General features: G+C 47.3%; 27 protein-coding genes, 5 long non-coding RNA genes and 2 pseudogenes across 56 annotated transcripts; 8 read left to right on the forward strand and 26 right to left on the reverse strand.

Moving 5' to 3' along the window:
- Positions 1-886: 886 nt before the first annotated feature.
- Positions 887-14,993, reverse strand: LOC120690390 (protein ALTERED SEED GERMINATION 2). 2 transcript variants are annotated; one of them, XM_039973031.1, is made up of 20 exons: positions 14,776-14,993; positions 13,580-13,648; positions 13,332-13,409; positions 12,603-12,737; positions 12,406-12,513; positions 11,947-12,075; positions 11,335-11,450; positions 11,120-11,237; positions 10,607-10,709; positions 10,146-10,282; positions 9,898-10,068; positions 9,710-9,820; positions 9,186-9,297; positions 8,489-8,814; positions 8,304-8,394; positions 2,261-2,356; positions 2,119-2,189; positions 1,717-1,829; positions 1,301-1,395; positions 887-1,194 (listed from the first exon to the last, which is right to left on the reverse strand). In XM_039973031.1, the coding sequence occupies exons 1-19, from the start codon at positions 14,860-14,862 to the stop codon at positions 1,326-1,328; spliced, it is 2,241 nt and encodes a 746-aa protein (XP_039828965.1). In that variant the 5' UTR covers positions 14,863-14,993; the 3' UTR covers positions 887-1,194; positions 1,301-1,325. The 2 variants fall into 2 exon arrangements, with proteins under 2 accessions (XP_039828965.1, XP_039828964.1); XM_039973030.1 differs by having other exon boundaries at positions 10,607-10,712; positions 14,776-14,992.
- A 1,910-nt stretch (positions 14,994-16,903) lies between these two features.
- LOC120690391 lies at positions 16,904-18,919 on the forward strand. Its single transcript, XM_039973032.1, has 2 exons — positions 16,904-17,138; positions 17,849-18,919. Exons 1-2 carry the CDS (start codon positions 17,004-17,006, stop codon positions 18,650-18,652), a joined length of 939 nt encoding a protein of 312 aa, XP_039828966.1. The 5' UTR covers positions 16,904-17,003; the 3' UTR covers positions 18,653-18,919.
- A 3,771-nt stretch (positions 18,920-22,690) lies between these two features.
- Positions 22,691-30,607, reverse strand: LOC120690389 (dentin sialophosphoprotein). 3 transcript variants are annotated; one of them, XM_039973026.1, is made up of 13 exons: positions 30,197-30,607; positions 28,686-28,912; positions 28,464-28,537; positions 28,147-28,203; positions 27,719-28,056; positions 27,235-27,303; positions 27,051-27,139; positions 24,745-26,886; positions 24,064-24,141; positions 23,838-23,949; positions 23,524-23,574; positions 23,355-23,425; positions 22,691-23,260 (listed from the first exon to the last, which is right to left on the reverse strand). In XM_039973026.1, the coding sequence occupies exons 1-12, from the start codon at positions 30,527-30,529 to the stop codon at positions 23,375-23,377; spliced, it is 3,621 nt and encodes a 1,206-aa protein (XP_039828960.1). In that variant the 5' UTR covers positions 30,530-30,607; the 3' UTR covers positions 22,691-23,260; positions 23,355-23,374. The 3 variants fall into 3 exon arrangements, with proteins under 3 accessions (XP_039828960.1, XP_039828962.1, XP_039828961.1); XM_039973027.1 differs by having other exon boundaries at positions 22,737-23,260; positions 24,745-26,883; positions 30,197-30,606; XM_039973028.1 differs by lacking the exon at positions 30,197-30,607 and having other exon boundaries at positions 28,775-28,912.
- Positions 30,608-34,255: 3,648 nt separating this feature from the next.
- On the reverse strand, positions 34,256-37,850 carry LOC120688048 (protein EMBRYO DEFECTIVE 514-like). Its single transcript, XM_039970177.1, has 2 exons — positions 37,391-37,850; positions 34,256-34,766 (listed from the first exon to the last, which is right to left on the reverse strand). The coding sequence occupies exons 1-2, from the start codon at positions 37,727-37,729 to the stop codon at positions 34,443-34,445; spliced, it is 663 nt and encodes a 220-aa protein (XP_039826111.1). The 5' UTR covers positions 37,730-37,850; the 3' UTR covers positions 34,256-34,442.
- Positions 37,851-38,024: 174 nt separating this feature from the next.
- Positions 38,025-40,963, forward strand: LOC120688049 (protein CutA 1, chloroplastic-like). The gene is made up of 6 exons (XM_039970178.1): positions 38,025-38,270; positions 38,633-38,724; positions 38,971-39,033; positions 40,253-40,284; positions 40,382-40,476; positions 40,587-40,963. The coding sequence occupies exons 1-6, from the start codon at positions 38,059-38,061 to the stop codon at positions 40,669-40,671; spliced, it is 579 nt and encodes a 192-aa protein (XP_039826112.1). The 5' UTR covers positions 38,025-38,058; the 3' UTR covers positions 40,672-40,963.
- A 426-nt stretch (positions 40,964-41,389) lies between these two features.
- On the reverse strand, positions 41,390-43,020 carry LOC120688047 (aspartyl protease 25-like). Its single transcript, XM_039970176.1, has one exon. It carries the CDS (start codon positions 42,962-42,964, stop codon positions 41,669-41,671), a length of 1,296 nt encoding a protein of 431 aa, XP_039826110.1. The 5' UTR covers positions 42,965-43,020; the 3' UTR covers positions 41,390-41,668.
- An 8,413-nt stretch (positions 43,021-51,433) lies between these two features.
- LOC120692256 lies at positions 51,434-56,117 on the reverse strand (annotated as a pseudogene).
- A 1,300-nt stretch (positions 56,118-57,417) lies between these two features.
- LOC120690951 lies at positions 57,418-58,144 on the reverse strand. Of its 2 annotated transcripts, none has more exons than XR_005682053.1 (2): positions 57,923-58,144; positions 57,418-57,782 (listed from the first exon to the last, which is right to left on the reverse strand). It is a non-coding gene; the product is annotated as an uncharacterized LOC120690951 (long non-coding RNA). The 2 variants fall into 2 exon arrangements; XR_005682054.1 differs by having other exon boundaries at positions 57,887-58,144.
- Positions 58,145-59,172: 1,028 nt separating this feature from the next.
- Positions 59,173-66,369, forward strand: LOC120690950 (MADS-box transcription factor 47-like). Of its 4 annotated transcripts, none has more exons than XM_039973884.1 (9): positions 59,173-59,428; positions 59,572-59,795; positions 64,740-64,821; positions 64,965-65,026; positions 65,181-65,280; positions 65,366-65,407; positions 65,643-65,684; positions 65,778-65,938; positions 66,069-66,369. In XM_039973884.1, the coding sequence occupies exons 2-9, from the start codon at positions 59,608-59,610 to the stop codon at positions 66,091-66,093; spliced, it is 702 nt and encodes a 233-aa protein (XP_039829818.1). In that variant the 5' UTR covers positions 59,173-59,428; positions 59,572-59,607; the 3' UTR covers positions 66,094-66,369. The 4 variants fall into 4 exon arrangements, with proteins under 4 accessions (XP_039829818.1, XP_039829817.1, XP_039829820.1 ...); XM_039973886.1 differs by having other exon boundaries at positions 59,174-59,428; positions 65,784-65,938; XM_039973885.1 differs by having other exon boundaries at positions 59,198-59,479.
- Positions 66,370-67,152: 783 nt separating this feature from the next.
- On the reverse strand, positions 67,153-72,239 carry LOC120690949 (transmembrane protein 131 homolog). Its single transcript, XM_039973882.1, has 4 exons — positions 72,006-72,239; positions 69,967-71,695; positions 68,159-69,270; positions 67,153-68,068 (listed from the first exon to the last, which is right to left on the reverse strand). The coding sequence occupies exons 1-4, from the start codon at positions 72,107-72,109 to the stop codon at positions 67,177-67,179; spliced, it is 3,837 nt and encodes a 1,278-aa protein (XP_039829816.1). The 5' UTR covers positions 72,110-72,239; the 3' UTR covers positions 67,153-67,176.
- Positions 72,240-80,697: 8,458 nt separating this feature from the next.
- LOC120691032 (uroporphyrinogen-III synthase, chloroplastic-like) lies at positions 80,698-85,331 on the reverse strand. The gene is made up of 10 exons (XM_039973985.1): positions 85,087-85,331; positions 84,093-84,180; positions 83,802-83,868; positions 83,185-83,303; positions 82,972-83,067; positions 82,644-82,699; positions 82,019-82,104; positions 81,402-81,536; positions 81,206-81,257; positions 80,698-81,115 (listed from the first exon to the last, which is right to left on the reverse strand). Exons 1-10 carry the CDS (start codon positions 85,267-85,269, stop codon positions 81,092-81,094), a joined length of 906 nt encoding a protein of 301 aa, XP_039829919.1. The 5' UTR covers positions 85,270-85,331; the 3' UTR covers positions 80,698-81,091.
- A 632-nt stretch (positions 85,332-85,963) lies between these two features.
- LOC120689369 (tyrosine decarboxylase-like) lies at positions 85,964-100,366 on the reverse strand. The gene is made up of 3 exons (XM_039971657.1): positions 99,982-100,366; positions 89,637-90,574; positions 85,964-86,563 (listed from the first exon to the last, which is right to left on the reverse strand). The coding sequence occupies exons 1-3, from the start codon at positions 100,364-100,366 to the stop codon at positions 85,964-85,966; spliced, it is 1,923 nt and encodes a 640-aa protein (XP_039827591.1).
- Positions 100,367-109,644: 9,278 nt separating this feature from the next.
- LOC120692410 (uncharacterized protein At5g64816) lies at positions 109,645-110,612 on the reverse strand. Its single transcript, XM_039975688.1, has 2 exons — positions 110,464-110,612; positions 109,645-110,357 (listed from the first exon to the last, which is right to left on the reverse strand). Exon 2 carries the CDS (start codon positions 110,326-110,328, stop codon positions 109,951-109,953), a length of 378 nt encoding a protein of 125 aa, XP_039831622.1. The 5' UTR covers positions 110,329-110,357; positions 110,464-110,612; the 3' UTR covers positions 109,645-109,950.
- Positions 110,613-110,807: 195 nt separating this feature from the next.
- On the reverse strand, positions 110,808-117,593 carry LOC120691873. Its single transcript, XM_039975074.1, has 10 exons — positions 116,670-117,593; positions 114,822-115,976; positions 113,136-114,260; positions 112,918-112,959; positions 112,499-112,575; positions 112,262-112,346; positions 112,112-112,195; positions 111,919-112,020; positions 111,736-111,834; positions 110,808-111,263 (listed from the first exon to the last, which is right to left on the reverse strand). Exons 1-10 carry the CDS (start codon positions 117,336-117,338, stop codon positions 111,138-111,140), a joined length of 3,564 nt encoding a protein of 1,187 aa, XP_039831008.1. The 5' UTR covers positions 117,339-117,593; the 3' UTR covers positions 110,808-111,137.
- Positions 117,594-118,975: 1,382 nt separating this feature from the next.
- Positions 118,976-121,395, forward strand: LOC120691874 (pentatricopeptide repeat-containing protein DOT4, chloroplastic-like). Of its 2 annotated transcripts, XR_005682395.1 has the most exons (3): positions 118,976-120,494; positions 120,650-120,743; positions 120,916-121,395. XR_005682395.1 is itself a non-coding variant. In XM_039975075.1 (2 exons), the coding sequence occupies exon 1, from the start codon at positions 119,018-119,020 to the stop codon at positions 120,488-120,490; it is 1,473 nt and encodes a 490-aa protein (XP_039831009.1). In that variant the 5' UTR covers positions 118,976-119,017; the 3' UTR covers positions 120,491-120,494; positions 120,650-121,395. The 2 variants fall into 2 exon arrangements, 1 of the variants encoding a protein (XP_039831009.1); XM_039975075.1 differs by having other exon boundaries at positions 120,650-121,395.
- Positions 121,396-121,571: 176 nt separating this feature from the next.
- Positions 121,572-124,139, forward strand: LOC120691875 (origin of replication complex subunit 2). Its single transcript, XM_039975076.1, has 6 exons — positions 121,572-121,854; positions 121,959-122,065; positions 122,165-122,297; positions 122,945-123,239; positions 123,322-123,549; positions 123,628-124,139. Exons 1-6 carry the CDS (start codon positions 121,675-121,677, stop codon positions 123,822-123,824), a joined length of 1,140 nt encoding a protein of 379 aa, XP_039831010.1. The 5' UTR covers positions 121,572-121,674; the 3' UTR covers positions 123,825-124,139.
- A 1,009-nt stretch (positions 124,140-125,148) lies between these two features.
- Positions 125,149-127,468, reverse strand: LOC120691876 (putative dihydroflavonol 4-reductase). The gene is made up of 5 exons (XM_039975077.1): positions 126,931-127,468; positions 126,329-126,457; positions 126,042-126,206; positions 125,591-125,896; positions 125,149-125,487 (listed from the first exon to the last, which is right to left on the reverse strand). Exons 1-5 carry the CDS (start codon positions 127,186-127,188, stop codon positions 125,350-125,352), a joined length of 996 nt encoding a protein of 331 aa, XP_039831011.1. The 5' UTR covers positions 127,189-127,468; the 3' UTR covers positions 125,149-125,349.
- A 1,264-nt stretch (positions 127,469-128,732) lies between these two features.
- LOC120690899 (putative dihydroflavonol 4-reductase) lies at positions 128,733-132,137 on the reverse strand. 2 transcript variants are annotated; one of them, XM_039973786.1, is made up of 5 exons: positions 131,699-132,136; positions 130,625-130,753; positions 129,660-129,824; positions 129,247-129,552; positions 128,733-129,157 (listed from the first exon to the last, which is right to left on the reverse strand). In XM_039973786.1, exons 1-5 carry the CDS (start codon positions 131,954-131,956, stop codon positions 129,017-129,019), a joined length of 999 nt encoding a protein of 332 aa, XP_039829720.1. In that variant the 5' UTR covers positions 131,957-132,136; the 3' UTR covers positions 128,733-129,016. The 2 variants fall into 2 exon arrangements, with proteins under 2 accessions (XP_039829720.1, XP_039829721.1); XM_039973787.1 differs by lacking the exon at positions 129,660-129,824 and having other exon boundaries at positions 131,699-132,137.
- Positions 132,138-133,260: 1,123 nt separating this feature from the next.
- On the reverse strand, positions 133,261-140,469 carry LOC120689370 (WAS/WASL-interacting protein family member 3-like). The gene is made up of 3 exons (XM_039971658.1): positions 140,077-140,469; positions 135,395-135,513; positions 133,261-133,900 (listed from the first exon to the last, which is right to left on the reverse strand). Exons 1-3 carry the CDS (start codon positions 140,467-140,469, stop codon positions 133,261-133,263), a joined length of 1,152 nt encoding a protein of 383 aa, XP_039827592.1.
- A 287-nt stretch (positions 140,470-140,756) lies between these two features.
- LOC120689371 (uncharacterized protein y4nL-like) lies at positions 140,757-141,114 on the reverse strand. Its single transcript, XM_039971659.1, has one exon. The coding sequence runs from the start codon at positions 141,024-141,026 to the stop codon at positions 140,757-140,759; it is 270 nt and encodes an 89-aa protein (XP_039827593.1). The 5' UTR covers positions 141,027-141,114.
- Positions 141,115-142,452: 1,338 nt separating this feature from the next.
- On the forward strand, positions 142,453-144,420 carry LOC120690898 (B3 domain-containing protein Os03g0184500-like). Of its 2 annotated transcripts, none has more exons than XM_039973784.1 (6): positions 142,453-142,716; positions 142,805-142,906; positions 143,415-143,446; positions 143,544-143,718; positions 143,807-144,013; positions 144,120-144,420. In XM_039973784.1, the coding sequence occupies exons 1-6, from the start codon at positions 142,570-142,572 to the stop codon at positions 144,168-144,170; spliced, it is 714 nt and encodes a 237-aa protein (XP_039829718.1). In that variant the 5' UTR covers positions 142,453-142,569; the 3' UTR covers positions 144,171-144,420. The 2 variants fall into 2 exon arrangements, with proteins under 2 accessions (XP_039829718.1, XP_039829719.1); XM_039973785.1 differs by having other exon boundaries at positions 142,458-142,716; positions 142,811-142,906.
- On the reverse strand, positions 144,421-147,462 carry LOC120690897 (putative leucine-rich repeat receptor-like serine/threonine-protein kinase At2g04300). The gene is made up of 9 exons (XM_039973783.1): positions 147,112-147,462; positions 146,448-146,988; positions 145,894-146,357; positions 145,644-145,779; positions 145,326-145,397; positions 145,160-145,228; positions 145,007-145,078; positions 144,852-144,923; positions 144,421-144,766 (listed from the first exon to the last, which is right to left on the reverse strand). The coding sequence occupies exons 1-9, from the start codon at positions 147,218-147,220 to the stop codon at positions 144,742-144,744; spliced, it is 1,560 nt and encodes a 519-aa protein (XP_039829717.1). The 5' UTR covers positions 147,221-147,462; the 3' UTR covers positions 144,421-144,741.
- A 98-nt stretch (positions 147,463-147,560) lies between these two features.
- Positions 147,561-151,679, reverse strand: LOC120690896 (UDP-glucuronate:xylan alpha-glucuronosyltransferase 2-like). 4 transcript variants are annotated; one of them, XM_039973780.1, is made up of 3 exons: positions 151,329-151,679; positions 150,535-151,147; positions 147,561-148,750 (listed from the first exon to the last, which is right to left on the reverse strand). In XM_039973780.1, the coding sequence occupies exons 1-3, from the start codon at positions 151,548-151,550 to the stop codon at positions 147,780-147,782; spliced, it is 1,806 nt and encodes a 601-aa protein (XP_039829714.1). In that variant the 5' UTR covers positions 151,551-151,679; the 3' UTR covers positions 147,561-147,779. The 4 variants fall into 4 exon arrangements, with proteins under 4 accessions (XP_039829714.1, XP_039829713.1, XP_039829716.1 ...); XM_039973779.1 differs by having other exon boundaries at positions 147,561-148,753; XM_039973782.1 differs by having other exon boundaries at positions 147,561-148,753; positions 151,307-151,659.
- A 6,107-nt stretch (positions 151,680-157,786) lies between these two features.
- Positions 157,787-173,525, reverse strand: LOC120691311 (probable carbohydrate esterase At4g34215). Of its 2 annotated transcripts, none has more exons than XM_039974352.1 (3): positions 172,968-173,525; positions 166,351-166,572; positions 157,787-158,248 (listed from the first exon to the last, which is right to left on the reverse strand). In XM_039974352.1, the coding sequence occupies exons 1-2, from the start codon at positions 173,490-173,492 to the stop codon at positions 166,366-166,368; spliced, it is 732 nt and encodes a 243-aa protein (XP_039830286.1). In that variant the 5' UTR covers positions 173,493-173,525; the 3' UTR covers positions 157,787-158,248; positions 166,351-166,365. The 2 variants fall into 2 exon arrangements, with proteins under 2 accessions (XP_039830286.1, XP_039830287.1); XM_039974353.1 differs by lacking the exon at positions 157,787-158,248 and adding an exon at positions 166,142-166,195 and having other exon boundaries at positions 166,352-166,572.
- LOC120691312 lies at positions 166,711-171,362 on the reverse strand. Its single transcript, XM_039974355.1, has 2 exons — positions 170,887-171,362; positions 166,711-167,006 (listed from the first exon to the last, which is right to left on the reverse strand). Exons 1-2 carry the CDS (start codon positions 171,224-171,226, stop codon positions 166,954-166,956), a joined length of 393 nt encoding a protein of 130 aa, XP_039830289.1. The 5' UTR covers positions 171,227-171,362; the 3' UTR covers positions 166,711-166,953.
- A 5,564-nt stretch (positions 173,526-179,089) lies between the features above and the next one.
- Positions 179,090-186,923, reverse strand: LOC120691678 (protein WEAK CHLOROPLAST MOVEMENT UNDER BLUE LIGHT 1-like). Of its 3 annotated transcripts, none has more exons than XR_005682351.1 (4): positions 183,573-186,923; positions 183,342-183,472; positions 181,256-182,326; positions 179,090-181,156 (listed from the first exon to the last, which is right to left on the reverse strand). XR_005682351.1 is itself a non-coding variant. In XM_039974827.1 (4 exons), the coding sequence occupies exons 3-4, from the start codon at positions 181,877-181,879 to the stop codon at positions 179,339-179,341; spliced, it is 2,442 nt and encodes an 813-aa protein (XP_039830761.1). In that variant the 5' UTR covers positions 181,880-182,326; positions 183,342-183,472; positions 183,573-184,699; the 3' UTR covers positions 179,090-179,338. The 3 variants fall into 3 exon arrangements, 2 of the variants coding, with proteins under 2 accessions (XP_039830761.1, XP_039830760.1); XM_039974827.1 differs by having other exon boundaries at positions 183,573-184,699; XM_039974826.1 differs by having other exon boundaries at positions 179,090-181,159; positions 183,573-183,861.
- Positions 186,924-188,009: 1,086 nt separating this feature from the next.
- Positions 188,010-190,481, forward strand: LOC120690650. Its single transcript, XR_005681853.1, has 6 exons — positions 188,010-188,420; positions 188,517-188,547; positions 189,348-189,422; positions 189,526-189,609; positions 190,149-190,250; positions 190,344-190,481. It is a non-coding gene; the product is annotated as an uncharacterized LOC120690650 (long non-coding RNA).
- A 1,895-nt stretch (positions 190,482-192,376) lies between these two features.
- Positions 192,377-195,114, reverse strand: LOC120690649 (annotated as a pseudogene).
- Positions 195,115-195,907: 793 nt separating this feature from the next.
- LOC120689688 (15-cis-phytoene desaturase, chloroplastic/chromoplastic) lies at positions 195,908-201,754 on the reverse strand. The gene is made up of 15 exons (XM_039972056.1): positions 201,516-201,754; positions 200,682-200,924; positions 200,480-200,612; positions 200,283-200,371; positions 200,118-200,175; positions 199,464-199,619; positions 199,119-199,267; positions 198,561-198,680; positions 197,912-198,125; positions 197,738-197,840; positions 197,561-197,608; positions 197,351-197,396; positions 196,837-197,024; positions 196,558-196,720; positions 195,908-196,437 (listed from the first exon to the last, which is right to left on the reverse strand). The coding sequence occupies exons 2-15, from the start codon at positions 200,859-200,861 to the stop codon at positions 196,369-196,371; spliced, it is 1,716 nt and encodes a 571-aa protein (XP_039827990.1). The 5' UTR covers positions 200,862-200,924; positions 201,516-201,754; the 3' UTR covers positions 195,908-196,368.
- A 35,581-nt stretch (positions 201,755-237,335) lies between these two features.
- Positions 237,336-239,226, reverse strand: LOC120688486. 5 transcript variants are annotated; one of them, XR_005681117.1, is made up of 4 exons: positions 239,005-239,226; positions 238,203-238,898; positions 237,709-238,121; positions 237,336-237,601 (listed from the first exon to the last, which is right to left on the reverse strand). It is a non-coding gene; the product is annotated as an uncharacterized LOC120688486 (long non-coding RNA). The 5 variants fall into 5 exon arrangements; XR_005681116.1 differs by having other exon boundaries at positions 237,709-238,132; XR_005681118.1 differs by having other exon boundaries at positions 237,709-237,789; positions 237,943-238,898.
- A 2,849-nt stretch (positions 239,227-242,075) lies between these two features.
- LOC120688485 (protein STRUBBELIG-RECEPTOR FAMILY 6-like) lies at positions 242,076-247,790 on the reverse strand. 5 transcript variants are annotated; one of them, XM_039970827.1, is made up of 17 exons: positions 247,399-247,790; positions 246,170-246,302; positions 246,016-246,087; positions 245,859-245,933; positions 245,711-245,782; positions 245,550-245,621; positions 245,352-245,423; positions 245,202-245,267; positions 245,048-245,113; positions 244,690-244,973; positions 244,332-244,618; positions 243,638-243,909; positions 243,160-243,295; positions 242,765-242,895; positions 242,593-242,671; positions 242,483-242,514; positions 242,250-242,391 (listed from the first exon to the last, which is right to left on the reverse strand). In XM_039970827.1, coding segments are annotated over exons 1-17 (1,989 nt in total). In that variant the 5' UTR covers positions 247,538-247,790; the 3' UTR covers positions 242,250-242,390. The 5 variants fall into 5 exon arrangements, with proteins under 5 accessions (XP_039826757.1, XP_039826756.1, XP_039826759.1 ...); XM_039970823.1 differs by lacking the exon at positions 242,483-242,514 and having other exon boundaries at positions 242,076-242,387; positions 242,515-242,671; positions 243,160-243,256; XM_039970822.1 differs by lacking the exon at positions 242,483-242,514 and having other exon boundaries at positions 242,076-242,387; positions 242,515-242,671.
- A 1,993-nt stretch (positions 247,791-249,783) lies between these two features.
- On the reverse strand, positions 249,784-253,368 carry LOC120693438. The gene is made up of 3 exons (XR_005682987.1): positions 253,107-253,368; positions 252,118-252,195; positions 249,784-250,052 (listed from the first exon to the last, which is right to left on the reverse strand). It is a non-coding gene; the product is annotated as an uncharacterized LOC120693438 (long non-coding RNA).
- A 1,895-nt stretch (positions 253,369-255,263) lies between these two features.
- On the reverse strand, positions 255,264-256,749 carry LOC120693360. Its single transcript, XR_005682978.1, has 3 exons — positions 256,460-256,749; positions 256,267-256,331; positions 255,264-255,734 (listed from the first exon to the last, which is right to left on the reverse strand). It is a non-coding gene; the product is annotated as an uncharacterized LOC120693360 (long non-coding RNA).
- A 6,240-nt stretch (positions 256,750-262,989) lies between these two features.
- Positions 262,990-265,522, forward strand: LOC120691939 (G-type lectin S-receptor-like serine/threonine-protein kinase At2g19130). The gene has a single exon (XM_039975141.1). The coding sequence runs from the start codon at positions 262,997-262,999 to the stop codon at positions 265,415-265,417; it is 2,421 nt and encodes an 806-aa protein (XP_039831075.1). The 5' UTR covers positions 262,990-262,996; the 3' UTR covers positions 265,418-265,522.
- The last annotated feature ends 10,509 nt before the right edge of the window (positions 265,523-276,031 follow it).

A 276,031-nucleotide genomic window follows, 5' to 3' on the forward strand; every position in this document is an offset into this window, starting at 1 on the left:
CATTCTTCAACTCCTTTTATATGATGAGTCGATGAAACCTATGGTTGCAGGCTTGCAGTTGCAGCAGCAAGTGTGCAAGTGGAGAGGCACAAGTTGAAGAGAGTTTTGTCTTGTTCCAGGGAAACCGGCGTGGGGTCTAATCCGCCGGCTGGCCTCGCCGCGCCGACATGCCAGGCGGACGGTTGAGGGTGGTAGTGGGCAACTGGCCGGCGGGCATTCGGCCGGCTGCATGCTTATCGCCCACGTATTGCTCGAGCCTTCCGGATAGGACCAGCAAGCAAGCAGCACATGGTTCCGCCCCCTAGCCAGTAGTGGTATACAGCAAGCAGCCTCCAGAAAGTGGGGCTGCGAACGCTCAGCTCAGGTTGAAAGGACGCTACGTTGCTACCTCTTCTTCTGTTTTGGTTCTGCTCTTGGAAAGGATCAAATGAAGCGCAAAAGAGAAGCGAGAGAGGGAACAATCACCTGCGTTCCTGTGGGCTGTGGCTCACGTTAGCTTTTGCTGCGTCATGCGACACCCCATGACATGACTTGACTCCACTTCCAGACTCTTCACGGCTGGAGCACTTCATTCCGTACAAGAATGTGCTTCATCGCTTACATAATCAACGACCTGTCTTGTGTTGAAGGCCGCTTCCTACAGCAAGTCCCGTAATGCTTGATACTATCATAAGACCAATGACCGATCTAACTTAAGAAAATTCGACCACCCAATTCTAAAGACTTTTAGGCATCACACATTCACGCAATCAGCAAAAGGGAAAGCTACAGCACTATATAACAACATTACAGCTTCGACACACCCAGCGACTCTCGAGGGAACGAAACATATTCCCATCGGCCATCGTCAACCAGAGAATAAAATCACCTACAAGAATACTACAACTATGCACACGCAGATCAATGATTTTCACTTATTGCACAACTTCATATATCTACAATCTGTACAAGGGGATGAATCCACCACATCCATTACATGTATGAATCATTATACCCTCCCAAACCACAACATAATAGCATTATTTATTGACATCAAGTAATAAATCCCGAACTGGCAACACCTGCTTATCTTACCAGGTGCCACTAGCATTATCTCTACACTATGATCGCAACAAAGGCCTTGCGATTCCGTTCATGTCGAAACATGGCTGCTTGTAGCTTGGATGTAACCATTTTCCCAACTGTTCAAATTTTCTGGAAAGATGGAAGAAAAGTTCTAAATTGAATTAAGCACATAGTGTTTGATTTCATTAGTGCTAATTCCATGGGTTGTAAGAAAGCCTTAAGAGAACAGCAGTACCTCAGCAACTCTAGCAAATAGTAAATCAACTCTGGACACACTGCAATTCTTCGGCAATATCATGCATCCGAAATCGTTCCAAAAATTCGAAAGGCCTGGATATAGAAATTCCACATCAAAACTAAACAATAACATTGTGATGATTTGTTGTCATTACATTAGATGCAAGTCATGGCAGGGTAAATAACATCAAGCAGGGATGGAGTTCATTTATACTTAGCTATTCTCCTAAAATCAAATGCTCATTGGAATAAAATGTATTTGGTAATGTACTATGAAAATAGCAATTTTAAAGATAATCCAAGCACTTTATGAAAAGAGCAGAGCTGCTTAAAATATTACTTATATGGTAGTCTAATTAAAATTAGCATATCATGCTAAGATGTCAAGTTCTTAATAGGGCTTGGTTGTCTTACACCAAAATTCGACGGTTCTGACATAACTTCTGCTGATTATTCTCTATGGCACTCAATACATCAAGTTCTGGTCCAGCAACCAAAGATGTAGCACTTGCATCAGGTGTCCATAGCTAATAAAGAAACAAAGGAAAGAGTGAGTCAAATATTCAAGTACTACCACTAGCATATATTAGGCAACTTTAGAGAATCATAATATATCACTGAACAACGACATGATTCACAACCTTCCACTCATTGTAAGGCTGACATGCAGGGCTAGGATCCTCATGTCAGTGATACAATTGTATATATGTACATATATGAACATAGAAGTCATCTAGCGGCATATGACAGAAAGCCTTACATATATATTAGGACAAGTACAGATTATACCAATTGCAGTAAGTACAGATTATATACCTTTATTGTATTATCGATTCCACTTGTTGCAACAGCGCAATCAAAGGGATGAGACTGTATGCAGTTCACGACTAAGGAAAATACAACACGCATCAGACCAGTGCTAAGGAGATAAAAGCAAAGGAAATTGAAATATAATTACCAGCACTATCCCCTGTAAGCATTTTAATAAGCCTTCCTGTTCTCTTCTCCCATATGAACCATCTACCATCATCACTTCCACTGGCAATAAACTCCCCTGTTGTAAGAGGAAGGACCGAATGCATGAGCTCATATTATCATGTAAACTGTCAACTGTGCATCCAATTTAGATTTTTTTTTTCCATGTGAGGTTCTGGACATTTCAAGTGGGGAAGAACACAGCATGAGAAATTATTTTTATTGATCCGAGCTATGTTCTGTTTCATGATGTTGGATTATATTGAGCCCATGTATATAGGCTCATCTAGAGGCCCATGTATAGGAACTATATATCCCACCCTTCTAGGGTTTGGAGGAATACAAGCCACTATTCTCTCCTATCCTCTCCTTTACATGGTATCAGGCTAGGTTGAGCGGTGCTCCCGGCGGCGCACCTCTCCTGCGCATGGCCGGCCGCCCGCCCTCCTCTACTTCCCCTCAGGCGCCGCCGCCTCCTCTCCCTGGCAGGCGCGCCACCGCCGCCGCCGCCCCTTCCCTCCTCCTCCACCACCCACCCTCCTCTGCTTCCCCTCAGGCGCCGCCTCCTCCTCTCCCTGGCAGGCGCGCCACCGCCCCTTCCCTCCTCCTCCACCACCTTCCCTCCCCTCTGCAGAGCGCACAACCGCGTCCGCTTCTTCCCAGATCCCCTGCGCCCGCCGCTTCAGCCTCACCTCGGGCGCCGGGAGAAGTCGTGGCGCCGGTACAGGGACTTCCGCCGCTTCAGCCTCAGGACCCCTGGGCGCCGCGCCGGTCCCCAAGCCCCCAGGATCTGGGCCGCCCTACCCCTGCTCTGCTCGCGCCTCCTTCCCTCCCCTCCTCTGCTCCGGCCGCTGCCGAGCTCCCCTGGGCCGCCGCCGCCCCTCCCATGGCCGGCCAGGGCCCACAGACGCCTTCCTCCACCAACCCCCTACCTGCCTGTGTTACTGCTGCTGCCAGCCCGGCCGCCGGAGCCACCGCCGGGGCTGCTGCCGCTGCTGCGGCTGCCACCAGCACCGCCGCAGCTGGCCCGCGACCCCCTACCGCCGCCGCTTTGGTCGCCGCCGCGCAGGCCGCTGTGGATCCCGCGGCCACCCTCACCGCCACTGCTGCAGGGCCGCTGGGCGCGCCACGGACACCCTACGCCGCCACGCGGGCTGCTGCTCCGGTGCTGCAGGCGCCCCAGGGCACCGCTGCCGCCGCCCCCTGCTCATGGCGCGGTGCGACCGTGGCTCCTGGACGTCGCCAACGCCGCCCCTGCTCTCGGTCCGGCGCGACCGTGGCCCCAGGGCGCCGCCGCCGCGCCCGCGTCCTCCTGCAGCAGCGCGCCCGCGGTGTCCGCTGCGGCCTGGCGTGCCTTGCGATGTGAGCGCGACGCGCTTGCTGCCATCGAGCAGACCGCTGCGCACGCCGCGCAGGCCGCCGTCGCACCCGCCACGCTCGTCGCGCGGGTGCACGCCGCGCAGGACGCGCGGGCCGCCGCCTCCCTCGCCGCCGCGCGAGGCGTCGCGCCCGCCGCGCACGATGCGTTGGCCGCGCGGGCTGCCGCCTCCCTTGCTGCCGCGCAGGTCGTTGCGCCCGCCGCGCACGCCGCGCAGGCCGTCGCGCACAGGGACCCCACGCAGGCTGCTGCCTCCCTCGCCGCTGCGCCGGCCGTCGCGCCCGTCGCGCACGCCGCGCAGGGGGTGGGCCCTCGTCCTCAGCCCCAGCCGGCGGCCATGCTCGCCGCTGCTGCCCCTCTGTTTGCGCCGTTCTGGCTACCGCCCGCTCCACCCAGCCAGCAGCCGACCTGGCCTGGGGCGCCGTCCTTGAGCGCCACGGGGCGGACGCCGCCGGTCAGCACCGAGTGGATCGCCGACTCGGGTGCCTCCTTTCACACCACCCCACATGTCGGTATCCTCTCTTCTGTCCGACTCCCACACCCCTCTTGTCCTTCTTCCATCATGGTTGGTGACGGGTCTTGCCTTCCTGTCACTGCCGTGGGTTCTGCTCCTGGCTCCTTTCATCTTCCCAATGTCCTCGTTGCTCCTCAAATGGTTCATAACCTTCTTTCCATTCGTCAGTTTACAGCTGACAATTCTTGTTCCATCGAGTTTGATTCTTCGGGCCTCACCGTAAAGGATTCGGCCTCCCGGCGTCCACTACTCCGGTGTGACAGCACGGGGCCCCTTTACACCCTTCGCCTTCCTTCTTCCGCTGCACCACTCTCGTCGTCTTCTTCGCCCTGGCCGTCTTGGTCTGCCGCTTTTGCCGCGACGCCGTCTTCCACCACTTGGCACCGTCGTCTTGGTCACCCTGGCCGCGACGTTCTGGCTCAGCTCGGTCGTAGTACCGATCTTCCTGGTACTAGGGCTCCTGCTCAGCCCCTCTGCCATGCGTGCCAGCTCGGTCGTCATGTTCGGCTCACTTTTTCTTCTTCTTCTTCGCATGCGACGCGTGCATTCGATCTTGTTCACTGTGACCTGTGGACCTCTCCTGTACTTAGCCTTTCTGGTTATAAGTACTATCTGGTGGTGGTCGATGACTTCTCGCACTACTCTTGGACGTTTCCTTTGCGCGCCAAGTCTGAGACCTTCCCCACCCTCCACTTCTTTGCCTGGGTGTCCACTCAGTTCGGCCTCACTGTTAAGGCCGTCCAGTGTGACAACGGGCGGGAGTTTGACAACTCCACCTCCCGTTCCTTCTTCCTGTCTCGGGGTGTTCAGCTGCGTATGTCTTGTCCGTATACCTCTCCTCAAAACGGCAAGGCTGAGCGGATGATTCGCACGACGAACGACGTCGTGCGCACCCTTCTGATCCAGGCTTCCCTGCCCCCGCGCTTCTGGGCTGAGAGCCTCCACACCGCCACCTACCTGCTCAACCGCCTTCTGTCCACTGCTTCTCCTGCTCCCACTCCACACCACGCTCTCTTCGGTACCCCTCCTCGCTACGACCACATTCGGGTCTTCGGGTGTGCGTGTTACCCTAACACCTCCGCCACAGCTCCTCACAAGCTGGCGCCCCGCTCGACTCGTGTGTTCCTCGGTTACTCCCCTGACCACAAGGGGTACCGATGCTTTGACCTCACCACTCGCCGCGTCCTGATCTCCCGACACGTCGTCTTCGACGAGTCGGATTTCCCCTACTCCACCTCCTCTATATCTTCTCCTGACCCCGAGCTGGAGTCTCTGTTTCCGACTGACCCGGTGGTTCAGCCACCGTTACCTGTCTGTCCTTTTCCTGCAGGTTTTCCCGGCACGCCGGCACCGTTTCCGGTGATCCCTGTTGCGCCGAGCGCAGCCCCGGTGCCCACGGTCGCGCCACGTGCGGTCCCCAGACCTCTGGTCGTGCCGCGCGCAGACCCGGTGTCACCCGCTGCGCCACGCACGGCCCTGGTGCCTTCCCCTGCACCTGCGCGGTACGCTCAGCCGGTGCAGGTGTACCGGCGCCGCTCGGCGCCGAACCCAACACCGCAGCGGTACGCTGAGCCGGTGCAGGTGTACCGGCGTCGCTCGGCGTCGACACCGGCGCCGCCTCCTACTCCAGAGGCTCCTGCGACGCCGACACCGGAGCCATCGCCGCCGCCGCCACCTCCGGCTCCCTCTCGAGCCGAGCCAGAGGTGTACCACCCGCCGGTCATACATCGGGATCCTCGGCATATCCATCCCATGGTGACTCGGCGGATGGCGTCCCAGGCCGCGACTCTCTCCGCCACCGAGGGAGAGCCGAGGGTCTCTCTGGTACCCTCCTCTGTCCGCGACGCCTTGGCGGATCCTCACTGGCGTCGCGCGATGGAAGAGGAGTACGCTGCTCTTCTTGCCAACCAGACGTGGGACCTCGTGCCGCGTCCGTCTGATTGCAATGTGGTGACTGGCAAGTGGATCTGGACGCACAAGCGTCGGGCTGACGGCACACTGGAGCGCTACAAGGCTCGCTGGGTTCTCCGGGGGTTCAATCAGCGACCTGGTGTGGACTATGATGAGACCTTCAGCCCGGTCGTGAAGCCCGCTACGGTGCGCACGGTCCTCTCGCTTGCGCTCTCGCGCACTTGGCCTGTGCACCAGCTGGACGTGAAGAATGCGTTTCTTCACGGCACCTTGTCAGAGACTGTCTACTGCTCTCAGCCAGCAGGATTTGTGGACTCGAGTCGTCCGGATATGGTCTGCCGGCTCAACAAGTCTCTCTATGGTCTGAAGCAGGCTCCTCGGGCTTGGTACTGTCGGTTCGCCACGTTCCTGCTGACACTGGGATTCACCGAGGCCAAGTCTGACACGTCTCTCTTCATCTACCGCCGTGGGGATGAGACGGCATATCTGCTGCTATATGTCGATGACATTGTGCTCACAGCTTCCAGTCCGCAGTTGCTTCAGAGTGTCATCTCCTCTCTGCAGCAGGAGTTCGCTATGAAGGATCTCGGTCAGCTCCACCACTTCTTGGGCGTCACTGTTGAGCCTCGCCCGTCTGGTCTTCTCCTTCACCAGCGGCAGTACGCCCTCGATATTCTGGAGCGGGCTGGGATGACTGATTGCAAGCCCTGCTCCACTCCAGTCGACACTCAGGCGAAGTTGTCTGCTGCTCTGGGTGATCCGGTGGCTGATCCTACTGCCTACCGGAGTTTGGCCGGCGCTTTGCAGTACCTCACCTTCACCAGGCCGGACATCACCTACGCTGTTCAGCAGGTCTGTCTCCATATGCATGATCACCGGGAGTCACACCTTGCTGCGCTGAAGTGTCTCCTCCGGTACGTCCGTGGTACTGTGGACCTCGGCCTGGTACTTCACCGCTCGTCCTCTGCTGAGCTAGTGGTCTACACCGACGCTGACTGGGCTGGCTGCCCGGACACTCGTCGCTCCACCTCCGGCTACGCCGTCTTCCTGGGCGGCAACCTGGTCTCCTGGTCGTCCAAGCGGCAGCCGGTTGTCTCCCGCTCCAGTGCCGAGGCGGAGTACCGGGCTGTCGCCAACGGCGTGGCGGAGGCGTCCTGGCTACGACAGCTCTTGGCGGAGCTTCACAGCCCGCTCGCCAAGAGCACGCTCGTCTACTGCGACAACGTCAGCGCTGTGTACCTCTCCACCAACCCCGTCCAGCATCAGCGGACGAAGCACGTGGAGATCGACCTACACTTCGTGCGCGACAGAGTCGCCATCGGCGATGTTCGGGTACTCCATGTCCCAACTACCTCCCAGTTTGCTGACATCTTCACCAAGGGGCTGCCCTCGTCGACCTTCTCGGAGTTTCGATCCAGCCTCAACGTAGCCGGTGGCTAGTTGTGGCTGCGGGGGGTACTCTCTTCTTGTCCAGTCTTGAACACCGCTGCGTCGGTAGTTCAGACTGCGGGGGTGTTAGCTTTCTTGTTGTCCAGTCTTGAACACCGCTGCGCCGGTAGTTCAGACTGCGGGGGGGTGTTGGAGTATATTGAGCCCATGTATAGAGGCCCATCTATAGGCCCATGTATAGGAACTATATATCCCACCCTTCTAGGGTTTGGAGGAATACAAGCCACTATTCTCTCCTATCCTCTCCTTTACACATGAATCTAAGAAGATTCGAGTCAAAGCAAGCTGCTAGGTATAAGTGAATTTAGTGAGTCTAAACTCTAAACTCCAGGCTTCCATAACTTTCAAAACAAAAAAAAACTCGACCGGAGCGGGTATCCCCCCCCCCCCCCCCCCCGTTTTTCAGGCCGAGGAAACCCCGAGAACCCTACCTTCTCTGGCCAGCGAGGGGGATTTTTTTTTAACCTCAGCCTGAAATTCACTCCCATCGGGAGTTGAACCCAGGACATGAGTGCTACCGGAGCCATCTAACCAAGTCAGCCAGAGGCCCTTTCGCATGTTACTTCAAAAACACTATGTTTACTACAGGCTATACAGCACAGCACAGATCTGTGTCCTACGACGAAAGTTTAACATGTTTCTGTTCTTATAAAATCTGCAAATGAAAAAACAAGTGTGTTGATGGAGCTGGTAATTTACGAATGGACTTTAACATGCATTCCCTAAAGCAGAAGTGCAGAACTAAAACAAAAATGCATGATGGACTAGCCCAACCTTGCTCGCCAAGAAAGCTAGCTTGTTTTATATCTGTCCCCACATTGCAGTGCGCAACATATCTTTGTTTCATATCAATGGCAACATCCGACTGCATCACATGATTTCAAAAATTGTGTCAGAATCCATGAGTGAATAGTACAAAAGGTATGACATAAAAAGACAAGAATGCAGGAAAGAAATACCTGGAAAGAAGAATCACCCTTGTGAGTGGACTCAGTCGATCCATTTTCACCAGCGTGTTCATTGGTTTGATCCTCACTTTGATGAAATCTGAAACTTAAACTACCTCGAAAGACACCTTGATCATTTTCTCGACTTTCATCACCAGATACTGATGTCTCATAGTCTAATTCCATTTCATCATCGTGGTCTGAATCTTCTCGTCCCTCCTGTGATGATGAACCACTAACATCGGATCTAGAAAATATATCCCTCAATGAGCGTAATTTCCTATGTGTATCAGCTTTAGCATTCCCATTCTGATCTGTTCCGTTCTTCTCAAGTTCAGCTGCTTGAACAAAAGAAATATATCACAATATAGAAGAGCAATATCTTAGAAAATATTATTCCTCGAATTCAACGCCCAGCTTGAAAGCAGCATAACAGACTGAGACACAAAAAGGCTATGAGCATGATATGCTCACAAAAATAAAGTTATGGGTCATCTGATTGATATCATATAGTCATGGCAGCAGCCAACAAAAGTAGAAGATTAATAAGAGCTAAAAGTAAGAGGTGACAGTCCAGTACATGGGAGGAAATAACATCTTGATCGTTTAACATGCAAACAAGTTAACACATAACCATAAATAATCAGTCCATATGCTAGAGTTAGGTGAAAAAAATAGTAGTTCACGATGTTGTCATGAATATACTCACCTGAAGCAACCCGCTGCTTTATATCATCCACCTGCTTCTTCAATTCAGAATGTGACGGAAGAAGTCTATTTACTGCTTCTGCATACTCAAAGGCCTCCCTCAGTCTTCCTAACTACACAAGGCATGACATGAATATTTAATTGATGGAAGCTAACAATCTGATTCAGGACTTTTATTTAAAGGATAACTGATTTTATTAGCAAGTGCATAAGTAAACAAAGCAGACGATGTGATTAAACTAGGACCGATCAGCTTATTGGAATCACCTAAGCCTTCATGTATTATAGATTGCTTATGGTCATAAAATTTATCTAGGAAAACAATAGGAAAATATTCAGTTAAAAAAGAACAGGGAAACAGAAATTGTTCTGATTTCTTGAAACCTTCAATTTTGGATGAAATTAATATTTTCCACAGGAACAAACTTGAGAAGGGTTGGTTGATTATTTTCGTACAAATATGTAGCTACCAAACTATTTCACAGTATAGACACACATTGCTCAGACTGATTCACAGATGCTTACCTGTAATAGTGCCTCTGACATATATAAGTGTGCTTGATAGGATGCGCGATCAATATTCCGCGCTCTGTTGCAATCCCGAATTGCCATGTAAACATCATTTTTCCACTTCCTCTGTAGATCAAAATTTTATGATCCCTATATGTATTGTGCAACAGAAGTTTCACAGGTGATCAATAGAGCAGACAAACCTTTAGGTACAATCCTGCTCGAGTACACAAGCAATCATGCCTCATGCTGTCATCAATATCAGGTCCCACTGATTCAAGTACTTCACTGCATGCGTCAATCCCATGCATTAAGTTCTTTCCAAGCTCCAAAGATCTTGTCGCAACTTGCATAAATTTCCTGCACATATCTACCTGAAACGGGGGCCATGAAAGGCGGAGGGGTTCAATATGTGTAGGGGGGAGAGGGAGGGAGGGAGGGAGATTCTCACCCTCAATTTTCTGAAATTTGTGTTCATTGAAATCTTCCTTTGTTTTGCATGTTCTTTTGCTGGTACTTTGTGAAAAGGGGGTACAAATAGTTGCTCTTGCACATAATCAGCTGTGTATCTCACTGAACACGTACTATCTGAACTGAACAAAATTTGATCAATACAATATTTAAGATCTGTCATCATATATCAACAGTAGCAGGTAAAGCATATAAAATATGTGAGAAAGAGAAGCTGGCTGGGAAAAAGGGGACCATATTAAGTCTCTTATTAGTGTGTGTCGGTGTGAGTTGGACTGTTGGTGTGTGTGTTTGTTGTAATCTTCCTTTTGGGAAGAGTTTTTGTTTGGACTGAGGCTTTATACTTTACTCATTTCTATAAATAATACAAAAGATATGCAGCTCTGCAACGCATTAGGGAAAAAAGACAAAGAAGGTGCACAGTGAGCAAAGTGAACGTACCTGGGTCAACATCAAACAGATAAACATGTTCACCACTGTAACTTAAAAGCACCTCCTTCCCACTTGGGCTGAATGCAACATGTGTAAGGTGCAAATATGCTTTCTTCTGATTGCAAAACAAGCACAAAGTCAACAGAAGGAACACTACTGTTGTTCAAGGCATAACAACAATGTGAAAGTCAAGTGCACATTCTCGCTCATATGCGCTTATCTGGGACAGTTAAACCTCATCCACAGCTTATGAGAAAAAGGACTACCAACAAACAACAGATAATAATGCTAAGAACTAGTGACACTGATGTGACGGGTGCCCCCTGGTTACAGAGAGGTAATCAGGAAAAAAATGCTGTATTTTACCATTTTTACTGCCTCAAGAATTGTTTTTTAGGATACATATAGCATTTACAACTTTTGACGCCCTTTGTCTTCATACAAGCTAGTTATGTTGCCATCCCATTACCATACAAAATTGAAACAGCACAGCATAACCACCAAAATTAAGAGTGAACTCACATTGTCAGCAAGATGCAATGGGCAGAACATTTTAATGCATGGTGGTGGCTCCCTTTTGGTTTGACATGAACTCAATGGCGGTAGCATTCTCCTATCGTACAGCCTGGCAAATGCATCGCTGCATGAACAACATGTAACAGAGTTGTGTTAGTCAGGTAAAAGAACAGACAAGGCTTGTTATGTACTGTCTATGGATGACGAGAAGTAAAGGTTACCTCCCACCAATAACAATTTCATGGGGACGAACAGAGCTAATATCACAAGACTTCAGTGACAATGGATGTTTGGGCAGATCAGCTAAAGACTTCTTTGCTCCACAACGTAGATCAAGCTGACATAAATGCGTCGTTCAGAAAATAATATGAGAACCAAGGCCAAAACTAGATCAGCTCTATTGTTAGTAAGCATTTATCTTAAAGCAGCAATTATGCTAGAATTGGATCATACCACATGACTTATTCCATTTATACTCTATGGGATCTTACGGAGCCAGAAGTTAATCGTACTCTGGCAACTTTACGTAAGGCAGAGTTGGGTTTTTTGGGGTTGATAGTGGAAAAGTCGACAGATAAGTCATCCTTACTGTCCCTCTACAGAACCATACATGAATTTCAAATTGAACCAGAAAGGCAAAAATTGGACTCCCATTTTTAGAGGTCTCTAAAGATCATAAAACCAGGGGGGAAATTATTGATAAATATTGAATAACATGATACACTGGACAAACAGAACGGAATATGATGTTCCATCTGAAGAATTCAATCAAACAACCACAACTGGAACAAGGAAAGTAGGAAACCAATGGAAAAGAAGTATGAATTGCTCACAAGCACATTGCGGCAAGCCTGATTAGCAGATCCTGCACGAGGGCAGGAACTACACTCCCGAAAATCATGCTGTCTCAGAGTACCATCCTCACTTGCGCTCCACACTACATTTGGATTGCCAATTTCAACCTACATTTGGCAAACAAATAAAAGTATTAATGACTGAACAAGCAGAGGCTAACGAAAGCAAAGAATGTAAGTCCATAGATGAGCAGAACACATCTCAAATGACAGGACATAACATACACGGATACACCACATCAATGTCTAGATATACAGTATGGATAACACATCTAAGTGGTACAAGACTCAGTTACATGATGTCAGCTGCTCTCCTAATAAAGAATAAAAAGTTTTTCAAATTTTCAATTTGCTCAGATCCATGCATGAATGCATAAACTTCCCCCATGATCTAGAATTCCAAATTACAAATAATGGTCCATCTGTATGATAACTTACAGCTAATTTCTTGACCCTTCTTGAATGACACTGGTAAACTGCTGTTGGTTCCAAAGAAATTTCTCTAGGCCTTCTGCCACTTAAACGAGACATATTGAAAACACGAACCTGGAAAAGAATCAGTAACTCTTCTGAAGGAAGACCCAACATAACAGGAATAAGAAACAATTTTTAGAAAAGGAAAACGAAAGGTGTACCTCTGCATCTCCTGCTCCAGAGACTACTACTTCATCACATGTTTCTGGGACAAATTTTGTGCAAAAGATATTTGCAGAATGTCCGGTGTCAATGTCATGCAACAGCTCCCGATTATTGTAACTCCAGATGTTAATCTGCAGAACCAATAATCACACAATACTGAAATCAATGTTCGGATCCTTCACAACATAAAACATTGAACCAAGTCACACAGGAAACATTTGAGGACTAGGTGCGTCATGTCACTGCTGGAGCACTGTAGCATTTGCAAGAAGATGGGTTTCATTTGCTTGTATCATACAATTTTCTCCTCTATTACTTAGGCGGCAGCTTAAAATTCAGACATGCAAATAGAAAGTTCTTATGTTTGTAAAGACGCACTCTATAGTGCTTTTCAATAAAAGGGATCCACGAAATAATTAACAATGGTGGTTCAATACTTCTGTAAAGAGGTACCAACAATTGTATAACAACAAAGATTAACAATGCACTACCATATTTCTAAACACAAAAGGATCTACTAGATATTTTCCATTTAAACATATGGCTTAGTTGTCCTGCAAGAAAAAAAATATAGACAAAAAAAATGAAACACGCTCATATCTCTCAAAAGCATTTATAAGGCACTACAGTTTTGATAAAGAAGTGAGAGTCCAACTAGCTCAATAGAATAAGAAAAGATCTAAAATTACTGGTGTTAGCTAACCAACGTAAGTTGAGAAACTTACTCTAGTATCATCTGATCCTGATATGAGAAGCGAACCATTCGAATTCCATGCAATAGCATTCACACAACCTATGTGACCCTGTTGAATAACACAGGAAAAGGCGCACATTACAAAAATCAAGCAAAAGACACGAAGCTTCAGCTTTTACGGTTTTACCTCAACAGCACATAGAAATTTTTAACATGCCAGGATGGGATTCATATATATTAATTCGCATGCTGAGATGGTCGAAACAGTTACTCAAGTACCTCCATCTCCTTTTCCAAAGCAAGCTTTTGCACTAGAGAAGAATGAAATTGTGCTCTTTTCCTAATGTCCTGCACAAGCGAAGGCATTAGTTGTATTTGCATTATACTTTATAAACCATAGTAGAGAACTGTACAATTACAGAATGCAAGGCCGAAGAAGAACAGTACTACAAATGGTAGAATTATGTGTCTCTGTAATTCAAGATATAATATTCAACCAAGCAATGCTGCTTAGCTGCATTGTACGCGATCGAAGTTAAAAAAAAATGCCCCTTTGTCATGCATGCTTCAGTTGCAGAAGCTGCTGGAACAGACCCCTTTGCCCAAGATACAAAATAAAGGAGAATTGGCTAGTTAGGGTAATTGCTTAGGCAAACTTGTGCTCTTTTTCCTTCCCTTGAAGTTCTATATTTTTTAATGCCCTCTTTCTAACATGGACATCAATTTTCAGATGGTGGATCGGTTTCGCCATATGTCAGTTGCCTTTTTTTTCATTCCTAGATACAGTTTACTGCTGAAATACTGAATCCACAGTTGATCCATCCAAAGGCACCATATATATTGTAAGTTGTGAGGAAAAGAGCTATTCTGAAGGCATACCACAAAAGCTGACAAGAACAGTCAAAGTTTAGCTTCTAAGAAAGGACCAGTATGCACACATTGCTCGCAGCATGCACAGTTGTTCGAAATAAAGATCCCCCACCCCCAAGTAAGCCATCAGATATGTTCTACTATATAAAAAGGGTTGCATCATCATTGTCTAAAGATCTCGCTGGATTAATGTTCTACAGACAAATTTACGTTCAGAAAAAAAAGAGAGCACGCATCCTGCAGTCATTTTGATATTGCCACATTTCAGAAGTAATTCCGGTCAGCTAAGGCATATAACAAAGAAAGCAATTATTATAATCCCAACTACTGGCGTCAGGCTCCGTCATCCGAAGCACTCGAACAGCAACTAGTTTCCCCACTCCCATAAACCCTAGTAAGTTCCAAAGTAGTCAGAACGACCGATCGAGAAATGCAACCCGAGGTGCCACTAGCTCATCCAAAACCGCCTCGCCAACCACTCCTGTCCCAGTGACTCACCGACACCAACCCCGACGAATCAGGCAATTCTCCCCCAAATCAGAGCAGAAATGACGCCTAAAGCGGCAGGAGAAAACTCAGGGCTTGGCTGCTCCGAGGGGCCTTACGCGGGAGCCGTGGAGGCTGCGGGCGTCGAGGAGATCGGTGACGCTGCCGTCCGAGAAGGGCCACCGAAGCTTCTCCGCCTCGTCCATCTCCGGCTAACCCTCGCCGCCTCTCCCTCTCCCGCTACGCCAGCCGCCAGCTTCCGCGCGATCGCTGCGGTCGGGGTTGGGGATGCTTCTGGAAACTCGGTGGTGCCCTTCGGGGCTCGGTGGTCGGGTCGGATCGGATGGAGTGTGTGCCGTCGCCATGGTTTACCAAACCGTCGGTAACCGGCCAAACCGGTCCGGACCGGTACCGGTTTGGTTCGGTTTGAAATCGGCCAAATTTTAAAATTTGAATTTGAATTAATAAAAATGAAAAATTCTTAAAAAATTCCTAAAAATATTTCAAGGTACGACGAATCTAATGGTGTAAAATTTTCCCAAATATTTGATCATTTAGTATGGTTTGCGGAATTTAGAAGTTAAATCAAAAAAGAAAAAGAAAAAAAACGACGGCCCATTAAGGCCCATCGCGCGGCACAGCGTATTTAACCTATCCCCAACCATCCCGCAGCCTCACCAGCCCCTCGTCCGCTCCTCTCGCCCCCTAGGAACCCCTGTCCGCCGCCCGCACCCGCCGTCCGCCGCCCTGACCCGGACATCCGGCTGCTGAGAGCGGCTAACCGGCCCCACACCGGTAAGCCGGGCCGCCACGAGATCTACCGGTTAGCCGCCCTTGGAGGCCGGTTTACCGGCCCGGCTAGGCGGTAAACCGCCACTAGCGGCGGTAAGCCGCCGGCAGGTGAGGTTTTTTTCCCTAGATGATTTTAGATGATTTTTTTTAGGATTTAGGTGTATGACTTAGGTATATTTAGAATGTAGGTAAGATTTAGGATTTAGGATGTTTTAGGATTTAGAATGTTTTAGGATTTAGGTGTATTTAGATGATTTTTGACACTATGACTTAGGAGTTAGAATATTAGATGATATATTTTTGTTGTCCATGTATGCAGATAGACAATGGCAAGCAGAGATGTTGTATGGGAACACGGGGAAAATCTTTATCCCGGATGGCGATGCAACTATTGTCGTACGCAGAAAGGAGGAGGTGGTGCGACTAGATTGAAACAACATTTGGCTGGGCGCGGGGCGGAGGTGGTCCATTGCAGAAATGTGCCACCTGATGTGCGGGACTTCTTTCAGCGTGAGTTGGATAGGGCAAAGAAGGCAACTGCTGACCGGGCTCGAGAGAGGTTGAGACGGGAGAAGGCTGCAGCGGAGGGAAACTATCCCGGTGATGAAGAAGATGAGGAAGCTCAGGTGCAGCGTGCCATGGATCTATCAAGAGCGGAAGCAGAGTTCCGACGGGGGGTGGAACAGAGAGGAGGTGAATATGAGCGTGGAGGAGGTAGTGGTTCGACGAGAGGGAATGTTATGCAGAGGATGTTTCGAAGGTCCACTTCGCAGAGGGAAAGTCCTGTGGTGGAGGACTATAACTTGGCAGCTGGTGGGAGAAGAGGAATGATGCAACCAAGGATTGATACAGGCTCCTGGACGCAGAAGGGTAAGAACGCAAAGGAAGCTATTGGTAAAGCTTGGTCAAAGTTTTTCCATATTGCAGGAGTTCCTGGAAGACAGGCTGACAGTCCATACTTTATCAGTGCGGTCAGGGAGACACAAAAAGTGGGGTAAGTTTTCTTTCATTGCAATGATACCTATGAGCGTACATCCTTGTATCTCATGATTTTCATATGGTTTGCAGGTGAAGGTATCGCATCACCCACTGGACGGGATATTGATGGCAAGTACCTTGATCAGAACGAGCAAGACTTGAAGACGAGGTACGTAAAGTTTCAGAAAGACTGGCCCTTATTTGGCGTCACGTTGATGTGTGATTCATGGACTGGTCCGACGAGGATGAGTGTCATCAACTTTTTGATATATTGCAATGGGGTCATGTGGTTCCATAAGTCTATTGATGCGACCGGAAGAACTCAAGATGCTGCATATTTGTTCAAGGTAGTCCCTAAACATGTTTCATTCGCATGGTGTATGTTTTGACATGTTACTAAACAATCTGTCTTCCATTGCAGGAGATTCAAAAGGTGGTGGAAGAGATTGGACCGGAGAATGTCGTGCACGTAGTCACCGACAACGGCTCGAATTATAAAAAAGCATGCAACGAACTACTAAGTGACGTGTATGACCACATAGTTTGGACACCGTGTCTAGCACACACCGTCAATTTGATGTTGAAGGATATAGCTCGAAGGCCTGAACATGGTGTTATCATCAAGCAGTGCAAGCGAATTTCAAATTGGTTACACAATCATGGTCAGTTGAATACAATGATGAGGAACGCAATCGGTGGTGAGTTGGTCAAGTGGAATGCCACTCGATTTGGAACCAACTACATGTTCCTAGAGAGCATCTATCGGAAACGTGATCGTTTCATGCAGTGGATGGCATCTACTGAGTTCCAACACAGCAAATGGGCGAATACCGAAGATGGTAGATTTACTCATGCAAGTTTTTCAAGTATGGAGTGGTGGGATGCATTGAAATATATCATCGACACGGTTCAACCAATATACAAGTTCCTTCGATTCGCTGATCAGGACAAGAAGCCGAACATGTGCGAAGTCGTGATGGCCTACCAGACTATGAAACAGGAGCTGAAGTCTTTCTTTGGAACAAATGTTTCCACACTGAAAGAGTATGTTGAGGTGGTGGACGAGAGGTTGCGTGATGTGTTCATAGGCACGTATGTGGGTCCAGGTAAGCACACATCAGTCGTCTATTTTTAAACTCTATTGAAATAATGCTTATTTGAAGTGATTTATATTTTGCAGCTGCTGTCCTAAATCCGAGGTATGCATATACGATGGATCCAACTCAACAAATGTTTCGTGGACTTAAGGATACATTTCAGCGCATGACGGATCTCCAGAGCGCCGTCCAGGCATTGCAGGAGTTTGACGTGTTTCGGCAGAAAATTGGCGAGTATAGCAGTGATATGGCAATGCGGATGGCGATGGACACAAAGACATCCCCATGTAAGAGTTATTCCGTATGAAATTGTTATTTTCTCTATTCGAAAATATTGCTTACATACTCGGTTGCACATGCAGCGTCCTGGTGGATGATGTTCGGATCAAGTACTCCAAAACTGCAGTACCTTGCCATGAGGCTTGTTTCACAATGTTGTTCGTCCAGTGGATGCGAGCGGAACTGGAGTACTTTTGCCTTGCTGCATACAAAGGTTCGCAATCGGTTGTCGCACAAGAAACTTAATAAGCTTGTTTATGTCAACTACAATCTTCGTCTCCGACTCGAGGAGGTCTCCGGGCCACTGATGCGTGAAGAAGGTGATTTCATTGACCAGCTAGCCCATCTTTCTTTCTATGATGAGAAAAATCCGGTGCGGGAATGGATGGAATATGGTAGATCTAACCGGGCTCCAGTTCTGGACGAGGATGATGATGACGGCGACATCCCTCTCCCGTCCCATATTGTCAGAGATCAAATAAACGAGTCAGATCTACGTGAGGCTACGGGGAATGATTACATCAGCGATTGGGCACGTACAAATATATGTGACACTCACCTAGAGAAGAGAAAGTTGCAGAAAGGACCTAAGAAGGGTGACCCGAAGCGTCGAAAAGGCAAAGGAACAGCAAAACCAGTGAGCAGCGACACCGAGACTGATGATGGCAAAGGTGAGCGTAGTCCTCCATATCAGGAGTCCGAGGATAGCAGCTCGGCCGATGATGGTGATGATGGTGACGGTGCTGGGCCTGATGCTGGTGGTGGTGGTAGTGGTGCTGATGCTGCTGCTGGTGGTAGTGGTCGTGCTCGTAGTGTTCGTTTCACAGGTATACATTGCACATACAAATAGACACATATTTTTGACTATTGACTACTAATTATGAAATATGGTTGATTGCAGGGGAGACTCAGTTCACACATGCTACTCAGGACACCGACCATGGAGCACCGCAATCGCAGAGGAGAACAGGTGGACCAACGGACTATGATAGTCCACAGCACTCTTCTTCCTCCTACAGCGATTCGAGGCACTCTTTTCACTATCCCATTCCTGACATCAGCATGCAGCCACCGACGAGATGGGTGTACGAATGGGAAGACCCCCATTTTTACACTATGTTAGCTCAGGAATGGCAGACAACATCGGCGTGGACGGGCCAAACTTGGCAACACTACAAGGCTGAGCTGCTTAGAGTGCGAGGTATCGCTTTGATGTCCAACGCCGAATACCAAACCGCGTCCCAAATGGGGGTCTTCCCATTTCTACGTTGAACTTTCGTTTCATGTGTCTAGGTGTATGACTCTGTATTTGTATGCACGCTTATTACTATTGTATTTGTATGTATGATTATAACTTGTTGCTTTGGTATGGTCATTTACATTAAAATGTGCATAGCTCATGCCGAAATTTTCTTTTATTTTACACCGGGATCTATTTTTGAAGCGGCGGAAAACGAACCGGTATACCGGTCCAACCGGCCGGTATACCGGTATAACCGACCGGTTTACCGGTTCGGGCTGCCCCTCCCACATCACCGGTATACCGGTCAAACCGGCCGGTAAACCGGACCGTCCGGCCGGTATACCGGTCCGTACCGTTTGAACGCCGAGATTTGAATTCAAACAAATTCAAACTTCCTTTTGTCCGGTTCCGACCGGTATCCGGCCTAACCGGACCGGTAAACCGGTACCGGAGCCCGGCGGTTAGGCCGGTCCGGTCGGGAATGGAAACCCTGGCCGTGGCCCGTGGGCGTGGGGCCGGTCTCTCTGGTTTCCAGAGAGGCCGCCCCCGGGTCGGTGGCTCGGAGTGGGGCCAGACGGTCAGGGACGTGTGGATCCACGGCTGAACGAGGCGTGGACTGTCAGGTGGAACCTACGAGGCTACGACGGCAGCTCCCGCTTTTCACTTTTTCTTTTTCTGCCGTTCGGATGATGACCAGGGGCTGGGCTGAGAAGGGTCACTGTGCGAGATTGGAGTCGTTCGCGCTAGGATTTTAGCGTGCTAATGAATAGTAACATTTTAACCGTTAATTATGGTGTCAAATAAAAACAGTTTACAAAACCAACTCTAGAACCCCGCGCTAGTGACCTTAAAGAATCTAATAAAGTTTTTGACCGCGCGATTAGAGAATAGTTACTGTAGCATCAATGTAGTCAATCATCAATTAATTACCGTCATTAGATTCGTCGCGAAAAATTACACACATCCCTAAAAAAGTTTTACAAATAGATTTCATTTAGTACTTTATGCATGTAAAAAAAATTTTTTAGAAAACGTGTGCGCTATTTTTGTGGAATGCCAAAGACCCGGTTAAGGTGAACACGTCACGAGCTGTAATTTCCAGCACTCGCAGGACGGGCCCTGAGTTTTTTTTTGTTCAAGGGTGAAAAAAGGCATGCCCAACATGTTTTGACTCGCAAAAAAAATTCTGAAAGTCAAAACAAGTTTTTCAAAAAACATATTTTGACTTTCAGAATTTTTTTTGCAAACTTTCAGAAATTTCAATTTCAGCAAACTGTTCCGAGTTTCTTTTTATTTTCCAGAGGAACGGCATCGTTTCGCTTTCAACCAGCAGCCCGTATCCCGTATCTTCACTTCACGCCAGAGAGTTTCAATGAGATCATGGTGAGCCAGAAAATTACATCTGGAATCACCTCTTAACTAGACTTTCTTTGAGGCCACAGAAATGCCAATTCTCGGTGAAAAGGCCATGATCATGTTACTTCGAGACGTAGCGACATCTTGATCCGACAAGAAAACAACTGATGAAGTAAACGAAAGGCTTGCCGAGTCTACACGAAAAGCTTGAAGAGGAGACTGGGACCCCCCGTGTCGTCCTCAGGGGCGACTCGGGCGGGTCGCACCCCAGACCGCCGCCGCCCCCCTCCCAGCCTCCCCTGCCCCGCTGCCGGAGCAGCCGCCGGAAGTCAGCGCGGCTGCTAGGAAGGCGGCGGCGGGCCCTTCTCCTGTTTCAACGCCGCAGTCTCCGTTCTCCACGTCGCCTAGGCCGCCGACCCTCCACTTCGCCGGCGCTGCGCCACCGCGGCCATGGCCCTTTGGAGCTCCTCGCGCGGCTGCTCGGCACCTGCGGCATCGCCCCACCCCCTCCTGCAAGCAGCTCAGCTCGGCATACAGGGGCGTCGCCCCCCAGATCTGGGTGGGTTTCGCCGGGTCCTGTGGTCTTCGCCCTCCACACCGCCGTGCCATGTGGTCGTCGCCCAACAGCAGTCCTCGCGCTACTGCTTGGACGGCTGCCTGGCAGTGGCGGCGAAAGGGTCCCTCCTTCCTCCTCCCGCAGATCTAGGCGGAGGCTTCCCTCCTCGTCGTCGTGGTTGCCGCCCACTGCCCCCCACCCCCCACTCTCTGCAGCTCGCGGTTCCAGACAGTGGCGGAGCCAGGGGTGCAGGGGGTGCTCAAGTCCCCCTACCACCTTGGCTTCCATGGAAGCCCCCCTACAAATTTTGTGGAGGAAGAAGAAGGAAGGAGAAAATTTTGAGGAGGAAGAAGAAGGAATGAGAGGAGGGAGGAGGAAGAAGAAAAGGAGAGCCCCCTGACTCTGGATCCTGGCTCCGCCGCTGGTTCCAGATTGGGGGTGCGGGGATCTGGTGCTGCGGGGGCACCTTCGTCGGGGTCCCCTTCTCGGTGCCACTGGGTGCTGCCGGTGAACAGTGGTGGCCTTCGGTGAGCCTTGCTGCCGTCTCGTCGTCTTCTGACTGCAGTCTACAGGTGATGGCCGTGCAGCTTGGGGTTACAAGGGAGCTCAAGGTGAAAACCGTGCCCGACATGCTGTCGGTGCTCTCGATGGCGGCGTCCGAGGACGTCGCTCACCTCCTTGGAGGCGTCGACTTGCTCTTGAAGGTGACCCCAAGCTAATCCGGCGCTGATTCTGGTGCAAGGCTGATTCATAGTGTGGTCTTCCATTGTGGGTCGCGCGGGTGTACTCCATTTGGCGCCTCTGCTCCGTCGGCGCGCTCCTTGCAAGTGGTGACATCAATTTTTTTTGCCGGCTGTTTCCACTTTTCACCGTCCCCCTACAAGGTTTCCTCCCCTTGCACGGCGTTGGACGGTGGTACGTGGGAGGCCGGATGTGCTTTTAAAGGTGGCTCCGATTGCATCGAAGAGGAGATCGTTGTTTCTGGTGAGCCTTGGTTTGCGCCCCTCCCGCCGCCTTTAGTCCCCACTTCGATGGCCTGACCCTTGAGGGTGACAACGAAGCGGCGTAGCTACGAGGGGTGGTGTGGAGGTGCAATGACTGCGGTGTCTCCGGCGAGTAGGTTGTTCGGTGGTGGCTCCCATCGTCGATCGGTAGCCGTCTTACTGCTGGTGGGCTACTGAGTGTCTCTTTGCCCTGTTGTTTTCATGATCCTTGGTTGCGTCGCCTCACCAAATGCCGGGTTGCGAGACCATGATCCCCTCTCTTGGATCTCCTCGTTTTCCCCTCTACGGCCCTCCCCCTTTGAGGATTCCTCCCCTTAAATGGCGTTGGAGGCTCGTCGACTGGATCCTGGATATGCTCCATAGGTGGTGTAATCACGATCATCGTCTGTCGGTCTCGACTCTGAGCTTTACGGTCTCTTGTGGAATGGAGATAGATTGGGTATAGATGTGCGGATGTGGTTTTGTTCACTAGTAAGTGGCTTGCCTATGTATTGGATGGACAATTGTTAGCTTTGTACCTCTCTCTTCTGTATTATCTTTTCCTCCTTTTTCCCATCCTCTTCTTCTCATATTGTACAACCCTTGGTATGCCGGGGTGTACTTGTATTGGCGGCGCTTCGCCTCTTCTTCGATTAATATAGTAGGTGGGACCCCCCCCCCCCCGAAATTATTCGAAAAAAAGGACTGGGAAACGGCTAACAATAGGAGACGCACATTTGGGAAAATGAATTGCATCCACACGGAAATTGAAGAGTAAACATTTGTGCTAACAACATGTTCCCATATTTTTTCTTTCCCTCCTTCAAAACTTCTCTATTGGGTCTACACATATGTACAGAGTTAGTGATTGACTTCAGTTTGACATGGATCACAAAAATAAAAAAACAATGTACAACGCCAGGGGTAAAAAAATTTTAAAAAAAAACATCTACAAAGAGAACCGCCCAGTCACATTGCCAAACTAGCTGCAAAACTGATGTTGTAATGCCACCTCGGACATTAAATCTCCATTCCATAAGTTATCGGATCATTGGCTCGGGGGGCTCACATCATGTGGAGGTGCCCATCAGTGATCATTGGTCTTCGAGCTGCCTTGGCCTCCACTTCCGCCGTGATTACTGTGGAACTCAGCATGGTCATCCCGAGAATCACGAATTCACTGAGGTTCTGTCACAGGTAAGTGCATTTGGTGTATGTCCAAGCCAAGCTAGATTCTACAAAGGCAAGCCCAATGTCAGTGTCCCGACATTTTCAGACTTCACAATGAGGGACAGCCTCTGTAAAGCGGTTCCAAACACCCTGCATGGTTACCACAAACAATTATTCAGTTAACCGTCAGTTAAACATTGTCTGCAGTGCTTCAGGTAAATAATCAAGTAGGACAAAAACTCACATGTTTTGAGTGCAGAGCAGTTACTCATTTGAATAGGCCTCTGTAAAGTCTCTAATTCTTTGCTTTATAGTCTTAAAGGAAATAACCAAAATATCAGAATGAAGATAATAACTAGAATGGTACGAAAATTGCTTCAGTTCAATAGTAAACTACACATGATATCACATACCTGCAGCTCCTCATGAAGCAGTACGAAGACCTTCTTCATCAATTTATGCCTCTGCAGATCATGTTCCCAAAAAGGTTCAGGGAGAGCTTCAATTATTAGCAAGAGTCAAATCAAATAGCTAAGTTCTTTAATAGTATCCTTTCATAACTCAATGTCATATGAGCAGAGCTATTTGTTTGATAAGGATACTGGTAGTGATTTTAATTTTTTACGTCAGAAAAATAGAAACAAGGAATATTTTGTCCCCTTTCCGGCTATGAAAAAACTAAAGGCAGTCATGTTAAAGCATATGGAAGATCAGGCAGAAAACATACTGCTCCTGATTCACGGTACATGTCTCTGAGTCTTTCTACAATATTATAATATTGTTCCTTGTCTCTTTCTTTAGCAACATTGAGATCCTCTTGAACCTTTAAGAATTCAGACCTGTATTTTATAACAAATATAAGAAAAAGGAAAAACACCAGTTCCAGGAGATTATTAAGTTACGGACTATTAATAGAAGAAAAATGACGTGCAAAAGAAATAGAAAACACATACTTAGTTTTCTCAATCTGACTGTTCAAGTATGAATAAGCCTCATACTTCTCATTGTACTCCTGCACATAATCTTTGTATCTGGAAAAGAATATAACCAGTTGGTTCTATGCATCAACAACAAAATACACTTAAAATTCGAAACAGATCGACACTTTGCATTTCAATTTCAATCAAATTTACAGACCCCTTAATGAAATGTGAGAATGGTCATACGATCCGTAATGTTTCAGATAACACAGACAAACAGAAGTCCAAAAGAGCCAGTAGAAAAATCGTCAAGCATTGGTCACCAGCCAACGTGTAAAAGTTCCAACAGTTTTAAGAGGACGGAGAGAGTCTCAGGCATTAAAAGATTTATAGAATTTTAGACAAGTCCACTGAATTGCTCTATTAAACAGGGACCTGCTTGCTAAAATGGCTGGTCCAGGCCATATGATTCAATCATTCTCAGATTTTTAGCAGTAGAAATCTCTAGAAGCTAAACTAGACTGTGAGGGAATCTAGAAGAAAACAGAAAGCACATTCCAGTCTAGTACTTTATACAACAACTAAGTAGCTGAAAGATCACTAGGACAGAGGAGTCAGGTACAGCTTAGTGATAAAAGCAGGGGGATGTGAAAATGCACAAAACAAAATATGTCAAGACATAAAACTGACTGCATGGAGGATATTGGAACTTACTGTGAGAAATCTTTTATTGGAGCCTTCAGTTCTGGCTCATCTTTATCATACTTGGAGAAAAATAAGTTGTCATCATCTGAAGAACTGTCTATCTTCCTACCTGTCTCAGTCTCAATCAAAGAGTTGTTCCTACTTCTTTCCTCATTATCTGATGGGGAAATTGATTTCTGTGTCTGAGGCACTATGGCATTATTAATACCATTCTGTGGAATACCATTCTGTGGAAGCCGTGAGGTTGTTTTCTTCTTCATTTCTGGGTACTCTAGCGTTCCACCTTGTGCCATCCTTGACTCCTTTTTGCTAGTTTTTTCACCTGACCTATATGATATGTTCTCAGAATCTGAATGATCAGTCCTTGGAAAATGCTGATTCTCAGGAACATACCCTCTTTGCAGAGGCCTATTATCATCAAAATCATATCCTGCTGCCTTCCTGGGAAAGGCTTCCTGGTTTATATGACCTCCAGTACCATATTCTTGAGGTGATGGTTTCCCCTTATCATGAAACCCGGTTATATGAGCCTTCCTGTTATTCATACTGGAGTAGGAGTTATTTATGTCAGTTAATTTACCATCAAGTGACTTGGAAGAACTATTTCTCTCAAATTGCTTCCTTGTCCTCCCATTGTCATTTTCCAAAGAAGACTCGCGAAGTTCACCCAATTCGAGATCTGAAAGCTCTCTCTGGAGCTTTTTCTTACCATTAGGTGACCTCTCAAAATTATCTCTTTGCGAAGTTGATAGCTCACCATTACTTTCATTGGGTTCAGGAAAAGTAGTGATCTCATCAGGCCCAACATTTCCACTGGAAGTATTGGTTAAATTCATGGAATTTATATTAACATTAGCATCCTTTGAACGCTTGAGCATTTTATCATCAATAAGAGAATCCCCATGTCTACTCCTTTTTCTTGTTGAAGAATCATCCAAGCCATCAAAATTGGCATGTTGGCCTTCACCATGTGTCCCAAAGTCAACATCGGTACCATGCCATGGTTTCTGCATCTTATCTGCTTTTTTCTTCAGACTTGATTTCTCAATATTTTCTTTTGGTCTCTCAGAGTGCATTGCTGGGATAGGTACATTTGGGCTCTGATCTATCTTTTGTATGTTTCCAGAAGCCAAAGGTCTTCCTTTCATGGCAGGACTGCTATCTCGTGAAGCAATGCGCCTAACACTCCCTGTCTCCTTGTTCAACCTATCATTCGTATGCTTTTCAGGCAGTAAGTTTTTTTTGTGCTCTGAGAAAGAAGCTGTAATGCCTGGAGATGCTGCGTCAACCTTGACCTTTTTGCCACTTTGAAGCTCTATTGTGGAGTTCTCATTACCGGAAGACCTTCTCAATTTGGGTTTGGCACTTTTGTCCCCAATACTCATCGGGGTCTGGTTTGATCCGTCCTTTGATGTTGATTTTCTCCTGTTAGGATGCTGCTTTGTGAATTGACCAGCTTCTTCATTGGGTATCTCACTAGTTGTTTGCAAGGAGTCATCAAAAAGGTCTTCTTGATAAGACATTTCATTATACTTTCTATCAACTCGGCTAGGTTCCATTCTGTTGCTTGGCATGTTCTTGCTCCCTGGAATTTCAGACGGCTTCTTCAGGTTGCTTGCAGCCAAGCCATCAGATTCAGCACCATCATTATTAGAATTAAAATTGTTCAAATCAATATGCGGTGATGTAGTCGTATAATCCATATTTGTTCCAATGTCGATCTGTTCATCATCGACATCAAGTCTTGTCAAATCTCTTGGCGATGATGACAAATTAAGATCATCGGCAACTTTTGTTTGTGCTGTATTTGCTTTGTCGTCATCACTTGTAATATCCACAAATGCATCAGAGCCTTCCTTGCTGCTCGATGAATCATCACTATCACTGTCGCTGCTGCTCCCGCTGCCACTTTCTGCAGCACTTCTGCTTTGGCTCCCACTATCACTTCCACTGTCACTGCTGTCACTGTCACTATCGCTATCGCTTGCACTCTCACTAGAAGTTCCTGCCTTATCTTCACTGCCATTATTGACCTTTCCATCTCCTGCAGTAGCAACTGGGGAGCCCACAACATCAATACTCTCAAATATATCAGGATCGTCAATCTTTAAGCTTGGAGGAAATTCATCAACATTCTCATTGATGGATCTGCTATACACAGCAATAGATTTCCGTTAAGGTGTTGTGGTAGAATTCCTGGCATCTAGATAAATCGTACAAAGCTTTTGGAAGCAACATGACAAAACCATTTCTGCAAGATAAAAAGAAAAGGAAAAAAGACAAGGTATTTGATCGTATTATGAGAAAGGCTGTACCTTCCCTCTTCAGATGCATGCCTTCTAGAGTTTTCTACCTCCAACCCTGGTTTTAGCACATACCTCGCAGGTGCTTGGTAATTAGCAATCTGAAAGAATAATCAAAATTTTAAGTGAGTTCACTCCTTGTGTCCTACATTTCCTATTTGGGGAAAGAGGTGACAAATAGTGTTTGGTTACTCACATTCTTGATGATGCTCTCTATTTTCTTCGATGCGTTAGGAAATACATCTGCAACAGCTTTCTCCAAAGCCTGCAAATGTTCCATAACATGTGTGAAGAACATCAGATGATTATTCGTGGAGTATCAAGTGAATTATGCAATCAGATAAATTAGGAGGAAAGAAGGTGTATATGACGACAAATGAAAGCATGTGTAGTGTAATCTGCCCAAAAAAAAGCATGTGTAGTGTAATACCAAACCAATAATAACATTACTGTAAATTATGTTCAAAAGGTGAAAGTAGTAATAGAACAAGTTTGAGCTGCAATGTTGCTTGATGAAAGTACCAAGATACAAATAGGTCAAGTCCGTCAACCTTCTTTATCATACTGCAAACTGTTTGAATTATTTACAAATAAAAACAGGAAATTTCAGGGTTATATTTCCATTTGCACATGGAGATTGATTAATATCATGTGACCTCATGGATGGAGAGAGGGAGTACCTTTAGGCTCATTCCTTTTGGATTTTCTGAGAGTACAGATATCAAGAGGCTCCGAACTTCATTTGTATTGTCATCAACACTTGCAGAATGAGCACTTGCTCGGCGATTAATTCCTTTAGACATCTTACTTGGTGTTGCTTTCTCAGTTTTATTGTTCTCTTTATTCAAATCAAAAGGTGTTACAACTTCATTATTTGCATCTGATCCAATAGGAAATGAAGGAATACTCGCTCCAGGTTGTTCAGGAGAAGGTGCAGGAGAAGTTGAGAAATTTCCTTTGGGAATATTGTTAGATAACTTCACTTTGGAAACTGATTTGGTCGGGGCGATAACAGCAGCTGGAGCAGGCAATGAACAATATAGAGAGTTAATTACAACAAAACAGAAAAACAGTAATGCAGAATAATATGATCTAACATGATCCGAACCTTTATTCTTTTTAAAAAATTCATTCTTCTGCTTCCAGTGCATCCTCCGCATACTACCTGGAAGAGAAAACAGCACTAAATAGTAAACAGCCTCTAACAAACATAAGCCAATTCAGGACCAATATTTGCTATTGCACATAGGAAATCAGATCCCATTTACTATCTAATACGAGGAAATTAAACATAAATTGAATTTGCTTAGAATAATCACACAACAATGCATATTTCTACTATGAATTAATGAAAGCTAAATCAAGGTACAGATAATAAACTAATAATGTAATGCTAAAAAAGAAAACATAAATCAAAGTACACACCTTCTACAGCTGCAGCAGCCATTGACTTGGCCTGACTCTTGACAGATGGATTAGCTGGGTCCAGCACGATTGATCTATAGCCAGAAATATTACAAGGATACATAAGCAAAATTGAAGAAAACTACAATACCATAAAACAGAAATCTTAAGAAAATCTACATATCAGGATTATCATAAATCAATAGAGACCAAGAGGGCTATGAATGGGGAAAGCAGACAAACTTTCGAGATTTCGAGAGACGTTCAGCCTCCTCAGAGCGCATTTTCACAAGGTTCTTTGCTGACTCATCCAAAATGCGTTGCACATTCACCTTGCGCCAAGCAGAGCCACACTCTAGAAGCAACCCATTTCCATCCTCTCCACTCTGGCGTTCCTCATAAATATCACACAATTCGCCACGTTCAGATGCCCATGTGAATTTGAATTCTTTACCATTAACATCTATTACCTGGCGCAGGAAAAGATATTTGAGTAGTCGCACGAAACAACTAAATGTACAGAATCAACTAAACATACAAGAGTAATTGACATGTTGAACAAATTTCTCTTGGCAAGTTGGCATAGCAATCTAAGCTAGACCTAGTACAACAATCGATGCTGGACCACTATCAACCTGAATTTCTTCAAAGCATCCTTCACCAAAGGGAATCAGCCAGTTCCCACCAGTCTCCAAAATTTTCGTGTGGACTGGAAGTGCAATACGGAATGAATAGGCATTTTTCTGTTGTTTCAACAGTACTGGCATACTTGGTGGTACTTCCATACATAAAAGAGAGAAACACTTCATAAGACACAGAAAAGAAAATTAAAAAAATATTATTTTGGTTTTTGAAAGCCATGAGGTGTTCGGATGTAGCAAGCCTTATAATTTTTTTGAAAATCATGGTATTACTAAAATTGTAGTCTTGTTGGAGTTTTAGGAACTCTACTCTAGACTTCAAAAATACTTTGCATCCAAACAGGGCCATAACAGATTAAAATCCGAAGTCATTGAAAGGGAACAATCCAGAATCACATACTAACATTAGTATTAAGTTTAGCAAAAAAAATAACCAAACCATGGACAAATGAACACCAAATGTAAAGTGATTTCAACCGATACAAATCAAATTGCATGAAATGACAAAAAGAATCATCAAACAAGCAATGTGCTTGTTCAGGCAGCCTAAAGTAAATCAGAATAGCTAGGAGTCCGAGGCCATAGTGCATGGAAAAAATTCTAGGTTCATGGGAAAGATTACTAAGCTTGTTCCCAAGCAAACAAAAAAAAACGTCAATGAGAAGTATGAATATTGTGCCCCAACAGATCAAAATAAATGCAAATCAATCAATCAGATCTTTGAGAGCAGAAGACACAGCAACGATATGTAAGCATGATTTGCAAAAAATTCTAAAGTGAAAGGAGCAAACAAGCAATGCAAGCTCACTGTCCTATATGAACCAAAGTAAGCCAAAGACTGTCGCACCATATGAAAAGAAAATCGTTAATCTTAAAGATATACTTAAGAAAACATCATGCCCTAAAAATTCAAACTATATTTTTGAGTACCATGTAATAAATTTGGTTAGTATGAAAGAATTACAGAACAAACTAAATCAAACCCAGTACAAGCACTGCTCAATGGAAAACGTAATTACGATATACTGTAAGTGGAAAGTCTATCCAAATTTGTTAGGTTAAAATCTGAAGGGACTCCTGGAAACGAGAACTAAACGACAAGATGGTGCTCACGTTCTCCGACGAGTTGTACATGTTAGGGTTGAACTTGATGCGGGCGCCGCCACCAGCCTCCTCCGCCCGCCGGATCTCGTCGATGAGGTCGGGGGTAAGCCGTATTATAGCAGAGAAGGCGGGCGGCCCGTTGGACTCCAGGCGGAACCCCTCGTCACGCCCCGCGGGCTGCGCGGCGGCAGCGGAGGCGGCGGCGGCGCGACCGCGGGGAGGAGCACCCATCCCGCTGATGGAGGAGGTGCCGCCCCGGCCGCGGCCGTGGGGGGCCGGCGGGCGCTTTGACGCGCCGCCACCGCCGCCGCGCCCACCGCCACGGCCGCCGAGCTTGTACATGGCCCGCGGCCCGCGGCGGCGCCGGCGGGAGAGCTGGTCGTATCGGGGCTCGCTGGTGGAGAGTTGCGAAGACGCCGAAGGAGAGGGCGCAGAAATCGTATGAAATTTCTCCTTTTTTCTTTTTTTTTAATTTAAGGGTTTTCCTTCTGTATTTTCGCCGAGCCAGCAGCCGGCTAAATTATTATCCTTGCTCTACTCGATTTATCTGATTCAGAGCAGATACTTGTAGCAAATACGCCAGTGAAGTTTGCAGTTAAGTTAGTCCACACGGATGAAAACATACAAATTAAAAATCTGGTAATAACGCTCCGCTGCAATTGTGTCAAATAGGTAATACTTCATGTGAAAAAGGGGAAGTGTACATACACATACACAACTGATCACATTATCTTTGTTCTAAATGCATGTAGTTGCTTTAATCAAGTTTAATCCATCTACCACAGTCACTAGTGAACATATGATGATTTCTAGAACAAATTAATTAATTCAAAATTTCATCCAACTGATTAGTTTATACTAAACACCATACATCAAAAGAAATAGTGAAAACACAAAGAAAGGGTTATGAATTCGCGTCAAATGCGTCTAAGAAATTTGGTGGAAACCTTTTCTTTCCTTCTCCTTTCCCTCACCCATTTGAGAATTCTTTAAAAGCACAAAACACACCTCGTGTATGCTACGCGTTTAGAAAAACAATCTGTTATCATGGAATCGTATTGCACCACAAGGATTGGTATATATTAACTTGTTGTATTGATAGATGATATATACACGTTTATTTGTTCCGTATTTAAAAAAATAAACTATAGCCATGTGCAGTTTACCGACTGACCTGATCGTAGCTAGTGGATGGCCCGCTGCGTTTGGTTATCAGGTCATCGTCAAATTAGCGAACTCTTGAGTGAACTCAAATAAACAAATACAACGTGGACTATAATTAGAAGGCAGATGTGTTTATGATTATCCACAATTCCCGCGGATCATGTGCTTCTTAACCCGCGCGAGTTAACAGGGCACATCATCAGACACCCGTCAACGATGCGACCGGTGAAAACCATTTGCACATGCAGTATTTTGTGTGTTCTACGTAATCTGCTAGGGGGTGAAACCACGGTGATTTAGTATTTGTTGTAATTGAAAGCCGAGTATACTACCGTCTTGTCACGAGAGAGAGAGAGAGAGAGAGAGAGAGAGAGAGAGAGAGAGAGAGACGTATGTACGGGACGGCCGGACGGGCGGACAAACCAAGCAGGGACAAGCAGTCGCGTACGGTGGCCTCGACGGGGAAAAGACCACAGAGTCCCAACGGACCGGCGCCCGCACCACCGTCGCGTTGCGGCCTTGAGCCAACCCGCACAAACAATCGCCGGGTCCCAGCTGCGGCGCTGGCATATCCTCTGCGTCGCTCGGATCGGGTCCATCGCATTTGCATTGCAGCCGTGCTGTATCGATCGATCGATCGATCCCCTTCCAAAAAAGCGGGACGGGTCCGCAACCTGCCAACCGGCGACCAGCAGCTGGTGGAGTCACGAAACGGTGAAAGGGGCCCGATCGCGGCTGGTGTGCTAGTGCACGTTTCGATGATGTCAAGCAGGTCCAGTTAATCTTTATCTTCACAGTAATGGATTACCGGTCTAAGGAGATGTGTTATGTTATCTTATTAATTACCGGTCCAATCGCGGGATAAAACATAAAAGGCTAGCTACCACTTGGTAGAAGCTGACGAGCGGCAGCGCAAGTGCCCGGTAGCGTAAACCGGATGACGGAAGCATCTTGTGCCTTTTCCCCTCCCCTTTCCGGAGAAGAAGGTGGCCTTTGGGACTTGGGTTCCAGTACCGATGCCCACCCAGAAGACCGCCCCATGCTCGAATCGTCACCGTAAAGACCATCAGCAGACAGATCCGGACGGAGTGTTCCAGTGCTTCGGCCACGCTGGAGCAGCTCAGCAGCCGCCGTTGGTTCCCGGCCGGCCCCGGTCAGGTCAAAATCATGCGTACCAGCAGCCTACCAGGAATGCGTTCTTGTGCTGGCCGTACGGTGTCGTGCCGAATCGTGTGACTCTGTCAACTACAGTAGCAAGTCCTCCGAGCAACCAACGTGTTCCAGCCTGTTGTCATGGCCTCCTCAAGGCGCGATAAGGGCCTGTTTAGTTAAAAAAAATTTCCTACGGTACCCATCACATCGAATCGTTGAATACATGCATGAAATATTAAATACAATTTAAAAAAATAATTAATTCTGTAGTTCACATGTAAATGATGAGACGGATCTTTTAAACCTAATTAGTTTATTATTAGACATTAATTGCCAAATAACAACAAAAATGCTACAGTAGCCAAATCCAAAAAAAATCGCGAACTAAACACAACCTAAGACCCGTTTAGTTCCCAAAAAAATTCTACAATACCCATCACATCGAATCTATGGACACATACATGAAACATTAAATGCAGTTGGAAAAAAATTAATTACACATTTTCACTGTAAATGACGAGACAAATCTTTTAAGCCTAATTAATCCATGATTGGACATTAATTGCCAAATAACAACGAAAATACTATAGTACCAAAATCCAAAAAATTTCGCAAACTAAACACATGTTCTTGTCGAGCTATTCTGCTGCATTTAAGGTTTTATCGAAACGCAAGCCTGCGGGGCAATCACGCACTGCAAACCCACCCGGTTGTCTTAGCATGTGTTTGGTTTGGGGATGGGTTGGGTCCGACCCATCTAGTGTTTGGTTGAGAGGGTTGGGTCCGACCCAATTTTTTGTTTGGTTAGAGGGTTGCAAAGGAATAGGTTGTGGTTTATTTTGACACCGTTAAAACAGTCATCTATGGGCCCCCTTGTCATCCCCTCTATTTTTTCTTTCTCTTCCATCCTTTTCTTCCTCGTCGAGCTCGATGCTCGGCCCCGCCGGACCGGCGCCGGCCTCCTCCGCCCGCCCACGCCCACGCCGGCTCCCTCCGCCCGCTCCGCCACCGCCATCGCGCCGGCGCTGGCCTCGTCCGCCCGCCCTGCACCGCCGGCGGCCTCCTCCGCCCACCAGTACTGCACCCGCCCCGCCCCGCGCCGCTCGCCGCAGCCTTCACTGGCGCCGCCCACTCCCTCTCGCCCGCCATGGCCTCCTAGATCGACCTCGCCCGCCATGGCCGCCCAGCTCGAGCTCGCCCACCATGGCCGCCCAGATCGAGGTCGGCCCCCATGGCTCCCCCCAGGTCGAGGTCAGCCCCCATGGCCATGGCACCTCCTCCTCCTTGCCCACGGGCGCGCCGCACAGCCCCACCCGCCCCTACACCGCCGAGCTCCTCCGCCCGCCCGCCCCCGCGCCGACGAGCTCGGTAGCGCCGGTGCTCCGCCCGCCCCCGCCCCCGCGAGCTCGGCCTCGCGGCCGTCGCCCACGCCCCCGCGAACGGAGCCGAGACGGCGTCGAAGTGGGTTGGAGTGGTCCGCTCGATTTGAGCGGACCACTCCGACCCGCATCTGAGGGGAATATACCCCTTCGGGTTCAACCCAACCCATATCAAACCTCCAACCAAACACGGGTTCAACTGGGTTGGACCCGTCCCAACCCACCCCGACCCAGCAACCAAACACACCCTTAGCTCTCAGCACCAGCACCAGCACCGGTCTACTGAGGCACCATGCAGGGTGGGTGCAGATGCGGACGAGGTGCAGCAACCGCGTCGCAAACCAATACAACCGGAACGGGAGGGACGGCACGGTGTAGGAATAGCGTGGCGCAAGCATTCGACATTGATCACCTCCCAGTTTCAAGGTTCAGAAAGTGGGCATCATCAGTTTTCAGGACAGGGGCAAAGAAGCCCACACAAATAAAACAACATAAATGCCCTTCGTTTTCACGACCGCCCAAGCACTAACCGGGAGAAAATTGCAAGGCTCGTAAGCTACCTAGCCGCCTCTCCTACCACGGCCGCGCCCACCACGCCAGCCACCTCGGCCCCCTCCTCCACGGCCCCCACCGCCACCCTTGTGGTGGCCGCCGGACTTCTTGCCGTTACCAATCTTCATGTCCTCAGGGAGAGGCAGGATGTTGTCGACGCACTTGCGGAAGCTGAAGTCGTCGGCTGATCCGTCAACCCTGCGAACAAAGAAGCAGCGGCTTTGCCACACTGGGTGGTTGCGGATCTCAAATGCTTCGATTCCGGCCCCAATCTTCTTAGCAGGCTCAGCATGGCCTTTCTTCAGCAAGTCCTCCAGCACCATTTGTTCATACTACAAAAATTGAGATGCAAATTAGAAATCCATGTGTTGAAGAGAAGATGTTCATGATGGGAATGATTATGGAGGTTAACTAGCAGACTTTCAAGATCAATAGAACTACCTTTGTGGCGCACAAGGTCTAGTAATCTAGTGGCCATTATGTACACAGTAATCATTTTCAAATGCCCAACAGCCAACTAACATATGTTTCCATAAATCCATCATCCAACTTCTTCTGTACTATTAGTATTAGGTTCGAGAAAACTTAATTGCAGTTGTATTGAAGTGTTTGACCTAAATCAATGCCTATTATTATGAGAAATTTTGCATCAAGTATCCACGTTGCGCAATCAAGCATCTTTGGCACAACCACATAAGTCATCCTTATCATTTTTCAGTGCAACCAGACCACAATTTTATCATTTTCCCTTTAAGCTCCACATACACAAAAACAAGAGCAGATTATAACCTCATAAATCCTAAATGTGGTAAATGAGGCAAAAAAAAGGCACAACCCAAACACAAGTTAGAAAAATATAGATAAACGAATACGATAAAAAAACTGTTTGAAAACAAAATTTCACCAATACCATATCGGAAGGGTAAGGTTTTTATCTAATTTTTTCCAGTTTCCATTTATGATATATATGGTCCAAAGTATCCCAATGTTGTAAGGTCGTCAACTGAAGATGTAATCAAGGTTAGTATTGCTTCACAAAAACTTGAAGGAATAAGAAAACGACCATGCTAGGACAGTGATTTCTAACTTTTGTGAATAGCTAAAAGCTAACAGGAGCAATGTCCTCTTACTCAAAACACCAGAAAAGCACTTGGAACTCTAGAACAAAACTGAAAGACCATGAGCAGGCTTAGGGGTGGGCATTCGGGTTACCAGAAAAATTCGGGTCGGGTATTTCGGGTTTTTTGAAATTCGGGTTTTCAGAAATGTTACCCGAAATTTGCTCTAAAAAATCAATACCCGACATTTCGAGTACCCGAAAGTTCGGGTTCGGGTTTACCCGAAATACCCGATAAAAAACCAGCAAGGAAATTCCGAGAAGATAAATTAGGGAAGAACATCAAAGTAAACCCAATAGCTTCTCTAAAATTCTATTGCCTGCTCCTAGCTTTGCATCCACATCAAGATTGCCTGCTAGCTGGAGCAGAAAAGAAAGAAGCAAATGAAAGGAAAAAAAGAAAGAAATAACAGATCCATTGAATCCTCCATCAGGTCCCAGCATCGTCGATTCCCTCAAGAGTCCCTCGAGAGGACCTAGCATCAAGCATCAACCAACAAGTACACTTTTACCAGTACCACATGCAGAACATCACCATGGGTCCATGGCCGCCTGGACACCAAGCAATCAATGGAGTCCTCCACGAGGCAACTTGCAGACAAAGGTTGAATTGAAGCGACAGGACCTCCAAGATGGCGCTCTTTACCACTTGCACGCCGCCGGTCCCTCGATGCCACCGCGCGCCGCCAGTCGTCGTCGCGCTGGCCGCTGGCTGCAAGTGCTAGATCTGAAGAAGGGATAAGGGGCTCGACGGCGTGGGGGACTGAGGGCTAGGGTGGTTTGGGGTAATGGGATGCTGCAAGTGCAATGTAAAGAGGCCTTGGTGGGCTGCGGCGCTGCGCGGTGGGCTTCAAAGACATGGCGCTGCGCGGTGGGCTGCAAAGACTTGGGTTGGGTCTGCCTGGATGTTCGGGCTTTTTTTAGGAATTCGGGTACCGGGGTTCTAAACCCAAACTACCCATAATAACTTCGGGTACCGTGACTTGCTACCCGAACTAGTTTTCGGGTTTTCCGGGTTCGTGTTTTTCAGGTTCGGGTTCGGGTTCGGGCTCGGGTTTTTCAAGTTCGGATTTCGGGTAATATGCCCATCCCTAAGCAGGCTGAACAAATTAAAGAACATATGAGGCCTAATTTCTCAAAGTTGCCTGTGACCGATAGTGATGTTAAACACCAATGGATTACATAAACTGTATAAAAGGAAAATCTAATGCGCCTCTAAAAGCATTGCAAACACAACAAGTTAATCAAACATAACAGGGATACTTATGCAACCCCAACAGATCAAGCCAACGAAGCTAACTTGATCAAAGCAAGCAATGCTAACAGACCACACTAGTCACATGATACCCAAGACAAAGCTAAGAAAACATCAACAATGCTTAATCAAAGCAAGCAAAAGTGTTAAACAAGTTCCCTAGTGATAATAGAACTACGGAAGAGCAAACTGAATCAAAGCATGCATAATAATATGCTAAAAGTTAAGATCTTTTTTAGCTCGTGCCCGCAGGCTGCAGCTTTGATGGATCAAATTAGAGGAGATGGAAGTGGCACGACACAATAGAAGGCCCACCTTAGAACCCTGTACTACAAGCTATGTAATTGCAAAAATCGCAGCCTTAAAAATAGATTTATCATGCCGAATAATTTCCATAACAGGAGTAAATGCACTCCCCGAACTCAATGAAGCTTATGGAATTTACCTACTGCCCCCTTTTCACTACTTCAGCGAGGCTAACAATTCATCAGGCGAAACTAGACAATAAATTAAGGCTAGCAACGTACAGGAACCGTCTTCAGCGCAACCAGATCACCAAGAGGCTATGAGAGAGAATTAATCACCTTATTGAAGTCAAGCTGCGGCGCCCACGAGTGGAGCAGGGTGAAGAAGTAGTCGAACATCTCGACAGCCGAGGCGAACTCTTTCGGCCCCAGCTTCACGGGCTTGCCCTCCGCCTCCTCTCCCTCCTTTTCATCCTTCGTCTCCACCTCCTTCTCCTCCTTGGCATCCCCCTCCACCTTAGGCTTCTTAGCCGCCGCCTCTTCCTCCTCCGCCGCCTCGCCGCCCTCAGCGGCGGGATCACCCTCTTCCTCCCGCTCCCTCTTCTGACCAGCGGCTGCGGGCGCCTCGGTTTCCATCGCTGCAGCGGCTGCGGGCGCCTCCACCTCTGGTTCAGCCATATCTGAGACGCGTGGAAGGCAGAAGTGGAGCTCGGAGTGTCGGCGCCGGCGGCAGAGGCTGCTCTGGGTTCGTGTAGGGTTTGGGGCTTCCGTTCCGTCCGAGAGGAGAGAGAGGGAGGGGTTAAGAAGACCCCTTACGGCATTCGGGGCCGAACGTAATGAGAAAGGCTTGCTGCAAGCCCAAGAGTGGCCCACTAGAGCCCACACAGCCCAAGAATGGCCCACTAGAGCCCACACAGCCCACTAGAGGAATTGGGTTCGTGACTTCGCGAGCCACCGAGGCTTTCCGACGGCGTCGCGTACATAAACGGCCGTCGAAGCTGCCGGAGATGCCACTCCCCGCGCCGTTCCGGGTTTTCTCCCCACCCTCCGCCACCGCCTCAGCCGGTCCCGCCGGAGCGCAGCGCGCGCTGATCTACGGTCGCCGCGCGCCCCTCGCGGGAGCGCTCCTGTTCCTCAGCATCGGCGCTGTCAGCGCCGCCGTCGCCTGCAGGACGGGGTGCTCCTTGTTCCACTCCCACCGCCGCCTCCCCTTCCTCGGGTAACTTCCCCCTCCCTCCTACGAGAGCACGTTTGGCTGATGCGAGGAAGGTACTCGCATTACCATGGGTTTGCGAATTTTGTGCTGCCGCGGTTTAGTGGATTACTACTCATTAGTGTGCAGTTAGTTAGTTTGAGAATCGCAAGCTTGTAGCGGTAACTAGGTCGCGGTTCATGAGAATTTGTAAGATCTTATGGAGTGGAATTATGCCATGGTGTAGCTTGTGAGAAGTGGTTGTTCATGACGAGTTAAGCAGGCGAACATTGGAGGATACAAATCTTGGCTCTTGTGTCTGTCATTGTATCTCCATAATCATATTGTGATACCAAGATTAAGAAACTCAGTTATGTAAAACTTTTCAGGGCAAGAGGTCTCAGCTCTGCTCGAATGGAGTTTGCTTCCACCACCGTGCCTTCCATTGTTGTATATGTTACGGTTCCAAATAGAGAAGCAGGTAGCTGGCTTAAATTTTTCTGAGCTATTGATGCTTTCTTTTCCACTTTAAGTGCTTTCTAATCAATTCATGCCATTCTCTCCATTGAAAAAGGGTCAGATTAGTATGTTTCAGGTTGTAAACATCTCATCTTTGTTTGCTTTATCAGTTTTTCCTTTTAAAATTTTATCCTTCTGTTGTTATCATTGTCGTGCATTTTTTTGTGTAATCGTCTCGGTCTTAAAGAACTGTCTTACGTCTCTGCAGGCAAGAAGCTGTCACAGAGCATCATCAGCGAGAAGCTTGCTGCTTGTGTCAATATAGTACCTGGTTTGAATTTGATTTTCTTCTCGCTTATACTTTTTTCTATGTTTGACATTATGAACACAGCGCACATGAAAATGTGATTGCTCATTTTGAATTATTTATTCTTCCTAAAATGGAAGATTTTACTCTATGCAATTAATATTAACATCACTTGGAAGGTGTACTAGTGCTATAGTTCACGAGGGACAAGGAGGGCCCTGGCTCTTGGTCTTCTCTCTTCTGGAAGATTTTACTCTATGCAAATAAGATTTTACTCCATATTTAAATTATTTATTACATCACTTGGAAGGTGTACTAGTGCTATAGTTCACGAGGGGCAAGGAGAGCCCTGGCTCTTGGCCTCCTGGCCCTTAAGGTTTTCCCACAAAATATTAATTTTCACTGCTCAATGTTAAACAGTAAATATTCCCACTTCTCAAAATGGTTGATAGGTTTATCTGTTAAGTTGTGCCATGTGAAGTTGGGCACTTGGGCTACTTCTGTAAATGAGATTAGCTTCAAAACACAGCATAGCCTGTAAGGCTGTAAGAACTAAGTGTTTCGGAGCTTACTGAATTGGACACCTGTGATAAATATTATTTTGCACATAGCTTCAGGCAACCTTGGCAGCCATAAACTAAAATGACAGAGTCTGTAATTTCGGAGAAAAAAATATCACAAGGCCTCTTGTGTGATGACCAGGGGTTAACCTGCCCACCAGGGACGATTGAGGGATGAGGTCGTTGCCTCGCCTCCTCTCAGCTTAGCAGAAGATAGATAGGAGCAATAGATTGATATATTGCTTGATGTTCTAATTACAGACTTTATATTTATAGGCTGATGGCTTTTCCCCCACATTCAAGATCGACCAATCTGCAACTATCTGATTATTTTAACGAACCAAAAATCTTAACTTATTGCCTTACTCCTGCTAATCTCTAACTGAATTCACAAGCCTAACAACCCAACGTATCTAATCAACCACTTTGGCGTCATCAACCTGAACTGGCTCCGGCCTCCGTGCTCTTCTTCTTGCATCACACGCATTGTTGTCCCCACATAACATCTTGCCCATAAATAAGAAGGATCAGTAGAATTGCATATAATATTTTCCTTGCTGTTCATCTTTGAGCACTCAGTATGAGTACCTTACTGTGTTCTTATGCTAGTTTTTGGAATAGAAAGTCCTCTTATTTGTCTTTTCAAGTGATGAAAAATACTGAAGTCATCCTTATCCTCTCAGGCATTGAGTCTGTTTACTGGTGGGAGGGAAAGGTATGGTGCTAATAATTGCAACCAGAAACTTCTAAGTTTACACTTGAAAATCTCTCCTTGCTTTTCGAACTAAGTCTGATTGTCTGTCCTCTTTCAGGTGCAATCAGATGCTGAAGAATTGCTCATCATAAAGACGAGGGAATCACTTCTAGATGCCTTGACTGAGCACGTCAAAGCCAACCATGAATATGAGTAAGATCCATGCGGTTTACTGCTTTTGTGCTATTTGATCCTAGTACATATAGTTGAGTGAAGTTTAGTATGCAACACTGCTCCTGTTTAATAGTTCCTCGCACATGCAGTGTTCCTGAAGTTATTTCTCTGCCCATAACCGGCGGTAACAGCAAGTACCTGGAATGGATCAAGAACAGCACCCGGGAAAACTGATCTGTTTTGCAGCTGTGAGTGTGTAATGCAGATCAAAACGCCCAAGAATATGAAGTGATGGCCCAGGTCTTCCAGTGGCTTGCACGAGGGTGTTTCTTCCGTCGACCCTGTTTATCTCAGTTACATTATTGTACCACATTAATACTTACCATCTTCTCTGTGCCAAATGATCTGGTCTGGTGTCTTGTGTGGGTACTGGGTACGCAAATGCATGTATTGCTCTGTTTACAGATTGACGCGTGCAAATCAAACCAAATGATATTTAAGCATGTGTATTGTTGCTCTTGATCTATCTTTGGACCGATGTTTCTGCTGATGTGTGCCTAGACCTCCCGTTACGGCTAATACGGAACTACCGGCAGTAGAATGTACTGCAAAAAGCCACCACAACGCAAACTGGGTACCCTTGGAGTTGGAGGGACTGCGCTGCTCTCAGGCCTCAGGGCACAGTTTCAGAGCTTAACGGCCAGGCCAGCCTCCTCCTGCAACTGCTCGTCAGGATGGGAGCATACTGGGGGCGACGGCAGTGAGCCCGTGACGAGGCCCCTGCCGCGCCGCGCCGCCGGTGTTCGACCGGTTTTTCACTCATTCCGCGTGAAAATCACACGGAATGCACGCCAACCGGCGACGGCGAGCCAGGTATTGAGATGAACAACCAACTAGAAGAAGACACTGCACGCGGCCTGGACAGGAATGATACACTCCAGATACGGTCAAGTGACAGCTTGTGAATCGCCATCCTCTTGTGTTGCGTAGAATGAGTGCGTAGAATGTCGTTTTCTGTTCTCTTGCAACAGCTACATCCATACAAAAAACAAAAACAACCAAAACAATAAAAAACGACAGCGATACACACTCTGGCATGGCAGATTCTTACGTTGGTCTTTCTAGCTACCCGTGACGAACCAATTCTTCTTCGTGTCACGTCACGTCCCTTATTGCACACACACAACACTGGAACTGGAAACATGCACGGCTACGGGCGGCGGATTGGGGCTCAGTTGCAGGGCTCCCTGGCGAAGCCGACGCGCGAGCCGGCGACGTCGACGACGACCCGGACGTTCTGCTGCTGCAGATTGGCCACCACGTTGACGACGGAGTTGACGTTCTGCGGCGCCTCGGCCATGGCCAGGCACGCCAGCGGCGTCGCGCTGCTGTGGATCAGCGTGTTCTCCATCGGCAGCGTCAGGTCCACGCCGCCGTCCATGTGCAGGGTCACGGCCGGCGCGCCGCCCGCCGCCACCTCGTCCGTGTTGAAGCACGTGTCGAACGCGCCCAGCGACGTGTACCCGCTCGGCGCGCCCACCTGCCGCCGGAACTCCTCCCGCAGCGCCGCGTACACGGGCGCCGTCCACCGCGTGATCACCGTGCCGGAGTCGATCACCGTGCCGGCGCCGGTGTTGGCGTCGAACGCGAACGCCCCCGCGGGTACCTTCACCCACGTCCGCCCCACGCTGAGCCCCGTCACGTTCACGTAGTAGAGCGACGGCCGGTGCGGGTTGCTCAGCAGCGGCGTGTACCGGACGTTCCTGGGCTGGCCGGCGGCGCCCAGCCGGAGCGAGCCGGAGAAGTAGTACGACTTGTAGCTCGGGAGGCAGTAGGAGAAGACGCCGTTGTACCTGCTCCCGGTCTGGGACAGCAGGGACATGGGGCCACGGCCGAGGCCGAGGAGCCCCTGCTTCGGCAGGTTCGTGGTCGGCCCGGTCACCGCGCCCACGCACCCGAAGGCGAAGTTGGCGATGGCGTCCTTGCCCAGCCGCAGCGTGTCGCTGCCCAGCGACGCCTGGAAGGAGGCGTCGGCGAACGGCTTGGAGAAGGCGCACGCGGGCAGCGCCAAGCTGGCGGCCTGGTTCGCCGGGCACGGCTGGCCCTGGAAGAGGGGGCACCAGTCGGAGGTGCACGGGAGCGCCGCGTACGAGGAAGAGCTGGCCGGGATGAAGCGGCTGCCCGCGGGGCACGTGTCGCATGGGGCGCAGTGCGCCCAGGTGGCGTCGGCGCTGGTGTCGAGCGCGAGGAGGGTCTGCTGCACCGGGGTGCCGAGCCCGGCTCGGACGACGTACGAGGGCGGGGCCTGGCCGGAGGCGACGGGCGCGGAGGTGACGCCGGGCGAGGCGGCGGCCTTGGAGGAGAGGAAGAGGAGGCGCGCGTCGTCGGCGCGCGCGAGCGCGATGATGGACTCGAGCGGGGACGGGGACGGCGGGTGCACGTTGTGGTACACGGAGAGGTCGGCGGCCGAGGCCGCAGTAGCGGCGAGGACGAGGACGAGGACGAGGAGGATGGTGGTGGCCGCCATGGCGACTGGCGAGCAAGCAGCTATAGCGGGGGAGTGGCAGTGTCTATGAATGAACGAGTGAGGAGTGTGCGGGGGTGGGTTTATATAGGGGCTCTTGGTGCGCGTTGCTGTGGTTATTGAGAAGGTTTAGCCAAGATCTTGCTTGCTTTATTAGCTCTTTTTTATTTAATTATAGAACATCTGGGAATCATTTTTTTTTCACTTTTATCACGCGTACTTTCTTTGGATTTTTTTCGTTCTGAATGTTCTGCGGAAATAGAGACTTTGCACGACGAAGCTTTCTGACCATACGCACTGTTTTTTTTCTTTTGGTGAATACAAATGGACATGTCAATCACAAAAGGGCACACGGGCGACCTGAAGTGGATCCCAAAGCTAGGCGCCTAGGCCAGCTGAGAGCTGTCCGGCCGTCGTCGTACCTCATGTAAATTCTTGTCTACTGCGGCCTTATTTAGATGCATTCAAAATTTCAAAATTTTAAAAAATTCTTCGTCACATCGAATTTTTAAACGTATGCATGAAATATTAAATATAGCTAAACAAAATAGCTAATTACACAGTTTGACTATAATTTGCGAGACAAATCGTTTGAGCCTAGTTAACTGTGCCGGGATAATAATTATCAGATATAAACAAAAGTACTACAGTATTTTACACCTAAAATTTTTTGCATCTAAACACGGCCTGCATATACAGCCGCCGTAACCTGAAAACAGCCTGACGGCCGTGACGAGAGAGACAGCTTCTTCACGGGTCGACAAGGACAAGCGTCATGACTTGTCGACTCTCGTCTCGTGCAGGTGCAGGTGCAGCCACCAGTACTCCATGTCCACCACAAACAAGCTCCTACATGAACTCTGACTCTCAGTTACGCTTACGAGCCTGCCTGGCTGCAGAGACGTTAGCGCAGCATTGTTTGCAGTTGCAGAGACGTTAACTGAAGAACTGGTGAGGTTAACTGACGACCACGTAGGCACGTACGTATAGCCAGGTGTAGCCTTATCCGTCGCACACATTCAATTCGCTGGCCCTGGCCGGATCGAACTGCTGGTATACGTCGGTTATGCACTGTTAGCGGATCGGCAGCACAGAATAGAGATTGGGGAAAAGGCTAGCAATCGAGAGTAGATGTTGGGGGAAGAACAGAGGGCAAGTTGGAATTGAGTTCGAGTTGTTCTTGTACAATAAGTTGATACCATTCTTTCATAGCACTCCCCTATTTATATTACATGGCAGAAGCCAGGCAGAAGCCGGAGAAGCGTCTGCAAACGCTTGAACCCATTCAGGCCCAGTGACCCTTCCACTAGGCTTCCTGGCACGCGCACCGCGCCTAGGCCCAGCCATAGAAGCCGGCCCATCAGTAGTACTGACATTCTCCCCCCTTGCGACGCCACTTGACCCCAAGCTGGCGCATGAGGGAACTGCTGCTTGAGTGCTTCCAAATCCTCCCAAGTAGATAGAGCTTCTGGCAACAATGACCATTTCACCAAAACTTGAGAAACGGAGCGTAGACCTTTCTGAAGAAGACGGCGCTGCAGCACTCCGCTCCGGAATACTCCATTGGATGTTATCATCCGGCAAGGAAGGAGACGCTGAATGACCCGACCCGACGACCATCTTCAGTTGAGACACATGAAAAATGGGATGCACGGACGAAGATTCTGGTAGCTGCAACTTGTAAGCCACTGACCCAACGCGAGCTAGTACCCGGAATGGCCCAAAGAACTTGAAAGCCAACTTGTTGCAAGAACGAGCAGCGATAGATGACTGAACATACGGCTGAAGCTTGAGGAAAACCATATCACCAACCTGAAACTGTCGTTCAGAACGCTTCATATCAGCCTGCTTCTTCATCCTTTGCTTTGAACGCAACAAATGTTGCTTAACCAGCGCATTCATCAATTGGCGTTCATGAAGCCAATCAGATAAACCAGGAACTTCCACATTGTCCACGGATAGCCCAAAATGATGGGGGTTTTGCCCATACAACACTTCAAATGGAGATCGCCCAAGAGCTGAATGATCGCTAGTATTATACTAGTATTCGGCCATAGCTAGCCACTTACTCCACTTGCTTGGACAAGAGTGTACAAAACATCATAAGGTCTCGTGACACTGATTCACATGTTCCGTATGCCCGTCAGACTGGGGATGATATGCAAAACTGTGACGTAACTGCACATCAGCCAAGCGAAATAGCTCTCTCCAAAGCTTGCTAGTGAATACCTTGTCACGATCAGAAACGATAGCAATTGGAAGACCATGCAACTTGTACACATCATTCAAGAATTTCTGAGCCACCGTAGCAGCAGTGAAAGGGTGCTTAAGTCCCAGAAAATGAGCATATTTGGAAAAGAGATCCACTATCACCAAGATGCAATTGAATCCACTAGACAGAGGGAGAGCTTCAATAAAATCCATAGAAATCACCTGCCAAGAAGTTGTAGGAACGGGTAGAGGTTGTAAAAGGCCAGGCAACTTGGCTCGATCTGGTTTAGATTGCTGGCAAATCAAACATTGTGTGACATAAGCATGCACTGCATTTTTCATCCCAGCCCAAGCAAACAGCTGCTTGATTCTGTTGTAAGTAACTGGCACTCTTGAGTGCCCACCAACTGCACTATCATGTAGAGCAGCAATAATTTTCTTTTGCAATGCAGAATGGTGGCCAATCCAGATCCTATTCTTATACCGCAGTAACCCAGATTACCAAGTAAAGTGAGGAACGACATCAAAATTAACAGCTAACTTGGCTATAATCGACTGAGCATGGCTATCGCCTTCATAAGAAGCAGCTACTTCATCCAACCATAATGGAGAACAGACAGATAAAGCAGCACATGAAGAAGAATGGGCTGGCTTTCTAGAAAGAGCATCAGTGGCTCTGTTCTCTACACCTTGCTTATAAATGATTTTGTATTGGAGTCCCAACAACTTAGTGAAGACTTTCTTCTGCCAGTGAATGTGCAACCTCTGGTCAAACAACTGAGACAAGCTTCTATGATCTGTATAAATATGGAATTATGCATGCTGAAGATCAAATCTCCATTGGTCAACTGCCAACAAAATTGCCAAATATTTCTTCTCATATGTGGAGAGACCCTGGGACTTGGGCCCTAAAACTTTGCTGAGAAAGGCCAAGGGATGACCACCTTGCATCAAAACTGCTCCCACACCAGTACCACTTGCATCAGTCTTGACACAGAAGGGTTTGTTAAAATCTGGCATAGACAAAACTGGAGCAGAACACAAGGCAGATTTCAGGGTCTGAAAAGCTGTGTCATGATGCTGAGACCAAATGAACAAGGTATCTTTCTTGAGCAATTCAGTCAACGGCTTACTTATCACACCAAAATGCTTCACAAACTTTCTATAGTAGCCAGCAAGACCCAAAAAAAACTTTGTAACTGTTTAACATCAACAGGAGTAGGCCAATTGACAATGGCCTCAATCTTAGCAGGATCTGTAGCCACCTTTGCTTCACTAATGACATGGCCCAAGTATGAAATCTTCCTCTGAGCAAAGACACATTTAGAGAGTTTCACTTTCCAGTTATCCCTGACCAGCAGTTCCAAGACCAGCTTCACATGTGTCAAATGCTCTTCATAAGTCCTACTATAAATGAGAATGTCATCAAAGAATACCAAGACACACTTTCTGAGTAGGGGATGCAAGGTGGTATTCATGGCTTTCTGGAATGTTGCAGGAGCTCCAGAAAGACCAAAGGCCATAACCCTGAATTCATAATGTCCAGAATGTGTTTGGAAGGCAGTTTTAAACTCATCTCCTGGTTTCAGTTTAACCTGATGGTATCCAACAGTTAAATCCAAACAGGTAAACCAACTGGCATGAGCTAACTCATCCAAAAACTCATTTATAATTGGAACAAGGTATTTACTCTTCATAGTAATGGCATTGAGATACCTGAAATCAACACAGAATCTCCAAGTATGATCCTTCTTCTTAACCAACAAAACAGATGAGGAGAATGGGCTAACACTGTGCTGAATAATTCCAGATTTTAACATTTCAGTGACTTGCTTCTCTATCTCATCCTTGATTGCAGGTGGGTATCTATAGGGCCTCACATTGACAGGAGTAGCACCAGGGATAAGGGGAATAACATGATCACAAAATATGGGAGGAGGCATACCAGAGGGAGGCTGAAACACTTCAGAAAACTGTTCCAATAACAGTTGCATTTCAGGAGGAACATCCAACTGAACAGCTTTACCATCAACCACCAACACAGCAGTGACTTCAATAATTGATCCCTCAGGTACAGCAGGACCAACACCCTGAAGCAAGGCATGAGAACCATGATATGGAAGCACCGGCCACTTGTTTTTCCAATCAACTTTCATAGGGCTGAAGGCTTCAAGCCAATCCATGCCTACAATCATGTCATAATGTTGGAGATGCAGCACCTTAACATCTGAGGTAAATGTGCACCCTTGAGTTTCCCACTGCAACCCAACACACTGAGAGGAACACTGAAGGACCCCTCCATCAGCTACCTTGACAGTAACTGGAGCAGATAAAGAAGAAACCCCTTGCAATTTGGCAGCCAGATTAGAACTGATGAAAGAACAAGAGCTGCCAGAATCAACCAGAATAAGAACCTCTTTGTGCCGAATAGTACCCATAAATTGTATAGTTCTGGTAGAATTAATGCCTTGTACAGCAGCAGCAGATATAGCCAACAACTGATCAACAGAATTTGATGTATCAGAGGATTGGTCCCCTTCATCTGGAGTCAACTGGCATAACTCCCAAAGTTCCTGCAGAGCGTGTAATTGAACTTGCTCGGCACAACGGTGGCCTTTGTTCCAACGTTCAGCACACTTGTCACACAACCCACGTGCACGTCTGTAGGCACGTAAGGCAGACATCTTCTCATCAAACGGCCGCTGCCGATTGTGGTCAGACTCCCGGCGTTCAAAAGGAGCTGCAGAAGGTCCCCCTTTATCAATACGAGGGGGAACATGCAAGGGGAACGGCCCTTTCGTGGCCATCTTCGGAAAAGCAAATGAATCTGGTCGCCGAAACTCCTTTTTCCTCGAGGTATCCGCAACCTCCTCCTGCAATTGGGCAAGAACACAAGCAGTATCCAAATCCGGAGGTCGTTGCAAAATAACAGAAGCGCGAATATCTTCTCGCAACCCATCAACAAAACGCAGGGTAAAGTAGAGTGGATTGTGTGCCGACTCATAAGCAGAGAGCTGATCAACTAAGGCAGTGAACCTAGTGATGTAATCAGACACACTATCTAACTGCTATATGAAACAACTGACAAATCAGCGATTCATGTTCATCCCGACCAAAACGATCTAAGATCATAGAACAGAATTCAGACCAAGGTAAATGCTTAACATGCTTCTCTACTGACTGCAACCAACGCCCAGCATCTTTGATAAAATGCATGGAAGAAAACTTGATCCAAACAGATGGATCCAAGTTATACAACTCAAAGTAATCCTCACAGCGACTGATCCATAACTTCGGATTGTCGCCATCAAACTCAGGAAAAGCAACCTTAGGCACACAACCACTAGATCTAACCCCGCGAGACTCAAATTCACGATGCGCAACATCAGAAACACGCTCCAGAGGCGGCGGCAAGGAACTAGATCGCTGGAACTTGGGATCGTTGGAAGGGGCCATACCCGTGACTGGGAGATGAGTGTGGGTGTACACCGACCCAAACACAGTCTCCCGGTGAGTCGAATCATGGCGGTGCCCACTGGGGCCGTCGACCGGTTTACCGGCAGGTGGAGAGGCTGCGGCCGACACAGGCTTGGGCAAGATACCCGAAGCCGCTGGGTTAGGCATGTCGAGGACGACACGATTCACGGTCTTGCGGAGGGCGCCAACCTCAATACGGAGATCCTCCATGGATGAATCGATCTTGGGCTTCCAATCGTCGAGCAACTGTGCTGCCTTCTCGAGGGACTGAAACTGATCCCCCAAGGTCTTCTCGACGTCGCTGATGCGTTGCGTCAGCGAGGACTTCAGATCGCCCACGGAACTGGTGATCAACTTCAACTCATTGATAATCTGCTTGAGTTGTGGATCCATCGCGCCGAGCCGCTTGCGGAATCTTGTGAAGTGCTCGTGATCAATCTGATGCGGATCCAGGACTTAGTCTCTGATACCAATATGTTAGCGGATCGGTAGCACAGAATAGAGATTGGGGAAAAGGCTAGCAATCGAGAGTGGATGTTGGGGGAAGAATAGAGGGCAGGTTGGAATTGAGTTCGAGTTGTTCTTGTACAATAAGTTGATATCCCTCTCTCATAGCACTCCCCTATTTATATTACACGGCAGAAGCCAGAGAAGCGTCTGCAAACGCTTGAACCCATTCAGGCCTAGTGACCCTTCCACTAGGCTTCCTGGCACGCGCACCGCGCCTAGACCCAGCCATAGAAGCCGGCCCATCATCAGTAGTACTGACATGCACGCGGGCAAGCACGGCACATGTGATCGATCCGATCGAGGACCACGGGCACACGATCGAGTCGACCCATCGCCGTGTTCGTTGCTGGCGTCTGCAGTCTGCACAATGCTACAGGAGGTAGGTTACAAAGATGATGCATGATTAGCAGCAGCATCGTATGTGCAGACGCAGAGATGGAGCGGATCTCGGCTTCAACTCGCCACCTTAGCTAGAGGCGTTTGCGCCTAGTATTTTACCAATTACAGGCCGAATCTGAACCCAAATCCATACACCACATGCAGCGAGCGAGAGCTAGTTGGATCCAAATGAGATTGGAGAGAAGTGAACTCTCGCATCCGCTTGGCTGCTGGGAGCCTGGGACGGATCGGATAGATGAAGCAGTGGCTGGGAGCCCCCCACCCCACCCCCCTGTCTGCCTCTGCCCCGTGTTCGATGACGTCGCGCCCTGATCCCCGCGGCCACCGAGCTCCCTGCACCCTGCCTGCATGCGCGAACACTGCAAGGTGCTGCTACTTTTTGTTAGGGTTGTTATTGGCTTTCACTTCATGCGCGGCATCTCCAGTCCAGCTCCATCGGCGCGCACGATACGCCATCTCATCGTACTCCTAGATAATTTTTTTTCGGGAAGATAACAGTTCGTCTCTCTGGATGCGTATATATATAACCCCAACGCCCGAATTCGTCTGAGCATCCATGAACACGGCGACAGTCAACGACACACTACGCCAGAAAATGCGCTCAAGAGTCAAGAATCCATCATCGTCTGTCCACGGCAAGAGCATTGCTCCATGGCTACGGACAAAACATACCGCATGTATGGAGGAGTAGAGTAGCGGGTAAGCTCTTACAACTACATCCCAGCAGAAGCGAACGAGCTCATGAGCGACCCCCGGCGAGTGCGAGTGTCGGCCGGAGCATGGCGACAAGAGAAGCTATAGCCCTCCCCTGTCCTCTTCTCCTACGCCCAACCAAACCAAACCAAGCAAATCACCCCAGATTACCGAGGCCAGCTAACATTAACAACAATGCTTTCAGTGGCCTTCCTGACGAATACGATTCCTCCGCGGAATTCTCTGCACGCCCCCAAACGCTCCCTACGCCTGCATCCAAAGGGCGCCAGGTCACGGGTCTCCGGATCCGCAGCGATGCCGCCAACCTCCTGTCAGTCAGTCACCCTGGCCCCTGCTGGTGCTGGATTATTGGATCCTTGCAGCCGCAGCTCGCAGCTGATAATCACGCGGCTTTGGGGTTCTGCGCGCGTCTAGGCAGCGGCGGAGCGGAGCTCGACCGGATCCGCACGATCTGATCCCACCAAAAGCGCCGCGCGAATCGACAACAACTCTGCAGAGAGCAGAGAGCTCGTGGCGCGTGAGATTGTTCAGCTGCCGAGCGGCGGAAGGACGGGGTGCAGGGTGCTCCGAACGAATTGTGCTGAATGGAAGAGCTCCAAAAAAAAAACCAAGGGGCCGGCCAGTCAGGCAATCTGGCACATCCGGGGCGGGAATCTTCTCGGGTGCTGGAGTATGTTGCCATGGCTCCTCCTCTCGCAGACTCGCCGGCCGCAGCACGAAATCATTCCAAAACGGGATCGGCAATCGAGAACCAGATCAGCCGTCAGCGGGAGCGTGTTCGTGCTCTCTACGAGTTGGTGCTTTCATCCTTGACGTCTTGTGCGTGCGCATAGGTCAAATGCGCGTGTAAATAACCCTGAAAAATCAAAATGGAACAGGCCACATCTCTGCAACTCGATTTTTTTTTAAAAAAATCCAGTAGGATCGGAACTACATTAGATTTGATCCCCTTTGTCGTGTGTACGAAACCGAATTGCTGAACAAGAAGCTTTTTGCGAGCAGCGAGAAGGGAATTACTCAAGTTCTTGCTAGAAGCGTATAGCGAGCAGCAAGGGAATGCCCCATTGAACAGGGCGTGTTTTAATAACGTATCCATAGACTTCTGTCAAACAACAGGCTGACATGTACCCACCAAGCATCAACCATGAGAATTGAGAAAGCTTCATAAAAGTGGTTTAGGCAACGGGTTTGATCACCGCATGTCAATCTGACTTGGTCAACCGGCAGGACAGTGTATAGCTAAAATCTCTCGAACAACGATTCCAAAAAAAAAAATCATTTCAAACAACATAACTATACATGCAATCTCCGTCTGATGTTTGGTCAAGCCCTGCAATAAGCTGCACATAAAGAACAGGGCCAACCAGGGTGTAGAACAAGAATGAGCGAGCAAGTATACAACAAAGTTGCCACCGATCGTCTCTCCAACACGACATCAGCGAAGTGATGTCTGACCGGCGAGATGGAGCAAGGCCTGCTTGTGATACGCAGTGCGGAGCTTCTTGTACTTTTGCACAAACGTAGGCAGGTCGATGTCCTTCTCCAGGAACTTCTGGTGCAGCTCCTCAGACTCTTCGTCCTGCTTTGCCATTTATGCTGAGGAAACAAAATTGATGAGTTCCAACATTTCACAAAATTCAAATACGTGTAATTAAACTTTCTTTTTTCTTTTCAACTGATATTGCCGCATATCAACTGGGTGGCCACAGTGCCCTTCAAGTTGACCACATCAACAAAAATTGAAAAAGTTCAGAAGATTCTAGCATGATCATGTTGCACATGTTCAAAAATGTGCGCGAGCAGTGTGAGTGTGACACATAGTGAACAATGTCTCCCGCTATAAACCAGAAAATAACCATAGTCTGATACTCAAATACAAACATGTAAATGATAAGAAGAAAGGAATTGAAGATGCTATCGTTCAGAGTACTTACATTGGAGCTTGTCGAGCAGTGCAGCAGGGGAATAGGACCTCATAATATCATCCTTTTGCCTCTCCAAATCAGTCAATCTGTCTTGGGCAGCAGCTAGTTCTGTGGTTTTTATTATTGTGCACTGTACAAATTATAAATGTAAATGAAATGTCAGCAAATAAATGAAGAAAGCTTCACAGCAACAGTTTTGCAAGGCTGTTGTATTGTGTTTTTTTAATAATGAATAAAATGACTATAGGGTTTGCTATCTTTCTTCATGTGATGTAGGTGACAAGCTGCACCTGATTCCTAAGCTCCAAAATCCGCTGCTCCTTTTCTAAATTCTCCCCTGTAGTTTACAATACCAAAGAGAGTAAGAATAAGTTACATATATCTTACTTGAAGTTCAGTAGATCAACCAGTACTTTTGAAACGGCAAAATAGGCGTCTTAGTCCCTCAACTTTGCTCTGAGGGTCTTCACTAATGTGAAAAGTCATTTTTATAACTCAAAAAAAAAGAAAAGTCATTTTTACCATTGGCTCATTCTTCTCATACTCAATTTCCATTACTGTATTGCTATAATTAACCAATGATACGCCATAATAGGTCCGCTGGTGTTTCTCCTCGCTTGTTGTGTCTCGTATTTATTAAAGTTCCCTTTCATATTTAATTTAATCTAGATCATATAAGAACATCATGCACATGTTGATCAACTTTCGGCAGCACTGCTCGACATGCAAACTGTGGAGGAGAGGAAATAGCCAAGGGTAAAGAGGACATTTTGTGTTAGTCTCATGGTATCATGGAGCATCACATTAATATAGGGATGAATTTGACCTAAAAATAAAAGTTGAGGGACTAAATTAGTCTTTTTAAAAGTTGAGGATGAACTTGACCCTTGGAGTGAAGTTGAAGGACTAAAACGCCTATTTTGCCTTTTGAAACACCATTATTTCATTGAAAACAACTGAAACACAATTATTTAAAGAAAGAGAATTTATGACTCACTTGCAAGTTGCAATGTCTCCTTTCTAAGCTCATCACATACCTGAACATTAAAAGGGAACATCAAGTCAGCAAACCCTGAAAGGAATTTCCTATGTGGGTACACCAGAGATCAGCGGTTGAGATAAAACAAACTGAAACAGATAAACAGCAGTCAAACATCACAATCCAAATACTTGCAGAACAATCACCACACATGGATGAGGGCAGAGGAAGCATGAAAGTGGTGTTAGAACTCAGCTCGTATGAGCATCTACAATATGTAAGCTTTCAACCATTCTGTACGCCAGTGTAGCATAGACTGCAAAGAAGAAATAATGAACATAAAAAAAGAGTAGTGTGAACAGTTTGCAACTCTAACATCATGACTAATCAGGAAAGTTTCAAAGGATTTTCCATAGGCAGTGTAGCATGGATAGCCAATACAAACGAGAAGACACTCTTATGAACTCCAATAATAATTGGAACCACTGAATGAGCACCAAAAATGTTGGTTATACTGCAGAAAGGATATCAGCAGCCTCAAGTCAGTATCACAAATATAATAAAGTGGTACATGCAACAGAGCTTACATTGTTCTGGGTTTTTACTTATCAAGTGAATTAAAGAATGCATTATATGCCTCTTTGTCTTTCAATAGCCTCTGTAACTCCTCAATACTGCAAAGAAAGGTTTGATGAAAAAGATATGAGAAGGTTGTCGACTCCAGTCAAATTATGCATCATCAGGAAAAAAATGAATATCATGCAAATAGACAAGTTGTCAATATATGCAATTCAGAAATGGAATTGCAGCAAAACAAATCAGCCATGCATAAACATTCCTTCCAAAATTATACAGCAGTTATCGACTGGTTCTCGTACACCAAGCATCATGTTTTAGAGAAGCAGCTTGTCTCTACTTTTGCCTCTAGAATCACCCTACAAGCTGCCTGGCTCTGGATATTCAAGCTTGACTTAACATAAACAACACATTCACAGATTATCCTTTTTTCAGTCTTGCATGGGTCCATCCAAATATGCGATGCAGATCTGTGATGTAACGGTGTATGCTGAAGGACTATACCTTATTGCAACGTTAAGTTATCGATATTAGAGCGGATATATGGCATGGATCTGGACACAGTTTTCCGAATCTCCTAGTTGGGGATAACCCTTAAAGCATGAAAGTTATAGTTAAGGGTAACAAAGTATTTTGATTGCAATCCGTAACAGATACAAGATAGGAGCCAATCTTTTCTACAAGAAATCTAAAATTAAATCATGAAAGAAAATCAGGCGCTGAGCTAACCTCTTATCCTTCAAACGAGCAATTACCCCTGCAGCTTCAGCAGGAGATGGTTGCCCACGGGATGAAGACTGAAGATGATCTGAATCTCTTTGATGTGGACTAGCACTAGAAGAGGTAGGCGTGGATGGGCGTGAAGATGAGCCTACCACCGAGGGTGGGTACCAAGACTGCGTAGAGATGTCCTGGATATTTGGATCTGTTTGCTGTTGCTGAGAGCTGCAATAAGTACATTGAGAAGAGCCAAAGGCAGTAAGCAAGGGTAGAAAAAATTTTTCAGAACTGCTTACGACATATAATTTCGTATATGCTATCTTGAATAATTCAGTAGATGCATCCACAGGAAATGAAACAGATATTCGATCAAATTCTCTTTGGCCAACAAATGAAATTCTAGGTGCCGTGGTTCATGGGTGCAGCTAGACAAATTATTGTGATCAGACAACTTATTTTTGACTTAATAGGTTCTGAAGTAAACAGTTAATCAAATGTATACAGGAAAATGTAAAACCTAGCTTTTAGACAGATAAATAAAAAGCTGAGGCTCAGAAAACATAAATAGTAACACCACCATTAATAGGTTCAATTTCAATGAGACCAACGTACCCGAAGGGTGGAAATCTCCAGCTCATTGTATAGAGCAATCTGCATGAATAGATACAAGGTTAAGGATGCCAACTGATAAGCTGATAACTGATGTAATCTGAAATTATTGTGACGATAAACGTGAATGTTTAGATATTTTTTTGATGCAAATAGCATAAATGTGGCATCAAGTGCTTGTGGTATAACACTAGTCAATTGCATCGTAAAAGATGATTAAATATCTACCACACTGAATTTTGTCCATCGTCAGAAATGGCATGCTCACTAGCAGATACAGACATCTATTCCACAGGCCGTGACTTCTACCATGAAATTGACTAGATGTGCTATACTAGACCGGTGAATCCATCATTGCAGATGCCATTCGTGGCAGTGGTAACTTGCTACGATCACAGGGTTAATACGGGCCAGTAACCATCCATATAGCAGGCAAAATTCGTCAGTGGGAGAGTAAAGCGTGCATGATTCTGAGTGCAATTCTAGTAGGGGCGGGAGCAGACATAACTAAAAGGCATTCAGCTGAACTTTTCCCCGTTGGTAAAATAAACTGCATCCGCGCCTAATCGAGTGGTGGATGGGTCATGGGTGGATCGGATTCCTATGGGAGGGCGGAGCATGCGAACCCTCAACTCCTAGAAAACATGGGAAGGATCGCCTACCCAAATCAATCCACGTCCGGATGGATCTCCTGTCCAGTGCACTGGACCGAGGGAGAAGGGTGGCGGCAGTCGGCAGAGGAGCGGCGAGGGATCCGGCAGAGGGAGGGAGGTCAGGCACCCCGCGTTGGGATTCTAGTTTAAAAGAAGGCTCGGTTGATGCGCGCGCCGGCGCCGACGCGTGCCAAACACGGAACGAGAACTCGAGGAGAGGAGGGGGAGGGTGGGTTGATTACCTCGCCGCAGCGCGCGAGAAATCAGAGGAGCATTTGCATCGCTCCCGCGGGGTTGCTTCCGTGCTCCGCGACGGAGGATGTGCAGACCAGGCGGCGGCAGAAGAGTCGAAGCGACGCGGTTTGAGCCGCCTGTTGTGCAGGAAAAAAAAAACCACGCTTGTTTGGGCCGCACGCGTAGCCGGCAGAGGGTGTTATTGGGCCGCACGCGTAGCCGGAAGGCGCGCGCGTTAGATATTACTAGACCAGCATGAATACCGTGAGCCTATCTATTTATCCATCTGTCGGTGGAATTGTATTTGAGAAATTTAGAATAGGCAGGTAAATAGTTAAAAAAAGAGTAGACAGGTAAATACCTCTTTTGGAGTCAAGTTATTTGTTTGAGTCTCAAAATTTATATTTCTCTCGTGATGTGTGTACTGAAATTCAAGCAAGAGTGAACTGGATATATAGAAGAGTCAGGTGGTTATCAGATAATAGATCTTAATTGTTTATATAGCCCAAAGATTTTTTATTTATATTGCTGCAATGCATTTATATTTTACAATAACTTTGTCGTTCTTCTACCTGACATCATGTGTTTCATGATAATTATATGAAAACTTATATGATTTAGTAGCACAATATAGTTATGCAACTCCGATGTTCGAAGTTCAAAGGACAATGATGAAGTAGTAGTAAATTTATATTACCTATTGATAAAAGGTATATCCATGGTTGTTTGTTCTGTAGATATGACTTTTGTTAACTAATATTTTGTATTATTACTGTGTGTGCATTCAATATACAGAATGGAAACAATGGAATTGTGAAAATTTCCTTTGCTGACCTACTTCAAAGATCCTTGATTTGAAATGGATTGGGGCATGTGTGATTTCTATAAGAGGGACGGAAAACAGAAATATGCTAATAGTTCTACAATAAGTTATTATAATAAAATGCATCTAAGAAGTCCTTTTTCTTGTGGGAAATATACTATTTGAGCAAAAACTTTTAGCAATAGCAACCTATGCTTTGAACTTCCATTAAAACTAATACCTGTAAATAACTATAAAGTCCAAAGAAAGCACCAGTATTTCTTAACAGAGTGTAGCGATATGTCAAGATGGTTGCACTATTTTATTTCTTTTACTAATTTTGTAGATCCCCCAAACAATATGTATTGGGGTTTGCTCACAGAGAAAGGTAATGGACTGGTATCCACCAGCAATAAAAAAATCATAGTTTTTAATCAAACTGAAAACTTCCAATTCGATGCGAATTTGGATACCCTGGACATTGTTGTTTATTCTGAATTTTGTAAAGGTAAAAATTGTCTTTGTCTTTAACTTTTTTGTTTGTACAATAAACCATGTAACAAAATGGATTTAACAGTTTATGTCAGTTCAATGTTTCCTCAAATATATTTTTCTTTGAGAACCAACAACTAAACAAAGGCCAGTGCTAGATCAGATATCACAGGATTGAATGTACAAAACATAAGGACCTCAGGACATCATTCGATGATAGTCTCGGTCATGATTCTATAAAGTTGATAATATAGTTATAGAAGTACAATTTTTATCCAAGGTAACGAGCCCTTGATCAAACCCAGCAGATCATCTCTGAATATTTATTTGTCAAGCTTGAATATTCATCCTTGACAAAAGCATGCCACAACTCACAAGTGAATACAGATAGCACTCTGCTGGTGCTCTATGCACAATATCTTGTCAATACGGGGTGTGCATTTCATCGAACATGTTGGTGGCACAACAAGTTCAGAAGCGTGGCGTCTTTGGCGGGGAGGGCTAACGGAAGAACAAGATCCTGCAATAACAAGGTCACATGATTTGCAAACGAGCGAATCATAGTGGAAAAATGGAAGGATATAGCACAAAATCGAAAGGAAACAATAGATCTGGGGTGAGAACTTTAGGGAAACTAACTAAAAAGAGTAGAAGACAGACCAATCATAGGAAATCGGAGGAGGGGGAATTGGAAATGTAGGGTGTGCGACAGAGAGAGGGAGAACAACATCTAGCTGTGAGATAAGTAAGAAACAACTCGTTTATGAAGGAGAGAGGAGATTCAAGACAGGGGAACTCCTGGTAATTGGGGAGGGCCGTGGGAATGGGTATGAAAAAAGAGAAGTGCAAAAATTGGGCAAACGGATGGGGATGGAATGGAAACGGTACATTAGGAATGAAGGTATGGAGGCGATGTTGACCAGCGCGAAGATTAAAGCTTCGATGGGCGGCCACGATAAGGCAGGCGGCCGGTTGTGGCGCTGCTTTTTCGCACGCATGAATGTTCAAATTGAATTGGCGCTACCGAGACGACGGGAATCTCACCGAGATTTATCTCCTACTTCTAGCTAGCAGTAGCAGGCCACACCAAATTCAAACAAAATCCGGCCGGCACTCTTCCGCTGTGTTTGGTTAGTTTTCGCGATATTTTTTTCGAAGGAATCTTGTATGCATGGTTTATTAAATGAAGTTTATTTGTAAAATTTTTTCACAGATAGATGCAAATTTGCGAGATGAATCTAATGATACTAATTAATCCATTAGTCCATGATTAGATACATAAATACTACAGTACTATGCTCTAATCATTCTCTAATCATACGGTCAAATATCTTAATTGCTACAATACTATAGTTACGAAGGTGATTTTATAATTAGACTTCATATAATATCTCTAACTAGTGGTAAAAAATGCAAGAAGTTTCACCAAAATTTTTGCACCCGAAACTAAACACGGCATTCCTTTCTTGTGTCTTGAGAAGAGCCAAACAAACACAGGAGCGCCCTAGGGCCGGGCTAGCCTTGGTGGCGAAAGCCAACTAGCCAAGCCAAGTGGCCAGTGGGCGATGCCGGCCGCACATGGCGCCACCCCTTTGCCCACGGGTCCCTCGGCGACGCCCTTCTTCCTCCTGCAGTCCCGAGAAAAACACCCCAAAACAGTATCGTCGGAGGAGCGTTAAAAAAGGATGGCGTGCCGAGCCGAGCCGAAGAGAGCCAGAGGCCAGAGGCCACAGGCGAGGCGACGACGTACAGTGGCAGTAGCGGCACAGTGGGACCGGATACGGTGACCTTTCAGACCAGCCGTGTTGGGCTTGGGCGAGCTGACGCGCGGACCAATGGCGCGGAGGGTAGGGAGGGGTCGCCCCTGACCACCTCGTGGCAGACACCTGGCTCCATCGGCCATAAAAAGCTAGTACTGCTCCTTCGTACGGAGCTGCAGTGGCGCTGGTTGGCTACTGCTGCTGCTAGCAAGGGTGCTAGGCTAGCGCTCCTGCTCCGCTGCTCGGCTGCTGCTGCGCCAACTCGGCCGTCCTCATCCGCCTCCGCCCTCCCTCCTCGTCTCCTCCTCTCTTTCTCTCGCCGCCATTGGTTGGTTTGCGCAAAGGGAAGATACTCCTACCAGCTTCGGCTGCTTTCCCCGACGACGCGCGCCGCAGATCTACACCTGTAAGCGATTGCTTCGGCCGTGGGCTTTCCCGGCCAGCAGCTAGGGTTCTCGTGAGCAGCAGCTGCTTGGCCGTCTTTCCTATTCTTTACTAGCTCGGTCAAATTAAACATGTGTGCCCGGTGGTGGTTGGTTATTGCCGCAGCGGCGCCGGGCGCCGGCGGAGCTGGCAGGGACGACGATGGCGGGGAAGAGGGAGCGGATAGCGATACGGAGGATCGACAACCTGGCGGCGAGGCAGGTGACCTTCTCCAAGCGCCGCCGGGGGCTGTTTAAGAAGGCCGAGGAGCTCTCCATCCTCTGCGACGCCGAGGTCGGACTCGTCGTCTTCTCCGCCACCGGCAAGCTCTTCCACTTCGCCAGCTCCAGGTAACCGTCGTCCACCTATGTACAGAGACACCTTCCGCCGCCCCGGCCGCGCCCGCTCGAACTGTTCTTCTTCTTGTCTGATTTTCCAGCTAGCTAGTCTAGGGCTTATATTGATTGAGCTGCATCTTGGTACTGATCGAATGCCCTAATTTCCCCCTTTCTTCTTCTTCTCTAATTTGGCCCCTTAATAATTAATTAATCGATTAGCAACCTGATTTTCCTAGTATTTCTTGAGAGGGATTCTTGTCTTCCCACTGGGATCTCCTTTTCTGGGACCAAGCTTGTGTATGGGATACTTATCGTTTATTATATGGATTCGATATTTGATGATCGGTTTTTGAATGTATAATTACTACCGGGAGTTCTTATATCTTCTGATGCATCCTGATAGTAAGAATAATACCTTACTATTGTTTAAGCTTTGCACGATTCTTCGTTCCATGTTTTTTCTAGATCAAAGGAAGAAGTTCTTGCTTGTTCGAGACTTCAAGCTAAGTTACTTTTCCCCATTGTCAACAGCGACTTTGATTGTTGCATTGGTTTCTTGATCGAGTAGCTAAGTTTTGGGATGTCCTTTTCCCTCCTTGAATTGCAGAGATTTTCATATGCTTACTTGGAGGCCCTCGTTTAATTTGTTTCAGCTGTAAAATCTTTTTCTTGCAAAAAGAAAAAAAACATTTTTCATTGGTACACCAGTACTCCACTATCTTGTTAGTTGCTGCCCAACAAATCCAGATTCTCTTGATGCTCGCTCTGTTCAGCTAGTTTGCCAGCAGTGCTTTTCTCTCATACCAAATCAGTATTAGCCACTAGCCAGCTGCCACAGCCAGCCGAACAAAGCAAATAAGTATTGTGTTTTTTTTGTCTATATACACAATGATAATGATATATCAGTAATCTGCCTCATAAAAATAGTAGTAGATTTATGTTGGCCGGTTACTGGTTTTCATCATATCTGATTCATTACCTAGATTTTTTTTTCTTTACGAAATACAGTGCACGCACGCACAATCACCCATTTACCGCATTATGTATCTCACGGCAAAGTATAGCCACACCCATACTGATATTCTCTTTATATTGACCACTTCAATAATGATTTTTCTCCACCGATGTTCTTTGATTAAAAGTTGAAATATGTGGAAGATACTAGACAGATGGAGGGTTTTCTTTAATTTTGGCAGTGTGACCAGTAAAAACAGATTCGTTTTGAGAAAAAGTACATCTCGCGTTTTGAGAAAAAGTACATCTCGCAGGTCTTCGTTCTGATCTGCATCTAAATCTTTTCTCCACCTTTTGTGCAAGTTGTACTTCGATTTCCAAGTTTCCTCTATTGTTTGTTCTAGCACACGTCATCTATTTTGATTTTACCGGCTTGTGTGGGTCCCAATTAACTCGGAGATTATTCTACGTAGAAAATGCTTTCTAACTAGTGATCAGCGCAAGTTCCACATGTATTCCACGGGCTTACCAGGAAATGCGTTGGAATGTTCATGTAAGCTTCCATTACTGAGATAATTTCCAACCATTAAAAAGAAAAATAAAACTGATGATACCTCATTTTCTCCTTGCTTGTCGATGTAATAAGCTTGCAAGGGACTCCCTCTGCCCTTAAAAGAACTATGCATACAGCCCGCGCATTTGCGCGGCTAGTATTGAAAATTCAAAAATTTACATGTCGTTGTATCCTTACTTAAGGATTATACTATTTTTTACCATACATCACCCTGTTCATTATCGTAAATTATGCCTTATTGTTGGTTAAAACAATTCTAATATGATCTACCTATAATAACAATTTGATTTATTGAGCTTTAATAATATTATGCATATAATTATTCTTATTTTCGTTTTATTTTGATTGATTCTTGTTAGCTTTGGTTTTTAATAATAGTATATGTTTGTAACTGATATATAGCTAAATGATATTTATATTTAAATTTTATAATGACATTGGTGGGTGATTTTTAATTAGGCACAGGGGTATTTTAGTCTAATTTTTATCATAATGGTAGTGGTGGGTAATTTTATTTTCCTATTTTCTCCGATTAACGTGGGAATTTTTAGGCTTGAGAGCGAATGTGGAGGCTCCGTTTGTTGGCCAAATAATAAGATAATAGATGCAACTTTTGCTTCTTGTATTAAATTTGACTAAATTTATATAAAAAGTTACTAGCATTTATATCTTCAAATAGATTCAGTATGAAAGTATATTACATGATTATCTAATTATGCTTATTTTGTAACATAAATGTTAATACTATTTTATGTAAATTTAGTCAAACTTAAAATTATTTGATTTATTGGGAAGCTATAGTTGCCTTCATGCAGAGGAAGTACACCATTGCCTTCAAATTTCCAAGGTTAAAATTTTCATATTCTCCACTAGTTAAAAAGGGGAAAATTACTAGTACATCCGTTTTTTTTTGTCCAGAGAAATATGCATGCACAATTAATTTGGTCCAGTCTTTTCATGTCACACAGTGATTATTTTTTATCACTGGCACTACTACACTTCTCCATGTCGAAGTCGTAGTGCTTGACATGATTCATCAAGATGGCTAGGATAAAAAGATCGTCCTACCCCCATCGGGAGGAATTTGTGCATCATATTTCGTTCCATATTTTTGCTCGAACAGTGGGTGTAAAATTAATTAGGGCGGTCTGGGACATATTTTTGCTCGAAAAGTGAGCGTAAAATTTGGGCGGTATGGCGTGAAGATCCAACGAAAACAATTAACTTATTTTTTCGTAACAGGGATTTCAACTTTAGGTATAAAACTCTGTTGCTTACAACAACTGTAGCAGGTTTACATGGGCGTCTCCTACCAAAATAAAGACATACTATAGCATTGACCTTAGAATTCAGAAACATAAAATTTGTTAATGAAAAGTTTGGGACTATAGCACATTTCGTTGTTATTTGGCAATTCAAAGGGAATGAAGCTAAAGATAACACTGCTAGAAAACTTCACATTAGTATTGGGCAAGAACCCCCGGTTAGTACCGGTCTCCCACCCGGTACCGGCCCGTCGGTACTAAAAGCGTCAGTATTTAATACCGGTCGGAGCGACCGGTACTAAATGAAATGTTTAGTACCGATCAGTAACACCGACCGGTACTAAATTACTGGTCACGTCACATGTAGATTTTTCTTTCCCCTTTTTTTTCTCACTTTCTTTTCCTTTTCTTTTCTTCCACACAGCACCGGCCACCACTCCATTCGCACTCACATGAATCACAAGAATCACAAAAATTCCACAATCACATAAACTAGTTACAGATTTCTCATGAATTAGTTACGAATTTTACAGAAATATTGAACCACAATCACAGATTATACATGAATATGTCAAGAGTTTCACAACAATCAAAAGAATTCTGAATCATGAAAATCACATGGAGCTCCCTCCCTGCGCACTCTTGCAGACCGGTGGCCTCAACGCCCCCCGCGGCCCGGCGGCGGCCGAGGACGGCTTCCGCACCCCCGCGCGCCGGCGGCCGCCGGGGAAGGCACCCTCGCGCCGCCCCCTGCTCCATGGTGGCCAGGGAAGGCCCCCGCTCGTCGGTGGCCCCGCTCTCGTGGTGGCTAGCGGTCTCCGCGCCACCCGCGCGCCGGCGGTGCCGCGCCCTTGCTGGCCGGCGGCGACCGGAAAGGCCCCCGTGCGCCGACGGCCCGCTCCCTTGCGGCCGGCGCCCTCTGCGCCGGCGACAGGGAAGGCCTCCTCGCCGCCGCGACCTTGCATGCCGGCGGCCGCCGGGGAAGGCCTCCCCGCCGCAGCGACCTGGCGCCACCGCCTCGCGCGTCCCGCCGTCGCCATGGCCTGGTCGCGCCGCAGTGGCCTGGCCGCTCGAGCTGAGAGAGGAGACAAGGGAGATGGAAAGAGAGAAGAGATAAGGGAAAAGGGAGAAGGGAAAGAATGAATAGATAAAGAGCCGCTGCTGGCCACTCGCCCCGCAGATTTTTTTTGCGTGCTCGCGTTAGTACCGGGTGGAGGCTCCACCCGGTATTAACAGAATACTTTTTGTACCGGGTGTAGACTCTACCCGGTACTAAATATTTTAGGTGTCATTTAATACCGGTTGGAGCCACAAGTCGGTATTAAATGGTCGCTGCCTGTTGCGTTGCTTGTGTCGGTGGAGCTTTTTAGTGCCGGCTCGGGGTTCTAGCCGGTACTAACCGGCTCCTAGGGCGCACTGTGCATCCCGCCCGGTACTAAATTGATCCATTAGTACCGGACCTAAGTGCGACCGGTACTAACGTGTAGGGATGAATGAGCCGTTTTTCTGGTAGTGTAATATTCCTCATTTAAGAAATTCTCAATCTTATGAAGTATATTTCTCAGCTTGGACTATGGATCATGTGTTGTTTGGTGTACGTCTGAAATTTGTCTGTGACGTTAGCACGGGCACCTTACTAGTTAGGCTTAAAAGATTAATTTCGTATGAAACATTTAAATGGTTTAATTAGTTATTTTTTTCAACTGCATTTAATGTTTCATGTATGTGTCCGAAGATTCAATGTGATGGGTACTATAGGAAATCTTTTGGGAACTAAACAAGGCTGAACATGTCTAGCTTCTGACCCTTGCAGTTGCATAAAAATTAAGCTGGTACTTAATTTTTTTTTTCAATTTTTGACATTATTATAAACCCGATTTGGCACGTCATGAGGCCTCTTGTTGTCCTGTAAGTTGGACGAAGTAGTAGGTCTGAGCCAAGTCGTCCCGGATATCCATGCATGAAATATCGATCGATGGTGACACAACAATACGATGCCCCTTGCCTCCTAGCAAGTATTTGGATCTTTCCCAAAAGCATAATTTTACTTTTTATTATACGTTTTCAAAAGCAATAAGTATATATGGTTACTGAGAGAAAGTACTTTGGTATGAGCATGCTGAGTAGTCTAATCTGCTGTTGTTCTGCCCCACTTTTCTGAAGCATGAATCGGATCATCGATCGGTATGACTCCCATTCCAAGACGCTGCAGAAGTCAGAAGCACCGTCTCAGCTACAGTCACATGTGAGCTAAACTAAATTCATGATGTAGTTGCCACCCGTGTTTAATTTGCTCCAATAAATCACAAGACAGACGCAGTGGCTGCCATTTTGGTACTAACAGCTTCAGGTTTATTTAATTTAATTTGTTGCATGTATGTTCATTAGGTGGATGACAGCACTTGTGCAAGGCTAAGGGAGGAGCTCGCCGAAGCAAGCCTTAAGCTCAGGTGAACATGTAGCCTACTATAGAATCCTCAAACAGCTGCTAGCTAGTCTTAGTTTTTGGGACAAACCCTGCTAGAAAGTAGTATTACTAGCTAGTATATATGTTATTGCTAAATTAGGGTCATGAACTGGCTGGCCGTTAATTTTCTACTACAGGCAGATGAGAGGAGAAGAGCTCCAGAGGCTGAGCGTCCAACAGCTGCAGGAGTTAGAGAAGACCCTCGAATCCGGCCTCGGCTCTGTACTCAAAACCAAGGTATCTGATGATACACGTGGCAGCATCAGATTGTACAGTAATGGAAACTGTAACCTTTTAATTTCTTCCCTGTCAAAAATTGTAGAGCCAAAAAATCCTCGACGAGATCAACGGTCTGGAAAGAAAGGCAAGCTTAACTCTCTTGTCAAACAGTTTGAGTTAATTTTTATTTCCAAAATAAGATGCTTCAGTTGCCTCGGACCTAGGCTAGCTAGTCTGCAGCTTAATGAACTTTATGCCAAACTTCAGAGCAACATTAACATGCTACTAAAAGATGCAGCTGAAATATTTTACATCATATTCAGTCAGATATATAATTCTGTTTCCAGCCTTCTGACAGCTTCACTTGTGTTGTTAAACAGAGAATGCAACTGATCGAGGAGAATTCAAGGCTAAAGGAGCAAGTAAATTCCTATCCTCCTGCGCATGAGGTTTCCATTCCGCTCTGCATCTTTTTCCAGGGACACCTCCGTTTAATAAGCCGTGGTGATCTGAAGCTGCAGGTTACCCGGATGGCAAGGATGGAGATGCAGCTCGGTGCCGATTCAGAAGTTGTGTACGAGGAAGGACAGTCATCTGAATCCGTGACCAACGCGTCATATCCGCGCCCGCCGGCTGACACCGACGATGGTGGCTCCGATACATCGCTGAGGCTCGGGTGAGTTCAGAGTTCTTGCCCGGCAGAAGACACGTCTGATAGCTTGTTCATCTTAAAGCCAACGCACATCTGAAATTATATAAGAAAAGGAAGCTAATAGCCATAACCATATGAATCTTGCACACTGCAGGTTACCACTGTTCAGCTCGAAGTGATGGAAACCGAATTGTCCTGGAGCAGAGTGACGCCGATTACCTGCCCTCCCCATTGTGAGTCCGGGAGCAGAATTCCTGGATTGAGAAGGGGCCAACGCACCGCTTCAAAATAAGAGGCATTAGTGCTGGATGATGTGTGTATTCTGAAAATGACTTGCTTTTGTTATACGGCATGTTAGCTGCAACTCATGCTCTGTTCTCCGTTTTGAGTACTCAGAATTCCCTACACTTCATGTTACCTGCAATCTCTGCTTTTGCTGATCATTCTTTGCAGAATTTGGAGCTCCACTCCTCTCATCTGCCATAGACTCCTTGAGGAAGAGGATCTGGATCGTTCTTTGCAGGATTTTCGATGCGAATGTAACAAACAAAGCCAGTGGAATTTGCAGTTAAAAGGACCATATGTTAGTTAGCGAAAGCTGCAAATATATTAACTGGAGGGTGCAACTCTTAGCATCTGCAAATGGAACTTTGTGCCTAATCTTCACGTGTTACATAAGAGCGCATATTTTGGCGTTAACGAATAAGACATCCACTAACATGCATCAAGCACCTTCCCTGCTTTATACAGGAAACACACTTCCCCTCATGCCTGCAGATGATAGTGAGGTGAGAGTTGGGACATGACACTTTAGAATCTTTAGCTGGGGCTTGGGGGGAGGCTAATCATGTGGCGTATCAGCGATAAAAAGGCCAGGACAAGCTGCTAATCATGTGGCGTTATGGGCGATGTGAAGGCCAGGACAAAGCTTGTTCGTAGCAACGGGATCAATTCTGTTTCTGTGAGTCGCATTCGCCTTGAGCAAATAAATGCAGGCACATCTTGGTTTCTCTAGCAGATCAATCAGATCTTTGCTGTTCTGTTTGAAGGCGTAAAAATACACGGTTATAAGTTGTCAGTGGTGAAGAGAAACGTCAGTTTTAATCTGCTTCGCTTTCTCTAGCTTTCTAAGTATGTTCTAGTATATATATGCTATCACAACTGCCAACAGAAACGCGTGATTAGTAGAAACGGAGAGCGCAGGTACGCAAGCAAGACGCAACGACAAACCCGGCTCAAATTATTTCAACCTTTTTTTATGCTCATTTTATTGCATAACCAGTTCCTACATCAGATGGCGGCGCTCCGCGGCCGCGAGACACGGGTGGTGCAGATGATGGCTTCATCATGAGGGTTTGGGGCTCTCTAGCGAACAGGCTATATGAGGCCCCTTCAGAAGCAACAGGCATCTTGCATGGCGCGCCATTCCTTGCTATCCCCAACAGGTTTGCAGGGAAATGGTCTCCCCATATGTCGTATGTGAAGTCTTTCTTTAGCCCGGCACCCTCGCCTCTCTTCACAGCCTTGTCTTTCACCAGATTGGAGCCAGGAGCACGAGCATGCAGCGCAATCGGGGAAGAAATGGCCAACATTGGCGAGCGCCATGCGGTGGTGATCAGTCCAGGAGCTGAAGATGATGTGGTTCCAGGTGAGGCTGAACGCGAGCAAGGCTGGTCCTTAGCGACTTGCGACCAAGTTTTCTTCTCACGGTTAGCGCCAGCTGATGATGTGGTTGCTTCAACATCGAATCCAGTCTCAAGTTTTTTGTCATGCTTTAGCTCTGATGGTGCCCCAGAAAAAGACCAACCTTGTTTTGGGGTTGAACCTTGTGACAATGGTGAAGATGGTGTTGAGTTCCCACTATGGCTGCTAGAAACCTCAAACTTTCCTGACAGTCCTGCACCACCAACTTTCCGCTTCCTACGTTTCCCTTTGTCTCGAGCAATCCTGATAGTGAGATTTTCACTAGTTTGTGGAGCTGCTCCTGAGACTTTACCTTCCACTGGATTAGTTGGGGACACAGATACAGTCGAAGTTGTATGCAGTTGTTCATCAGAATTGTTCTTGTCATCTGTGCTCTTGGAGTTATCAACAACACTGGCAGGGTATTTCTCAGCAAGAGCTTCTTCAGTTCTTTTGTGTTCCTTTATGGCCCTGTGCACAAGCCACAAATGATCAAACTTAAGTCAATGTAAAATTAAATGGACTTGCAAAAAGGAGTGGCGCGCTGATCAAAAAACTTACCTGGACTTTTTGCTGCTTTGGTGAAGGAAAGATGGCTTAAGAGTCTTGCTAATGGTACTTTTCCTGTTCTCCTCAAAAATGGTACTTTTCCTGTCATCAATTTTGATGTAATGATCTTGAGAGCTCACTGTCAAAGTATGTGGGGCATATCGGATAAAGACCAGAACAAGCAGTGTTAAAGCTCCAAAGGAGAGTACCAACAGCTTACAATGAGCAGATCTGAGATAAGACTTTCTGCATTGGTTAAGCATGCAGACTGGTATATTTGCAGTCATAGGGATTGGAAAGATGCCAGTTGTCATGACCAACTCGAGATCTCTCTGAACCATAGCTGAAGAGAAGTCAGCCTGAAAAGAAATGAACATTCTTATTGATTCACTTGGAGCTACGCTAAATCCCTTGCAGTTGTCCACAGTAAAACCATCCACACCACAATCAGCTCCTGAAATTTTAACCTTTGTTATTTCAAGAGGAAGGTCACCGCTGTTTTTAACATGTATCTCCTTGGTTAACTGTTGACTGCACAAAGAGCTCAGGACCTCTTGTTTGATCATTGTTGATTTATTCTGAACATTGGAGCCAAGGTTAAACTCCAGCTTCCAAGCAGGTTTGGATTTCTCTAAAAGGACAATAGATTGTCGTCCGCCATGTGCCCGGAGAGGCAACATCTCCACTCCTGACAGGTTGTTTCTGATCAAAACCATGCTTGACCACATGCAGCGATTCGAGGGACGGAAGACAATAGGACCAAGCAAAGCAGTCTCTGAAGGACAAAGATGGGCCTCAGTGATTGCTGCATCACTTAACGAGAAACCAAATCTAGTCTCAGTTGAGTTAATCTCTGGAGATTTGCTTGAGAATGTGAGCTCAGATACATCAGTTACAGTTTTGCAATGGTCTATGATTTCCTCAGAGTTCACTACCAGCTGCATGGCTGCACACTCCAGGCTTGGGTTATGGACTTTTATCCATTTCGAAGACTGTGAACCAATTTGCACAACGGGAAACATCATTTCATGATCCATTAAAACAGAAATCCCATCACTTGTTCCATGAGATCTCCATTGTCCAAGTATTGTATCATCAGCTTTGATTGCTCTCATGAGCATTGGCTGCAGATCATTTTATAAAATTATATCAGCAGATTTACAAGAAAAAGGATATAGATGCACAGATGGATAACCCTCTTGAAATAACAAATAACAAATCAACAGCTGTCGGTACTTAAGCACAAGAATAAAACATGTGGACGATTGGAAATAAAATTTAAATTCGATGAGCAATCAACAACTAGAACAGCACTTGAGTTACCAAGGTACTTTGCTACTATACAGCTATAGGCATCAATCTCAAGATCAGATTAACCTATTACAAGTAGCACCATAATAAAGGATTAAGCATTACTAATAAACGTTTTTTTCTCTGTAACATCAAGCTGTTCATTTAAAATAACTGATCAACAGTTAAGGATCAGGTCTAAGCATCCAACATATTCTCTTCAATGAAAAAAAAAATCAAGCTCCAGATGAGGAAACCTAGCATACCAAATACTAGCCAATTAAGCATAGACTTCACACCATGCAACAAGATGAAGACACCACAGGGACATGGAAGCTACATAAGAGATGAATTGTTTGGGATTTACATGAATGAGGAGAGAACAATACAGTGGGGTAGGAAAAATTATCAAACAGCATAAGGTAGTGTTCATACTAGGCCATATTTCAAATAAAACTCCTAGTGAGAATGTAGCACTTCAATTGAAGCAATGAGGGTCTATTTGTTGTTGAAGAAAACGCGAGGAATACCTTCACATTATGCAAGTCTTCTGTTTGCAGCATGGTACCTAGAATTCTCGTCCTTGCATTAGCAGAGATATCTTCCTCGTATAATGGTCTGGTAAACGGTCTGTCGGATTCAGTAGCAATAGCAGTACTTGTATAGGAAAGAGATGCACGCACTAAATCTTTGCATGGTATTATGATTGAACTACCAAGGGTACTGTTTGTTTCTACCACTATATTGCAGCTGTAGAATGAAATGTCCTCTGGAAATGAAGAAGTGTATCTTAGTAAAGCTATATCTGTTACAGTATCAGGGAAGAGTATCAATCCGTTCAGGTACTTAACCTGAAAGAGCATTGGGCCATTTCTGTCATCCTCAGTAATACCTACAATCCTCAGTAACTTTGGTGCATCATTCCGTAAAGAAAGTGAAAATACGGACCCACTTTCATCACAAGTCGATATATGCTCAAATGTGACAGCAATTAAGCCACTGGAATCATAGTAGGTTCGCGTATGCACCTCTACCTCAATAGGTGTCACAAAAGTATGCATTGTACCAGGAGTGCAATTGCTCATTTTCAAGCAGATAGCACCAAACACCTTGCCTTCAGAAAGAGCTTGCAGTTTTAACTCTATAACATTGTTCCTCTTTGAAGGAAGCACCTCCCATTGCTCACTAGGCCTAATGTAGATCAATGGCCATCCAGACTCATCACTGCTTGCTGCATACCAGTTGCTACTTGAAGATAGCTCCAGTGCTCCATCAAACAGGCCTAGCTGGCAAACAAGGTGAGAAGAATACCTTGTGCTCTCCAATGAAGACATCCAGACAACCACTTCCTCAACATAGAGAGTATCATCATAAGGGTTGTATATGGACAAGTTCCTCTCTAGCTGTCCACCTATTACAACATCTATCCCTGTCAATGGCAGTATCTGATAGGGAGAACTGACAGCCATGCCCTTTGCATGTATAATAAATCCACCAAAATTTGTCTGCAGAACCAAATGTGATGAGGATGAGCCCAACAACTTTGGCAAGAAAATGAAGGTGAGTGTCGCATTATCCCCAGGCTGCAGCTCCAGATCCTCAAAACCATACACATAGAATTGGGGGTCGGTGCTAAATGGCTCATACAGACGCAGGGTACTGTCGTTGTTCAAATTCACCACGGTCAAGGTGGCCATGGAGGCGGCATACAAGTCTCTCCTGCCCCAATCCAGCACCGGCGGGTTAATCGCCACATTCATCGATAAGGAACTGTGAAGGCCACTCGGGTCGACATCTGCGGCCGTGCCATCCAACTCCATCGGCACCCCGGCTGATGCCCGCATCCAATTGTCAGGCACAAGCGGCGCCTGGCACGACGCTGCATTGCGCCTCACACCAGCATCCCCGTCTCGCCCCAATCCATTGCGCACCCGGGTGAGCGTCGTGTCAACAGAAGAGCAAGTCACCACGCCTCCGCCGCCGGACATCGGGAAGCCCAGTGGCAGCGGCGACGGTCCCCACTCCCTTGACACCTCCAAATCCGGCGCCTTGATGCTATCCTCGCTTGCAAGCAGCCTATGAGCCACCGAGGACGAGAAGCAGAAGGCGCTTTGGTCTGCACAGGCATCCCGGAAGCCGAGACAGCGACCGTCGCCGTCAGCCCCGTCACTCTCCTCGGCGCAATCCTCCGCCGCCGCAGCCGACACGGAGAAAGCAAGGAGCACCAAGGTCAAGCAGCGTAGCGCAAGCAACGAACCCCTGCAAGAAACCCGACACGCCGCAAAAAGAATCAACACAGCGCCGCAGTTGATCGCCGAATAGGGAAAGTGGCAGCAAACGGCAGTACATCGCCGGATAAAACCTCAGGAGGGGAAGACACACAAGAAAACAGTGAAAAAGACTCATGCTTTTGAGCCGGTTCAAGCACGGATCAAGCTTGAACTACTGAACACAAGAGAGAGAAAAATCCAGAGAGGAGAGGGGGGAAAAGCAGAGCAGTTCGTTCGCTTCAAGACTTCTAGAAACTGGCAAAGAGGAGGAGAAGGGGAGTTGGAGGAGAGGAACTTACCCGACAAAGGAGGAGCAGGAAGGCGCCGCTGGCGAAGAGCGGTGGCGGCGGCCGCTCATGGCGAAGGAGGCATGCGGCGGCCGAGACTTCACTGTGGTGACCATGGGAATCCACGGAGAAAAATGGAAAAGAAAGAAAAAATATACTCCTAGAAAAGGGAGAGGAGGGGAGGGACAGAGGCAGGCAGCGGGGAATGAAAAAGGAGGAAGGCGAAAAGAAAAGAAGGAAAACAAATGAGTTGGGTGTTGGTTGGTTTTTGGTGCCCAAAGGAAAATCAGCAACTTTACAGCTTGAATTGACCATTTTACCCCTGGGCAGCTAACCGAGTAGTACGTTGTTTTGTGAAGTGAAAATTTTGTCCACATTTCCATGTACCTTTCAGCACGTCCCGAGCAAGCGCACCTGGTAGAAAGGTTATCCTTCTCACTTCTCCGTTTTGCCGTTTACCGTTTACTGTCAGATGGTGCGGAAAAACGAACTTGACGTAAATTCTTTCGAGGAACTTCGTGTTTGGGTGGACTTTTGTAATGGCTCCAGCCCCAGCTCCTGCAGGAGCCTTGCAAAAATATTTATATAAGAATTTATTTTTAGTGAAAAATAGAGGAGCCGGAGTTGTTTTGGAGAAGATACAATACAATTTGAGACTCCTCCAAAATAGACCTAATCACGGGCCACCCGATCCGACAAACCCAATCCAACCCGCTCGAAAAAACCCAACCCAACTCGATCCGACTAGGTGACAGACTGACAGGTCGGGTACGGGCCGAAATATTTGATCCGAGACTCAAAAAAAATCTAATCCAACCTAAAAATTACACACAAAATTATGGTCCAATCCGAATCCGATGCGACCCGATCATGTCATGGCTAGGCATGGGCCAACATTTTTTGACCCGAAATCCGAAGTGACCCGATCCGACAGATGATCAGGTCTACTCTAAAATAGTTCTGGTTCTAGCTCCTAATTTGAAGCCCCTCGTGAGGAACACGCCTAGCATATGATAGACTTACCAATAATACGTAAATCCTTGGGCAGGATTCTTCGTTTTCCTCGAACACCGCACATTAGCACAAGTACATCAAATGTAAAATGTTGGTAAGTTGCGCCCAAATGTATTATCCACAAAAGTGCCTGTATAGCCTTTTGTTCCAAACACGATACTAGCTACTAGTAATTCTTTTGAAAAAACGTCGCGCCAATCCCTAAGAAAAATGTACTGTAACGCGCACGGCACACATATAGGCATATAGCACGCTTCCTTCCTCGCGCGCAGCGTCTGGCTTCTCTTCATCCCACGGTGCCACCTCTCGAGCATAAACGGAGCGCAGAAACGAAGCAGAGACACGGCTCGGGATTGGCACACCGAGCAAGGAGCAAGAGTCTGCGCGACGAGTCCATGCCATTGCCCATTGCCAATGTCATCTGACTGACTCGTGTCTCCACCCTCAGGTCAGGTCAGGTAGATAGCGGCCGGCTATTCGCTGCCACGCCCCAGGCAGGCCAGGCTATTCGCTCGTCGTGGCCACGAGACCGAACCGGCAAACGATGGGAGGAGAGAAGATAAGCTCACAGGCCAGGCCAGCCAGCAACTCCGACCCCTTTCCGGCGGACTCGACGGGTGACCAAGAAGCTCCAGGCGTCGAGATCACGCGCGTGTTCAGCCCCTCACAGTGAGCCGCGCCTGGCTGCCTGGCTTATCCGCAGGCAGGTAAGGTTCACCGCTCACGGTCACGGCCTGCCCGGAGTTTTTTTGCTGTTGTTGCCTTGCGGCCGGCTACAACGCAGGGGGGATCCGGAGAGGGTCCCGGGCTCCCGGCCGGGGCGGCGCACCATGACGTGACGTGAACTCGTACGTGGCGCCGCCGCCGCCGTCCCCTGCCCGGCGGCTGCACGTCGCCGATCGATTGGACGACCTGTTTTTATATGTGCGTGGTACGAGTGGCCCGGGGGCAAAATCGCGCAGGCGCAGCACAATCCCCAGCCAGCCTGCTGCTCTCGTGGCTGCAGGGATGCTTTTGGAAATTCGTCTCTTCTTTGTTTATTCTGCGCTCATCAGAGCACGGCATTCTTTGTTCTCTTGTTTTCGGAGAATGATAGGAGTAGGGACAACCGGTAGCATGGAGAGACCGCGAGTTTTTTTTTTTTTTTTTGGCAGAGGAGAGACCGCGAGTTGGGAGGAACGTGTTGTGAGGGGCGCGGTGCGGCGCTTGTGAAAGTAGACACGCGATGAATTTGGACGTGGAACCGGAAGTTTTGGGCACGCAAAAAATGCATGGCTGACCCGCCCGGCAACCAGCTAGGACTCTGGCCGGCTCACGACCAGCAAGCAATGAAGAATTTCAACTCTAAAGACGATTGACCGCGCTTGTTGATTGTGATCCCGACACCTGAAAACGACTGACCGCATGTATTCGTTTGTGTTCTACGCACCCTTGTTGTTCGGTGCACTTCACGGCCACAAATCAAGTGCTGTTTTTCGTTTTTTTTTGGAAATTAGTTTGTCTCCTTATTAATGGCTGGTCATAGTATAGAATGTGGTCTAGCTAGCTCGTTCTATATTTGTTCTTGTTCCATAGGGGAATAATTTCCCTCTCTTTTGGAAATTGATCTATATATAGGTCAACCGATTATGAGGGCAAAACCTTGATATATACCTCTTAATTAATTTTCTTCTCTCCACACATAGATTATTACAATTTATCCGAGATTTTTGTAGATCGAGTAGTGCCGTGCTCTATCCCCCCTCCATATGTGGCTGTGTGCGGTTGCAGAGGCCGGAGACATATCCATTTTCTAAAAAAATGGGGGTTTTCCAGTTTTCTCAAGTATTAAAAAAACAGAGCCAAGGGTATAATGGTCAATTCCTCTTTAGAAAATCATAATAGACACACACACACACACTTCCTCTAAATAGCACATAATTTGATTAAATAATTTACAACTAGAAACTGAACTTGAAACCGAAATGTTCTCCCACTTTTGACCCGCGTATTTAGCGTCCGTTTTGGCTCAACGCCCCGCTTTGATGCAACAAAAAAATGATGTTGACCATGGGTTTGTAGCAGCATGGTTTGAACCAATACCAAGATTTGGTGCAACCTAGCCCCATGCTACTATTGTGGGTGTTTTTCTCACCAGTTCTCAAAAGTAAAAACTAAATGGTAAAAATGTACTCCCTCCATCCAAGTATGATAGATATATTTCCAAACTTCAAATGTTCAAAAATAATAGCTATATTTGCTATTGGCATGGGTTGTGGCAATAAATAGCACTAGAAACGAGGAGTTCCTAATTAAAACATTGGAGGACCAACAAAAAATTTATGTTGCATTTATGAGATTGATAAACACACTTGGTGCCCTTGGTCATTGTGGCATATGGAAATATATCTATCATACTTGGATGGAGGGAGTAGTTTGTAATCAACTCACCCCGCGCTCTCTACAGGGCACAGGCACAATAGTTGATATGGTCCCCACAATGTACAGTGATTATACGATTTTTTTAGAAGATATTAGGTGGACGTCCAATACACTCAATCAATTGTCCAGATCATATGATGATTATTCATCATCTTTTCCCTGCATCTATTTTGAATCAAACGTTCAATATTCTTTCTCTAAAATAACACCTAATTTGATTAGAAAAAACTTGCTATTAGAAATTGAAGATGCTGTCTCGCTTTTGACCCAAGTATTCTAGGTCCGTTTTGGATGGACGCCCTGCTTTGATGTAACAAGAAACCGAAGTTGACCATAATTTGTAGCCATGGTTTCAGCAAAAGCCAAATTTTGGTGAGTCTAGCCCCACATGGAGGTAAAAAGGAATTCTAAATATCTGAAGAGCCCGTAATTAACTTAACATGGCTCACTCTGGCATGATCTAGTTGAAGCCCCAATTCACTCTTTTTTCCCCAAGGATGCATTAATCCTTTCTAGAAGTTAGTGAGGTGAAGATCCAACCGTTAATTATGCCCAAATCTTACGGTCGCAAAAAACTTATGCCCAAATCTTCACACATCCTAATTTTCTTCTCCATGCATATATTACAATTCAGCTTTAGTTTAATTATAAAGTAAGTTTAATTATAACCGCTCTTAGTCTATAGTGACACCTAAGTTTAATTAGAAAAAAATTACTGCATACTAGAAACTGAAGATGCTTTTCTGCTTTTGATCCGAGTATTCAAGTCCGTTTTGGACCGCCGCATGGATAAACCGATGATGTAGCCACTAGCCATGGTTTGGATTGAAGCCCAATATTTAACTCGTCTAGCACTATAGGCTGCAATTTCAAACGCTTTTCACGTAAACTCTCAGGAATTTGAACGCTTTTGACGTAAACATTAACCATTTGTTGGTCAGGTGAAAACCCAAGAATCCCATATTGTTTAAGAGCTGCTCGTGTACAAGGCACTTTTTGTCAAACCTCCTTTCCCCCCTCGTGGGACCACCACACTTTTTTCGTTAGGAGCTCATTGATCCCCCAAGAAGAAAAATAAAAAGGAGAATTGTACGACGTGGCACAGCTGCCTAGTCGTGGTTGGGGTGCAACGTGGGGTGTGTTTAGTTCCCACAAAATTTTCAAACTTTCCAAACTTTCCATCACATCCCCTATCATATCGAAACATTAAATATAGCAAATGACACATGCTTGGAGTACTAAATGTAGTTAAATAAAAAAACTAATTGCATAGTTTTGATGTACGTTGCGAGACGAATCTTTTTGAGCCTAGTTAGGTCATGGTAGGATAATATTTACCACAAACAAACGAAAAGTGCTACAGTGTGCTACAGTGACTGATGTAACTTTTTATCCCACATTTTCCTCTCATCTAAACACAGCCGTGCTCGCCACTAATGTCAGCTTGCTTCCTGACAGGGCTTCCTAAGCATTAGCTGAACTGGGTTTTGTTAGACTAACCCCACTTGTAAAATAAAGCTAAGGTTCCTAAAACTGGCCATTGGTTGGACGAACCATTTGCGTCCGGCATGCCTTCTTTGTTAATCTCTCACGTCAGCTTCCTAGTGAAGCCTGGGTCCAATTTGACAAAAGATGTCTGGACCATCCATACATCTTGCGGGGCCAGTATTGCACTCGAGGATTTTTCCATCTTTGCAACAAAAAAATCTACGCACGTGATCCAACCACGCTACGTCATCATGCTTATATGTTACTCCATCTGTTTCAAATTGTAAGTTATTTCAACTTTTCTTGGAGAATCAACTATTTTTATGTTTGATCAAAATTATAGAAAAGATTACAAAGATTTATAGCACCAAATAGACATACTATGTAAGTAAATGAAAGATCTGATGTACTTATTTGATATCATAAATATTAGTATTTTATTGTACAAAATTTGATCAAATTTAAAAACGATGATGCTACTTGGACGAAGGTATTTATCAAAAAAGTTTGAATGAGTTATCTTAAAGTAAATTCCAGAGGCAACAAAGTAACTAAAACTCAAATGAAAAAAAAAGTAGCACGGCCATCGCTCATGATTAGCATCGGATGATGCGAAATGGAGTCCCAATCTCCATAATTTGCATGATGCTGCCTCGAGTCCCTAAGCCGCAGCCCGCAGTCGTGGCGATTCATTCATGCGCCTAAACGTTAAACATGAAAAAGTATCTGGAGTTTTTAAAAAAATTATCAGAGTTAAAAATAGTCAGAAAGCAACTGCACTTGCTGCAAGTTCGTAGCGGCGGCTCACACTCCCCTCACCCGAGAGGTCCGGAGGCCCGGCCACCCTCGGCTCACCGGTCGACACGCGTCCACCTAACGGTAGACCTAACGGAAGGAATCTGCCCGTGGCGGCGCTGTCACCGTCCGCGCGGATTCCGCACCGGGTGCCGAGCTTACCCGCCGCCGTGGCACCCAAGCGGTGACTCTTACGGTGGGTCCCCGCAGGTGTGGGTAGCAGATTCCGGTGAGCGTAGCGCGCGGGGCGATGCGCGCCGTGGGTCCCGGATGGGAGGGCCCGCGGAATCCGACGGTGGGCCGCACGGTTCGTGTCCTGTGGTGGTGCCGTGTCGCTTTGGGTTTGGTTTGGAGGGACTAGCCTGGTGTAAACGAGGGCTCGGTGATGGGGTCTAATCACCAATTTGCCATTGGTCTCAGGCAACGGAAAACTCAGAGCAGAACTGCCGTCTTCAGAGATTCAGACAGAGTGCTGCACGCAGATGCTCGTGCGAGCAGCGAATTGCATCAAACTTCACCTTCCAGATGTGTCAAGGTACTTGCGACAATAATGAAGCCTGAAAAGGAAGGTCGAGCGAGCTGCATCGAGCTTTAGCTTTCAGATTAGTCTTGGAGGCATTTGCTGCTGTCATCACTGAAAGAAGCAGGCAGGGCTGAAATGTTCTTCGTCGAGCGACCTTTTTGACTACTGATGAGTACTGAGAGGCGTTATCAGCCACCAACCGTTGACCATATGGGCACAGGGCACCACTGCTCCGAGCGAGCTCACATCTGCATTTACGTACACGCGGCCGTGCTTATCACCGATCAACAGGAGACAGCTACTTGCTGCCAGATGCCAATTGGGAGGCTTTGCCCTATTTTACGCAATCCCAGTGACCAGAACAGCCAAATGCTCAGGATTGGTTACTAATAAATCATACGATTGTTAGAGTGTTACCACTAGTAGTTAATGTATTTTGCACCAGCAGAGTAGTGTGCATAATTGTGAAGCTCAGTACACGCCCGTACGCATACGTTGTCTCTTGCACGAGAATGTAGCGATGGGATGAAGCCGGCAACACGCATGGCATCCCAAAGCCAAATCAGGGTGGCCTTTCCTTCTCTGGATTTTGGCATCTTGTAGCCACCAGTATCTTTCATGCTTGCGTGTGTGGGTGTGTCCCTGTACCTTGGTGGTCCTCTCTCTGTTGATGGGTAGGAGTAGCTAGATTTCATATTCCAGCCGCTCGAACAAACGACGAATGCTAGAGTTTGTGTGGACGTGCAAGTGCACCGGCTGACGGCTCAGAGAGAGAGAGAGAGAGAGAGAGAGAGAGAGAGAGAGAGAGAGAGAGAGAGAGAGAGAGAGAGAGAGAGATGATTGATTACAGATAGCTAGCTCCTGTAGCTCTAACAAAGCGATGCAGTTCATTCGGAGCTAACGAATGAGGTAGCCTTGGCATCTTCCTACCTTAGGCCAGTACTACTGCGCAATGCTGGATCAGGCGATGGATCAGCAGTCCATTTCCAGCATCTCGCCAGTCGCCACGGTACCTGTACTGGAATTCGAATAATGAATAATCCCCACCATTTTCTCACCGAGCTCCAATTATTCCATCGATGCCTTTCGCCAACAACTCACTCTGAGCTCCAGTACTAGCTTGGGTTGTTTCCACCAATCCTCCTTGTTGCCAACTGCCCAACTGCCAGCAGCAAAACCGGCCCGCAGGTAGGGGTCCTCGGGGAAGAAAGATATCTTCCGGTTACGCCAAGGAACAGCAGCCAGCCAGGCAGAGAAGCCTCAGTTCCAACAGGCGCCAGGTAGAAGCTGCCAGGCTCCACCATACGTGAAGCACGAAGTGATCAGGCCAGCAGGCCAGAGAATCTAATATCGTCGCTCTTCTCGAGCCTGACTAGCTAGTAGTACTCCTAAAACGCTATTAAAATATAAATGCAGTGATTTGCATTGGTCAGGCTTGCTAATCTACTCCTAGTAGTATTACTCTTGCTTGCTTCTTAATTAAGTACTACTAGTAGTAGCTCTACTATATTCGCCAGTTTAACAACTCCAACTCTTGTCCACAGTCCACACCTTTACGTACGCCAACAAGTTGCCAAGCAAAGCCACTTTAGCTAGCCTTCGTCCTTTTCGCGAGGTAAAAAGTGAGCCGCAATGGAATAATCCGGCCATCGCCGAAAGGACGGCGGCAAAATTCGCCATAGATTTCGAGACGCATATTCGCAAACTTGCAGGTTTTCTTTCGGTTTTTTTTTTCTAAATTGTTTCTGGGAGAGCGGGGCGCTCTCGGCTCGGTGTCGGCCGCTCGCTAGGCTACCTTGTTGGCGTCGGCGATGGCGACACTCCCGGCGCCGCCCGTGCAGTGCCACATCATGTAACGTCGTCCGATCGCCGGCGGCGAAGCGCTCGCTGGGTCCGAGTCGCCGTCGTCAAGACTCAAGAGGCAGCTTTTGACCAGCCGTGATTTTAGTTAAGTTAATTAGCCAATTGGAGGGGGGCAGGTTTACTTGGACCTGCAGCCTGACAGAAACTTTGATGACGATCGGTTTCGTTGTTGGACTCGGAAATTTCTGCCACCAATGACAATGAGGCCGCTAACTAACCAGCTGCAGTGGAAAATAAATGTACAGTAGACTTTGCAGTAACTCGTGACGCTGACGCCATCCGTTTGTGCCGGATCTACAAAGGGTAAAATGAAAAAAAAAACATGTAGCGTGAGATAGGTAGTTAAGTATCGCTATGCTTAGCGCGGGGAGGTGTCGCTAACGTGCGGGCTAGCAATTTCATAATACAGGGTTTTCTTGCAGGCTATGATTGGCGTCCTCGTGTAAAATTCAAAGGCGAGAGGGAATCTTGGGGTGAGGTCGCCGGGCGGAGATTCCGTAGCCTCGCGGTATCCAGAATCTCCTATCATTGCTCCAACCCACAAGTACAACGGAGCTGCACTTAGCGTGACGACAAGATGCAATTTGCCAAACAAAGACGGCACTGCTAACCTCCTCAAACCTCAATGAAAAGGACTGATGCAATTACAAATTTACAAAATGTCAATATGGTGTAAACAAGTGCTCCTCAGTCCTCGCTACTCAGGAAAAAGAAATTGCAAGTACAGAAATGGGCCTTTCGGCCCGGGAAACAAGCTACTGGGCTAGTACAAGAAAGCCAATGCATCATCGAGCGAGCTGAGCCAAGTTGAGGCCCATTCGGCCCAGGAAATCTGCACCACACCGGTCCACAGCACTTGTCACGCGACCGCGACGATGCACAGGACACGCTGATAAAACAACACCAGGCGTGATTTAAGGTCAAAGAAGCAAAGAATTTCTGAGTCTGCAGCCGGCCACCGACGTCAACAAGCTGCGTCATCCGGCACAAGGGGCTACCCGTGTTCAACATTTGGGCCCTAAAGCAGAAACAGGTAAGGCTATGACGGAAGAAACCAAGGAAAGTCAGGATACAGGTGTTGAATTGAACGCAAGGATTAGAGAAGAACCTCTTTTAATTGCCTGTGGACTCTGAGCGCCTCAAGAACGCTTTCAACCCACCTGTCAAGTCATACGTATGGACTAAGCAGTAATCAAGGGCTGCACCATGTATGATGACAACACCAGTTCCCAATGTTCAACATCCCTGACATGTACGTGGTAATTGGATAATGTTACTCAAAGGCCAACATGATGTGTGCATACCCTTCAAGTCCAGGGGTTGTTGGATAATATATGCTCTTCAGACCCAATTTCTTTGCTGCAGAGCCAGTGGTCTCACCGATGCAAGCGATGTAGTTATTCCAACAATCGACTTTTGAAACCAGCTTTAACCAAGCTCTGCATCGCAATGATAACAAAAACAAGAAGACTGAATAATTGAACGACACATAACAACAAACTGTAATAAAATGGAATTAATATAGAGAGACTGACGATTCAAGGAAAGTCAATCCAGGCAAATATCATATTTCAACTTTCTACTTTATGTATATTGGCTAATTAGCATGGCATCCTTTTATAAGGGTTAAACTGAGCTTCCCCAAAGTACTTGATGTTTAAATGTTAGTATCTCATGATCAATTCAACAACTCTGTTCTCAAGGCGGTAAGGCGGACGCCTAGCAAGGTGGGGCGGCTGGACGCCTAGGCGAGCAAGGCGGGCGCCTAGGCGAGCAAGGCGCAAATCGGTGGACGGCGCATGGACGCCTAGGCGTCGCCTAGGCGACGCCTTGAGAACAGAGTTCAACAACAGCTTTACTTTGAACAATTCACAAAAATGGTTTGTGATAAAGATTATCCAAATGTGCTAGTTATAGTTACTTCAGTGCAGAAGGAGAAGCTACTGCAACAACAGGAGCTGAAATAGCAAGCTTCAAAGTTAGTGGTTCGATATCTTCAACAGGTACCTGCATGCATACACAACACCTTCATAATATTAACAGAGATCCAAAATCCAATCACAAGAACTGTTAAAAAGTGATATAAAAGTGATGCTAATTATGTTCTGGTTCTTACAGTGCAAGTCTCTACTCTGGTGATGCAAGCGACAGTACAAAAGTAAATAACACTATCGAGTAAAGAAAGCTAAACATGCATATATCAGGTCTGGAGTCCATGGGATTAAGCATATGCAGAGTGAACAGTTGAGCAAGAGTAGCATTGAGTTCAACAGCTAACTAAAATTTTAACCTACAAGAAATAAATAGACAATCAACAATAGTTCAGCTTACATTGTTGTAAATGTTCAGCTTAAGCACAAATGAAGTTGATATGGCAAATTCTCAACAGCAACAAAAAAGTTTCATGCTAAAAACAGGTACCACAAACCACAAGAATAAGCTCTCAACAAGATGCAGAAAGACTTGTCTGTGCATGTGGTGAGACACGAGGTGAATGTTAGAAAGGTAAATGAAAAAAGTTCATCCCACACAAGTGAAAAAATTACGGTTGTATATGTATTCAGTCTTGTCACATGAAATCCTCGATCTGATAGCCCCTCTTCTGCATTACAAAAAAAAAACACGTAAATGCAGATAATGTATACAGTTCCTGAATAAAAAAATAAATGGTTAAATCAAGTCCATAGATCACATACGCCCAGTTAAGAGCTCATAACCATAAAGTTCAACTAGAGAACAGAAAATTGACTGGATCAAAATCAATATGCAACATCATGAAGAAACCGACACAGTAAATGTGAGAAACATGTGGCCTTAGTGAAAGCAGAAGAAAATAGCAAGAAGATTCTAATTGTAAACAGAAAACTGACTCACGAATTTCACGACTAGCCTTTGCAGATGCAGGATACAACACTTTACATGTGCTCTCACTGACCCTGGGTAGCTCTGAGGCTAAGACTTTACCCATAGCTGATGAACAAGGAAAATTCATTAAAGCTAATAACTAATTCAGGATGAACAAAAGAGCATTAGTCTTAGAAAATATACAAGTAGAAAGGATATCATAGAAACAACAAGATAAGATACCTTTCGAAGGTGAAAATGCAACCTCAAGGGATTGATCATCAGACTGTGATACTTCATCAAAAACCCTTGCAGTTCCTGCTCCAACAACCGCTACTCGCACCTTAGGACTTCCAGCAGCCCTGGAATTGAATTATTGTGTAGCTTGCGTAAAAAATGATAGCCTTCGATTATGTTTGATCTGGGGACGCAACAATTATTTGAAATTAAGTAATTAAGTCTTTAGAACTATAGAGAACAGATATACGATGTACTCCCTTTGTCCCTTATTATTTGTCGTTTGGGTGTGCGTGCCACAAGTTTGACTCGATTTGTAGAAAATATGTGCAACATTTGTATCTCCAAATAAATTTATTAAAAAACTAGATTAAAAGATCTATCTAATGGTATTAATTATGTATCATAAATATTAATAATTTTTTATATAAAATTAATCAAAAACATTTCTCGGGAAGCGAGAACGAAAGTTATTTAGGGACGGAGGGAGTAGTCTGTTAGCCAATGAAATATTGACACAATATTTGTAATGACAAGTTACAAGGAATGAAGCATAAATTGAGGCATAACTACTACTTATACAGCAACATTGAGCACATTACTTCAATATGTTTGAAGCTTACTTCCATCCGCGAAGGAACACTGCAGCTGCCTCAGGAGAGGTTATAGCAATCCAGTCAAACTTGTCATCTGTAAACACAGAATACCGTAGAGACTAAACCATAACTTCCCAAATACAGTCTTTTAGAGCTAGTATTAAGAAGAGAATATCATAATATGAACTACTATAATATCTGAGGCTAAGAGGAAATAATGAATATGTTAAGTGCTGTGTTTCCAAAGAGTGAAACTCTGAAAATGAAATTGAGCAAGTGGATAGTGTACGCAGTGACAAAACAAAGACTAACACTTACTACTTAAGACTTCTGGAAGCCTATCTGTATCAGGGCCATCAACATGCTTAATAAGAGGAAGTTCCAGAGACTGTATATTGTGTTTTTCCTACAGAACCCAATAAGAAAATTGATGTAAATGCTAGGCAGCGATCAGCAGAATAACTAAGATTTATTTCTGAACATACGGAGATCAGCAGTAATTTAGAAGATATCAAACTTCTGTACTACGATTTTACATGGTTATCCCACAAGCTGACTTCGGAAAACTAAGTAGATTCATGATTCAAATCACTTTGAGAAATTTTCAGCAAACTCCCATGTATATTCTCTTCATTAAGGGCCATGGTTCAAGTCTCTGAAGAATTTTATTCTATTTTATTTTGCCCTGGCATCTTTGAAAGTTTGTGGGCGCCAAAAGGTTGAACTATGGCTGGTAAGCATCATAATTGGTGATTTTGCCAACTTCCCTATGGTAGCTTCATACCATTTGAAACCAAATTGATCAAAATTGACAATGCAGTATTGACACCAGGTTCCATATTAAAGAATTGAAGATCCAAGGACTAACATGGAAGACACTTTCTAAAAAGAGTCAAGGACTAGCTAGATGGAGCCGTAAAATTTGAAATCACAGAGAAGTGGAAATGCCCACTGAATCTGAACTCGTAATTGCAGTTTCAGAAGAATGGAGAAGTAGCCAGGTCCATTAGCATTCAACATACTACTGTGCAAATTTGGCCTTGAGGTCCTCCATATCACGCCCCAGGTTAACTCTCCCGTGAAGGAAATCAGTAGGACTCCCAAAACTAGAACAAAAGGCCGCATGCCTATCATGACTAGAAAGGTAATTAATCTGCAATACTTCAATTTTCCGTAGCCAGTCATATGTATGTAGTCCACCGCCTAAAGTCACAGCAAGGACAGCACAGCATCAACATCCAAGATGTTCATTGTCTAACCACTGATTTCAACACTAAAGCACAACGGGAGAAGTACCCACTAGGGGACTCACCAGCGCGGCGATGAGCTTGGCGTTCTTTCCCCGCTCGCGTGTCACCACGACGTCTGGCGGGGGCGAGGAGCGCTCCAGGAATCTCTCGGTGGCGCCAGTCCGGAGCCTTCCTGCGGATCGGGTTTGGAAGGTTCCAGAAGGCGGGGAAGGGAAGGGGAACGCCAGCGAAGAAGAGAAGGCCATGGCCTGGCCGCCAGGAGCTTGTGGCCCTGTGGGCTGTGGGTGGCGATGGCGACTGGCGAGGGAAATGGATTGGAGGGAGAGGAAGACGCTCTGGAAATGGGCCCCACGCCATTCCCCCACACCTGGGCCTGCGGTTCTGCGGCCACAGCCCGCTTCACTCGGTGTTGGGCGGGTTGTTTGGGCTGAATATGGTGGTTGTCTATTTGTGGGCCGTGAAACGTGTGCTTCTCTTCTTTTATTTTTCTTTGAGAAACACACTCAGGTTTGCTCAATTCTGATAAAAAAAAGGTTTGCTCCTCAATTAACGTAGCGAAATATGGCAGTTAGTTTTTCTATTCAGAGTGTGTTTAGTTGGTGAAAAAGTTTGGGTTTTGGTACTGTAGCACATTTCGTTGTTACTTGACAAATAATATCTAATTATGGACTAATTAGGCTTAAAAGATTCAGCTCATGCTAATCAGTTAGACTGTGTAATTAATTATTTTTTTCAACTGCATTTAATATTTCATGCATGTGTCCGAAGATTCGATGTGACGGATACTGTACAAAATTTTTTGGGAACTAAACAGGGCCTCAAACCTTAATAATCCTCATTACCATAGATTTTATGACACTGGACGTCAACGAAAAGAAGAGGAGATGACCATGGTCGCTTGCACCAAACGCGTAATCAATCGTGCACAGCCAGTCCAAGCTAGGTTATTGTGCACGTGTTTTCCATTTTACGGAGGGAAGCAGCTCGATCCTGCACGACGTTCCACGCCTCGTTGACGTGCCGCTCCTCCGTCAGCGTGCTCCCGACGGCGCACCTGAGCATGTAGATGCCACCCACCATGGCGGAGCTCATGTACGGCCCGGAGCCGGCCGCGTTCACCTCCTCGAGGAGCCTCCGGTTGTGCTCGTTGTCCGCCGCCTTCTCGCCGCCCAGCTTCTCCTCCTCCGGCAACCGGAGCCGGAAGCACACCAGCGCGAACCGCCTCGTCGCCGTCACCTCGAACCGCGCGTCGGCCTCCACCATGCTCTCGAACGACGCGGCCATGCGCACGTGGGCGCGGACGTGGCCGCGCAGGCCCTCGACGCCGTAGCAGCGGAGCACGAGCCACATCTTGAGCGCGCGGAACCGCCGCGTCAGCGTGACGGAGCAGTCCTTGTAGTCCACGACGTCGTCGTGCCCCTCCGCCGCCGCGCCGCCCCTGAGGATGTACTCCTGCTCCGTGCCGAGCGCCGCCACCAGCAGCGACGGCGTTCTCACCCACAGCGCGCAGCAGTCGGTGTTGGCGAGGAGCCGCCGTGGCTGCCATGACGACCTCCTTCTTTGGCTTGCGGCAATTACGGGCGAAATGTCCACGGACACCGCAATTGAAGCACTTGCCGATGCCTGACTTCGCCTTGCGCCGCGCACTCCACTCCTCCGTGAGCAGGAGCCGCCCGCCGTCGACTTGGCTGCCTGACGAGCCTTGTCCGCCGGAGAGCTGAGCGCGCGGCTCGTCAAACACCTTGAGCCGCCCAAGCGCCTCCTCGAACGGCATGACCACGACATCGCAGAACTGCTCGATGCCCGCGACCGCCGGATATAGCCGGTGGGGCACCGAGTCGAGCAACTTCTTGACCATGCCCGCATCGTCCAGCGTGGACCCGAGGCTAGCGAACCGCGCGGCCATGGCGCTGATCTTCCCCGCGAACTCATCCAACGCATCGCCGTCCGCCATGATCAGGGAGTCGAACTCCCCCTTGAGCGTGGCAAGGCGCGCCGTCCGCACGCGATCCGTGTTGGGATTAGTCCCACACTGATTGTGGGGGGCAGGGGAGTTGAACCAACATAAAAGTGGGGGAGAGTCTCTCACCTCTTGGGCTAGTTTTGGGGTGTAGCAGGACTTCCTCCGGGTGTGCGCCCGGTTGGGCCAACTCTCCTGGTTTTGGGCCGACAATTAGTATCAGAGCTGGGTCCGCAATCTCCTGTGCCCGTGCACACTTGGGTGGTGTAGGCCCGAAGCCCAGTGGACCCGTGGGTGTGAGGCCCGTGTGTGCTCGTGTGTCGAGCCGGTCAGTGGTGGACCGCGGGTGTGAGGCTCATATGTGCTCGTGTGTGGAGTCGGTCACTGGTGGACTGTGGTGTGGGCCTGGTCAGTGCTAAGGGACACAATGTGTGACGGGGGAGATTGTTGGGATTAGTCCCACATTGATTGTGGGGGGAGAGTTGAACCAACATAAAAGTGGGGGGGAGTCTCTCACCTCTTGGGCTAGCTTTTGGGGTGCAAAAGGACTTCCTTCAGGGTGTGCGCCCGGTTGAGCCAACTCTCCTGGTTTTGGGCTGACAATTGGCATCAGAGCCGGCGAGGTCCAGGCACCATGTCGATGCCACCGGAGCGCTCGTTGTCGCCGCTCCGTCGTCACGGTCGCTCTCCGCCGCAGAGGGTGCGGACCCGTGACGTCGTGTTAGAGCGCATCGTGGAGCGGGTCGCGATGTCGAGCTCCGTCAGCTATCCGGTGTTGGCGCCGTCGAGCTATACTGCATGGGCGATCAAGGTGGAGGCGATCCTTGATGCGCATGGGCTCTGGGAGGCGGTGGCACCGGCGGACGGCGAGGAGGTGGACGTGCGCAAGAACAAGGCGGCACGGGCCCATTTCCTCCAAGCTCTGCCAGAGAATATTTTGATGCGAGTGTCGACCAAGCCGACGGCGAGAGAAGTGTGGGAGGCGCTCAAGATGCGGTTCGTCGGTGCGGATCGCGGATGGCGCGCCTTGCCATGCTCAAGGGGGAGTTCGACTCCCTGATCATGGCGGACGGCGATGCGTTGGACGAGTTCGCGGGGAAGATCAGCGCCATGGCCGCGCGGTTCGCCAGCCTCGGGTCCACGCTGGACGATGCGGGCATGGTCAAGAAGTTGCTCGACTCGGTGCCCAACCGGCTATACCCGGCGGTCGCGGGCATCGAGCAGTTTTGCGATGTCGCGGTCATGCCGTTCGAGGAGGCACTTGGGCGACTCAAGGCGTTGGACGAGCGGTCAAGGCGGCGCGCTCAGCTCTCCGGCGGACAAAGCTCGTCAGGCGGCCAAGTCGACGGCGAGCGGCTCCTGCTCACGGAGGAGGAGTGGAGTGCACGACGCAAGGCGATGTCGGGCATCGACAAGTGCTTCAATTGTGGTGTCCGTGGGCATTTCGCCCGTGATTGCCGCAAGCCAAAGAAGGAGGTCGTCATGGAGGCCACGGCGGAGGTCGACGACGAGCCGGCATTGCTCTGAAGATCCGGCGTTGGCGGCGCTGGGTTTAGGGGGAGATTGTTAGGAATAAACCCAGCACACGTGTGTGTGTGGCTGGGATGTGTGTGTGTGCGTGACGCGCGTGTGTGCGGGCGTCGTGTGTAGTGTGCGTGGCGCAGTGCGTGTGTGCACGCGGGGCGCCAAGCACGGCTACGTGTGCGTGCACGCGGTCGTTGCGGTGTGTGGATCGCGATCGTATGTGTGCGATCGTGATCGTGGAGTCGCGTTTAGGGGGAGCTCGTCCGGGCGAGCAGGACAGAGGTCGTTGAGTCTGTTATAGTCTCCGCCTCGACCGGAGGATCTCCAGTCCACGTCGCGTGCGTGCGAGCGCGTCCATGGCGTCGTGTGCGGAGCGAGTGGGTCGATCGGCGTAGGAAGTGCAGCGCGTGTGTAGTGGGCGCGTCCGCCAGGCTATAAAGCCTCCATGTAACCCCCTGTGATGCCAGCGAGTTGAATTGGAGAGCGGCGTCCGGCGCCGTGCGTTAGAGCGCAAACTCGTCCCGCGGTACTGTTCATCTTCCCCAACTCGCCAGCCCAAATTCGCGTAGTGTGGTGACCAATTCATGAGGCTAGTGAGTAGGTGAGCTAGAGGGAGACGAAGTGCGTAGGCTGCGCATCAAGTTCCTGGCCGGGGATCGCCGGAGGTGTGAGTTCACCGTCGACCCCCCCCCCCGGCGGAGCTCTGTTCGCCGTTCGCGGTGGCGATCGGGGAGTTCTAACAATTGGTATCAGAACTGGGTCCGCAATCTCCTGTGCCTGTGCACACTTGGGTGGTGTAGGCCCGAAGCCCAGTGAACCGTGGGTGTGAAGCCTGTGTGTGCTCGTGTGTCAAGCCGGTCAGTGGTGGACCGCGGGTGTGAGGCTCATATGTGCTCGTGTGTGGAGCCGGTCACTGGTGGATTGTGCTGTGGGCCCGGTCAGTGCTAAGGGACACCAATGTGTGACGGGGGAGATTGTTGGGATTAGTCCCACATTGACTGTGGGAGAGAGTTGAACCAACATAAAAGTGGAGGGAGTCTCTCAATCTTGGGCTAGCTTTTGGGGTGCAGAAGGACTTCCTTCAGGGTGTGCGCCCGGTTGGGCCAACTCTCCCAGTTTTGGGCTGACAAGGAGCCACTTATGGACGTTCATGCTGAACGAGTCCACGGTCTTGGCGCCGTCGATCAGGTGCCGGAACTCCGGGCAGACGAGTGCCGATCCGGCGTAGACCACGTCCATGTGGACCCAGGCGCCGTGCGCCGCCGTGACGGCGCGGAGCTCGCCAACGGGGTCCACGGCGGTGGTCTGGGTGGTCCCCACCGTCGCGTAGAGGAAGAGCGGGACCAGCCCGGCGTCCACGTCGGCTTGCATGGTGGCACGCAGCGCGGCTGGCGAGAGCGCAAACATGTCGTGGCGGAGCGTCGCGACCTCACGGTAGTTGTCGCGGTGGATGCCGGCGATGTGCGCGGCCTTGCGGAAGGCGAAGTGGGTCTGATCGGAGCAGTAGACGACGGGGTCGCCGATCCTCCTGCTGCCAATGGCGGCGAGCTTGGAGTCCCGCGTAGTGACGAGGGTGCAGAGGATGACCTCACATGTGGTGCCGAGAAGCGTGCCTCTACCGCCGCCGCAGAACATGAGGGTCTCGGGCAAGTGGAGCGCCTTGGCGAGCCAGTTGACGACGACCTTCTCAAGCTCCGTGACAGCTGGCGTGGCAGCCCACGTGAAGGGGACGACGTTGATGCCGGCCGTGAGGGCCTCGCCGAGGGCAGCGACGGTGCTGCTGGACACCGGGAAGTGCACCAGGTGGCGAGGGCTCTGCCAGTGCGTGAGGCCGGGCAGGATGAGGTCGCGGACGTCCCGCAGCGCCGCGCCGAACGCGTCAGAATCCGGCTGCGCCGGCGCGTCCGCGGGGAGCTGGCGGCGCAGGAAGCCGGGGTGGACACTGGTGGGGTGCACGGGGTAGTCGCCCATGCGGGCATAGTAGTCGGCGATGAAGTCGATGAACTGGTGGCCCTGCCGCCGGAACTCGTCAGGGTGTTGACGCAGAATTGGCCAACACATAAGTGCTAGAACACACAGGATCGCAACGATCGCAACCGGACGAAGCTCGCCGGCGACCAGTCAGACCGGTCGCGCCAACCGGTCAGACTGGTTGGGCACAGAAAGCTTCGCGAAGACCTAGAACCCCAAGCTCGGGAGGGACCCTGTCAAAGCTCGAAGATCTAGGGTTATCTTGAGGTCGGAAGGCCATCCAAGACACCCTTGAACGCCGTAGAAACGAGCAAAGAACAGCACGAGATTGGAAAAGTTAGGGTTTGGAGAAAAATAGGAAAATTGTAAATTGATTGATTCGATTGGGTAGAAGGACCTCAATCGACCGTGACCTTTATATTTATTGGCCGGGGAAGACGTACCCTTCCAAATTGAGTTACAAATGGATTCCATAATACAAACTCTAACTCTACTCGGACTGCACAGGTCCTGACCGGTCTGACCGGTCGGCCCAACCGCTCAGACCGGTTGGCCTCGGTGTTGCCAATTTTAGCCTCCAATATATGCCCCCCTGCCTTTTTGGTGAGCTTTGCAAGCCAAAAAGCAAGTACCAGAAACTAGCCTATTTACATGAATTTGAATAGAAAGTACAAGGCTAAAAATAATGCTAAGGGCGATATTCTATACCGGCCGTCTTCCTCTTCAAGCGTCTTGCCACACGCTGGGGTAGTATTTCTTCAAGTACCTTCCATTAAGAGCCCTTGGAAGACGCTCTTCTTGCATCTTCTCCACCATATAAGAATTCCCGAAGATAACCTTGATGATCTTGTACGGTCCTTCCCAACTTAGCGACCACTTGCCGAACTTATTACTCTTTGTCCCAAGAGGCAATATTGTCTTCCAAACCAGCTCACCAACCTGAAAAGATTTTGCTTTTACCTTCTTGTTGTAAGTTCTAGCCACCCGAAGCTTGTCCTTCTCAATCTCTTTCAAAGCTTGCATCCGCTTGTCACTTACTTAATCAATATTGTCCATCATCAAGTCATAGTAATCAATAGCAGAAAGGTCATTTTGTTTAGCCAATCTATAAGCATCCAGATTCACCTCAATGGGGGCAAAACGGCCTCTTGACCATAAACAAGCTCAAAAGGAGTAACTTTAGTAGCACCATGTCTAGATATACGATGAGCCCACAATGCTTCAGATAATACCTCATGCCACCTCCTGGGATTTTTTTCTATCTTCTTCTTGATGAGCTTTATCAAGATCTTATTACTAGACTCGGCCTGACCATTGGCCTGAGTATAGTATAGAGATGAATTGAGTATCTTAATCTTGTAAGATTCGGCAAAATCACGTAGCTCTTTTGATATAAAAGATGAATCTTGATCCGTCGTCAAAGTTTGGGGAATAAGGAATCTATGAATAATATGCTCTGTAATAAACTCAATTACCTCTCGGTGTGTCATATTCTTCAAAGGAACCGATTCGGTCCACTTAGTAAAGTAAACCGTAGCAACCAACACGAAGCGATTTCCTTTTGAAGAAAGGGGATTAATCTGACCAATGAAATCCAATCCCCAACCTCTGAACGGCCATGGCTTGATAATAGGATGCAATAACGCAGCATATACTAACTGAACATGAAGCATCCCCTCATAAGAGGTGACTCAAATGTGATATAAATATCAGTCCCAGGAGGCTGATAACACATTTATTACATCAGATGGTATATCACTGGAGAACTCTACACGGTAATGGGCAATGAAGCGCCACTATCGCGAGGATAATAACTAAAAACCAAACAAGAACGTTAACTACGAAGAGGTCATCAGAGTCTTGCGTCATACGGAGCTTCTGCGGGTGACCCTATCCACAGGCAAGGTTGGGTGCAGAACGGAACCCCTACTCAACGTCCTCGGAAATAAAGTTTGGGTCTTCCTCTGTAAAAATTAAGCAAGGGTGAGTACAAACGTACTCAGCAAGTCCAACCGCACCCACGGAGAGGATACAAACAGAATACATGCACAAGATAAATCAAGGATAAGGATAGGGTTTAATTTGCGGAAAGTAAATTTTCATGCATGGGTTTATTTCGAAATAGAGTTTTTCTTAAAATAATTCTTTTATAGCTGGTGGGGTTGATCCACACAGGATCTAAGATTTTAAAAGTTGCTACCGGACTCCTCATCTGTCGTAGCACACAGCACAGCTACCGGACACTTTTCCCAAAATAACTCACGCCAACCCAACCATTCCTAGAAGAAGTACTAGTTGTGTGACTAAACCGTAACTCGCCCAGTACCGTGGGCACGGCTATTCGAATAGGTTTTAACTCTATAGAGGTATGCAACTTTACCCACAAGCGGGGTACCACAGCACGATCACCTTAGTGTCGGTGCAGATCCCAACAAAGCCATTACCCACCTTTGCTAGACCTGACTAGCCAACACGGGATCCACCAAGGGGTCACTGACCTTTCACCGAGGTTTAGCCGGGGCATAAGTCGCCACGATCTTATCCCTTCTCCTTGATCACCCGTTGCTCTCAGCTCTCCTGATGGCTATCAGACTAACTAGTGGGGTTTATGCTAAGCCATTGCCACACATAATGGTCGAGTGGTTTGCACGATAGTTGAGTTAGGCAAGATGACACATCAACTTGATCCTTAATGGTGACAAGACGGATATGTCCCAACCTTATTCAATCACACAGGTACGAGCACACATTTTGGCAATTCACACAGAAATGCCATCCATCTCATCGGAACACATCTTTCATTTATTTTCCAACAAATCCACCTTTTCCCTTCCCACACACTCACACATTTTTCTTTATAAATAATCATATTTGATGTGTCGTAGAACGAGTATAAGGTCCTAAGCAATTCTAGCGGTGATTAACATCCACATAGAACAAATTGTATGTAGACATCAATCTAGGTGGACAAGGAATGGTGATAACAAGTCAAGGGGTGGCTATCCAACCATGTTTCAGCAGTAAAAGCATATGCAATTTTGTAAAACAGGCCAATAGGTTGTGTTTATTGTTGACGGTGCTTAAGTGCCATTTTCACCCGTCAACTATACTCAATAATAAAGGAAAACTGCATGCCTTACTCCCATATTTGTATCACTAACCTTGCTCCACAGTTGTTTTCGAGTTTTGTACATTTCAGATGAGCAGGAGCGGAATAAGACAAAAACACGCAGCAGACGCTTTACAACTACGCAGAATATCATGTCCGGCGTCACCCACTTACAAGGAGGGCCCATCTAGCAGAGCAAACAGGCACGCCACGCATAATGCATACAAGGAAAGATACCAGGGCCCACATGTCAGCCTACCAGAGAAGGATAAGGACGAGAGGCGGCCAGGTGGGGCCGGCCGACCCCCTGGGTCGGCCGAACCTGGCCGGCCTCCCGTCCAGGTGCATTTCGAGGAGGAGTCGGCCCCAAGTCTCCTGATTACCTTCCAGGTGTGCATTTGGCGGGAACCGACCTCCACTAGTATAAATAGGGCCCCCTCTCACCCCTCACACACACGAACACACTTCATTCCATTCTCTCCAAGTAGGCTCTCCTCTCTCTTGCTCTCTTAGCTAGGTAGTGGAGCTAGGCTAGTTCTTCTTTAGCGAGCAAGTCATCCTCGGAGTCGTTGAGCAATCCTCGGCTCCCGGTATGGCTTTGTATCTGACTAGTTAGACTTCTATTCATAATATAGAGTTTTGCCATTGTTGCTTTACTATCTTGATAGTGTATCAATCCATGCTTAGATCGTTCATAAGTTATGCTACGGTCTTGGTTAGGCCAGATGATCCGGGTACGGATAGAGGTTCGTTGTGCTTTCGGGCTTGCTCTAGTGTTTTACTCGTCCATCCGAAGGGTGGGAGACCTGGGCACTAGAGTAGTGACTTCATGCATGAGCGTGGTGCTCGGGTATGCGGGATCCTTCGGATATGACCATGCTCCACGGTGTGACTGGGGTAGACGGCAGGTGGTGACAGCCCTGTCCGTCCAGCGTAACAGCAGTGTTGCATTTAGCGTACTCCCCGACGTTCGGGTTCGGTGTAGGAGTTCATGCAAAGTGGTAACGGGACTGGATGTACTCCGGTACGGGACCTTCTCCCCGCTATCCCATTTTTCTGGCACTTGCAGTTCTAACCATGATCGAACATGACCCCAGCTTTGGATAGAAGCACTAGGACACCTAACCTAGCCTAAGCTCCAGCTGACTTGAAGTAGGATAGAGTAGTCCTTTGTTTTATAGTTTCTCTCCTTTATTTCTTCCTCTTGGAGTGTGGATGTGTGCTGTGTCGCATTACCCTTGCTTATTCTTTATCTGTACTTACCCCTGTTAGAGTATTGCCTATTGCTTGAGGCACAATATCATGGTTAATGTTGAGTACAATACCTTTGTCGCTGCCGTCCTTTGGGACACAAATAAATGACGATACCCTTACTCTCCGGGTGAAATGCTACAACGGTATATCCGTGCACTTGCGGATCCATCTGTAATCGTATTGATTATACCACGAGAGTGGCACCCCTTGGGTGCAATTGCTAGAATGAGTTCGGCACCCTCATTTCTAGTGATTGCACTAAGGACTGCCAACAGACATTTCTGGCACTATTACTATGGATTAACCATTCCTAGTGATTGCGCTAAGAAATGTCAACATTTATAAAACTGGGACAAAATATGCATCAAAGGATGAGATTGAACTTGATGTTCGCAAAGCCTTCCGGGAAGTCTTGATCGAGGTACTGTCCTTCAGGTTCGAGGTCGTGGTACTGGTCCTCGCACTCTTGCTCGCAGTACTGCTCGTCGACGGGTTCTTCCTCGTTCACACCGTGATCTACGGCGCACACAAACAAACACACAATAAAGAAAAAGAAATAAAAGTTTTTCCATTGTGCTCGAAACAGGAAAAGTTAAGATATGGATGTGGGAAGAATATTTTCGGAAGATTTTCTAATGGCACGGTCGAAATTATGTTAGAAATGGCATGGTAAAGTTTCGGAGAAATCGGAGGATTTTTGGCGCATGAAATGATAAGTTAAAGGTAAGTTTAGGGGCTAATCTGGGGTCCAGGGGCCTATTTGTAAATACTTTTGGAAAAAAGGATTTGATTAGAATTTTGTAAAAGGTTTGGGCTACTCTGGAAATTAGGCAGGGACCTACTCATAAATATTTTATATAGTGGAGGTGCTTATTCATTAAAAGAAATAAGAGAGGGGCTTCTTTGTAATTATTTTTGGGATGGCAAGGGCTTGATTGGAATTTTAAAAAATATTCGGGCTACTCTAAAAATGGGTAGGGGTTTATTTAGAATTAATTCTATGTGGGGGAGGGTTTATTTGCGAAAAGGAAAAATAGGAAGGGCTACTTTAGAAGAGAACTAGAGAGAGGGGGATGATTCTTTAAGGAATACAAAAAAGGGAAGGGGGTATTGTGAAAAACTGCCCTTCTTCTTCATCCTCCCTCCCGTGAAACAGAGGAGGGGAGGGGGCGATGGCCGGCGGCCCTGGGCCACGGCGGCGCCCGGGAGGAAGGGGAAAAGGGAGAGGGGGCCGTGGTGGATCGATTCCCCTCCTTAATTTGGGCGGTGGCGGCCTGTGGAGGCAGCGCCACGGCGCCAGGCGGAGGTGGCCGGCAGCGGCTCTGGTGGCGGCGTTGCGAGGCGAGGGAGGGGGCTAGCGGCGGCAGACGAGCTTGAGGAGGTGGAAGGGGTCCTACCCTTGCCCTCACCTCAGGCGGAGGGGCAGCGAGGAGGTCTGGCCACGAGGGCCGGCGGTGGCAGGCAGGGGCGGGCGTGGAGGCGGCGTTGCCGGGCTGGGGCGGAGCTACGGCGGCGGCGGTGGTGGTCGTGGGGGCGGGAGCTCGGTGGAGCGCCTATTAATAGGCCGGCGAGGCGAGGGAGAAGGGCGCGCGCGGTGGCCGGCCGGACGACGGGATCGGCGGCCATTAATGCTGTGGGGGCGGCTTCGGTGTCGTGGAGCGGCGCACTGGCGCTCGGAGGCGACGACGAGAGGATAGGTGGGCCGAGGGGCGGCGCAAGTGGCAGGGGGCGGCGGCCAATGGCGGGGCGGGGGCGCCGTGCGGGGCTGGCTGCTCGGTGTCGCCGAGCTCTGCTCGTGCCATGGTGAGCGCGAGCGACGAGGCGGCAAGGGGGTACGGTGGCACAGGCGATGGACGGCGAGCAGGGCAGCACAAGTGGGAGGGCTGGAGATGGCCGGCTGGTGGGGCTCGGCGCTGCCGAGCTCTGCTCGGTGTGCAGCGCGTGCGCGGCAGGGAGAGAAGAAGGAAGAAGGAGAAGGGAGGGAAAGGAAAAAAGAAAAGGGAGAAGAAAGAGAAAGAAAGAGAGAAAGAAAAAGAGAGAGAAAGAGAGAAGCGCGTCGGTGAGATTCGCGACGGCGACCGCGGGGTCGGTCGAGCACGCGCGGCGGTTGGGCGGTACGCAGTGCGACACGCGGAACGAGGAAATGGGGCGGCGATTGATTTCGGTGTCGGACGGCGAAAACGTCAGGAAGGTTTTAGAGGAATTGGGATCTCGGACAGAAGAAGAATTTGAAATGATTCGAGCTCAGCGACGAAAAGATATTGAAAAAATATTTTTTGCGAGTAATTTATTTGTGTGAATTTTCGGGATGTTATAGAACATTACCAAATCACTGACATTCCTCACACCCTTTATAATATCTGAAACAATCCGCCATCATAGTTGGCCAATAGAAACCGGCTCTCCTAAGTAACCACTTCATTTTAGGAGCTGATTGATGTGTATCATAGATGCCTTCATGAACCTCCCCTATTGCAACACGGGCCTGATCAGAATCTAAGCACTTGAGAAGAACATCTTTGGCGGTCCGACGATAAAGCTCATCGTCGATCAAGATGTATTTAAATGCCAGACGCCGAATATTCCTCTCCGTACCATGATGATAAAGCTCATCGTCGATCAATATGTCACAATAGGCACCCTCCAATCAGCAACCTTGGCCTTTTCTTTAGAATTGGAAGTGGCGGCCAACTTGCTGTTTTAAGTAGTCTGACCAGTCAGACCGGTCTCAAGACCGGTCAGACCAGTCGAAGCGGCCGGTCTGACCGGTTCGTCCAGAACCAGTAACTCGGCTGTTGCTCGCATCGGCTTTCTCATGTCGAAATATTTCTTAGTAACATTGTAGCCATATGCTTGCTGAGCCAGAGCATTCGCCTTCTGATTACTATCTCTTGGAATATGTCGGATTACAAATTCATCAAAGCAAGAGATAATATCAAGGCATCTATCAAGATATGCATTTAAAGAACCATTGTAATATTGGCATACTTTGGATACTTGCGGCACCACTAGAAGCGAATCACCATAAACTTCCACATGTTTAACGCCCATTGATTCCAAGAATTCCAAGCCAAATAGAAGTGCTTCATACTCAACTTGGTTATTCGTGCGCTCTTCTTCCAATCGATTTGAGAACTCAAAAATAATACCCTTCGGAGAAATTAGAACGGCACCAATCCCTTGTCCATCATCACAAGCCGATCCATCAAAAAACAACTTCCATGGTGTGCAAGTAATATAACCGATTTTCAAATCATGCTCATCATTAATCTGATGTTCAACAATGAAATCCGCTACAATTTGGCCTTTAATAGCTCTCAAAGACTCATAGGCCAAATCATATTCAATAAGCGCATAAGCCCACTTTCCTATTCTACCACTCAAAATCAGCTTTTGTAGCATATGCTTAATAATATCGGCTTGACAAGTAACTATGCAAGTACTTGATAAAAGATAATATCTCAACTTGGTACAAGTATAATATAATGATAAGCACAATTTCTCAATAAACGTATATCTTGTTTCTGCATCAATAAGTCGTCGGCCAACATACGTGATAACATACTCATTTCCTTTGATTTCTTGAGTCAAAACAACACCAATTACTTTGTCTTCCGCAGCCACATAAAGCCTGAAAGGGATACCTCTCTTGGGTGCCTTGAGAACCGGTGGTGAAGACAAATACTTCTTGATCTTCTCAAAAGCCTCTTGCTGTTTTGCCCCCAAGTAAATTCAGCCTCGTCCTTCAACCGAAGATAGGAGTAAAAGCATCTATCTTTCCGGAAAAATTAGATATAAACCTTCTCAAATAATTCACCTTGCCCAGAAACTTTTGCAAGTCTTTCTTGCAAGCAGGAGCCTCTACCTTTTCCGTGGCTTCAATTCTTTTTGGATCAATCTCTGTGCCATTCTCATGAATAATGAAGCCCAAGAACTTTCCAGCCGATGCACCAAAAGCACATTTGAGCGGATTCATCTTCAATCCATACTGACGCATTCTCTCAAGAGCAAGCCTCAAATCAGCCAAATGATGACTCAAGCCGGCCGATTTGATCACAATATCATCAATATAAACTTCCAATATAATACCAATCAAGTCATGGAAGATTAAATTTATAGCTCTTTGATAAATAGCACCAGCATTCTTTAATCCAAAAGTCATAACAATCCACTCAAATAAACCAACAAAACCAAGGCATCTAAAGGCTGTTTTAGACGTATCTTCTTCGGCTATGAATATTTAATTATAACCCGCATTACCATCAAGAAAACTGATAACATGATGTCCAGAAGCTTCATTGATCAACATATCGGCTATAGGCATAGGATATTCATCTTTAAGAGTAGCTTTATTAAGATCTCTAAAATCAACGCAAACTCTAATTTTGCCTGAATTTTTCTTCTCAACGGGCACAATATTAGAGATCCACTCCACATAACGACAAGACCGAATAAATCCAGCATCTAATAAACGATTAAGTTCTTCTTTTATTCGGTCATACATAACAAGATTAAAATGCCTAGAAGGTTGCTTATAAGGTCTAAAACCGGCCTTAATCGGTAGCCGATGCTCAACCAAACCACAACTCAAACCAGGCATCTCAGAGTATTCCCATGCAAAACAATCGACATATTTTTTTTAATAACTTTATTAAATCAGCTTTACAATCATCCGATAAGTTTGCATTTACAAAAGTCGGCCTAGGAATAGAACCATCTCCAATATCAACCTTTTCTAAAGGATCAGTCGACGTAAAACCCTGGCCTAACTTATCTAAGTCGCCCTGGTCTTCAATAGCCTCGCACATATCGTTCGCCTTGTCCCGATAGTGCTCGATGCGCTGCTGCATCATAAAACTAAGTGTAGCCGATTCTCCATCGGCTTTAGGACTGCAGAGATGAACCCCTCCTTTGTGCAATTGATCAAGTCATAATCGGTCAAGTCTAGACTCGATAAACACTTGATGTTATCATGTGCACCAACGAACTCGGAATCGGCGGTACCAATGAAGGAAGAGGCATCACCATGCACAACCTCAACTTCATCGCTGATCCACTGAATAAGAAACTGGTGCAAGGAAGATGGTACACATTGATTGGCATGAATCCAATCGCGTCCAAGTATGAGGTTGAAGTTACCTTGCACATTGGAGACGAAGAACGCCGTAGCAACCGTCTTGCTCCCAACGGTCAACTCCATCGAAGCAACCCCCTTGGCACCAATGGGATCACCTCTTCCAACGCCGCGGACCGTCATGTTCATCTTGATGAGTTCTTCGTCCGTCCCGCCGAGCTTCTTGTAGAGTGAATAGGGCATCAAGTTGACAATTGCCCCACTATCCACAAGCATACAAGAAACTGGCTTCCCGTTGATGTGCCCCCTCACGTAGAGAGCCTTCAAGTGGTTATCCGAATCTTTGGGCTTTTGAAATATAGTTTCACGGGATCCAAAATCCAAATGTGTTGTCTCCTCCTCCGGAATCGCCCAATAATCATCAGAAAAGTGCACAACATTGATCTCCATGTTTGTGCGTTCCGGAGAAGCCTCGTAATCCACCAACTCCTCGTCCTCTGCTGCTGGAGAAGCTGGTGGAACCTCTGATGCGCCAGTAGCCGAAGCGGAGACAACCTCTTTGGCCTTCTGCTCAGGCTCAGGGTCGATCGGTCTGACCGGTTGCTCTGAGCGGTCAGACCGGTCTGGGACACCGGTCTGACCGGTCGGCTGGAGCGGTCGGACAGGTCCTGTGGGCTGATCAACTGTCTTGACTCGCCATATCTTGCCTTGAGGGAACCCTGGTCTGCACTCATCAAATATTTCATTCCTCAACTTCTTCGCCTCCTTCTCCTTCTGTTCTTGGTGGCGAAGACACTGCAACCTCCTCTTCTGAGTGTGAGTCAACCCCAGTGGGCACCATCTAGGCTGGAAGTACTTCTCCTTGTCTTGGTCCTTGAGGTTGCTGCTGCTGGCCTCATGATCATTGGCCAACACAAGCTTCTGAGAAACATTGACCGGTTTCTCAACGATCACCGGTCTCTCTTGTGCATTTTGAGCTTTTCCTTTCCCGTCTTCAACTTGCACAACCTTAGCAGCTGGAGCTTTCTCAGAATCAACTTCCATTGACACTGGTTCATCCTTCTTCTCTTTGACACGATATTCTTGGCGCACTAGACGAACTTGGGCCGGCCTCTGCTGAGACCGGTCTGACCGATCAGGGTAGACCAGTCTGACCAGTCCGGGGGTCTGCCCCTGACCAGATTGGTGCTGACCCAATCGGTCGTGAACCGACAGCCTCAACCTATCAAATACAGGTCCTCTGGAGCTTCCCTCCCCCTGGAAGTGTGGTGGATATGGCATCGGATAGCATTGCATCCAAAATCCCCCATTCTCCCACGCGGGAAACTGAGAATCCGACGCCGGTGGAGCCCATGGCATCGTAGCGTACATCGGCTGCATCTGTTGAGGAGGGAACAATGTAACCACATCTCCCCTGCGCTTGCTTGACTCTCCCCTAGGAGATGAAGGTGCGCCTTGACGCGGAGGTGACCTCAGTCTCATTTTTATGGGCCGATCGTTTCGAGCGGCCTTTGAGTACTTGTTCAACAGTTGGCCAAAGGTAGACTTCTGATTTGCAATCTTGCCCTGCACCTTTGGTTGGTTTGTCTTCCATGTACCCACTTCCGGACGCTTCGGCTTGAATGTCCGGGGCTGACCACCAGGGCGGTCTGACTGGCCGTCAGGATCTGTCTGACTAGTCGGAGAAACCGGTCTGACCGGTCTCAGCTGAGCAGCAGACCGGTCGCCTGAAGGAGAACCCTCTTGCCCCCGAGCGTGTGAGGTTTGAGTATGATCCTCGGATTCTTCTTTCCATCAGGAGTCTTCTCTTGAATCACCTCCCTGGCTAGAATCTTGTTATCAACAGTCAACGGTCTGTCATCACCAATGATCACGTTCTTGCCTTTTGCTCCTTCGTCTTGATCCGGCCGAATCAGCACCTTTGCATTACTGAGATCAATGGTATGCACTGAGAACGGAGTTTTGTCTATCTTCATCTCCAGAAAGGTCAATCATCCTTCATTTATGGCCGATTGTACCTGTCGATGAAACACATTACAATCATTAGTTGCATGAGATGAAGAATTATGAAATTTACAATAAGCGCGCCGCTTTAGCTCCTCAAGCGGCAGTATAACATGAGTATCCAAGTCGTAATAACTCATCGAAAATGCGATCACACTTGGACACATCGAAAGTAAACTTCATCTCTTCTTGTCGATTCTTTTGAGTCGGCTTAAGAGATGTACAAGTAGATGGTTTGGCCGAGGCGGGCCAAACAAACTCAGCAGCGTATACCTCTTTATCCTCATCGTCCGATGAATCGGAATCATATTCAACAATATGAGTGTTTGAACGATGGGACTTGTAGGTATCCTTTTCTTTCTTAAATTTGGTCTCTTGATTCAAAGCTTTAGCTTGAAGCTGATTAATAGAATAAAAACTCGAACCATCAAGATTCTCTCTATAATTAGAATATAAACCCGCAAGAGCCAAATCAACCAAATCCTTTTCGAAAAGTGACAAATTAAAGCATCGGTCCTTGTTGACACCGTTTTTTGACACGTGTCAAGGAAGGTGATTTTTGTGAAGAGAAGGTGGCCGATTTGGAAGAAACCAAAAGATGCACAGTGTTGGAATCGGCCGATGGAGTCCGTCCGATGGACCAGAGGACTATGCCATGAAGATGCTGATTTGTCCGTTCTGTTGTTCGGCCGATGGATAGTTGCCGATGAAGTCAAGGAAGGAGGAGAGGATCCGGACTCTACGAGAATCTTGATGATTCGGTTGTAACATTTAAAGTAGTTTATTTTTTAAAATTCTTTTCTTTTTAGTCAAGTAATGTTTGCCGTGATCGGCTAGGACTTGATAGTCCTAGGCTATATATATCAGTTGTAAGGGACCGGAAAAACTTGATACACATCCAATACAACAAACTTTACAATTCCTTTGCACTTTTTCAGCGACTTTGCCTTTTCTTTTTTTTCCGACGAGTTCTTTCAAGTTGATCAAGGACGCCTCATATTCGAGCGACTTGATTTGCTGGTGAGTTTTCGTTTTACCGAGTATATTTGAACTTTAGCTACCTGGCGCATCCCTGTGGCTTCGTTCAAATATATTCAAAAGTTATCGAGTTTATCTAGGCTTTGACTTCCGGGCGCATCGCTATCGTCTCGTCTAGATTTATTCACCAATTATCGATATCGACTAGATTTGTAGGTTTTTCTATGCTTTTTGGCCATTATCACATATAAAAATATACTAGATCGGCTTTAGGTTTTGGAGTAATACTTTTGTTATCTCAAGAGCCGGTTTAGATCTGTTTTTAGTTTCACATCATCTGAGTTACACATTCATAACTTAGATCTTGTCATACATACACGATCGGCTGTTCAAAGTTGATTTTATCGTTTAGTGTATCGGCTGATCCTGCCGATACGCTCGTTTACTACGCGCTTGCATTTAATATCTTTTTGTCGTCTATAGTATCGGCAAAGCTTGCCGATACGCCCATCTAAGAGATATTCGGAATCCCAGCCGATACGCTCTCGAATCTGACTTTGTTTTCTCCCTTGTCAATTTCAAGTCAAATTGACTGGCACGCTTCGTTGACTTTCTGTGACTCGGCGAACACTTGCCCTCGGATTCCAGTGTGTTGATTTTTGCGTCAACAGTTCTTAATATCTTTAAATTTCTTAAAGTACTCTTGGATAGACTCATCTCTACCCTGTCTAACCGATGTCAAATCTGTCAACTTAGTTTCGTTATCCCCATTATAAAAGTGATTATGAAACTTTTGCTCTAATTTATCCCAAGAACGAATCGAGTTAGGAGTTAGCGAAGAAAACCAAGAATCTGTCAACTTAGTTTCGTTATCCCCATTATAAAAGTGATTATGAAACTTTTGCTCTAATTTATCCCAAGAACGAATCGAGTTAGGAGTTAGCGAAGAAAACCAAGAAAAAGCCGTTCCAGTCAAAGATAAAGAAAATATGCGAACGCACAAAGACTTGCTAGAACCGACTTCTCCAAGTTGAGCAATATATTGGCTAGTGTGCTCCCAAGTGGATCGGTTATCATTACCGCTAAACTTGACAAAATTGGGAACACGCCAACCAGCGGGGTAAGGAATCAAATCAAAAGCATCAACATACGGTCTACGATATAGCCGACTCCTACCCGCAACAAAGCCCAGTTTTTCCTTAAACATATCGGCCAGATCCTTTTTCATCCTAGCAAGATCGGCCTCATAGTTACCCATGGACGTTTGGCCGAAACGATGTGTCGCAGGATCAGTAGTGGACATCGTTTGTGCGGCATACTGTAGATTGGCCCTAAGCCAATCATCCCAAACATCCTTGGGCAACGGTGGAGGGAAAGGTGGTTCACCGTATGACTTCGTCGTATACGGCGGCACAAAATTTGCCAATTCTCACTCCAGGCTATAATCAGCCGAAGCGGGAGGAGGCAAGACCTGTGGCTGTGGCGCAGAACCGAGCACCATGGCACCGGTCTGACCAGTCTGATTGACCGGTCTGACCTATCCGCCCGCCGGGGCACCGGTCTGACCGGTCGGTGCGACCGATCTGACCGATTCGGTCTTGGACGGCCGAACTGTGCCCGGCGGGGGTGTCTGTCCTGCGAAGTAATTCGTCGGCATACCATAATGATAATCTGATGGTGCAGCCGAAAGACTAGGGTTAGGGGAAAAAGTGGAATAATCATTGACAGTTTTCTTCCCCTTGTTTTGCATAGTCAAGTCGATAAGCATGTCTTGTGTAAACTTTTGTGATTGCTCGAATCGACTCAAAAAGGCATCGGCAAACTGCTTGATAGAATCGAAGGTAAAACTTATCTCGCTTGGAGTGGAAGCAGATGAAGCAGTAGCTGTAGCCATAGTAGATGGGTTCGGTGGTGGCGGTGCGAATGTGGGCATGTGGAATTCCTCCTTCTTGAACACACCTTGCCGAGTCTTCCCGAAGCATGCAAGCAATCTATTCTTGGCGTCCTCCTGTTTCTTCTGGAACGCAGCCTCGAATTGTTTGCGCGTCTCCTCAGGTATGTCTTCATACTGGATGTCGATGGGAGCCGCATCTACCTTGGAGTCGACCTTATCACCGGCCATTGCGCCCGATGAACTCAGATCTGTCCCCAGCGGAGTCGCCAAAAAGTATGTTGACGCAGAATTGGCCAACACACAAGCGCTAGAATGCGCAGGATCGCAACGATCGCAACCGGACGAAGCTCGCCGGCGACCGGTCAGACCGGTCGCGCCAACCGATCAGACCGGTTGGGCGCAGAAAGCTTCACGAAGACCTAGAACCTCAAGCTCGGGAGGGACCCCGTCGGAGCTCGAAGATCTAGGGTTGTCTTGAGGTCGGCAGGCCACCCAAGACGCCCTTGAACGCCGTAAAGATGAGCAAAGAACAGCACGAGATTGGAAAAGCTAGGGTTTGGAGAAAAATAGGAAAATTGTAAATTGATTGATTCGATTGGGTAGAAGGAATTCAATCGGTCGTGACCTTTATATTTATAGGCCGGGGAAGACATACCCCTTCCAAATTGAGTTACAAACAGATTTTATAATACAAACCCTAACTCTATTCGGACTGCGCAGGCCCGGACCGGTCTGACCGGTCGGCCTCGGTGTTGCCAATTTTGTCCTCCAACACAGGGTCGAGGAACCTGGCGTTGCTCTGTGGCTGCGCGGTTCCCGTTTCCACAGGGAGGACAACGCCGCCGTTCTGTGCGGCGCCAGCGCCGCCATTGTTTCTTTTCTTGATGAAAGCTAGCGCCATTGTTGACGTAGTTGTGGCCAGTAAGTAAAGCATCTATTGCTATATAGGGGGCTCGGGGCGTGGTAAGCTTGCAGCAAGAAGTACTGAATTGAATTGAAGTTCCCCGGCTAGATGGAGCTCGACCAGCGGCGGATCTTAAGGGGGGCTCCAGCCCCCCCAAGAGGGGTTAACTACACTCAAATTACTGTAGCAAGATCTCCAAATCATCATTAAATCTTTACACAAATCAACATTTCTATTGTTTCAGCCCCCCTTCTCTCCAATCCTGCATCCGCCACTGAGCTCGACGACGCATCAAAGGCGTCGTCCCATCATCTTTCTTTCCGCATTGCATGCACAGAGTTACAAAGTCGATCACCCCGCGGTCAGGGTAGGCGGTTCCGGCGTTTCACTGTGGTGGTAGCTGATTTTACGTGGCAAGAACAAGAACACCGTCCGTGTTAACCTCAAATTCACGGCGCAGATAGGCTAGGTAGCTGATCGATCGATCTCCATGACTCCATGTCGCATGCACTTTCATTGGAAAACCTGAACGCGGCGGGCTGCGTCCCTGGGTTCAATTCCTAGCTGCTACGTTCTTCCTCGTTCTGAAATGTAAATTAGTTTGGGAGTATTTTACTGTGTCTAGATTCATAGAATGTTCAATGAATCTAGACATACAGTTTGTCTAGATTCAGGAAATGTTCAATGAATTTGATAAAATGCCAGAATAACTTACATTTCAGAACAGAGGAAGTACGGCTCTAGGAATTAATCACAAGAGACGGTTCAACCATAGTCTCTGATGTTTGAAATATACGTATGGCTGCAGCATGCATGTGTCTGTCTTGTATTCCCAACCAACCACGTTATTGACTTTGTATGATCTTTAATTTCGAGTGTTGAGCTAGGCGGTTTTATTTGCCATCTGATCGAGGACCGACCAGCGTCAGTCATAAATAATAGCGGACACTTGAACAGTTGAACTTTTGCGACCTGAGGTACTCCATTCGTCCCTAATTATCTATCATTTTGGTTTCCCGATAAACAACTTTGAATAAATTAATATCAATATTTATCGTACATAATTGATATCATTAGGAAGATCTTTGAATCTAATTTTTTAACAAATTTGCTTAGATATATAAATATTACACGTATTTTTTACAAATTGAATCAAATTTGTGGCACGCACACCAACAATGACGGTCACTTTGGCCAATCTTAATGATGGTGTCATGAGAGTATCATGAGCATTAAATATGCTGACTTGACAGAAAAGAAAAAAGAAAAATGTCATCGAATATGAGAGAAGTGTCATCACCATTACACTCTCCCGGCTCGGTTACCTAGTTCACAGTCTTGGTAACTGTGCGATAACACTCCCCACTAAGCCTGGTCAGACCCAGGGCAGGTTAGGTGCAGAAGGATGAATAAAATATAGGATAGTTGATATAGAGGATGAGATATAAAGGATGATGGGTACGGAGAAATAGAAATAGAGAAAAGAATATAAATTATTAGAATAAAATAATTTTTTAGTGTATGGATTTAGAGTACCGGATACCCCGCGCCTTCTTCACCACGTGGGCGAGCACGGTGCGCGCGGGCAAGCACTTCAGCTTGCGATTGCGATTCAGAAAATTTCAGCGAAATTTTTGTACACAAAATGTTGTACTTTTTTCACTTCGTAAACAATTGATTTTATTTTCAAAATAAGCCCAAGAACACTAAATGACAGTATGACACTGACTGGATGAAGTAGGCAGAAAAGGGATATTTAGCTGGGCCGATTCTGTGACGCAAATGGGAGTTTTTTTATTTTTTATTTTTTATTATTTTGATTTTTCAAAAATATATACCGCAAAAAAATTACAGATCTGGCCTTCTATCGTCTGAACTGGCGGTAAGGGCATACCGCCGGATGAACCGGCGATATCTTAATCGCCGGTTCATCCGGTAGATTTTTTTTGACTTGGGTAGCTCATTTTCAAAAAATCATAACTAATTTATATGAACTCGTATGGAGATAAACTTTATATGAAAATTGTAGATATCGATGAGATCTACAACTTTGTAGTTCAAACTTTTTTCATTTGGATCCATCTTGGTGCTCAAATAATCGACACAAATTTCAGATCTAAAATTTAAATTTTAGTCTGAACACTAGACAACACAACTTCAAAAAATCATAATTAATTTATATGAACTCGTATTGAGATAAATTTTGTATAGAAATTATAGAACTCAACAAGATCTACAACTTTGTAGTTCAAAATTATTTTATTTGAAGCCATCTTGGTGTTCAAATAATTGTCACAAACTTCAGATCCAAAATTAAATTTTAGATCTGGAGCATTTATCGATTATTTGAGCACCAAGATGGCTCAAAATGAAAAAAGTTTGAACTACAAAGTTGTAGATCTCGTCGAGATCTACAATTTTCACATAAAGTTTATCTCCATCCAAATTCATATAAATTAGTTATGATTTTTTGAAAGTGAGATGCTCAGGTCAAAAAAAATTCCGCCGGATGAACCGGCGATAACATTGCTACAGTACCCCATACAGCCGCTTTATGCTCTTACCGCCAGTTGAACTGGCGACAGGAGGCCAGATCTGCAATATTTTTTTGCGGTATATATTTTTGAAAAATCAAAAAATAAATAATATAAAAATAAAAAACTCCGCAAATGGGCTGAATAGAGCGCAAGAAAGAAAAGACAAGCAACATTCGGTCCACTAGGGGCCGCTGCTTTTGGAAATGAAGAACAGACCAAGCATCCGTCGACATACGATCTTCACGGGAATACAAGGACAGGAGCGGTCGAGGTTGACATGCCAAAAGAAGACACTGGAGGAGGGGGCCCCAATTTTATTTTCAGGCAATCCTACTTCTCTTATCCAAATATATGATGAGCAGGGATTGAGGTCACGAATGATGCCTGTTTGTTATGTGTGTGAACATTCCGAAGGAGTGCCTTCCCTTTAGGAGCTCTCCTGTGTTAGCAGCATTCGTTACTCAACTAAAACTGGACCAGTAACACCAGTGATGTTCTTGCTTAAACAGTGAAGGGTAAATGGCACTCGAAAATAAAAAAATAGTGAAGGGTAAACAGCAGTCGCAAACAAAAAAAAAAGGAAATGTGAAGTGTAAAAACATGTCAGTGTGCACCATGCAAAACGAACCCCCCTAGCAAGTAGCAGAACTCAAAAACTAATTAATCAAACACATCAATTCTAAGAACGAAGACATGCGGAAGTCAACATTGCATTTCGTGCAACCAGCCGCTTCGATTATATGATACATCAAAAGTCATGATCTGTTATCAACCAATCATCAATACCATCAGCGATGGAGAAATGTGGTACAGAAACCCAATGCACCAACGCTGTCATTTGGATGCCCAAAAAAAAAGATATGTAATGCACTAACTATGAACGTCATATCAGAAAGCACATCTGGTAACCAGGCGAACCCCTAAAAAACTCTTGGCAAGAAGACTCTGCATACAACATACATATACATCTCTCTTATTCTGTAACCCCTCCATGAGAACCTATTGTCGTTCTGCACACTGTATTAAAATTTTATTCTGTAACCCCTTACATGAGAACATATAGTCAATATGCACGCTCCATTTTCAGTACCAAATATATGAACTTCACTATAGATTATGTTATTGTTTCGGTCTTTGACTAGCATGGATTGTATTTTATCTTCTTCACACATTCTTGGATGTTTGCACTTTGCAATAGAAAGTATAAACTATACAAGGGACTAATCTCTCGCAATGCTCACAAATTTTAACTCAATGAAACCTTAGAAAAAACACCTCTAAGATTTAATATACGAAGCTCACAAGTATTTCAGAGTTGTCAGCTTAAACTGTGAAAGTCCAACATCCAAGCCACCACCCTAAGTATTCTACTGGAATGAGATTGAAATAAAAAACTTCATGGAAACACATATGGAGCTCAACATTTCATCCTAGAAGCCAGACAGGTTCCATTATGCGTCAACAATCAGGATATGGCACCTAACAATCACAATCAGTACAGAGAAACATTTTCTAAAGAGGAAATGCGCAAGAGAAAATGGAATGGACGACATAACAAACAGAACCAGCCACATTCACTCATTCCGATTCGTTGAGATATAGAAATGATAATTATCAATGTCTGAACTCTGAAGTTCCTCAACCATGATATGGATAGAAGCAGGGTAGAGCCTGACGGGTGGTAACTAAGGAGAGCAGAACAATTGCATGATTGCCACTACATGACGGTCGAGGAGAGCTTGAGGCACTCGCTCTGGCACCTCTTGAGGCAGACATCGTTCCAGTTGGGCACCTGGTGCTGGTTGACGCAGACGGTGCGCGCGCAGGCGTCGGCGCAGGCGTCGAGCTCGGAGACGCCGCAGACGGTGACGCAGGTCTCCGGGATGGGGTCCTTGGAGAAGGCCCCCACCTTCTTGAGCATCCGCTTGGAGGTGCAGACGCGCTCGCAGACGAAGACCTCGTCAGAGCTCTTCTCGCGGCCGCGCGCCGCCTTGAGGCGCTGCTCCTCGTCGCGGCGGCGCTTGATGCGGATGAATTGGCCCGCCACCAGCGCCGGGACCGCCGCGCCCAGCAGGGGCCACCACGCGTCCACCATCGCCGCGCGAGCCTCCGCGGAAATCGGGGCTGCACGGATCAGATTTGGCCGAATCCCCCACAATCCTCAGAGATGTATGAGGAAATCGTGAGGCGAGAAGGGGGGAGGAAGAAGTGGAGAATTGGGGAGTGAAACCTTGGGTGGAACCGATTGCTCGGCGAGACGTCGTCGCGTGAAGGAGAGAAGGGGAACCGGGTGGAGGGAGGCGAGGGTTTTAGGCGAGGACGACGAGGTGGCGACGCACCCTTTCTCCAACTCCCATCTGTTGTGCGGAAGCGAACTGCGGGGTGGCCGGGTGGGAGATGATGGCTGGGGGAGTCGGTGTCGGGCTTGAAATGGGCCGAGAAGCCCAATTTGAAATCTAGAACTGCGAAACACCTCCTCCCCCTATTCGGATTAATAACGTAAATTCGAAAAATAGTCGTCTTTCGGCCATGAAGATGACGTTTGGTAACTTGAAACGTGCACGTAAAGCAGCATTTGGTAACTGGGAACGTGTATGTATCTTTGTATTTTGATGAAGGGAGGGACAACAAACTGTTATAACATAATACAGGTATCGGAGCACTATGACTTATCTTACATGTGGGGCAACTATATCAAAGGTAAAGACAGCTATTTACAGTCTATCCACTATGTGCAAGTAATACTGCACAGTTGGGTGCGAGCTTCATAAAACACAGCACGCCCAATATGCTTCGTCAGATCAACCACCATTCGCAGTTAGAAAAGCGTCTCCTAGTAAAAGGGAAAATGAAGCCTCTGCGGGTGCCCAAAAATTCCACAACACGCTTCCTGGGAAACGAAACCTAGGATTCTGCTCCTTTGAGACGCAATTTGAAGTTCTTCTCCAGAAATGCCAAGGTTTCTGCATAAGAAGGATCGTTCTTGTTCACTGGCTTGCATGAATTTATATGATCAGTGGACGGTAGAACCTGCAAAAAAAAAAGTAAATATATATTAGTAATAAGCCCTTTAAATTTGCAAAAGTTGGAACTACCATGGAACTAGGAATTTGTGGAGGCTTACAAGGGGGCAGAATGGTGGGGAAAATGTAGAACAATTCACATGGCTCAGTAAACAAGTAAGTTTAATAGCTGCTTGTGTAATCCAAAAAATTATCAATAACGCCCTGGCTATTTCAGTGCTATTTAGAAACTAGATATGCTTATCAACATAAGTTTATAATTGTGACATAACCAGGAATTATTTTGGACTGCACCACATGTGAACGAATGATATATTAAGCCCTCGTGATACTTCCTCTGTTTTCAAATATATGATGTTTAGGCCAAGCTAATTAGTTCACCAGTTTGTCCTAGATGGCACAAATTTAAAATGAAGAGTACAAGAAAATAATTTACTATATGATACTCTAAATAATGCAATGAACTGAGAAATACTTACAACGAGTTCCCCAAAACCAGGGTATGCGGACTCAATTGGCACTATCTCCATCCGAAGTGCCCAACCACCATAGCCTTCAACAATCGGTGTGACCTGGGTCTGTCATGGAATCAATTAGCAATATAACTTAGCACTGAGGTAGTGGAAACTTTGCAGTATGAGTAAATGAGTGCTTTCCTTTACCTCACTAAAGCTAAGAACATCGAGAAGTCCTTTGTTATGGCGCTGCCGCACAAAATCGTTTAATTCAACTAGTCTTGGAGATCCACTTCTTAATTCCCCGATCTATAAAAAAATTAGTGTCAGAACATATAGAGAAGACAAAAGAAAATCAGTTTGTAAACCAGCTTGTCATATGAAGAATTGAAGACCATACCGAAGGAGCTGGACGAAACACCAACCCCATACGCCATGGCATATCTGCAAGTTTACTGCCAAAATGCGGACAGCTATAGAAAACCTGTGATGGAGACATAGTTAGATCACTCATACGGATGATCACAAAATTCAACACACAAATACATACTAGCCCGACAGTATTATTGAGGAAATTGTCATAGTTATTCAGCTTTGCTTGATATAACAGCTGCTTAACGACCAGTCCTCCCATACTGCAAGTATGAAAATGGGGGAGAAAACAAGTTATCAGTTATTTCGTAACCAACAATTACAAAGTGGGAGAAGTTAACACAAACAAATTTAGGACCACGCCCACTGCAATTGCATGGGCGAGTAGCCTCAGAGGCTAAACAACCATCCTTACCTATGCGTCACAAAAATAACAGGCCGATTACCAATCCCAGCAGCCACCATTTTCCTCAGCAGCATAGAGCTTACCTCCTATAAAACAGATATGGGATCTTGAGTAAGAGAACAGCAAATAATCAAGTAATAGTATGAACATTGATACCAACATATACTACATCAGAAAAAATCTTGAACCATGGGGGGAAATCACTGCAGTAGCACAACACAAAAACTGCAGCAATAATGGGTATGCTGCTATAAAGTTCAAGAGCTTGGATTGTAACTTGTAATGCTGACAAGCTGGGTCCCGGACCATAAATAAGGGGTATATAAAACAAAAACTTAAGATTTTTTACTTGGCACCAGAGAGAATTTGGAGAGAGATGGGGCCATGCACAGAAGACGAAAAACTAAAGAATTCGCAGAAATTGTAACCTGAAGGGGCAAGCTGGCTCCAGTCCACTGGGTCAAATTTGTCTGCATAAATTATTTGAAACAGATAAGGACACTGAAGAATTTGAAAGCAATGATGGTATCAGCAGAAAAACTCAAATATAACAGAACAACTAAATATTAGAAGGGGACCGATACAGGTCTGTCAAAGTGAGAAGAACAGCAGGGCAAGGGGAACTGATGCGCATCAGAGAACAAACCTTGTATTTGACTGTAAAAAAACGTGCTTGAGGAAAATCTGCTGCGAGCCATTCTCTTGGCCAACATGTACCCTCTTTCCCAGCATCCTCGTCAATACTTTCTACCAAACCAGCTTTGGTAGTTGATGATTTGTCATCGGCTATTCGCCATGAATTGAATGGGCCACCACGCAGGCCATGGACAAACACAACATCCATCAAAGGGGCCTCTTTGGATGAAGCCTCCGTACCATCTACAGAGCTCCCAGTTTCACTAGCGTCTTCAATACCTTCATCATCCTTACAACTATCTCTTGGAACTGTTGAAATCCTAAAACCACTATTGTCCAAATGAACCTCAAGAGGTAACTCTGGATTTAGTAAGAATAGTGCATCTCCAAACTGAGGACAGTTTCTTTTATACTCGCTTTCTGAATCAGGATATTCATCCAAGCCTCTTCTAGTATTTGGACTCTCAGAGCAGAGTATATTCAATAATGTTAACCTGCAATAACTTTTTAACTTTATATCATTGCAGGGAATTCGCCCACTAGCACAATCCTCGAGCCACTTGCACCATACATCATCTGAAATTATTTCCTTCTTTGAATTGGGTAGAAGAGATAGAATGGTCAGCAGCCGTCCAGCATGCCTTCGGATATGAGCGGCAGGAGCAACCCGTACACTTGAGGGATCAGTGGTAGCATCAGTAGAGGAAACATTGGATGCAGAAACATTCTTGTCCTGCACTTCTCGAATACGCGATGCATCATATGCTTCAATTGCAGCAAGTTTCTCATAATCATCAGCCAGGAGGATATGCCTCAACAAGGAAAGAGTTCCTAAACCAGCTATTCTCTTTTGGCATGCACCATCCTCAGAACAAAGCTCAGCTAGAGCTTTTATTCCCTTGAGTGTAGCTGATGCTGAGTCAGCAGCATCAAATTTGGGCGGATTCTTTTTGTTCATATTCTTTAGAGCTGTAGCAAATGGTTCAAGAGATAGAAAATCGGCAAGTGGTACTTTGTCTTTGTCATCAGACCCAGGTTCATAGCCAGATTGAGCACTTGCTAATTTAACAACAGCGCTACCTAATTGATTCAGGACCTGAGTTGCAGTGGAAGCATTATGGTAATCAACCGGATTCTGTCAATAACAGTAGTTGTATTAGGATGGTAGGATGAAGAACAAGAGTGTGGATGATAAAGACCAGTACAAAGTCATTAGGCATATCAGGTAACAAGCTAAATTCCAAAATGCAAATCAAGGCTATATTTAAATTGTAACATGAAAATGTTATATCAACAGAACAAGACAGCTGCTACATGTCTGGATAATAAATGATGATACAATCAACCTTTTAACTTTGTTACAAAATGGAAAAATCAACTATTTAATCAAAGGAAATACTGATTAAGCATGAATGTTTTATGGAACTTGCCTATGAACAGAACAAACAGTCCATTCTAAATAGCTACACTGTCATGATGTATCCACTACTTACATTTTTTATAATGTATATTACCAAGCTAAGATAGAAAAAAAGCATCATCAAAGATCTTGCAAGTTGTAATAACGTTTAAAACAACATCAACATTGAGACTCCATTTTGGTGTGCTTGTGTGTATACATGCATAAGATCTTTACATTGGGCAAAACACTCATCCAAAATAAGTTTTGGATTTGAAAAAGAAATGAAATGAGTACCTGCACCCTCTCTGGTTCAGGCTGTGCGGTTCCTTTTGAATTTTGGGCCTTGTTGTCTCCAAGAATCTCAGAAAGGACAAGAGCTAACCATCCCTGAGAAATTGGCACAGAAGCTGGACCATAGTCTTCAAGTATGCATGAAAGGATTTTTACAGCTGTAAGTTGCGTTTTATCTGATACAGATTTATCAAAAATCCACCTAAGAAGAATGCCAGACCATCTTTGAGATTCCTCAAGTGATAAAGGAACTTCACCAGCATAAAGCAAACTCAGTGCGCTTGCTATTGATTCTTTCATACTGCTCTGGCCATTATGATTTTCTATCTTTTTTGCAATACTACGAAGTGGATGAAGGCCCCTCTGCCTTATCACAAATTTTGAGTCATTACACCGTGTCATGGACAGTAGGAAAGTTGATAATGACAGTTGACCCAATGGTATGTCATTGTTCTCAGTAGCCTGAGAAGCTGTAGAAAGAAGACTAGAGCACCAATCAGGAACTGATGGAGCCAAGGCCAAATTCTGGTCTTCTAAAAGAGCTCGAGCCACAAGAGCTCCATGCCACTTGACAGTTCTTTCAGATGCTTTCAGCGCTGTTGCAACTGCATGCCCGTCACTATCAAGATCTTGAATACGAGTGCGATTCAGATCTGATGCTATAGCCCAGTTTGCAAGAGCCCACGTAGCAAAAGGTACAGCTACATGCTCCCTCTGCAAGTCATCCCAGAGGCCTGGGACAGCAGACGGACTTAATTTCTCAACTAGTGGAGACTCAATAGAAGTCTGTTGCACGACTAATCTTCTACTGTTACATGAGACTTCCAGCATATCAACACCTGAGTTGTCCAACTCCAAGGAATTATTTCCTCTAGAGAATCCCAATATAGTTGTTCCACCAAGCACTTTAATCCCTATCCCTTTTAATCCTCTATCGCCATCATTGCTGTTGTCATCCTCGTGGTCATCAAAATGCATCCCTCCTTGCTCAATGACTTCAATTACTGCTGCAATATCTCTTGTATCAGCATCTGCAGGCAGCAAAGGCTGAAACGACAAGTAGTCTGCATTATCGCAGTTCGAAGTGATGATATCCATAAGTGCAGCTACAAGCATGCTCCTCCCTTTAGAATGATCTGAACCATCGAATGAAGATTTCTGTCCAAAAAATAGAAAATACATTAGGTACACCAAACTAATAAACTAGAGTATGCCTGCAAAATAACAAACATATAAAAAACTTTAGAAAATGCAGCGGTTAGCAACAAAAAAGTTATACTACACATAATCTAATCCTGGGCTTTACAGAGCGATTTTTTTTTTTGGCAAGCTTACATAGATAATTTGCAGGTTCAGAAGTTGTACCACATTCAGTTACGTTGTATAGAAGATTTATGCTCAAGCAACCTAATGCGTAAGAGCGCAGAGATTTAATAGTTAATACACATTATGACACGACATCGACATCCTAATATTGCAAAACATGAATATGATCTTATTTCCGTTATAAGCTAGGCCGCTAGCTATATTCACACAAAATCTCAAGATCTGAATAGCACAAAATGGTAAATGAATACCCTAATTCCATGCTACAAGCTAGGAAACACCAAATCAATATGCCTAGCTAGGAAACTTAACTCAAATATCAGTTGTTGCTGATGGTATATAAGAAACATTGCACCTTAATAAATTAATTCCATGGAATGGTTACAGCGACAGCGGTCAGCGACAAATTAGAGCCAGCTCACACAATCAGCAATTCCATGGAATTAAACTATCGCAAGCTTCTACCAAACCACATTATGGAAATCAGAAAAAGCCCCCCAAAAAAGGTTAAAGACCTGGAATCACCTTCTTGCCGCGCGTGGGCTGATAAGAGAAGATGAACTGGAGGAGGTAGGGCACGGCGTGCGGGCGCCCGAGAACGGCAGGAGCGACCCAGGGGTCAGCCACCAGGTGCGCGAGCGCCCTGGCAGCCTCGGCCTGCGTGGCCCCTCGCACAACGCTGTCGAGCAGCCAGTCGACGACGGCGCCGCCCCCCGCGGAGACAATGGCGGCGCGCCGGGCGGCGCTGGCGGCGGCGATGTCGGCGAGCAGCGCGGCCACCCGCAGCTCGAACCCGGACCGCACCTCCTGGTTGGCCGACGAGAGCACGGACAGGAGCGACTTCCAGAGCACTCCCGCGGCCGTCAACGTGTGCTGCATCCGCTCCAGGACGCGGCCCGCCGAATCCCTGGACCTGTGCAGCGTCTCCTCGAGGTTGTCAGCGGTGAGGTAGACCGTGCCCGCGGCGGCGAGTGAGAGCGCGGAGAAGGCGAGGAGCGGCGCCAGTCGGCGCCCGGCCCCTCGGTGGGGCGCGAGGTGGTGGGGATCGGGCGGCGTGGCGGCGATCGGGAGGGGGGAAGAGGTGGAGGGGGTGGAGGGTGCGGGGGAGGCCGGCGGAGTCGGGGTGGTGGAGAGCGGGCGGAGTCGGTGGCGGTGGTGGTGGAAACGGCGGAGGAGGAGGACGCGTCGCAGCATCGCCGGCACGGGGAAGCGCGGCGGGTGGCTTCTCCTCTTCGGGAGGACGGGATTGGGTTAATTGAGCGATGTGTTCGACGGGCGCGGCGGTTGCCGTAGGTAGGAAGGCGAGCGAGGGCACGCGGCGCGGGGAATATTCGCCGGAGAAGAGGGGGAGATAGGGGAGGCCGGTGGCGCGGCAAGGGAGGCGAGCGGAGCCGGCACGGGACGGGATGGAACGGGTGAGGGACGTTTTCCTTGTTCCTCTGGCAACACTACGACTCCTCACTATTCGCAATTGGACATTTGGACTCTTGCGATGGTGAGTGTGGCCTAGTTTGGTTACTCTCTAAAAAGTTTCTAAAACGGACTTTGACGGTGTCAAACAAAAATCAGTTTACAAAATTAACTCCAAAACCCCCGCATTAGGAATCTTGAAGAATCTAATTAGGTCTTTGACCCCGCGATTAGAGGATGGTTATCGTAGCATCACTGTAGCTAATCATTAAATAATTATCGTCATTAGATTCATCACAAAAAATTACACTCATCTCTAAAAAGATTTTGCAAATAGACTTTATTTAGTTAACCATGCGTGCACTAGAATACCCGTTCTAGAATTCCTAGAATGGGAACCAAACGGGCCGGTGTTGCTCTATGTAAGCCTAGAAGATAAGGCTGTTTCTAAGGTTCTGTTTGGTTCCAAACTTTTTTCAGAAGTCCCTATCACATCAAAAGGAATTTTACTATTTTATAATATTAAATAAAATCTGTTTATAAATATTTTTTGACAGCTGAGTGTTTTTTCGCGAGACGAATCTAATGAGCCTAATTAATTCATAATTTTCTACATTGGTGCTACAGTAACCATTCGCTGATCATGGATTATGATACCTCATTAGATTCGTCTCGCAGTTTAGCCCCAGGATTCTGCAATTAGTTTTATAATTAATATTTATTTAATACTTCTAAATACTAAAAAGTCTCTGGGAGTTTTTTAAGTCCCTATTCCAAAACACCCCCTAAATTTTGTCTGATCACTGATTAGGATCTCCGACTAACTTTCCAGTTTCCAGGGAGGCTGTGGTTGCTCATCGCAAAAAGGAAAAGAAAAAGGAGGGTTGGGATTATGGCCTAAGTTAGCCAGGACAGCCTATCGAGCTGGCTTTGCGTATGCAAACACAGCAAGGCATCCCAGACTGGCATCTGCATTATTGTCACCGATTATAGGATTAGCTAATGTTCGGTGAAGGGACCACGCTATCCGAAGAGAGGTTGTGAGGTTCTTCCGAGCAAAATGGCAATCCGGCAAGCGGCCACTCGAAGCCTTACAAACTTGTCCGCATTTTATCCCTACGTAATGCAACCTCGGGCATCAAATGTGACAACGCCAAACATTGTGCCAATTTCGACGACACGATGCCACCAATTTACTAAATTTTGTCCAAAGTAGCGCTAATAATGGAACTGGATTGAACGAAACACTCCAGCGAAACACAAGGCGTTGCCACTCTTAGCCGTTGGATTAACGTCTGACGGTTCTGATCTGCAGCCAGCCAGGCAGCGAGTTCTCAGGACTCCCTACCCCGCGTGGCTCCGGCGCGCGGCGCGCCTGCCTGTTTGCTTTCCACCCTGGGAAACACGCCTGGCGCAGGCAGCGCTCCCAGGCGTCCGATTTCGGTCGCCTGGGGCTGCGATGCATGCCTGGCGACCGTGTTGCCTGGCAGGGCACGAAGCAAACAGGAATGTTCGAGCACCACCCCGCGTGCCCCACCTCGCCGCCCGCAGCCGGCGACCGCCGCTCCGACCTCTTCGACCCCGATTCCCTCCCTGGCCTCTTCCGCTCCGCCGCCACTTCCTCGCCCGGCGCCTCTGCCCCGGCCATCTCCGCCCTCCACGCAGCGGGCCTCAAGCTCGGCGCCCTCCCCGCCTCCCTGCCGGCCTCCAACGCCCTCATCTCCGCCTACTCCCACGCCGGCCTCCTCCCATCCGCGCTCCGCGCCTTCTACCTCCTCCCCTACCCGTCCACCGCCTCCTACACCACCGTCCTCTCCGCGCTCTCCCGCCACGGCCGTCCCCACGAGGCGCTCTCCCTCTTCGCCGCCTCCGCGTCGGCGGTCGCCCCCGACGCGGAGCTCCTCTCCTGCCTCGTCTCATGCTGCCGCCGCGCGTCAGCCTTCCTCCCCGCGCGCGCGGCGCACGCTTACGGCATCAAGAACGTGCCCGTGCTGGTCTTCTATGCCTCGGCAGGTCCGGCGCTGGTCGCCCTCTATGCGAAGCAAGGGAAGGTCAGCGCTGCCCGGAGAGTGTTTGGTTGCTTGGACGCCGAGGACGTGGTGCCCTGGAATGCCATGATCGGGGGATTCGCTAGTGCCGGGAGGGATATTGAGGCCTGGAATTGCTTCCGGGGGATGCGCATGGGGGGTGTTCGAGGGAATGCCCGCACAGCTGTGGCAGTGCTGGGTGCTTGTGATTTGGAGTCCGGCAGGCAAGTCCATGGGTACATGCTGAGAAGCCATGGTGGTGGTTCCAAAACAATTTTGTGGAATGCGCTGATGAGCATGTATTCTCGTGTCGGCTCTGTCAACAATGCGGAGCAGGTGTTCATGGAGATTGAACGGAAGAATGTCATGTCATGGAACGTGATGATTGGGACATTTGCGAAGAAAGGGTATGGAGCAAAGGCTCTTGAGCATGTGGATGCCATGGCGCAGAGTGGGATGCAGCCAGACTCTGTAACATTCACAGCTGTTCTAATGGCATGCTGCCATTGTGGCATGGTCGATGAAGGGCTTGCACTATTCCAGCACTTTGTGTCAGTTGCTGGTCTCGTCCCAACTATGGAGCAGTGCGCCTGTGTTGTGGATCTGCTTGCACGTGCTGGGAGGTTTGTAGAGGCCTTGGAATTTGTCGGCCAAATGCCGATGAAACCAAATGCAATTGTCTGGGGTGCACTTCTGTCTGCAGGTAGGATGCACCACAATGTGGAATCTGCAAGGATTGCATTTGAGAAGCTAGTTCAGGTAGAGCCTGAGAATGCTGGGAATTTTGTGACTATGTCAAACATATATGCAAAGGCTGGAATGGTAGAGGATGCAAATAGAGTGAGGATGATGATTGACAGGGTAGAGTTAGTGAAACCTTCTGGACAGAGCTGTGTGGAAATAGTGTAATAAGGTATAAGAATAAGACTACATGGATTGTTGAGAGTTGCACATATTTCTAAGAGTGCAGATTTCAAATAATTGCTATGTCACTGCTCAGAAATCTTTTGTCATCCTAATCGTAGAAAAATACATATTTTAGTGACCTGGAACTGCCTTTGATTTCAGATTACCGATGGTCAATGTTAGTTTGTGATTGTGACAAACGAAAACCTACGGTTGGCGATCTGAGAGTCACTTAAAGTGCCTATACATTTTTATGGTAATTTTGCGTGGCCTCCCACAGTCTGATATTCTACTAGCAATTTTTACTCAATTTGCCATTTTCTCTTGCCTTGCCATGCCAGCAGTGCTCAGCAATCAGCAAGCTGATTGAGTATGAATGTTACCACTTACCACGACATATATAGTTTGATATCCTGATTGCTTTACAGGAAAGGAAGGCAGAATAAAGGTTCTTCAGGATGGAGTCAATGAAAAAATGAAGACTCAACTGCCCTGCAGCCTGTGTACATAATTCATCTCCCTGGCAGCCATCATCGGCAGAAGTATTAGTAGTGGAAAAACATCAAGACAAAGCCTCCACAAGAAGATGTTTCACCTTCCAATTAACTAGTAGTTGTAGTTGGTCCACTTGAAAATCTGCTCATGTTGGAGTAGTTGTCTTACAGGCAAAGATTATATCACATGACTACATGAGCATTACCAGGCTTTATCTGATCCTTCAACATACAGTGACGGTGGCTAAGAAAGTATTGATAGTTATTATGTCTTACATTCCTGCTAGGCCTGGGCCTTTCTAAGTTTATATATTGGAAACATTATGTTTGAAGTTGAGAAGAGATCGTGGCAGTGTAGCAGACAGTTTTACTTCATGAATTCTGATCTGTTGCAATTTAAAGTATATTTTACTCGGTATTTGGAGCTGAGTTCGATTTGAAGTATTATCTCAGATAGGACTCCGTGAACTTGCTTGCATTGATCATGTAACGGGCCATCAGTGCCCCGAGCACATTCTGCCAAGATAGAGGCCCAGCCCATGTAGCCATTGCCCGCGAAAAAAGGATAGAGCAGCGCGGGAAACTCCAGGCCGCCTAGCGCTAGCGGGGGAAACCGGCTGCGCGCTCCTCGGCTCTCGCCCTCTCCCACACTACATCTTTGCGGCGGCGGCGGAACCGCGTAAGCGAAAGCTAATGGCTCCCAGGGTCGCCCGCGCGGTGGCGGCAGCCAGCTCCGGCTCCGAGGATGAGGAAGAGGACGCGGGGTTCTCCAGGAGCTACTTCCTGGCCAAGGAGAAGGAACCCTCCTCCGGCAAGAAGCGCGCCCGCGCCGCTGCGGGCAAGCTCTCCGACCTCAACCTCGTCGATGAGCAGGTCTGGTGCCGTCCCACCCCGCATCCCCAGATAATATCTTCACCTCTCGCGGCACGAATCCGTGGGTACGATTGGCTAATTTGGGATCCCTCCACTCTCTGCAGGTGTTGCGTGCATCCCTTTCCGAGATCCCCCCGAAGCACGAGGAAGAGGTGGAGGCTCTTACGAGAAGCTACAAGGATCAGTACCGCAACTGGCTGTTCGAGCTAAGGTTTCTTCCGAAATTCGCAGCACTAGTGCAATTTCGAAATCGGTTTCGCTGATGTTCTTGTGGATTGGAGCGAGTAAACGATGCATCGTTCTGATATAGGTGCGGTTTTGGTCTCTTGATGTATGGGTTTGGATCTAAGAAGCAACTGCTCGAGGATTTTGCCTCCACTACCTTGACTGATTTTACTGTCATTGTGATCAATGGCTATCTTCCGTCCATCAACTTGAAGCAGGTATAACCTTGTATGTCCAATATTTTCTTTAAAGGGAAAACTGTGGGGGGAGTTCTCCACGTCACTTTGTCTGGCCAATATTGGTCTCTAAGTATTGCTTGCCCTATGCCCCTATCCTGCTAGTGTTCAAATGCTTTGAATCTATTAAGCATGTTCATGGATTGCTCTGAAGTCCAATCCATGTGGAAATGGTAAATTAAACAGTGAAGTGTAAAGTCATGAATTTGTTATGGAAAGTTTATTATGCAGCTTTAGCTTCTGTTTGTGTTTTTTGATGCTCGAATCAGCTTTAAGTTTTGTTGGAATATAAGTTTTAAAAGATGGAATAAGAGAAAACAATTAAAGTAGGCCTTATTAGTTTCGCACTGGAAGCCCCTGTGTGCCCTGCGTTTTCATTTCCTTGACTTCAATTGCCATTTAAAAGCTGGGCTTTATTTACATGTCCAAGGCAGGAACATTTAGTGGGTTATATTGTTTGATTTTTCAAATTTGACACCTTGAACATGCACCTGATTTGGATTTCTTATGAATTTTGAGTCAGGAATTGCTTCCGTAGTTCCATTTCATGTACTATTTTAAACAATTTATAGATTTCTACATGTATGCTTTGAAAAGGACTCATTAGTTCTGCTTAATTACATTTCCAGGTTATAGCAACAATAGCTGAAATGTTCTGGGATCAAGCAAAATCTAAGCGCAAACGTCAACCTGGAACAAGGTCTCAGTTATCACAGCCTTTTCCTTCACAATCATTCGATGACATCATTTCATTTCTAAAGAGACAGACATCAGATGACGTGGATGATCAGGTGTGCCTTCTTATACACAATATTGATGGACCTGCCTTGCGTGATGCTGAATCACAGCAATGTCTAGCACAAGTTTCTTGCTGCCCACAAGTCCGTGTTGTTGCATCAACCGACCATGTTAATGCACCTTTATGTAAGTTTGTTGCACATTTTTAGTTTCATCCTTCACTAATCCATTCATTGTAAAAGACATCTTAAACTGGAAACTATTGCAGTATGGGACAAGAAAATGGTGCACACTCAGTACAGGTGGAGCTGGTACCACGTCCCAACATTTGCACCTTACAAAGTCGAATGTGTTTTCTACCCATTGATTCTTGCTAGTGGTGGTCACGCCCAAACCACAAAAACGGCTCTAGTCGTTCTGCAGAGTCTGACACCAAATGCACAAAGTGTTTTCAGAGTTCTTGCTGAATATCAGTTGGCAAATGAAAAGGAGGAAGGTGAGTTCATTGTAGACTTAGATTCCTGGAAGAGTTCAGATGGTTGTAAACTGATGCTTCACTGGTTTTGTTTCTCAGGTATGCCTGTCAGTAGCTTGTATACAAAATGCCGCGAGCGCTTTCTGGTAAGCAGTCAAGTGACACTGAACTCCCACCTGACGGAGTTTAAAGATCATGATCTGGTTAAGATTAGAAAGCACTCTGATGGCCAAGATTGCCTCCGGATTCCTCTTGTTTCTGATGCACTGGAGAAATTGCTGCAAGAATTGGGTTGACACCCTGCTCTTGGGCATTGTTCCATCAGTCAGCTGGCTCCAAAGCTTAAGGATTTTCTGCTGCATGTAACTGAAGAATGTGCTACCAATCAACGGAAAACATATCACTTTGGATAGAACTCAGATGAGCATTACAGTCTGTAATTGTACATGGATTATCTATTACCTCTCTCTTAATTGGCAGCATGTTGCATGAATTGCTCTGCTATGCTTGGCTTTTTTTGTTTCTTTGTCTTGAAAATTTTGCCATGTACTGTGATTTGGCCATTGGCAGTTGGCCGCTACCCAATTTATCGGTATATCTATTTGGCACAATGGTACGGAAAGTGCTAGGCATACTTCCTCCATCCCAAAAAATAAGTCATCCTACGAATTTTAGGACAAATTAGCAAGCATGTAAAATTATCATGTTTGTCCCTATTTATTACCCATATTTGACACTAATTGATTTTTGCATACACATGCATTTTTTAAATAGAGTAAAATGACTTGTTTTTTGGAATAAATTTTGAATCCTAGAATGATTTGTTTTTGGGACGGAGGGAGTAGCATGCAGTGTGCTAAAAGATCTGCAAATGCAGCTCAAGCCGCAAGCAGAAACAGTGGATTTTCAGTTTTTCACCATGTATTTGTAGTGATGGCTAGTTCAACATTAGAAATTACAGCAAGCAAAATGGTGACAGATACTGCTAACTTTTGGTTTCATCCTTGTCATTTTTCCAAGCACTTTGTTGTGGGCTGTGCTCACCGCATAAATTTCATTCCTGGCACTGAATAACCAATGCAAAACCGTGGGAATGCCCTCCATCATCTGTATTCTCACAATCTGATGCAAGACCTCATATGTCTGTAAAACTAAATAGGTTCACAATTGCACATGAATGGCACAACATCTTATCAAGTTTCAGAGTGTCTTTCAATGTAGAGCACAGCAATGCATACTTTTGCCTTATTCTTTGATGTTTCCATGCTTCTGAGATGTGTTTCTGGAAGGATCTACTCTGCCATATCTGGAGATCTTGTTGGCAGCCTGCTGATCAAAATTCTGTTAGGTTTGTTCACAAGAATTGTTGCAATCTTCATCTAAGCATGGCTGTTAGCTATCACTACCCTATTGCAGGCAGCGGGGAATGACAATCCTTGTGAGCAGCTCTATAGGAAGATCAAGCTGTGCGGTTGTTGGCCGAGGTCTTTCACGGGTCCGGCCAACTTTTTCACCGGAGGGCCGCGGTAGAGATCATAATCTTCTGCATGGATTCCTTCCCATTTGGTTCCTTCTACAGTTGTGGAGCCGCACGAGTAGTGTAGTGCTAAAGGGTACATAGGATCAAATTAACAAATGCTCATCTGAAAATTGCATTTGTTCTTCCTTTATTGCACAATACAGCATTACATGATTACTTCTGGTTGATATGATAAACCATAATGCAACATCAAAGTACGCAGCAAATAAACAGTATATCTAAAGATACATGTCAGTGTATGTGAAATGTTACAGGTGAGAAGTAGAAAAAAAGGTGGATCATTAAAATTTTATCTGTTTTTCATCCTTGAGCCACAAGAGCACTTCCGATAGACCCTCAGTTAAGTTCCTTGGACTACCCAATTCCATCTTTGCTTTGTCACATGAGTACGACCATTGATGTCTAAGAACATGCACAGCCTGCAACACATGTTAAGGACAAAATTTTAACCCAAACTCCTAAACCATGACATATGTGCAAATAATAAACTTAATTGTATAAAGCAGAGAATAATGGGCTTACCGGGTAACTGATAAGTGGGAGCTTTCCGGTGATGCGAGAAACAAAAACTGAAATCCAGCCATATACTTCAATCAACCAGAGCGGTACATGGAATAGGGGTGCCTTTGTGTTTGTGATATTAGCAGCCATATTGAAAATTTGCTTGAATGACATATTTTCTCCAGTGAGGAGATATCGTTCGCCCACTCTGCCCTTCTCCATAGCTGCTATGAGCCCACTAACAACATCATCAACATGGCAGAATGATTGTCTATCATACCCATCTCCTATGTAACCAGGCAAACGCCCATTAAACCTCTCGATTAACTGCAAGAAACTTTGAGGTTTAGGTTTTGCTCATGACTATGTTCATAACAAACTGCAAGTGGATATTCCTACAATTTATAATTCAAATAATTTCAGAATAAATAGCAGATCTTTAACATATCAATGTGGAAGAAAGATCGCTTACAATGCGGGAGACAAGGTTTCCAGTTGAAAGTTTTCCAGGGCCATAGATGACGCCTGGATAGACAATGGTGATCGGCACACCCTCTGTTGCTGCCTGCAGTGCAATCCTATCTGCAAGAAACTTTGATTTCTCATACTCAGTGCAAAAGGCTTTCCCTGGATGCATCTGCAATTTAGAACTATGTTATAATTTGTAGATGTAAGTCTTTCTATATACACATGTATAATTAAAGAGCTCGGTTGGAACTGATCACTAAAAGATACTAGATCTCAAGAATAAGGTTTTACCTGTGTCTCATCTGCAACATAACCATCAGTTGGTCCAATTGCAAAGAATGACGATGTGTAAACTATCTTCTTCACAGTTGGTGTTCTCTTGGCAGCCTTCAACACATTCTCCAGTCCTCTCACATTAACCTGTACTAGAGCAGAAAATGTAGATGTATTATACCGATCCTATTTAATACTATATATGTTTTCCAGTTTCATACACCGTCTCCTGAAGTTCTCATACCTTATGTTTTGCATAAGAAACAGTACTAAGATGAGGAGTTAGTAGGCATAAGTAACACAGAGATCAACTTGAGTATGGCAGCACAGTGCCATGAATTGCCAAGAGAACAGTTTGGCAGATCACATGTACGGGCTGGCAATAAATGTGCCCTTTATGCTACGAAGTGAAACTGGAGGAATCTATGAAACTCCGACCATATCCTAATTGAATGGATCATACTTATATCTTAATTGAACAATTGCCAACAGATATCATTCCAATTTGGCGTCTCCCCTCAATTCCAGACAGCTAGAGGAAATATAACTAGTGGCCCAAAAAATGCTGTATCCATACGCTGAACAGAAAAATCAGGCGAACAGCAGGATTTTTGTGTTACTTTGTGGAAAACGGAGGGGTCGGGGAGCCACGGCTCAACGGCCGCGGCGACGTGGAACACGGCGTCGCAGCCGTCGAAGGCGGCGGCGAGGGAGTCCGCGTCGGTGACGTTGCCGTACGCAATGTCAACGCCGGGGGCCAGGCCGGAGACGTCGCTGGAGCGGCGGGCGAGCGCGCGCACGGCGTGCCCAGCGTCGGCCAGCGCCGCGCAAAGGCGGCCGCCCAGGTACCCCGTCGCGCCCGTCACCAGCACCCTCATGCCGCCGCCGCCGCCGCCGGCAACCGCAGCAGCAGCCGATCCGATCCAGCTAGCACTACACACTCTCTCTCCTGCTCGAGCCTCGAAGCCAACCCAACAACTCGGGGGAAGTCCCACGCGGGGCGACTGGCGACAAGAAGTCAAGAATGGTGGGATTGAAACTAGTTTGGTGGGATTTGGTGGGAGATTATCAGCATTTTTTAAAAAACTGGATCAGGATTTGCTGCCGAGCTGCCAGAGTGTCTGCTACTGTAAGTCAACTCCTCAACCCACCCACAAGACCACGGCGAGTGACTAACGAAAGTTTAGGCCACTGGGCTGGCAAATTGTAGTAGTCCTTTGCTGGGTCGGCCCATCTCTGCTCCTCTTTTCTTCCGGGCCTTGTCTCCACGCTACTGGGGTCCAACCGTCCAAGTCTGCAGAGTACAAAATTATTCTTCTTTCCCCTGCCATGGCATCCTGCGTTTACTGTTAACTTCCTAAGCTAGGCTTACAAAATTAAGGTGCACCTTATTATTTTGTCATTTCAGTTCTAATTCACAGCCTGTGTGGCCGAATAGCATCCAAAATTCATTACGAGCTCACGGTTCCTGTTTACCATCAGGAAGAGGGCTAGCCCCGAGACCGTGCATTTTGCTCAAGGGTGGTGTGGAATACCACCAGTCATGCACCATGAGATGAAGAGCACCAGCAACCTAATCGCGAGTTCCATCAGGACCTGTCAATGCTAGCTTTTGATGTGGGTTCGGCCGGCAGCACGTCGTGCCCAGCGCCCGGCCACAACCGCGCACAGGCGGCCTCCCAGGTACCCATCGCCCGTGCCCGGCTATGGTCATGTGCTCATGGCCGAGGCAACTTGGTTGCGCTTGGCTTCACCTCGCTGCGCATTGCTGTCCTGCTGCTGCTTGAAGGCAACTAGAGCTTATGATTTGGAAAGATGCTGCTCGATGAGTTGCATTGTGTCCGGATACAGAGATCGGATTGATTGGTGGCTCTTGGCCACAATTGATAGAGATCAGTCAGACTCTGACAAAACGTAACGCCGGTTCAGACATTGTGCATGGCTAGAAGATTTCGTGGTGATGGTGACAAATTTGACTTGCAGTTAGATCAGTGTGTGATCAATCACGATTAGAAATCAGAGCGATTGTCGCGGGCTCAAGGTGGAGGCGTGACAAACTTTTTTCTTAGTGTTGTGCGAGTTTCAGCAGCGTTGAATCACATATCCTTCGCGTCGGCTGCCCGCTACTGACGAGTTTTGGTGACTTGTGCCTGGAGGCTATGGTGTAGGCGCCAAGGCTTCTGTCGTGGCTCAGTAAACTTTCTCACGGTAAGCTGGACATGTAACATTCATAGAGATAGCAGCAGCCAGCAGATAATGCAAAGAGAATAAAATCGTTATGGTATTGCACTAGCCTGCCAGTTTGAAATTGTACTTCGTCTGTTCAGACATTCAGTATATAGTCATGTGGTTCGCTTGTTCGTATTCTTTTGTAGGACTCCCTGGACAACCAGTTTTCTTGGCAAGCTGTGGAACAATTTCGTGGGAAACTAGGTGGCGGCAGCAAGAAAAGCAACCACAACTTCGACCCTGCATAGTGCATTTCCATCCAATATGAAGCCAGAGCTACATTCACATGGTGTCCTGGTTTTGGTTGGTAAGTATACCCTACGTACCTATGCCCCTATCATTTGTTCTTATCAGACTTCTCAGCAACTTCTTTATTTATGTCTTCTATACTAGTTCTGTTGCATACTTGCATGACATGATAAAAAGATTCAAAATGGACTCGAATGAAAACAGATGGGGTCCCAAATGGATACAGCTTTAGAATTCGATCAGTTTCTCATTCTTCAGCCACAAGAGCGTCTCTGCTAATCCTTCAGTTAAGCTTCTAGGACTATAGCCCAGCTCCTTCTTGGCCTTGTCACACGAGTATGCCCATTGATGTCTGATACAATCCACTCCCTGCAGTGTATAAATTATGGACAAACACAAAAGCATCATTATTATGTGATAATGAACCAAAACATTAAAATGGAAAATAATACACATACAGGATAGCTGATAAGTGGGGGCTTTCCAGTTATGCGAGCAAATAAAACTGAAATCCGCCCATAGATTTCAAGCACCCAGAGAGGTATGTGGAATTTGGGTGGTTTTGTGTTCGTAATATTCGCAGCCAGATTGAAAATCTGCGCGAATGACACGTTCTCTCCGGTGAGGAGGTATCTTTCACCCACTCTGCCCTTCTCCAATGCTGCTATGTGGCCGCTAACCACGTCGTCAACATGGCTGAACGACTCTCTGTCGTACCCGTCTCCGATGTAACCAGGTAAACGCCCATTGAACCTTTCAATTAACTGCAAGAAGATCTTTATTTGATCAGGTTCTGCCAATTATTAGTACTTTGACAACATATTCACGGTCAATAAATTTTTTGCACTGTAACAAAGGAAAGTTCTCTTACAACACGGCAAACAAGATTTCCAGATGTAAGCGTTCCAGGGCCATACATGACGCTTGGATAGACTATGGTGATTGGCACCCCCTCTGCGGCTGCCTGCAGCGCAATCCTGTCTGCTAGAAACTTTGATTTCTCATATTCTGTGCAAAATGCTTTCCCTTGATGGACCTGATATTTAAAAGCAACTCAACAATTTGATAATTTGCAGCAACGAGCAGGGATTCACAATTCCCGTAAGTAAAATTTATCGAACCCTACCAATAAATGCCAAATATCAGGAATATAGGACAAAAAAATTCTCATTTTTTTTGTATGATCTCACTAGAAACAATCTCTAAAACTCCATACATCGTAACAATAAAGAAGTATATCGATATATCACAAGTTTAGCACATTAGATGATTCATTATACGAAATTTCAGTACAAAAATTATCCCTCCCCACCAATAAACATGATATATTGGAAATTTTGCAGAAATTTTGGCGAATGTAAAAGCACTTATGAATGAACATGAAAATTTCAAATAGCATGCGCGACCCAAATTCGGTATTAGGATCCTAGGTATGAAATGTTAGTCGGCTGGGTGCTAGTGTATGAAAGCAGGGTTGTTCTACAAAGGATGGATAATCCCTTTATCCCAAATAAGTTATTTTGACTTTTTTAGATACATAAATTTTGTTATGCATCTAGACGTAACATATATTTAGATGCATAGAAAAACTATGCACCTAGAAAAATCAAAATGACTAATAATTTGATACAGTGAGAGTAGATTAAAATACATTCAAATAATTAGGCCTATAACTAGAGCGCAAAATTTATGCTCATTAAAGAAATTCCACTCAGAAAATCAATTAATCATGTACAGGTAAATAGACGAGCATACACATATGCTCATTATTATATTCATGAAGAGCCACTACTATCAAAGTTTGGGAAACAAAAATTCTGGAAAGAGTTTGTATACCTGTTTCTCATCAGCGACATAACCATCCGTTGGGCCAATTGCAAAGTATGACGATGTGTAAACTATCTTCTTCACTGTTGGCGTTCTCTTGGCAGCCTTCAACACATTCTCAAGTCCCCCTACATTGACCTGTTAATTGAAGCAGTAAATGCACGTGCCTCTCGAAGGGGACTCCTAGTCGTCCTAGCAGTGTGTTTTTCACTTTCTCGACGGGAAAATTGCACAGGTTTACAATGCACGTTTATCATACCAAGTCGGTTTGGTAATTGGTATGCGTCACATCTCCCATTGAACTCTCGCCAGTTCTTTTTTTATTTATATAAAATACATTAGCAAGATGATGCAGTAATGCGTAATAAAGACAACAGCCACCAATAAGTTTTATTTTGTCATAAAGACGAGGAACATCAATCATGTGCCAAGTACTCATAGTATTTAATTGATGGGTCACATCAGCTCATATGTGACGTAACAAAAAAATTATGAGGAAATAGATGCGAGCAGTTTCATCTGGATGAAATAGGTGCTCACTGTTTCCATGCATTATTAGGGATCTAGTTTCATTTATCAATTGAAATATCAAAGATGACGCCTCATAGAAACCGTGCAATGAAATGTCCTGATCATGATGTAGCACGTCAAGATACAGTGGCACGTCGGAGTCAAAGGAGGAAAGAAAATTAAAATGTCATAAAATAGCGTGAAACGGACAAAGCAACTTCATAGAAAGAGACAGCGGGGCAACCAACCGACTGTGAGGTCGCTATGACGCCACTAGTCACTAGTCAGCATGCCAAGAACTTGAAATTATTGCGTATAAGCATGACGCAAGATTCAATAAAAAATTATTGAGCATGAACTTCTGGCGCTTCTATATTTACTGAAGCTCAGGCTCTCCTGCCGGTTAGTTTTTTTTTTGTAGGAAAAAAAAGACAGAACAGTTGTGTAATAGTACAAGACTACTAGGACCTAATGTACTGTGTTTGTCAACTAGGAAAAAAAATTCGTCGGTGTATGATGCATGGGTACGTGTCGAGAATGTGGAAAAACACGTTACGAAGTAGGTCATCTTACGGTGTGGAAAACGAAGGCGTCGGGGAGCCACGCCTCGACGGCCGCGGCGGTGTGGAACACGGCGTCGCGCCCGCGGAAGGCGGCGGCGAGCGACTCCTCGTCGGTGACGTCGCCGTAGACCACCTCGACGGAGGGAGGGAGGCCGGAGGCGTCGACGCCGCGGAGCGCGAACGCGCGCACGTCGTGGCCGGCGTCGGCCAGCGCCGCGCACAGGCGGCCGCCCATGAACCCCGTCGCGCCCGACACCACCACCCTCATGGCCGGTCGACAAGACAAAGCTCGGGTCGTATAGGATAGCAAGCTAGTGCCGCAACGCGCGCAGCCGGCGGCGGCCGGTTGGATCCCAGATCGCAGCACACGGCACGGCGCGCTCTCCACTGCCCTCCCTTCCTGCTGCTCCAAGGCAACACACACGCAGCACGCCCACGCGTTCACGCCAGCAGCCAGCTTGAGCTCTTTATTTATAGAAGAAGGGGTCGATGCTCGCGTCCACTCGAGCCGGTATTGCGAATTAATCTTGATAGCGGGCCATCCAACCCCCAACCAATAGGGAGCCCACACGGCGGCGGCAATTTGTTTAGTGTTTTTTTTTCATGGAAGGGACAGCTGGATAAGTGAGCCTAGCCATGGCGACCCTAGAAGCAGATGGCGATCCTGAATCCTGATCCGATGCAATCACGCAAGTAGGAGTACCGCAAGCCTGCAACTAGAAACAGACTAGCAAGTAGCAACTACTCCCTTCTTAGACCGTCCACAGCGATAGGAGGAAATGGAGGAGTAAATCTACTGTTTGGCACTGTAGATACACTGTTTGGCACTGTAGACAGAGAGGACGTGGGAAACGAGGCAAGAGCAAATTTGCTCTTGCTCTTGACATTGTGGACAGCCTTACCTAAAAAAAAGCAACCACTCCCTTCTCATCCTATAATAAATATATTTTTAGAGTTTAAATTTATTTCAAAATATAAGTGCACATCTAGAAATGGAAACCACCTAATTTTAGTTGTCTTTGTCGACTCTCTCCTCCCAAAGTGCAATGATTATATCTTTATAGCGGGGTATATGTAATTTCTCGGCGAGCTTTAATCTCTTCACCCAACCTTCAGAAGTGAAGGTATTTTAGGATGGAGTGAGCAGGTTATTACTAGTATCGAAAAAAAAATTCAGATAGAAAGCTTCAGTTTTATAGAAAATCTATGACAATACTTGCGGTCTGCTATATTACACAGATTTTAAGCACATGGCCGCAAAAGTTTTGGTGTTGATATCACCCTTTTTACGCTCCTAGAAAACAATTCCGATGCCACCACTGTGAGAAGACGCAACTCACCAACTCGAAAACAATAGATTTTCTCGCAAACGGTAGGCTAGCGTAGATTTTCTAGCAGCACACCCCGTTAATGTTGGCATCAAAGGAATAGAGACAGATCAAAGGAGACGCAGAGAATCGTACAGAACAAACGAAGCTAGTCGTCAAGATAGATAAGGGACGCCGTCAGCATCATCCAAACAAAGACATCCACCACATACACACGCAATCCAGGGGACCAAAGGACAAAACCCTAGATGCCTTGCAATGACACTCTCTGCTCCATTTTTTCTTTCTCCTTTCCCCCGTTCTCTCTCTCCGTGAGATCCCGGGCGGCGGCGGCGCGGGCGAGGCACGACGCTGCGGCGGGCTCCCCTAGGGCTGGCGACGCAGGCGGCGGCGAGGAGCGGGGGCGGGGCCGGCGGCAGCGCGACGAAGCTCCAGCAACCTCCCCGGGCGGAGCGGGCGAGGCACGGCGCTGCGCGCGGGCTCCCCCAGGGCCGGCGACGCAGGCGGAGGCGGGAAGCGGGGGCGGGGTCGGCGGTAGCGCGACGGAGCTCCAGCAACCTCCCCGGGCGGAGCGGGCGAGGCATGGCGCTGTGCACGGGCTCCCCCAGGGCCGGCGACGCAGGCGGAGGCGGGAAGCGGGGGCGGGGCCGGCGGCGGGGCGGCAGAGCTCCAGCGACCTCCCCGGGAGCCGGGCGAGGCACAGCGCTGCACGCGGGCTCTCCCCCAGGGCCGGCGGGGAGCGGGGCCGGGGCCGCCGGCGGGGCGGAGTGGGGTCGATGGCGGCGCGACGCGGCTGGGTGGGGTTGGGCGGCGCGGCGCGGCGGGACCGGCGGTGGGGCGGCACGGCGGGCTGGGGGGCGGGGCCCGGTAGGTTTTTTCTTTTTCTTTTTTTTTTGTTTGGTACAAAAAAATTTAACAAATTTTTTTATCTGTTTTTTTTTATTTTGGATGTAAAATTTTTCCTCTTCAAATGTTTTTTCAATTGATTTTGTAAAACTTTGTCTTTCAAATTTTTTCTCTTCAATTTTTTTTCTTATCTCCAAAAGTTTTCTTGAAAAAATTTTCTGTCTCTCCAATTTTTTCTTTAAAATATTTTCTGCGGCCTACAAATTTTTTGTTGAAATCTTTTTGTATATTTTTTTTTCAGAAAACGACAAAAGAATTATAAAAAAGAAGAAGAAGAAAACAGTTAGATCGACCGTAGGGAACCCCTCCCTACGGTCAACCGTAAATTAGCGAGCCCACGAATGGTGTGTAGGTAAAACAAAATTTGCGTGATGGTATACAAGGTGCGAGAAAATTTTTTAGTAGTACACAAATAACTGCCATCTTTTATAATGGTATAGAGGTAAAAGACTATTTTTAGACTTCTTCACATGTCACGTACTAGTAATATTCAGCAAATCAATAACATCCATCCAGAAGGACCTCAAAAGTCAAAACTCGGCAACTTTCCTTAAAGGAGAAAATGCCAACCTTTCTGGAGGAAAAAAAAAAGGGTTACATGGCAGGCCGTGAAAAATTTCCGTGCAAAAACAGCAGGGGATTTCGAATCACGCCTTGGCCCTGCATTTTTTTATGGATGGCATAGACAACAGGGACTCTCACATAAACAAATAAGAATCATATATACTAGTATAGAGCTCTAAAATTTGATCAGATTATCATTCTTCAGCCACAAGAGCGTCTCCGTCAAACCTTCAGCTAAACTTCTTGGACTGTAGCCCAGCTCCCTCTTGGCCTTGTCACATGAGTATGCCCATTGGTGCTTGAGATAATGCACAAATATATCAACCCGGCCGAAAGCATGGTTATGTGCAAACAAACTGATGAAATTTAAAAAAAAATGGTTAAAAAATGGGACATACAGGATAGCTAATAAGTGGGGGTTTCTCGGTGATTTGAGCAACAAAAACTGAAACCCACCCGTAGATTTCAAGCAACCAGAGAGGCAAGTGGAACCTGGGTGGGTTTGTGTTGGTAATATTGGCAGCCAGGTTGAACATGTGCAGGAGCGACACGTTCTCTCCTGTGAGGAGATATCTCTCGCCCACTCTGCCCTTCTCCATAGCTGCAATGTGCCCGCTAACCACATCATCGACATGGCTGAAGGACTGTACGTCATTCCCATCTCCTATGTGACAAGGAAGGCGCCCATTGAACCTTTCAATCAACTGCAAGAAGCATCTTCTCTTTTTTTTCAGGTTCTGCTCATGACTGTTTTATATATTGGATGTGTAGTCATGTGTCGTTTGAAATCAAATATAAATTCAAAATAAAATAACCAGGTCTTTGGCATGTTCTTGGGGGCAAAAAACTAGGTTCTCTTACAAGGTGAGAACACAAAATTTCCAGTTGTAAGCTCTCCTGCACCATACATAACGCCGGGGTAGACAAGTGTGATGGGCGCCTCCTCTGCCGCTGCCTGCAATGCAATTCTGTCGGCGAGAAACTTTGATTTCTCATACTCTGTGCAGAATGCGTTCTCGTGATGCATCTGTTGTCAAAAGCAATCCGGTCATGTCAGAAGTTGCAGCGCTATCTACTTGGTAAAAAGCATTTCTTTATATAAATGATACAAATTCAAACAGCATAAGTATTCCAATTGAATACTAGGAGCCGGAGTTCGAATTTTCTAAATGGACGCTGGAGGCGGCCTGGGTGTCATTCAAACAAGTCAAGGAAAAGCATAATTCAAGAAATAATATCCTGGAATTTAAAAAAAATCAAATGGAAAAAATGAAAAACATAATTCAAGAAATAATATGGACATATATACCAACATGTGTCTCGTCCGCGACATAACCATCGGTTGGGCCAATCGCAAGGTACGACGACGTGTAAACTATCTTCTTCACCGTTGGCGTTCTCTGGGCAGCCTTTAGCACATTCTTAAGCCCCCCCCCCCCCCCCCACTGACCTACAGTAGATCGCAGCAGGAAATGCATTTTTCCCCAATAAATACACATGTTAAGAAAAAAAATCAATAGTTGTATAGTGAGGAGGTGGTTATATATATCACTAGTAGGATCAAACCCTCGTATACTCTCTGTGTTTGTCTCATTAATAATTATTTATTTTCATCTTCTTACGGTGTAGAAAGCCATTGTATACATATTAAAACCCTGGTAGAATTAAAAAAAATATGTCTATGTTGTAGCAGTCTCATCTTCTTAAAGTAAATCTAGCAGAGACCCTATTTGAATGTCTACTTTTAAATTAGAGACTGAAAGTCAAAAAATCATCTCCAAGAGCCCTTTACATGGGTGCTAGAGTAAGGAGGCACCAAATCTCACCGCCCTGAGCCTTCTCCCACGGGTGGCCCCTACTCGCGTCGCCCCGAGCTCGGGCACCCCGGCGCTGCCGTCCCCGTGCGTGGCCATCCCCACCCCGAGCTGCAGCAGCTCCAGCGCTGCCGTCCCCGAGCGCGGGCACCTCCGCCACCCCGAGCTGCAGCACCCCCGCCGCCGTCGTCCCCGAGCGCGGGCACCTTCGCTGCCTCCAAGTTCCAGCACCCCCACTCCCCTCCCCCACCCCGAGTTGCAGCATGTGACAGACCCGCCGAGTTAAAACGCTTAATTAAGTGTAATCGCCGTCCTTTGACGCATTAGCTTAATTAAGTGTAATTTGACAGACTGCTTCCAACCCACAGGCCGATCGAAACACACCAGAAGCCCCGCACGAAGGCGAGCGCAGAAGGTACTAGCAAAATAACAATATTACAAAAATGGAAAATATTAGCAAGACTTTTACAAAGCAGCTTAAATTTAAAATTTACAAATGAAATGATAGCAGTGGACGAGAATTTAGCTTACAGAGCATTTTTACTCGAAAGTAAACAAAACGAACTAAATAAGCCGAGGACTACCGAGACGGGAAGACGAGGCGCCACATCGAGCCCACCGATGTGAGACCTAGTTAGCTTCTATACATGAAATAGGGTAAACAACAAACCCTGAGTATACTAATACTCAGCAAGACTTACCCGACCAGTGAGTATAATTTTGCCCACATATCTAGACATGCACGGCCTTTGGCTGGTGATTTGTTTTGCAGAAAAAACAACTAGAGGTGTATCCTTACTTTCCATGTTTTAGCCGCATATTTTAGATAGATAAACTCTTACTAATGTTTGCCTATCTAAACACTCAAGTTAGGGCATCCAAATTGAGATTTAGAATAATATCCATTTTTATGTTTCTAATATCCTATCTCATTTGCTACGGTGTGACAAAGAGACCAAGGCCCTCATAACCGCGAGACACGGCGAATCGATCCGATTTAACCTTGCAAGGTGGACATAACCAACACGGCACGTATTTGCCCCGTCGGACTATACATGCCAACCATTCTCCTCCCCGCCTCGAACTACAGAACCATCCCACCTTCATATAGTCAGCCGAGCTCAACGTGAGACCACCAAAAGTAAACATGTGCATCCCGTTTCTCCGCGACTACTCGACTCGCCCTACGGGGTGGTGATGCAGTTCTGTACTTTCGAAGTGAGGCAGTACTAGACTTACCGGTTTCGACTACCTCCTACTCCCGGCATGCGGTTAGTACAATTCAATCCCCGATCAGCACTGCCACAACGACCGGTCCTTAATCGACACGGACGGGGCTAAGACACCCAGGAACCCTGTCCTGCTGCCATACCTATCCATCATCCCCGCCCGGTCTCACATCTCCATATCCATTACAATCCATTTCACAAACACTGAAGTATAAAGATAGTAATGTATCTCGCGAGTAACCGGCAATTACTCGGCTTCTAAAGTTTCCTGTGTCTCGCGAGTGACACGAAGCCACCCGACTTTTACCGGACTTATTTAGCCTAGCACCGCTATCGACCTAGGCTTACTAGTAAAAATTCAGGGAAACCTGGGGATCATGCAGCTAGGGTTCCAATCAATTCCTAATACGTAATGCACAAGTAATGGATAGAACATATACATAGTGAAACATAATTTAAAATAATAGGACCTGCATCGGGGCTTGCCTGAGGGTAACACTAAGTTAGTGTTAATTTTTGTAAGGCCTTGGACCCTTCCGACCATTGGGCCAGGTCTTCGGTTGCTTCAGCGGTCCTCCCAGCTTCTGGAGATACCCCCGAACGCCGTCTTGTGGTCTGGCTCCACACCGCGCACTTCATGTCCACACACGTGCCCCTAGCATATCTAACTGAGGTGCAACGATGCATATGCATGAATGCACGAATAATACAGTAAAAAGTAAAGCAATACAAGCACAAGGTCGATATTGCCTAACTATAAACACTACATCTACGGAGGTTGATTAAACCTTACATGAGTCTACACGAAGTTAACCCAACCGGTTTTATATTTTTAGTATTCTCCTATCTCCAACTATGCATTTATAAACTACAAAAATCACTTTGTCAAGCACAACTAAAAGTACGTAGTAAACATTTAGCATGGAGAAATAAAGCTAATAAACCTAACCTTACATTTACCACCGCTCAGACTCGAGACCAAAGATCCGAAAAAATTCCCGGAGTATCCGGACAAATGGCCGGACTGCCCGGACCCCGACCAGTCAGACCGGTATCTACCTGTCCTGGCCACACTACCGGTCAGACCGGTCCATTCGACCGGTCAGACCGGTCCTACCGAACTAAACCCCAGCTAAGCTACAGAACACTGGTACAACTCCCTAACATAATTTTTAACATGATTTATCTTAATTGTAAACTACTTCTTAACCTCTAAATATACTAACACATGAAGAACCCACTAACACCTCCAACTATGTTTTCTAGGTGGAAAACTTTTATAGTGGGCTATCTAATTACCTAAGTTTCATAAATTTTAGACTAATAGATTTCCCGAAACTAATTAAACGAGTCTAAGAACCAATTGAAGTCTAGTAAGGCAAAAAGGGTCATTTCATGAGATCTAATATTTTTCCCCTGAAGATTTAAATCTAAACATTCAAACAAAATTGACTTTGTATTTTTTGGATTTTTCTTTGATTTGTTACGCAATCTGCAAGTTTCGTAAATTGAATAAAATATGACCACCGGTCAGACCGGTCCTAACTGAGCCATGGCACAGGGCCATGGCCGGCGGCGGTTCGAGGCCAAAATCCGACGAGCGAGCTCGCCGATGGCGAGGGCTAGGTGGGGGAAGAGCAAGAGGGAGACACGGGCTACCTTGGGAGGTGCTCGGCGCGACCGAGGGGGGGGGGGGGGATCCGGAGACGTGCTGTCCATGGTGGCAGGGGCCGAGCGGCCATGGCGGCGGCGCACCGGCGAAGAAGCTCGTCGGTGGGGAGGCCGGTGATCTTCAGGAGGTCGGGGGAAGCCATTTAGGGGCTTGGCTAGGGCAGGGGGCCGAAGGTGAGGGCGCTGCGTGCAGAGCCAGCGGCGGCCATGGCGAGCGGCGGCGCTGCGCAGGCGCAGGCACACGGGGCCGGCCGGCAGCGAGGCTGGCAGCGCAAGCAGGCAGGCAGCAAGCACGCGACGACGGCATGCACTAGAGCGGGGCGGCGACGGCACGGCTCGAGCCCTAGCACGAACGGGAGGAAAAAGAAAGGGAAGGAAGGAAGAAGCGATGGCTGGGAAAAACTTCGGAAGGTGGATAACAACGCGGCGTTGGTGCCCAGGATGGCCGACACGTGGCCACGGCGCACACTCCGGTGAGGATGCTCGACGTGTGGCCGCCGTGACACGTGCTGCCGATACCGGTCTGACCGGCCGGTCATACCGGTCAGAGTTTGGGGTGTTAGGCTGTCCACAATGGCAAGAGCAAGAGCAAATTTGCTCTTGCCTCGTTTCCCACGCCCTCTCTATCTACAGTGCCAAACAGTACATCTACAGTGCCAAACAGTAGATTTACTCCTCCATTTCCTCCGATCGCTGTGGACGCACCTAGTGGCGAGCTCGAGCAAAACACCGCCAGGTCGAGCTTGAGCTGCTTGCCGGCGGATCTAGCTCCACGGAGGGCCAACAGCACGCGGCGGAGCTCCCGTCCGCGCGGCCGGCCGGAGCCGCACGCGCCCGCGGCGGAGCTCCCGCCCGCGCGGCCGGCCGGAGCCTCACGCGCACACGGCGGATCTCCTGCCCGCGCGGCCGACCGCTGTGGACCCCGAGCTCGGGCACCCCCGCCGCCCCCGAGCTACGGCAGCATCCGCGGGTGTTCTTGCCCCGCCCGGCCTTGCTCCCGCCGCCGCCCGCCGGCGAGTCCACTCCAACGAATCGGACCTTGTCCCGCAGTCGCCGTCCATGGCGGAGGCGCGCCGCCTGGATCCGTCCATGGCAGAGGCCAGGATCCGTCCGCACCCGCGCCGCCGGCGGGGGCGCCGCCGCCGCGGCCACCAAGCTCTGGGTGGTGTTCCAGGGCTCAGCGCTCCCGTGCCGGGCCTTCGCGGACGCGCTAGCGGCCGTGGAGCGGGGCGCCGCCGACCGCGCCATCTTCGTCGTGGAGTACACCATGGGCGGGGCCGCGGCGGCGGCGGCCTTCGGATCAGGGGCGTTCCTGCGGCGGCGGAGCAATGCGGGAGAGGGAGAGAGAGAAAAGCAAGGGAACGGACAGGATAATTAGGAAGAAAATAAAAGGAGAAAAGATGTAGTCTATGACAAGTGGGTCCTATTTTTTATTATGAATCTAGGGGCTGCAAAGTAGGGACTCTTGTTGGAGTTGAGAGAAAAATTAAAAGTCCTCAAAAGTAGGAGAGCCCCTACTAAAAAAATATAATCTTAGGTTATTGTTAGAGTTGCTCTTACGGTGTGGAACACGGAGGTGTGGAACACGGAGGGGTCGGCTCGACGGCCGCGGCGGCGTGGAACACGGCGTCGCACCCGTGGAACGCGGCAACGAGCGACTCCACGTTGGTGACGTCGCCGTAGGCCACCTCGACGGCGGGAGGGAGGCCGGAGGCGTCGAGGCCACGGAGCACGAACGCGCGCACCCCGTGGTCGCCGGCGCCGGCCAGCGCCGCGCACAGGCGGCCCCCCATGAACCCCGTCGCGCCCGTCACCAACACCTTCATGCCCGGACTCGTACGGCTCGGTCGTCGACTATTCGTATTTCCTAGCCGCACCGCGCGCGCTCCCTGCTGTGCACCGGCCTCCTGCTGCTCGTCGAGCCAACCGGCCGGCCGGCCAGCTTCGAGCTCATCATTTATACTAGAGGGGTGGCCGCAGGCCGCTGCATGTGTTCCATCCGTTCCGAGCCGATCCAAGCCTCCAAGGCTCCAAGCACATCCAACCAACAGGACAGGGTTGGACAGGAAGTGAGCATGGCATGGGCCGGGGATGGGGCGCTGCCCAACATCCAACCAAGAGGCCCCGCGCCCCACGCCTGCGCCGCCTGATCGAAAGACTCTTGTCCTCCATGCGCACGACCGCAAAACGTGGCACCTACCACCTAGTAGTACAATTCCAATTCTTTCTCGTAGAATGGAATTAGTGGTTCATTTGGCCCTTATCAGGTTGATGTGCTAATGATCGCGAGAGGAGTACAATATGATATAGTTTCACTGACTTCTCTTTTCAGGATAATTTCTCTAACTTTTACTCAATACTGGTAAAGATCCAAGCGATATTACGAGCACACAATTTTTAAACAAAATAAAATAATTTTAATAAAATAGGGTAAGAAGAAATAGACATATTATCTAAGCTATAAATTTCTGTAGCAAAATATATGTTAACGATGATGGAAAGAAAGTGTATCCAACATGCTAAATGTATTAAAGTTCTGAAACAAATTTTCTAACAGTCATCTAGCTAGAGAATGGTATAACCATTCATATCTTTCCAGATCACCCGACCTCTTTTCTTACCCTTCCGCCTTTCTCGCTCCACCCGCACCTCTTCTGTCCTCCCTCTGCCTTTCTCGCTCCACCCATACCGGCTGCGACCCCTCCCAACCCCAGCACCTCCCCCGCGACGTGACAGCGGCAACCCCTCCCAACCCTCCTGCCACCGAGTGAATTCTGTTGCGCCAGCCGCCAGTTGACTCGTCAGCCCTGAACTTGGCAGCGGCACAGCAATTGGACCATGACGACATCGGCTAGCTCCAGCGGCATACGTAGGATTCGCGCATTTTTTGGGATTTCAAAAGTTGGTTGCTACCGAGTTATTCCTCTTCTTATTTCCCTTATTTTTAATCAAATTTGTTACCATTGTTGCAGGTAAAAAGCACACTTACTCGCGGTGGTACTTTTTAATTTTACCAAAAGGTAAAGACTCTGTTATAGCTGATCGTGCGTTTGTCTTGTTGTACGGGCGTAAAGTCAGGTCCTATATAGAAACCCCTCATACTTCTCCCAGCAATTTTCGCGAGGGAGATAGGACGAGTGGGCGATAAGCCCATACCGCGGCCCGCCGGTCACGCTGCCTCCCGACTTTTACCGTTTTACCCTCGGCGTCTCCAACGGTCAGTTCCCCTCGCCTCCTTCAAAACCCGCTCGCCGCCGCCCCCTCCCCTTAAACCCTCCCAAAGCCCGCGGCCGTGCTGCTCCCCAATCCTCTCTCTCCCTACGCGTACGGCACAACTCGCACTTCATTGAAGCCGGGAGATCGAGAGAGATGGAGGTGGTCGTGAAGCAGGGGATGTCGGCGTACGAGGCGGCGCGGGAGCGGACGGTGCTGGAGAACAAGCGCAAGATGGAAGCGCTCAACCTGCGCCACCTCGCCGCCGCCATCAAGGAAGGCCCCAAGACGCCTTCCCCCATGGTGATACCTGCCGCACCCCCGGCCGCCTCTGTTTGTGCCGACCATCCACGCGCCGCCGTTTGTCTGACCCTTTGTTCCGTTTGCGGCTGAGCAGAAGAGGCGCAGGCTCATCGAGTACGCAGTCGTGGTTCCCTCGCCTCCGAGGAGGTCCCGCCGGCTTGCCAACCTCCCTGAGGTCAAGTACGCAGAGGTCTCTGTCCCCCCCCCCCCCCCCCCCCACCATCTTTTACCTGCTCTGTTTTCTATTTGGGCTCAAACTCAAATAAATGAACCTGTTTGGCTATTTTTGTTAGTTATTTCCATAAGTGCAGTGTCGCCGTGTGGGTGGTCAGCATGGTAGAAGTAGTTAATAATGTCGATCTCAAGGCTGCCCATTTTTTTTCCATGTGAAACAGGGCAACCCTTTATTTTGCTCAGCTCTTGAAATGGAACATTCTGTATATCAACAGATGTTGTGTAGCACAAAAATGTGTTCACATTTCGATCAATTCATTCACTATACTCATGATATTTTGGTAAAGGCAACTGAGATTTTGAAGATTCGTATGGCACTAATGCTTCTTCTGAAAAGCATCCTGTAATTTAACATGGAAAAATAAATACTAACATATTACATCGCCCCATTTCGCCAAGCGTCCATGTCATTATCAACTCGAATCCATATGCTTTTACTGACAAGTAGTAATATTTTTCAACAGACAGCACCACACAGTGCAGATAGAATGATAAGGTATGTGAATATCTGCTAGCAGCCTAGCATGGCATAGGAGCTGTAAACATGTTCTTCCCCCATTAAGTGAAACCATGCTTTTCCATTACTTCCGTAGGTCTCCTAGAAGACCAACTGCCCGCATCTACTTGGCAAGCCGTGGATCAATTTCCATGAAAGCTAGGATGGAGGCAGAAAGAAAGGCCGAGGAGCTAGAATCGCAACTTGACCCTGAATTCCCATCCTTTGTGAAGGCAATGCTGCATTCACATGTGGTTCGAGGTTTTTGGCTGGTGAGTGATATACCATTTTCTCTCCCCAGCAATTTTTTAGCTCATGTTGGAGGCATGTACTAATTTTTCTGTATCACATGATTGAAAGGGTCTCCCGAGCCATTTCTGTGACACTTACATGCCAAAGCAAGACTCCATTATCACGTTGGTGGATGAGAAAGATGAAGAGTTCGATACCAACTACCTTGCCTACAAGAAGGGGTTAAGTGGTGGCTGGGCTGGTTTTGCAATATGTCATGGGTTGCAGGATGGAGATGCAGTTGTTTTTCAGCTGATTAAGCCCACGACCTTCAAGGTACAATATACTTTTCAGCACAAAGCTAAATAATGTTGAGCTCAAAGCATGTTTTCCCCCCCTGAATAATGCTCAACGCTCATTCACCCATGAATCTTTCTCCCAGGTGCATATAATCCGAGCGGCTTCTGATGACCACAGTGAGGAGGATGAATGACTGCATCTCGCAACAGCCATACTAGTAGTACTAACTTATCAGGAGGTGGAAAGTCGGATTTTGGGTAGGTTTTAGGTGGGTAGATTTTAGGCTTTACCTCTCAGAATTGGCCTAGTAATGTATTTTGTTTTCTATGTCTGTCGGTACTACTAGTGACATCCCTAAGTTGCAGAAATCATAACTCGCAAAATGCCTAGTGAGCTGTTTCCTGGCTTCTGCTTGTTGCTGTCCTAATGAAAGTTTCAGAATATGTATGTTTTGCGACTTTTTAAATAGATTTAGGAATGATTCCTTCACCTAACACCTATCCCTAAATCGATGCTTTCTGATGCAACATGCCAGCATGTACAACAAAACTCTAAGAACAGGACAGACATCGCTCAAAGGAATGCTAGATATAACATCAATCTTCAGCTATCATACATCAGAGTCAGACACCAATATCACCCAATAACTTTTCCAGCCTTCAGTCCTCTCCCTTCATCATTGACTGTGATCTTCTGTGTGCATGGGTGAAGCATCAGATTGAGAACTAGCAATTTAGCATCAGCGTATTTCCTCCTTGCCCAACTCATTCAAATCTGTTCCCCTCAGTTCTGTAAATTATTCATGCAAACCATATCATCACAAGGTTCATTGACAAAAGAAGGAACCAAACCAAGTGGCTCTCATTCTTCATACCTCAAATCAAGTCCAGCTTTGTTTTTCAGACCATCTGGTATCTTGCCCGTGAGATTATTGTTGTTCAGGTATCTGTCATGGCCCAGGAAAAAAAAGCATTAGGCTCCGAATGTGTTGGGATAATACATTACGGAAATGAGAAATCGAGTACTAACAACTCCTTAAGATTGATGAGCGTTTCCATTGATGGTTTGATTGTTCCGCTGAACTGATTGCCATCAAGATGCCTTTTATGAAGAAAAGTTTAGCATGGTTAGTAAAACTGTAGGATGAATGGTTCATCACAGGTCAAGTATGCTTGAGCTTACAAGACAGTTAAGGTGCGCATGCCGCCCAAGTCAGGTATGGATCCTGAGAGTTTGTTGCCACTGAGATTGCTGTAGTCAAAAGCTCCCAGTCATAATGAGAAGGGGATTGCCCATCCATTTTGTCCATAATACTATTCACGGAGATTAGTTTTTGTGTATATCTTACATGGTTTGCATCGCCGTCAAATTTCCAATGCTGTCGGGAAGTGATCCCGAAAGACCACGATTTTTTAGATCCCTGTAGTGCAGAAGACAGGTCATATTAACGCAGTAATGACCAATAGTTATAATGCCGTTCTTCCATCAGTACAGGAAGTAGAACACCAATGCATCGGCCGAATTTGACCAAAAAATTTTACGGTTTGAACACTACTGCCAAGTGATGAATACAAAATGCATTTGCCGAATTTAACAAAAAAAAAATCGGTTTGAACACCATTGACAACCAATTGGATAGTGTCAGTGTAATGTGATGAGTACTTACAGTGACAAGACGCGCACGGGTGATCCCGGGGAGCATACAACCCCGGTCCATGAGAGTTGCGGCGGCAGGCAAGGGTCTCCAGCCCAGTCCGGAGGTGGGTTCTTGAGGCTCCTTGCAAGATCACCCATCGCAACGACTGCACAAGACAAAGGCCTGGAGGTTTTCGTCACCCAGACATTTTACTTCACAGACACTGGTAACTAAATGAGGTCTGTCTTCCTTTCCTTCAATCTGAAACTGCGTTGCGTACCATCTCTGGTGGCCGTCTTGCCGCCGAGCGGGACGATCTGGTAGATCTCTCCGGCGTTGATGAGCGGGCCGACGGGGGACGTGGCGTTGGGCGTGAGCAGGACCTCCGTCTTCCCGGACAGCTGCATCATGTTGGAGTAGACCATGACGCCGGCGGCGGAGGCATTGAGCCCCCGGAAGAACGGCTGCCCGTTGACGGCCACGTCGAAGACGCGCCAGCTGTAGGCGCTCGCGGTGCGCGGGTCCTGGAAGTAGAGCGCCACGTAGTAGGTGGCCGCGGGCAGCTCCGCCGGCGGCCACTGCACGGTGAGATTCTTCCCCCGGCTGGTGGTGACCCCGGCCTTGAGCGCCTTGGCCGGCGGCTGGTTCCAGAAGTCGTCGGGCGAGATGGAGGAGTGGCTCTCCACGGCGGGGTTGGCGTCCGCGAACGGCGCCCAGTACCGGTTGTACTGGTCATCTGGATAGCTAGAATGCATTGCCAGCCACGTGACGTCACGTCAGCTACTGGGAGTGGGAGACGACGTTCGATACGACGACGGGCGGGGCGGAGCGTACCTGACGATCTCGCCCTTGCTGCCGAAGCGGCTGCGCGCCACGGTGCTCATGGCGTACCTCTCGTAGTCGGTGGTGTTGTACATGGAGTCGTCGAGGTCGATGACCTCGAGCGCGGAGATGAAGGGGCTGGACGCCGTGTCGGGGCGGCGCGCCAGGCACACGCTCATGGTCCTGCCCTGCCCCTCCGCCACGATCTCGAAGTAGGTGGACATGCCGCGGCGGTAGTTGTCGGTGGTGTTGACGGCGCTCCAGCGGGTGCCGTCGATGATCTGGTCGAACACGGGCGGGTCCTTGCCGCCGTCGAAGCCGCCGTAGAAGTAGGTGGTCCGGACGAGGTAGCGCGTGCCCTTGACGACGGGGAGCTGGTAGCAGTACTTGCGCGCCGTCGCGTCGGGGAAGAAGCGCAGGGAGGCGAGCACCGGGAGGAGGTCGGGCTTGTCGATGGTGGAGGCGTTGCCGACGGCGGTGAAGCCCTCATCCCGGACCCACTTGATGCTGCCTGCCTGCAGATCCTTGGCCGACCCGCAGCTTATGTAGAACCCTGCTGCCGTATCGATCGATCAGATCGTTGTGGTCTCATCAAACGAGCTGAGGGCAACAAGCAAGACGACGATCGAGATCATCTTGCGATCCATCGTCGTCTTCATGCATCCAGACATATTACCTCTGGGTTGTGGCGCGGCCGGCGCGCCGGCCGGTTGTTGGGAGGACGAGGTGGGGAACAAGGCGACGGCGGCGAGGGCGAGGAAGGGGAACGTGATGCGGCTTGGCATCGTATTGACATGCTAGGATCGGGAGGAAAGGGGAGGCGAAGAAAGGGGGCCCAGCCAGGGAGGAGGGGAATGTTTATGGGCTGGACGACGGGCGCCGCATGCATGGCATGGCAGCTGAGCTGCTCATTTGGATGGTTTGGGTTTCTGCCCTCAAATATAGCATGGCAGCTGTTTGTTCGGTGCATGGCAGAATTAGTACGGGCGGCGTCCTTTGACCGGGCGGCGACGCGCGGAGAAGGGAGACGTACGATCGACGAACCGACGAGCTAGTCACCCAGCTGGACCGTCCCAGCCAACAGCCCAACAGGTTACATTTGCCAACAATTAAGTGAGACAGTAATGAACTGGAACTCAAGTTATTCTTCTTTATTCAATCGATCCGAGTACGGCCTGCATCCCTTATGTATATATGTATATGTATGTATATGAATGAACAAAGGAAAAAGAAAAAGAAACCCAGGAATTTATCGAAATGTGGCGACCCATCGATCGAGCTCGATCAGCAGCGGCGGCCTAGCTTCCTGAGCAGCAGCTAGCAGTGATTATTTATTTATATATTCTATTCCCATTTCCGCGGGTCGGTGATGTTGATCCTCCAGTGCTGGTCGGCGAAGGCCCTCTCCTGGGCGACGTGCCTGTCCCACGCGATCTCCACCTTCCTCCGCTCCGAGAGCCTGCAGGGCCCGCGCATGGGCTCCCCCATCCGGTCGTACACCTGCCACCACCGCGCGTGCGCCTCGTCGCTGGCGTACACCCGCTGGTCCGCCACGTTCCAGTTGCAGTCGTAGTCCCGGTAGCACGTCCAGGGCTTCATCCCCAGGTAGTGGATGGCCCACACCTCCGCGGGGTCCGCCCGGAACAGCCGCTCCTTGAGCGCGCGCTCCCCGGTGGTGTTGGCCCAGAAGTTCTTGAGGTAGTTGACGCGCCGCGGCAGCCGGTGCCACCACACGAACACCTCGTTCAGGAACCCCTGGTCGCCGCCGTTGTACGACCGCACCGTGCGCCGCTGCCGGACCAGCGCCTCGAACGTGCACGCCGACGGCTCGACCACCATCACGCCCGAGTTGAAGAGCGGCCCGTCGTTGCCCACCGCGGCGAGCTGCGGGAGCCCGAACAGCGCGTCCAGGTTGCGGAGCACCAGGATGTCGGCGTCCACGAACACCACGCGCTCGTACTCGGTCAGCTGCCACAGCCGGAACTTGCTGTAGTTGTACTCGTTGTAGGCGCCCCGCGCCGCGCGCGGGTTGCGGATGCGCTTGATCCGGCGCGGGCTCCACCCCGCCGCCGACAGCGCCCGGAGCGCCGGCTTGGACACCGTGTGGTCGTGGAGGAGGACCAGGTCGCGGGTCGACCCCGACCGCCGGATGCTCTGCGCCAGCACGATCGCGCCGCACAGGTACGTGTCCGACGAGTGCAGCACCGTCGCGTACGCCTCGCGGCGGGGACGCCGCCGCCCCGTCGTCGTTGGAGACGGCGCCGCCGCCGCCGCCTGCTCCTCCGACACGTTGTTCAACAACACCTCGTGGATGCCTGCTGCCGCACGTACACATGCATCATGTGTTCTTTTTTTTTATTATCACTATATATACGTTCATATAATTAATTACCACTATATCATTATAAGTTAAATCGCGTTTAATTAATTAATTACTAGATTATTCGTCGATCCGTCTAGCGATCGAAGCCTGCTGGCAACAAAAAGAAAAAGAAAACGAAAGCGCTAGCTAGATTCAAGTGTTCGTCAAGTCAAAACCAAAGAGCTAGCTAGTAACCACCTGGTAGAATGCAGTAGCTTGCAAGTATCACTTGGTGTGCAGTGCCGCCGTGGACAATGCAAGCTGGTGGCGAGCCAGGGTCTGCGTGCAGAGGGCAGCAGCTCACCAACCGTATCCAGTTTAGTCAATCAGTCGCCAATCGTGTCGGCGTACTCGCCGTGCCATGGTTGATCAGACGGGTGGGAACGAAAGGCCTCCAACCACGTTAGGTAAAGCCCCAGTAGTCTCTTCTAGCTGCCGGTGTTCTTCTAGCTAGTTTCTTTTTTTTTTCTTACCAAGTTTATTTGCTACTTCATTTTTACATGTGCAAATTGGACTTGAACACTTGTTATTTGTGGCCTGTTACCTGGCTTGCCTCCTGTCAGGTTCTTGCAGGAGCTGAAATTGGTGGATGGGAGGGCTCACACCTAGTAGCTCTATCTGTCTGCTTCTTGTTGCAAAGGACAGGTTAATTTGGGCTCTGTTTCTGATAACAACAATGACACTGATGGATCCATCGATCATTACCGGTAGATTTCTTCCTAGCCTATTAGCCTTAATCGTGGCCTTTTAGCTCCAGCGTTATCGACTAAATTCTTCAAGTTGGGTAAGAATGCATGGGGCGCTAGCTACTGGTTCTATTTTTTTTTCTAAAAAAGAAAGATAGAGCGTTGAGTGCTGGTGAGAATAAACCGTTGGTGCATTATAAGCTTTGATCGATCGTGGCCTTTTGCCACATCTCCCGATCAGATTCCCCCATTTTGTTCTTGACGGCTTGCCCTACACACCCCATCATACCGGTCGCCCCTACTGATAAGAATCTTAGCTCGATGATTATGTGCTTTAATCCATTAGGTAGTATGTTATGTTATGTCCCTAACACAGTGCTAGTAGCACATGTTTCGGACATTATTTGTTCCAGGCCGATGTGCTAATGCTCTTATCCTCTCTAAAACTTTTTCCCCTGCAAGGTATTGGGATTTCAATTTGGCCTATTTTTGTTAACACACGGACTCTTTTTATGACACCATTATTGTTCACACAAATAAAAGCACAGCGCAAATGAAAAGGTCGCCTAAAAAGAAATTTATTAGCCTTACATTTACCATGTAAAATTCAGCGACCATTCATTATAGGTTCACCATTAAAGAACAAATTAAGATGATAGTGGAAGTTCAAATCAAGTAAATCTAGTATACCGTACCCTGATTTGTTCATAGTTTCTGGCTGTCTCGACTCTCAATCTTGTTTTAATTCCCTTTCAGAAAAAAAATGTTTTGATTCTACTTTTTTTTTAAAAAATTCTACTAGGAGCACCACATAGGCCAGTGAATAATCCTGATGTCGATCATGCACCCATTCATGCACATCAACGATACATCATCTATCTTGTTCGTATACTGCCTGCTGCCTTTTTCCTGTTAGTTAGCGTAGGTGCAGCTAGATAAGCTTGGCATGACTTGCATGCATGGGGGGCGTTGCAGAAAGATGAAGCAGACAACAGATCGAGATCGATGTGGAAACAAAATCAGAGACGTGTGCGCGCGGACATACACATACCTCCTGATCCCCAGAGCGGGAGCGCGAGGTTGCAGGACCCGACGGGCAGCCGGAGCTTCTCCTCGAGGCGCTCCACGTCGACCCTGTACATCCACCAGTCCCCCTCCCGGCCCGCCGCCTCGTCGCACCGGAACAGGTCCATCATGGGCTCGCACTCGCTCCGCAGCACGACGCGCACGGCCCCGCCGCCGTCGCGCCGGCCCTTGCGCGCCGCCATCCGCGCCGCCGCCAGGTGCACCTGCAGCCTGAACACGTCGCGGTTCCACCCGCCGGGCGCGGTGCGGTTGCACGGCAGGGACGCCACCACCACGTCCACCTCGCCGTCGTACCGGGAGAAGTCCGGCATCGGGAGCTCCGGGCAGGACGGCCCCTCGTCCTCCTCCTCCTCGTCGATCCACTCCGGGAACAGGTCCGACCACCGGAACACGTCGGAGACGCGCTCCAGGTCCACGCGCACCGCCTCGCCCTCCACGCCCAGCGCCAGCACGTCCTCGCGGCCGATGTTCACCAGGCCCATCCGCAGCCGGCCCCGGAGCTCGTCGAACATGGCCGGCGCGCGCCCCGTGTTCACGATCCGCTCCGCCGCCACCTTGTTCGCCGCCACGCCTCCCAGCTGCACACATGCACGCGACGCGCGCGGCGAGCTGTATGTCAGCAAGCTATATCTAGCTCAAGGCCGGAAGACCAAGTCGATCTTCTGGTTTCCGACGGCGGCGGCATGCCGGCGGCCGGAGCGAGAAGCCGAGAACGCCATACACAAGTAAGTACGTACCCGGTGGACGTACTCACCTTACCTTCGGTGAGAGCTGCTGGGTCGACGACGGGCAGGCGTCGTCGCTGAAGGTGCAGCGGACGAGGGAGGTGGCGCCGCGGTCGAGGAGGTACGAGTACCTGGGGTGGAGGAGGAGCGCCATGTACGCGAGGAGGAACAGGGCGAGGAACGCCGCGTTGAGCTTGACGATGACGCCCGCCCGCACCGGGGACTTCACCGCTTCCCCGGTCGTGGTCACCCCCATGCCGCGCCGCGCTATATATTTGTACGGCGGCCGCTCACTCACCGGCGTCTGCTCCGGGCGCGTCGTCGCCGTCGGGCCGTGGGTGCGCGGTGCGCTCGGTGGTGGCAATGATCCAGCTGATGGCTAAGCCGAGGCGCGTTGCATGCGAGGGGTTATATAGCCAGCCGGTGGTCTAGGCGACGGGTCGGGTGAAGCTGTGAGCGCGCGGCGAGGGGTGAGCTTGAAAGGACGGCTGTAACGAATTGAACGAGGGTCCACGTGTCACAGTTCATTCGGCCTCAAGGACGACTGGCCTCACTACTACAGAACAGGCCTTTGATCTAGGTCATTTGTCCCGACTGTTTTTGGGCCCGGGGCCAAAGGTGGCTTTTGTCCCGAGTCCAACGGCTAGCCAGGCCAGCGTGGAGGGGGAGGGGGGACATGGGCCTTTTGTCCCGGTTGGAGGCACCAACCGGGACCAAAGGTCCCCCTTTTGTCCCGGTTGGCGGCTCCACCCGGGACAAAATGCATAATTCTTTTGTCCCGGTTGGTAACACCAACCCGGACTAAAGGGTGACCCTTTTGTCCCGGTTGGTGGCACCAACCCGAACAAAAGGCCCCTCCACGTGATAGTTCAAAAGAAAGTTATTCTATACTAAGTCACATGTACTACTTAGCTGAGTTGGCAAGAAAATCATGCGCTAAACAAGAGGTCTTGAGATCGAATCTCGCGGGGCGCAAAATTTTTTTTAGCGTGTGGGACATTTAGTCCCGGTTCTGCCACCCGGGACAAAAGGCTTCAGACTTTTGTCCCGAAAGGCGAATGCCGATTCCAAAACCGGGATAAATGACCCTATGGAACCGGGACAACAAGCCGGATTTGTAGTAGTGCCTGTCGCTTTGGTGATTCAGCCCAAGCTTCAGGCCAGCTAGCTTAATTAGCTCATTGTCAGGAATGATCAGCTAGCCCAAGCACTGTAGCACCTGTAAGAGCTCTTTCTCCATTTATGCGTACCTGGTGATGTGCTGTTGCAGTCATGGTTTTTCACCATCCTAGAACACGTACTGTTTCTGACTAAGTACACTCCTAGTAAGTCCTAGTATTATGACAGTTGAGCTTAACTTCACCAGCATGCTATATAGCTAGATAGATACCTTTAATTTGCCTGCACGACTAATGAGGAGTGCTTTATGGTTCTTCTAAGAAATGTTGTTTGTGTGCCTTTACTTGGATGCAGGATGCTTAATTTTGTGAGTTCTCAATTTGTACGGAAAAAACAAGGGACCTGCTATTTTCAATCCACATCCTGTAGCTGTCCTGATGAATAGTCGATCTTCTTCTCCCTCTGATCGATCTATTTTCTTCAGTTGTAGTGCACCTCCCTCCCTCTCCCTGCCTCTCTTGTCATGAAGCTCCCCGTCATGATTTGCGTCAGCAAGTTAGGCTATTGAGGTGTATAGGGGTTATGGAAGTATATGTGTCAGTGTAGCTCATTAGTTTTACTGCCATTGTAGCAACTCATTACTTAATTCAGTATCAGTCGAAACGTAGCTAGTTAGCTGCATTGCAACTTTGCAAGTAGCAGTGTCTCTGACATACCCTTCCTACCTTATTATGGTGGGAGCATCAGTTCCATCGATAGGCAAGCTTCACGCATAAGTACTATACCCCCATTATAATACACCGTTTCTTCATATACAATTCCGTCAGGTTGGCCACAGCCACACAAAACCGGTTACAGGCGCCGCGATGCGATGGGTTGGTGCATCCTCCACAAGCCACTGCTTGATCTGCATGCTCATGGATGATGCCTCTGAGCTGAATTAGTTTATCTGTGATTTGGTCAGGGTTTCATTTCCTTGCTACTGTTCCTGACAGCAGCAGCTCGTCAGGTTTCCGAAATGATCGCTGATGCCGCGTCCCTGTTGGCCCCTGCACACCAGGTACGGTTCGGTTGCCCGGGCTCGATCAGGACCAGCAAGGACACCTGCAGCCCCGCTTCCTCGTCGGCCGCCTTGCTCGAGTCGGTGCGATCCTGGGCGTTCCTTCCTGCTCCAACGCCCCCAGATCAAGCGGCATCAGGAACTGGCGTCCGCACCGCACTGTGTAGGTTTCTTAAATGCAATGACCCATAGAATTGGGGATTGGCATGAGCTCATAGAACAGGGAAGTGAAAAGGAGGGGCAAGCTGCTGCTGATGCAGATCGAAATGGGGTCGGCAGCGACCCTGGTACTACTGGTACTGTACATTCTGCGCATTATTCAGGAATGAACAAAAAGCAACCGTGTTGATCATTAGCCATCCAACTACCTAGCGCCCTTGATTTTTAACATCTCGATCGCCGTCGATGTGCACGCCTACAACTGATCCAAGAGTGGAACTTATGTCTAGGCATCTCACATCTGTAGGCATCACAATTAAAGTGGAAATTCACTGGTCCTGAAGTGTTGTTGCATCTGAATCAATGCACACCACAGAGTAGTATAACTGTATACAAATCCTAGATGATCGATCCATCTAGCATTGGAGCAGATCACTTCGGAATTGAACAGTTCAGCTTAACCCTAATGCACACAAGCCAAGCCAACACAATCCTACTGCATACCAACCTGATGACTTATATCCCTTGCCGTCCAAGAATGCCATGAAGCAGATGATCTACACGCGCATAGACCACCGTTGCTGATGCAGTCTGATCTTATCTTCGCATCAACAATAGCTAATAATTAGAGATATATTATTTCATCCTGACGGGGTATTCCTGGCAAACTGATGTTTTCTTTGCCGGTGCAATGAATGAACGAGGAGCAATAATGACTGGCGAAGTGTGTCAAACACAGAACTGAATTAAAAATGACGTTCATTCCATAGAAAATGCGTGCCCAAATCGCATCAGATCAGGTGCTCCCGTCAATGCTACAGGCGTCTTTGATCTGTTTCATAGTGATGATTCGGGTCGCCTCGTACATGCCCGTCGTGCTCGAGCTCCTCCGTCGTGATTTTCATACGTGGAAAGGCGACGACACCCGGGTGTTGGAAGGAATACCCACTTAGCAATGAACAAAAGCAACCAGTTAGTTGAACCCAATGCTTCAAAGAATCCTTTTTTCCACTTTGGTTTCTGCTCCTTTTCCACTTTGGTTTCTCCTTCGTCTTCTCCTTTTCTCCTTTCCTTTCCGTATCCAGTGACAATTTCAGTAACTTTACTCCACTGTAATGTCAGGGGATTTGCCAGAGGACGGATCTGCTGAACGTTCAACAGCCGCTTGGGGGATCAGAAATTGTGACGTTACGTCTCACCTGAATTATAGAAAAAAAAAGGTTTAAGCATAAGACAAGCACACTGAAATCTGAAGTGCTAACTCGGTCTTGTAAAAAATTGCTTACACACCACTCCTGACTCTTACCATATAGTACTATCTTTTCACCAAAGAAACCACCGTAACTGTTTGGTGAAAAATATGATCTTCTTTAGTGGTCTTTGTAAATTTGAAAGAAAAATATTGTGCTTTGCTTGCACTTTATTAATGATGTTACCCTACTCCATCCCCTGCTGGTTCCATACTTCTCTTTTAGCTTGGATGTACGACTGCGCAATGGTTCTTATTGGTAAATGGCCGACAATATCTTTTTGAAAAGCTTCGAAGAAAAGGAACAGATGTTATACCAGGTGATTTTCAGAGCAGCTAGCGCTTGTTAAAAACTAACAGGTCTAATCTTATTGGCTTTGTTGATTATATTAGTAAGCTCAACAAAGGCGAAAATCATCTTTCTTTAATCATGTGTCGCTGAAGAAATCATCTTCAAAGATCTCTTTTTGAACGCAATGTACGAGAAAATAAAAGGCGATCGGACACCATCGGTTGGCCGATCCGATCCGACTCATCAGATCAGAGTGCCTCTAGCTAGAGCTCACACGATTTGAACGCAAAAGGAGAGATAAAAAGGTGAGAGTGAGGCCTCCTACAGTCTACAGGAAAGCAAGTGCCGGGTGGCAGTGGGGTTACAGAGCCTTGAAGACAACTCCATGGGCCATGGAACCTACCCTAACGGCCTAACCCCCTAGCCTTTTCTCCGTTTCCTTTTACTGATCAAGGGCATTCTTCTTCGTCTTCCACGTCGGTGCTCGATCGCCAGAAGGCCCAGAACATCGATCGGTTTCTCTTTCTCACCAAAATTCTGATGGTTTTCTTTGTCTTTCAGTTAAGAAACTTTAGATGCAAAGATTACTGGTTCTTGTTCCATCATTCCAGTCCATGGGAAAGAAAAATATATGGATGAGGGACTTGACCTGCTGTGTCCGGCTCAAAGGTTATCTTTGTCACAGGCCAGTGGAATCTAGTTGCTAGCTGACCCATCTTTTCTTGAAGAAATGATGTGCACATGGCGCCAAATTCACACAGGGCTTCTGTTTGCCACTCCTCATACATTGCAGTGCGTATATCTGCCGATAATCAGAGGAAGAAGATGGATTCCTCAGTGTAAACTACAAGCCGTGCTGCCTCATCAGCCCCAATTTAGTTCCGTAGCGCGAGAAGAACAGTGGTCACCACCCTATCTGGTTTTTGTCCATGGCGGCGAGGGCCTAGATCGATGCTAATGGTAACCGACGAAGCGTGACTCCAAGCGCGCACGAGAGCCTCTTCACATGCACGGCGCGCAACCTGCAGTACGGAGGTCGGTGTCAGGCCAACGAGGCGGCGGCGGTCTCACCGCGGGCGAGAACGCGCCGGCGCGGCGAGGCCATTCTCGCACGGGCACGGGCAGCCTGGAGACGCGCCACCGTCTGTGTGCTGCACGTTGCGGAGATGCCAGCCAGAGCCACGTAGATCGAAGGATACTGAAGCGCTCGCGGCGGGAGTATCCTGATGTGCGCGTAGCGCCGCTCCACAGCCGGCGGACGGCGGCGGAAAGGCGGTGACCGCGGCCGCGACGGGGAACAGGGGGGTGGACCGGACGGCATCTCAGAATCTCAGATACCGACCGGGTGGATGGTATTTCATTTACCGTCCGCCCCGGAGGTCATGCAGGCCGTCGGATTGGGAACGAGCGGCCGGATCGGAAGCGGCGGAGGCACGCGAGAGCATCGGGTGGGCCGAAAGACGGCCAGCACGGCCCAGTTTACTGCCGAGGCCCAGGAAATGAGTAGCAGGTGGACTCCGTCGTCATCGCGCGCGCAAGTAACAGGGGCCAGCCGGGTCGTCAGGCCGCCGTGCGGGGAACTCGCGCCGCCGCCTGCCGGAAAGGGAGGAGATGATGGCCATGGAGGAGCTGTCCTTCAAGTCAGGCGCAGGAGGCGGCCAGATTACTAGAGCCTGTTGGGGCGACTGCGATCGCCGCCGCGCGCGAAACAGAGCTCCGCCGAGGGGTCAACGGTGAAGTCACCCCTCCGGTGAGCTACCGCCTAGGATTTTGTGCGCAATTGACGCACAATCTCACACTCAAGCTCACCAAACCACTTGCTTGGAGAATTCGCTCACACACACACAACGAATTTCACTCGGCGGGAGGTGGAAGATTAACAGTACTCGAGGACGAGTTTTGCGCACGAACGCATGGCGCCGGACACCGCTCTCCAATTCAACTCGCGAGGATCATCACTAGAGTACAACGGGGTTTTATAGCCCAAAGGACGCACCCACACCCCACCACCTAGCCTAGAACTCCAGCACGAGCCGCCAGCCTCGCCACGGCGCGGATGACGCGCTCTGCGCGCACCCACCGCGTGCTAGAGATGCTCCCGCCCAATGCGCCCGCTCCAACGGTCTTCAACGTCCGCGCGCCTAACGCGGATCGCCTCCCACGATCGCACCGACGATCGCTCCTACGTGATCGGCGCTCGATCACGCCGTTCCTGCGCGCGCACGCACACGCACACTTCGCGACGCCCGCGCGCCCACACACGCGACACGCCACGGACCGACGGCTCCACGCACTCACGCGATGCCGCACACAACACACGCACACGCCCAGCTGCGCACACGCGCGCTGGGTTTATTCCTAACAGAGCCGCTGACGAATGCCGATGCTTCAACCTTTGCCTGAGGAGAAGAGAGTAGCTCGGCGGCAGCCATGCCAGCGTGGCCTTGAGTCCTCGACAAACCACGATGACAACGAGGCTGAGGCAAGGGGGTTTGCAGCATCGATGGTGTGTGGAGGGAGCAGGCCTCGAGGAACGATGACACCTTCTTCTGCGCTGCGCCTTGATGGCACAGGATCGTGTAGTTTAGGCTGATACCATGAAAGTAGACAGAATTTGGGAGAAGCGGACAGACAAATTCTCCATTGATGCGGCCAATACATATACACAGGAGGGAGTGTACAAATATGGAAGGAGATAATCTCCTGTAATCTAGCCTAATCAACTCTAGCTAGCTGTCAGGCTACAAATCTCTTCCTGGAATGCAGTGCTTTTAAGGCCATAAATGGCTGAGATATTGCCATATATTCTAACAGAAATAATTCAGCTCCACGTGAATTTAAGCAAATTCCTACGCAACATAGAACTAGTAGAAACTAAACGGGTAGCAATTATTTTATATATGGAGGGAAACGTTATGAACTGAATTTGAAATATTATACACTACATGAGTTTTGAGCCTCTAGGGTGAACTCCCGAATATCATTTGATTTGGATCTCGAGCACATAATTGTCTTGCTGTCTTGTACTGCAGTGCCTTTGTCAAACATATTCACTGTGGATTGAAGAAGGAACAGTAATGGGGACGTGGGTTCCCGATCTTCCGTCAGGTTCTGGATAACTCTCGTTGTAGGCGGAGCGAGACACACCGATCCGGCTTCAGATCCTAAGACCCGAATCCAGCAATCTTAGCACCACAACTCCTCTGGTTATCAACCGTGTCACAACCCGGTTGACCTCGCCAAGAAGGCTAATCCCTGCAAGCGCAACGAAGAACACAAGCAAGAACTCGAAAGAACGCAGCTCAATTGAAGTGACTCTGCAGATGAAAGATTAATCTCAAGTTGGGGTCTCACAAACCGACACGGCGGCGAAACTGTTCTCGACAGAATAATCTAAGAAAAACCCCAGTAACCTAATGGCGGCTGCTGTGTATATAGAAGAGAGAGGCTAGGGGGCGGCCAAGGGGGTGGCCGGGCAACCCTAGGGAGTACAAGGCCTTCGGGCCCAAAAACTGGCGTCGCTGCATCCAGGCAGATTCTGGTCGTCATGTTGTTTCGACGATTCCCATCGACTCCGAGCTTATTTTGATATGGGATCAGTTGGGTTGGAAAGCTTATCTCCTTATCTTTCCAACGATATATACAACGCCCAAAACGGAGCCCGTATGTGGCCTGGGCGTCCGTTTTTGTGAGGTCTGCTCCTGCAGTCCGAACCGGACTCGCGAATAAATCGGACTTCAATGTGGATTGGGCTTTGAACTCTATCTTTGTTTGGGCCTTGGTCATATGCATATTGGTCATGTCCTCATCAAACAGCCTGCAAAAGTATATAAACTAAGAATGAAACAAGGGCCATGATTCAGTTGATTACACTAAAAACATCTCTGAGAAACAGATGTGGCTAATTTACTCCTTATCTCCAAGGACTCACATGGATGTATCGTGAAAGAAGGCAAAAATAAAATTGTCAAACAGGTCACGGTATGAAAAGGAGTCTCAAAGAATTTTACCTAATGGCATTCACCTAACAAGTTGTTGTCCACTAAATATTGCTCTATTATAGCATGAGTGGTGGACAATTTCAGCACATCAAGAGAGCTCTTACCTGAGACAATTACATGTTCATTCTCTATCACCTTGTCTTCTGTTTTAGATACATGCTGCAAAATATTAGGTCCAACAGAAGACAAAGCGATATCTTTAATTTGTACAAAATCAGATTTAGAGGAAGGCACTGTAACATCTGAAATAATCCATTCTTTTCTAAAAGGCTCGTTCTTTCTTCTCTCTGCTCGTTCAAGATCGGCTTCTAAAATTTCAGTTGCGGTCATAGATTTAAGTGTAATTTTTCTACCATTGTAGTTGAAAGAATATCTATTTGCAACATTTTTATGTACCACATTATTTATATTAATCCATGGTGTTCCTAGCAATAAATGACATACTTGCATGGGTACTATATCAAAATCAGCACTACTCTTGTAAAAACCAATGCTAAATTCAATATGTGCAAATTCAGTTACCTTAATCTTATCGTAAGAATTTACCCATTGCATGTAGTATGGATGTGGATGTGGCTTTGTGGTCAGACCAAACTTCTCGACCAGCTCTAAACTTGCAAGGTTGTTGCAAGTCTCACCATCAATGATGACTCGGCAACGTCGTTCCATCACGGCAAAGAAAGTCTGGAACAAATTGTTGAATTGATTTTGCTCTACTTTCTCCATTTGAGAACTCAGCACTCGTTGAGCAATCTCAGTGTTTCCTGACATTGTTAGTAAGTAGACAAGAGAAAACACAAAAGGTTATTCCTATCAACTACTATATGTGGATGTGGATGGTGGAAACACAATCTCGCACGTCTTACCAAGCTCTTACAAGTGTTCTTACCAATGCAAAGCAGTGGATGGTATAACCGGTGGCTGGTTCGTGATGTCTGTGAGGAAGTGGTACCAAGATTGCAATATCCTCTGGGTGTACTGATCTGAAGTAATATGTGGAGCTTCGAGAGGCTTTATTTAGTAGCAAGGATTAGCACAATTGAAAATCAGATAGCAAAAATTGAATAAATATCCAAAGTGCTTATCAATGTTGCTGGCCTAAACATGTTTCTAGAACTAGTTCAAGCAAATAAGCGACATATACCAAGCACAAAGGACACAAAAGGATGCAAGCACTTCTGATTTTTTTCTTCTTTTTTTTTGTGCGGCTCTTTTTTATGCACTTGCCTTTTTCTTTCTTTCTTTTTCTATTCAAAAGTGCCACAAGAGCAAGAGACAACTCCACACTATTACAAAATTATTGTCTGTAAATTACAGATTTGCTACACAAACTTATACAGGTTGTTTGACAACTTTAGAGACCTCAAACACGAAAACTTACAACACGAAAGTTGTAGATCCTCCTTTTCTCTTTCTTTGCAATATATGGAAAGTCTCTTTTGGATAAAGGAAGTAGAAGATATTGACCCCGAAATACAGACTACTCAGAAATTTCTGGGTCACCAACAGATTGACTTCCAAAACAGATTAGGCGCAGATAACTACGTTTTCTGGAATTCTCACAATTGATAAAGTTGTAGATAATTTCACAAGCTTTCTAGAAAGTACTAGAACACAAAAATCTGAGTTCGTATGCGAGAGATATCAACAAAATACCGAACTGGACAGAGACAAGTCCGAACCGGACGTGATGACGGGATGGAAAAGGACACGGTGACACGATGCAAAACTCAAACCAATCTAAGAACTCGATCTAAACCAGCAACAAGACCACGACTATGGACAAACTCAATGATGCGGACTCCGATATCAAAATATGCAATGGCTTAAAAGGGCTAATGGGATGGGAAAACAGCACGAACACAAAATTTTCTAGAGCTTTTTGGTGGACTGTGGGACAATGGCGAAATTGATGAAACTAAAGATAGATGTGAAACTTGACAGTAAACCTGAGTCTCTGAATACCAAAATAATGGGGACGTGGGTTCCCGATCTTCCGTCAGGTTCTGGATAACTCTCGTTGTAGGCGGAGCGAGACACACCGATCCGGCTTCAGATCCTAAGACCCGAATCCAGAAATTTTAGCACCACAACTCCTCTGGTTATCAACCGTGTCACAACCCGGTTGACCTCGCCAAGAAGGCTAATCCCTGCAAGCGCAACGAAGAACACAAGCAAGAACTCGAAAGAACGCAGCTCAATTGAAGTGACTCTGCAGATGAAAGATTAATCTCAAGTTGGGGTCGATCAGTGCCAAGGCATGGATGGTGTCATTGAACAGCTCGGCAAGGTTCTGGTGCAAGGTGCCGTTGCTATTCTCGTCAGCATTCCTTGTGAGGTTGAAATCGCCCGCCACGAGCCAGTTGCTATCAACATGGCTGGCAACTTCACTCCAATCCTCAAGGAAATGCTGAGAGTCATGGTGGTCGGCCGGAGCGTAAACATTCGTGACGGCGAAGGTAGCATCAGAGGCTCTACTCATGAAGAAAAGTGTTAGAGAGTGGCGCCTAGTAAAGAAGGAAGTCATGGCCAAGGCGCGATCATCCCATGCAGTGAGGATGCCACCCCGCGTCCCGGCCGCGTCAACGCAGTGGAAATTGGAGAGGTTTGGAGGGAGAAAAAATCTAGCTTTGGCAGGCGACACAGAGCGGAGCTTAGTTTCTTGGATGCAAGCAATAGTGATATTACGTGCACTGAGAGTGTCACGCACAATTTTGCACTTATCGTCATCACCCAGACCGCGCACATTCCAGGAGAGGAGGCCGTAAGTAGTAGTGCTAGCATTCATTGGACCCACAATCCACACCCGGATACAAATCGTGTTGTCCACGATAGGTGACAAGGACGCAGGTTACAAAGAGTAGCGTTAGAACAAGCAGCGCGACAGACAGACCCGAAGAGCCAGCATAGCCTGACAGCGACAAACCAGCACAACCTAAGAGCAGCAAGGTTCAGAGGGAGTACAACAACGGAAACAGGGGCGTGTAAATTGCAGCCAGCGTGCGTCCAAAGATAACAACGAGAAGTAGTGACGATTAGAGCGCTATTGCTAACAGATAACGGCAAAGCAATCCGCGCGAGGTCACCATGGAGTTCGATCATGTCTGACCGGCAAGCGCCCGGTCCAAAGTGCTCGCAGTTTCAGCTCCAATGGCGAGGACACGATCAAGAGCACGAGCTGTTTCAGCTCCCAGCCCAACAGCTTCAGCTAGCTTTTTCAAATCATCACTGCCAATTGGTTTTTTGGTTTTCTTCAGCAGATTCTTCTTGGCAACATGCAGCTGAACATTTTTGGAGCACAGAGCGAGATTATCCTTGAGAGCCCTTAGCTGAGTAGCCTTGCTTGCCATGGACTCGAACTTCCCTCTTCTTGATCGCTTATTTACGTGGTCAAACCACCGTGCTGAGCCCACTCTTGCGCGGCTTGATCGCGTTTTCTTTAATAATTCGATGAGCCTAGCCTTTCCCAACTCCTCCCTCTGCTCACTGCCAAAACCAACCTCCGATCATACCCCGCTCCTTCTGAATATTTCTACCACTATCCCAAAATCCAACGTTTTTCGCTTTGAAAATGCCTGGCTGAAACACCGTGACTTCCTCCCCACTGTGCTTCCTGCCTGGTCGGATGGTTTGTCCCAGGACGCGGCCGGCAGTTTAGCCCGATCGTTGAAAGCAGTCCGGTGCGCTGCAAAGGTATGGGCACGGGGTAAGCGCGCTCCTCCAGTTCTCATTCAAAATTGCAAGTTTGTGATCTACCTTTTTGACGTGCTCGAGGAAGAACGTTCTCTGTCTGCAGGGGAACGCACGCTGCGCCTCCAATGCCAAGACCGCCTGGCGCTTACATTGCGTGAGCGAGCCGCCTACTGGAAACAACGGGGCAAGCAACGTGCAGTCTGCGAAGGGGACGCAAATACACAGTTTTTCCACGCTCATGCAAGCCACCGCCTACGCCAGAACCAGATCCGGGCTCTTGAGATCGACGGTGTGATGGTGTCCGCCCACGATGCCAAGACGAGTGTTCTAACAAACCATCTTAAGCAGCTTCTCGGTGTGGAGCAACAAGCAGTCTGGTCCTTCGATCTTGACCTGCTGTACGCAACTAAAGCCCGTGTCAGTGCAAAGCCGCTGGTGGCGGAGTTTTCTGAGGTTGAAGCTCGAGCAGCAATCCGTGCAATGAACAAGAGCAGCTCACCCGGTCCGGATGGTTTTGGGCCAGGTTTCTACTGTGCAGCTTGGGCGATGGTTTCCAACTCAGTGATGGCCCTAGCGCATGCTTTCCATGGCGAAACAGCAGAGCTTGAGCGCCTCAACCGCTCATATGTGGTGATGCTCCCAAAACACAATGCAGCGGTGAAACCAGGTGATTACCGCCCAATCTGCCTCCAGAACTGCCCGTTGAAAATCATAGCTAAAATGCTCACCTCCCGCCTGCAAAATGAGATACCAAAGATCATTGATATGGACCAGACAGGGTTCATCAGAGGTCGCTCCATCTCAGAAAATTTCATATACGCCATGGAACTGGTGCAATGTTGCAACAAACGGAAGCTCGCGACACTTGTTCTAAAACTGGATTTTGCCAAGGCCTTCGACTCAGTAAATTGGGACAGCTTACACAAGATCATGGCAGTAAGAGGTTTCCCCCCGCTCTGGTGTCGCTGGATTGCCAGTTTCCTCACCACATCCAAGTCCGCGGTACTGGTCAATGGCACGCCTGGTCCCTGGTTCAGTTGCAAACGTGGGGTGCGGCAGGGTGATCCCCTCTCTCCGTACCTGTTCTTGATTATGGCTGACGTTCTCCAGCAGATGGTGAAGAGTTGCTCAGAGATCAAACACCCCGCTGATGACAACTTACCGTGTCCCGTCCTGCAATACGCGGACGACACACTGATTGTCCTTCAGCGGACACCGGTAGTGCGCGGAAGCTGAAAGAAATCCTTGACTCCTTCTCGGCGGCAACAGGGCTCAAGATCAATTACAACAAGAGCACCATTGTGCCTATGCACACCTCTGCTCGTCATGTGACAAGGCTGACCAACATACTGGAGTGCCAAGAAGGTTCCTTCCCTCAAACCTATCTTGGGCTGCCGCTTTCTTGTGACAAGCTGCGACTCAGTGCATTCACTCCGCTGATTTGCAAGTCTGATCGTTACCTGGCGGGATGGCAATGCACTCTCCTGAACCCAATGGGGCGTACAGTACTGGTAAACAGTGTCCTGGACAGCCAACTTATCTATGCCATGTCCTCCCTGCTACTACCCCAGGGTACACTGGATGCCTTGGACAAGAGACGTCGTGCATTCCTCTGGGCGGGGGACGACCACGTTTCTGGTGCACAATGCCTGGTTGCTTGGGAGCTGGCGTGTCAGCCAAAGGAATTGGGTGGTCTTGGGATCAAAGATCTTGCAGCCCAGAACAAGTGTCTGCTACTGAAACTTCTCCACCGCCTGCACAACCCCGGGGGATCGGCGTGGGCATGCTGGGTGCGCAGCAAAATCGATATGATATCGATGCATAGGGACATAGCCGGAGCGCACTGGCGCGACCTTGAGGAGCTGCTGCCTATGTACCGTGCAGTAACCGTGAGCAAAGTGGAGAACGGGGAGACAACCAGCTTCTGGCAGGATAAATGGCTGTCTCAGGGCCGACTCATGAATAAATTCCCGCTCCTATACAGCCATGCTACCACAACGGAGGCCTCGGTGGCTGAGGTGCACCGCAATGGGATCGAGCCTTTCCTGGCATCACGATTTTCTGCCGGTGCCAGGGAAGAACTGGCTGCAGTCAAGGCGATCCTCGAACACCTTGAGCTGACTGACGCCGACGACCAGCATTTCTCGCCGCTTTCAGAGATGAAGACCGAACTGAAAACAGGGCCTATCTACCGGCTAACCATGCTTGCGACCGGAGCACCAGAATGCACTTTTGCAGATTTTGTGTGGAAGAACAAGGCACCACCACGGGTACAGTTCTTTGGATGGCTACTGGTGCTGCAACGCCTCAACTGCCGTGCTAACCTGAAGCACAAGCACTGGAAGAAGCTTCATGCGAGCTATGCAAGAGTGGAGATGAGGACTGCGATCATCTCTTCCTGACATGTTCCTTTGCAGCTCAGGCTTGGAGCAAACTAGGCGTGGATACTCAAGGGTGCGCCGTGCAGGAAGTCTGGAAGGTGCCGCGCCCAGCAACAATCCCGGCCAAGCACTACGACAGCTTTCTTCTGCTAGTATGCTGGAACCTGTGGAAGCACCGCAACGAGGTGGTGTTCAACAGCCTCCCCCCTTCGCATGAGAGACTCTGGTGTGCCTGCAAAACTGATGCTCGAGAATGGAGCTATAGGTGGAAGTCAGCAGACTACGCAGTGAACGAAGCCTGGTGTTTTCTCTTTTCGAATATGTAATCCCTTTCCAGTTTTTTGGCCCCCTGTTTTTCCCTAAATTTGCTGAAGACCAAGTGTAAAACTTTTGGCTTGCAAAAAGCCCGTTAATCAAAATTCAGGTGGGGGATGCTCTCCCCCCCGGTGACCATCAAAAAAAAAATCTCAAGTTGGGGCCTCACAAACCGACACGGCGGTGAAATTGTTCTCGACAGAATAATCTAAGCAAAACCCCAGTAACCTAATGGCGGCTGCTGTGTATATAGAAGAGAGAGGCTAGGGGGCGGCCAAGGGGGTGGCCGGGCAACCCTAGGGAGTACAAGGCCTTCGGGCCCAAAAACTGGCGTCGCTGCATCCAGACAGATTCTGTTCTTCATGTTTTTTCGACGATTCCCATCGACTCCGAGCGTATTTTGATATGGGATCAGTTGGGTTGGAAAGCTTATCTCCTTATCTTTCCAACGATATATAGAACGCCCAAAACGGAGCCCGTATGTGGCCTGGGCGTCCATTTTCGTGAGGCCTGCTCCTGCAGTCCGAACCGGACTCGCGAATAAATCGGACTTCAATGTGGATTGGGCTTTGAACTCTATCTTCGCTTGGGCCTTGGTCATATGCATATTGGTCATGTCCTCATCAAACAGCCTGCTTCAGTTGATTACACTAAAAACATCTCTGAGAAACAGATGTGGCTAATTTACTCCTTATCTCCAAGGACTCACATGGATGTATCGTGAAAGAAGGCAAAAATAAAATTGTCAAACAGGTCACGGTATGAAAAGGAGTCTCAAAGAATTTTACCTAATGGCATTCACCTAACAAGTTGTTGTTAAGAAGTTCTTGATGTAGGCTTCTGCAAGCATGTTACCAAGCTTTACTTGTGACTCAGTGGTAAGATGCATGTTATCTTCGTTCAACGCAAGACCCATTGCATCAACAGTTACAACATTGGGCAGGTTAACGCTAAATTGAGCACTTCTCACTTTGTCAATGTTCCTTTTATCGCCGGATGCAAGAGCAACCTGTTGATATCATATACAATCTTTATTAAGATCAGTACCAGATACTGCACTTGATATCTAGGGTCATAAAGGGTGATTTCCTAAGATGAAGAGCTGAGAAAACAATTTCGAAATCAACCTCTGTACTTACTTAAACAATAAAGGCAACGTCAAGGTTATTTTTTTTAGATAATGGATAATAAAATCCGGCCTCTACATCCGAGGATGTACCCAGCCAAGTAATACAGAGTTCGAAAAAATAAACAGCAAGCCGATAGTCTTTAACATAGACAAGAGATCTAAAGCAAACGTAAAAAATGCTTCCACCCTCTATTGGTAATTTCTAAAGCAATCATCTCTAATTTCTTGCTCATCTCAACGAGGGTGTCCTTGGCCTGCTCATCACGCTGCAACTGGGCCCAGAAGCGTAGTCAATAAGCTCCCCTGAAAATAACCTGCATAATAGAATTAGATTTCATTCTTTTAAAAATTATGTCATTCCGGCATCTCCAGATAGCCCAGCATAAGGCAGCCAAACCAACCCAAATCAAGGGCTTAATTTTTTTGTGTTGATTATTAAGCCAAGTACCGAACATGTGGTCAATAGATCTAGGTTGGTCCAGGTTAGTAGCATAGAAAATAATCCTCCAAATCATTTTCGCAAAAGGACAGTCAAAAAAGAGGTGTTGTATTGTTTCATTCATGTTACAACACAAGCATTTCTCACTCCCTTTCCAGTTTTTCCTAGCAAGGTTGTCTTTTGTCAGAATGACACCCCTTTGCAGAAACCAGAGAAAGATTTTAATTTTTAGAGGTATTTTCCATTTCCAAATCCTCCTATGTCGGAAAGGTGGATTTGTATCTATAGCATCAAGATACATAGACCGGACTGAGAAAAGTCCAGAATTTATTAAAAGCCATTTAAAATAGTCCATACCATCCACCAAGACAACATTGGAGACCTGGGCTACAAGGTTTAGCCACTCCATTAAGTTATTGTCCACTAAAGACCTCCTGAAGGAAATATTAAGAGGTCTAGAGGACATAACTTTGGAAACAGTTACATGACGATCCCGTGCTATATTATATAAGCTCGGGTATCTATGTTTGAGGGGCTTATCACCGACCCAAGTATCGTCCCAGAATCTCGTATTGGTTCCATCTTTAATTATGAAACAACCTCTAGTGAGTACTTCCTCTTTAATATGCATGAGGCCTCTCCAAAAATGAGAATCTGTGGGTTTGGCTGATACCTGGGTTAGGGTCTTGGATCTCAAATATTTATTCCTTAGCAAGGATTGCCAGGTGCCATCTGTGTTCATAAGATTAACTATCCATTTGGCCAATAAACATTTGTTTTGTAGATATAAATCTAAGATGCCAAGACCACCTTGATCCTTAGGGCGACAAAGGATGTCCCACCTCGCAAGTCTATATTTGTGTTTATCAGTAGACCCTTGCCAGAAAAACCTTGATCTGAAGTGATCGAGATTTTTGAGAACTCCTTTTGGAATCTCAAAGAAGGACATCATAAACATTGGGAGACTGCTCAAGACAGAGTTGAGCAAAACAAGTCTTCCCCCATAGGATAGGTATTTAGCTTTCCAGCAAGAGAGCTTTTGTTCAAAGCGTTCTTCTACTTTTCTCCAATCAGAATTCAGGAGTTGTCTATGGTGCATTGGGATCCCTAAATATCTGAATGGATAAACCCCTGCATTACATCCAAAGAGTGTAGTATAATATTGTTCCATCTCTTTGGCTGTACCATAGCAAAAAATTTCACTCTTGTGAAAATTTATCTTAAGACCCGATAATTGCTCAAAATCGCAAAGTAAAAGTTTGAGATTTTTTGCTTGCTCCGGGTCATGGTCCAGAAAGATAATAGTGTCATCTGCATATTGTAATATTGATAGACCATCATCCACTAGATGGGGGATAACCCCTCTTATTTGTCCATCAGCTTTTGCTCTATCAATAAGGAGAGCTAGCATATCAGCGACGATGTTAAATAAGATAGGCGACATGGGATCCCCCTGCCTGAGTCCACGTCTTGTTTGGAAGAATGGCCCAACGTCATCATTGACTTTGATTCCGACACTTCCTCCTGTAACCATATTTTGAACCCAACGGCACCACTTCGGGGAGAAACCTTTCATTCGTAAAGTTTGCTGCAGGAAAGACCACTTAACCTTATCATATGCTTTTTCAAAGTCAATTTTGAAAATGACACTTCTTTTTTTGGTATGTAACTCATGGATAGTTTCATGTAGAATAACTACTCCCTCCATGATATTCCTCCCCGGCATAAAAGCCGTCTGAGTTGGACTCACGACTGACTTAGCTACTTTATTCAGTCTGTTAGTTCCCACTTTCGTGAAAATTTTGAAACTAACATTAAGGACACAAATCGGTCTATATTGCTGAATTGTAGTAGCATTTTGAGTTTTTGGAATTAAAGAAATAATTCCAAAGTTGAGACTAAAAAGATCTAGAGCCTCCTTATGGAATTCGTAAAAGAGAGGCAAAAGATCATCCTTAATCACTCCCCAAAAAACCTGATAGAATTCAGCAGGAAAGCCATCAGGACCTGGAGCTTTATTATGCTCCATTTGGAAGATTGCTTCCCTCACTTCAGATTCAGTGAAGTTAGCTACGAGGATATCATTTTCCTCTGGGGATACTTGTGGAATATCTAAAATTTGATCTTCCATCAGAGAGATCTCAGATTGTTCTGGTGATACAAAAAGACTTTTATAATAGTTTGTAATGTGTCTTTTGAGACGATCATCACCAACAACAACACCTTGATCATCTTCAAGTCTATAAATATGTTGTTTTCGATGTTTACCATTAGCCACTAAATGAAAGAACCTAGTGTTTGCATCACCCTCTAATAAGGATTTGACTTTGGCTCTCTCATACCATTTTAGTTCCTCTTCTCTCAAAAGAGTAACTAAACGCTCCTTTAGGTATTGCTTGAGATTGATCTCTTGATCAGATAGACAAACAATCTCTGCTTTTTTATCAAGATCATGTAAAAGAGCTAAAAGAGTCTTTTTCTCTTTCTTATAAGACCCAGCAGTACTTGCAGCCCAACCTCTGAGATACTGTCTGAGCCTACGAATTTTGGCTTGCCAACGTTCTAGAGGGTTGGACCCCGAGGTTTCAGATTGCCAAACATTTGCAACCAAGTCATAAAAACCATCCCTTATAAGCCAGCCCCTTTCAAATTTGAAGGGTCTATTCCTGATCTGGTGGGTAGAGGTACCAGTGCTAACCACAAGGGGAGTATGGTCGGAAATATTCCGATCTCTCGGTTCAACCAACATTCGGGGGAATTGATTTTCCCACTCCGTACTAACTAAAACTCTATCAAGTTTTTCGAAAGTTGGATTATCACCAGGTCCTGCCCAAGTAAACTGGCGGCCTGACATGACAATCTCTCTAAGATCAAGAGATTCAATAACAGCATTAAAGAGGGATGGCCATTTAGGGTCAAAATCCCCAGAACTTTTATCCTCTGGGTTTCGCATTATGTTAAAATCCCCACCAATAAGATAAGGAAGGTGTTCTTTAGAGCAAGTGTTAGCTAGCTCAGAGAGGAAAGCACTCTTGTTTTGAGGTTGTGCAGGTCCATATATTGAATATAGGACGAATTTGAAGTCATTTAATTTATATCTTAGGGTGAATTTCACATAGAAATCTCCTTCGTCAATGGCTCCAATGTCAAAAATGGTAAGATCGACCCCTAGTAAAATACCCCCTGATCTTCCATGAGGAGCCATAGCATGCCAAATAAAGTCACGCCCTCCACATAGATTTTTGAGAACATGATCAGGGAAAGAGTCACGACCAGTTTCAGAGAGAGCAATAAAATTAATCTGCTCCTCCTTAACTAATTCAGCCAAAAATCTGTGTTTAGCCAAGTCCGCAAGACCTCTGCTATTCCAGAAAACTCCTTTCATTTTATAACTATCTTTGAGGGAGTTTTTGGCTTTTTGGGAAGCTTGCCATGTTTTGCATTTTTGGCTTTATTATATTTTTTCTTACGATGGATAGGAGAGAGATCTATAATTTGATCATTCTCCGCCTCTAGCACGTTCTCATTTAAATTTCCACAAACGTGGTCGAGAACTGCTTCCAGTCGTTCTTCCCTTTCATCGTCGCTAGCAAAATTATTACCAACAGATTTTGGCTTCTTTAAATTAGTACCAAGGACCAATCTATCAACCTCTAAATTTTTAATAACAACTACATCAGAAGAAGCTATGTTGATGCCTATCCTACCAAGGTTTGAAATAATAACAGAATCTGGAAAGTTGGAGAAAGAGGTACCTGAAGATTCAAGGTTCTTTTTCAACGCCAATCGTTCTACCTTGTGTAGGGTGTGCTCATCCGCCTTTCCCACATTCCTGCTACTTCGGCGGAGTTTGGTAAACGCAGGAGCAGTGGCCTTCCCCATAGCTGCCACCTCATCCTCGGCTGCTGGCGGTGGCAATGGTCCAGTACCCCCGCCGATGGTCTGCTGCCCCTCCAACAGCAAGGCGTGCGTGGCCGGCCGCTCAGGCAGCCCCGCGGGTAGCGGACCAGCCCCGATGGACTGTTCCCCGAGCGTCCCTGGCTGCCCCATCAGCAGCGAGGGCAGCGGCGCAGCCCCGATCGGCTGCCCTACCATGGGCAGCGGTCCGCTGACCCCACCCAACCCCTCCTCAACCGAAAGTGATGGCGGTGTTGGAGGGTGAAGTGTGACATCTTCTTCAACATCTGCAACTGGCGACGCGGGGTAAGAGAGCAAAGGAAACCCCCCGTCAAACCCAAGAGAGGGGTTCAATTCCCCTCCCGCTTCGACAACTTCATCTGCAAACATGAAAGGATGAGGTTTGATGGGAGGTGTTATCATAGAATTATATGTTGCTAGCTCTTCCTCTGTCAAGGGTGAGTATCGTTTCCATTCTTCTCCACCCTCCTTCTCAACCATGACTTTAATACTTATTTCCTCAAAAAGCTGCTCACAAGCCAAGTCTATAGCTTCTTGAATTAAAGCCGCCTGTTTATGATAAGCCCCACTTTGAGAATGAGAAGGTAAAGTGCCATCCGAAGCAGAAGTAGATTTGCCCTTCTCAAAGTCCTGTGGTTTTGGAGCATCATCTGCTTCTTCCATCTCCCTGTCACCATCACCATCAAGGTCTTTTTCCTCATTGTCAAGGTTATTTACCAGTACAGAATCAAGTTTTTTTTTTCTTTACTGAAGGATGAAACAAAACTTGATGGCACACTACAAAATATGAGGAAAAATCATGTCTTGAGTCGAAATGATGAGGAAATTATTTATTCTAAAAAAATGTTTAAAGGTTACTAAAATTCAGAGATGAATATGGCACCATACAAGCTGCTTTGATCCTATACTGACTGATGTGCACAGTTTCGCTGCATTTTATCAATTCAATGTTTTGAGCGGCATTCTGTTAAGTGTCATCCTTTTAAGAGCAATTTTATAATTTTGCTAATAACTATTATGCGGTTGGGAACAGGTTCACTTGTTATTACTCCCTCAACTCACGAAGCCATTGGAAGAACCTCAAACCACGACATTGACTACTAATTCCTACTAAATTTCCAAACCATAGCAAAAAATACTTTATTGTGGAAAACAAAAGTTAGACAAACCTATATGTACTATTTTCAAAAGTTCAAGGTACACAAAGTATTTGACTGCTCGCAACCCAAAATGTTGGCTAGAGCTTTACAGTTATAGTTACAGAAAACCCCACAATTCAAACACCATGTGGTCAGGGTCACAGCAATGCGCACATTTCGTTATGTTGAACCATGGAGAATGTCTGCTCAGTTCTAAGCAACAATAACGATGACAAATGGTACAGAGTATAAAAACTTCAGCACTATGAGCACTTATCAGAAATTGTGGCAAACAACTAATCGCTCCTCAAGCCCTAAACCAGTCCCCCACTTTCCTCTACTTTATCAGCTACCAGCCTACCTCTTTGGTGCGAATTGTAAACTTATTTCTCTAGGGGGCGTGCGTGAGTGTGTGTGGGTGGGTGGCTGTGTGCGCTAAACCTTTGTTGGGGCTGTTGTATTGTTTTCATTCTCCTTAATATAATGACAGGTGACTCTCTAGCTGGTTTGAGAAAAGAAGCTCGCAGCCTAGCAAGAGTTAGTTGAAAGCATCTAGACGAAAGATGATAAAAGACTGTGAAAGTAAAATTGAGAACTTTTCCTCTTTTATGTCTTCCGTACCATGTCTGTCAATCAAACTGGGTTCAATCAGCACAATAATTTCTACCACAAATTTGAGAGGAATACAAGAAGTTCAATTTCATCCGAATTTGGCAAATGCAGAACAAATGAACCCAGGTAAACCAAACTGAAGTGGCAGTAGGAACTAAGGCCATCACCTGAATAAAAGGCAACTGCGGCATCCCAAGATCCGCTCTGACATTGGCGATGAGCCCCTCGATATTCCGGCGGTACGCCGCCGTTGCGGCGTCAGACTCCGCGTCGCTCTCCCCCTGGTACCACAGCACGGCCTCGATCTCGCCGTACCCGGCCGCGACGCGCGCCCGGCACACCATCTGCTCGTACAGGCGCTCCCCGCGAGCCCACTCCCGGATAGCCGTCCCGCCGACGGCGCACGGCACGAGCCCGATCCCGGTCCGGGCCCCCTCGCCGAGGGCGTCCTCCTGCAGGCACGGGAGCACAGCGCGGGCGAAGACCATCCCGGGCCCGACGCCGCAGGTCTTCGTGGTGTCGATGTCGGCGTGGAGCGGCTCCCGGGCCTCCTCCCAGTCCAGCGAGGCGGAGAGGCGCTGGATGGACGGGTCCGGCGTGCCCTCCGGCGGCACCACGCCGTCCCAGCGCCGATGATGCACGCCGCCGCGGCCGGCCATGTTGCTCTGGCCGGAGAGCACGAAGATACGCATGACTGGCTCGGCGACGCGGCTTGCAGAGCCTGTACCCTGGCCTTGTTTGGTTGGTGCTAGTAATCTAGCACCAATGAATAGTAAAAATTTTTAACCGCAAATTACGGTGTTAAACAATGTCAATTTATAAAACCAACTTCAGAACCCTGCGCTAGTGACTATAAAGAATCTAACGAGGCCTTTGACCACGCGATTAGAGGAAGATTACTGTAGCATCACTGTAGCAAATCATCGATTAATTACCGTCATTAGATTCTTCGCGAAAAGTTACACCCATCCCTAAAAAGGTTTTGCAAATAGACTTCATTTAGTGCTTCATGCATGCGAGATTCTTTTTTCGGGAATTGTGCGTGCTAGAATTCTAGCACACCCAAACAGGGCCCCTGTAGAGGAGGCCAAACATTCTGATAAGCGTAGCGGGAGCGAGCTACCACCCCCTACGATGGGCGGAGATGGATTCAGTGACTTGCCTTGGGTAAGTCACGGCGTGACTGGCGGCTGCCTGTCTACCGTCCAAAAATGATCCAACGGAGAGGATAGCTTTACATTTTTTTTAATCAAAGGAACACGGGATGGACACGGGATTCACCCAGCCCAAGCTGGCAGGTGGCGGGAGCAGAGCCCTCGCGCGCGGCGCGCGCACTGCCCCTTCTCCCGCGCTGCGCTGCCCTTGGCGCCATCCCGGAGCAGTGGTTAAGTTATTTGTTTAGGTTATTTGTTTCGTTTACTGTAATTAATTGAATAGAGTTGTCAATTAGTAGGAAATTCTCGTACACTTTATTCTTTGTGCAGAATTTGACAAAGCAATTATAAGTAATGTGAGGAGCAAGAAAATGTCAACCCAAATAAGTAGAAGTGGAGAATGGTTACAGCAACAAAGAAACAAATATGGAGCTTCAAGAGTACAATGTTCTAGTATTGTTAAGTTGGTGGATAGTATTTTGGACAGGTCTAATATAGTATTTTGTGGTCTAACTGTACAAGTGAAAATGACCTATACTTGTACTCATTGTTCACTGGTAGCACTTGTTGCTACAGACCAAGATCTGGTGCTGCAGTAGCACATTCTGTTATACGAATGATTTAAAAATGCTATATATTGGTTTAAATGTAATATCAGGTACTCCTATTTGAAATTTTGTATTGAAGTACTGGATCTATTGGAGCAGCATGTTTGAAGTCCCTGCTATTATTTTCTGAATGTGTGAATGAGCTTATGCTGTCTGAATATATGAGTCATAGCTTTGGAACATTTGCAGCCATGGATTGTGTTTGGACGGTGGATATAGGGGCAAGTTACGTTGTGACTTGCTCAAGGTAAGTCATTCAAACTGGATCTGTGCGTTCTGTCGGGGTGGTAGATCCCGCTGTGCTTATAAAATCCGCGTTGAGGAGAGGAGACAGGAAAAGTGAAAAGTGCCGATGATGTAGATGGCGGTTGCGAGTTGGCGTTGGCTTGCTTGATGGCAAATCAAAAGCTACCGAAAGTCACCGCGGCTTCTGATTACACACCGGACGGTGACAAGCCCATCAGCTACAGCCGCGAGGATCCTCTGCAGTCCTGCTGCAGTTGAGTCCCTGACGTGTGGGACCGGCCCCACACGTCAGTGAGGCCGTTCTCGCTACAGGGTGCGGTGATTTGTGAACCTGCTTGCAGTGCGTCTGAGTCTGAAGCTAATCAGAGAGAGAAGATAGATTCTTCAGTGTGACCTGCAAGTTCTCGCTGTCTCTCCCTCTGCCGTTTACCCATGAGCAGTGCTACGCGCGGAGCCTGATCCGCTGACGGCGACACCGCGGATCTCGGTGCGCCGGCCGGTTGCTTTCAGAGTCTTTGATCTGCCGCGGGCTCGAGGGGACGCGTGAGACGATATGATGGTAGCCGCGCTAGCCTTTTGTCCGGTTCGTTTTCCTGATCAAAGGCATTCTTCTCCGTCTTGCCTGTCGGTGCTCGATCGGTAGAGTATCAATCGGTTTCTCACCAAATCTCTGATGGTTTTGTTTGTTTGTATTTCAGTTAAGAAAGTTTGGATGCAAACCTTACTAGTTGTTGCTAATACGTCATCAATCCTGTGGGGGGAAAAAGAATGGATTGGGGGCTTGACCTGCTGTGCATTGGGTGGACACCGGGCGCACGGGCGCCTCCGTGCGACCCCCCGCCCGATGCCGGCCTGCCTTTTCCAATCGGACATCTGCTGCCGTTCGGCTCCCGCTTGCTCCTGCGCAACGCAAGGTGCCCGCTCGGCTCGCCTCCTTTTCCTAGCCTCGGCTCGCCTCCCGATCGTAACGCAAGGTCTGAAGCCCTAACTGGCGTTCGTTGCGGCGACAGTTAGGCGACGGACGGCGAAAGCCCTACCAGGCGACGGTGACGGACGGAGGGCAAGCGGCTGGTGTGCTGGATGAAGTTGAGGTCCCTGGGCAGCCCGACGAACGCCTCCATCATGTCTGCAAGCAAGCTTCACCAGCTTTTTATAGAATCGAATCCAAAACAAGTAGCGGCCGCACAAATGAAATTAGTGTCCTAGGTGACGAGCGGGTGCCGGGTAGTCGGATGAGCTGAGGTTGACGAATCAGTCCCACCGGCGGCTCATCTGCAGCAGCATATCCTGCCAACAGGGAGGGTAGCTTAGGCGCGCGGTGGCGGGGGCACCGTCGGGAGCAGGGGACACGACGGCTCCGGCGACGGGGATCCGCGACGGCTCCACGACGAGATTCGCGGCGCGGCCTGGTGGGGAGGCGGCGGCAGTGGCAAGCGATGGGGAGGGTGGTCCGCGGACGGGGAAGCTGAGCCACTCCGAAACGATGAGACGGAGGCGAGCCAAGCCAAACGGAGCTGGCAACGGAGCCGTTGCGCCGTAGGAAGCTTCGCCACCAGATTTCACACGGGGTACGTGGTGGGCATCGGGTGGGGGTCGCACGGAGGCGCCCGTGCGCCCGGTGTCCACCCAATTTTTTTCCGCTGTGCTTGGCTTAGAGGTTATCTTTGGTCTGGCCAATGGAATATACAGCCGGTTCGGATGGCCATTAAGCGCTGGCTGGGGTTGATTTTGGCTCAGTCAAGCCGATCCAGTCGAACGGCTGGCAAGCCCAGCGCCGGCAGCCGCAAGAGCTTCAGCCAGCCTCCAGCCCAACCGCAAGAGCTCCAGCCAGCCTTCAGTCCAGCCGCAAGACTCCATCCGAACAGGCTGATAGTTGCGAGATGTGAGCTGAGTCACTCACTTGAAGTTAAAGGAAATGATGTGCATATGACGCCAAATTCAGACAAGCCTTTTGTTTGCCTCTCCTCCTGCCTTACCGTGCGTAGGTAATCAGAGGAGGAAGATGGATTCTTCAGTGTAAACAGTGGTGACCATGTCTGGTTTGTCCATGCCGGTGAGTGCCTAGATGCTAACCGTCACCAACGAGGCGTGACTCCACGCGCGCACGATAGCCTCTTCTTTCAGCTCCACGGACCGCAACCTTCGGCACGGCGGCAGGTGGCAGGCCAACCAGGCGATTCATCGCGGCACTGGCAGATGGCCGGCCGCCGTCTTGACGCCCATCGTAAGCCGCCGCCGCGGCGCCTCCCATCATCCATAGAACTGAAAACCCTGAGATTAACCGCAGACCGATTTAGGTTCTGAAGTAGGACGAATGGAGCGAAGCTCACCTGTGGCTTGTCCTGCCTGATCAGCATACAGCCCCTGCTTTTTTGCGCCGTGCATGCAGGCTCGGCAAGTTCACCGCACCGCAGGGTGAACCTGCACGTGCTAGGAGTCTCCTGGAATCTTTCTTGCGACAGCAAAGGCGACGGCGGCGGTTTCACCTGCGGGCGAGAACGCGCCGGCGCGGCGAGTCCACCCTCAGCAGTCAGCATGGACAGTCCACAGACGCGCCACCGCCTGTGGGTTGGCGTGGCGGCATTGCCAACCGGAGCCGCTGGAGGCGCATAGCTTGAAGGATCATGAAGTGCTTGCGGCGGCAGGACCGGGTTCCATCGCCGCAGCGCCGCTCGACAGCCGGCGGAAAGGCGGTGACCACGGCGGCGACAGGGAACAGGTCGGGGACGGTATTCCGTTTCCCGACCGGGTGGACGGTATTTCATTTGCCGTCCACCCGGAGGTCACCGAGGCCGTTAGATTGGGAACGAGCGGCAGGATCCGAGCCGGCGATGGTGTCCGGGAGCGTCACGTGGGCCGATAGGAGGCCCAATCAACAGGGCCCAGCTTAATGCCCGGGTCCAGAAAATCACCAACACCCGCACGCAAGTAACGCCGTAACGGGGCCGGTCGTCAGGCCGCCGTGCAGGAACTGCAGATGGAGGTGAGGTGAGCGCGCAGCCGGCTGCCGCCTGTGCCGGAGAGGGAGCAGATGATGGCCATGGAGGAGCTATCCTTCGATTCTGGCGCTAGGACGAGGCCAGGTTCGACAGAATGCCGACGCTTCAAGTTGAAGCCCAGGGAAGGGATCAGCTCGGGTGGCGCCCACGCAGCCACGCTGGCGCGACAAGGAGGCTTTGCAGTATGGATGGATGGTGTGCCCGTGTGCCCGTGTATCTGCAGCTAATCAGAGAGAGAAGACGGTCTCGCTGCTTCTGCCGCTGCCGTTTACCAATGAGCAGTGAGACGCGCGGAACTTGATCCGCCGACGGCGACGCCGTGGATCTCGCCGCGCGGGGCCGTTGCTTTCGGCGGCGTCTTTTGATCTGCCGGGCTCGCGGGGACGCGTGAGACGACGGCAGCCGCGCTGGCAACCGATCCAGCTTGCCCGGCCCGAGCCGCCCGGCCGCTCGCCGCGCGCTTCTCGCGCCGACGGTGCACCTGCCGCGGCGGCCAGCCAGTCAGCCACCGACCGATCAGATAAGGCGGCTGAAAACTACCCGCGACTCAAAACGTGTCGTTTCGTGGGGTTGAAAGCGTGCGACCGACGGCTTGGTTCGATGGATCTCGCCGAGGCCGGAGACGAGACGTCGCGCGGTGGCGCATAGCCTACGAACTCGGTTGGGTGGACCGACCGGTGGCAGCTTCCAGGCCATGCGTCGGGCTTGGGGGTGTGCGGTTGCGCCGGTTGCTCCACGGGTCACCACGCCAACTCGTGCTCCTCTCCTCCTGAGTCCGGCAACAGTAGAGAGTAGTAGCCGACTGGCGAGTGCTGGGCACGTTGCGGAAAGGGCTAAACTGGGCCTAGAGTAATGTTGGGCCCTTGTCTCAGATCGGCCCAGTCGAGTGGCATTTGGGCTCACATTATATTTTCTATTGTCTACGGGTCCGATGGACTCAGTCAGTTTGGGATCCACCCACCAGCTTGCACATCGTGCGTGCATGCACACCGTGGCGGCAAGCTGGGCCAGCTTCATCCCACGCGGTGGGCCCAGGTCAACGCTGCAGCTCTTGTACAGTTGTACTCCGTATTGTACATCTGCTCTACCAAATGCTGCGAGCACGTCGCCCTGTTCCAGCGATCATGCGGATCCTGTTTCCTTCAGCTGAGATCGTGCAGCGACATCGAAGCCCAGCTAGAAGAAGCATCTTGCGCTGTCTGTTCACAGCATCAGGAAGACAAGATAAAATACGGAGTACAAATCTTTTAGTTCCAAAAAAAAAGAGAGGAATACTCTGCACTGAAAACAAACTGCACGCGTATATTGTATACTCCATCGTAGTGCTCCCAGAATCAGGAACAGAAGAACCGGATACGATTGTGTTACAGAAGCATTCTTGTACAGCAAACCGAAATACATTCACCAGCAATCTCACAACTTTCAACACATACAACACAGTCAACGTAACATCGGCAGCAACCACTGCGAATTTACACACTCCCGGCACTGACAAACATCGCAGAAAAGAGAGAAAGGAAAGAGCATTCTGTTACCTGGCAGCTTTGAGCCGCCTCCTGCCCAGGAAAATGATGATGCGCGGGAAGAGCGACAGCTTCTTTGCCTTCTTCGTCTTCGCTTGCAGGGCCAGATCGTTGGGGCTGCTCCTCCCGGACGCGTCCGACAGAGGATGAACTGACGAGGCGGCACAACTGTCATCTTTGATCGTGCATTTCGTGTCTCCACGGATGATCTCTGCAGTGTTTGAAGGTTTGGCTTTAGATTTTGGAGCCTGGTCACCAGCCCTGCGCCGCCTGCCGTTTTCCTCCCTCCATTTCCTCAGCTCCTGCTCCATGGCCAGCTTGCCCTCTGTGGCCCTGTCGGCCCGCTCTGTGTCGGCGAGCAATGCCTGCTTTCGTTCTTCCAAGGCCTTGTATGTTTCGCTCAGTCTTGATAAGGTGCGTGATTCAGACTCCTTGGCTGCCTCGACCTGTGCAGTAGCAGCAGCTGTCTTCTCGTGGACAAGCTCTTCTGCCCGATGGGACCTCTCGACTAGAGATGCGTACTCATCCACATCAAGCGTGATCATCTGAGAAGAACCCTGTTGTTTGATGTTTGCTGAAACCTTAGTGCCCTCCAGAGCATTAAGCGCTAGCCGCTGAGACTCTTTGGCCACTTCTACGTCCCTCAGAACTGCTTCAAGCCTGAATTCCATAGTGCTCAGAGCAGCCTTCGCTAGCTCCACTTCTTCCTTGGCCTTTCTTAGCTCCTCCTGTGTCTTGGCAGCGACGGACTTAGCCTCATTGGCTTCCTTGGCTGCGTCTTGCAGAACCCTGCGCAACTCGACTGCTTTATCTCCGCACTCTTTCCCCTTGGCATGAACTGCTTCAAATTCCTGCTGAGATAATTTAATCTCCACCTTGACAGATTGCATGGTTATGGATGCCATCGCTTCCCTCTGCTGAATGGCGGCAAGCGCTGCTTTCTCTCTGTTCAACTCCGATTTGAGTGATGCAGCAGTTGTTTTCAGAGCGCATAATTCATCTGTCACCTTAGCAATGCTTTTCCTGTGCTCCTCGAGCTCATTCCTTGACAGAATGATGGCTTCTTCTTGCATGGATTTATGAGTTCCACTTTCTTGTTCCTGTGCTTCCTCGATTAACTTCGCCTCCATATAAGTGGCTACCTCATTCTTGAGATCCAGCAACAAGCTGGATGATGTATCAACCTTTGACTGCAATTCTTGAACAGAAGAAAGCTTCATGCTGATTTGATTCAGCTCTTGCTCTGCTTGTCTGAGATCCTTTTGCCATGCCAGGCAATCCTCATCACGCGCCATCAATGTGCCTTTCTTGTTTTCTTCAGCATCATGGCATGTGGACTGAGCCAAATCAAACACCTCCTTCAGTCTTTGGAGCTCTATGGTGAGCTCCTCCACTTGTTTCTCAGCATCTTTGGACATTGCGAAGGCTGTCTGAGCTTTTCTAACAGAAATATCTGTTTCGATCAACAGAGAATCATAATCCTCCTGAACTTTTCTGAAGTCATCTTTCACTAACAAAACTTTGGCAACCAATGATTTGCGCCGTTCTTGAATATTATTCAACTTCTCAGTTACAGTACTATTGTCAAAGTCAACTCCCTCCATCTCTTGTAAAATAAATTGAAACAACTCCAAGTCCTCCTTGGCATCCACCTCTATGGCTTGTTGCTTCTCCAGGACGTGTGTCATCTCGTCAATAATGTTCTTTGTTCTCCCAAGCTCATTGAATACTGATAACTTTGCAGCCTCTGCAGCTTCTGCTTGATGTTTACATTCTGAAATTTCATTCTTCAGCTTATCAAGCTCAAGTATGGTATGGTCACTCTCCTGCTTATTAAAACAAACGAGAGTATTTCACAGAGTTGTAACAGATACAATCCATACAAAAATAATAATAATAAAATGGAGAAAGAAATTCTCAGTTACCCGTGCTGTCTGTGATCTACGAGTTTTCCAGTTGATGCTACCACCAAACTTTGATGCAGCAACCTTTACTGATTCAATAGGGGTCGTAGTATCAACAGTGGTTTTATCCATTCTCAAGTACTTGCTGGTGCTTGATCTGCTCACAGGTGTAGGGACCTTTTGCAGTGTGTCTCCTAGGTCCATTTGGTGCTCTTGAAATCTGTTGACAGTCAGTGGTCTATCTTCTTTCACCTTTTTCAGGATGGCAGGTGGTGTTCCACAAGTAAACATACCAGAATCAATACAAGAAGCATCATCTTGGACCCCTTCATTTAATCTAAGCAAAGACTGTGAATCTGCACAGACATTTACTTCAGAAGCTTCCATTTTGATAGAATCATCTTGGGCTTCCTTTGATTCATAAGCATCACTACAGGAAGTTGGAAAGCTATCAGGTATTTTGTTGGTGGACAGTAATTCACAACTGCCTGCTTTTGGTGACAGAGCAACATAATCACCAATAGGAACTTTTTGTTCAACTGAAACTTCTTGCAAATCGCCTTTCCCGTCAATCAATATGAGGCTCATAGGAAATTCTTGCTGCATTGATGCCTCAAGCATGGAAATAGCTGTGTTTGATCTCATATTCTCATTGTGTTAGAATCACCATGGGCTCCACTAGAGGAAGATGGAATACCATCATGAACTTCATTAGAATCACCATGGGCTCCACTAGAGGAAGATGGAATACCATCATGAACTTCATTGGTAAATGTCATTTCGCTGCTGTCCACTTTCGGTGAAAGGTTTGAGTCACCAGTAGGAGCCTTTTGTTCAACTGAAGTTTCTTGCAAATTGTGTTTGTTCTCAGCTAATACAAGGCTAATAGTATACTCTTGCTGCAATGGTGCCTCAAAATTAGCACTTGCTGTCTCCAGAAGGTTATTATGATAATCTTCATCAGTACCTTCAATTAGCTTAGGCTCTATTGAACTTTGCGAAGATTTTGGTGAAGATACAATGCGAGATGAATCGGCCTCTTCAATTTTCTTGTCTGCCATCGAAGCCGCAACTCAACAAATTTGTTACTAACTGAAAAAGAGACATTGAAGATGTCATCAAGGATGGACAACAAAATAGTCAAAGCCTAGACCTGGAGTTACAATTGATTTTACCAAAAGAAATAATAGATATATACACAACAAGAGGCATGCATTTCATCAATGTAAATATGAAATGACAAATTACTGATCAAATTGATGCAGATCCTAAATCATAATACTGTATTACTGAATAAGGATCCTTCATCTATGAAGTAGCTCAAAAAAGAACATTCAGGAATGATCAGAATTCAGAACTAGATAAAACTAGGTCCATGGTGCATCATCTTATATAAGCCACAAACAATTGACCCGAATATTAGTCAGGACAAAGCTCCTTTGACCTAATTATCATGGCTCAAAAATGAGTATCTGATTACTGGGAACATATGAATACCCCCACAGTAAATTTTGTCATGACGTGCAAGCATATCCCATATCGAACACAAGAACCAAAAGAACATCACAAAAGAACTCAAGAACTTATGAAGCAAATACTGAGAACAATCAATAAGGGAAGGTCATCTAAAACAACACATGGAAGGAAAGTATACAAAAGACTACATGAATTAGAAATAAATCAGAATATAAATACAAAAGCAGAATCCGAACCTTACCCAAGACACTCTTACGTGTACGCTTTTATCGCAGGAGAATACTAAAGGTACGGTAAAGGATTTTGGGCAATCTATGCATGATGTTTCAGGAAGAAAACTGGAGGCAGGGAATAGACTGGAAGCAGTGGAGAGCCATTTTGGAGGTGGGAAAACCCATACAAATAGCTACAGGAGAAGACTTGGACCCATTCCCTAATCTAATAGTTGTTTTGATTTGTTTCTGTAGTTTATTCTTTATAGTTACTTCTGGTGCTATTGGCACAAGCTGGATAGCCTAAAGAAATTGTGTGCCACCATGAAGCAGGAACAGCTGTATTGGCAAATATTCACATATAACCTCATGATAGTTGGAAATTGCAAAGAAGATTGTGCATCAAACTGAGCGTTCACCTGACTATATTCCAGAATTGCACGTGTCTGCACTATAAAATCTTCAATTGTCTGCTCAATCCTCTGCATATTTTGCTGTGCTCATGTAACTGATATCCGATTTGGATATGACTGGATCTCCTTGAGTCAGTCTGTGCACCATATTAAAAAAGAAGTATCAGGTCAAATAATTTCTTATAGTTACCAATATGATAGTAATCAGCACAACAGTAAAACCATGAAGTGCCTTACCATTTGCATGCCCCACAATCTTGTATGGAAACTGTAATCGTAGATTTTAAAGGCAATGTTCCTTATTGCACATAGGTGGGCATATTTCGATTTTATGCAATAATTAGCCACTCTAAAATGTTAAGCCATGGGTGATGGAATGTTTTCTTGTGCACAAACAAAAATAAGTGCTCTGGCGACTACCTGTAAGAAAAGTTAACTAGATATGGGCATAGTTTCAAGACATCACCCAAAACTGTAATGTGTGACATAAAACATGTCAAACTCTAAACCTGTGTTTCATCAGGGCTACTATACCATCCCAATTAAGCTAACCCCCACATCTTTTCGCAATCCTTTTGCTTCCATGTCTGATCTCAGCTGCTCACATTCACTCCATTTGCCAGCTGAAGCGTAGATATTCGAGAGCATGACATAAGATCTTGACTTGCCATGCTCAGATTCAATGAGCAATTTCCCTACAGACTCGCCAATTTTAGAATTACCATGGAATCTGCATGCTCCAAGCAACGATTCAAGCAAATTATCTGATGGCCTAAATGGCATTGACCTAACAATATCAAATGCTTCATCCAAGTGGCCAGTTCGGCCCAAAAGATCCACCATGCATGCATAATGCTCCATTCGTGGTGTAATGCCATAGACCGCCTGTAGTGATTTGAACAATGTTCTTCCTTGCTCTACGAAGCCGCTATGACCGCAGGCCGACAAGATACTAACAAAAGTTATGTCATCTGGAACCACTCCTGAATCTATCATCACCGAGAAAAGATCAAGTGCAGCCTCACCATTCCCATGCATACTGTATGCGTTGATCATTGCACCCCAAGTGACTGAATCTTTCTCCACTGAGCTATCAAAGAGCTCCCTCGCAAATGATATGCTTCCGCATCTTGAATGCATGTCAATAAGAGCATTGAGAACCACAACCTTTGCACCAAAACCCCTCTGAAGAATGAGAGCCGTAACACATGCAGCAAAATCTGCATCTCCAAGCTGTGAACAAGCTGAGATGAGTGACAGCATGGTTACTGCATCAGGTTTGACATTAAGGAAGAGCATATGCTTGAACAAATGAACTAGGACATCAGCCTGCTTGCATTGGACACATGCAGATAAGAAGGCATTCCATAATATAATGTTTCTGTCACCAACCAAACTGAAAATTTTGCTGCAGTATTCTATATTGTTGAACCTACTATACATACACATCGCTGATGTGAAGAGGGCTGTTTCCAGCCTGGTGAAATTTCGTACTGCATAGCTGTGTATAGACTTCCCTTGCAACTGGCTCTGACAAACAGGCAATAAATTCAGTAATGTTACAAGATTTGGTTTCACATCATTCTTGACCATATGGTAAAACAAAGGCAATATCCTTTCAGATAAGTTGTTTTTGCGATATCCACTCATCAGAGCATTGTAAGTGATTGTATTCGCAGAGCAACTGTCAAAAAGTTTCTGACCTGCTTCAACAATACCACAGTTGGTGTACATGGTAATGAGGGCATTTGTAAGAGAAACATCAGAATTACATCCACTTTTGACTGCTAGAGAATGAACTGATTCTCCAACTATAACATCCTCGGACACTGAAAGGGCGCTAATAACACCAATCAGAGTTACTAAATCAAACTGCACTTCTTCGTGGCACATCTGGCAGAATAACATTAGAGAAGCCTCTGAATCCCCTATTTCAGCAAAACCAGATATCATAGTGTTCCAGGATACTAACATCCGTATTCCCATTTTCTGGAATAATGTATAGGAAGCTGATATATCTCCGCAGTCGGCATACATAGCTAGGAGTGCATTCATTACAATCTGGTTTGATTCAAATTTATTTCTAACAGCATATGCATGTATCGACTTCGCCATGTGCAAATCTTTTGTGTGTCTACATCCAGAGATCACATTAATGATACCTGTTGCATCTGGAGCCACACCCTCAATCTGCATCTTGCAGAACGCATCAAGAGCCTTGCTCCATTCATTGTTCACAAGGTATCCAGAAATCATAGAGTTCCACACAAGATTGTTCTTCTCGGTGAAACAACAGAAAAGGAGCAAAGCTGAGTGCAATTTCCCAAGCTTCGAATACATGGAAACAAGAGCACTGACAACAGAAACCTGCTCTGAAAGGCCAGACTTGATAATCATACCATGCACAGACTCGCCTTGGTTTATACCAAAGAATTCATTGCAACATGGAAGGACAGAAACCACAGTGACTAGATTAGGTCCTAGGCCTGCACAATGCATCAATCTGAAGACCTCAAAAGCTTCCTTCCAGTTGCAGTGCTGCATGTACGCTGATATCATGGAATTGAAAGCTACCAAATCTTTCATAGGTTGCATATTAAAAACCAATCGAGATGAGGAAAGATTGTCAAATGCAGAATACATTGAGATGAACGCAGATGTAAGGGACTCATCAGCTATCACCCCATATTTCATTGCCAATGCGTGGAGCGAACTACCAACATCCTTTGCTTCAACACCACCGCACATACCAATGATACCAACAAGTGTGCTTGCATTCAACCTAATGCCACCCTGCTGCATCTCCTGCAACGCCTCAACAGCTTCTTGGAAGCACCCATTGAGTGAGTACCCTGAGACCATAGCGTTCCAAGAAATCAAGTCCCTCTCCACCATGGCATCAAAGACTCTCCTTGACACATCAATCAGGCCAGCCTTAGCGTACAAATCAAGGAGCGCAGTCTGCACACCAACATTGCCCCCATGCCCAGTCCGCAGAACCCTGCAATGCACCTCCCTCCCCAGTCGAAGGCAAGACACAGCCGTGCAAGCCTTGATGACCGGCGGGAAAGTGAAGTTGTCGGACCCAAAGCCACACAGCTCCCTGTAAAGATCAAGAAGCTCTCGGTGGAACCCATGGTCCGAGAAGCAACGGACGGCGAGATTCAGTGAATACACCATGGGGCGGCTGTTGTAGGCTTCGGCAAAAAGGGACGCCGCGGGCGCGGGCTTTCCTAAAGAAAGATACCTCTCGACGAGGCCCGTGACGACAGAGTTGTCCCGGATCGATCCCGTGACGGCGAACCGCGCGTGCAGCGCTTTGAGACATTTGAACGAACAAGTGTTGGGCATGAGCACGGTGAGGGCCTCGAGGTGCCGAGCCTCACCCGTCGGAGCTGGGGAGGCGAAGGACTTGATGAGATTTTGCTTCGGTTGGTGCCGGACCCATGTGACATTGAAGAATTTGGAGAGATTGACGCAGTGGGCGGCCATGCCATGGAGGAGCGCAGAGAAGGGCGTGCTTTGCCTCGCAGGCGGGAGGAGTATTTGGGCCCTGTTTGGTTACTGGGCTCTAAATTCTAGTCTAGACAGAAATGATCCAAACTTCCAAACGCGGGGGGCATGCAAAGTTTTGGATCCAAACGGGAGGGGCATCTAATATTTTTTGTTGAAACTGTCTAGAATTTTGAATCAATCAAACACACATCATCTAAAATTCTAGATTGGGCATCCAAAATTTTGTATCCAAAGTTTTGGAACCCAGTAACCAAACAGGGCCTTGTTTCTGGGTTGCCCGGTAAAGAGGATTACTAGTAGCACGAAGGATGAATATGTCATTAATACTTATACTACCTCGTTTTTTTAAAAAGATTATACTACCTTGTTTGAAATGCTAGGTTTGTATCGCCTATCTGCTCTGTAACTTTTTCATGAATTTTATATTTTTAAAATATTTCTAAAAATAGTGAGAAAAATTAAGGTGGTGTAAACTGTGCCATCCTTATGCGTACGAGAAAGTGTTAAAAAGATTCAAATCCAACAGTTCCATCAATTAAATATGAAGGCAAACGACTCATGATTATTCTAGTTTTATTCTTCAATTATCGGGTTTCTTAAACCGTGCTGGCTCCCCATCGCCTGAGAGGGTTTCACGCGTCCGGCGCCTCATCGGCATGCTTCCACGTGTCTAGCTGGGATTCCTCAATGTATAGGAGTTTTCTGGTGGAGGGACTGCACTGCGTGCCTCTGCAGCTGGGCCCTGCTCAGAGCGGGCGGCCGCTGCGGGGTGCCCGGGCCTCGGAGCGCAAAGTCAACATGGTTTCCCACGCCGAAAAAGCCTGCCCTCGCTGACTGGCTGCCGTGGAACCCGCTGGTGTGCCCATCCCTTGCGCGCACCGCTCGCCCTCCTCCACCAATTATTCATCTGTGCTTATCTCCTGTGTGCCTGAAACGTGGGCCTCAGCTCAACATAGACCCACAACAAGTGTGATGGCTGCAGCTTAGCAAGGTGCACGGGGAGAGAAAAAAAACAGAGAGAGGGGGTCACCCCTGCAGATCCAATCGGCCGCCGATTCTGGGATTCGTCTCCCTGCCTCGCGGCCTCACCGGTGCGTCGCGTCCCGTCGGAGTGGGCAGGCGGCGCCGCTCCGCACGCGCGTGCCGCTCCTCCTCCCTCTCTCTCTGCGGATGTTGGTCCTGTCGCATCGGAGGCATCGCGGGAGCCCGGCCGTGCCGTCCCGTCGGAGCACGGGCCGTGCTTGCCACCGGTCCTACGACTGCTGCCTCGCACAGATAAGTTCTCCCCCCTTCTTGTGTGCTTGGGTGCCCTCTCACAGTCTCGCTCCAGCGCCAAACCCTAGCGGCATCTGTGATTTCGCTTGCTCCTCCCTTTGTCTAGCTGCCTGTCCAAGAACAAAGTGCGAATTGTGAGCTTCGGTTCTCTATTGTGCTGTGCTGTCTTTTTCGTGCTACATCAGATATGCTATCTCTTGATCTGATTTCCGATTCTTTGTTGTGGTTGTGTAGGTGCAGAGTTCTCATGCCGGCGGTGACATGAGGTATGGAAGTGGTCCCTAAAGAAGAAAGGTGAGGCGCCTGCTGCATTTTGGGGTTTAAAGCACGTTTCTCTTTCGTCTTGTGTGGTTGATCTAAACCTGCTTCTCCTTTTGCTTCTGCTTGCAGTGAGCAGTCAGTTGCATAGGAGAATATCAAGGTGAGTTTGTGCCTTCAGCTTTGATTTTTTTGGGGCATCCAAGTTTTTTATCCGTGCCTTAATAATGACTCTTTTAGTCAGTTGATATAAGTGGGTTTTGAAAATGTAATCTTTAATAGCAAACGCACCCAGCTAGCTCTTTGTTTCCTGTTACTCGCCTAGGTTTGTTGCTGCCTAAAACATGGGTTCTAGGCTTAGAGCAATATGCTTACCGTATCTTGCTAATGATAGTGTTTTCTTGAGTCTAGCTTCAGAGGTTAGTGCATATTTCACAGGTCAGTGCTTCGGTCAGATAAGGGACCTTGTCTTCCTTAACTTTCTTTGGTGGAAACAAATATTTAAGTGATTCCATTTGCTAATGCGTAATTTGCTATTGTTGCTTGCTAATGCTTCCTATAACACCTACTAACTCAAATATATTATGAGAGAATATTTCTTTTCCTCATAGAGCAAATTTGCTTATTCAGACTACTATCTTCGTTCGTTCACTCATGAACAGAAATAATATCCTCTTCGTTAGACCATGTTTGTAGATTAGATTGTTGTATAATTAAGATGAGATGTTTAAATAAGACAGCTTGTCTGACTTCAATTCCTTTTAGTGGAAAGAACTGCTTTCTTATTTCTCATAGAATAAAACTGGTCATCTAGACTTCAGCCTTTCTCCATTCATAAGCAGGAACAATACCTTCTTCCTAACATATATTTGTAGATTAGATAATTATATAGTTTCTGTACATCGCGTGAATGCGTATTTTCTCACTAAATTGCACTTACAAACTGTTTGTTCCTGCTGCAAGGTGAATAATACATACTTGATGACTTCTGAAGCTTAAGACTGTTGTTGTCTCCCGTGTAGTCAGAAAATTGCAAAGGTGAGTTCAGCCTCAAAAAGGGTGCAGAGTTCTGTTTCTTCCTGGTTTTGTTCTGCTACTGCTGCTCTGCCTATATTTATGATGTTTGATGCTTCTTTTCCAGATCATTTCTTGCTAAAGTAAGAGAGGTTCATTGGTGTCAAGTTGCTGCGGCTTTTACCCATTTGTTCTCCAAGGATTTGCAAGGGTGAGTTCACTCCTGCTACTTCAGTATTTGTGTTTTACTTTGTTGTGCTGCATTTTTATATTGCACAAAAAGGGCCCTATGTAGCATGCTTCTTTTCTTATCTTTCTAGGTCTTATCTATAGGCATTGTTTCTCTTATCTACTCATCTTTTCTTCACTTATCCCACTCTCTGTGCTGGTCACATCTTCTCTTTACCTTTCTCTAGCTCTATTTTTTTTCAAGTCTATTACCTATGGGTGCTGGAAGGGTGGTACCTTCTCTATTACCCTCTCTGTAGATGCACCTTTACTTATTCTGGTGCATGCTTTGACCCGGCTTATTCTGATAGTTGTCATAGGAAGCCATAGTATCTTTTTCTTTGTTTTATCTACACTAGGGCCTGTTCTGGTGCATACATATATTTGTTTTGCAGTTCTATAACATTTCATTTTGCCTACCTCTTATCTACGTACTACAGGTTGTACTTTATTTTGCAAGTTGTGCTTCAACAATTGCTCTTTACAAGCTGCCCAATCATAGCTGTTGATTGTCATTTTTAGGTATTGTTTGAGAGGGTTCAGTTTAAATGGCTGGTACCTCGTGTGAGAGGGTTGCAAGGTGTCGTGAAAAGAGAAAAAAGAGACATCTTGCGATTGCGCAAGGTCTGAACTACATCCCATAATTTCATTAAGCCAAAGTGACTGACCTACCATTACTAATCGTATTGCTATTCAAAACATGGATACAATGATTAGGTTTCTTCAGACGATCGGTTTTTGGTAACACTACCCAAGGTCTGTGTTGGCGCTCCTTAAGTATCCATTTTATCTCCTGTTTAACTTTGATAATGGCATGAATTTAATATCAGAATCACTAACCATCCTAACCTCGGCCCAATTATTGGTCGTTTTCGCGTTTGCACATATATTTTGGAGGTACTTTTTTTTTGCAGGTTTTCGACCAATTTTAGAGCATGAAATGGCGAGGCGCACGATCACGCGATGACACGAAGAAAGACAAAGGCCAAAGCCCGAACAAAGGATCGAAGGCCATGATGATTAGAGGCCCGTTCATGCACATCCACCCTCCAATGAAGCCCAAAAGATAAAGCCCACAAGATAAGATCAAGATACTTCGGGGCTAAGCAAAGCAAAGAGATATTTAAGAAAGAATTTTCTATCCTATCCTTCTCCTCGAAGAAATCTCGAAGATAACGACGTCTAATGGGGTGCAATCGTGAAAGACATAAACTCTAGAAGATTTCAGGAGACTTGGAGAGAAAGATGAATACGAGCCGGCGAAGGAAAGAGCCGGGCCGGCCGGCCTAGGCTCATTGGGCCGGCCGGCCCAGCCCTTTTTTAGGTCGGTTCGACCTCCCCTTTGACCGAGGGTTCCCTGAGGCTATTTAAAGACCCCTCCCCAAGGTTCACGGGGAGATCAATTCGGGAGACGACGCCAAGGAGCAGAGAAGATAGAGGGACACCTCTCGGAGAGCCGAGGGTCGTGCTAGTTGTCTAGGGTTTGCCCTAGCCGACGTGGGAACCTTGCAAGGAAGACCACGTCGGAGTTCTGGAGCTAGGATCATCAAGATCAAGGTAGGGCCCCGATTGTGATATTGTGATGTACTATCATTCATGGTGAAGTTATTTGTGATTCCGAATGTTTAGCGACCATGTTCTCTCTTTCGATTTCGTTCTTTTCTTTGGGTTTGCTTCATCCTAGATCTATTATCGAGATATATCGCTTAGCATGATCTTGTAGTCATAGTGGCTAGAGGTTCATGACGGAACTACCAAAGGGGGTTCGACTTGCTTCAGGGTATTTCGTTCAAAAGGGGGGCGTCGTGACAGGCCGTCTCCACAGAGTAGGCGGAGTATCGAGGGATCGGATTGGAGATTTTGAGTTTAAAGATGCTTTTCATTGAGATTCACATCTACCTTACTTCACTTTATCTAGCTAGAACTACAACACATGCATGATCTAGGTGATCTAGATTGGTTATCTCTAACTTTCTTTTGCTACCTTCGGTGTTTGTCGATTTTAATAGATTAAATTCGTTTTTCACCATCTCAACACAAAGGAATCTCTATGCTAGTAGATTGTTTTTTTGCCTCTTTGGTTCCGTGGATTGATAAACCTTGGGGGAATACTCTGAGGGAAAAGCTACATGAAACCATGCGCTTGCGGTATATAAATCGGGGGCGCTAAAGAGCGTCAACAGTCTGCATGTTTCTAACCTGCCAGGCCCTTATGAACAACCATCCTTATCTAATCAGCTATCATTCTATCGAAAAAAACAAGTGAGTATGAAACAACGAAAGATAAATTATTCTAGGAAGAAGTATGTAGCCTAATCGGTAATGACCTATTAAGCTTCACCCCTACCAGGAGGTAAGTCCTTGATGGACTTCCCTGCAGAAGCTTCGACGTCCAACAGATAACATCGACTTGATAGGATACGTTCTAAGAAATCCTGCAGGTAAGAAATCCTGCAGGTGTTCGCTGCAGTTCTCCAATGGTGAATGCCTATATCAACTTTTTTTGCATACTTCTTTCAATTCTGGTGGTAACAGCTCTTACCATTTTTTGGTCTCTTTTGGCTACATAGCTGCCGATGGAACACCAGCAACACTTCCTTTTGATAAACCATATATTGAGGCATTAAAAGGTGTGCATTTTCTGTTTTACAACAAACAAAAATTACCTATCCTTCCTGTGATGCTCTTTTCCAATTATCTTCCTTTAGAATCGTACCCAGATCGGTCGTACTATGGTGGCCCAACACATGAGTGCCCTTATTGTGGTGCTGTATTCTGGTACCAAGAACGCGTCAAGAGTGCCTCTGCTGCTGCTACAAGGAAAATCGTTTACAACCTACTGATGAAGACTATTATTCTTCTGACGAGAGAGTGAGACACTAAACAGCACTACTGATGAAGACTGCAAAATACAAAGATACATATAACAAGAACTTATCCGCCAAAATGCTGCTACTAACTGCTCCGTTACTTGTAGATTACAAAATCACTAATAACTACTCTTGCTGCGCTTTCCTCCAGATTTTAGAATCTTGGCTTCCAACAGCTTTTGTGGCTGCAGAGGAATTTTGAGGGACTCGCCCCAATCATCTTAGCACCTTCTTTTGGGATAGTCATCTCGCAATAGACTAAGCTAACTGGTCCAGCGAATTTACTCGATCATTCATCACAGTAGTGGGACGTGCTGCTTAATCTCCTTTTCTTGCGTGCCTTGATTCTGCTTCAAATTCTGCCTCGTCGTCAGCAAAGTTCTGATCAGAGACCTCTGGAGGGAGAAAAATATAAAATTGGCATTAGGAATAAGTTTACTGCACCATGCTACTCCTGAGCAGTGCACTGTGTTAGTTGAATTCAGCACCATAGTATATTTCGGAAAGAAATAAAAACAAAAGTTCTAGGACAATAAACACAACTGATCTGTTTGATTATTCGTCTCTTCTATAAAAATATGTTAGTGCTAATAAAGATATTAGTGACCTTTTTGGTACTGGTTGTCGAATCTTGCCAAGTGACATGTAGAACTACATTAAATTGTGGACTAGCAGCATAGCTAATTAGGACACCTTATGTCTGAGCTGTGATAGTAAAACTGTTCAGACAACTACAGGGAAAAATTGAGCCTTCTGCTGAAATGTACCAATGAGATGAAATCAAGTCATCTACCTGTACTCTCATCAAGAAGCTGGTTGTCTCCTTTGCAAGCGCCCCATTCCCTTCCATGAGACACTGACAGCCTCTTCCGGTTTGTCTGTGTACCCGATTCATGATCGCCCACTGAAGCCTCCAGCCCATCGCTTTGAGCATTGCTACCGCAATCGCGTGGCCTGAAATGCTGAATACAGGGATTTGCAGGCATGCAGCATTTGGTCCCACTAAGCACACGAGGATTTGTCTTCTCATACTTGATGTACTTCCACACACCCCTGCGGAGAACCTTGAAGCCATTGCCATTTGCATTGTGCAGACGGTTTCCGTGATTGTATAGTTGATGGACGAAAGAAGCCTCCATAGAGCTTATATACAACATGTGCCTCTCATCTGTCCACCCGGCAGACATCGTGTCCAGAATTCGATTTCTCTGTCAAAGAATCAAATGAAACATTTTAGTTACTGTGTGTACAAATTGGCTAACAGAATGATGTAAGAAAGAAACCAAAAGTCATAATCAGGAGGCACACCACTGCTATTTCCATGATTCAATTATTTGTGGATCAGGTTGAGGTATATTATTATTTAAAAATTATTTAGTCCTAAAAGGAATTTATTTTATTTAGACAAGCAACAGACGGAGTTAGGGAGCATTTTCTGACTTGGAAATGAGCATACTATGCAACAACACTATGGTTCTCCTCCTCTCGTTCTCCGGATCACCCTGCGACCTGTTCTGGTGTTCTTACTTATCTCCTCGCTCTCCTCTAAACTCCTCTTTGTAAGAACGTTTGGAATTTCCGTTCTAGTAATGGAAATGGGGTGTGCCTCGATTCGAAAAAAAAGGGTTGATGTCCAAGTTTCATTGCATTGGAAAGGACCAAAATTGTTTACAGCATTCAAGAACATAGAGCAAACTGCACACAAATTCATCTCTCTAGCCAGGTTCAATCGTCCATTGCTTCGACACCTGATCTGAGTTAACTGAATATCAGTTCGCAATCATCCTACCAAGCTCGACTCCTAAGATCATTGTTAAGAGAAAGGAATCATGAAATTACGTACACAATAGTACAGCAGACAGTAAGGAAATTACAGGAACTAAAGAACTGACACGATATGCCAAGAGGGGGAAAAAATAAACTATGTGGTTTAGTACCTTGGCAATGCCACCGGCAGGTGGGTCGGCCTTAATGGGTCGATTCAAAGACACATCCCCCATTGGATTCTTTGAAACAGACAAGGAACAAGCAAACGAAGCAAATTCCAAGGATGCGCTTGTATTTTCCTGAAACTTTTCCAATGAAACAACTTTTTTTTAGATTAAGGAAATTATCCTGTCTTGAACATTCACCAGTGAATGTCTACGACCACTCCAATGAAACATCTGTTGTGCTCTCTAGATGAACAGAAATCTTTTTCCCTTGAGAAATTGTAACCAAGCTGCAGAAACGCAGGAGGTCAACAAAGAAGCAAACTGGTGCAAGAAAGCGCCGCAATTTCCTAAGGCACCGGAAGATTATGAATCGGATAGACACAGCAGGAGAAGATCGCAACTCAAGAACCAAGAAAGCTCCCAAGGATTACAAAACCAACTACACACCTAGGCAAGAAGAAAACTACCAAATTTCAGCGGAATTCAAGGTGGGTTCTTGACCGCACCCCCAGAAAATCAAACAGCCCTCGGGAGCCAGATCAAGGAAGCTCCTAGATTTGGCTCAGGCTCTGGATAAACGGGGAAGGACGGAAGGGGGGCAGAGATGAGAGGTATATAGCCGCGGCGGAGGGGAGAATGGCCATTGCCCATTGAAACGCAAGGACAATAAAGACAGGATTAAAAAGGGATCAGCAGTTCAGCACTCGACCCGGACCCTCTGGATGGAGCTTTTGCGCCTACGTGCCAGCGCTTTTCCACGTGGCGGACCGACACGTGGCAGGGCACGGGGAAAATATCTGGCCTCAGATATTTGTTTGGCTGGCCTCTCTTGCCGCCGGAAAAGGGTAAGGCTGGCGAGAAAAGATCTGCACCTGCGACTCTGCGAGGGACCCGCCGCCGCCGCTCGAGGAAGACTCGACTGGACGAAGCAATGGGCGCAGCCTGGTAATGATCGCCATAATGCTGTCTTCACAATTCTAGTTGATTTTTAATTTTTTAGTTCAAAATTGAATAAAATTAGAGCTCGATTTTTTAAAAATCCGATCCTTAAATTATTTAGATAAAAAATTAAAACCCTTTACCACCCCTAGACGCAGGCATGAAAGAGTTCAGATCATCACAACCGCCTGCCTGGAGTAGTGGTCTTGCTGCCGTATGACTCTCTGAATGGTCTAGCATCCTTTATTCTGTTATGTCCTGAGCCGAGTCACCCATTGATTCTGAGGCAATACTAATCCGATAGGGGAAAAAATTTGTCCGGATGCTTTCTTTGTTCAGGGGCACCAAGGAAGCCGTCTGCTTTCAGCTGGATGTAACATCAGGGGCACACAACCAGGATGCCAGATAATATGTAGTCGGACCAGTACAAACAGATAGGGGAAATGTGACGAGATGATAGATAATATCTGGGCTCAAAAGGACAATTATTGAGACGCCAGGTATCTGTGGACGAAAAATATCTCACGGCCAAAGTCCAAGCTGGTAACTGCAACTTGGCAAATATAGTATGCCCAACAACACAAATTGCACACAGGTTCGAGATTATCTATGTTCCTATCTGTTCTTTTTCGCGACACAAACCTCGAATATGTTCAGCGAATGGAACACAGCACACACGTAATAAAGTTGAGCCAATGGCTTTGCTTACCTGAAGCCCCATGAACAAGTCTTCCCACGTGGGATGGATATATGGAAGCCACACCAACCGAAAGTGCTACAAAGATAATATCTATCTGAGGTCTCTTTTCCGCTTTTCCTTTTTGCAAAAAGTCTAACAAATTGCTATGCAGGTCGTTTTACATATATGAGGATACCAACTACTGTCACAATTCAGCTCTTGGGAATTGTCAATGGACCATAGGTGCCTCCAACATGAGCAGTTGGTGGGTTCCCACGAAATAGGTGATAAGATGACACCAGTGGGAGCCTGAACTACAACTAAGATGCGACCGGAACTTCTTCAGATTGCAGGCTTTTCTGGCTCCTGAGGGAGAGCCTGCTATAATCCTGAAAGCAGCAGATGTTTAAATCATTAGCTGCAAAACATGTATCATATCAAAATGATCCAATGACTCAGCAATCTGATGATATTATGTGCAACCAGGAACATGATGAGTATTTATTTACCTGCACTATAGACTGGGCACAAAGCTTCCCGGATAAAACTGCACCTTCCATGGAAGCCAAGTATTTCTGCTTGGTGTAATCGCCAGCCAGATAGAACCCTTCGATAGGTGACCTTTGGAGAGGTCGGCAAGGTTCACAGTTTGGGACCGTTTTGTAAACCGATCTGTCAAAGCAAGCCGGAATATGAACGCAAGGAAACAACACATAAAAATATCAGAGCTACAGCTACTGCCTACTTATGATTATCTATCAGGAAGGGTCTTTGACAAATATCCTCACCTCGGTGTCTTCACCACATGATACTTAAGAATTTTTGCTTTACTCAGATCAGCAGCAATTTCATCAGGAAATAACTTGGCTAGCTCTTCCATAGTTGCATCAATGATTTCAGCGTCACTTCGACCAATCCATTCCTCAGCAGGAGCAAAGACCAACTCCAGCATTGAACGGTTTGGATCATAGTACTCCTGTAAAAAATTAGAAGATAAAAGGAAACAAAAAAAAAAAAATATGAGCGTACATTCATTTTCTTTGTTACCTAACATATCTTGATTCATTAATACAAGGCAGTGTCCACTGACATGTTTGCAAAGACTAAAGTCCTACAATTCAAAACATCTAGCACAGTAAAATTCATAATATGCAAGATATCTATGTTTCCACGAAATAAAGAATTCCTTTTAATTGTATGACACGTGGAGGTCACTGAGCCCCCAAAAATAATGGAATATCATGGGTGCTCCATTAGTATGCTAGTGTTTGTAGAATATTGATGGGGTCCTCAAGCTGGTACCTTGCAGGTTACCGACATGTCTGCATAGACACTTAAAAGTGAACTCCTGAAAATAAAATAAATAAGATCAATAAAAGGGGGATATGGTATTCTGTACCGAAAATAGACATTCACACATGAACTGTAGAATTTGCGCAACCTGAATAGCACATGAAATATCTTGGTAGACAAAAAACGCATGAACTACAGGAATATGGTCAGGAGATGTACCTGCTGAAAAGAAGGTGGTCATATGTGTTTTTCAGCTTTCTGTCAAACCTGAGGTATTCAAAACAACAGAAATTCTCAGCAAAGCTAAGAAATGCCTCAAGGAAGAAGCATAACCACACAAGGTAATGAAGAATTGAAGTCATTCCAATTCAGAACCAAATATTTCAATCAACTAACCATATATGAACATTGATAACAGGAACTCCCACCAACTTCTCCAGCTTCTTGAAATAAGAAATTTCACTCCACTCTTGAGGTACAAGAAGCTTGAAGATATCAACTAAATACAAAGACTAGTCAGTTAAATGAATATTTACACAGGAAACAAGGTTTATTGGAAATAAATCACACCTGGTGCTGCACAAACATAAGCATCTCCAGTTATTTGAGTTCCATCAGTAAGTGCAAAATATTTCACAGTTCCATCAGGATTCAGCTCTATCTTTTTAAGACGAGAATTCAGGCGGACCTCACCACCCCTAGACCGAATGTGATCAACAATAGGCATACATAGTCTTTCAGGTGGATTGCCATCCAAGAATGCCATTTTGGAACCATGCTTTTCCTGCACATTTACACAAAGTAATCTTTTCAAAAGACCCGCATGCTATCTTAAATGCAAATATGCAAATACATATTAGCAGTTTTCTCAAGTAACAAAGGATGTACTCCCTCTGTCCCTTTTTAATAGACGTCTTCGGTGTGCGTGCTACAAGTTTGACTCGATTTGTAGAAAATACGTGCAACATTTATATCTTCAAATAAATTTATTTAAAAACTAGATTAAAAGATCTATCTAATGATATCAATTATGTATCATAAATATTAATATTTTTTATACAAAATTAATCAAAGTTATTTCTCGGGAAGCGAAAGCGATAGTTATTTAGGGACGGAGGGAGTAGACAAGAACAGAAGAATCAACATTCGTAAGCTATTTCTATAAACAGAACAGGAAAGTAATACATTATATGATCACATAGAGAAACAACAATTGTACCTGAAGAAATCGGTTCAAAGCAATCAAAATGCACTGCATGGATAGTTCATCAGGATTTATGAAATTCAGTGCCTTGGACATCGCAATAAAAACCTCATCATTCACTCGATCAGGAACACCCTGTGCTGATCAAATAATTGTATCAGGCACCACATGGCTCCATAAACATAGAAAGATATATTACAATCTGTGATGACAACCAAATTTGAAGAACTCTTATGTGCAAAGAAACTCTTATGTGCTCTTGTTTTTTTTTCCCATTTTTGGTAGATTGCTGAACTTAGGAAGGATGAACATTGCTGGACTTTAACTGGAAAAGTTAATGTATCAATAAGCAATGCTCAGTCTAAACTTGCACAGAAAGGGCTTTACAACCAAATAGATAAGAATTTGAGCATATGAAGCACTTTCGTTTACGGAGCTACCTATGCTTCTTCAGGAAGATATGAAAAGAAAAGGAAAAAAAATAATTGGCAAGCTACAAGATCGTTAGTATTGATGAGGTGGCAGAATGTCTTGAACACAGAAACTAGTCTAATAGACACACTGAACTCGTACCTGCTTTTTCATCCACTCTGAAACTGTCAAGACATCTTGAGCTTCAACATAAGGTTGACCACCAAGCATTGCTGGCAGAAGTCCAATAGCAAACTTCACCTTCTCAGGCCAGGTAAGCATTTCATTATTTTTCAGTATGGCCCATATTCCTGTTAAAAGTACAATGGTTAATCATATTACGGCATCAACTAACCTGGACAGTAATGATGTAGTGTTATTGCTGCCACTAATAAACCCTCTAATAACGTCCATATATTAGTGAAATTAGAGGACTAAGCTTAGAATGCATTTCTGGGTTGTCTAGGAAATCCATTGCTACAACTCCAACATTGTGTATAATCTTACCATTTACAGGTGCTGGCAAAGTTTCTGGGAAATCAAACCGGCTGAATTCTCCTGGTTTATTCGGCATGGCAAATATCATGGAGTGTTCTTTCCATTGCAAACGGTCCTCAATACCAAGCTCGCCAAATAAATTCTGTATGTTGGGATAAGCTCCAACTTAAACCAAAAATACATGGTTACATACAAGCACACAGTAGGTGTTATATATGCTAGGAATGGAATGGTAGCAATCCAGTGCTCTTGTGAAACGAAGAACATGGTTTATGTAGCATTAAAACATGTACAGCTGTATGGTTCAACTATGGCATTATGGATATTATGTATGGGTCAACATGGTTTATGTAACATTAAAACATGTATAGCTGTATGCTTTAGTAATCAGAAAATTTTTCAGGTTGTTTTGGCACGACTAGTAACTTAACCAAATTCATGATTTTGCAAAAATATATACATATTTTCCTTAGAAATTCCTGTGACATAATGAAAAATAAAAGCACGGTAGACACAATAAAGTTGTGGTTTAGAAGTTTGTGTGATGGTGTATCTTAACAGTTTGTTAACATGTGTACACTACCTGTATGTTTCTAACAGAAATAATCTAAAAAAAATCAAATATCATGAAGAGAACCTCAAGGACCAGAAACCGTAACTTACAAAAGATATGAAGCCCGGTCTCGTACCAATCTCCATCTTCATCCTTCCAAGCAGCTACCTGTTCAATACATAAACAAAAAAAGTCACAAAAAGGAACAAATGGTGAAAACAGTAAACACGAGCAATTCAGAGAGTGGTAAACAATCATGCAAGTATCTATCAGACCTTTCCACCCAAAACATCTCTTGCCTCAAGCAATATGGGTTTATGGCCAGCATCTGCCAGATATTTTGCTGTTGAAAGACCAGCTAATCCTGCAAAAGTCACATCACAAATTATTAAAGCTAAAAGTCAATTGTGGTTTCCCTTGAAGTAATTTACAAAAAAAAACTAGGAAAACATTAATTACAAATTATTCGGACCTGCACCAGCAATCACGACCTGTAAGGGTTTACTGGGGCGTTCGCTGTTCCTAAAAAATGAAGAGAGCTGTCCAGCTTCCAAATAGTTTATTGTGCTTTCTAGCGGAGGTCTTGGAAAATCCTTGCAGACAATCTGCAGAAAGCTAATTAGTTATATTTTCACAAGAAATGGCCTGAAAACATGAAAAAAAGAAAGTTGAACCTGCAAAGCAGAATGTCTACGGTGTGAGCTTCTTCCTTTATTCCTCAAGATAAGAGATTTCACAGCAAAGCTTGCAAGGTGACTACTTGCAAAGCATCTCTGGGTAGGAAGTTTTCCCGCAAAAGATCTTGCTTGGCTCACTCCAGTAATCTTCATAGATGATAAACAGCCAGTATCCATGTCGAAGCAACTCTTGATAGATTGTTGTCAGCTCGGCTTCCACTAATGTGCAGAGGCAGGCTACTGCATAATCAAGAGGAGCCATTAGACTCGCAGTTGAAGATGTCCTTTCTTATGTGCATCTTCCAAGTATTGTGAGTAAACTGATCCGGGTTGAGAAATATTAATGAAGTTATTATATGCTGAGGACAACTAATGAATTAACAGCGATGCAAGGGAAACTGAAAAACACAGCTTCGACCTCCTTCTAGGCCATTTTGGTAGCACAGCCGGTCTAAGCTTAAACTTCAACCATGTATCTCACTCTCTCTACCCTACACTGTGTGAGCCATACTCAACAGTCTCTACCAGTCTACCAGAACACCGTAAACCTCTGCACCCAACAATTGCAGCCTACGCTATGTAAGTTATAACAGCCAATTCCCAAACCAATCACAAATTCCTGATGCCTTGGAAGTACAGACCCTAAGAAATCCCCCATTTCTGCAGCCTGTTAATACTTTCCACTTGCAGGTAGCAACCAGCAAGAGAGCCACCGAGCTGCCCCATCCCCCTGAGGAAGCGGATCGCCCTTACCGCGTGACTAAACAGAAACGCAGAGTGAGCAAGCAACGGAGCTTGGGTTGGTTCGGGAGAGACGCGGCGGGGACTCACCGGAGGAGAAGAGAGGCAGGGGACGCGGACTAGGCGAGGCGGGGCGGGCGCGCGTAGCGGAGCGGCGTGGAGGCGGGGGAGCCCAGGTGGGAGGGACGAGGGAGGAACTCGTGTCGCAACGTGGGTGGTGATAAGGGGAGGCGGGCGGCCTCCGCATTTCGGTTTGGGCGGTGGAAAGGGACAAGAAGGAGCACGACGAGGCTGGTGAGGAGGATGTGGTGGAGGATGCCGGCCTTTTGGCGCCTGGTGCGCTCTACGTTTCCGTGGTATATACCGCCACGTCACTTTCGGCAAACTATTTCCTTTTTTTTGCTCGTTAACAGCCTAGTGGGTCCATGGATCTGACGAGACGTTATGGGCTTTAGTGTTGTTTGGTTCTAAGGACTAAATTTTAGACTACGTCACATCAAAGAAAATTTTAGTATTTAAAAGTATTAAATGAAGTCTAATTACAAAACTAACTGCAGAACTCTAGAGCTAAACTGCGAAACGAATCTAATGAGATATATTAATCTATAATTAGCAGATGGTTACTATAGCATCACTGTAGCAAATCATAGATTAATTAGGCACATTAGATTTGTCTCGCGAATTAGCACCTGTCAGCGTAATGAGAACGGGTCCTCATAATCTCGGACTCATGCGAGATTAAGGAGAAAGGGGCCCGCTGGCCACGTCAGCCGGCAATGACAGCCGAGGGTGGCCATGGGACCCACCACGACGTTCATGCTCCAGTAATGGGCGTCCACCCAAAGTGGGCCGGGCCTGGCCCGACGCGCGGAACCTGGAGGGACGGTTCCTTCCCCTCGAAGACACCCGCCGGGTAAAAAGATATTTTTATCAGACGGTTACGGCGCCTCGCCGCCGGGCTCTGTGCAGAGCCCGAGAGGCCGCGTGGCTTCTCCGTAAGAACATCATGATTACGGGGATGCCGCGCGCTCAGAAGATAAGACGATAGGCGGCGGATAGTTTATCTCTGAACTGCCCGTCCTATCGACTTGAAGATGGGCGATGGCTGGGATCCACTTCCATTTACCACGCCCCCTCACGGTACAGACTGGGGTCACCCCGGGCGAGGCCCCCGGATTGACCGGAGTCGCCTCAGACCAGGAGGGTCCGCCGGACGACCCCGGAAGCCACCACGTGGCCGGGCTCACACCATCCCGGGTGCCCCCCGAGGATGCCCCGGAGCACGCAGAAGGCCCCGGAACACTCCGGGATGAAAAGGGCCTGCCGGCCAGTGTTTGCGACCACCCCGGGGTCTCCCTGGGTAATCTTGGATGGCTCTGACAGTGGTGGGACCCCAGGTGGCTACTGTGGTGGACCCGACAAGACCCCTGCCCGCCTGACAAGGGTAGGATAGGCTGGATGACGGCGCCCGCCATGCAAAGGGTGTGTTCACACTAGTTAGAGAGCAACAGAGAAGGTAGAAGTAGTCTATAAATAGAAAGGTTCCATGACATGTAAAGGGACCGATTTTTTTGGGACCCATCTAGTACACAGGTTCCGGGCTTGGACTTTCCAACTCGGGATCATCAAAGAACCAATCACCACATACACACATGACGTAGGGTATTACGCCTCCGGGCGGCCTGAACCTGTCTAAATCGACTGTCTCAAACTCGCTTCCTTAGGGGAAGATCTTGCACGGTTTATACCCCTGGCCGAATCTCTAAACGGGGATTACCAGTAATCCCTGCTAGCGGTAATTTTACACCGTCAGCTGGCGCGCCAGGTAGGGGGTATAGCGCGTAAGATCTCCTTTCTGTGAAGCTCGATCTCGTAGAAATCCATGGCGAACCGCTCTGATCGATCGGACGGCGAGAGCGGTAACGAACGAGCGCATCCCTGTTACGGGCACTCCAATGCTCCCCCTCGTCTGGGGGCTGGGGGCTCGTCGACTACGATCACGCCCGTTCGCCGGGCGGTGTCGCATGTCACTGCGCCGCTGCGACTCGATGCCCCAGGGAACGAGTCCGGCGGGACGACGACAGCCAATGCCCGTGTCACCCACTTCCGTGCGGAGGCACGAGGCCGGGCGACGCGGCAAGGGCGATCCTTGGCTCGCAGCCGCCTCAGCCGCGGAAGCATTCCCCCTGGGGAAGCCCTCGCCGTGTCACGCGCTTTGCTCCGCCACCCTCCTCTGAGGGCGGGGGCAAGCACCCCTTAGGGGGAATGGCTGGACAAGTTGGCCAGCCTGGTGCAGAAAGCCGCTCCAGGCCCCAAGGCGCAGAGTTCCAGCGTCCAGCGTGGGGTACTCGCGGCGCAGCCTCAACGATCAGCTACCTGCGCCGGGGGAACCGCCGATCTCTGCTCTCACCTTAACACGGTGAGGGCCAATGAAGACACCCGTACCACCCTGGGGAGGGCACGGGAGAGGAGGCGCCATGCTGGGGAGGGCACGGGAGAGGAGGTGCCATGCCACTGACGAGCACGCGTCTTCTGGCGTGCCTACGGGTAACGGCACCACCTCCGACGACGACACCGGCCCGTATGGGGCCAGATGCCGGGCATTCACGGCGAACTTGAGGCGGGTCAATTGGCCCACCAAGTTCCGCCCGGATCTGCCCGGAAAATACGACGGCACCATCGACCTGGAGGAATTCCTCCAGATCTACACCACCACCATCCAGGCGGCTGGGGGAGGCCCCAGGTCATGGCGAACTACTTCCACGTCACCCTCTGAGGCACGGCCCGCTCGTGGCTGATGAATCTCCCGCCAGGATCCATCGGGTCCTAGGGAGAGCTTTGCGAGCAGTTTGTCACCAACTTCTCCGGATCATTCACGCGACCCAGGACGTGCGGCGATCTCCTTGACGTTCGGCAATGCAAGGGCAAGACGATGCGATAGTATATCCAGCATTTCAGCCAAGTACGCAACACCATCCCCTGCATCCTGCCCATCGCCGTCAACATGGCGTTCAGCGAAGGAGTCACTGACAAGAGGTTGGTATGCAAGCTAGAAACCCACAACGTGGAAACTGTTTCCGAGTTGTTCGCTCAGGCAGACAAGTACGCTCGGGAGGCCGAGGCGCACGCCAGGGTCGAGCGCCGGGGCACCTCGGAGGAGATTCCTGCGTGCGACGGCCCCAAGCCCAACGCCAAGGCGAACAAGCAGAAAGCTGCCACCGTTTTGGCCGCGGAAGGGCGCCCAAGGCAGCCACCCAGGGGGAACCCCGCGGGTGGTGATAGGAAGCCTGCCCCTCCCTGCCGGGGCGGCGACAAATGGTGTGAGCTACACTCCACCAACTGGCACGACCTCACCGAATGCCGGCTCGTCAAGGATCTCGCGGCCCGGCGCCAGCAGGGCCGTGACGATCGTCGACACGGCGACTGCAACGATCAGGACAACCGTGACCAAGCTGGCACAAACGGTGCTGGCTTGGGCTTCCAGGAGCCGCAACATGCGGTCGCCACCATCTTCGGCGGGGCAAGTTCGCCGCTATCCCGGAGGAGGGCCAAGCTCCTTTGGAGGGAGGTTTGCACGGCGTGTCCGACGCCCGGGGGCTCCCAACCTCTCAAGTGGTCGAGCACTCCCGTCACCTTCAACCGAAGCGACCACCCCTGCAACACGGCGGGCGTGGGCCTCCTCCCGGTCGTCGTGACGCCCACCATCTGCAACATGGGGGTCGGGAGGACCCTGGTTGATGGTGGAGCAGGTCTCAATCTGTTGTCGCCAGAGGTGTTCCGCAGAATGCAGATCGGGGAACACAAGCTCACTCCCTCTGCCCCTTTCTGTGGAGTGACCGACGAGAAGACTGTCCCGCTGGGGCAGATCGAGCTGCCCGTCACATTCGGCGGGAGGGACAACTTACGCACGGAGAACATCACGTTCAACGTGGCGCATTTCAACCTCCCCTACAATGCCATACTTGGGCGCCCCGTGCTCGCCAAGTTCATGGCCGCGGTCTACTACGCCTACAACACACTCAAGCTCCCCGGTCTTACCGGGGTTATCTCCATCAAGGCCGACATGAAGGGTTTGGTCCATTGTGCCGAGCGGCTCTATGAGGCGGTGGCGACCACGTCCTCCGACGACGTGGAACGCCCCGAGACGTCTGCCCCTCTGTCGACAAAGCCACGCCTATCTCCCGACGGCCATACCCCCATCAGGGAGAACACCCTAATGGGGGCGGAACCGAAGGGCAAATAGGAAGGCGCGTCTGTCACTTTCGTCCTAGGGGACAGCAACGAACCCACTCGGGATCCGTCTGACGTACCCAGGGTTCCCGGGAAGGTGATTGAGCCCAGTCTCGCCGAATGCCCAGGAGCACGGCTGGATCAACCAAGGACCCGGTGCTGAGCCCCACAGGGGCAAAAATGCACCCGCACGCCCTTCGGGCTCAAGAACGCTGGCTCAACATACCAACGAGCCATGCGCGTCAACCTACAGAACTCCTAGTCCCGGAGTGCTACAAAGCACGAGGAAGGGACCCGACAGCCGGCGCCTGAAAGTGCATCTAGGCCCTAATTGATTTTGGCGATTTTTGACAATCACAATTTGGGGATATGATGCTTTCAATAAAATGTGTACATGAATAAAATGAGAAAAACAAGAAGAAGATGAAAGAAAGGTCCCCAATTTCAAATTTAGTATGGTGGATTCAATCGGGATTTAATTTTAATTTTCGGTTTGAATTTGAGTATAGGATTCACCGTACTATCAAGGGGGGACGCATTCGGATGAATTTTTGGTTGTTAAAATGCTTCACATGAGATGCAACACTTGAGAGAAATTCACTCACAAAAATTCAGCTTCAGCACAAGTTTCTACACTGGGGCGGATGATCCGGCCGAACAATGCCCAGAGTTTCGGAGTAAGTCCGGATGATCCGGCCCAAGGCCGGATGATCCGGACCTGGTGACTTGTGAGCGTCCAGAAGTGGCCCAGGTCGGATGATCCGGACCTGGGAATTTTGAGTGTGTTTTGGCCTATTTTGTTCCTACCCCAAATGATCCGAGGTAACCCCGGATGATCCGGGTACAACCAGAAAACACACAATGGTCACATTCGGGGGTGGAAGTATATATACCCCTTCACCCCCTTCCTTCATTTCTCTCTCTCTCTCTCTCTCTCTCTCTCTCTCTCTCTCTCTCTCCGCAACCAACCTTGACTCCAAAACACTAAATCCTCCACTTCTCTCCATCCTAGAGCTTGATTCTTGCAAGGAAACACCTCGGGATTGAGTGGAAGTGAGATTCGAGGTGTGATTCGAGAGCACTCCATGAGCTAGTACTTGTTCATCTCAAGAAGCATTTGAAGCAACCTTGATTCGTCGATTTGCGTTTGTTACTCTTGGAGCTTTGCTCCTAGACGGTTAGAGGTGCCGGTGAGCTCCCTTTTCTTTGTGGTTGAGCCTCTGGAAGTTTGTATTACCCGTCCTTTGTGGACTCTTGCTGGTGAGCACCTCAATCCTCCTAAGTGGTTGATTGAGTGAGGGATAGGGTTAAAGGGCAACCCTGCTCTTTGTGAGCACCTCAACAGAGACGTAGCTCCTTTGTGGAGTGAACTTCGGGATAAATCTTGTGTCAATTTCATTTTTGTTATATTTATTGTTCTTGAGCTAACCTTGTCTTGATCTACTCGTTAGTTGCATTTCCTTTGTACTAAAGTGACTCTCAGACTTGTTTACTTCATCTATCAACTTTGTATTCAAAGGGAATCGTCAAAAGCTAAGTAAATTTCAAATCTCGTGCAAGTTTATTTCCCCCTGTCGGATCATCTGACCCTAGGCCGGATCATCCGGGCCTGACCAGGACCGGATCATCCGAACCTAGGCCGGATCATCCGAGCCTGACGATTTTCTGCGAAGTTTTTTCAGGAAATTTTTAACCAGGCCTATTCACCCCCCTCTAGGCCTAGTGTTGATCCTTTCAATTGGTATCAGAGCCTAATCTCTTGATTAAGACTTAACCGCTAAGGGAAAAACACTATGGCCGATGAGACTTCCGCAAATGGTGGTGGTGGTTCATCCACATACGAAGTCAATGATAGTGACTTCAAAATCAGCAATGTTGAAGGTGACATGACTGAGGAAGAAAAAGCAATCAAACAAAAAGAAAAGATCAAGAAGAAGATGAGTGAAAGGGTTGAAAAGAAGGCTCTAGCTCTATTCAATGAGAAGATGAAGAAGGAAAGTGAGAAGAAGGATCAACAAGGGTTCCATTCCATGTCTCATACATATGATAGCTCAAATTTCCAATCCTCCAAGCTCTCTTTCTCTACCGTTCCAATGGGCAAACCTCCTCACTTTGATGGAACCGATTTTGCACGTTGGAGTGATGACATGCAAGTGCATTTGTATGGTCTTAACCCACATGTTTGGATCATTGTATGTGTTGGTGTGCCTCAACTCCGAGAAGACGAAGTGGTCACTCCGGAGCATGGGCATGACTTGTTTCGCAATGCCCAAGCCGTGAGTGTCATCAAGAGTTCTCTTTGCACAATAGAGTACAACAAGGTTAGAGGAATGATAAGTGCAAAAGAGATTTGGGAAACTCTCCAAATGTCACATGAAGGCAATGATGAAGTCAAAGAAGGAAACATGGATCTTCTTCAAGGAGAGTTGGAATCATTTGTCATGAAGAAGGATGAAACCCTTCAACAAATGCATGATAGGCTCACTCTTCTAGTTACCGAGATTAGAACTCTTGGTAGCAAAGATTGGGATGATTTCAAGGTCACTAAGAAGATGCTTAGAGCATATGCACCCAATAATCCAATGTTGGCAATCATCATTAGAGGCAAAGAATCATATAGAAAGATGAAGGCAATCAACTTGTTGAACGAGTTGCAATTTCATGAGATGAATGAACTAGATGTTGCCAAGTCAATTGGCCAAGATGAAGTCAAGACCATTGCTCTCAAGGCCGAACCTAGCAAGACGGTTGAAAACAAGTGAGAAGCCGTCAAAGCCAAAGAAGAAAGTTGAGTCAAGTGATGGAGATAGCACCGATGAAGAAACGGCCATGATGGTGAGAAACTTCAAGAAATTTATGAAGAAAAGAAACTTCAAGAGAGGGACCAAACAAAGAACATGCTACATGTGTGGTGAAAAAGATCACTTCATAACGGATTGTCCTCAAAATGACAATGATGAAAGTGAAGACAAGAAGCACAAGGGCAGGAGTAAGGACAAGAGCTATGACAAAGATAAGATGTACAAAGAGAAGAGCAAAGAGTACAAGAAGAAGCATGGCAAGGCTCATATTGGTGAAGAATGGGAGTCTAGTGACGACTCCGACAATGAGGGCACGGCATCTCTTGCCTTGCTCTCTACATCATCAACACCGAAGCTCTTCAACAACCTCTCCGATGATGAAGATGAAGGCCCTATGTGCCTCATGGCCAAAGGGACTAAGGTATCAAACTATACCAACCCTCCATCCTCTCCTACCTCCACATCTAGTGAATTAGAAAATGATTTAGAGGAAGAAGAGGTCCAACTCAAAGAAAACATGATAAAGAAGTTTTGGAAAATAGGTTATAAACAAATTAAGAAACTTATGGCGAAATTAGAGAAAAACAAAGAGATTCTTAGAGAACAAGAAGAATTGCTCATCCTTGAGAAGGAGAGAAATCTTGCTCTAGAAGATTATTTAGCTAAGGAAAAAGATAAGGTTGAGAAATTGACAATGGACTTGTCTCTTGCCAATGACTCAAATGTGAGGATGTCAAAGGATCATACCTTGGCAAATGATTCACTTGCTAGCCTAAAGAATGCACATAGTGAGCTTCAAGAGAGGCATTCACGCCTTCAAGATATTTACAAAAATCTTAAAGTGAACTATAGCACTTTTTGGGAGAAAACCAAATCTGCTTCCAAAGCTACTCTTGACTCTAATGCCTCCACTAGCAAAGGGTGCTTGAAATATCATAATCATGATATAAATGCTTGTGTTACTAATCTTGCAAAGCTAGAAGAAGCAATCAAGGCCAAAGATGCTCAAATTCATAAGTTGAACATGCTAGTTGGAAAGGGAAACTTTAAGCCAAAGAGTAATTTTGAATCACACCCGGCTGTAGCGAAAATGACCTCTCATGCCATATTTCAATATAATGTTTTCGTGATTGATATAGACAACACAACACTGGGATTAATATGATTGTTAAGATGACCATTCTCAGGCTTTTAGGTTCAAGTGATGACAAAGAGAAGATAGGCGTAGCTAGGCCCGAAGGGCCGCACCTACGGTGGTTCCGCTAACCGATTAGCGGACAGGGTTCGAGGGGGAGCCGCCCCTCGCGGGTCTCAGGGCAGCGCCCTGAAACCTCTTTGGTCCAAAGGACAAGAATTGAATAGACCGTGAAGAAACCAAGTCGAAAAGATCAAAACGAAGACAATTTGCTATCACCGGTTAAACCGATGATGAGCAAATTGCACTCATCGGTGCAATGAACACAGAAGCTGCGAGCTAGGGTTTGGCACCGGATTAACCGGCGTTGGGTGTTTTACACTCACCAGTGTAACGAACTTGGAGGCCGAAGAAGCAGCAGGAGTTTTACAGGCACCGGTTAAACCGGCGATCAAGGCAAAGTGAACGTCGGTGTAGTTGTCCAGAGAGTTGGTTTTCGGGAACTCTGGGACAGTTACATGCATCGGTTAAACCGGCGATGAAGATACATTCACCGGTTGATTACGTCGGTTGATTAAGGTAGCCGTTGAAATATAACGGCTAGTTGGAAAAAGGTGCTCACCGGTTAAACCGGTGATGACACAAAGTGGATCATCGGTTTAACCGGTGATAGCGCTTTTTGTCAGCCACTTTTCCAACAGCTCTTTTGGGGTGTGTGGGCTATATATACCCCCCAAGGCTGGTTGCTGCATATGGTTGGACGCAAGAAAAGTTGAAGGAAGTGTTGCCCAAGGAAACTAACATCTCCAACCATCCTAGCAAAGCTTAATGTCATATCTAGCTTGTGAGAAGCTTTGAGAGAGTGCTTTGTGCACTTGTATAGGGATTAGTTCTTGTGAGAGCTCCCTTGAGCAAAGTCTTGCTGCAGCAAGCAACCGTGTACTCGTCGTGTGACCCTCCGACTTGGTGTGGAGAGGCAACGACACTTTATGCGGGGAAGGAGACCCCTCTTGGTGAGAAGCTCCAATAGTGAAGACGGTGCCGTTGGTGATGCTTTGAGAGAGACGGTGGCGGTGGCCTTGTCTTGGTGACTTGGCGCCACTTAGCCTTTGCTTGCCGGAAGCCTTGGTGGCGAACGCAAGACGGTGATCAAGCGAAGAGACTTGGCATTGTTCTTGTTAGACAAGTGGCCGTGGACGTAGGGAGGGACTTGGTGTCCTAACCGAACCACGTTAAATCGTGTGTCTTGGTGTCTTCACGACAGTTTGCATATTCTCTCCCTTACCTCTTTACTTACCGTATTACGTTTCCGCATTTACTCTATCTTGCGTGCCTTTACTTTCCTAGTTAGTTTGATTAGGATTGGCTATAGGTTGCAAGTCTTTTAGGGGTAAGTAGAGAGTAGCATAGATAAACCTTAGTCATAACTAGCATGTGTCGGACGTGTTAGGTTTATCTCATGCAAATAGATTGAGCCCTAGGACAGAAAGCGATTAGCGACCCTATTCACCCCCTCCCCCTCTAGGGTCGGACACCCCGGTGATCCTTACACCGGCTTATAACACGGATCAAAGGTTTCCAAGTATTTATGATGGACTTGGCTACACAAGAGGAAACAATGCAAATGGTTCTAAGATTGTGAATGGCAAGTCCATCCCTCTTGGGAAGAAAGGAGCAAATCTTGGTGACTTGATGAACATGGCTCACCGTGGTACAAAGATTAATGTTGACCAAGGTAAGAACAAGATTGAGAACACAATGAAGGTCAACACAAGCAACAAGAATGTGTCATCTCTCATATAATGCAACTACTCCATTGACTACACCGTGGTGATTCAAAAAGGGAAGATGGTGGTCTAGTACATTGGTGCACACACAAGGAAGTTGAGGAGTGTGTGGGTGCCCAAGATGGCTTATACTAACCTTCAAGGACCCAAACAAGTTTGGGTACCTAAATCTTGACCCTTAATTTGTTTTGTAGGCATACTCCTCCGGTGGAAGCGCATGGTTGATTGACAGTGGTTGTTCAAATCATATGACCAGGGAGAAGGACTTGTTCACTTCTTTGGAAACGAATAACATACCCAAAGAAACTATTATCTTTGGAGACAATAGCAAAGGAGAAGTGATCGGTTTGGGTAAAATTGCTCTTGCTCATAATAACTCAATTAATGATGTTTATTGGGTTGAAAAGTTAGGATACAATTTGTTGTCTGTCTTACAACTTTGTTTGATGGGCTACAATTGTCTCTTTACTAACGAGGGTGTGACTGTCACTAGAAGAGAGGATTCCTCTATTGCTTTTACGGGTATTTTAAAGTGCAAAGTTTATCTTGTTGATTTCTCTAAGGAGAAAATTGAGCCCAAGACTTGTTTAGTGGCAAAATCCGACTTGGGTTGGCTTTGGCATCGCCGTCTAGCCCATGTTGGCATGAGGAACTTGGCCAAACTTCAAAAGGGCAGGCACATCTTAGGACTAACCAATGTTGTTTTTGAGACAAATAGGTTGTGTAGTGCATGTCAAGCCGGGAAACAAGTTGGTGCTCCACATCCTCCCAAGAACATCTTGACATCATCAAGACCATTGAAGTTTCTACACATGGATTTATTCGGGCCAATCACCTACATTAGCATTGGCGGTAACAAATATGGTCTTGTTATTGTTGATAATTTTTCTCGTTTCACTTGGGTATTCTTTGTGCATGACAAGAGCGAAGTACAAGGAATTGTCAAGAAATTCATTAGAAGAGCTCAAAATGAATTTGAGTTGAAAATCAAGAATGTTAGAAGTGACAATGGCTCGGAATTCCGGAACACAAATGTTGAAGAATTTCTTGATGAAGAAGGAATCAAGCATGAATTCTCCGCTCCATACACTCCTCAACAAAATGGCATTGTGGAGAGGAAGAATATGACTTTGATTGAAGCTGCAAGAACCATGCTTGATGAGTACAAGACTCCGGATATCTTTTGGGCCGAAGCAATCAACATGGCGTGTCATGCCATCAACCGTCTCTACATCCACAAGTATTTGGGCAAGACACTCTATGAAATAATCACCGGTAACAAGCCTAAGGTGCATTACTTTAGAGTTTTTGGTTGCAAATGTTACATTCTTAACAAGAAAGCCAAAAGCTCAAAGTTTGCACCAAATGTTGATGAAGGTTTTCTACTTGGTTATGGTACTAATGAACATGCCTATCGTGTCTTCAACAAAACCTCCGGTGTTGTTGAGACATCGGTAGACATGAAGTTTGATGAATTCAATGACTCTCAAATAGAGCAAGTTGATATAAACCTTGTAGATGATGAAGAACCTCCAAATCTATCAATCATGAGGATGGCTTAGGTGAAGTAAGACCATGAGAAGAAAAAAGACATGCTACGGTTGAAGCAAGAAATGGCGACCCATCATCATCCACTAGAGTTGAGCCATCAAGCTCTCAAGCCCCTCAAGATCAAAGTCAAAATCATGGTGACGATCATGATCATGGCATGGATCAAGGGGGAGCACAAGGTGAAGAAACTCAAGTAGAAGCACCTCAAGTTCAAAGAGATGATGATGGTGAACCTATTCAACCACAACGCCAAGTGTCTCATCCAAGAGTGAATCAAAGTGTGCTACGGGATCATCCCGTTGACAATATTCTTGGAAGTATCCGAAGAGGGGTAACTACACATTCTCGTTTGGCAAGTTTTTGTGAACATTACTCGTTTGTTTCCTCTTTGGAACCTCTTAAGGTAGATGATGCACTTGGTGATCTGGATTGGGTAATGGCCATGCAAGAAGAGTTGAACAACTTCACAAGAAATAAAGTTTGGGAATTAGTGCCAAGACCCAAGCAAAATGTCATTGGAACCAAGTGGGTTTTCCGGAACAAGCAAGATAAACACGGCATTGTCACAAGAAACAAGGCTAGATTGGTTGCTTAAGGTTTCACTCAAATTGAAGGCTTAGATTTTGGTGAAACCTATGCTCCGGTGGCTAGGCTTGAATCAATTCGGATATTACTAGCCTACGCCGCTCATCATGATTTCAAATTATATCAAATGGATGTCAAGAGTGCTTTCTTGAATGGACCACTCTCCGAGCTAGTCTATGTAGAGCAACCCCCGGGATTTGAAGATCCCTAACATCCCGACTATGTGTTCAAGCTCCATAAGGCGCTCTATGGGCTTAAGCAAGCTCCTAGAGCATGGTATGAATGCCTTAGGGAATTTCTTCTCAAAAATGACTTTGTAATGGGCAAAGCCAATTCTACTCTCTTTACTCAAAAAGTAGATAAAGATCTTTTTGTGTGTCAAATTTATGTTGATGACATTATCATTGGTTCTACTAATAAAAGGTTTTGTGAAAAATTTAGAAGGATCATGACCAAGAGATTCGAGATGTCCATGATGGGTGAATTAAAGTTCTTCCTTGGTTTTCAAATCAAGCAAATGAAGGAAGGGACTTTCATATGTCAAACCAAATATACACATGACATGCTCAAGAAGTTTGACATGGCCGATGCTAAACCAATCAAGACTCCTATGGCCGTGAATGGACATCTTGATCTAAATAAAGATGGAAAATCCGTGGATCAAAAGGTATATCGCTCCATGATTGGCTCCTTACTTTATCTTTGTGCATCTAGGCCGGATATTATGCTTAGTGTGTGCATGTGTGCAAGATTTCAAGCTAATCCTAAGGAATGCCATTTGGTAGCTGTTAAAAGAATTTTGAAATATTTAGTTTTAATTCCAAACCTTGGCTTGTGATATCCCAAGGGCTCCACTTTCGATTTACTTGGCTATTCCAATTCAGATTATGCCGGTTGCAAAGTTGATCGAAAGAGTACAATGGGGACTTGCCAATTTCTTGGTCGGTCCTTGGTTTCTTAGTGCTCTAAAAAACAAATTCCTGTCGCTATCCACTGCCGAGGCCGAGTATGATGCAGCCGATGCTTGTTGTGCTCAACTACTTTGGATGAGGCAAACCTTGAGTGACTTTGGTTGTGAGTACAAAAAAATACCTCTCTTGTGTGACAATGAGAGTGCCATCAAACTAGCCAACAACCCCGTCCAACACTCAAGAACCAAGCACATTGACATAAGACATCATTTCCTAAGAGACCACGGAATCAAAGGAGATATCGCTTTGAGTCATGTGAGTACCGATAAGCAACTAGTCGATATCTTCACAAAGCCCCTCGATGAGCAAAGGTTTTGTTTTCTTAGGAGTGAGCTAAATATTTTAGATTCTCGTAACTTGGCTTGACATGTTGCACATATCTTATTTTGATGCCTAGACTAGAGAAAAACCTGTTATTTGTGTGAGTTTTTCTAAAATTTTTGATGTTGTGATCGTTGGATCACTCCTTGACTCAAATGATCATTGTTATGTGTTGTTGTTTGTGCCTGATCATTTTGAGTTATGGCTCTTATATGTCCATACATTATTCTCTTAATCATCGGATCAAAATTCTATCATCAAATCTATCCTTTTAGGCAAAACTATCTGGTAGAACCCAGATGATCCGGACTCATGCCGGATCATCCGGTCCAAACCTTCTGCGCCTTTTCGGATGATCCGTCACTTGCCCGAATAATCTGGCCCCCATCGTCCAGACCCTTCTGGTCAAGTCCGGATGATCCGGCTTTACCCCGGATCATCCGGTCCTAACAGTCGCCCTATATAAAGGGCCGGCGGCGGGGGTGCCCTAACTTCTATTCTTTTCTCCCCGCCGCCCCCACTTCCATCCTCAAAACCTTGCACGGCGATCTCACTTTTCAACCAAGGATTTGGTGTGCTCTCTTGCTCCTTTGATTCTCCACGTCTCGGAAGATCTGGACCCCTCTGGAACTCCTTCGATCCGCGCGGGAAATCTCAAAGGTATTTGATTCAAAATCCTCTCGTCCCGATCTCTCAATGTAGGAAGTTCTAGGGGATTTCCTCTAGTGAATCATCTCATATATCTATCTAGAGGTCATACCTAGAGTTTCATAGGTTTTCATTGGCCAAATCCTCGGATTCATGGAAATTCATCCCGAGCGTAGCCCGGATGATCTGGCCTATGCCCGGATGATCCGGACCTTCCAGGTCCAAATGATCCGGTGCATACCCGGATGATCCGGCTATGGCCAGGGATGAACTACCCTTTCTTTGAATCTTTCAATTCCTTTTCATCATATCCTTATTCTTAGCTACTATTCTTGTGTTCTAGATGGTGAAAACTAAAGTGAGCAAGAAGAAGGGTCCCCCCTACCGACTCCGATAGTGATGAGTCTTATAGGGAAAGCTCTGATGAGGAAGTTCAAGCCAGGCCACAAAGCACCAAGAAGGGTGCATCCAAAAGGAATGTCAGAGGCCGTGGCTCAGGAAATCCACTAGGGAGAGACAGAGTTACTTCCAAAGGGCAATCTAGTTCTACTTTAGCTGATCCAGTGCCTGATATTGATATTTCACATCTTGAGAATGTTATGGCTACTGTTCAACAACCACATCGTCACCGCCTTGATCCTCTAATGGTCAATTATAATAGAGGTGGAAACTCTGTTGCACACTTGAGGTACAGTGAGGATCCAGCTGAGCTTGAGCGTAGTTTTTGTGGTGACCCACGTTTTTGGTTTCCTCACCAAGCTGATTGGTATGAGTCAGTTATCATGACCATGAAACGTGTCACCACAGAGATGAAGTGGATTGACTGGAATTATTTGAAGGGGTTAGCTTCACCTCTTAGGGAAGTTGTTGATGCTGTGTATAACCGATGTCAGGAGATGGATCTGACTGAGATCATGAGCTTCACTTGCAACTGGAATGAAGAAGTGGTGGTCCAATTCTATGCCACGCTTCATATTAGTGATGATGACCGGACCTTTCAGTTTCTTATTGGAGGGAAGCGGTTTACATACAACATGGCTCAGTTCAGCTGGTTGTTTGGTCATGGTGGAGATCAAGTTTTCTATGGTGGCAGCTATGTAGTGAATCGTGATGCGTCAAAGGTGGATCTGCATGAAGGTAATGAACTAGATGCCTCCAGAATGCACTTTATGTATGATAGGGCCTATGGTGATATAGTGCTTGGGCAAGTCAAGGGTCTCACTCTATTTTATAGATTGCTCAACACTTTGTTCCGCTTCACTCTCACTCCTAGAGGGGGTGACTCTAATAACATATCACATAGGGCCAAGAATTTGCTAGTTCAGATGGCTTCTGGGAAGCGCAAGTTTGTAGTTATGGAGTTCATTTGGAATGAGATTGTCACTTGTGCTTCAGATCCTTCAAGTGCATGTCACTATGCTCCATATATATTTCATATGATCAAAACTGTGACCCGGCTCAACATTTTGCACAGCACTATCCATGTGTCATATCACTCGACCAAGGGCAAGATTGAGCAGTCTCTCCACATTGGCAGGCACAACACTGGTATTGATCCTATTGGACCTTTTCCTGGTGCTTATTCATCTACATTTGCTCCTGGTGCATCCTCTTCTAGAGCGGCTCCTCCACCTTCTAGAGGAGCTCCTTCATCTTCTCGGGCTGCACCTGCTTCACCTGGACCATCCACCTCACGTGGGCGACAGGCTCCCAAGAGCAAGAAAGGCAAGCTGGAATACATTGGTCAAGGTATATTTGCTTGCTTCAATATGTGTCGCCAGAACTTCCAGGAGATCCGTGAGCATAGGAGGTATATGGATGAGGAGCTTCTGAAATTTGAGAGGAGACAGAAAGAAATCATGGCCAAGGTTGATCTTCCACATTCTCCAATTCGTGAGCCTAGGGACTTTCCCACTCCTCCTAGAGTCTACAATCCTTGGGATGACTATGTGCCACAAGAGAATCCAAATGATGATATTGAGCTTGACTATGGGGGTCAAGAAATGCCTGGCACAACTCATGATGATGAGGAGGAAGAGGCTGGAGATGATGAGGAGACTAAGTCTGACGGAGATGGAGATGGAGATGGCGATGATGATGACGACGAGTAGCTCCCTTTTTGGTGCTTGATGCCAAAGGGGGAGTGAATTTGGCGCTTGGAGGCCCCTCATTCGCTTTCGCTCTATCATTTCATCTATCTACCTTATTTATGTACTGGACATGTAAGAACTCTATTTGTGATGGTGTTATGTGTGGTGTGTGCCATGTGAAACAATTTCGGTTTGTAAGAACTAAATTTGCTAGTGTGATGTTGAACCTCTTATTTATCTATTGTGTGATGATTATGGATGATGTAATGTTATTTCTCACTTTATTGTTGTGATGATCTTGTCATATGCATCACAGATTTTATATAACACAAAAGCACATGAATTTATTATATAACACAAAAGCCTGAGAATCACGGGTTAAAGGGCAACCCTGCTCTTTGTGAGCACCTCAACGGAGACGTAGCTCCTTTGTGGAGTGAACTTCGGGATAAATCTTGTGTCAATTTTATTTTTGTTGTATTTATTGTTCTTGAGCTAACCTTGTCTTGATCTACTCGTTAGTTGCATTTCCTTTGTACTAAAGTGACTCTCAGACTTGTTTACTTCATCTATCAACTTTGTATTCAAAGGGAATCGTCAAAAGCTAAGTAAATTTCAAATCTCGTGCAAGTTTATTTCCCCCTGTCGGATCATCCGACCCTAGGCCAGATCATCCGGGCCTGACCAGGACCGGATCATCCGAACCTAGGCCGGATCATCCGAGCCTGACGATTTTCTGCCAATTTTTTTCAAGAAATTTTTAACCAAGCCTATTCACCCCCCCTCTAGGCCTAGTGTCGATCCTTTCAGCGCCCTCCTCAAGGGACATGTCAGAAGTTTTTGGTAACCTGCGCATCAACCGGTGACAGTGGCGCAGTATGGCAAACCCCCCTCCCTCGTCGGCAACCCAGCACTGCGCCAATTCCAAACGTGCGAAGAGACGAACAAAAATCCCACCCACGTGGGAAGGAAAAATCCCCTTCCATGTAACGGACCGGCCCGGCGTGCCTATGCAGTACCGGCAAGGGCGAGGCGTGGGGCACCTTATACCAGGAGAACAAAACCTCTGTAAGTTTGGTACTTAGGCAGGGGAGAGTCTTCACGCTCCGGCATAAGGGCCAAACAACCAGAGGTCACCTCGGGTAATTTGGCCCGGGGGCTCCCTCCTACCTATATACCATTTCGCTTCATAAAGCATGTTTGAAACTCCTTGCGAAATTCAAAACTCTCCACGTCTCGGTTCATAGAACGCCCAGCATCATGAAAGAGGACTCTCCTGGTCGGGTCGGCACCCTGATCGCGAGGCTCACAGGCTCTTCCCGGCCAACTCCGACTCCCTGCCTAGTCCCTGGACCCAGGGATCAGTTGCCCGTCGGGTACCCTACGCCCCCCATCAACTCCTCGCACTAGGAAGCCCCAAAGTAATGAAACAGGCAAACCACCCCGGGACATGGATTCCTTGTTCCTTTTAACAAATAAGGGCAAAAGAATATGAATAAAGTTTCTTTCATGAACAACAAAGGCCGGAAACGGCCGGGACCTCACGGTCCCAAAAAATGGGAAACATTATTGCTTTATTTCATGTACCCTGTGCAGGACGTATGCCCGAAAGAGCAAAACTGCTGCAGGAGGTCATCTGCAAGGGACACCGACCACTGGTTGAAGGAAAAAGTTCTGCACCTGGGCATGAGGACCAAGCAACCCGGGGTCACTCCAGGAAGCTTGGCCCGGGGGCTCCCTCCTACCTCTCTGTTGGCGCTCCTTAAGTATCCATTTTATCCCCTGTTTAACTTTGATAATGGCATGAATTTAATATCAGAATCACTAACCATCCTAACCTCGTCCCAATTATAGGTCGTTTTCGCATTTGCACATACATTTTGGAGGTACTTCGTTTTTGCAGGTTTTTGACCAATTTTGGAGCATGAAATGGCGAGGCCCACGATCACGCGATGACACGAAGAAAGACGAAGGCCAAAGCCCGAACAAAGGATCAAAGGCCATGATGATTAGGGGCCCGTTCATGCACATCCACCCTCCAATGAAGCCCAAAGGACAAAGCCCACAAGATAAGATCAAGATACTTCGGGGCTAAGCAAAGCAAGTGATATTTAAGGAAGGATTTTCCATCCTATCCTTTTCCTCGAAGAAATCTCGAAGATAACGACGTCTAATGGGGTGCAATCGTGAAAGACATAAACTCTAGAAGATTCCAGGAGACTTGGGGAGAAAGATAAACACGAGACGGCGAAGGAAAGAGCCAGGCCGGCCGGCCTAGGCCCATTGGGCCGGCCGGCCCAACCCTTTTTTAGGTCGGTTCGACCTCCCCTTTGACCTAGGGTTTCCTGAGGCTATTTAAAGACCCCTCCCCAAGGTTCACGTGGAGATCAATTCGGGAGACGACGCCAAGGAGCAGAGAAGATTGAGGGACACCTCTCGGAGAGCCAAGGGTCGTGCTAGTTGTCTAGGGTTCGCCCTAGCCGATGTGGGAACCTAACAGGAGATGGACGGGAGCCTTTCCAACAAACCCGAAAATATTGTGGATGATCCAGAAAAAATTTACAGGCAAAGGAGACGAGAAGCACGATCAAGGAAGCCGGAACTAGTAGATCTTAAAGTTGAAGCCGATGGTTCATCGTTTTCACCTGAAGCAACTCCACCAACAAGTCCAAAGGAGGCGCCACTTCACCAAGGGATGGCGCTACCGGAGCCGGAGCGTACGATCGGAGAGCTATGCACTCCGGACGTTCGGGACTTGCCGATCCAAAATCTCGACAACATCGGAGTTCCGTTCGAGATCAAGACTTCAATCATAAGGATGGTGCAAAGCTCGCCCTTCACTGGAAAAGAAGACACTAATCTACATCTTCAAGCGTTCCTCCAACTATGCCGCACCTTCGACATGCAAGGGATGACTCAAGATCAAATAAGAGTGAGGCTCTTTCCGTTCTCTCTACTTGGGAGAGCGCTGCAATGGTTTCATTCTCTACCACCGTGCACGGTGCAAAATTGGGAGCCCTTGATGAAAGAATTCATGACAGAGTTCTACTCGCCGGGCAAGACCCAGATTCTGCGCAACAAGATTGCAACATTCGCGCAAGCCCCGACGGAGACTATTGCGGAAGCCTATGAGCGCTTCAACGACTACATCCGCGCCGTACCTCATCACAAGTTTTCAAGGGAGGATGTGGTCCAGAAGTTCTATCAAGGCCTCACTACTGCATCAAGGGGGATCATTGACGCATCGGCCGGAGGTTCTATCATTGAGCTCACGCCTACTCAAGTTTTCAAACTATTCAAGAAGGGGGGCGGACAATGACGCATGGGCATCATCGGGGCGCCTACAACCACTCCAAGCCGTGGGCGCCGCGAAGAGTGTATTACAAGTGGAACGCGAAGAAGTGCTAGAAGGGAAGATCGACTCACTCATGAGAAGGTTGGAGAAGATGGAAGTGGAAAAGTGAGAAGCCCAAGCTATCGATTTGAAGGCGGCCGAAGCAAGGTCTACATGTGAAGAATGTGGAGAGTATGGCCATGTCCAAAAGAATTGCCCGGAGGAAGCCAAGATGCTCGACTACATGAAGAAGGGAGAATGGATTCCGCCAACCAACTTCCTCTACGGGCAAGGTAGACCCCAATTTAATGCAAGCTCTTCCATTCAAAACTCGGTGCCTCTTCGTATACAATTGAAGGAGTTCATGGAGGAGCAAGGCAAGATCAACAAGGACACCGTCACCAAGTTCAAGGCTATGGACAAGATCTTGGAGAACATTGATGGCAAGGTGACGGAGGTCGGGAGCTCTAACCTTCAAGTACTCAACATGATGAAGATGCTAGAAACACAAGTAGCCCAGCTCGCCGAACGCCTATCTAGCAACGAAGGAAAATTGCCCGGGCAAGCTCAAAGTCCGGAGACGGCAAAGGCAATTCAAACTCGCTCGGGAAAGGAGACCGAAGAACCCGAACATGCGGCGGGAGCAAGGAAGCCTAAGCCAAGAGTTGAAGTGGAGACCATCATCAAGGAGAAGGCACCTACTCCTATGCCAGAGATAGTCACCGAAGAGCCAGAGTTTGTGCTAGATGATATAGACACCAAGATTCTACCGCCAAGGCCACAATACCGCAAAGGTAAACATGAAGATGAGTAATTCAACAAATTTGTTGACATGGTACGCAGGTTGAGCATCAATATGCCGCTCTTGGATGCTCTACAAGTTCCGACGTATTCTCGCTACTTCAAAGACATCATGGGAAACAAGCGCGAGATACCGCCAAGCACTGTCAAGCTAACCGAGGAATGTAGCGTGGCAATCGCTAATGAAGCTCCTGAAAAGAAGAGGGACCCCGGATGTCATACCATCCCGTGTTCCATTGGATCTCTTATGTTCGAAAGAGCACTTTGTGATCTCGGTGCAAGTGTGAGCGTCATGCTCAAGAATGTGTTCGAGAAGATAAGCTTACCGGAGCCGGAGCCCACCGCCATGTGCCTAGAGTTAGCGGACAATTTCGTTCGCTATCCTTTGGGAATCGCCGAAGATGTGCCCGTGAAGATTGGAGAACACTTAGTCCCCGTTGACTTTGTGATTCTCGATATGGGAGAAGGGAGCAAGGCGCCTCTCATACTTGGGAGTCCTTTCCTCAAGACCGCAAGGGCGAACATCGACGTTGGCAAGGGGGAGATAAAGTTCGACATCAATGGCACCACAAGCGAATTCAAGTTTCGTCCACGCCTCGAGGTATGCAACATGATCAATGTCAAAAATGTTCCGCCTCACCGCTGTGTCACAAAGGAGAAGCCAAAGAAAGAAGAGGAGCCGAACAAGAAGGAAGCGAAGAAGGAGATAGAAGTCGTCGCGTCCATCGCGACAAAGAAGATCGCTGCACCCGTCAAGAAGAAAGCTAAAAGCCCGCCTGTGAAGACCAAAAAGACGACTAACGTAGAAGACAAACCCGCACCAAGGATTGTGCGGAAGTGGGTACCCAAGACTGCAGCGCCATCACCGAGCGTTGGTCCGAAGTGAAGAAGAAGAAAGTCTAGCTATAGACTATAAACGAAGCGTTTTGCGGGAGGCAACCCGTTCGTCGAGTCAAGAATAAAGCTGCCGGGAGTTCAACCCGTTCGTCGAATCGAGAATAAGCTGCCGGGAGGACAACCCGCGAAAAGTTTAGGTAAGTGAGTCGAGAATTTTGCTACGCAAGAACATGATATACTTTTGAACAATTGGTCGTTCGGTCGAACAATTCGATTTGGATTTTATTCGCTTGGTCATTTCGATGATGTTTCTTATTTTAAACCAATGACATGAGCCATTCTATGATTTATTTGCCTCTTCTTGAGAAAGCCACATCCAAAATTCCTACCTATTTTTGGCGACCGTCCTGTCCATGACGGCCGAACCAAGTTGAGATAAAACACACGAATAGAGCCGCGCTATGTTTATATCATTTGAATTCTTGATGCGTAGGTTCGCGCAAGCATAGAAGAGAATTTTCAGTTTCATCACCATAGAATTAGAATTTTCCTAACTTTATTTATTCCTTTTTTCAAAAATCTCTTTCTCATTTTGGCAAAAATTAGAACCTAAACCCAAGACCCACGGTTGAATTCGAGATTGTTCGCTATCAATTCATGAAAGTGAACGGTTCCGGTGCAACCAAAATTAATGTAGTCGGAAAATATTTTTCAACTTACAAATGTAAAGATGTTTCAATTCCCCTCTAATTATTCATTTAAACTCATTGCATGCTTTGAGTCAATTCTGAAATTTCGAAGTTAGAGGAGGATTAAACATCTAAGCATGATTTGGAATGGATTTATGTGCTTGATTAACATCCATTGATCAAAGTGAGTTCACGGGAAAGAGTTGTGCTCTCTACCTACCACCACATGCAAATAATTCAAAGGAGGGAGCAGCCATGCATGGAAGGACATGTGATTTTCAGCAAAGATGGCACCATGTGATGAATGATGAAGCATGGGACAAGGTGAATGACACAAAGTGGAGAAATAATGTTGCAAGTGGACATCAAAGGCAAAGAAGGAGTGGTTCACAGGATTTGGACGGTGCAAAGCATGCAATATGTACTGGACAGAAGCGAATAATTGCACCAGGAAGCCACCAGAGAAAATTGAAGTGGAGGTGAGCTAAAAACACCCTAGGCCGGCCGGCCGGCCTGGCCCCTTTTTAAGAGCTCTGGTGCTCCCCTTTGACAGGTGCACTCCTCATTCAATTCCTTGATTATGTTCTTCAAGGTCTTCGCCCAGAAACATCAGTTAGAGCCCTAAAAAATTTGTCCACCAAAATCTACTCCAAAAATCTCAGAAAATTCACCACAATTCTTAGTTTGTTCCACTCTTCGATATATTGTTCTCCCGCCGGCAAGAAACCCCCGGTGTGTTTGTTTTTGAGTGTGTGCAGCAAGGAGTCACCATGAGTGGCCTCATGAAATTCATCGCCGGGAGGAGAAGGACGCGTTCATCAACATCCGACGCATCGGCAAGTTCTTCACGGAGGCACTCGGTCTCCGAGTCTCTGCGGAGCATGGAGGAAGACAACCCCGCACCGAGGAGCGACATGCTGGTCCTTGGTGGGATGAGAGACCCGAGAAGCTCCTCCATGCGATTCACCGAAGGGGTGCCACATCCTCCACGGCGTTCAACAAGGTCATCTGCACCACCACCATACAAGCCCAAGAATTCAGCATATGTGTTTATTATCTTGTCGAAGGAAGAAGAAGAAAGGCTCAAGTTCATGAAGAGAAGACTGCGAGCAAATTATGATTTTGATGATGAAGCATTGGAGAAGCTGGGATTTCATCATGACATCTATGAGCTCTTGGAGAACATCGGTTGGAAGTTACTTTCCGACGGTGTCACGGTAGACATGCAAGAAGAGGTGGCTCTGGAGATGTTCATGACATTGGAGAGAACAACGGAAGTGGTGGATGATGAAGAAGTTCCATGTCTGAAATTTAGGCTCAAGAATGAAGAGAAAGTCATCACCTATGGAGACATAGGAAGTTTGCTCGGATTCAAAAGTAATGCATATGAAATGGTGCAAGTTGAAGATGGAGAGCTTGATGAATTTTGGAGAAAGATAGCAAAAGATGTCAACCGCCAAAGGAAAAATATAAGTAATGTGACCCTCCAAATATTTCACTCTTGGTTGAGCAAGAGAATTCTCGGGAGGATGAGAGAATCAAAGGTCACCGACCAAGAATTAAATTGGATGTATGCTGCATTGGTAAAGAAGCAAGTAATTGATCCCACCTACATCATGGTTGAAAGGTGGATTTGTGAAGCATCATCTGGCACGGGAGAAGTTGGTTCGGGGTGTTATCTCACAATGATAGCCCGAGCCATGAATCCGAGGTTACGAGTGATCCAAAAATTTTATGTCCCGGGAAGAGATATTGGGATTGAACATTTGAGGCAAGACCATTATATCGGAGGAGATGAAAAGAAGGGATTCACTATTTCTGAGATGGATATTTCCCTCCCCGATCAAAGGCTGAAATTATTTGCAAGAGGGAGGACTGATTGGCGAGTTGAAAATATTGGAAAAAGGTGAAGAAATCAAAAAGAGGAAGGTTAATTGAAGGGACATCGGCATCGGCACAACAAGAAGACTTGGAAGTAAACCTTCCACCGCCAAGTTCCGTTTATTGGAGGAATGAATTTCAAGGTGCATCAAGTGGACAAGGATACCCGTAAGGATGGACGAGTCAATGGGAAGGAAACCAAGAACAAGCATGTGGGCATGCTGCGGCGGCGCCCCCACCATTTAGCAACTACGGCTACCTACCCTCGTCATACCAAGGAGAGATGTCCGACCCGTCATTTGGAGCACAATATTTTGACCTCCCTCAACCGGAACAAGGAATGAGAATCATGGGTGCTTATGCAAGAAGAAACATGGAAGATATAGACGCCATCCGGAGGCATACAACCCAACTAGAAGATGGAACTGTAGGAATTGCATATCAAATGGGACTTCTAGGCCTGCCGCCACCGGAACAATTTGATGGAGGAGCATTTCAGCAGTATTATGACCAAGGATAGAACGCAAGAGCTAATCAAGGAGAGTGATCGACGGCAATACCATGAATAAAATGCTCGCACGTGTGGTTTGGATTTTTCTATTTCTTTTCATTTATTTTCAGCATGTGTGCAAGCTTGTGTGTGCGTAGCAATTTTCTGTTTTTATTTTTCAGCATGTGTGCAAATTGTTTTCTTTTGCTTTCATCACCATGATAAATAAATGTATCACCTACGCTTTAATGTTATGGTTAGTAATGATGATAGAAAGTTTGTGCTATGTTAAAATATGATGATCGTTGCCGCTTTGTCTACTTTCTTGTGTTTGGTTTATGCATGATTAAACTAATGCTCTCTCTAACATGATCTGAAAATTAATTGAATGTCGGCTAATTCAATTGTGGAGGTTATGATAAATTAAGACCCATATCTTTTATTCTTACTCTCTTACTTAAGCTTGTCAAGGAAAATTTAATTTGGATTTAATTCTGAGCTAACCTTGTCAATGATACCTTTTACAATTGCTCTACCCTTCTACAACCCTAAATGATATATCATAACACACCATAGAGCAAGGATTATTTTCAGGTGAATTAATTCAGGATTTATCTTCTTTGGTACGAGACTAAGAAGCTGACCATTCCGTATTTTTGCGTACCTCTCTTTTGCTAGCCATTCTATCCATGCATTGTGAGTTTCTATACCGGGAACATCGCAAACCTCGCTGGATATCCACCCCTAACCAAAAACATCTTTTTGTGAAATACCTCCTTGACCACAACCTATATATTGAGTATATATTTATTTCGACGGCAAAACAGTGGAATCAAGAGCAAAATTCAGTAAAACATAAGCTTGGGAAGCATCAAAGAGTTCCCAGAAGAAAATCTGAAGAAGTGGAGGCCTATAGGCAGTAGGCCGGCCGGCTCAACACCCTTAGGCCGGCCGGCCTGCCCCTTTTCCTCCTCTGTTGGCTTCAATCTTTCACGAGGAGATGCCCCATTGAATTCCAAAGTTGAGTCCAGAGAATTGATAAAGGTTTTGTGCACTCACTCCATCAAGTTATCATCACTTCATTGCTTGAGGACAAGCAAACGTTCAAGCATGGGGGGAGGTGGAGTAAGTGCATTGTGTTGCCAACGGTTCTGAGGAGCAAAAAGAAAGAAAAAAAGAGGAAGAGAGAAAAGAAAAAAAATGAATGATGATGAAAAGCTCCTCGGTCCCGTTTGCTTCATTAAACTCCAGATACTTTGAAGATTATTCTATACTCAATTATTCCAACCATGTGCAATCCGATAACAAGGACTTCAGTTGTGCCTTGGGATCAACCGTTGCCATTTGCACATGTCCACCATCCAGAGTGTGTGTTCCATTCTCTCCCTCTCCACAAAGAAATTATTTTCCAATGGTCTTTTTGACGAGTCTCGGTAAATCCATAAGAAATATTTCTTGTTTTGATAATATCTTGATTATAATATCTTTTATTATGACTAACCTTTCCAGAGCTCCAGATAAAGCCTCACACATACATATGAGAGAAAGAAAGGAGAGAGTTCTAGCAAGTTTGAGAGACAAGATGAGCTGAGAGTTTCCAAGAGCAAATTGCAATGAGGTTTAAATTATTGATCTTGGTTTAGCATTACTTATGGAACTTACTTTCTTAATTCTGAGACTTGTTTAATTTTGCGAGCATGTGCTTAATAATTGTGGGGAAGCATTTAACTTGTATCTACCTTCCACATTGAAAAAGCTGGTCACAACTTGAACTATTAACTGCTAAATATTTTGGGAGCATTGTGTTTTCTCGTGTATGATCAAGTGCAGGGATTGGACACTGAAAGGCAGCGCTGATTTTTATGAAAGACTTACTCGAGGACGAGCAAGGTTTAAGCATGGGGGAATGTTGGTGCACCTTAAGTATCCATTTTATCCCCTGTTTAACTTTGATAATGGCATGAATTTAATATCAGAATCACTAACCATCCTAACCTCGGCCCAATTATTGGTCGTTTTCGCGTTTGCACATATATTTTGGAGGTACTTCGTTTTTGCAGGTTTTTGACCAATTTTGGAGCATGAAATGGCGAGGCCCACGATCACGCGATGACACGAAAAAAGACGAAGGCCAAAGCCCGAACAAAGGATCGAAGGCCATGATGATTAGAGGCCCGTTCATGCACATCCACCCTCCAATGAAGCCCAAAGGACAAAGCCCACAAGATAAGATCAAGATACTTCGGGGCTAAGCAAAGCAAAGAGATATTTAAGGAAAGATTTTCCATCCTATCCTTTTCCTCGAAGAAATCTCGAAGATAACGACGTCTAATGTGGTGCAATCGTGAAAGACATAAACTCTAGAAGATTCCAGGAGACTTGGGGAGAAAGATGAACACGAGACGGCGAAGGAAAGAGCCAGGCCGGCCGGCCTAGGCCCATTGGGCCGGCCGGCCCAGCCCTTTTTTAGGTCGGTTCGACCTCCCCTTTGACCTAGGGTTCCCTGAGGCTATTTAAAGACCCCTCCCCAAGGTTCACGTGGAGATCAATTCGGGAGACGACGCCAAGGAGCAGAGAAGATAGAGGGACACCTCTCGGAGAGCCAAGGGTCGTGCTAGTTGTCTAGGGTTCGCCCTAGCCGACGTGGGAACCTTGCAAGGAAGACCACGTCGGAGTTCTGGAGCTAGGATCATCAAGATCAAGGTAGGGCCCCGGTTGTGATCTTGTGATGTACAATCATTCATGGTGAAGTTATTTGTGATTCTGAATGTTTAGCGATCATGTTCTCTCTTTCGATTTCGTTCTTTTCTTTGGGTTTGCTTCATCCTAGATCTATTATCGAGATAGATCGCTTAGCATGATCTTGTAGTCATGGTGGCTAAAGGTTCATGGCGGAACTACCAAAGGGGGTTCGACTTGCTTCAGGGTATTTTGTTCAAAAGGGGGGCGTCGTGACATGCCGTCTTGAAAGAGGCTTTTCATTGAGATTCACATCTACCTTACTTCACTTCATCTAGCTGGAATTACAACATATGCATGATCTAGGTGATCTAGATTGGTTATCTCTAACTTTCTCTTGCTACCTTCGGTGTTTGTCATTTTTAGTAGATTAGATTCGTTTTCACCATCTCAACACAAAGGAATCTCTATGCTAGTAGATTGTTTCTTGTCTCTTTGGTTCCGTGGATTGATAAACCTTGGGGGAATACTCTAAGGGAAAAGCTACACGAAACCGTGCGCTTGCGGTATATAAATCGGGGGCGCTAAGGAGCGTCAACACTCTCCTACCTAGGTACCACCTTGGTTCATCAGCTACAATGAACGTACTTTGAATTCCTTGCAAATTCAAAAACTTTTGCGTCTCGCCGTGTGGGACGCCAAGCTTCATGAAAGAAGGATGCTCTAGGCCGAGTTGACATGCTGGCTGCGGGGCTCACAGGCTCTTCCCAGCCAACTTCGACTCCCTGCTTGGTCTCCAGACCCTGGGATCAGTTGCCTGCCAGGAATCCTACGCCCTCACCAACTCCTTGCGCTGAGAAACTCCAGATTAGTGAACAGGCAACTACCCCGGGACACAAACATTTTCCGGATTAACAACAGTAACAAGTAAGGTTTTCCACACACAAAAGGTCGAAACGGACCGGGATCTCAGGATCCCAGAAAAGGAGAACTTTATTATTTCCTCGGTACATGTACAGTACAAGCTACAGATACTGATGCATGAAGCTGCCGCGAAGAACTTCCTGGTCCGCCAGGAGTACCACGCCACGGCCGGAGCGGGGCTACAGTAAGGCCAAGGTGGCCTCACCCGCCGGACCGCGAGCAGAAGGGGCTGCGGGGCCATTCCGCGACCCTGGGGTGCAGGAAGAGATGAGAGCATATGCTCTCGCGCACCCCGGGCTAGCAGATCGGAGCAACTGCTGAAAGCAGTCGCCCTGACGAAGGCGCTGCCGGAGGCTCTTGACGACCTCCGCGCAGCCGACGAAGTGAGTGACGCCCTCCCGCCGGGCGTCATTGGAGGAAATGGCAGCACTAGGGAGGATGAGAAAGGCTCCGAGCCCCTCGTCTGAGCCAGCAGCATAAACTAGCCCAGCCCCAGTGCCGACACCAGCAGCAACAGCTAGCTTCATCATCCGGCTGGAGACCGCCAATTGTCGAGGAAGATGAGGATTCCTCGCTGGCCGCCGGTGACCTCCCACGGACGATGGTTGGCGGGGGGCTAGCAGTCCCTGAGGAGCAACGGTGGCCCGGGGAGTACCGCCCCACCCCACGCGCGGACGCCCTCCTCCCTCACAGTGGAGGAAGACGTCAAGCCGGCGACACGGTGGAGCAGTACCTCCCTCATCTGGGTGCACTGCGGATCCCAGCGGCAGTAGAGGCAGAAGGCAGCGGGAACGAATGCTCTGGGAAAGAGCACTCACAGTCGCGCTTCCTCCTCTTCCCGGGAAACAAGCCCCCCTTCGACCCCTCCTGGGCTGCTGCCGAGGAACTCGGAGGACCGCCTCCTCCGCACTTCGAGAGCGTCGTGGGTGCCCAGGCCCATGACGCCGTTTCGACCCGACTCCACTACACTAGGAGGATGGGGGACAACAGTTCCCCCACACTCTCCACCAACAAAGAGGAGAGCCACTGCAGAAACGACCCCGGGGAGGAGCCCCAGGGGCTCGCCATGGAACTCAGATCTGGGAGCTCGGTCATTTCTTGGCTAGGGCTTGAAGGACCTGAGCTTGAAGAAGCCCCCCTGTCTGGTCATTTATAGCCCGGGGTCACCCAGCGGGGCCCTGGAAGGATCCACTGGTCTCCAGGGAGCGCACCCACTACGGCGCGCCCTCTGCCTCGCCCAGTCCCTTGGGCGGGCCACGCAGTAGCAGGGCAGGGCGAACACGACAACTGCTCCGGCCCCGCCACGCGCCCTGGTCAACAGGACCGGCAATGGGGCATGGGTGCCACGGGGGTCCAAGCACCTGGCCGGGCCAAGGGCATGCGTGCCACGATGGCCACTCCCTCCTGCTCCGGATCTCTCGTCACGTCAAGAGGAGCGGAGAAGACCCCGCCGCCGGGTACCCCCAAGGGGCCCCAACGCGACGGAGGGACGCCCGGCGGGCCTGCTCATCTCAGCGGTACGATTATCAAGAAAACAACAGCGACAAAAGGTGAAGATGGGCCAACCAAGGCCGTTAGCCACGGCTAAAAGGTACTCCTACCAAAAAGTTCATTACAAGCGCATCAAGGCGCTTAAGACATTTACATCAAACAAAAGAAGGAGGAGGGCCCTATTGGTCGACGGCCGCTGCCTCTGCCAGGACCTCGGGCTAGGCCTCCGGGTCTGCGCCATTCTCGGCAGGCACCAAAGCAAAAGTGCCCACCACCGCCTTCGCCACGGAATCGGTACGGGCATGAGCCTCCGCCTCGAGCCCCTCGATGACGCGCCCATGGCCTCCTCCACGGGGAAGTCTGGGAGGTGGCACCACAGGCTAGCCATCATGGACTGCACCGCCTCCATGGCGAGCGACCGGGAGCTCTCCACGATCGCCTGCTGAAGCACGCCTCCAGGCTCCCCCAACCGAGTCCACAGGAGCTCCATCCTGGGGAGGAGGTAGAGCTCATCCGAGGTGGGGTCACCCCGGGGCTCGAACTCCACCTCGCTCAGGCCAACCTGCACCCAAGCTTCCTGGAAGCGCCGTGTCAGGACGTGCACTCCATCGACAAGCTAGTGAAGCTGGCCCAGAGCTCGGGGCAGATCCACTGAGGGATCGGCCCGGGCAGATTCCTGCGCCGCCGCCTCCAACTGAGCGACGCGCCCCTCGGCGGCTGCGGCTCGTGCCTCGGCATCGGCGACTGCCGCCTCAGCAGTGGCGACGCGATGTCCGGCCTCCTGTCTCCCGCCCTCGAGGAGGGTACGGGCGTCCTTCAATTTATTGGCGGCCTCCGGCACTGTGGCCGTGACGTGGTCGCGAGCCTCCCGCAATCACCGCCGCCCGGTCCCTGGCCGCCGCAGCATTGGCCGCCTCGCGATGGGCGGCTTCCTCCCATTCGGCCAAAGTGCGCTCACGCGTGTCCAGGGCTATCATGCATCTCCTTCTACACGAGCGCAGCCTCCCTGGCAGTTAGAGCTGCCTCCTCCGTGGTGAGTCGCCGTTCCTCCATCGTCGTGGCCTCTGCCTGGTGGTGGGCGTCGTTCAGGGCAAGCTAGAGCTGCTCGCTGCAGCCCTGGAACTCCACCTCACGGCCGAGGAGGTCCCGCTCCCAGTCCTTTAAAGAGGCAGGGTCGATCATGGCCCCACACGCCTGGAGACCGTGCAGGCCCTAGAGCGCCACCTCCATCGCGGCGACGATCTGTGCCACCGACAGAGCGGCAGGTGGCGCCTCCCCCGAGGGTTCCGCCACCACTGCATCCTCTTGCTCCATCGCCCCGACCGCCTAGGGCGGCTCCGCGCGGAACGAACTGGGCCCTCGAGGGGCCGGTGCCGTTCTCACCGTCAAGCACCACCACCTGCGCTAGCCCAAGGGCTAGCAAGGGCAGGTCCGCCGCAGGCGCCGCCACAGATTGCGCCGATGCCCCCGTATCCGCGGTCTCGACGTCAACCGCGACTGGCGGCACGGTGGGCACCGCAACGGGCGCGGGCGGCGGTGACGGAATACCCACATGCGGTGCGGTGGCCGTGGCACTGGCCGATGGTCCGCCGGCGGCGCTCCTGTCCAAAACACGAGAAGCGCGTCAAGGTGTTGCCCTAAACTAGAAACAAACAAAGGGATCGAGAAGCCAAGGGGTACCTGACACCCGCCAGGCGCACCTGCTGCCACGTCGGGGAGAAGAGTGATGGCCGCTTCAGCGCCGGTGCCCGTCCGCCGGCAGAGGAGGAGGCCGCAGCTGAAGAAGCACTATCGAACGACGAGTCCACCAGGATGGGAGAAGGCACGCGCGCGCTTGAGTCCCCCTCTTCTTGGCTCCGGTACGCTCCCACTCGCACCACCACTGCCGTCCTAGCCCGAGGGTGGCGGCTGCGACAGCTGGGCCACCCCCCGCGCGTTGGTCACCGGCAAGGTGCCGATGATGATCTCCACCTCCGGGTCCTTTCACTAGGGGACCACCCCCTCCGGGAGGAAATCCACCATGGAGTCCAGCTCTTCCATGACCTCGCCAAGCCATGTCGCCACCGTGCCGGCGTCGGGGTTGAACTCCGCGCCGCGCGCCACCCGGCTGGCGTCGTCATCACCGGCGTAGCGCCATGCCGGGTGGGGGCGGGCTTGGAATGGGGCGATGCAGCGGCAGAAGAAATCCGCGGCTACCTTGGTCGTGGTGAGTCCCATCGCCCAGAGCACATTGATTCGGTCCAGCACAGGCCTCCAAGTGGCTCCAAGCCTCGGCGACTCCGTCCACCGGGCTTGGCTCGCCGGCGGACCCCGGGGGAGAAGCAGGAAAGGGGAGGCATCATCCACCTCCACGTACATCCACCTCCTCTCCCAGTTGTCCCACTTGCCCTTCCGGGTAAGAGGAAAAAAGTCATCATTGCGCCACCGGAAGAAGACGCCGCCGACTGTGCGGTTCTGCAAGGCGGCGCCAGGGCCGGGGAAAAGGGACGACGATCTCACCACATTAAAGAAGTGGCGGAATAGCACCACCAAGGGGTTCACCCCCACGAACGCCTCACACGCATGCGCAAAAAGCGCAAGGGTGAGGACAGCGTTGGGGGTGAGGTGCACAAGGTGGAGACCGTACTCCTCCAGCTCAGCCATGAAGAACGGCGAAAAGGGAGGAACGAGCCCCACCAGGAGGAAAGGGAGGAAGGTCACCACCTCCCTCGTGTTGCGGAACGCTGGGAAAACTTCACCCCGACGCAGCACGGTGCCCACCGGCACTAGCTTCGCAGCCACCCGCAGTGCGGCGTCATCACCCGCTGGCGAGGGGGTGAAATCCAGCACCCGCGGTCCGCTAGCCTGAGCGCCTCGGCGAGCCATGGGGAGAGCTGTGGAAGCTGGGGAGCAGGAGGCGAGGAAGATGAGGAGACGCAAGAGCAAAAGAGAATGTGGTGGCCAGATGTACCCGCTTCCCCGCTTATATACTTATGGGCGATGGGGGGGGACGGATCGGCAGAATGATCCGTTGCCGCGGCGCCTCGACTCCCACTACGAATTCGGTGCCCCCCACGACGGTAACGCGGGGAGATGGAACGACTGCGGCATTGATAGAGCTCTGGGCCCCACCACCAACCCACTCCGTGGGTTACTAGTGGGCCCGGGGGCTACTGTCTGAGTAATGGGAATGGGGGTCCCCATAACCTCGGACTCATGCGAGATTAAGGAGAAAGTGGCCCGCTGGCCACGTCAGCCGGCAACGACAGCTGGGGGCGGCCATGGGACCCACCACAATGTCCACGCCCCAGTAATGGGCGTCCACCCAGAGCGGGCAGGGCCTGGCCCGGCGTGTGAAACCCGGAGGGACGGTTCCTTCCCCTCGAAGACACCCGTCGGGTAAAAAGATCATTTTACCAGGCGGTTACGGCGCCTCGCCGCTGGGCTCTGGGCAGAGAAGGCCGCGCGGCTTCCCCGTAAGAACATCATGATTACGGGGATGTCGTGCGCTTAGAAGATAAGACGATAGGCGGCGGACAGTTTATCTCTGAGCTGCCCGTCCCATCGACTTGAAGATGGGCGGTGGCTTGGACCCACTCCCATTTACCACGCCCCCGTCACGGTAAAGTCCGGAGTCACCCTGGGCGAGGCCCCCGGATTGACCGGAGTCGCCTCGGACCAGGAGGGTCCGCCGGACGACCCCGGAAGCCACCACGTGGCCGGGTTCACACCATCCCCGGCGCCCTCCGGGGACGCCTCGGAGCACGCAGAAGGCCCCGAAACGCTCCAGGATGAAAAGGGCCCTCCGGCCAGTGTCTGCGACCACCCCGGGGTCTCCCGGGGTAGCCCCGGACAGCTCTGACAGTGGTGGGACCCCAGGTGGCTACTGTGGTGGACCCGACAAGACCCCTGCCCGCCTAATAAGGGCAGGACAGTCTGGATGACGGCACCCGCCATGCAAAGGGTGTGTTCACACTAGTTAGTGAGCAACAGAGAAGGTAGAAGTAGTCTATAAATATAAAGGTCCCAGGACATGTAAATGGACCGATTTTTTGGGGACCCATCTAGTACACAGGTTCCGGGCTTGGACTTTCCAACTCGGGATCATCAAAGAATCAATCACCACATACACACAGAACATAGGGTATTACGTCTCCGGACGGTATGAACCTGTCTAAATCGACTGTCTCAAACTCGCTTTCTTAGGGGAAGATCTTGCGCAGTTTATACCCGTGGCCGAATCTCTAAACGGGAGTTATCAGTAATCTCTGCTAGCGGTAATCTTACACCGTCAGCACCCATCTGTCAAAAAAATTTTATAAACAGATTTTATTTCATACTTCTAAATGGTAATTTTTTTGATGTGACATAGACTTAAAAAAAGCTGCAGGAAACAAACAGGATCTAGCCATTTCGCGCCCCAGCTAAGGGGCTGATTGGTTGGGCGCATCACCCCAGTCAGGCTCCCCAGATGCATGTAGTGAGTGATTGGATGGATGCATAGGGGGCAGAGCCTGCCAGGCTCTCCAGATGCATGCAATGAGGCTGTGTTTAGTTCGCGAAAAAATTTGAGTTTTGGTACTGTAGCATATTTCGTTGTTATTTGACAAATAATGTTTAATCATGGACAAATTAGGCTTAAAAGATTCATCTCGTGCTAATCAGTTAGACTGTATAATTAGTAATTTATTTCAACTACATTTAATGCTTCATACATGTGTCCAAAAATTCGATGTGACAGATACTGTAAGAAATTTTTTTTGAAACTAAACAAGGTCTGAGTGTTTGGATGGCTGCATAGAGGGCAGAGCCTAGCTCCACGCATGCAGCGGCACAGGCTGGGCCGCTGGAAACGCCGGAATCGGCCGTTTCTGGCGGGCCTGCCTCGCGGGAGCTGAGCATTAGCATACTAATGATGTTATTAGTACATAATTAGCATATGTTAAGTAATATTAATATATTTTAAATTAGATTAAGTTTTACAAAGGTAAATTACAATCATTAAAACACAACTCCATAAGTTAAATATTATCATATCATTTATTTTTTCTAATCTTATTTCATGCGACATGACACATACAGGTAACCAAACACCTCCTCTCAACCAAACTGGACACATACACACAACCAAACATGAGAATTTGCATACATCCAGTCTAGCTCACAGATACGAGCCAGGCTAGAATCATGCAACCAACCAATCAGGCCCTAACACCTCTTTGTTTCCATCAGCTTTTCTTTAACCACTGTCACATCAAAAAGAATTTTACCATTTAAGAGTATCAAATAAAATTTATTTATAAAACTTTTTTTAACAAATGTGTACTGATTTGCGAGATGAATCTAATGAACCTAATTAATCCATGATTCGGTGTGGCCCGGGGAGGGGTCGCCGTGGTATTGGACCGCCGTGGAGCCCCTCCCGCATTTCGACTCCAGCCACGTCAGCGGCTACGCGCTGCATCCGGACGGGGGCACCATCTTCATGTCCATCAAGGACTCGGACGTCGGGACCTTCTAGTCACGGAAACGGAACTGCACCTCTGCCTTGGACACGGAGCGCCTGGAGTGGTCCCACCTCGGCGACTGGCTCCTGCCATTCCAGGGTCGAGGTCACTACGACCGCGAGCTGGACGCTTGGGTTGGGATGTGCCGCTTCAAGGAAGGGGAGGGCCACCTGTGCTGCTGCGACGTCCCGCCGGCCGCCGCAGGGTGCAAGACCATGCCTGCCAGGAAGCTGTGCAAGGAGGATGTGCTCTTCGACGACGAGGGGCACTCGGGGGCGACGCTCGTGTACATGGGTCACAGCAGGTTCTGCCTGATCGATTCTCTGGTGACCGACCCCGACCAGAGCCTCCGTGTGCTGAGGATCACCTCCTTTGGTCTCAAGTACGACAAGGACGGTGAACTGGTGATCGCCCAGTACCGGTCTTACGCATCGATTTCGTACAAGACCGTACTTAAAAACCCGACCGCATATCTGGATCCTGTAGCATTCGGGATGTAATTAATAATGGTCATTTAAAAAGTGCTTTCTACTGTGATGCATTGTGCGGTACGTTGTTAATTTAATATTTTATTTAAACCAAAGACTTTGCAGGCAGGAACAAGACTACTCGATTAGTATTTTAACATTCAGCAAACCTGACACCGTAGTCTTGTTTTATCAGGTGCATTTGCATATAATCTAGCCAAAGAATACAATAGAACTAGAAACGCCACGCGGCCTTGCTGCGCGAGACCTGGTTTGTACCATTTATTTGTATTATTTGAAATTTTATTTGATACATGGAAGAAAAATGTAATTAGATTGATCTAATAACTAAAAGAATTTGTACATTGTACCCAAACAGCTTGCAAGTTTGTGTGGCTAGCTGCATTCATATCTCCACAGTTATGATGATTGACCGACTACTACTTGTATGAAATTCATGTACATTAGACAGCCCTTTGAGATTGCCCATTGTAATCTGCTAACTTAGAAGATTTGACGCAAATGCTTCAACAACTTCTAAGTAGTACCTTCCCTGTTTGGACATCAAAGTGAGTCTGAAATTAGAAACTTCTAAGAACTCACCTGACGAACTACATCATTTTTCCTTTTGTTGATTTGGTTCCCAAGTTGAAAATAAATCGCATGCGGTGCATGTGCAAGAAAAGTAAATATATTTTAGATTTGGTAAGACGATGGGATAAGCTCTGCTTACCATTGGTACCAACTATTAAATAGTTACTGTGTAATGTACATATCCTTACAAAGCGGATTGGCAAATTCTAAGAGCATGCGAGGACAACTTTGGTTCTCCACAGAGTAAATGCAGGAGTTTGATATGGCACCGTCCGAGCTATGTCATCATTTGAACTGTCATCTAAACTGCTGTCATTATCAAGAACTGTTCGTTTTGATGGCCCTGACGGCCCTGGCTCTGGCCCAGGTAATGCCTCCTTATCCCTGTATTCATGTTCCATTTGATCAAATATTGAATTTTGTAAATGTCAGTTTCACTGGTTAAACTCTAGATGCAGCGGTGGAGCACATCGCGATATAAATTAGTTTACCTGAAATATTTTCCCGACAATTTTCAAGGCCGTTGCTCGGGCCTTTAGATCCTCTTTCTTGACATTGTTTTCGTAAAGCACCTAAATAAAAACCCCATTAAATAAAATAAGCTTGGTGTGCAGACAGTTTCAACAGATGAATCTAGAATAGAAAAGTACTCATAGTCCAGACAGTTGTAGGCACTACTTAGTACTTATCATACCGTATGTAATCAGATACCTCAAGATACATACTATTTCACAAACATGCAGGAGAGTCATTTCAATTTCCACAACCTTCAGCTTCCACAGTGAGCTCATCATTAGATCCTTGTTCATCCTCATCTGAAAGTCAACATCCTACTCCGTGGCATTGCCATCCTTGTTACTCTGCCGGCAGGCGTCCTCTTGCAATTGCAACAGTTGCAGGGCTCCTGCATTTCTCCTTTTGCTCTCATCAGTTAGCAATTTTAATCAGCAGAGCACAATCCACTACGGGAAAAAAAGTTGCTCACCTTTTGCTGCTGTGATCTGTGACTTCCATAGGTGCCCCTTGTTCCTGACCCACTCAGCCACGAATGGCACTCCTAGGTACATGGCCTTCTTGCCAAGCTCCTTTGCTGCATGTCAAGAATACACATATCCGATGGTGCGAAGCTTTTTGGATCAGAAAGCGCAAATCATGCTTGTCCATTCAGAACTACAAAGTTGTCAAATTTTCAGGGCCACCTCTTATATACGCTGGTAGTATATGCATTGTGGGATCTAGCTTAACCAATGTAGCGTGTTATCAAGGGAGCTTTCATATTACTTAGTTTTTGTATGATGGGATTTTTATCTACAAACAATTCATCTTTTACATAAACTACATTCTGAATGTGGCTTCTTTTGCTGTTGTTAATGTTTCTTTCCTGTCCACACACCATTTGATGTTAGCTCCTTTGCTGCATGTCAAGAATACATATATCCGATGGTGCGAAGAATATCCAGTCCAGATGCTGCAAATGGACATTTTTTCACAGTGAGTTGAATGCTAGACAACATAAAAGTACAAATGGTTTAATAGGATCAGAAGATTGACAAGTGCTGAAGAGCCTCTTCGCCTCAGCTTCCACACGATTAGCGAATCCTTCTTTGTCACCACGAACATATTGGGAGAGGAATTCCTTGAGGAATCTAGCTAGCTTTTCCTCTCTTTCCCTTTGTACATTCTTGAACAGAATAAAAATAGAATGAGACCAACATTATTATATCAAAATGTGGAGTGCCTAAATATCATTAGTGCAGAAATAGCCTGCCTCCTCGGTCAATTCTAACCTTGAGCCTGTCCTGAAGCTTTTAGGGGTTGTCGTTGTCGGTTGTCATCTCAGTGGAGGCCATTGTTGCCATTGCAAGATGACCAATGTAGTCCTCGAACAGCTCGCTTCCGAAAAGGAGGGTGAAAAAAACAGTGCCATCCAGTATGTTGTCCCTGAAATATTTGACAACCGAGATTGATCCATTGTATAGGACCATTCTGGAGACATTAGCTCAATTTACTCGACTCGGAGTTCTGAAGTTCCAATTGCTGCTGCGTTATACCATCCTCTCATTTTCATTCTTCTTTTTGGAAAATATCAAATGCCAAGAAAAGAAGGCATGATATTGTCCCTTCAATTGTAATCAGCTGTACCCACCATCTTTCTTAAGGCTAGCTCCTTTCATCAGTATTCTTATCTCAGCAGCATCTTTCCATTTACCACAAGATGCATACATGTTCGAGAGTAGCACATAGCCCGCTGTATTATCTTTCTCCAACTCATGAAGTTTCATTGCTGCCCTCTCACCTATCTCCTTGTTGCTGTAAGTGTTGCAAGCACTCAGAAGAGCTGACCATGCACTTGCTTCAAAGTTACTTGGAACCTTCACGAGAAGCTCTTCGGCTTCTGTCAAACGATCAGCTCGAGCTAGGACATCAAACATGCAGGTGTAGTGCTTCTGTTTAGGTGGGATGCCGTGTGCTTGCATTGCTTCAAAATAATGTATGGCTTGTTCCACCAAACCACTGTGGGAACAAGCAAATAAAATAGCTAAAAATGTATGCTCATTCGGTGATATTCCATTTGCCATCATATTCTCGAACAACAAAATAGAATCTTTTGCAAAGCCATTTTCTGCAAGTCCCCGAACCATGGCAGTCCAAGTGATACTATTTTTTCAGGCATTTGATAAAATATCCTCTTGGAGCTGTCCAAATCCCCTTACTTGGCATACATGTCACTGAGTGCAGTTCCCATAAAGATGTTATGTTCGATTCCAAGCTTGACAATCTTAGCATGAACCATCTTGCCCACCTCTAAAGAGCACAAGTTTGCGCATGCAAGAAGAACACTTGACAGGGTAATTTCTCCCGGAATCTGCCCTGAAGCCGACATTGCACTGAAATATTTTAGTGCATCAACAAATCGTCGATTTTCTGCGTAACCAGAAATCATTGTGTTCCATGAAGCTGCGTTCCTTGCAGGAATATTCTTGAAGAGCTCATCTGCTTCCACCATTTTGCCGTTCCAACTATAACCAGAGATAAGAGAGTTCCAGCATACTATATTCTTTTGTGCGAGAGAATGAAATACATCATCGAGACTTCGAGAGGGGAAAAAACTCAGCTTGCCAGGACAACACGCATTCACTCCGCTAAATCGAGTCGCTGTCCAGCAAGAACATGGACTGAATCAAGCTGCAGTGAGGACCTGGAATTTCTCGGCCGCCTGCGGGTGGTTGGGATTCTTGTCTAGATGCACCTGCCTCGCCTGCAGCGGGGGCGAAGCCTGCGCGCGGCGCCGTGTTGCCCTGCGCGGCTGCGCCTCTCCCCTCGCTCTGTCCCTCCCCCCCTCTCTCGCTCCTGCGCCAGTTGGATCCGGCGGCGGCAAGCCGGGAGCAGGCGGCCGGAGGTCGGGCCAGCGGCGGGTGAGGCCCCGTGGCGCGCGGGCGGCGGTGGCCGGCTCGTGGGGGTGCTCCCCATTCCCCTGCGCTTCCCTGGCGGCAGAGCCGAGGAGAGCCGGCAGCGCGCGAGGCCGGCGGCGTAGGGGCGCGGCGGCGAGCTGCAGGGCGGGACTCCTGCGCGAGGACCGGGCCTCGTGACGCGCAGAGGCCGGCCGGCGCGTGCGGGGCGGGGGGGGGTTTCGGCCAGCGGCCGCGAGGAGCGGGCCGCGGGGAGGAGGGCCTCGCCCAGCCGTCGGTCGTTGGTCGCCTGGACTGCGGGTTGATTTCAGAAAACTTTAGGGGTTTATTGGGAAAAATTCTGAGAGAAGATAGTGGATGGTGGATTGTATTTCTAGGAAGTTCGAGGTCTTTTGTGCAAAATGACCGGAAACGCAAGATCTGGCCCGTTCGTCCGGCCGATCCGACGACTGAGAAAAGCTGGCGACGTGGCCTGCTTCTCTGGTCTCGAAATTAGCCGAGAATCGTAGCTCATCTGCTTCCACCATTTTGCCGTTCCAACTATAACCAGAGATAAGAGAGTTCCAGCATACTATATTTTTTTGTGCGAGAGAATGAAATACATCATCGAGACTTCGAGAGGGGAAAAAACTCAGCTTGCCAGGACAACACGCATTCACTCCGCTAAATCGAGTCGCTGTCCAGCAAGAACATGGACTGAATCAAGCTGCAGTGAGGACCTGGAATTTCTCGGCCGCCTGCGGGTGGTTGGGATTCTTGTCTGGATGCACCTGCCTCGCCTGCAGCGGGGGCGAAGCCTGCGCGCGGCGCCGTGTTGCCCTGCGCGGCTGCGCCTCTCCCCTCGCTCTGTCCCTCCCCTCTCTCTCTCCTTCTCTCTCTCCTGCGCCAGTTGGATCCGGCGGCAGCAAGCCGGGAGCAGGCGGCCGGAGGTCGGGCCAGCGGCGGGTGAGGCCCCGTGGCGCGCAGACGGCGGTGACCGGCTCGTGGGGGCGCTCCCCATTCCCCTGCGCTTTCCTGGCGGCAGAGCCGAGGAGAGCCGGCAGCGCGCGAGGCCGGCGGCGAGCTGCAGGGCGGGACTCCTGCGCGAGGACCGGGCCTCGTGACGCGCAGAGGCCGGCCGGCGCGTGGGCCGGCGGCGGCCGGCGCATGCGTGGGGGGGTGGTGGTTTCGGCCAGCGGCCGCGAGGAGGAGGGCCTCGCCCAGCCGTCGGTCGCCTGGACTGCGGGTTGATTTCAGAAAACTTTAGGGGTTTATTGGGAAAAATTCTGAGAGAAGATAGTGGATGGCGGGTTGTATTTCTAGGAAGTTCGAGGTCTTTTGTGCAAAATGACCGGAAACGCAAGATCTGGCCCGTTCGTCCGGCCGATCCGACGGCTGAGAAAAGCTGACGACGTGGCCTGCTTCTCTGGTCTCGGAATTAGCCGAGAATCGTAGGGTAAGATGGTATAAATCTACGATCAAGGTACTGTTTTGTAGACACAATACAACCATGGACCATAGAATACACTCTCTTGTCACCATGAAAAACCTGTGATTATGTACCCGCGGAACCAACAAACTTCTCTGTTTCGTCATATGCTGAAATAGATACAACCTGAAAGGCTCGGGTTTTGCTTCCGTCATATGAAATCTGGGTCCTGGTCATCTGCTCGCCGAGAAGTATCTCCATCGAGCATTCTCTTCGTCATGTTGGCCCTCTGCACAAGTCGAACCAATGCTTGCACCACCTCTGACATTGGTGGCCTGAATTCTGGTTCGGGCTGCAGCAAGAATTTGGTTCACAATCGGTTCAAAAAAAAAAATTGGTTCACAAGGTTCAGACTTGGTTTAATTGGACATGTTTGTTGCCTACGGCTAGTCTGCATAGATGAAGAATGGAACTCCTACCTGGACACACAGCGCGAGCACATCAGCAAATCGGGATAGAGATTTGGCTGGGTATAGACCCTTGAGTGCAGGATCGACCATCCTGTCCAATGCATCGATGTCATGCAGCTGAGGAGTCGCCCACCGCACAAGTGACTGCTCTGATCTGGGTCTAGAGCTGTAAATCAAAGTCACACAAAGGCATATACGATCATCAGTTACCACATTTATATAGAATTAAAAAAATGAAAAATGGATTATGGGAGTGTACCTATCAAACGGTCTACGTCCAGTCATTAGCTCAAGCATGACAACTCCAAAGCTGTAGACATCGCTCTTGAGGGTGTACTGACCGGTCATGTCCACCTCTGGGGCAGTGTATCCGGCACTTTGTTCTGCTGCCTGCACAAATTTATTTGGTGGTAAACATTACAAAGATTCTTAGTAAGCCATACTGTCTGAAAGACAAGGTAAGAATTGCATAGCTGACGCATACCTAGATAACAAAGAGGATAGTTAAATAAACTTCAATTATAGGCTCATAATAACCTCATTAAACTGGAGTTTTAGTATCTTAGCTACCAAAGAGTTCTCTATGTACTGAAATTCTTTTAACTCAACTATGCAATCGGTCTTCTTGAACTAAATGTTTGTATTGACCATTACCTGGAATTCAGCATCAGGAATAAAGCTTGCAAGTCCAGCATCTGAAAGGTGTGGATTGAATTCCGAGTCCAGCAAAATGTTTGATGACTTGAAATTCTTATGGATGATGGATGGAGAGCATATTTCATGAAGATACCTACAAATTACATTGTAGTGGGAAACTATAAGGATCTACATATTTCAAAGGAAAATAGAATGTTACAGTATATCAAGTAATGAGCAGGCTCAATAATCACTGAAGCATGTTCTTCGATCATTCAGTTAATATTTCAACAATGTTTAACCAACAATACAAATTCCAAGAAGATTAGAAAAAGGTAAAAAGATATATGCATAAACAAAAAGTCTATGCTGGGATGTCTTTTGTTCCACTATCTAAAATATGATACGCATGTAGAGTTGTAGACTCAATATTATAACTTATGCCATTCAGATTAATAAATGTGTTATAATACAAGCCATCCAGATTTCCACTTACTCTAGTGCACGAGCAGAGCCAAGCGCGATCTTGACACGAGAGTTCCAACTAAGTGGCTTGCTGTACTCGTCAGAAAGGTGGAGTAGATCATGAAGGGATCCATTCCTGTGGAAATCATACACTAGCAAGTGCTGCCCATGTTCCATACAATAGCCCACAAGCTCATTCAGATTCGGATGGTGTAACTTTGAAATATTTGAGACCAGTTCAGCAAAGTCATCAGATGATTGGAATGGCATCACGGTGCTGTCTAATTTCTTGATGGCCAGAACCTTGATAGAGTAAACAAAAGTAAGTGTGTTATATTTAAATGGACTAACTCTGTATTCCACTACATAAGTACTTTCTAAAGAAAAAAGGACAAATATTCGAACAAGAAAACCGAAGCTGTCATTATGCAAGAGAAAATAGTCAATATTTCAGGACATTCTAAGCTCCATTTTTTCCCCATTAAAACATCTTGCTATGAAAATATAATCTCTTCTTAGCTCTGTTTGACTGCCACCTTTCACTAATGTTAAAATATATGCATGAAGTGACATAAGGGTCATTGTGGACATGTAACCACATAGTGGCGGATTGAAGATATCAGCCCTAGTTTCAAAGACCTTACATGCAGTAATTATAATTATGTAATTTTTTCATGTACCTTCTGAAATACATAGCAACTGCGACATAAGGATATGTAGCATACCTTTCCATCATTGAACTGTGCCCTGTAAACACGTCCAAAAGTACCCTCTCCAACAAGGTTGTCCAAGTTGAAGCTATCTGTTGCCATCTGTAGATCCGCAACTGAATAAACAGTTGCCTTTATAGGTGCTATATTGCTTTTCTTTGCAACAGGTTTGTTTGGAAAATCATCATCATCACCAAACGATTTGTGGCGTTCTATCTTCAGGGGTGGTTTCAAACTAATCGAAGCAGGTGAAGCCAAAGACTCTATGTCTACTGCGGAAGACTCATCAATAGGCTTCATGTCTGCAACATGTGTATAAGAAATATCCACATAATTATTAGATAAAGCTGAGACAGCCATCAAGCTAGCTGACCTTTAACTTCGTTCGAGGGGAAGGAAGTGAATGGCTGGTGCTGTTCAAAGTGTTCTTCCATAGCAGCTTTGCGTTTTCTTCTTTTTATTAGAAAGAATGCAACAATTGCTCCAACAACCAGCAATGATACGATAATTCCTGCTACACCTCCACCACCTATTCCAGATTTTCCACCAGAACCATCACCATTCTGCCCTGGACTGTTCTGACGGTTTGGGGGAGGCGGCGCTGTATATGGAGGTGGAGGTGGCGCTGGTCCTGTGCTCCAAGAATTTCCGTCAGTCCTATACACAAGAAGCGTATTAGTCCAAGATATAGTTCTCTAACAGTTGCAGGTCAAGAAGTAGAGATAACTTACTGTATACTGTTTATCTTCTTAAGCTGGCTAGGAATCCAACCTGTGAAACGGTTGCTTGCAACATTCCTATAGGCAATCAAGTTATGAGATATGGTAAGATATGGGACTGAACATGCAAATAAAGCACCATTGAATTGCACTGTTGATTACTCACAGAGTATCAAGGGGGAGATTAGCTAGGACATTGATATAACCAGTAAATTGATTGTTCTGCAAATATCTGAGAAGAAAGGAACGGTTAATGCATAAAATCCTAATGAGGCATGTCTAGGAGATGAAAATAAATATGAGCATCATTTCATACAATTTTTTCAGGCTTGACAATCCAGTGAAACTTTGTGGTAGATCACCAGTAAGAGAATTAAAGGAGAGATCCCTGCATCACATTGCATAGGATAACGGTGAGAATCAAAACAGAAGGAAAATGAACAAAAAAATAAGGAATTTTACTACACAAATTAATAGTTTAATACCCATCTGACAATGCCCACAAAACACTTACAGTTCTGTCAAACTATAAAGGCTGGAAAATACATCGGAAATATTTCCTTGTAATTGGTTATGGTTAAGGTTTCTGCGCATGCCAAGAAAAAAAATCATTTAGCCCTTCCAGATGATATATATTCCAAGGTAAAATCAACTCCTGGATGCAAAGGTACTCACAAATACTTAAGATTATTCATCGTTGAAATCGAGTAGGGTAAATTTCCGCCAAACTGATTTCCTGCAAGATTGCTGCACAACAAGAGGAATCGCCTAACAGTCATGCTACCTGAATAGTTAGATAACACTATTCACCGTACGAACTTACAGTTTTTCAAGCTTCATATTGGGAAGATTGTACTGTATTTGGTTTCCACCGCCAAGGCTGTTTTGGCTCATGTCACTGCATCAAAAATTGATTTAGGATGGTTATCAACTGAACTCTTACAAACAAAGTTGAGCAAAAGTAATAATTGGGGACTCACAGCTCAGTCAATGAACCCAAGCTATTCATGTTGTAGGCCAAATTTCCGGTGAGTCCCAAGTTCGGCAATATGCTACAGAATCAAACAAAAGGAAAATTCACTAAGAGGGAATACAAAATGAAGCCGTGCTATAGAAACTAGTCACAAAACTGACATTTTAGTGACCCCTGATCCTGAGCAAGTTACCCCCTTCCATGACTGGCCACAAGGATCACCACCATTTGCCTGCCAACCATTGAGCTGCCCAGGAGAATTCAGACTTTTAAAGAGCGTATTGAGGACAGCAACTGCAAGTAAGAGAGGCATGCATGATTTAGAACAGTAAATAGGACGTGTCGTTAAACATCTCAGTTCATATGCAAACGAAATAGTAGGAATATGCATACATAGCATGACTTATAATGGGGAAAATCACCATGATAAGGAAAAATGAACTGCTCAGAGAAATCTATAAGACAATTTTGATGCTCCATTTGAACATGAGATAAAGTAAAATACAAAGGACAAGAGGAGACAAATCAAGAAGCTGCCTGAAAGGAAAACAATTGTGTTATTAAGGTGAGCTGTTAAAACCAAAAGCCTCTCACAATGGCACTCTTCTAGCCACCAACTCCATCAACACTTGCAAGAATCTAAAAATAGTACTTTCAGGTGGTGCCACTTGAGGTCTTAAGTTCAGAGGCATCAGCTAACAATAGATTGTTTTTTTTCTTTTAGAACCCTTCCGATTTCTAAACAGGTCCTAGAAAAAGAGTTGAAAAGCAGAAGGGAGGGAAAACTCAGAACAACAATAGATAAAGACAGCAAGAAGACAGACATTGCAGAAACTAGAATTTCCTCTGAACCCAGCGCATTCCCGCTGCTGAATCACCCATCCAAATCCACCAAAAAGTTGCAGTTGCAGGCTCTGCGGCAGAAACTGCCAGCCGGACGCACAGTAAACCGTACAATTCGTGAGCTTGCGAGCGAACAAACAGCTGAATTCAGACAACATCCTGCCCACAGTGTAGAAAGGATAAAAACCGAGAGCATCCTCAAATCTCACACACAGCAAAGACCTCTAACCTAGTAATTTCTAAAAGCAACGTTAAATACTGTAAAAACTTGAACGGGGAAACTCTAGAGAAGAAACCACGATTTGGTTCGAGAAGAGAGCAGTCCCGTAGATTTCCTGATTGAGAAACCGAATCTACCAGAGCACGGTACCAAGAACAGCCCATCAGGTAGGAATACCTGGAAAATTGATCCCTTGGAAATTGGAAGAGAGAAAAAAAATCCAACCTTTCTTTCTGAACTGAAGACATCAAGCAGAGCTCTCAAGAGCAAACCAGTTACTGTGAACAAAAAGAAGAATCGCAGAGAGAGTAGAAGTCTCCAACTCACGATCGTTGGGGTCCGTGTCCGCAGCAGCGAAGATCCGTCCGCCGGGCCAAATGCTGCTGCAGCAGCAGCATCCGAGGACCAGCAGCAGGCATGGCACGCCCACAGTCCCGGCACCGCCTCCGCTCCTCCTCGGCGCCATCCCCGCGCAGCAATGCTCTCCTCCCCCTCCCCTTCCCCCCTAACGAAAACGCTAGGAGTCGGAAGGGAAGAGCTCCGTATGTTTACTCGGCTCCTCCGAATCCGACCGATTTATCCCCCTGTTTCACAGATCGTGGCGCCGCTTTTCAACCCTGATGAATTGTGCGTGTGCGCGCGTGCACTGGAAACTAGCACGGCGGCAGCTGGCAGCAGAGCGCCGGGACAAGAACCCGGGTGTGATGATGAGGTCAATTGCTTCGCTGGTGTCGCTGTCAGGGGGCATTCTCGTGATTCCAGTGGCCCGGGGGTCTAACGTTCGGCAGAAAAGAAACGTTCGGCAGAAAAGAAACGTTCCGGCGATTTTACTCGTTTACTACTTGTTAACGACGAGTAAGGATGGAAATGTATGGAAATAGATTTGGATATCTATACTTTCTAATTTTAAATTTTTGATGTGAAAATTGATCAGATATGTATGAAAATATATTCGAATATTTCGAATATTTATTTTTCTATTTTCTTATCGTTTTCATGCATTGAGGATGCTAGTATACTACTGCCATGCCTCGCGTCATAGGACAATCAGCAGGCAGGGAGGGTTGGCAATTATTGGGATGAACAGAGGTCGTTGGCCTTGTTTAGATCACAACCCGTAAACTTCGTAAACGCAAAAAAAATATCACATCGAATATTTGGACACATACATGGAGTACTAAATGAAATCTATTTACAAAACTTTTTGCATGGATGGGCTGTAAATTGCGAGACGAATCTAATGAGCCTACTTAATCCATGATTTACAACAATGATGCTACAGTAACCGTTCGCTAATTATAGATTAATCATAGATTAATTAGCATCATTAGATTCGTCTCGCAATTTACAGCCCATCCATGCAAAAAGTTTTGTAAATAAACTTCATTTAGTACTTCAAATTAGTAAGATTCCATCGCAAAACTTTTTTGCGTTTCAACTAAACACGGCCTAACATGGAGATCAGATCAGGTCTCGCCCATCCCTCTCAACCTTGATTAGGGCTGGAAACGAGCCGAGCCAGGCTCGGCTCGGCGAGGCTCAGTGCATGAGCGAGCCGAGCTTGGCTCGGCTCGGTAGTTTGGCGAGCTCGCTGAGGAGACTCGGCTCGGCTCGAAACCGGCTCGCGAGCCTGGCACAAAATATATACTATGCATTTAGTATACACATTATAAGACATTAACTAGTGCATATAAATATATAAAGCACATACATGTGTTGAAATGAAAGTAATCAATAAACAATAATCATATTAAGCATAGATATAAATTAATATTGATATTGTCACACCACATGTTAGGATTAGAGTGTTTCATAATAGCCTATGAACCATTATGAATCTCAGTGGACTGAGCTCGCGAGCCGGCTCGGCTCGTCATTTTCACGAGCTTGAGAAGTAGGCTCGGCTCGGCTCGCTGAAGGCTCGCGAGCCGCTCCGAACCGAGCCGAGCCGAAGCGAGCTCGAGCCAGCTCGCGAGCCTCGAGGGCTCGCGAGCCACAGCGAGCTGGCTCGGCTCGTCATTTTCATGAGCCTGAGAAGTAGGCTCGGCTCGGCTCGTTGGAGGCTCGTGAGCCGCTCCGAACTGAGCCGAGCCGAAGCGAGCTCGAGCCAGCTCGCGAGGCTCGAGCTATTTTTCCAGCCCTAGGTCCTTATGGGAACCAGAACGTGGCAAGTGCCCTGCGGGCTGAGGATGAGCTGGCCGTATCGGGCGTGGTCAGCGGCAGAGGAATTTTGGCCCTCGTCTTCCCAGCTGTGACAGACAGACAGATGTTTATTGGAAAATCAGTGCTCGAACCGCCGCGGATTATACTGCTATTTTCCAGGCCGATGGGCGGCGGTGCTTTCTTTTGTTTTGTTTCATCGTGGAATCCCTCAGTGCAAAACTGCTAATGACAGGCTGTTGGAGTATATCCTTCCATTAAAAAGCACGTTGTTTTTTTACTGTGCGAGGGCAGACTTTAAACATCGTTAGATTCCGCGCATGTACTACGCCTGCGACGATGCGAATGCGATGCGAGTTCCCTTTTCTCTTTCAACGCTGCCGTGATGATCCAACGGTGCGGGTGCAGCCGCGCTTGCTACCAGGACGAGATGGAAAGTGTGAGGAACCGCCCAAATTAAACTCATTTAATCGGGTCATCATCCATTGATCCACCCAATTAAAAGAGAATAACCCTGGTAGTCCTTGAGATGCATCCTGAACATGCCCAGAATGACACACCTCACTAAGCACAACTTGAGAATATCATCACATACAAGCATATTCATACATAGAAGTCTCTTACATAAATAGATTCAAGTGACTACATTACAAGTTCAGAGTTTTGCAACGAAATTAATTAATTATGTCTCTACGGATACAACCTAGAAGAGAACACTATATGGAGATAGTGCTCTACTTCAACCACCGGCCTTCAGCTCTCATCCGCTCCACCGTCCACGAGGTAGAAGTACCCAAAGACGGGCTCTTGCTGAGGCTCACCTGCATCAACTTAACGGCAGCACCGTGAGTGCAAAGGGTACTCCGCAGGACTTATCCAACAAGAGTCTAAAACCCAACTCTCAAGGAGGATGCATTTGGCTAATAGTAAGAAAATTGGCAAAATAATTAATTTTGCATAAAAGAATTTGATAAAGTCATGATAAGCAAAAGACTTCTATTCTATTAGCAATACACCAATCAAATTGCATAAAGTAAAGATGGTCGTTATGTGAGCAAGTCCAATCTTCCATGAACTTCAGTCGGTAACTCTATACCCGAAGTCAAAGTACAAGAGCTTGCTCCTTAACCATGGAGCCCGGCTGTAACGACCCGGCCCGAGATAACGGCTAAGATCTACTCTACATTTTGAGTAAACCACACCTGCTAAATAACTCTCTTGCGCTTTCATCCTCGCTTCGCGCAAAAAACTGCAGCTGGAGTTATTAGCTTCCCGCGATCCGGCTATTTAAGCCGGTCTTGCTCGCGTTCGGTTTCCCGTATGGGACTAAACTGGGAACACTGTGCCGGAGCTCGCGATACAGTAACTCGAATTCAGCCCGGCCCAACTGGCCCAGCCGGAGTTACTGTATCGCGAGCTCCGGCACAGTGTTCCCAGTTTAGTCCCATACGGTAAACCGAACACGAGCAAGACCAGCTTAAATAGCCGGATCGCGGGAAGCTAATAACTCCGGCTGCAGCCTTTTGCGCGAAGCGAGGACGAAAGCGCAAGAGAGTTATTTAGCAGGTGTGGTTTACTCAAAATGTAGAGTAGATCTTAGCCGTTATCTCGGGCCGGGTCGTTACAGGGGTATCAGAGCCATACTCTCGCGGTTTCACGCCACGTACGGGCAGAAGTGCGCGTACATGAGCACGTCGGCGCGTGGAAACACAGATGCCAACAGCATGTGGACGGACACACATGGGCTGCTGGCAGTGAACCCACGGGCGTGGCACATGGGATCGTAGCACTAGACGTATGGGACGTGGCCCAAGAGAAGGGATCCTGCTCCTTTGTCTCGTATGGGTAAGCTGGTTCGATGTCTCGACGAGGACGTCGAGTCCTCAACGGGGGTGACTGTGACAGCCCGTGGCCAGTTGGGCCGGGATGAATTCGAGTTACTGTAGCACGGCTACTGTAGCGCGAAAAATACTGTAGCTCCGGCACAGTGTTCCCAGTTTAGTCCCATACGGGAAACCGAACGCGAGCAAGACCAGCTTAAATAGCCGGATCGCGGGAAGCTAATAACTCCGGCTGCAGCCTTTTGCGTGAAGCGAGGACGAAAACGCAAGAGAGTTATTTACCAGGTGTGGTTTACTCAAAATGTAGAGTAGATCTTAGCCGTTATCTCGGGCCGGGTCGTTACACCGGCTATTGCAATAGATGAAAAACCCTGTAGGGGGGTACAACTTTTCCCACACGAGGCGCATGCCCAACACCCATACCCTTGGCCTAGGATAAGGGTTGAATCATGCCATCAACCTTTCGCATAACCACACTCAACTATGAACGAACGGTCGGAATGGTTAGATGCACCGCACGACGGCCGATCACACCTCAACCAACCCCGCACTCCTCAACCAACCCCGCACCGAATCCGGTCAAGGCAAAGTGTGACTTATGGTAATTGACTTACCATTCATATAATTTGGTATGTGGTCTATACGCATAAGTGCTCAAATATCAAAGCGATGGGGTCACGGGTCTTAATCAACCCAAGCAAACACTAAGCCAAGTGAGCTCCATCTCACTTGACCCTACCATTCATGCTCAAGCCCGCATCATATTACAAGTGGTTCAACTTTTAAGAATTAAGCAAGCAACCTATTACTTGCGGGTGGTGGTGACCTTGCCACCTCCCAACTTCTACCGGAACTAAGCATGAATAAGCAATTAAATCGGGACACATACACAAGCATACTCACCTAAAAGGATTTATTCTAAATCAAGGAAGGTAATGCATAAGATAGGAGCTAAGCAAATATTTATACCATAGACTTATGCACAAATAAGACTCAAATATTTTAATTGATCCAAAACAGGGTAAAAAGATGCTTGGGTGCATACCTTGGTTCACCAAAGAAGTGTCGTCGACGATGGACTCCGGCTCGGTCTCAACCTCCACTTGAGTTGGTGCTTCGGTCTCTACACGAGTGCAATGATACTTGATAAATAAATATGCCATAAATGAGTTGCAAAAGACATGAGATGACACATTAATTATTCAGATAATTAATTTAATTGTCTTGGGGTAAAACATAATTTTAATTGATTCTTGATATCATAATGAAGTTAACAAAATTTATTTCACATTATTCTGAGCTATATATAATTTTATATGAATTATACAAGATGAGACATGCAAATGCATCAAAACAGAAAAGCTGATTGTGTTGTTACTGTGCAGTGCTACAGTAACTGCAGACCGTCCGCCCTTAAGGACCGGACCGTCCGCCGGTGAAATTCGAGACGGGTTCCAGAAAAGATTTGGTTCTGTGTAATTATCAAAAAAATGTACTGCAGACCGTCCGGTACTGTACCGCGGACTGTCTGTCGTACAAAGGCAGATTGGGTTCCAGAAACACACTGTTTGTGAGTGGGATTTGGAAATGAACTGTGGACCATCCGCGGGTGAAGGGCGGACCGTCCGCCGTTCAACGGACTGGAAAACAACTTTCTACGATGTTTCTGGTGGTTTCGATGTGCAAGTGGCGGACCATCCGCCGGGTTCGAGCGGACCGTCCGCAAAAACTCAGAGACGCACCGGCGAGACCGCCGGCGACAAGTCCTGCCACGGCTTTGGTCTGGGTTTGTTCCTAAAGGCTTCTAGGAGTGTCTAGGACTCATTCCAAGAGATGGATTTGATGGGAACCAATATTTAGAAGCTCTAGACCAACAATGGTGAAGAAATCCAAAATAAAACCCTAGAACTCAAACCCTAGAGAAGAGAGGATGATTCGGAAAAAAAGAGAGCTCATCGGCGATGGCTGGGGCTCCGGTGAGGTGCCACAAGTTGGAGTAAAGCAGTCTTGGGAAAACTTGAGCTCGGGCTTGACCTTGTCCTTGAAGTAGAGGAAGAAGAACTTGAGGAAACTTGGGGAAAACTTCGATCCCGGGGAAGAAGATGATGGCTAGACGGTGGAGCTCGGCGACGGCGATCTCCGACGAAGCTTCGGCGAGGGTGGAGGCTCTAAATGGGAAATGAGCTATGGGGGCTCCCCCGTGATGTCTAGGAGAGGAGAGGGATCGGGCTGGGGAAGAAATGGATAAGAAGATAGAAGAGAGGAGGTCCTATTCGGGATAAAGATGAGTTGGACGAGCAGGTGCGAACTTTCCACCTATAACTCGCGGACAGTCCGCGAGAGCGGGCTGTTACACAAAGCGCCCCTCTCCGTCGGGATACTGACGGACAACTCTGCACGGTTGACCCGCGTTGCGTGCAAAGGAAAGACCACAGGGAGCACCGAGCATGGAGCCGCGCCGTCCGTCAGCTCCGCGTGCGATGACGAACGGGCACGCTCTCCACAAACCGCGTGGGCGTGGCCGATCCGATGCATCCCTGCGGCACGACACGGCTCTTGCTTGAGGGAGGGCGAAAGCGCCATTATGCTAATTATTGGACCATGTCATGTTATCGTGATATAAAATCTACACGACACCACCATACCCAGGGACGAAGAGATGCTTTCCATCGCATCGCATTGTAGCTGCCCAGCTCAGTTGAGCGCGTGGCAAGAGATGGCCGGACAGCAACATGCGACCAACCACCCAGCCAGCGGCTCTGGGCCTCTTGGGGCATGGGAGCCTGCCTGCTGAAAAAGAGGTAGCCAATGGATTCGCAACTGTACGGGCACGAGTCTCTCCTGCTTGCTCCCTCCAGTTCAGTTTCAGACTTGGGGAAAGCAACGCTGCAACCACCGGCGCTTCATCTGGTTTCGAGGGTGCTCCGAACGGGGACAGAACACGGCTGTACAGACTGTACGTGCGCTCCTTGATTCACACACATGACGTTCCGTATGTCGGTCTGTCCGTCCATCATCCATAACGCTGGAGTACTACTCTAACTAATCGGGTTTACGGAGGAACAGAGTACGGGTTAGGTACTTAGGTTCGGTGGAGTACTACTATAACTAATCTGCCGCCGCGAGCTGTAACTGCTAGTGCTGTGATTGCTCCTCTTCTGGTTCGGTGGGTTTCGAGTGCTGCAGCTTCCAAGCTTGGCCTCGCTCATCTTCTCTTGCGGCGACGCCGGCCCATCCGGTGCCACTCTCCTCCTTGGAGACGTTGGGATGATGCATTCCTCCATCTTTTTATTCTCGGTGGGATCCTTTAGGTGAAAATATGCCCCGGCTGATCGGAGTGGCGATGACGACGTCTATGGATGCCGATTTTCTTGCTGGAGACATCGTCTTGGAGGATATCTTGTCGATGTTGTTTGGCTGCCCTGTGGTTGACGTGCTTGCTTGTTCCTTGGGAAGTTAGAGCTGTTGCCTCGCTAGAGTGAGATGTAGCTTGGCAACGATTCAAGCATCAGACGATTTAAATGTCAAATTTTTACGTCAAAAAAAATTTAAATGTCAAATTTCTAAGAAGACGAAAGATATGATGCTTTGGTGCTACATTAAGATTTTTGCAAGGGTGAAACAGAGCGTAGAAAGAAATTGAAGTTTAGTCTTTTAATTTTCTTTGTTTATTTTAGAGTTTGTACCCTCATTTGGAAAAAGAAATTGTATCGAATCTATTAAACTGGGCTTGATCCTTCTCGTTCAGTCTATCTGTAGGGAGCGATATATGCAGAGGTAGCTGTTGCGTTGAACTCGACGCGCCAACTAACTTCTGTCGAGCATCCAGCGTTGTGACACCTGCTTGGATTGACAGTAACGCGCTGGGAATCCAGAGATGTGGAGGAGGGGAAGGAACGCACTCACGTGGACTGGAGAGATGTGGTCATGTAGGCTGAACACTCGAGATTCTGTCATCGTTTTGGCTGGAGTATGATTTCAGCTTTTTTTCTAAAAAAAAAGAGCTGATGGGTGCTATATTTGAATGTCAGTACCAATATACAATACATTATGGGCCGCGTAACTGAAAGATAGGCCCAACTAAAATGAGCCCAGTACAACCTACAGGCTTTTTTGTTTTGAAACAAGGCTTGAGTAGTACCGAATGTCCGAAAATGTCTTGTTCTGAAAACTAAATCACCGAATCCTCTCTCAAAGAAAAAAAAAACTAAATCGATGAAACAAGATATCACAACTTCACAACAATTCCGAGTCCTCTTTGAGTTCAGAAAAAGGTAAAGCAACCTGACAACAACTTCATCAAAGACACCAAAGAGCTAAATCCCGAATCACCCAACGCGAAAATCATGTGACCAAGTAAAGCGGTCCAAATGTCTCCCTGCTCACCGCCTGCGCCACCTTGTCGAGCTGCATGTAAGGGAGATCGTCCTCGTCAGCTCCAGTCGATGGTGTGACGCAGCCTGCTGCAGCTCGCCTTATCGCGCTGGCCAATTTGACGCATTCCCTGACTAGTACCTCCCTGGTGGAGAGAAGGAACGCTTGGTGCGAGCTCGTGGCCTTGTCCTGAAACTTCAGGTGGCTTCTCTTGACGTCCCCCTCTGCAACTTGTATCTCAAGGCCAGTATTGTTCAGATGTTGCTGGTTTACTTCTCCATCCGTGAACTGAGATTGGCAGAATAAACATCAAAAGGTCAGAATCGTTTCTGATGCTAGTTTATAACAGCAGGTCATTTATCTGAAATTTCTGAAGCATTCATGGCTAGTAATTCAGATTCATGTTTTTCAGGTAACCGTGAATGCCTGGCAGAAAAAAAGATGAAAAAACTGAGCTCAAAGAGTTAATTTGTGAAACATATTCAAAATTCAAGTTCCATGTTCAAATGAACATGGTACAGTGCAAAATGTGCTGCATAAATTAACTTCCCAGTTTGCATAGACTGCTCGCAGTTAAATAGATCCTACTTATGTGGCGCCGAAAAAAATAGTAGTATGTTGGAAATCAAGAAATTGCTGCCTTTTTTGTCGTGCTATTAGTTTCACTCGGTTCGGACACTGGGCATGCAGTCCTAGTTTTAGTTCACTCAACGAAGTAACTGAATATTGGGTGTTGTTCTCTCGTTGGTGTGAAGGGGGGAATCCAGATGAAATTCCTTGCAACTGTGCATTGCTCTGTGAAAATGAAAGAACTCATCACCTGGCAACAATCGAGGCGCTGAGCACAAGTAACCCCGTGATCGTCGCAGCACCTCTTCATCTTCTCTGATCACCAGAAGATCCTCACTCGTCAGTGCATAACCAAGCAGCAGAAAGAAGTCAACAAGACACAAAGACCAGCTGCAGTCAAGATGAAAATCAAGCACACAACACAAAGGCATCAGCAGTATTACCTCATCAAGCGGCAGATGAGCACAACACACCGGAGAGCAGACAGCAGGTGGCCGAGGTTGAAGGCAACAGGCAACGCCGGTCGCCGGAACAAACGACAGCCGGAGGCCCGGAGAGCCGGTGCGTTTCAGAAACTCGGCAGATCCTTCCGCATTTAGGGACAGTGGTTGCAGCAGTTGCTATGAATGAAACTAAAAGCTGAGAGGAGAGGCTAGCTACAAAGCTTGTTTATGAAGTTTTACCGGCCATGATTTGCGGCGTGTAACACGGAATAGGTTGACATGATTGTGGCAGAGCACGGGTGTTCAGCCTTTATGTTTAATCCGTACATAGGCATCGATTAAAAGGGCTAGCGCGTGGGCTTTACCTTCCAAGCTTGTGGGTTGCTTCATCGTCGTCTGATTACCCTGCTAATTTTAATCTGAGTATCTGACGCCGAATGTTCACTTTGTTACTCTGACAGTCTGACCTGAACTCTCCAAGTTTCCTTTCAGGGGTGCAGGTCCGCTGCATCCTTACTGAACACGCACTGCCGCACCGTATGCATCCTTCGTCGTCGTCGAGCCCTCGAGCTACAACACCCCCATCATCTCTGAGTGGCGCGTCCGCACGACGCACCAGCCTTTGGCGGTTGGGCCACCATCTCATTCTCAAATCTAAAGTACATTTGACTATAGATCTAATTAGATACTTATTTTACTTTATTTAGCCATAATTGCTAAGTAAATATTGTTGCCAAAATTTAGTAAACATTAATACTATAAATATTGACATACATTTTACCGAGTAGAAATGAAGGCAGTATATTTATTTAAGTAGTTGTGTATACTACTACTGCTACATGTATCCGATTAGGATTAACCTTCCTCAAAAAAGGATTAGGATTAACCCGAAGGCGGACTCAGCTTCAACCCTCGTAAAGCTGAAAAGCTATGGCCTAGCCCTTGGTCTTTGTGTATTTACCCTTGTTTTGGCCATTGACTAGGAGTAAAACCGCATTGACTTGCACAAGGTACAAAATAAATGTAAAATCACAATTACACTTCAGAATTGGGGTAAGAACACAAATGCCTCGATGTCATAAGTCTTCTAACTTCCATGTGCATAATATATTTTGAAGATCGGAAAGTTTTTAACATAGTAGCATAATAAAACTGTCTCTGTACTACTAATGTATTGTTTATTATTGCCTCTCGAGCAGATGTCACAATCAAGGGTGAGGGCGAACAAGGTTCCAACTAAAATCCGGCTAAAGGGCTAGGTCGTTCTGAAAAGCTAGTATCCCAATCACTAAATGCCAAGTCAGAGAATTATGCAACTAAAGGTACGATGAAGAGGAATGGTATTGTTGCTCTCCGTAAGAAAAGAGGAGAGTGACTCCGCTCCGAACCACCTGTTAGCATCATACTAATAGTGCTTTGCATCTATGGCTGGGTGTGCATCAGTTGTGTTTCGTGTGATGATAAGAGGAATGAAACAAGCATGGCCAGAGGATATCTTTGCAAATTAATAATATGATGGATTTTAATCATCTAGTAATTGAATAGTGTTTGGAGCAGCGTACAGTGCTCCCTCGACCCCCCTATCTATGTGCTCTAAATCACATGAAGTGAAACATGTGAGTATTATCATAATTTTATATATTTGATGTGCATTTATTGGAATGAATTTTAAAGTCTAGTTTGTTACTTTAGAAAAATTCTAATTATTAACTTTGATGTTCATTATGCAGATAGATATCAAGATATCTTTCTTAATGATGAATTGTGCTCTTTGTTTCAGTTCATAGGTAACATTTTACACTTCTTTATTTGTTCATTATGCAAAATAAGCTTTTGTCAATCTTGTATGCTTATCGATTGTGCATTGACTTGGATTTTTTTAGAGCTTCAATATTTCCCAACTCATTAAATTGTGTGGATTGTATTGGGGAAGGTCAAAGGGAAGGATATAACATAAACATGAGTTTAAATAACCTAATTGATTATGATTCTCTGCTGGCTGTATGAGATCATGTTGTGTTGCCTACATCTAAACACTTCAAAACGAATTTTATACTTGTATCTGCAGGCTTTGATGCAGGTGGTTCTAGTTTTTCTTCACACCTTATTTCAGTTTCTGCATAGGTAGATATTTCTAAAGCATGTATTTGATATGTTGAAATAAATAACTTCACAGTGAAGTTACATGTACCTAGCCAAAGAACAAGAACCAAACCTCTGGGATATATTTTATATTTCAAAATAACTTTGCTGAAGATACATTGATTTTTTGCAGCCAGACTTTCTAACAACTTAATGTGATTATTTCTTTGCTTAGAGGTGTCCACACTCTAAGGATAGATAATATTTTGAAATGAATTTCAAATAAAATCTAAAGATGAACCATGTTCAACTTGGTTGCTGCCTTATTTGAACTGGACATAGTCCTCTGAAACTCAAATATAGGAGTGCTTCCTTCTAAGTGCTGCTTTGTATTAGGTTGAATGGGAAATATGCCTATACAACATAGTAGATGAATTATTAGGCTCTAGAGGAAGCTTAGTTACATCTAATATTATGCTCTGCAACTGGAATGTCTGATCTGGATCCACATCATCTAATAAATATGAAATGACTGATATATACTAAATAGGAACAGAGTCGGTATACATTCTATATCTTGAATTTATAGACAATATTATTTTTCTAATATAGTGTCAATTCATCTCTTCTTTTGTTGCTTTCCAGCACTTCATAATCACTTGGGTGGCAGTCTTGTTATAGCGCATTGCTTTGGCAAACTTATTACTATTGTTGAAAGAAGGCAAGGCAACCTTTTAGAGTGTTCTACACTATGCAAGAGCAAGATATTTACCATGGAGTAGTCTAGATTTGGTAATAAAATAAATATATAATATTGTAATATCTAGGAAATCTTTAGAATAGGGGACACTGTCACAACCTCATGGTTCCCCCTTGCCCTATAAATAGAGCCCCCTCTCTTGCCATGATATCCATCCATGAGCATGGTAGATGTGTGGTGCTAGAAAGTAGTGAGAAGAGTGAGTGCTAGGTTAGCCACAAAGAGAGGATGTGTTGTGTACTATTATGTTGTAATAAAGCAAGTGTTTTGTAAGTGTTAGTCTCCCAGTTTCTAAGTACTTAGTGTGTATAAGTTGTGATCTATCGTAGGTTGGCTCTACCATCCGAGATCACAAAGGGTCTGGGCTGCATCGTAGGAAGGCTCTGGCTTCCGGAAGCCAGTTTCATCTGTTGGTAGGCTCTACCATCTGGAAGCGAGAATGCGGCTCTGCCGTCGAAAAGACCTTATACACTAAGTAGCTAGAAATTGAAAAGGCTAACCGACTCTAGAGTGAGTTGGTGTGTCTTAGGTGTAGGTTCTCAGCTTAGTGGGTATTAGGGCCACCTCGATTCCCAACAACTATAATAAATTTTTGTTCTTTGTTGTCTTACATCAGTCTATAGTTGGTAGGTGCTTTGAGTAATTTTATTCTTACAATTTAGTCAACCTGAAAGTGCTACTAGTTCTGGAAGGCGGATGCGATCTCGATGCTATTACAGAATGTATCAGAGAGTTGTTATGTTGCAATAAAAAATACTGAAAATAATCTAACTATGCTCTTTGGAATTCCACATAGGACAACATCAATTTGGTATGCATTAGGTTCGATTCTCAGTGACATTATGTTCAATTCTTAGTGACATGTTATATTGGGTTAGTCCTTGCCTATACTGTGTTAACATTCTAATCAATGTAGGTTCGCAGTACATTCGAGAAATATGTGCCGGATTTCGCCATGGCGATTGACAAGGAGTTTTTATATTAGACATAAAGAAGGTTGAACAAAGGAGGTGTTCATAGATAGGGTTGCATGTAAGAGTGGTGTACTGATTTAGACTAACATGGGGAGGCTTGCTTATTTGCGGAGTTATTTCGAAGTGTTTTTAGAGTAAATTGCATCCATCATACAACATGGATGCTTTTTTATATCTATCCTAAATGAGCTCTAATGATAATGCAGAGTTAAATAGATTTTTCTTAGTGTTAGGACTCAGCTCTTGCATATGAGGCTTTACTACTTGATTAAATACACTTGTGCCTCAGGATGCAAGTGGGTCACTTTTGGGTCAACTGGTGTCCAACCCACCCAACCCAATATCAAAAGGACAAATAATGGGTCGACCCAAAATTAAGTATATGATTACCCAAAAATCTAGTGGGTTACCCAAAAAAAAAACACTATTACTGGTTTCCTAGAGGTAGACGGAGACGGTGAAGTTGCCGTTCTTCCCGCCGGACATGTCGAAGTGAGGCTTCGCCTTGGGCCGCAGCGTGGGGAACTCGCCCGCCATCATCTCGGCGACGAGCTCAGCGTCCACATCGTGGTCACCTGGAGGTGCCATGGTCCTCACGCCGCCGCCATGCGCACAGACTTTGGCCCGTCTCGCGCCGTTGATGCTCTCGAGCGCCGACACCTTGTCGTCGTTGAAGCTGTCCACGGGCGCTGGTGGCCACTAATCCTCCTTGTTGTGCTTTGTTCGTGGCTCTGAAGCTCCATTATTATTAGCTCCTCTCCATCTCTGCTACTCTCTGACCATGGCGGTCACCAAATCGAGAATTCGAGATCTCCATTCTCAAATGCCCGAATTGGGTTTGTTCATGCTGGACTGAGCTACACAAGATCAATGAAATAGGACCCAATCGAGCTGGAAAAAAGCAAATCAAGCTATAACCATGGCCATGGCGGTTGGGGAGGACACGCACCTGTAGGCTTGTAGCAACATCACCCCACACAGCTGATCCGCCGCCGGCGTCCATGCTTGGGACAACTCCAATCGCGAATTCGCGACGGCCACCACTACCCCCACAGAACGGATCCCCGCATAGCCCCCTGCAGCTACCTCGCGCACTAGCGCTTGCCGACGGCAACAAATCAGAGGCTGCCATTGCTGGCTACTCCGCTCCATGCAGCTCATCAGCAGGACCCAACGCCAACGAAACAGAGGCTGCCATTGCTGGCTACTCCGCTCATCAACAGACCCCACGAGTGGATTGGCTTCAATGCTGAGCTTGTCTCCACGGAGAGGCCACATTTGTTTTGGGTTACCCAATTACCCACGGTTGGAACCCAGGGCGAATCAAAAAATTATTGGGTCGGCTCTATAGGGTAATTACACTATTTTTCATGTTTTGGGTATTGGGTAGTTGGGTCAACCCAACAAAACCTGCATCCTGACTTGTGCCAATCACTTATTTATATGGGTCATGGGTTTTTGATATTTTTCTCCTCTATCTTCTTTATTGATATTTTTCTCGAAGCAATGAGTGTTTTTTTTTCTAGAAGATATCTTAGCTTAATGCTCATTCGCTTTTGTAGGTTGGTTTAATTGGTACTGTTGAATTTGAATCACTATGATATTTTACGATAATGTCTAGCCTCTCCTGAACACGTTGGCCGCCCGCAACACTTACTATTCTGCTAGTAGTTGGATTGTGACTGATTAGTTCTCAGCCGCGTGCCATTCGTGGAGGCGATTTCATCAGCCTTTACTGTTCCCTTTCAGTCTGCCGGGGATTGAATTTCAATCTCGTGGCGAGAACTGACTATGAGCGAATTGGCGCCTAAAGTTTCAAGGATGGGAAGCAATGAGCACTCCAACTGCAACGCCAAGGGTAGACTGGTATCACTGATTGTCTAGCTGTTTATGCAAGGCGGCTACTTTGGCACTCACCCAATGTATGCTAACTGCTAATATAAGTTTTGTTTAGAACAAGGATAAGTTATGGTGTCACATCTCCGCTGTACTACATATTATCGGAGGAAGCAATATTTTCACCATGGATGAGTGACCGGAAAACTGTGTGCATAGTTGACTTCTTGACTTGGGCAACGATGACAAAATTAGGGCATTGGTCTGGACAAATCGAAGAGTTGATATGACGACTACGAGAGTCCTGGGATATCATGTTCCTCACTGCCTACAGAACAGATCTGTACTGCCAAAAGAAAAAAAAAACTGATCATGCAAGGAAACTAGCAGCCAAAGTTGACCCTTCATTCTTATGCAGACCTGACCCGCCATATCGAGGTCTCAACAATAGCTAAAGTAATAACCTGCCGTCACTCGTCTAGTCGTAGTATTCAGGAGGGAGCAATGGAAGAATATTCGGCCAGCGTATGTGAAACATTCTGAGTTCGACGCGATCAAATAATAATGTTATGCTTCGTTCTCTCTATTCACATCTCTAGGACCAGGATTCCAAACAACTGTTTTCCTTCGCTTTCTTACACTCGACGCCATTTGAATTTAATTTACCAGTGATTTGATTCCTATGGAAGAATTCAATCTGACGTACGAGATTTGTTGACTGTGATGGTGACCTTGTGTTTCAGTTGGTTGAGCGCTATCTTCTGCCTTTTTTTTTCTCATTTCGAGAATGAGTACTGATATGTGCTGGTAGCCTGGTCTGATTGGTAATATATATTAGAGTTTGTTTGATCTCAGCCATAGTTGATCACACACTTGCATGCCACCATGGTTGTGCTCCTCTTGCTGTTGGTGCTCTTCTGCAACCTAGACCTCCCAACGATGGGCGCCATGGACACCCTCACCTTGGGCCAGTCTCTCCCATGGAACCAGACACTGGTCTCCGAGGGTGGCAACTTCGAGCTTGGTTTCTTCTCCCGGGGCAACCCCAAGAGGCACTACATAGGCATCTGGTTCAAGAACATCACCAAGCAAGCGGTCGTCTGGGTGGCGAACCGGGAGCGTCCGGTCCTCGAACCGTCGACATCTCGCTTCGCGCTGAGCGACCGCGGCGAGCTTGTGCTCCTCGCGGCGCCGTCCGGCACGGTGCTGTGGTCGTCGAACGCGACCTCCCCGTCCCCGCGCACCACCGTCGCCACGCTCCAGGACGACGGCAACCTCGTCGTGCGGAGCGACGCCAGGGCGTCGGCGTTGTCTGTCGTGACGTGGCAGAGCTTCGACCACCCCACGGACACATGGCTCCCAGGAGCTAATCTCGGCTACGACAGGGTCCGCGGCGTCCACAGCTTCCTCACGTCGTGGACGGACGCCGAGAACCCGGCGCCCGGGCCGTTCTCCATGGTGATCGACCCGCGCGGGCAGAGCAAGTTGAACCTGCTCGCCGGCGGCGAGCACCAGTACTGGACGACCGGCCTGTGGGACGGCGAGATCTTCGCCAACCTGCCGGAGATGCGGTCGGGCTACTTCGTCGGCGTCCCCTACGCGCTGAACGCCAGCGTCAACCTCTTCACCTACCACGACCGGGTGCCGCTGGGCATCCAAAACTTCGTGCTGGACGTGAACGGGCAGATGCATCGGCGGCAGTGGAGCGAGACGGCGGGGGACTGGAACCTCTTCTGCTCCGAGCCCCACGACGCGTGCGACGTCCACGGCTCGTGCGGGCCCTTCGGCGTGTGCAGCAACACCACCAGCACAGCGTGCCAGTGCCCCGCGGGTTTCGCGCCGCGGCTCAAGGGGGAGTGGAGGCTGGGGAACATGGCCTCGGGATGCGAGAGGCGGCAGAGCCAGCAGGCGGATTGCCACAAGGACGGGTTCCTCGAGCTGCCGTACGCCGTGCAGCTCCCGAACGGCTCGGTGGAGGCGGCAGCTGGAGCACGGAGCGGCGTGGCGTGCGAGCTCTCCTGCCTGCGGGACTGCTCGTGCACCGCCTATGCTTACGACGGGGCCAAGTGTTCCGTGTGGAAGGGCGAGCTCCTCAACCTCAGGAGAGTCTCGAATGATCAAGGCGATCAGGGAGCCGCTGGCGCCGTACTTCACCTCCGCGTCGCGGACTCGGATTTGCCGGCGGTGCATCCGTCGAAGAAGATCCATGACGGCGGACTAGCGGCTGCAGTGTTGATCCTGGCAATTCTCGTGATAGCCGCGCCGGTGGTAGTGGTTCTGCGGAGGCGGCGGGGCAAGGGCAAGGTGATGGCGGCGGCGCAGAGCACGCTTCTGGTGTTCGACTACCGGGCCGTGAAGGAGGCGACGCGGGACTTCTCGGAGAAGCTCGGGAGCGGGGGCTTCGGCTCCGTGTACAAGGGTGCGCTCCCGGACGCGACGCCCGTGGCCGTCAAGAAGCTCCACGGCTGGCGGCAGCAGGGGGACAAGCAGTTCCGCGCCGAGGTGGTCACCCTGGGCATGATCCACCACGTCAACCTCGTCCGCCTCCGCGGCTTCTGCTCGGAGGGGAGCAAGAGGGCGCTCGTGTACGACTACATGGCCAATGGCTCCTTGGACTCGCACCTGTTCAAGAGCAGCTCGAGCTCCAAGCGAGTCATGAGCTGGGGCCAGAGATTTGGCATCGCGGTTGGCGTGGCCAGAGGCCTGGCCTACCTGCACGAGAAGTGCCGGGAGTGCATCATACACTGCGACATCAAGCCGGAGAACATCCTCCTCGACGAGGCGTTGGGGCCGAAGCTCGCGGACTTCGGCATGGCCAAGCTCGTCGGCCGCGACTTGAGCGGCGTCCTGACCACCATGCGGGGCACGCCGGGCTACCTCGCGCCAGAGTGGCTCGCGGGCGCCCCGGTCACCGCCAAGGCCGACGTCTACAGCTTCGGCCTGGTGCTGTTCGAGCTCGTCTCGGGCCGCCGGAACGCCGCCGCCGCCTCGCCGGAGGAGGCCGGCGGTTGCTCCGGCGCCATGTACTTCCCGGTGCATGCCGCGGTCAGGCTGCACGCGGGCGACGTGGCCAGCCTACTGGACGAGAGGCTGTCCGAAGATGCCAACCTGATGGAGCTCGAGAGGCTCTGCAAGGTCGCTTGCTGGTGCATCCAGGACGAGGAACGCGACAGGCCGACGATGGGGCTCGTCGTGCAGCAGCTTGAAGGCGTTGCCGATGTCGGTTTGCCGCCGATCCCGTCGCGGCTTCACATGCTGTCAATGCTAAACGAATGGGTCAGTGGGGTTGCGGAGGATAAACTATAGTTTAGTCAACATTATTAGCACATTACTGACAGAAGAAGTGCGCAAGTGAAAAACTACGTCAGTATTGAGCAGCGCCTCTAATGGATCCTTGCCTCGTCATGCCGTCAGAATTGAATGATAGCTCCTCTATGGCCATCATCTTCTCCCTCTCCTGCAGCGCTCTGTCTCCTCAGTCCTCACCTGCCTCCATTCTGCGACCATCAGCTCCTCCACGGCGATTCATGTGCTCGCTAGGCGCGAAGACGACGGACAGAGTGTGCCCACGTTTCATTTTGTGGGCCTCGCTAGTAAACTGGGCCGAGCTGACTCCTCCGGCCCACGTGACCCTCTCACGTGGCTCGGATCCCACCGCTCGATCCCGATCGGACGGCTCCCGTGACCTGCTGGTGGACGGTAAGCGAAATACCGTCCACCCGGTCGGCAAATGAGATACCACCCGCCCTCTATTCCCGTCGCCACCGCGGTCAGCGCCTTTACGCCGCCGTCCGCCGGCTGTTGAGCGGCGCTGGTGGTCATGGCACCCGGTCGTCCCACCATGCGCACATCAGAGTCACTCGAGCTGTGCGCCGCGAGGGGCTCCAGCTGGCATCCCCGCGCGCCGCGCCGTCCGCAGCATTAAGTCTTGCATGCCGACGATGGCCTCGCCGCCGCTCTGCACACGAACACCGCCGAGCAGGTGGCCCGAGCTGCTCCGAACTGGTCCATCCGCGCGCTACAAGAGACGCACGCCGTTGTTGGGGTGGGCGCGCCGCGCGCCGCACGGGGCACGGTCATGCCCCTCCCGCACGCGTCGCCGTGTCCGTGTCTGCGGCCATCCGGCCGGCCGGCCGCTCTGATCCAAGTATCCAGCCAACCGCGCGTGCATAACCACCGCTACAGGGGAAAGTATGTCCTGCGATGTGATCGACCATGTGCTGCGTGCTGCATGGTGCATGTCCGGCGGTAGTTTCTAGGCCCATCTTTCCTAGCTCTGCGTGTCAAACTGGCAGCAGTCCTTCCTAGACTCCTAGTAGTAGTACGAGTGGGTTTAACCTTTTAACGCGCGTCTCACGTGGCCTAATTGAGCTGGCCGGGGCTCCTACCTCTACCTAGGTAGGCCGCCTAATTGTTAGCGTGTGAGCTCTGCAGGAAAGTGATGCGCGTTGACACTCGGCAGGGGACGCTTTTGTTCTCGTCTGGAATGGAACGGTGAAGATGACACCCTGCGTGAACAGGGTGCGGGACACGGACACGGGCGAGTGAGAGTCTGTAGGGAGAGAACAAGAATCGGATGCCGTGGCACCGGTGGCCCATATCGTCGCTTTCTAACGTACGTACGTCCACACGCACGCGCGCTTCACATGGCAGATTCATTGATTGATTTTATTATATCTTCGCGCGGTTACGTAGAGCTCCTGCCACTACTACAGAAAAGCATTTCTAACATGGTCAAAGCGTATTTATGGTGGCGGATTTAACATCCGCCAATAATCTTGTACGAGCACAAATCAACATTTGTATCGGTGGGAGCACGACCACAGCCACAAAATCATTTGTGCAGACAGTTGTCTTATTAAGTGCCCGTCAGCACAAATCAATTTTGGTCATTTCACGTGTTACATCTTGTGTTTCCAAGATATCTTATTTTTTTATATCACTTTTCCAAATCTTACATTGGATGTTTGACATTCTAAACGATCCTATTGAAGAATGGTCAACTATAAAATTTTAGATCTTGTCGAGGACTACAACTTTGGTATAAAGTTTATTTTCAACCGAGATTGTTTAAAAATTCAAAAATATAAATTTTGTTGTTAAAATTAGATTATTCAATTTTATTAAAAAATAGATATTATAAATGGCAACGAATATTTGGCCTAGTAAATGATTTTGAATGAAAAATTTATCACTACAAAGTTTTAGATCTCGTTGAATTCTATAAATTGGAGATAAGATTTGTTTTCTATATTTAACTTAGATATGAGGTTTGATTTCTGGAATGGTAATGAATATTTAGTCCTCTTGAATGAAAATATTGTCAATTACAAAGTTCTAGATCTCGTCGAGCTCTGTAACTTTCATATAGAATATTTGTCTCCATCCAACTTCATATAAAATAATTATTTGGTTTTTCCTTAAAGAAATATTTGTACTGGCGGTAATCGATTGCCAGCACAAGTACCCGTATTTATGCTGGCGGTTGCTTAAGCCAACCGTTAGTACAAATCGATTCTCCTGGGTTGTCTATGTCAACTGTCAGTATAACTACAGGGTATTTGTGCTCGGTTAGCAATCTTAGCACTGACGACCGCTAGGAAAAAAAGTGTGACAATATTCTGTCACGACCCCAGCATCACTGACAAGTTGGTAGTGGCACTTGTTGTGGACCCGGGTGGTCAGTCTCTGTAGTGTTTGGTTGCCGAGTGTGATCGGTCTATCTGTTGTCTGATGATGGGTGGTTAAAAACCCCCAACCTGTAATCGACTGGTTAGGAAATAACTGATTTGGGAATCATTATGTTCTTGTCCTCGGTTCTTCTTCCTCTTCTTCTCTGGAAATCGCTTCTTCCTTCCCGTGTTCTTCCTCTGATCAGTGGTTTCCGAGTCCGATCCAAGTGGGTTCGTGACATTTGGTATCAGATTGCTTGGTCCTCGATGCGCTGCCGTCTTCGTTTTGCCGCGAGAGCGTTCCTGACCTCGCCGCCTCATGGTGTGCTGGGTCTGCTCCGCCGGATTCACCCCGACTCTGGCGTCCCCACCCCGCCCATCGACTCCCAGTCGGCGGCGGCCACCGCACAGTGCCAATTAGCCGCTCCGGCGCCGTCGTCCACTCCCTACCGCACCGCTTAGGTAGTCTGAAACGCGTGTTCTCACCACAAACCATTCCCTGGTGGCGTTTGCAATCTGGCGCCGAGCAAGCCTACCAAATTTGAGGCCCAGATGAACTCCGCCATGGACACCCTTGCGCAGAAGTTCAGTAGCTTCGAGACCATGATGACTCAAGCACTGGACAAGTTGACGGGTTTGGAGGCGTTGAAGGCGACCTCAGAGGTGGCCACCGAACGGCTTCTCTCGCAGGCTGAATGGCTGGCGACCAGGCTTCATCAGCTGGAGACGGTGCCACCACCTCCACAACCACACCCACCACCACCTTGGCCGGCCACGGTGCCTCCCCAACACTTGTCGCGGTGGACAAACCTGTTGGACCTCAATCTGGCTCCAGCAGGGGCGACGCGTCCTTCCGCGTCGACCGGTGAGTGACCCAACGGGCACCACGACGACCACACTTACAGGGATGTTGGCGGTGGGATCCTTGGCCCCCATCCGCCGTGCCCGGTCACGGGTACGATCTCTGACAGCGATCCTTCGCCTTCTTTTGCTCGTGATTCTGTGCGGGATAGCTCATCTCGCCATACCTCCTTTCTTAAGCTTGAGTTTCCGAAATTTGATGGTGATAACCCTCGTCTGTGGCGTGATCGTTGTGACATGTTTTTTGAGGTGTACTCCGTGGGAGAGAACTTGAAGACTCGGTTTGCTGCCCTCAATTTCGATGGCCCAGCTGCAACCTGGCTTCAGACGTTCGAGCGCAAGGGTCGTGTTCTAGATTGGGAGGAATTTTGTGCAGCTGTCTTTGCTCGTTTCGACAAAGATCAATATCAGCTTCTCTTGCGCCAACTGGACACTCTTCGGCAGATAGATTCTGTTACATCTTATCTGCACCAGTTTGAAAATCTTTCCCATGGCATTCTTCTGTATAATTCAGCCTATGATGATACTTATTTTGTCACTAGATTTTTGGGGGGTCTAAAGGAAGAAATTCATTCAGCAATTGCTCTTCATAGGCCATCAGATGTGTTGACTGCAAGTTCCTTAGCTCTGATGCAAGAAACTAAGTTGGAGGTTGTCAGAACTCGTGGGTTCAGAAGGAATTCAGTAGACCTTTCTCCAAGCATTTTGGATCTTCAGACAAACAAAAGTTACCCTTCTCCGACAAGGTGCTGCAAACTAAGCCCAAGTCTGACAAGTCTGATCAGGATGACTAGTTAAAGTCATTAATGCAGCATAGAAAGAAAAATGGATTGTGCTACAAATGTGGGGAGAAGTGGAATCACAATCCCAAATGTCCTGCTCAAGTATCTCTGCATGTTATAGAGGAGTTATTTGATGCACTCCAACCACCTGACTCTGAAGATGATGACTGTGCTTCTAGTGAGGAGGAGTCTAAACCTGCTGTGGTTTTAACAGTTACCCCACAAGCTTCGGCAACACCTGCAAAAAGGAGAACAGTGAGACTACAAGGTTGTCTTGGCAATAGAGAAGTCATTATCCTAGTGGATTCTGGTAGCAGTGGCACTTTTGTTAGTACTGAGCTTTCCCAGCATCTCAATTGGCCCATGGAAGACTGCCAGGCCACCCAGTATGCTGCTGCTGATGGCACACAGTTGATGTGTAACAAAGTGGTTAAAGGCCTTCAGTGGACAACTCAGGGGCACTCATTTGTTTCTGATGCAGGAATTTTGCCTCTCAAATGTTATGACATGATCTTAGGGGAAGATTGACTGGAAGATTGTAGTCCAATGTGGGTCGATTGGAGAAAGAAAATCATGAGGTTCACTCACAAAGGGGCCAGAATTACTTTTCATGGTCTCAAGGCTGATTTGTCCAAATATACTGCTATTAGTGCTGGTAAGCTCAAGGGTTTGATCAGACGTGGTGCCCTAACTCACTGCATTCAAATGTGGCCAAGATCTGTCTCTTCTCATGTTCCTGATTAGGATGCTTCTATTCACACATTGTCTGAATCACCTAGTCAACGGCCAATGGAAATTCAGGAGCTAGTTGCTCAATATAAACATGTCTTTCAGAAACCCACCTAGCTACCTCCAGAACGATACTGTGACCATTCTATCGATCTGATCCCTGGAGCACAACCTATCAACATCAGACCATATAGATATGCTCCTATCCAAAAGTCTGAAATAGAGAAACAACTGAAAGACATGCTCAACAATGGCATTATTAGGCCAAGCACCAGTCCTTATGCTTCTCCTGTACTGTTGGTCAGAAAGAAAGATGCAACCTGGCGTTTTTGTGTGGATTATAGACGTCTGAATGCTGTTACAGTGAAGAACAAGCATCCCCTACCAATTGTAGATGAGCTCATTGATGAATTGGCTAGAGCCACTTGGTTCTCTAAGTTGGACTTTCGATCAGGATATCATCAAATTCGAATTGCAAAAGGTGATGAGTATAAAATAGCTTTTAAGACACATAATGGCCTGTATGTGTTCTTGGTCATACCATTTGGCTTAACCAATGCACCAGCCACATTTCAGTGTGCTAAGAATCAACTTTTTGCACCTCTCATGAGAAACGGAGTTCTGGTCTTTATGGATGATATACTTGTTTACTCCACATCTTGGGAAGAACATTTGCTGTTGCTCCGCAAAGTGTTTGACATTATTCAGAAGCATCAATTCTTCCTTAAATTGTCCAAGTGTTGCTTTGCTCAGAAAGAAATAGAGTACTTGGGCCATTGTATTTCAGCTAGAGGTGTTGCTGTTAGAACAATTGAATCGCCTAGGAGTAGATCAAGTGGTTAAAGTGTTCTCTGTTCGTGAAATCACCTTGCTCATAGCCCCTCCATGGCATGTCCCGCACTGAAGATCCGCTCAGGGGCGGCGACGGCCGGTGCAGTGGAGACGCGGTGGTGACGCTCAGTGAAGTGGCAGTGCCGGTGGTGGCGAGCGTTGCGGGTCAGAGGCGTCGGTGATGGCGCGGTGGCACTTCCCGCCGCTGCAACCCACCCTCTCTGATCAGGTTAGGGTTTTGAGGTGAGGAACAGTGGCGGCGGCGAACCTCGTGCCTTGTGCTGCTGGTCCTCACCTCCTTTTATGAGGCTGCGCGACGGGGGCCCACCAGCCTTCCATGGGCTGAGCGCCCCTGATCAGGGCGCGAGTCAGGGTCCATTTGGTCCGTTGGGCCCAAATGGTGGAGATCAATACTAACATTCTCCCCCTTGATCTCATCTTATCTTTTAACTTATCTCAATCTTTACTTTCTTCATTCTTGATTTTTTATCTACCTACTCCATTATGGATTAGTGCATATGAGCATGCCTCATCGTCACGGTCAATAGCCGATGGACTTAACAGCTACAACACACCTCTCGGTTCTAAAATAGGTACTTTAACTTTGGGCCCTTTATCGTCCGGAAAACATAGGCTATACCATAAACCCATGTCGACTGTGTGTTCTCTGTACACACTGGGCGGCAAGCCTTTAGCAAGCGGATCCGCAGACACTTTTTGTCATTTATACTCACAATGCATTTCATCATGATTCCGGACTTTCTCCTTTACAATGTATAACTTTGTGTCAATGTGTTTGGCACCACACTTGACTCGTTGTTATAGGAGCAAACTACTTAAATGGTTATCGCTGTCGTCAACCATTATCAAAACTCCGGGTACAGGTTTCTTTAACCATTCCGCCTGTCCCTCGGCCTCGTATCATGCTATACCATGTCTTTGCATCACATTGATGTTAATTGTTTTATTTTGGAGATTTTTCCACACAAAAACTCCAAGTGTGAAAATTAGCGACAATTGTGGATTTCGCTACATATTTCACAAGCTCTACTTTCGTACTCACAACCCTTTGAGAGCACTAGTTATTTCTTTCTTAGCATGAGGCCGATATTCTCAATTTCATTCCAGTGATCTATATCTGGATTGAGCTTTTGCCAAAAATAACCCGGATACATGAACTATGTCAGGGTAAGTTCTTTACTTGCGCGCTTATAAGGCTTCCAACAGCTGAAGCATATGAGACTATTTCTGTTTCACATTAGTTTCTGGAACACTAAGGTTCCCAAAACTATTACCCTTAACGATAGGAACAGACATAAGTTTATTCATATGCATACTTCATTTCTTTAGAATCTTTTCCAAGTATGCCTTTGTTGTAACCATAATACCCCTTCTTTTTATCTTGATGAGTTTCAATTCGTAGAATGAAAACCCATCACCGAGATCAAAATTTGAGGACAAGAATTCTTTGTCTATAACAATATTTTAACACCACCACTAGAAAGTAGGATGTTATCTTCATTTAAGATGTGGAAATCAGATTTCCCATTCTTTTACTTTACTTAAAAGCTATTGTCCTCCTCAATCTTTTGGAAAAACCCAAAATTTCATATTGTTTCATTTAAACTTTAGATACCACCGTCTCGTGGCTTTCTTCAATCCATAAATGAATTTACTATTATGGTATCCTGTATGTTCTTTCTTCTCTTTGACTAAAAATTTTGTCACAAATTTTGCTTTATATCTTTCAACATTCCCTCTGGAGTCACATTGCATTTTGTAGGTCCATTATAACCTACTGTGATGGCTCTTTTAGGAATCATTTATTTTTCCATGGTCTTAACCCGTGGAATTTTTGTGATTTCCTCAAATGAGGTAAACAAATTTCCATTTGATTCTTCTTACTTTGTATAGGGCTGTTGTTGCTCCTTTTGCCAAATGGCAATGGATTAACAAGGTCATGCATAACAGGATCCTTCTTTATATTATTCATTTTCTTCAACAGCTAACAACAGGTGTTGTATGCAACATCAGTAGGCATGAGAAACTTTTGTTCTTGAATCATTGAAGTGGACACGCATTCCTACTTCTCTTCAAGTCTTAGGTCTCTACATACCATACGCCCCCAAATTTTGCCATCTTTTGTAAATATGGCATATCAATAAATCTCTTTATTTGGGTTCCATCTGTTAAAAGAAAATACTTTATACGTGCTCCGTAAGCATCATCTTACTATCTTTGAGGGTCGTCCAGCATAAATAATGGAATTTAGCCATTTCTTTACATAGGGGTATTAGTATTGTAACCGTTGTACTCCCCCTGACGGTCACATTCATTCTTTAATAGATCATCTCTTGCTTTCAATACACATTACAAGGGAGTATCTTTCTTGACTGTCTCATATTTCTCCCCCTCGAAATGTGGCTTGAACTTTTCTGCCACAATTTCGAAAAACTTTTCACAACTTTTGTGAATGAGGAAATTTTTATTATTTCATCCACATGGTTGCATCATGCAGAGCAAAGTAATTTTAATTCGTATGGGAGTACCTTTTACTCATTTCACTTTAAGAACTCAACAAAGTCCTTTATTTCATATGACAGTTCTTGTTCCTCATTTCACTTTAAGGACTCAACATAGTCATTTATTTAAGACCTTTTGCAAGTCACGCTTGCATATCATTCTTATCTTGAGGTTCGAATGGCACTTTCCATTCTTCTTAAACTCATTAAGTGCTTAATCACTGTGACACAATAGAAGTGCCCGATCAATTCTAGAATAACAAAACTACTCCAAACTTTTCTCCCAGTGTGGGATAAACCAGTACAAGAGTCATCACAACTTTCTCCCGCCATGCAGGATTAGCACTATGTCAACTTTATCCCGTCATGCGGGTTATTTCATACTTTTCCAAACAAAAATGTCAGGATCGGTTCATATCAAAATTTAGAAATCAATCTGAATATTCCATGACACACATGTTTAATCCGACGTTGGTCAAAATAAACATGTATTGACTTATCACAACTTTGAATGAACTCAAAATGAATTCTTCTTTATAGAGAGTACATAAAAGACATTTCTCAAAATGAACTCTTATTGCTTTATCTACTCTTCTTGGATAAATATCTTGAGTCCTTTTTCTGTCAAGCCGTTCTTTACAGAGAATATATTCTCTTATGTAATGACCTTCTTTCTTTCTGAGTCACAAGTACCCAGTTCAATGTCTTTAGTCCATCAAGGACAACATAGAACTCTTTGTCTGAAAAGTCAATAATCAATACTTTAAGTTCTATTCTATATCACCGTTGGGCAGAAATAGAATAATCTTTTACATTAATTCCATATCACCGTTGGGCAGAAACGAAATTAACGTATGGAAAAACTCAATGAACTTTAAAACCATATATCTGCTCCTCAAAATTAAATTCTCTCGTTGGTTCGAATTTAATTAGAGAATAATCAACTTTATTGCAGCGCAAGCTAGAAAATACATTTTTCTAGTTTAAGAGCAGCCTTTATCTATTTCGAAAAAATAGGTCACTATGATGCAACATTTTATCAGAGACATTAAACTTTAAGCTATGACTCATAAAAATTATAATATTGTTATCATCAACGTTGGTCAGAAAATAACAATACTATAATTAAATTTAAATTTCTCTCCTTTGAGAATTACCTTTTTTTTATGATTCCAGTGATGCTCAACTTTGACTTTAAACAGCGGAAGCTTTTCTATCTTTTACCCACAGGAAAAAAATATTTAAGACTTTTAGACCATTCTTCCAATTAAATCTTCTCGTTGGTTCCGACTTAATTGAAAGATAGCAACTGTAAAACAACGCAAAACTTTTCCTTTCTTTATCCTAGCGGAACACTTTTCTTTCTTTTCAGAAATAATACTTTGTACTCATTTTCTCTCTCAACAATTTATCTCGTTGGTTCAAAATTGCATAGAGATAAAACTGTACAAACTTACTCAAAGCAAGTTCTTTAACCATGCTCTTAAAATTAATTCTCCCTTTTGTTTGAATTAAAATTAAGAGCAACACCTTTAAACTTTGCAGCGGAAAAAAAACTATTCTCTAAAATAAATTATTCCGTTGGTTCAAATTTGAATAGAGATTCAAACCATACAAAATTCTATAAAGAAATGTTTCTGAAAAGGATAAAACTGAGTTCCTTTCTTTACTGTCTTTGTGGCCCAATTGAGGAAATAGCCCATGGTCCAAAACTCAGCACTTGGCCCAGCTTGCAAAATGAGTCCGCGGCCCAGGCACGCAGCGTTCGGCTCGGTGCAGCGCTGTGCAGCCCATTCGCCCCACCTGGGCCAGAAGCCCGACAGCCGACGGCTGGGCCGACGAATCGGCCCAGTGCGCCGCACCCCGCGCTCCCCTCTTGGGCTCAATCTGGCCCGGGAGCCGCCGGCCGCCCCGGCGCCGTCGGATGGGATCTAACGGTTCACCGCGAGTTTCGCGGGATCAAAAACCAGTCGGCCGCCTCCCCCAAACCCTAAAACCATTTTCCCTTTCCTCTCTTAGCTCAAGCGGCGGCGCCGCCGGCGGCTCTCGCTGGCGCGTCGGGGCTCCGGTCACCGGAGCAAGGGCCAGCAACCCTCGAGCCTCTTTCTTTTTCTTCCCTTCTTTCTACTCGAGCAGCGGCGGTCACTGAATTGCGGTCGTGGCCAAGACGGCACGCCGGAGTGGAGGCTCAGCACCGCCTCAGGCCCCCAGGCCGGCGCGCGCGCTCGCCCGAGCATGAGCGCGCCGCCGTCTTGAGGCTCTGCGGCGGAGCTCATGGCCCGAGCTCGCGAGTCAAGGCGGCTCGCTCTGTCCCGCGCGCAGGCGGTCATGTGCCGGGGATTCGGCGCCGCAGGAGCCTGCCCGAGCAGCAGTGGCCGGCGGAGATGCCGGCGGCGAGGCCCAGACAAGCCCCGCCACCTCTTTTCTAGGGTTAGGGTTTGGCGATTCTCTGTTTCTTTTGATTCATGAACGAATCCTCTTTTTCCCATCTCGATCTACATCGCTAGATCGGCTTTGATACCA

Source organism: Panicum virgatum, chromosome 9N (assembly GCF_016808335.1).
Source record: "Panicum virgatum strain AP13 chromosome 9N, P.virgatum_v5, whole genome shotgun sequence".
NCBI classification, from domain to species: Eukaryota; Viridiplantae; Streptophyta; class Magnoliopsida; order Poales; family Poaceae; genus Panicum; species Panicum virgatum.

Bases quoted from the DNA above. Each gene is read 5' to 3' on its own strand.
- LOC120690391 (XM_039973032.1), top strand. From the start codon at position 17,004: ATGTTGAAGGATATAGCTCGAAGGCCTGAACATGGTGTTATCATCAAG. The intron at 17,139-17,848 runs TGGAATGCCACT...TATTTTCTCTAT, and splicing joins TCGGTGGTGAGTTGGTCAAG to TCGAAAATATTGCTTACATA.
- LOC120692410 (XM_039975688.1), bottom strand. From the start codon at position 110,328: ATGGTGGACGCGTGGTGGCCCCTGCTGGGCGCGGCGGTCCCGGCGCTG.
- LOC120690389 (XM_039973026.1), bottom strand. From the start codon at position 30,529: ATGTACAAGCTCGGCGGCCGTGGCGGTGGGCGCGGCGGCGGTGGCGGC. The intron at 27,304-27,718 runs GTACTCCCTCTC...GAACATTTGCAG, and splicing joins CAAAAGGAATGAGCCTAAAG to GCTTTGGAGAAAGCTGTTGC. The intron at 23,950-24,063 runs GTATGTGTTTTC...TATAAAATACAG, and splicing joins AGTCAGATTGAGAAAACTAA to GTCTGAATTCTTAAAGGTTC.
- LOC120689370 (XM_039971658.1), bottom strand. From the start codon at position 140,469: ATGGTGTACTCCACGACGAAGATGGCGCGGTCGGCGGCGCCCCGCTCC. The intron at 135,514-140,076 runs GTGAGGCTCCGG...TTTTGACAACAG, and splicing joins AGGAGATCCGCCGTGTGCGC to ATGCATCACGAGAACGCATT. The intron at 133,901-135,394 runs GTATGGTGCAGG...CAAAAAAAAAAG, and splicing joins CTTGTCTACCCCGGCGTTAT to AAAAAGAAAAAACCTACCGG.
- LOC120691032 (XM_039973985.1), bottom strand. From the start codon at position 85,269: ATGGCCTTCTCTTCTTCGCTGGCGTTCCCCTTCCCTTCCCCGCCTTCT. The intron at 84,181-85,086 runs GTGAGTCCCCTA...TGGGTTCTGTAG, and splicing joins CCAAGCTCATCGCCGCGCTG to GAAAAACACAATATACAGTC. The intron at 83,068-83,184 runs GTATCTTATCTT...CTTGTTCATCAG, and splicing joins TGCATTTTCACCTTCGAAAG to CTATGGGTAAAGTCTTAGCC.
- LOC120688047 (XM_039970176.1), bottom strand. From the start codon at position 42,964: ATGGCGGCCACCACCATCCTCCTCGTCCTCGTCCTCGTCCTCGCCGCT.
- LOC120690949 (XM_039973882.1), bottom strand. From the start codon at position 72,109: ATGGTCACCACAGTGAAGTCTCGGCCGCCGCATGCCTCCTTCGCCATG. The intron at 71,696-72,005 runs GTAAGTTCCTCT...GGTTTCTTGCAG, and splicing joins TCCTGCTCCTCCTTTGTCGG to GGGTTCGTTGCTTGCGCTAC. The intron at 69,271-69,966 runs GTATTCCTCGCG...AATGATCTGCAG, and splicing joins AAGACTTGCATAATGTGAAG to CCAATGCTCATGAGAGCAAT.
- LOC120691312 (XM_039974355.1), bottom strand. From the start codon at position 171,226: ATGGTAGGGCAGCCGATCGGGGCTGCGCCGCTGCCCTCGCTGCTGATG. The intron at 167,007-170,886 runs GTACCTCTTTCT...TCTATTATGCAG, and splicing joins AAAGAACCTTGAATCTTCAG to GTTATTTTCAGGGGAGCTTA.
- LOC120690899 (XM_039973786.1), bottom strand. From the start codon at position 131,956: ATGAGGGTGGTGGTGTCGGGCGCGACGGGGTTCATGGGCGGCCGCCTG. The intron at 130,754-131,698 runs GTAAGATGACCT...TTCAATTAACAG, and splicing joins ACGCCTTCGTTTTCCACACC to GTCAATGTAGGGGGACTTGA. The intron at 129,158-129,246 runs GTATGTGTATTA...TATACACTGCAG, and splicing joins CCCCACTTATCAGCTATCCT to GGAGTGGATTGTATCAGACA.
- LOC120690390 (XM_039973030.1), bottom strand. From the start codon at position 14,862: ATGGACGAGGCGGAGAAGCTTCGGTGGCCCTTCTCGGACGGCAGCGTC. The intron at 12,076-12,405 runs GTAAGTTATCAT...TGCCAAATGTAG, and splicing joins GAAGGGTCAAGAAATTAGCT to GTTGAAATTGGCAATCCAAA. The intron at 1,830-2,118 runs GTATATAATCTG...TTTCTTTATTAG, and splicing joins GAATCGATAATACAATAAAG to CTATGGACACCTGATGCAAG.
- LOC120690898 (XM_039973784.1), top strand. From the start codon at position 142,570: ATGGAGGTGGTCGTGAAGCAGGGGATGTCGGCGTACGAGGCGGCGCGG. The intron at 142,907-143,414 runs GTCTCTGTCCCC...ATTTTTCAACAG, and splicing joins CTGAGGTCAAGTACGCAGAG to ACAGCACCACACAGTGCAGA. The intron at 143,447-143,543 runs GTATGTGAATAT...TTACTTCCGTAG, and splicing joins AGTGCAGATAGAATGATAAG to GTCTCCTAGAAGACCAACTG.
- LOC120691678 (XM_039974826.1), bottom strand. From the start codon at position 181,879: ATGAGATCAAACACAGCTATTTCCATGCTTGAGGCATCAATGCAGCAA. The intron at 181,160-181,255 runs GTAACTGAGAAT...TGTTTTAATAAG, and splicing joins GTAGATCACAGACAGCACGG to CAGGAGAGTGACCATACCAT.
- LOC120691874 (XM_039975075.1), top strand. From the start codon at position 119,018: ATGCCTGGCGACCGTGTTGCCTGGCAGGGCACGAAGCAAACAGGAATG.
- LOC120689369 (XM_039971657.1), bottom strand. From the start codon at position 100,366: ATGGAGATCAATGTTGTGCACTTTTCTGATGATTATTGGGCGATTCCG. The intron at 90,575-99,981 runs GTAACTTCAACC...TGTGTGTTCTAG, and splicing joins CTTCGTCTCCAATGTGCAAG to CACTTATGTGTTGGCCAATT. The intron at 86,564-89,636 runs GTCAGCCCAAAA...TCGTCATGGCAG, and splicing joins ACGTCCATAAGTGGCTCCTT to CCACGGCGGCTCCTCGCCAA.
- LOC120691876 (XM_039975077.1), bottom strand. From the start codon at position 127,188: ATGAGGGTGCTGGTGACGGGCGCGACGGGGTACCTGGGCGGCCGCCTT. The intron at 126,458-126,930 runs GTAACACAAAAA...GCTCTAGTACAG, and splicing joins ACCCCTCCGTTTTCCACAAA to GTTAATGTGAGAGGACTGGA. The intron at 126,207-126,328 runs GTAAAACCTTAT...TCTAAATTGCAG, and splicing joins ATGTTGCAGATGAGACACAG to ATGCATCCAGGGAAAGCCTT.
- LOC120688048 (XM_039970177.1), bottom strand. From the start codon at position 37,729: ATGGCTGAACCAGAGGTGGAGGCGCCCGCAGCCGCTGCAGCGATGGAA. The intron at 34,767-37,390 runs GTGATTAATTCT...CAATTTTTGTAG, and splicing joins CGCAGCTTGACTTCAATAAG to TATGAACAAATGGTGCTGGA.
- LOC120689371 (XM_039971659.1), bottom strand. From the start codon at position 141,026: ATGAAGGTGTTGGTGACGGGCGCGACGGGGTTCATGGGGGGCCGCCTG.
- LOC120691311 (XM_039974352.1), bottom strand. From the start codon at position 173,492: ATGCGTATCTTCGTGCTCTCCGGCCAGAGCAACATGGCCGGCCGCGGC. The intron at 166,573-172,967 runs GTGATGGCCTTA...TGATATCAACAG, and splicing joins CGCAGTTGCCTTTTATTCAG to GTTGCTCTTGCATCCGGCGA.
- LOC120688485 (XM_039970822.1), bottom strand. From the start codon at position 247,537: ATGGCGCCGAGGAGGAGCGGAGGCGGTGCCGGGACTGTGGGCGTGCCA. The intron at 243,296-243,637 runs GTAAGTGGAAAT...TGTAATTTGTAG, and splicing joins GGCTCTGCTCGTGCACTAGA to GTATCTTCATGAAATATGCT. The intron at 242,388-242,514 runs GTAGGAGTTCCA...TTCTTGCTGCAG, and splicing joins TGCTCGCGCTGTGTGTCCAG to CCCGAACCAGAATTCAGGCC.
- LOC120688049 (XM_039970178.1), top strand. From the start codon at position 38,059: ATGCCACTCCCCGCGCCGTTCCGGGTTTTCTCCCCACCCTCCGCCACC. The intron at 39,034-40,252 runs GTTTGAATTTGA...TTATCCTCTCAG, and splicing joins TTGTGTCAATATAGTACCTG to GCATTGAGTCTGTTTACTGG. The intron at 40,477-40,586 runs GTAAGATCCATG...TCGCACATGCAG, and splicing joins AAAGCCAACCATGAATATGA to TGTTCCTGAAGTTATTTCTC.
- LOC120689688 (XM_039972056.1), bottom strand. From the start codon at position 200,861: ATGGATACTGGCTGTTTATCATCTATGAAGATTACTGGAGTGAGCCAA. The intron at 200,613-200,681 runs GTTCAACTTTCT...AGCTTTCTGCAG, and splicing joins GTAGACATTCTGCTTTGCAG to ATTGTCTGCAAGGATTTTCC. The intron at 197,841-197,911 runs GTGTGATTTATT...CTTTGTATTTAG, and splicing joins TTATGTTTGTGCAGCACCAG to TTGATATCTTCAAGCTTCTT.
- LOC120690950 (XM_039973883.1), top strand. From the start codon at position 59,608: ATGGCGGGGAAGAGGGAGCGGATAGCGATACGGAGGATCGACAACCTG. The intron at 65,281-65,365 runs GTATCTGATGAT...CAAAAATTGTAG, and splicing joins GCTCTGTACTCAAAACCAAG to AGCCAAAAAATCCTCGACGA. The intron at 65,939-66,068 runs GTGAGTTCAGAG...TGCACACTGCAG, and splicing joins GATACATCGCTGAGGCTCGG to GTTACCACTGTTCAGCTCGA.
- LOC120691939 (XM_039975141.1), top strand. From the start codon at position 262,997: ATGGTTGTGCTCCTCTTGCTGTTGGTGCTCTTCTGCAACCTAGACCTC.
- LOC120691873 (XM_039975074.1), bottom strand. From the start codon at position 117,338: ATGCTGCGACGCGTCCTCCTCCTCCGCCGTTTCCACCACCACCGCCAC. The intron at 112,196-112,261 runs GTATGTATTTGT...TCTCCATCACAG, and splicing joins TCAATAATACTGTCGGGCTA to GTTTTCTATAGCTGTCCGCA. The intron at 112,021-112,111 runs GTATGGTCTTCA...ATTTTTTTATAG, and splicing joins TGTTTCGTCCAGCTCCTTCG to ATCGGGGAATTAAGAAGTGG.
- LOC120691875 (XM_039975076.1), top strand. From the start codon at position 121,675: ATGGCTCCCAGGGTCGCCCGCGCGGTGGCGGCAGCCAGCTCCGGCTCC. The intron at 121,855-121,958 runs GTCTGGTGCCGT...CACTCTCTGCAG, and splicing joins TCAACCTCGTCGATGAGCAG to GTGTTGCGTGCATCCCTTTC. The intron at 123,550-123,627 runs GTGAGTTCATTG...TTTGTTTCTCAG, and splicing joins GGCAAATGAAAAGGAGGAAG to GTATGCCTGTCAGTAGCTTG.
- LOC120690896 (XM_039973779.1), bottom strand. From the start codon at position 151,550: ATGGGGGTGACCACGACCGGGGAAGCGGTGAAGTCCCCGGTGCGGGCG. The intron at 151,148-151,328 runs GTAAGGTGAGTA...GCATGTGTGCAG, and splicing joins CCCAGCAGCTCTCACCGAAG to CTGGGAGGCGTGGCGGCGAA. The intron at 148,754-150,534 runs GTATGTGTATGT...TACGTGCGGCAG, and splicing joins CCCGCTCTGGGGATCAGGAG to CAGGCATCCACGAGGTGTTG.
- LOC120690897 (XM_039973783.1), bottom strand. From the start codon at position 147,220: ATGCCAAGCCGCATCACGTTCCCCTTCCTCGCCCTCGCCGCCGTCGCC. The intron at 145,229-145,325 runs GTAAGATATACA...TTTTGACTACAG, and splicing joins TTGACGGCGATGCAAACCAT to CAATCTCAGTGGCAACAAAC. The intron at 144,767-144,851 runs GTATGAAGAATG...AATAATTTACAG, and splicing joins AAAGCTGGACTTGATTTGAG to AACTGAGGGGAACAGATTTG.